Here is a 288,358-nt window from a genome sequence, read left to right as displayed (position 1 = left end):
AGCCCGGGACTTCTTGGATGCTGGGAAAGACCTGAACAATGCGCTGTACCTCCAATCCCTCCCACAAACCCCTTTTGGTTCCTTCCCCAGCCCCAGCCCCCGAGAAACCTGATGGTCTTCCTCAGCCGCATCCATAGTGCATTGCTTAGCTCTGATGTGATAAGACCGACACTTTATCTCTGTCTTCTTCCCCTTGAGAACTCAGAACCTCAGTCTGCTCACGAGAAAAAAACAGAATTGAGCAACCATCTTCAAAAACAATACTCACATGTTAAAAAGTTGAGCTGGGCATGGTGGTGCACACCCATGATCTCACTACTGGAAAGGCTGAGGCAGGAGGATGGACTGTGGGTTTGAGGCCAGAATGGGATACACAAAAATACTGAGGTTTTTTTTTTTTCTTGCTTTTCAGCCATCTCCCATTTCTCCCTCCCTTCTTCCCTCCCTCCCTCTCTGTCTTTCTCTCCCTCTGTTTGCACATGTGTGTGTGTGTGTGTGTGTGTGTGTGTGTGTGTGTGTGTGTGTGTGTTAGAAGACAATATAAGATCCTCTGGAACTGGAGCTGTAGGCAGCTCTGAGCTACCTAATGTAGATGCCAGGAAGCCATCTTGGGTCCTTCACCAGAGTAGCAAGTGTTCTTCGCTGCTGAGCCACCTCTCTAGTTTTCAATATATAGCATATAGTAGCCTGTATATCATATAACAAATATAACATGGCATATGACATATTATAGATCACATCATATATAATGATCATTTCATATGCTATATATAATGATATATGGTATATATTACATGATATACAATATATAATATGCAATATACAATATATTGTGTATTATTATTGTGTATATTCCTTTAAAAAAAACAAGGTTTCTCTGTATAACCCTGGCTGTCCTGGAAATCATCTCTAGACCAGGCTGGCCTTAAACTCAGAGATTCACCACCCTCTGCCTCCTGAGTGCTGGGATTAAAGGCATGGACCACTGTGACCTGGTTGTTTATAGTTTGGTTGCTTGTTTTTTTTTTTCACATTTATTTGCTGTATATATGCTTATGCCAGTGTTGGTGTGAAAATCAAAGGTCAAACCTTTGGGAGTTCTATAAAGTGAGACTCACGGATCAAACACCATTCCTCATGGCACCATTTTACTAGCCCTTACTTTTAAAAAATTAATTAATTAATTAATTAATTAATTATTTAAAGACAGAGTTTCACTGGGGCTCGCCAATTCACTTTAGCTAGGCCAGGAAATCCCAGATTTCCTTCACTAGTGTTCAGATGTCCTGGGCTGGGGTTACAAGTACATGCCACCACTCCTGGATTTTTAAAGTGGGTTCCGAGGATTGAATTCCGCTTGCAAAGCAAGCACTTTAGTGACTGAGGCATCTCCCCAGCTCTCTTTTTGTCTGTCTTGGTGGCTGCTCTCAATTTGGTTGCGGGGGGTGGGGGTGTGGGGGTGCTCACCTTGTACCTACAGCAGTTTAGTGGCTTCAGAGAAAATGTTGATCAAGTTGAGGTGGAAAGTGCCCACTGGGCTACAAGCTGAGCAAAACGCAGCAGAGTTGTATCGGCCAATCCTGGTGCTCACCATTACAGCGTTAGTAAGACTGAACTGGGTAAAAGGCGTGGAAAATACTAGAGCTTTCACTCTGGCTACTGCTGGTCCAGGTGATTCTGTTAGCGTTAGCAGCAAATCAGAACAGACCAGTGCAACATTTTTCTTTGTATCAAAATAGCTAGACCTTGTTTTCAAAACACAATATGAAACTTAATGTCATGGAAAACAAGGAAAGTCCAACCATTAATAAACAAACTGTCCAGACCATTAAAAAGTAAGCAGAGGTTAAGACAAAATGTAGTGTGGTTCACTGGGTAGACTCTGGGACCCAAAAAAGGCACTAGGTAAGAGTATTAGCCACTCCTGGCTGGGTGTGGTAGCACTTAAGAGACTGAGGCAGGAGAATCACGAAGTTAGAAGCCAGTGTAGGATACCTAGTAATACCTTAGCTCAAATAACAACAGCAATAATGATGAAAAGCTAAAACCACACAAAGGAAATAGAGTGAGTTACAATAATGTAACAATGTTAGCTTATTACGGTGACTGTAAGATGGCAACATCAGGAGACACTGGATGGAACATGAGAAGTCTTCCTACTGACTTCACAATCTTTCTGTAACTGTTAAAACTGTCATTTTAAAAGCCTTTGGACTGGCAAGATGGTTCAGCTAATAAAGGTGCTTTCTGCCAAGCCTGACAACCTGAGTCTGATGTCCCAATCCCACATGGGGGAGGAGAGAATCAATTTGTGCAAGTTGTTTAACACACACACACACACATACACAAGTGTAGTTTAAAAAAGAAGACTAACTTATTCCAAAATTTATTTAAAATATTTGCCTTAAATTTGGTCTTAGCTGTTGCATACTCAGTCATCTGCCGCAGGAGGGTCGGCTGGCCTTAGTGCTGAAGGCACAGGAGACAGCCAACTCCTCCCCTTGCCGGAGTGACTTGGAAGAACTGCCCGGCTGACAAACTCAGCTTCCACCCTGGCCCAGGTTCAGGGCTCTGAGTTGGCCCACCCTAACATCTACCCCGTCTATGAACTACTGGGGCAAGTGAAGGAGCCAGTTCTACAGAACCAAAGCTACAGGGTCTTCATGACACAGCAACAACAGGATATCCGAGAGGAGTCCCACTGAGGATTCAGTGTTGATGGTGTAGCAGGACCCAGAGGCCTCAAACCGGACCAGTGACTCATTCCAATGAACATTTGCAAGTAAAGTCATTTGGGTTAAAGGGGATAGTGTATATGACACACTGTAGCTTCCATGGAGAAATTTTATTTTTTCTTGTTTGGGGAGAGGTTGCAAGGCAGAGGTAGATATGGAGAGACTTCGCAATGAATGAGACCAGGGTGCACGATGGCAAATTCACAACGAATCAACAAAAAGTTAAAAAGAGACAAAGAAATAAAAAGCCTTGTCCTAACTGGTGATTAGCTGGGTGAAGTTCTTGCTTACACCTTGTTTGAATTCCTAGAGATCAGAATGAAAATTGTCTTTTAAAATGCATCCTTGAAAATTTTTAAAAATGTAATCATAATTTTGTGTTAAACTTTGTTTGTTGTTTGAGATAGGGTCTCACTGAATAGCTGTCTAGTAGATCAGCTGACCTCAAATTCACAGAAATGCACCAGCTTCTGTCTCCCGAGTGCTGGGGTCAAAGACATGCACCACCACGCCTGGCTACATTATGTTAAAATTTTAAAAAGCATGCTTCCCTATGCTTGATCCCTGGCACCACCAGAAACAAAAACAAAACAAACCATCTTCCTAAAAATTCTTCTCAAAAAGTCTTAAATAGGGGCTGGAGTAACGGTTCGGTGACACTGGCTGCTCTTTCTGGGGCCTGGGTCCGATTTCCAGCATCCACGTATCCTCACACATACCTCCAGATTGGAGGTCCTCTCTGTGCAGGCAACCCCCATACACTGAAAAAATAACAAATTAAAAATCCTTCAACAACCAAGCATGATAGTGCAGACCTTTAATCCCAGCACTCAAGAGGCAGAGGCAGGGGAGATTTCTATGAGTTCAAGGCCAGCCTGGTTTGCACAATGAGTTCCAGGACATCCAGGGAAATACAGTGAGACCATGTCGACAGACAGACAGACAGACAATCCTTAGAGTGAAGTGAACTTAAGGGATTTTGACAAAGAGGAGAATGAGGAAACAGACCTCCTGAACGGATGAGAACATCAGATACCGTTCTCCAGGTGCTGAGAGTCCCTGAGAGGCCATCTTCCTCTCAAACCCCCAGACTGCCTCTTTAATAGACCCACGATTTGGGGGTGCTATCTTTGTGGATCCTTTATAGTACAGGGCAGGAGAGTCTGTGTAAGGACACTGTATCATATGACTCTGCAGAAACTCAGTTACCCTGGTCACAAATCTTGCCCAAGGAATGTCCACCAGGCAGCTCAGATGAGCCACCTCCCTTTTTGCTCAAAAGGGTGTAGCACAGATAGAATCTTAGTCAACAGCAGAATGATATATCTTAATCCAGCATAATACCTATGTACCTTCCCACCTACTACTGACCCTGGGGTCATTTCCTTCTCTATTACGAAAGCTTCCATCTCTCCTAAGTGGTGACCACATGAGGCTTTGGACAGTACTTTCCTCAGATACACATGGAGGCCAAGTCTGAATGGTGGAGAAAGAAGATGGTTTGTAAGATACAACTCCAATTTTCACTCCCGATTCTAGCATTGGTTAATTTTTCCTCAGTCCCTCTAGCCCTTGATTTCCACCACGGTAAAATGAGGGTGACAATGATGTTTAGTCTAGATGAACATTGGGGGGTTAGGTGAGATGATTTGTACAACATGCTTAGAATATACCTAGTGCAGAGATCATCCAAACATGGTGTCTGGCTCACATGGCCAGCTCCCTTCATCTCTCCGCTATGGGTTCAATCAGACTGAGGAGACTGTCCCTGTAAGCACGGGCTGGCAACTCTGTCCCACTGTGTCCAACTAGCAGACAAACTCCGTGGATCTTCCATGGTGTGAACCCTGCTCAGTGGTACTCACGGCTTGTAGGGCTGCAGGCTGGCTCTCCGTTCTCCTTGTGTGCAAATATCCGACTGCAGCCTGCAGATATAGCATCGAATTCAATTGTTCTCAGGGATACAAATCAGCCACGGGTGCCCTTTGAGCAGCTGGAGGTGGGCGAGCTGGAAGATCTGAATCTCACTCATCCTAGCCTTCCCGCCCTAAACCTCCTCTTCTTCTCTCCTAAGTGTGATGAAGACCAGGGATCTGTTAAATTCTGTCTCATACATCTGCTGCAAATATCCTCACGGAGAAATACCACTTCCTCATTAAGGAAATGCCAGCAATACCCCATAGTTCTCATGAAGAGCTTGGGCAGGTGAGATGGTCTTGTGGATAGAGACACCTACTAGCCAGTCTGGCAACCTGGATTAGTCTGGGAATCCACAGGGTAGACAAAGTTGTTCTCTGAGCTCTACATATGCTGTGACACATGTGCCCATACACACAACAAATGAATTTTAAAAATACAAAGGTCTTATCACACCACCATCTAAACCCGGCTCACTTCAAGTGCCTCTAATTTGTAGTTTATGAAACAAATGTGATTTTTCTGGAATATAGTTTGATGTTGATATAAGGGGTTTCTGTACGTAAGCTTAACTGAATCATCTCAAGTTCATAGTCTTAAAACAAAGCTCTGCCCAACCCTTTGTCGGGCCATGCGAACGTGCCTCAGTCCTTCTGCTGAGATTCACTTCTGCTTTTGTTGCTGTGTTTGGTTTGCTGCTGTCAACTTTACAAGGATGAGTTCCAAAGGTCTGTCTTGGAATGAGTAAGAGAACAAACCTGGTAACCTGAGATGGCCGTCAGACCGAAGTGGGAGCTGGTATTAACACTGGGCCACCATCAGGTTCTGTGAGGACGTTAGATAGACTCCCGGAACCGCAGCCCATCAGAGACGTGGCAGACAGAAACGAGGGAGAGAGAGAGAGAGAGAGAGAGAGAGAGAGAGAGAGAGAGAGAGAGAGGGAGGGAGGGAGGGAGGGAGGGAGGGAGGGAGGGATGGTTAGATCCTGGGGATAAAAGGAACAAGCAAAAGTTGTCAGGAGACCGTAAAAGTCTCACGCATATCTATATCCAACAGTCCGTTGTGCTTGGCAGGGTCATGTTGGGTGAATCATCACCGAAGAGCTCTGCCCTCATTCCAGTGAGAACATGCCTTTCACCAGCACAGCGAGAGGCCAGGGAAGGCCAATAGTCCCAAGATACAGGCAATATGTCCTGGGCTCCTGGAATCAGTCTGGTATGGTAGACATTCGGCCCTTTAGTTGAAAACCTACAGGGAGGCACAAAGGGGCTCACCCAGGGACAGCCGAGCTGGAGACAGAATGACCTCAGGGAGGCTGTTGCCAGGTATTCTGTTGTGTCTGTGTATACCAGCAGTATACTGGCCTCTAGTATTGCACTTGGCACACAGTAGGCACCCAGCACATAGTGCTTAGAGCCCACAGAAGATAGGATGGATGAAAGATGCCGTCCTTAAGTCTTTCCTGAACACCCAGGATGCCTCTTGCCCTTTGGTGGCTGCCCATTTTGACTTGACTCAGTAAAGCATTTCAAGGCCAAGTGGAGGTGATGTGTGGGGGCCTGCGTGGGGCCTGGGCTGCAGAGGAATGTTGTGTGCATGCACAGAAGACAGCTGTTCCTTCACTGTTGGGAGCTGTATGATTCAGGGTAGGGCGTTGGACTTCAGGAAGGGTGGGGAGACAAGGGAAAGTGCCAGTGAACCCCAGGAGGGGCTGGCCACCTCCCCACCTCCCTGTTTCTTCCTTCCTTCCATGGTTTATAGCTTCTGGGCAAAGGCCATAACAGGAGCTCCCAGGCGAGTGACAGCTTTGTTTATGTCTGCAACATAAACTTCGAAAGACTGAAGGAGTTAAAGCTGAAGTGAATTTCTAACTGTCTCAAATGAGTAACGCCCCAGCAATTTCTCAAAGAAAAAGGGATTTCCTCATATCCCAGCCCTCAGCTTCTTCTTTAGCCTAGAGTTTCTATCTGCTGGGGACCTGGCTCACTCTGTTTGGGGTCTGTGAACTGGATGGAGACACGGCCTTTACTGTCCGTACAATCCCAGCCCATGGCAGTGTAGGGGCCTCGGTAATCTAGCCACAGGAACCCCGATATAGGCTAGGAAGTAATTCTCCTTTTCTCGTGGTGTCTGGTGAGTGTCACTAGTACTGAAGTTGCCCTGTGTACCAGGCTGTCAGGGAAGATCATAATGAAGCCCGACTGGCCCTCCCTGTTCCTCTGGAGCCTGGCTGTGTCTACAGTCCCCATCTAAGTCATCTCTATCAATTCATCTCCAGTGACAGGTTCTCCGCTCAGGGCTAAAGGGAACAATGCAAGAGGGAGACCCAGCCCATGTCCTCAGGAAATACAGATCTCTAATGCCAGCCTCAAAAACAGAGGCTTGCTATCATGCCAAAGCCTCCAAGGTTACAGGGCCACAGCATATGCCAATACTGCCTAATTCAGGTTGGCATGGTGACCTCTCAGACCCCACCCCATCCTCCCCCCACCCCCGTGCCATCTTTCCCAGGGTACTCTGGGCCTTCGCTTGCTCTGACATTTCCATCTGGAAGGTCCTTCCACCCAGTGCCAAGCCCTCTCTGGGAAGACTGCCTGCAGGCCCTCCCTGCTCTGGTCTTCCTAAGCACTCTCATTAATTCCACCCGTGGCCAAGGAAGCGTGCTCTGTGGAGGGATCCAAGGCACGAAGCCTCCAGTCACATTGGCCAGCCAGTCCCCATGAAAGGACAACGAAGGATCTTTCTACCGTCCACCCTCCATGATGCCCTGGGCTGTGTCTGTTCTGACCACTGCTGCTGACCAAGCCTGCTATAGGGAAGGCACTCGGTTGTCTGAGAGGCTCTGGGGAAGGAATGTGACTGATAACATACCCTGGGGGCTGTGGTCAGGCAGAGCCTTTACAGGAGGCTGAGGGGGGCAGGGGGATTGCACAAGGGTGCATGCAATACAGGGACAGAGTCAAGTAAGCATGTGAAGGTGAGACTAGAGCTATGCAGGAGACATGAGCTTGTAGGGTGCAGAGGTGAGCTGGGCAGAGGCAAAGGAGTTCAGGTGAAATCTTAGCTTGTCTACATAGCTGTAGTGCACCCCAGTCCTCCCTCCTTTATCCCCTTCCTCCTTTATCTGAAGGAACCCATGAATAAAGACTAGAAGGCAACAAGGTAGGAGGAGGTAATAACTCTGGCTGAGCCAGACAGGTCAGTTTGTAACTCCTCTTCCCCAGAGGCTGAGACAGGAGTGTTTTGAACTGAAGCTGCCACACACAGGAATACAAACATCCAATGACATCTGAGCTGCAGATAAGTATTGTCTAATTCTTTAGCATAAGTAAACTTTGTCTATAACGAAAGAGATGCTTATCAAATTCCAGTTTAACAGAACTTGCTGTATTCTCATTGGTTAAAGCTGGCGCCCTTCCTACACTCCCTCACTTTGGGATCTGTCACTCACTCCTGCCTGGAGGCTCCAAGGAGCCCTCCGAGGTCCTGGGGTTCCTGCAACACACAAGACTTTAACTCTGCATGGAACACTGGGGGTTGATCCCTTGCTTCATCACATGAATGAAGGTTGAGGCCCAGAAGGGACAGGCCTTGAACACCCCTCAACAAATTAGCTACAACTTAGGCCTTGCAGAGACCATAAATAGGGGGCGCCCCCAGCCTAGGAATGACCCTAGCTGGCCCAGCCATCCGTGAAAGCAAGGTTCCCACTCCCACCCAAGGCTGTTTCCTGGATATCCTCAAATCTCCAGGTGACTCACCTTCACCCACTAGGCTAGAGGTAGCACGCAAAGCGCAAGAGGAAGGCCCCGAGGCTTTGCTGAGTTGTGGGAAGGTGCCAAGAGAGGGTGGTACAGAGAGACAACCCAGCCTTGGTGGGTGGGGCTGCTCCTCCAGAGAGCCACCCTCCAAGGCGCCTGGAATCAACCGGAATCCACTTAGCAACCCTGGCCTGCAGGGCTCGCTCTGCAAAAGGCTCCCCACTGGACTTGCCTGCTCTGCTCTGTGTTTCCTTACGCTGCTTGACATTTATGCGATGTGTGGCTTTGCTTCCTGTCAGTCCCAATCCCTCGCAAATTCTTCTCCAGGCCATCAAACAGGCCCTGGCGCTGGAGGACGTGCTTAATAAATGCTGCTGAAAGAAGCAGTCTCACTGAAGGTCACCTTGTGTGGGGCACAGGACCTGGTGCTCCTTCCCTCAGGATCCACCTGGAACGGGCATGAGGTGGGCCGGTGCACTTGGCAGCTCTGGGTTTAGGAACCCTCCTCTGCTTAGACTCCAGTCTGGGTAGGAACGGAGGAACTAAGCCTCACAAGTATTGGCTGCCGCTCCTGAGGACCTGAGTTCCCACCTGCCTCCCCCAGTGGACCATACTAAGTGCCTAAGGATAAGACCGGTATAGACGATTTCCTGCCAAGAAGGGAGACCCCTTTTCAAGATCCCACCCCAGATGCCAAAACAACATGTGTTTTCCTTCTCTTCTCTTTCCTGTCCCCAGAGAAGTGTTATAGAGCCCAGGTTGGCCTCAAATTCACTGTATAGTTGAGACTTTGAACTTCCAATTCTCCTGCCTCAACGTCTCACATATTGGGTTAACCATGTATATTTCTTTCCCCTTCCTCCTTTTTTCTCTTGCTTTTATTTTTTCCTTTATTTTTATTTCATGTGCACTGGTGTTTTGCCTGCACCTATGTCTACATGAGGGTGTTGGTTCCTCTGGAACTGGAGTTATAGACAGTTGTGAGCTGCCAGGTGGCTGCTGGGAATTGAACTCGGGGCTTCTGGGAGAGCATCCAGTGTACTTAACTGCTGAGCCATCTCTCCAGCCCTTTTTTTACCCTTGTTATTAGTTAGTTTGTTATTTGGCAGTTTCGCACATGTAAACACTATGTTCTGATTCCTCCCTTCCCCATGCCCTCTCCCTTACATTCCCATCAACACCTTAACTATTCCAATCTCTTTTCTTAATCCATAATGTTTGGATTTTGTTATTTTGCTTTGTTTTGTTGAGTCAGGGTTTTATTGTGTAAGCTAGGCTGGCTTCAAACTCCAAGGCAATATTTCTTCCTGCACCCCTTGAATACTGAGATTATGGTGCATACAACAGTGCCTAGTTTATGTAGTACTGGAGATCGAACTCAAGGGTCTGTGAACATTTGACGAGCTCTCAGCTTGGGTCACACCCCCGAGTGTGTGTGTGTGTGTGTGTTGATGCACATATTGCTTGAATCACTTTGCTGGGCCCAGCTTTCAGAGTCAGGAGCAGGGTGCTGGCATAGTTCACACAGGAGGATTTCAACCTATGGGATCAGAGAGATGCAGACACACCTGGCCACGGTTCTGGAGACCAACCTCAGAGCAGCAGTGATCTGCCTCCTTCCGGCCAGGTTGGCCTAGGGCAGAGCACTCTGCCAGGAGCTAAAGGCCTATTCCTTGCCCTGACACATGCTTTCTTGTTGGGCCTCTTACATGTTTGCTCAATGTGCCTCTGGGCCAGATGACCTAGAGTCTAAGCTCTCCAGCTCAGCTCTCCGATGGCTCCCCCTCCTCTTCATGCCCTGACCTTGATGTTAGGCACTCCTTCCATACTCTAGGATAGGGCTCCCTTTTCCAGGGGTCTTGAGCATCTCTTTGTCATTGTCAAACCAAGGTTGAGCATGCTCCATCATTCCCTAGGGCCTTAGTTCACTCCCTGTCTGTCTTGAGAACCAGTCCAGGTACCTCCTTTAAAAGTCTTCTCCCACGCCAGCGAGATGGCTTAACTGATAAAGGCTGGCAAAGCCTGATAACCGAAATTCAATCCCCTGGACCGACTTGGTGATAAACAAGAACCAACTCCCGGGGGTTGTCCTTTGGCCTATACATGAGTGCCATGGTACACACACACACAATATGTATAATAAATGATAGACACATTCTCTCACGATGAGTCAAAGCTCACTCCTCATCTTTCCACCCTGTCCCTCTGTCAGTTTCAGGGAGGGCATCCCCACCCAGCTGGCTGCCTGGAGCAGGAACGGCCAAACTTTTCTCCCTCACCTATCCAACCTTCTGTGAATTTTGTCCACTTCTCTCAGTGCCCTGGAACTGTGCACTTTTCATTTCCCACGGCCTTGTCCACATGCATGTGTCATCTCTTCCACTTGAACTTGGAGAGCATATTCTATGCAGCCGTCAGAGGTGGACCAATTCAGTCATGTCCTTGCTCAAAACCCTTCCATGTCTCACCATTGCCCTGGGAATGCATGTTACCTGTTTGCCAGGCATCAGAGGTCCTGCCTGACCTGTGTTTTGGTGGCCTCAGCTGACCTCACCCATCTATCCAATGGCTACAGGAGCAATCTCCCATTGTCAGCCTTGGCTCAAGGAAGAACCTTCTCCACAATGCCTCTCTGCTTATCTTCAGATTCCTCTGTTTTCAACCATCTGGAGATTCCTCTTTGGGAGTGAGCTGAGTAAACAAGATGAGTGTGTGTGTGTGTGTGCGTGTGTGTGCGCACATGCACACGCATGTATGCACTCAGAATGATTCCTCATAAATGAGATCTGCCTTCTACCCTCAACAGGCCAGTAAAACAAGTATTAGTGAAAAGCAGAGAAGGGAGGTTCATTTAATGGAGCCATAATTGAAAGATGAGCTAAGAGGTCCCATGAAGCCCAAGCGGACCCTCATGGTTCTGACATGAGATTTAGACTTACACAGAGGGATATGGGTGTACTGGCTGGTTTTCTGTCAACTTGACACAAGCTGGAGTTATCACAGAGAAAGGAGCTTCAGTTGAGAAGATGCCACCATGAGATACAGCTGCAAGGCATTTTCTCAACTAGTGATCAAGGGGGGAGGGCCCAGCCCATTGTGGGTGGTGCCATCCTTGGGCTGGTAGACCTGGGTTCTATAAGAAAGCAAGCTGAGCAAGCCAGGGGGAGCAAGCCAGTGAGTAACATCCCTCCATGGCCTCTGCATCAGCTCCTGCTTCCTGACCTGCTTGAGCTCCAGTCCTGACTTCCTTTATTAGTGATAAACAGCAATGTGGAAGTGTAAGCTGAATAAACCCTTTCCTCCCCAACTTGCTTCTTGGTCATGATGTTTGTGCAGGAATAGAAACCCTGACTGAGACAATGGGTAAGCAGAGCTAAGAGGTTTTGGTCAAGGTGAGGTCCTACCTATCTTTGCTTGGGATCCACTCTGTCCTTCCTGCATAATGGTCTAACAAATTGTCAGAACAGTGTGAAATCTCTTCCTGGGAGATACTAGATCTCATGATTTTTCTTCTTCCAGAAGAATTCTAAGATCTTGAGACCACTGACGTGAGAGTTAAGGAGAAAAACCCCAAGTCTCCTTAGAATATCTTCACTTTTGTCAGGGTGCTGACAATTGCTTGTTTCAAAACAATTTAAGATGCATCTTTCTTGAGTGCCAGCCAAATGCACACAGATCCTTCCTCATATACCCACCTGCAGCCAGAGCCTGGGCAGCAGCAGGTTCAGAAGCCAGGCACAGCCCATAGGGGACTTCAGGGGACCAGAATGAGCAAAGATGAGGCAGCTGGAACTCAGAGAGAGGCCCATCTAACTTGGTTGATACAGAGAGATGTGAGGTTGGGGATTCAGATAGAAGGTTTTGAGTCTAGTATTTCAAGGTTCCTTGGCTACTAGGAGAGAGAAGACTCCGGAGATTGAACTAAAACTCATTGGCTGGCTGCCTGGCAATTAGCATCCTGCTCAGTCAACCCTCCAAGTGAGAGCCAACTGGAGACCAGCTGAGATCAACAGGAAGAGCTGAGGGGGTGGGAAGGACCCAGAAGGAGTAACGATCCAGAGACAGAAGGGGCAAAGATGGTGACAGAGGTGGAGGTGTGCCTCACAGCTTCCTTCTGAGCCCTGCTTGCAGCTCCTTGCCCTCTGCTTAGGTTGGCCTCAAGACCACTTCCTTTTCCCTGGCAGTGTGGTCTAGAGGGAGCAGGGTGGGGAAAGATGGAAACTGGAGGGAGGTGAGCTTGAGGTTCTACAAGGAGGGCCCCAGCTGTCAGGGACCATATCCCCTAGGTAAGCACACTATATGCTGAGTCCCCAACAGTCTTTAAGCTCCTCTCCCCTCCTTTGCCCCTCCCATACATCTGGGGATCTTGTGTTCTTACACCTATTTCATAGGAGAGGGCTGGGGATGTAGCAGTTGCTTAACAGGTACAAGGCCTAGCACTCAGGAGGCTGGTGCAGGAGAATTGTAGTAAGTCCAAAGGCTAGCCTTAGCTACAGAGTAATAACCCCTCTCCCCCCCAAGACAGTAGTGCTGAGGATGTATCTCAGTTGGTAGAGTGCTTGCTTAGCTTGCACAAAAAGTCCTGGGCTCAACCCCAGAAGTTCATATAACTAAGCATGGTGATTTGTCCTTATAATTCCCAGCACTTAAGAGCAGAGTCAGGAAGATCAGTTCAAAGCCAGCCTCCAAAGCAAGGCATGATGGTACACACCAATTCAGGAGGCAGAAACAAAGAATCAGGGGATTAGGTTACTGTTGGCTACATAGTGACTTCAAGATCAATCTGGGCTACATGCAACACTGTCACAAACAGAATCCCAAGAAAGAAAGGACTATTCATGGAGCTGGCATTTTGAGGTCCCTTGAAAGGGCCCTTCCCCTCTCTGTGATTCTATACTGTCATCCACAAGTCATAGGACGTAGAGCCCAGCTGGGGAGGCATGAGCTCTAGTGCTACCTCTGCCTTGACTGGCTCTCAGGTTCTGCAGATGAGGCATTGAGGCATCAGGTCTCCCAGAGATCTTTGTTCTAACCTCTCTGATCTCTCGGAACTTTCTAACAGCATTTCATTTGTCTCCTTGCAGAGAAGCTGAGCATGTACCAGGCTGGGGGAAAGATGGCTCTGGTCACATCCTGCCACTTAGCTCTGAGGGTGACTTCCCAAGCAGTGGTGGGAGAGGCTGGACAGGGGACACAGATTCAAATTTCACCTCTTAAGCCAAAGCTGGGTCTGGCCTTCTCACTCCTGCAAGACCCCAACTGACCTCACCACTGACAGGCTGGGAACTAACCCAGGCGGAGCTGAGAAGATGGACTAGGAGGCCCTAAAATTAGCTCCAAGGCAAAAGGAGCAGGAGCTGGCCCCAGCTGTAGACTCCCACAGTGCCAGGAAATGGAGTCCTCACCCAGCTCAAGTGGAGAGCCAGCCAAAGCTTCAGCAGGGACTTGACACCATACTGGGAGCCAAGACTCACAGATTCCTATAGGCACAGGTCAAAGGAACTTGAAGGACAAGAGGGACCCAGGCCAGCTCCTTGGACTCTGAGTTGGGTCCCAGCCACTGGCCTTTTGGAACTTTGGGAGGGACCAGGGAGGAGCATTGCTATTTATGTCTTCCTGGGACAGGGTTAAGAGGACTGACCTGTCCTCTCAAGGCTGAATTAGATAACCTCAGACCTTTAGTACCAACTCCCAAGAGTGTAGGAGGATCTGAGAGTAAATAAGCTTCCTCTGGGAGTCGATCAGAGACACCAGTGACCAGCCTCAAAGTCAGGGTCTTTCCTCCACCGGGGGCTCCTTTGCTGCCTGAGGGCCTGTGGAAATACAGATTCTGCTGGGCGCAAAAGCACATGTTTACAATCCACACACCCCACACACACCCAGGACAGCCAGGGTTACATAGAGAAACCCTGTCTTGAAAACTGACCACAACCAAAACAAAACAACAATGACGAAGACAGCTATGACAAAGAAGGAGGAGGAAGAGAAGGAGAAGGAGAGAGGAGAAAGGGGAGAGGAAGAAATAGGGGGAGAAGGAGGGAGAGGAGGAGGAAGGGGAAGAGGAGGAGAAGAAGAAGGAGGAGGAGGAGGAGGAGGAGAAGAAGAAGGAGGAGGAGGAGGAGGAGGAGAAGCAGGAGGAGGAGGAAGAGGAGGAGGAGGAGGAGGAGGAGGAGAAGAAGAAGAAGAAGAAGAAGAAGAAGAAGAAGAAGAAGAAGAAGAAGAAGAAGAAGAAGAAGAAGAAGAAGAAGAAGAAAAGGCAAGGGGCAGAAACATTAAACAAAGTCTAATCTTTATTGAACACAATGCCTGGATGAGGTGTATCGGGATTCTTTTCTTTTTCTTTTCTTTTCTTCTTTTTTTTTTCTTTTGATATGGGTTTTGGTTTTGTGAGGCAAGATCCCACAATCCTGTCACCACAGTGCTCAACTGCTCCTGATATCCTACTTTTCTCTTAATAACTCCAATGAGTAGACAAAACTGAAGCTCAGAGAGCTTAAGCGACTTGCTCAAGGTCACACAGCAAATCAGCAGCAGACGGGGCTGGGTTAACCACTTGTGTCTGTGTCCATCAGCACACCCATCTTGTGAGTGTGACTTTGAGAGCACGGAGCAGCTCGGTGGCCTTGAGGAATGCAGGAGGGAAGCAGAGGTGAGGCCTGGGAGGATGGTCATGTGTGTGGGGAGAGGGAAGGTGACAAGTCCGGGCTTGAGGCCTCCCTCTGCTGGCCAGCTCCTACTTCCTCCTCGGTGAAATGAGGAAGAAATCTGAGTTCAAGAAGGGTTCCTTCCACTCTAGGCCTGCCTGGCACATGGTAGGCCCTCAGGATGTATGAGCTGGCCTTGCCTTCCCCTAGTGACTTGTACCCTGGCTGGCTCAGAGGGTTAAGAAGAAGTCTGGAGAGGACCACGGAGAGGTGTTAGGTCCCTGGGAAGCCGACCCTGACAGTACTCAGTCTGGCTGTGCCCCACCCCTTATCCCACCCTTGGCCCTTCCCTCTTGGCCCAGGTTGAAGAGGCAGCTAGACTTGTGGGCCTAGTTTACTACAAAAGCCCACTGGAAAGTAAACACCACCCCCACACACACACACCTCCCACGCTCTACCCCACCTTATGCTTTGTCAAAGCGCCCTCAGCTATAAGAGAATGCTCCTCCTGGTGCCCAATAGGCTAATGCCCTTGGGGACCTAAACTCCATTAGGCTGGGCCGGATGTCAGGCCTGGCCTCTGGAAGTCTCTAGTGACTCACGTTCACTTCCTCCACCTACAGTCATAACTTTGCTCCTGAATGGAGGACGTGTCCCTTAAGCAGTCCTCACTTGGTAACTCCTGAGGAACAGCTTCACTAGGTGGGTCCCCATCCCCGCCCCCGCCCCGCCCCCACGTGCCTTCAATAGAAGTGTGCTGCTAGAATAAAGAGCTGCTCCGATGGGGCCTCTGTAAAAAAGTGGAAAGGGCAGAGGGGTCATTAGCTTCTCCTGGGACAGAATAGAGGGGGCTCTGTGGATCCTCGAGCCCTCTCCAAGCCCGTGCTGGGCAGTGGAGCCGCTAGCCTCCTGCAGAAATCTGATTCTCATCGGGAGTCTAGATTTCAGAGAATTCACTGAATCTCTCTTCTTCATTTACCATATGAGAAGTCCGGGGCTACGAGAAGACGCTCTCCAGAAAGGGTCACCCAGAGACAATGAACATCCTATGGTGTTTCTGAGAGTTCAGGACGCTGTGAAAGTTAGAAAGATAACTTTGGCGCCACCCTGTGGCATAGAGGGAGAAACGCGAAGCTGGAAAAACTGTTAGTCTCCCGGGATGGGGGCAGTTCTCCACACCGGGACCCTCCTGGGTAATAGGACCCTGCTCCTTCCAGTTACACAACCTCTGTCCCCACTGGTCACTCCAATGCAGTGTCTCCCACACCAGACTAGGAGCTCCTCAAGGGCAAAGGCAGATCTGAATCATCACACCATTTGTAAAGGCATTGTGAAGGTTTGAGGAAATGATTTAAGCTAAGCTGAATTCAGGATGAATTGGAAGGAAACAGCGTGCAATGTGGGCAAAAACTTCTGCCCAAGAATGTTTATTGAATCAATGCTTGTAAAAGCATGAGTCCTGCTAGTCACCGCTGAAGTGGGAGGTAAGTGCAGGGGCTCCTTGTGCCTTTTGTTTCCCTTGTGTATGAAATGTTTTGAAACAAAGGAACGGATAGAAAACATCAAAGCCCAATGATAGAGTCTAAGTGAATTATGCATGGTTGTGCAAAAGAAAGTGTTTAAAGACATTTAAAAAAGCTAGTTTGGGGTTTACTGCAATACTGAAAGGCTTGTAAAAATATTTTAATTATGTTCTTATTCATATATGTGTTTTATTGATCCGTAGCTATGTGCCATATAATTTGCTCATTTAGCATATACAATATAAACCAGGTATGGTGGTCCCCAAGGTCAGGAGGCTGAGGCAGGAGGATCACCACAAGTTCGATGGTAGCCTATGCTACATAATACCTTAGAGGTCATCCTGTAATACATGGTGAAATCCTGTCTCAAGAAAGGGTACTGGATAAGAATATTAATAGAAATGATGGAGTGCGTGTGTGGACGATATTTAGTATGTTCTCCAAGGTTTCCTAACCAGCACCACAATCGGTTTATAATATCTTCATCAACAAAAGTGCGTGTCCACTAATAAACAGCCACGCTTCTATTTCCCACCCCAAACCCTCAATCTGGTTTCTCTCTGTGTGGCCTTGTTTACCCTGGATACTTTTTACAATCAGAATCATACAGTGTGACCTCTTTAGTGTAATATTCTCTTTCTACTTAGTGTAATGTTCTCAGGTCTCATCTAGGCTATAGCATAGGCCAGAATAGCAGGGTTTCCTTCTTTTCCATGACTAAAGAGTACTCCATGACCTTTTGTAGTCTAGACCTTGAATTCACTGTGCAGCCAAGGATGGTCCTCTTGCCTGCAGCTCCTGCCTGCTGGGATCACAAGCATTACTTTGCCTGGAACACAAGCATGCAGCACTACACCTGGCACACAAGCAAGCAGCACTACACCTGGAACACAAGCATGCATGACTACACCTGGTACACAAGCATGCAGCACTACACCTGGAACACAAGCATGCAGCACTACACCTGGAACACAAGCATGCATGACTACACCTGGCACACAAGCAAGCAGCACTACACCTGGCACACAAGCATGCAGCACTACACCTGGCACACAAGCCTGCAGCACCACACCTGGCACACAAGCATGCATTACTACACCTTGCACACAAGCATGCAGCACCACACCTGGCACACAAGCATGCAGCACCACACCTGGCACACAAGCATGCAGCACCACACCTGACACACAAGCATGCAGCACCACACCTGGAACACAAGTATGCAGCACCACACCTGACACACAAGCATGCATTACTACACCTGGCACACAAGCATGCAGCACCACACCTGGCACACAAGTATGCAGCACCACACCTCACACACAAGCATGCAGCACTACACCTGGAACACAAGCATGCAGCACCACACGTGGAACACAAGCATGCAGCACCACACCTGGCACACAAGCATGCAGCACCACACCTGGAACACAAGCATGCAGCACCACACCTGACACACAAGCATGCATTACTACACCTGGCACACAAGTATGCAGCACCACACCTGACACACAAGCATGCATTACTACAGCTGGCACACAAGCATGCAGCACCACACCTGGCACACAAGTATGCAGCACCACACCTGACACACAAGCATGCAGCACCACACCTGGCACACAAGCATGCAGCAACACACCTGACACACAAGCATGCAGCACCACACCTGGCACACAAGCATGCAGCACCACACCTGGCACACAAGCATGCAGCACCACACCTGGAACACAAGCATGCAGCACCACACCTGACACACAAGCATGCAGCACCACACCTGGCACACAAGCATGCAGCACCACACCTGACACACAAGCATGCAGCACACTGTCTGGCATTACACGGTGCTCTGTGACAAGGTCAAGGCTGACAGGGAGTAACCTTGCAGTGAGCTAGGATCACACTAAGCAACAGCATGAGGTGTTATTTGGATCCCGAGGCTTCTGCTCCTGTAAAGGACAGCATCTCTAATTTAGTTGAATGGGTTAGGTTCTGCCCCTAAAACCTTCTGGGAAGTTTACACTGTCTGCTTTGAGCCTTCATGCTGGAGGCCATAGACCTGGCCTTCCTCAGAACTGGAAGCTTGATCCAGCTGGAAACAGGAAGTAAAATATTGACCTTAATATATTCCCAAGAGACCAGCCGGCTTGCTCCTCCCCCCAAGAATGTCAAGATAGCTTGGTAGGTAAAGCTGTGTGCCTCCAAGCCTGATGACCTGAGTCCCATCTTCAGGACTCACATGATAAAGAGAAATAACTCTCGTAAGTTCTCTTCTGACCTCCACACATGCTAACACACACACACACACACACACTATGTAAATAAGTAAATGTAAAAAAAAAAGATGATTCAAATAAAAGATGCATTTACTTTCTTTGATTTTTTTTTCCCCAAAGGGTCTCATATTCAAGATGGCCTTGAATTCATTTTGTAGCCAAGGCTGAAGGTGAATTTTTGTTCTTTCTACTTCTGCCTCCTGAGTGCTGGGGCTCGACCTCAGGGCCTCACACATCCCAGGTAAACACCGTCCTTCTACATCCTAGGTTGTACATCCAGGGCTACATCCCTGGCCTCCTAGAACTATATTTGAAATGTTTATTCAGTTGCTTGTGAGCTGGTTTTTCATAGAATTGGTTACTCAGTTGCCTGTACTTCAGACATGGTGTTGCCTATACGTTATTTCAATGTGTCTACCTACTAAAGACACTATCTACCAGTGACAAAACAGACTTTTACAAAATGAAAGGCCTCTGCTATCAGGAAAAAGACAACTTGAAGAATGGGGAAATGCTGGCAAATCACGTATCTGAGTGATTTGTATCTAAAATATGTAAGGAACTATTAGAATTCAATAAGAGATGGCAAATTGGGCAAAGCATCTGATGAGACATTTCCAAAGGGCACAGGCAAATGGGCGATAAACACACGAAAAGATGCTTGATTCTTGCTAACTAACCATCTGGGAAATGCAATTAAAACCGCAGTGGAAATCATCCCGTTTCCCCTGAGGATGCCGGTAATGAAACAGTCACGGAACAACTGAGGTTAGGAAGGAGGTGGGGAGAGTAGGGGGATCAGAAGCCTAATAGGTTCCGGGTGGCTGTGTAAAACTGTTCGGTTACTCGGTGCCGAGGGCAGAAAAATCTACTCAAACAGCTAACACAGAGTGGCTGTCAGCATGAACAGTTTCCCTCCTAGGAGGGTGGAAGCCAGCTTGGGTATTCCACATCCCCAGGAGAGAAGAGATGACGCCGGGACTGGAGAGGTGGTTCAGCAGTTAGGTACGCTTGCTGCTTGTCAAGAGTGCTTGAGTTGTCAGCTACCTGTAACTCCAGCCAGCCTCCATGGGCACCCATGGACACACAGCAGATGCTCACACGCATGTGTCATATGCTTGCACAGACACATGTGTATTATTACAAATAAAATAAGTCCTTTAAAATGATAATGTCTCTTCCCCCAAAACCAGAACACCAGTCTTTCTTTCTTTCTTTCTTTCTTTCTTTCTTTCTTTCTTTCTTTCTTTCTTTCCTTCTTTCCTTTCTTTTAACAGGTTTATTTTCTTTCTAGTTTTGCGTGTGTTTGTGTGTTCAAAGGTGTCCACGGAGTCCAAGAGGAGTTAGATCTCCTAGAACTGGAATGACAGGCAGTTGTGAGATTCGAGATGTGGGTGCTGGGAACTGAACTCATATCCCTTGCAAGAGCGGTACTTATCTCTCCAGCCCCAAGAACATCAACCCTTCCAGTAACATTACTCATGGTTGTTAAAAAAATAAATAAATAAGTAGCATGTCCAGGCAATAGAGCATTACATGTCCTGAAAGGGGACGAGGTACTGACATCCGGTATGGAACAGGTGGGCCACAAAAGAGCCCATTCACATGGAATGTCCAGAATCTGTCAAGATGGCAAACAGATTTGTGACTAGTTAGGGATGAGGTGCAGAGCGCAGGGAGGCAGGTTAGGGGAGTGATCTCTAAAGGGTGTGGGGTTTTGTTTTGGTTTTTTGTTTATTTGTTTTTGTTTTTTTAGTTCTAACAATGATCTAAAATTGAATGTAGTGAAGATTCTCTATGCCTATGAATATTTTGAAAACAGTGAGACAACAGCTAGAAAGCTGAGGCAGGAGAATTGAGTGAGCCTAGGATATTTAATCACTAACTTTTTTTCAGACAAGGCCTTAGGTACCTTGAGATGACGCTGAGCTCCTGATTCTACGTCACTTCCCAGATGCTGGGGTTCCAATCCCATAGCAGTTGGGCCTGAAACCCTGGGTCTTAAGCGCACTAGGCAAACATCTAGCAATGGTCTGTCTTAAATGACCTTGTCTCAAACAAGCAAACCAGACCTGTGATCCCAACTACAGTGTGTGTGTGTGTGTGTGTGTGTGTGTGTGCGTGTGTGTGTGTGTGTGTGTGTGTGTGCGTGTGTGTGTGTGTGTGTGTGTGTGTGTGTGTGTGTGTGTCTGTCTGTCTGTCTGTCTGAAGCAGCCTGTCTGGGTTACAGGATGAGTTCATGGCCACTCTGAGTAATTAGCAAGAACCTCTCTCAAAACAACTCAGGTTGTTCATCCTGCTGTCAAGCACATGTACCCTCCGAGCCATCTTCAGACCTTCTGTAATTTCTAATTTTTTTTTTTAAAGAAATACAACCAATCCTCGGTGTACCTGGAGGACTGGTTCTAGGTACCCATGCGGACAGCTGTTCAAGTCCCTGCTGAGAACTGCGAGCATACAGGTGCAGATTCCCCTGTAGAATGCAAATCGTCTCCAGATTATGCGTGACACCTAATGCAATGCAAGCAGATGCCACATTGCACTGTCTAGGGAATAATGGCAAGAAGAACAGTCTGTGGATGTACAGAGTCATCTGCATATTGAGCTTCTAAAGGGGCGGGCTGAGTTTGGGAAGGCAGAACTGAAAATTCGGATGGATGATTAATACCATAATATCATCAGTGGGAAGTTAAGCTGTAGGGTGACAACAGATTGTGTGTGTGTGTGTGTGTGTAAGAATTTTCCTATTTTTATGAATTTTCTTCCATGAACAGAGGAAAATGACAGGTTAAAAATGCTCGTGTATGGGGCTGGAGAGATGGTTTGGTGGCTGAGTATTTGCTGCTCTTACAGGGGACCCAGGTTCTCTTGGCCTCTGAGGGCACCTACAAGCACATGACACGCATACTGAGAAGCAGGTATGTGTACGCACATAGGATTTATAAAGCTAAATGCTAGTTTAGTTGGAGAAAAGAGTAAGCTACTGGTTTTCATTTTAAAAGAAGGAAGAAGGCCAGGCAGTGGTGGCTCACTCCTTTAATCCCAGCACGTGGGAGGCAGAGGCAAGCAGATCTCTGTGAGTTCGAGGCCAGCCTTGTCTACAGAGTGAGTTCCAGAACATCTAGGGCTACACAGAGAAGCCCTGTTTTGAAAACAACAACAAAAGGAGGAGGGAGAGGGGGAAGTGGGGGGAGAAGGAGCAGAAGACATGGGTGTGTGAACTGTTGGTAAAATGATTTGATTCTTAGACTACAGATACAAAAGTAAAATCAAAGCAGCCACATTTACACCCCCACAGCCCCTACTCCATGCTTAAAGAATGCATATGTGTGTATGCTTGTATACTTGTATGTGTGAGTATGGTGCATGTGTCCTTGCACTTGTGACCAGAGGAGAACAAGACAGGGTCTCTCACTGACCAGCAAGCCCCCGGGAATTATTCTGCTGATACTTCCCAGAATGCTGGGGTTATAGGCTGTCCAAATTCAGGGGCTTGGTCAACTTGACATGAGCTGGAGTTATCTGGAGGAATCTTAGTGGAGAAAATGCCTCCAGCCTATTGTCTGTAGACAATTAATGATTGACGTAGAATGGCCCAGCCCACTGGGTCAGTGCGGGGCAAATGGACACTGGTGGTATAAGGAAGCAGGCTGAGCAAGCCCTTGAGGAAGAAGCCAAGAAACAAAATTACTTTGTGGTCTCTGCTTTAGTTCCTGCCCCAGCTTCCTTCCAATGACGTGTTGTAAGCTGTAACAAAAAAGAAACCCTTTCCTTCCCGAGTTGCTTTCAGTCATGGTGTTTCATCACAGCAAGAGAGACCTACTTTAAAAGAAAAGAAAAAAAACATAGTAATGGGTTCTGAATTTAGTTCTTTATGCTTGTTCAGTGTTCTCACACACCGAGTCTTCAATGGAGTCTCACATACCTCAGGCTGGCCTCGAACTCGCTATGTAGCTTGTTATAAACTTAGCCTCCTTATCTTCCTTCCTCTACTTAACAAATGCTGTTGCCAGCATGTGCCAACGCTTCAAGTGCTCCACGCGTTCCTGACCCCGAGTACCATTTGCTCTTGCAGGACAATTTACTGTCAGTCTTCAAAGGCCCAACTCCAAACCCGTGGCCTCCACCTGCAGGTTCCCGCCAAAGCATCCCTGATTCCTCAAGGCCTTCTCGTCCCGTAAAGTGGTCCTCTACTGTTGAACCTGCGGCCTGCCTACGTGGGAATCCCACATTTATCCCCAGAGTCCAGCTCAGTCGTGCTATCCCCTGAGTACTGAGATTTCCAGAGGGACTCAAGTTACACGGATTGGGCCCCAGGTGGCGCTGTCTGCCTGGGTTAAAATCGGGGAGAGCCAGAACCCGGAGCCTCTGTGGGGTGGGCAGCCAGCGATGAAGCCTCAAATTCGGATCCTGTTGGTCCTCCCAACATCACCCTTTGCATTTGTGCCTAGTCTACTCACAACATCATACAATGCATCCGTGCCGCACCCCACCCCCCACCCCGTGTTTGTGTTCTGCCAAATGACAACTTTCAGGAGTTGGCTCTCCTTCCATCCTTTGGGTCCTGGGGATTGAACTCAGGTTGTTCGGCTTTGAAGCAGGTGGTGTTACCCACTGAACCATCCTACCAGCACCCGGGCCTGGTTTTACAGTTCAGTGTTTCAAGGCTAGATGCCAGAAGAAGCAGGAAACCCACAGGCTGTCCCAGCTGTTTCCTGGGGGACCCAGCTTTCTCAGAAAAGCTGAGTAGTATCCTTACTCCTTTCAGGATAGCCTTTCACCTAAGGCTTTATGAGGAGACAGCTGCTCTCCTCTCTGGTCCAAACCCTCTTGCCTCCTTGTTGGAAAACGTGGCTGTGAAGTACAAGGTTCTGATTCTGATTCTGGTCCTGGTGTGCCCACTTCCCCAAGTTTTAGGAACCCTGAGTGTGACAAGCAGACTGGCCCCAGCACTCTGGGCTACCAGTCCCCAGAGCCTCCACTGAGTGGGAGAGGCAGGAGGTGTGGCCAGTCAGCATCTTGGCCAAGGGCGGGCTGCCCTGGGAGTTGCCAGAAGGAAAACATTTTCCGGGAGCCGGAAGGGCTGGCAGAACCCAGGGCCGGGTGGAGAGACCACAATGGACCCTTGTGTGGTGGTTTAGCTTGGACTTGCCCGCAGGCCCAGCTTCTGGCCCAGGGTGGGCCCTGTTTTCTGATCTGCAGCCAGACCCAGCTCCTAAACAACCCGCCCTGGGCCCAGACAGGAGCCAGAACTTCGCTTCAAGTCCAGAGGGTGTGAAGCTCACAGGCCGGTGTCCAGTGGCTTACTCTCCTCTGTCAGCCTTTCTGGAATCCTCCTGGCTGAGCAACTTCACATAAGCTTTGAATGCCTACCTTTCAGAACCAGATAGGTGTCCAGTACTGGGAGGTTTCTTCTTCAAACCACCTAAGGGAGCTCAAAACAGACAGATCAAACATCCAGCCTGTGATGACTTTGTTAAAGAAACTTGGAGTCCATCCGAGATGCTTGGCTTCTCTCCCAGAGTGAACCTCAGTTTCCCCCTCTGCCAAGAGAGTTGGTAATTCACATTTGAGGGACAGAGATGCTTGAGAGGGGGTTTAAAGTGTCTGCCATAGCCTCTGCCTGAGAAAAACATTTATCCAAGCCAGGCCAAGACAGCTCGAAGCTTCCTGAAGGCGCTGCCACAGCTAGGGCCCTGGGCTCTGAACCCTCTCTGAAATATGGCGCAGGAAGTCCTCCAAAGCACCATGTGGACTGCACCCAGCGTTCCCTTCTCTGAACAAGGGTCCTTGTCCTTGTAAGGCTCATGGTCATCTGAACAGTTGTTGCTGGGGACCCTAAAATTGCCAGGCTCCCTACCGGATTCTCCATGTCAGCCATCACTGTCTTATCATTAGGGAGACCTGGGGTTGTGGCTCAGTTGACAGAGGATGGTCTAGCACAAAGCCCTTTAACCGGCACCCTTTCACACTGGGTATAATAGTCTTAAAAACAAAATGTAAACAAACTAAACCTTCATAAATAGGCCTGTCAACAGTGTGGCCCATGCTTGTAAGTTCAGCACTCAGAAGGCAGAGGCACGAAGATTCTGTTCAGCTTGGTCTAAAGAACAATTACTAGGACACCAGGGACACACACACACACACACACACCCTTAAGCATTAAAAAAGAGGACTCTTGATGACACGTGAAGGGATTGCCGATAAACTAGTCATAGCCCTGGGAATGACTCCTGTTTGTTGGTTCTGGAACTCATTGCGTAACACAGGCTTCGAACTCGAGACAATTTTCATGCTTATGCGCTGACCTCCCAAGCACTGGTATTGAAGGTATGAGCCACCACGCCCTGCACAAACACTACGTTTAGAACGAGGGAATCAAAAGAGAAATACAAGATGCTGCAGTCGGATCCAGTTTTAAAAGGGTTGGGATCTGAGAGGACAGGAACATAATGAGGTGCCAAGATGTAGATTTTGCGTCAGGCTGCAGAGCAGAGCCTAGGGCCTAGAATGCAGGGAGTGACTCATGCTGGATGTTCTTTGGCACTTTGGACACATTTCTTAAGAATGTCAGGACTGTAGGCTCAGCCCAGGTGAACAGACCCAAAGCAGGTCAAATGGTCATTATCTCTTCAGCATAAATAAGGCTGTGGCTTATTAATTCCAAGGCTATGGGGACACTGACTTTGGACCCTGGTACAAACCATGGAGCTATCTCAAGTTTGAGTAAGAAGGCCACTCTCACAGAGGACTGTGTCTATAGCTAAGCAGTAAGAAGGGAATAGCAAGGGAAAATGAGTACAGCTGGAAAATACATGGAGAGAGATGATTTCTATCCCTGGTTAGGTAGACCAGAAGTCCAAGAATTTTGTCTATGTTAGGAGAGGGAGAGTCTCCACCCCTGGTTTTGTTTGTTTGTTTGTTTGTTTGTTTGTTTTTAGTTTATTTGTGTAGAGGTACATATTTGCTGCTGTGCCCATGTAGAAGTCAAGGTGCCACTTTCAGGAGTTGGTCCTTAGCTTCCATCATTTGGGTCCTGGTTGGCACTCAGGTCTTCAAGCCTGATGACACAGAACTTTACCTTCTGAGCTGTCATGCCAGCCCCAGTATCGTAAATAGTCTTCAGGGCTGAATTTCAGCCAAGGGTGCCTAGCCTGAAACTACCAGGTGTCAATAAGCCAGGGGCCAGGCTACTAGTGTTTGCTCTTTGTGGCTTTATTGCCAGGTGAGGGTCAATGTACATCAGAAAAAAAAAAAAAAACTTGCTGTCAGTGGGAGGTACAGTCTGTAGTTCCAGGGTCACTTCTGTTGATCTTTGTTGTTGACGTAAGCTGACAGCTGGAGCCTGGTGCTGGAGTTTGCCCCTGGTTTCCTCTCCCTACACACCTTTACAATTACCAACTCTGGGGGCCCAAACCCAATACAGTTTGAGAAAAGACAAGGGCGCAGGTTTGAGACATGAGCACACATTGCCTTAAGTCTCTACTTTGCTGTGTGGCCAAAAACAAGGTAGGTACATTGCCTCTCTGAACCTGTTTTCTCTGATTTGTTAATGTGTGGGCAAAAACATTTGCCTTTGAGGCAATTGCCTTTGAGGTTATTCTGATATAAAAAAAAAAAAAAAAAAAAAAAAAAAGGCCCATGTGTCACAGGTCTGTTGCATAATGGGGACTCTGTAAATGGGACTGCTCTTTCTTCTCCAGGGAGACAATGATACAGATGGAGCTGGGGGGTCAGGACTCTCAGATCTGGTAGCTGGTTTTATGGCTCTCTGACTGAGTCCTCTGGCAAGATCTGAGAATAAAGAACTCTAGGCAACTCTGTGGGGGCATTTTCTAGATTAACAATTGATGTGGGAGGACCTAGCCCACTGCGAGCCATGCCACACTTGAGCAGTGGGTGCAGGTAGTATAAGAAAGTAGACTTATGGACACTGGGTTGGTAGCACATGCCTTTAATCCCAATACTCAGGAGGTGAGGCACAGGGTTATCCGTGAGTTCCAGGACAGCCAGCAACACACAGAGGGACAGCATCTCAAACAAAAGAACTACTACCAAAAAAAGCAGGCAGAGCAAGCTGTGGGAAGCAAAGGATAATAACATTCCTCCATGGCCTCTGCTTCAGTTCCTGCCTCCAGGTTCCTTGTAGTCCTGCCCTCATTGCAGACTAGCGACTATAGCCTGGAATAAGCCCCACCCCCACCCCACCCCACCCATTGGCTGTTGTGTTTATCACAGTGAAGAGCAAGCAAGAAAAAAAAAAAAAAAAAGCTTCACCACAGCAGGGAAATGGTCCATCTTGAGAGGCAGGCCCCCAGCTTGAAGCTGGACCCACTATTGATGCACCAAATGATCAAAGACATGCCCCTCTCCCTTTCAACCTCCCCATTACTGAAGCTGCAACAGGCTCTGAATGAAGCCCCTTTGACTCCAATGATCTGGACTCCAAGGTTCCCACAGAGTCATGTTCTCAGGTAGAGCTCCTGAGTCTGGGCTTCCGGTCTGCTCACAGCAACTGTCTCAGCTCTTGCCCTCTCCCTGTCAGAACTTCTGAACTTCACCCTCACGGTATCTACTTCCTCACCATATCTAAGACCAAAGGGCCCCAAGAGACTGCTCCCCAGTTGCTCTTCTTGGCACTGAGTATCTTGGAGTCTCTCTAGAAGCTTCTCCTTAGAAGACTTAGGATTTTCTCCACTAGGAGCCCATTCAGTTCACTTAATACACTGGGTACCTCGGGACATGCCTGCATCCCTTCCAGCATGTGGGAGGGAGTCCTAGCATGGCTCATACGTGACTTCCAGGATAGCCAGAGCTACATAGTGAGATCTTGCTTCACCCTGCCTCCTAAAAATGACACTTGTCAGAGGATTCCCCTGAGCAATGGCGAGTACTGTGGGCACAGGCTCTCATCTGCCTGCCTCCAAGAAACCTCTTTTAAAGAAGTCCTGTAGAAACACACAGTGCAGATTGATCAACAGGCACAGAGATATTTAGCATGTAGCTTGCCCTTGGAGATATAGCCAGAGTATTAAGGCACCTTGAGCTTTGGCATAAGAGAGAAGAAGAAGGCCCTGCTGGGTTGGTCTGGTCTCGCCCCATAGGCAAAGGTCAGATCCACAGTGTCACACCTATATGAACACACAAGCGATCACCTGGGGGCTAGTGACAGACTATTACGCAAGCCCCTGAAAGCATCATTGCGAAGCTGCACCCAGCTGCTACCTTCAATCAGAGAGAGGGCTTCTCAAGTGGGAAACCTGGTTTACCCCGCTGGACCTCCATCAGGGTCAGCCCCATCTAGACTTTAGTCTGTCCCCACAGATTCAGTCAGACACAGAGATGCCCCCATCTGTTGGGAAGTAAGAAAAAGTCTAGGGAGCTGTGGCTGGGTAGCCCCCTAGAGTTGGGGTTTCTCTGGTCACCCTCAAGCCCAGCCACGTTGTCCCCAGCAGTCTATCCATTCATCGGCACACAAGTGTCCCTCGGGGGCAGGGGTTGAGTCATCTTGAACCCCAGGGCCAGTTTTAGGACTTGGCAAAACACAGACACTTTAAAAGTTCCTTCAATCTCTGCCCTATTTTGAGTCTTCCCAGCACTGACCCATTAGGGCTGTAGCAAGACCTCCTTCCAACAGAAACAAAGAGGCCTTAGAGTGGGCAGCCCTTGGCTCCTGGGCTGGAATGCTAATGTTAGTCAGAGCAGATCCTGAGGGGAGCAGGGCCACAGATCTATGGATAAAGTCTGGACAGTCCCTAGTTCCTTTGTTTCTGCCCAAAGACACTCCTTACGTGATTCCTGGGTCCAAGCATCTAGGCAGATGCCTGTAAATGGCTAGATTTCTAGCTTCTCAGCTGCCGTGCCAGGCCTTTCTGCTTCCTCTTTCTGAGGTACTTTCCTTCTTTCTGCCCTAGGAACTCTCCTGGTTCTGAAGGCCATTGGTCATGGAACACTGACGTGAACTTTAGTCAGCAAGCTCCAGCCATGGAGAGGATAAAGGCCACTGTCCTCCGCTTGGTGACTGTCACATGCTGGATTCCTCGTAAGAAGCGCATCAGAGACCCTACCACATCCACACAGGACACTGGAGGAATTAAGAGTCAAAACGTGAACGTGGCTCTGTTCACTGCCCCTGCACTAGACCAGTGTCACCAAAACACCTGGGGACCACAAGTGCTCCTTTACATCTGCAAACCTACACGGAAGTGAGCCTCATGTCGGGGGCCGAGGAGATGTAGGCTGTTTTGAAGCAACAATCTCTATTAAGAAATAAGTTTAGATGTAGAGAAAACTAGCAAAGATGGAATCTTTGTGATCCTTACCTGGTACCCCTCATTGTTAAGGTCTTCAACTCCTGTTGTACATTTGTCTCCACTAAGACGCTTGCACTGATCCCTGACTTCTGTTACCTAAGCTCTATATGTCACAGTCCTGTCCTTTTTGTCCCAGCGTCCAGCCCAGGCTCACATTGCACAGTCCTCACATCCCCCCCCCCACTCTGCTCTGTGACAGGAGGAACTGACTTTGGCATTTTGCTGGCTTTTTTTTTTTTTTTCCTGAGCCAGAGTCACGCTACATAGCCAGTGTAGTGTGGAATTACTATGTAGACCAGGCTAGCCTCAAACTTGCACACTCTTCCTTGTATTTGCCCTCCCAGTGCTGACAACCTAACGTACTCTGATCCAAATGCTATTTTTTTCCAAGCAAGTGTCTCTTGTAGCCCAGAATGGCCTTGAGCTCACTATTTAGTCAATGTACAAGGGGCTTGATTCTCCTATATCTATATCCTATATATACATCCTATATCTACATCTTAGGCATGGTTTCCCACAGAGTTTCTGCAGACACTAACTGAGATAGCTTTTTTTCTTTCTTTTATTTATTTTATTTGTTTGTTTGTTTGTTTATTTATTTTGGACACAGGTCTCACTATGAAGCTGTAATTGACCTAGAACTGACTGGCTTTGAACCTGCAGAGCTCTTCCTGCCGCTGTTTCCCACGTACTGGCACTGAAGGCTATGGCTGCACCCAGCTTTCATGTAAGCCATAGAGTAGAGGGGTTTTGGGGGGTCCTTCCTTTTCTCTCTTCAGGAACTCCCCTATCAGACAAATCTTTTGCTCTAAAAGTGCTAAGTCCAAGTTTTCTCTCCATTTTGATCTGCATCCAAGTTACAGACCCCTAGTTCTGTTTCAGGGACTCTCTACCTTCCCCCTTTTTTCTTGGCCCCTTCTTTTTTACAGTAGTGTATTGAACCCTGCCTGCTACTCTGTACCACCATTTATGATTGATTGATTGATTGGTTGGTTGGCTGGTTGATTGATTGGTTGGTTGGTTGTTTGATTGATTGGTTGGTTGGTTGGTTGGTTGGTTGACTGATTGATTGATTAATTGAGACAGGGTCTCACGATAGAACCTACATTGGCCTGGAATTTGCTATGTAGATGAAGCTCAGAGATCTGCCTGCTACTGTTCTCTATGTGGTTTGGATAAAAGATATTACATCACCACATCCAGTGACTTTACTCTTTACTTAATTTTTAAATTTTTAAACTTTTTATTGATTCTTTATGGATTTCATATCATGTACCTTGTCTTAACATTTTATTGCTGTGAAGAGATGCCATGACCAAGACAACTCTTATAAAAGAAAACATTTAATTGGGGCTGGTTCACAGTTTCAGAGGTTCAGTCTATTATCATCATGGAGGGAAGCATGACAGCATTCAGGCTGACATGGTGCTGGAGGAGCTGAGAGCTCTACATCTTGATCCAAAGGCATCCAGAAGGAGACTGTGCCACATTGGGCATAGCTTGAGCATAGGAGACCTACAGTGACATACGTCCTCCAACAAGGCCCCACCTCCTAATAGTGCCACTCCCTATGGGCCAAGCATTCATACACGAGTCTACGGGGGTCTCTGCATATTTAAACCACAACACACCCCAATCACACTCCACCTCCTGACCCTTCATATGTACCCTTGCAACATCCTCCGAAAAGAATACAAACAAACAAACACACAAGATCTCACTATGGAAGCTGTAGTGTCACAGTGTGTCACACACAAACAGCTGCTCTTGCTAATGATCATCACAGTGAGTCACTGGTCTGGTAAGGCCTCTGGCTTCTGCTATACTATCAGTTCAAGACTGGACTCTGCTTGGATATCCTGTTGTTGTCCTCTGTCTGGAGATCTTGCAGCTTTGGTTCTGCCAGATCAGAAGAGGGGTGAGGTCAGCTCACCCATGGCCCGGCCACTAGGGCCATCTCTACTAAATGTGGGCCTGCTCTTCTGGGTGCTGCATCCGGTACAGGCCAGGACCGGCCCTCCCATGCTCTCACCCGTGGGGCCACTTCTCCCACGCCGCTCAGATGAGAGCTCAGGTCAGTTCTTCCGCACTCACCCTCCTCACCTGGTGAGCTCACCAGTAACCCGCACCTCCCTGACCCCCGAAACCAGGGTCAGGTCTACTGTGTTTCCTGGATGAGGTACAGGAAGCCAGCTCTGCACAGCCCTCAGACATCAGCATGACCCCAGGTGGCATCCCAGACCGGGGATGTCCCCATAGTCTTTGGTGGTAATAGACACCTCCCACTGCTGCAGGACTATGGACCCAAACATGGCTCTCGGGAGCAGCACAGGTCAGGACCTCACCACGGCCTCAGGTGGCCTCAGTGACTACTCACGCCAGGCTGGTCCTCACCACCCTCAAGCCTCCAGTTCTGCCTCTCTTCACTGTGCAAACACGATCTGCTTCTCTGTCTCTGCATCTTTCCACCACTTACCTGCTCATTTTAGAGGCACCCTGGTCTCTGGGTGTCTGTCTGGAGATGCCTCATAAGTGTTATGCTCTGTCCAGGTTACTTTATGTTTTCTTAGTATGTTTGTGTGTGTGTTTGGTGTATGGTGCAGTTGTGGTACTCATGCCACAGTGTGTGTGTGTGTGTGTGTGTGTGTGTGTGTGTGTTGTTGTTGTTGTTGTTGTTGTTGTTGTTGTTGTTGTTTGTTGTTTCTTCCAAAGCTCTCTGTTACACTCCCCCAACCCCACTCTTTTTGGGGTTTTTGATACAGGGTTTCTCTATGTAGCCCTGGCTATCCTGGAATTTACTCTGTAGATCAGGCTGGCCTCAAACTCACAGAGAACCACCTGCCTCTGCCTCCCACTACCACTGTCTGGCCCTCCCCCATTTTCTGAATGTAAAACGTACGGAACTTCCTGTTCCTCAGCCCAGTTTACAACTTCTCTTTTCTGGCGGCTCAGGTCTGTCATCCTAGCAGCCTGCAGACTGAGATAGTCAACTTATGAGCTGTAGGGGAAGCCCAACCATTTTTGTTCGTTAACTAATTCAAGGGAGGAGGGGACTGACAAATTCTTCCACAGATAACTTCCCTCTGGTAGACAGAAACCCCTGACCTTCTCTGCCCCAGTCTGCCCTGGGTGATCTGGTGGTCTCTCCGTATAGGCAAGGTGTGTGTGATTCTTTGGGGCTCTTCACTTGTATCCCCCACCTTGCCAAATGTTCATCCAGGTGGTGGCAGCCTGTCCTTTTGTCCCCTGGCTTCTCCTTTGGGTCACACCGCTTTGCCCAGTGTCTGTGAGCTGGCCTTCTGATTCCAATTCTTGTAGCCTCCAAAGATTTTCTATGAAGCCAGTATGGAAAATGGGAGGGGGTATTCCTGGTTTTCTTCCAGGCCGATGTATCATACACTGGCCCTGACAGAGTGACAAGTTTGTTCACATAGTCACCTCTAGAGACCACCCATTTTCAGAACTCTCTGGCTCTTAAATGCCCCTGGGGACGTTTTGTACGAAGCCCTGCTTCCTCCTGGACACATCATTTCCAGAGCAGCAGAGTAGCCAGCTGGAGCCGGCTTAGTAGGCAGCTCCTGGAGAAGCCCTCTCCCCTTCCTGCAGACATCTCCCCACCTAGTCTCTTTCTGAAGGAGTCTTTCGAATGAGAGAAGGGAACACAGGACCGTTTGGAGTCCTCCTCGGTTATGTAGCTGCGTCGGCATTAAAAGGCCAGTGAGCTGGCAGAATTTTCTGTGAAAGCTTTGAGCCTGGGTCTTTCTGACTTCTTGTGCTTTCAGAGGCGAGTCTCAGCCCTCACACCTTTGTCTTCCACACTGTTAGTCCCCGACGGCTCCTATGAGGAAAAGATTAGTGCATTGCTAGAAACCGCTGTATGATGTTCTAACAGGTCAAATTCATTAGTCATTTCTTTGGTTTGTCCTTTAGTGGAAAAAAAGTTATGATTATCACATGTGTGAGGGTGTGTGTGTGTGTGTGTGTGTGTGTGTGTGTGTGTGTGTGTAGGTTAGCCACGAGCTTTTCTTTTCACTATGGAGCCCAAATGCCAAGCTCAGGGAGGTCATCAGCCTTGAGAGGTAAGTGCTTTGCCTGCTGAGCCATCTTGCTGGCCCTGGTTTGTCCTCCAACCCGGCAGCATGTTTGGGGGTCTGAGGAGCTCTAGCAAATGCTATCTTCTTGACAGCTGAAATCTACCCAGGGGAAAGAGTAAATCCCGGGCTTTGTGTTAGCTGTGGAGAATCTAGTCAATGCTGCTGGTCACTGCTGGCCTGCCTGCTTTGGCCCCCTGGCTGTGTCTCCTCTGTTTTTATTCTTTGATTGACCCCCCCCCCCACCTTCTAAGTTTTGTTTTGTTTTAGCCAGTAGAATTTGAGGGACAGAATCATCCATTGTCCCAACAAGAAACATAAAAATAGACACAAGTTTGATGTGTGCCAAGAGTTCTTAGGTGTGGAGCCTGGAGCTTCTGGCTACAAAGCTGCCACCACCTCAAAGACCTGAGCACCCGGAGAGAGTCATGAGACTCTCCGATGAGAAGAAGCTCTGAGAAATGTTTTGAGGATCTGTGACTTTTATTTGAGGAACAGAGCAAGCCCAAGGCTGCACCCCAAGGAGTGGGTCGGGAATAAACACACTGACCTCATTCTCTTCCCTTCCTCTGGTCTCCAGCTGGGCCTTTCTGGAGCTGAGGGAGATTCTGAATCAACTGGATAAACTTGCTGTGGTCACCCATCTTAGAGGTCACATCCGTCAGTAGCACATTCCCAGCTAAACTCGGCTCTAGATAACGAACGCTTCTTGCATATAGCTCTTGGTGGAGATGTTTGTCCAGTTTGCTTTACAAGAATGTAAAGGTAACCTCAGACTGGTGGGGTCTACCCAGCCTTCACCTGAACCTCGTAAGTGTCTAATGGGTGATCTTTTGACTTTGCCACCCTCCGAATATGCCAACACTGCCATTTTCTGAAGAGCCCTGAAGTTTGATTACACATGTGCAGAGTGCTGACTACTTTGCTCTGTCTCGTCCCCAGCTGTCTTACCCCGCACCTCAGACCACCCTCGACTGTACCCTCTAATTCCTCTAAATTCTAGCTTGAGAAAGGCAGGCTTCAGGTTTGAAGAGCCTGTTTCCTTACATTTAGCCACTGTGGTTTTGTTGTTGTTGTTTTAATTATGTATTTTTATTATTTTTAATTGTGTGTGTGTGTGTGTGTGTGTGTGTGTGTGTGTGCATATGGAGGTCAGAGATACAGAATCTCTAGAGCTGGAGTTACAGGTGATTGTGAGCATTCTGACATGAATGCTGGGAACCAAACTCTGGTCCTTTTGTCCCTCAACTGCTGAGCTATCTCTCAAGCCCCTATTGCTTTGTTTTATTTGAGATGGAGTCTCGCTGTGTAGTCCTGGCTGGTTCAACCCCACAGTCTTATTGCTTTGCCCTGTAGAACACTGAAACTATAGCTCTCCTTCTGCTTCCTTCCCTCCCTTCTCCTCTCCTTTCATTGCTTAATTAATTTGAGACCAGGCCTTATGTTGCCTAGGTTGGTCTAAATCTCTTAATCCTCCTGCCTCTGCCTCTCCTGTGCTGGGATTACAGGCAGGCATGTGTCACTAAGCTCCAGGCTCCCTCTTTTCATTCTGCAAAACCCATTGCTTCAGTTATTGTCATCCTGAAGAACAGGTCTGGTTTAATTTTAATAACATTTCCACTAGCCAAACCCCAATCTGAAGCAAGAGTCTATAAAAGTCAGCTTCCGGGAACACAGAGCAGGATGGGAGGGTAGGGGATCGAAGACACCTAGCACAAGGAATCCAGTTTTCATGGAAGTCTGAGTTTTTCTCGGGAAGGCTCCCTTGTCAATCATACGCATGGACGCTCGATCTAATGGCGGACACTCGCTCTGACAGTGGACACTCATTCTAATGGGGCCAAGTTGTTCATGCTGGAGTTCAGCATATCATGTCCTCAGACTCACGGCTCAGAGCCCAGGTCTCTTTAATCTTAGGGAGAAGTGGGTCTCTCCTTTTTGATATATCTTAAGTTACACAAATCCTGGCTTCTCCTGGCAGTGGGCATTCTTGTGTGCTTGTGTAACCGCGTGATAGTGCGATGTGTGCATGTTTGTGTCAAAGAACAATCTCGGGCGCCAATCATTGTTTTCCGCCTTGTTCGAAGGGTCTTGCTTGTTCTCACTTCCTTGTTCTCTGCTGCATGTGGGCTAACTGGCTGAGGCTTCCAGGGAGTCTCCTGTCTATCACCCATCTCTCTAGAGCATCCAGCTTTATGTGGGCTCTGGGAACTCAAATTCTGGTCCTTCTATTTACATGGTGATTGCTTTCTCCACTAAGCCACCTTCTCAGCCCCAGCCCTAGCCACTGTCAGTCAGGGATGGAGAAACTACCTTGTGTCTTTGGAATCCACTCCAACCACTGGCACCCAAGGCCCTAACACGTACTTTCTCAATGTGAAGCTCTAGGCACAATTTGGTGCTTTCTCCTCTTATCCCACTGGGCTGAGCACCTACAAACACACGTGTGTTCAGGTAGCACGTGGTCTTAAGCAGAGAGAGGCTTTGGAGCCTGTGTGGTAGCCACCCACCAGCGACAATTGCAACTCCAGGAAATCCTGTCTCTGAGGCTGAAGCCCAAAGAGGAGGGAGCAGAGACCCAAATCACCCCAGAGTAACTGCCCCTTGTACCTCACTTCTTCCTGAAAAGACTCTAGTTGCTTAATAAATCACATGTCCTTCAAACTGGACCAAATGGCACTTTTCAGCTGGGGGACACAAAAGGAAGTTTGGGGGTTTCCTGACACGCATCCCCTGTGTGTCTGGTTTTCCCTGCCTGCTTTTAGCAATTCCCATTTCTGTTATCAGCACCCTGGTTTCCTTTGGGAAGCTGCCCTGCCCCCACTCTCAGCTCAAGGAGTTCCTGTGTAGCTGACAGCACTCTGTCAGCTCCAGCATTGGGGAAATAACCCAGTCACGAGACTGTCGGCTGTTTTCCTCAGAACTATTGGGAAGACACGCACTTTCCAAAAAAGCTGATGACCTCAAAATGGAACTCTTGGGAGACATCTTGTTAGCACATGGGAGCAGCAAATGAGAGAGGAACCAACCTAGAAAGGGCAGAGTGGTGAGGGGGAGCAGAAACTGGATGCACACATGTGGCTCTAACCACTCTCCATGCCAGCCTCCGCCCAGGTCTCACGATAATGTAAATGAACAAGCCTATCCCTCCTACTTGTGCCTCTGGGTTTTGTTTGTTTGTTGGACTTAACCCATTAAAGATGAATTGCCATGATTTGCTGTCAAAGAAATCCTAATTAGGAACTGGGATGAAGCTCAGTTGGTAGAGCGCTTGCCTAGCTAGAATTTATGAGGCCATGCATTTAGTCCCTAGCACTGCATACAACCAGTGTTTGGAAGGTAGAGCAGGAGGATCCAGGGTTCAAGGTCATCCGCAGCTGCACAGTGAGTGTGAGGCCAGCCTGGGCTACATGAAACCCTGGAACAACAATAATGGAATCCCATTTAGTCTGACCAGAAAGTGAACTTTACTGTTGAGCCTTCTTCTAGTTTTAAGATAATGCTACAAGGAGATCTGCATTTGAAGGACACTTCACAGGGAAGGAGGTAAAGGGCCACATTTGGTTCTATATTTAGGATTACAATGGAATGTCAGACTCAGCTGAGAATCGAACTTCCCAGGTGGGCATGGTGGCATGAACCTCTGATCCCAGCACTTGGGAAATGGAGGCAGGAGGACCAGGCTCTCTTTCGGAATCCATGGATAAGGTCCCCGTGTGAAAGGACCTCGGTTCCATCCCTGCACTGGGTACGTGGGGGAACTGTTTTTCACAAGTAAAAGTCCTTCCAGCTGCGTAGCCTTGCCTTCCTTAAAAGGCTTCAACTTCCTTAAAAGTTGTTGTATAGGATTATATTTTCTCGAGTTTTAAATCATTGATCATGACTAGAATATAAAATTATATTATGAGTAATTATTTATGTACCACAAAAGAAAAAAACTGCCAACTTGAAGCTATTTTTTAAAAAAGCTTTACTGAGGCATAACTGAGAAAGAGAAATCACATATAGCCAAGGCCTGTACTCTAGTTTGTTTTCTGTGGCTGTGATAAAACATTGACCAAACCAACACGTGGAGGGAAGGGTTTGTTCCCGATTACAGCCTATAAGCCAACACGAAGGGAAGTCAAGGCAGAAACTCAAGGCAGAAACTGGAGTCAGGAACTGAAGCAAAAGCCATAAAATGCTGCTTACTGGCTTGTTCCCCATGGCCCTCTCAGCCTCTTTTTTATATAGACCCAGACTACTGTCCACGGGTGGGGCTGTCTACAATGGTCTACTGTCCACGGGTGGGGCTGTCTACAATGGTCTACTGTCCAAGGGTGGTGTTGTCTACAATGGTCTAGGCTCCCACACACCGGTCATCAATCAAGAAGATGCCCCATAGACTTATCTATAGGCCAATCTGATAAACAAATTTTCTTAACTGAGGTCCCTCTTTCTTCGATGACCTTAGCTTTTGTCAATTTGACAAAAACAATCAACCAACCAACCAACAAGAAAATTCTAAACAACATAGCATTCACTGTGATATTTTACACACACACACACACACACACACTGTAAAGTGTTTACTATAGTCAAGCTAATTATTCACAACCTACATAGTTACTTCAATTCTTAGAAACAAAACTTCTTGCCGTGCATTGTATTTCTGGAGACCCGGACAGCCAACTGGCAAAGCACACGCTTCACTGGAGACTGCCAGTTCTCCAATCCTTTCCTTTCCTTCCATCCTTTCTTCTTTCCTTTCCTTTTCTTTAAAGATTTAATTGTTTTGAATGTGTGTGTGTGCTTTGCCTGCATAATGAATGTGCACCACATGTGTGTCTAGTGCCCTACGAGGCCAGAAGAGAGTGTCAGGTGCCGAGTAACTGCCGTTAAGGTTGTTTGGGAGCTTCCTGTACAGGAGCTGGGAACCAAACCTCTGCAAAAGAACGAAGCAAGACCTCTCACTGCCGAGCCACCTCTCTAGCTCCACCCCCATGCTCTTTGTTCATACAGCTTCACTCTGTAGCCAGACTTTCCTGATACATTCTGTATAGACCAGGCTGGCCTGATATATTCTATGTAGACCAGGCTAGCCCAATACATTTTATGTAGGCCAGGCTGGCCTTGAACTTGTAGTAATCTTCCTTAGCCTCCCCAGTGCTGGGCTTACAGGCCTGATCCAGGGTACCTTATTGGAGAGTTCTCTTAATAAATGATTTTTCTGTTTATGTTGGTCAGTTTACTCTTAAATGACTTGTTCTCTCAACACTACTGACACAGTTGGTCACCCTGTTCCTTGTCCCAGCCCAGGCTCTGCCTTTATATGGTCTCTATCAACTAATGATAATTACACTAAGAAAAGAGACTCCCTCCATGGTCTTTCCTAAGTTTTGTTTGCTTGTTTTTTTTTTTTTTTCGATACAGAGTCCTGACTGTGTAACCTTGGTTGGCCTCAAACTCATGATATAGACCAGGTTGACCTCAAACTTGAAATGACTCTGCTTTTGCCTTTCAAGTGCTATAATTACAAGCATCCATCACTACGTCCAGCTAGTATTTCAGTGCTCTAAGTAAATGAACACCCGCATTTAGCGGCCAGGAGGTAGCTCTGTTGGCAAAATGTTTGCTATGCGCTTATGAACGCCTGGGTTTGCTTCTCAGAACCCACCTAAAGTGAAAAAGAGAACCAATCCCACAAAGTTGTCCTCTGACCGCCACATATATGGTGTGGCATGTAGGAGAGAAAGCAAATGGCTAGTCATCATGTCACATGCCTGTAATCCTGGCACTTGAGTAAAGGCAGGAGTTCAAAGCCAGCCTGGCCTTCGGAATGAGTTCAAGGCCATTCTGTCCCTAAATGCCATTCCCCCCATATATCTGACTTCCTGTGGGTTTATTTAGTTAGTTAGTTATGTTTTTCAAGACAGGGTATATGTGTATAGCCCTGGCTGTCCTAGAACTCACTCTGTAGACCAGGCTGGTCTTGAACTCAGAGATCCTCCTGCCTCTGCCTCCCATGTGCTGGGATTAAAGGCATGTGCCACTACCTCCCAGTTCTTCTGTTATTTTTTTTAAGATTTATTTATTTTACATATATGTGTACACTGTAGCTGTCTTCAGACACACTAGAAGAGGGCATCAGATCCCATTACAGATGGTTGTGAGCCACCATGTGGTTGCTGGGATTTGAACTCAGGACCTCTGGAAGAGCAGTCTGTGCTCTTAACCGTTGAGCCATCTCCCAGTTCTCAATATCAACTTTTTTTTTAAAGCAAATGATTGAACAAATGAAGAAATGAGTTGCTCCAGTAGATACAGGGATATTGCATAAAGACAAGTGCATTTACTGATATGCTGCATGGAGCCTCGATGCATTTGCTGATGTGTTGTACAAAGCCTGGGTACATTTGCTGATGAGTTGCACAGAGCCTGGATGCATTTGCTGATGAGTTGCATGGAGCCTCGATGCATTCGCTGATGAGTTGTACAAAGCCTGGGTACATTTGCTGATGAATTGCATGGCGCCTGGATGCATTTGCTGATGAGTTGCATGGAGCCTCGATGCATTTGCTGATGTGTTGTACAAAGCCTGGGTACATTTGCTGATGAGTTGCACAGAGCCTGGATGCATTTGCTGATGAGTTGCATGAAGCCTGGATGCATTCGATGATGAGTTGCATGGAGCCTGGATGCATTCGATGATGAGTTGCATGGAGCCTGGATGCATTCGATGATGAGTTGCATGGAGCCTGGATGCATTTGCTGATGAGTTGCATGGAGCCTGGATGCATTCGATGATGAGTTGCATGGAGCCTGGGTACATTTGCTGATGAGTTGCATGGAGCCTGGATGCATTTGCTGATGAGTTGCATGGAGCCTGGATGCATTCGATGATGAGTTGCATGAAGCCTGGGTACATTTGCTGATGAGTTGCACAGAGCCTGGATGCATTTGCTGATGAGTTGCACGGAGCCTGGATGCATTTGCTGATGAGTTGCATGGAGCCTGGATGCATTTGCTGATGAGTTGCATGAAGCCTGGATGCATTCGATGATGAGTTGCATGGAGCCTGGGTACATTTGCTGATGAGTTGCATGGAGCCTGGATGCATTTGCTGATGAGTTGCATGGAGCCTGGATGCATTCGCTGATGTGTTGCATGGAGGCTGGGTGCAGGAGGGATTAGTACACAGAACTGAACACACTGGCTGACTGGAGCTGGGATGGAGAAGAGTCAGACCTTTCTTCTGCCCTAGTTTCTTTCCTTACTCTTTTTTTGTCTCTTTCTTTTCCTGCCTTAGTCAAGGTTCTGTTTTCCAACACAAGGTCTTCTCACATTACCTAGGCTAGCCCGGAACTCCTAACTCAAGCAGCCACCCTCTGCCTCAGCCTCCTGAGAAACTAAGTATGTTCACCAACATACCCCAACTTAACAGGGTTGTTCTTAATGATAAGTATAGAAAAGACTGCATGTTAAAGATTCCTTTTAAATAATTGAGGTTTGAAGTAACCTGAATGCCAGGTGTGTGCTCACAGGGACAGTGGGAGAGCCAGAACAGATGGGATACCTGAATTTAGCACCTTGGCCTAGGGAGTAGGACTTATGGTCACAGCTAGCACTAGTTTGTCTGGCCCAGAACCCGAACCTCATCTAAGCCTAGATAGAAAAAAAAAGCCATTTCTCTGTGAGTAATTAGAAGTTGTCTGTTTGGTAAGAAAATTTCCCTTCTCTCCCAGAGTATCTTTTCAAGCATCTTTCTAAATTTCTCAAGTTCCACCAATAGAATCGGCTGAAAAACTGGTGAGCTGGGGAATTCCAACTTCTTCAATTTGCCTTGCATGTGAAGCGAGCGCATCTCCTGGTAGAAGGCATCAGAGCAGGTGTACCTATACCGCTCCAAGTAGCCAGATTCATCACTGTCGGGCTATTGGCTCTGTGAGATATTAATCGTGTGTGTGTGTGTGTGTGTGTGTGTGTGTGTGTGTGTGTGTGTGTGTGTGTGGTGTTGTGCATGTAGGTGCAGTTCCCATAGAGACCAGAAGAGGACATTGGATCCTGCATAAGAGGAGGTACAGGCAATTTTTGAGTCCTGGAGCATGAGTTAGGGGCAGTTGTGAGTTGCCAGACGAGAATGTATTTGGGGTAGGGGTGGGGTCTCAAACTCTAGTCCTCCGGAGTAGTAGGACAAGCTCTTAACAGATGAGCCATCTCTCTAGCCAATCTCTCTGCCTTAAGAATGATTTCGATTTCGATTTCGATTCTGGGCTCTAGCACCAGGCCAAAATCAGGTTGTATGTTTTCATAGCTGTTCCAATCTGTGCTTTTTTTTCTGAATTGCATTCCTAATTAGTCTCAAATAAGTCTAATTTTCTCTTTTCAGTAGTAGGGATTACATTCCGAGTGCTGTGTGAAAACTGTGCCCCACCACTGAGCTATACCAACAAGCACTAATTTTCTTTGTTTTAAAGTAGATTGATAAAAATAAAACCTTCCAGGTGCATACTTTAATACTCAGCACTTGAGAAGCAAAGGCAGACAGATCTCAGTGAGTTCAAGGCCAGACTATTCTACATAGAAAGTTCCCAGGCCAGCTAGAACTACATAACAAAACCCAAACAACAAACAAACACCCCAGACAAAAGACCCTAAACAGAGTGCAGTGGTTCGGAGCCTACAATGCCAGCCCCTTTTCAGAAGCAGGAGGCTAGAGGTAGTAAGCACTGGCTCTGAAAGGAGAACCTATGTCAAGAAGGCAAAAATAATATAAAACGTTTACAAAAATGGGGGCTACTAAAAGTAAAACAGAACTAACTTGTGATCTGATCTCAGATGGAAGATAGCAGACAGACTTACAAAGCAGGTCAATGGCAACCCATGCTTGCTTTATTTAACCTAAACAAAAGAAGTAACTTTGTATCTTTTCTTTCTGCTTTCTTCAAGCATTTTCCTCCCTATAAAACTAGGCATAGAGGACTGTAGCTCAGTGCTAGTGTGCTTGCCTGGAACTTGGTTGAAAAACCAGACTAGAATGCTAACCTTTTCTATTTGGCTTATTGTATGCCCTGGTTCTAGAATAAAATAAATAAATAAATAAAACCAATTAATATGTGTAAAAGTTGTCATTAAAATTTGTTTTACATTAATTGTTTATTGTATGTGTGTAGGTTACACGTGAAGTGGCCAGAGAACAACTTATATTCAGTTCTCTCCTTCCACCTTCTCATAAACTTAGGTTGTCAGTCCTGGGGACAAGCTTCTATACTGGAAATGGCCTGGGCTTTTGAAACCTCAAAGTCTACCCCAATACCTCCTAATCCTTCCTAAACAGTTCCACTAACTGTGGCTGGAGAAATGGCTCAGTGGTTAACAGCACTGTTCTTGCAGAGGACCCAGGTTTGATTCCAGCACTCACATGGCAGGTTACAACTATATATAATGGGATCCAATGCTCTCTCCAGTGTGCAGACATATTTGCAGACAAAGAGCCCATATATATATATACATATATGTATATTACATAAAAATAAATTTTAATGAAAAGGAATAAATACATGATCCTATGAAGGGCATTCACATTCAAACCACCAGAGTCCTAGACATGAACTCAGGTCATCAAGCTTGTGTGGCTAGAGCTTTACCCACGGAGCCCTCTGGCTGGCTCCCATTGGATGAGTTCTTTAGAGCTGGCTTGTGCTATGGCCATAAGCAAAAGGTTATGGTGAGATTCTGAAGATGTCAAGCAGTAGGGGAAAACTAGCTGAGCATTCCAGGGTGCACTCCCTCCCTCTTTCTTCAAGTTGCCTGTCTGAGGACAAAAAGGGTAACATACTCTGTGGTCTCCCTTGCTCTGCCTCACTTCCGGGAGCCACAGAAACGATGTATTTGAGAACTGTAAGTAAAAAGTACGGTCACTTCACTAGCTTAGAGTACAAATTATGGTCACATTCTTCACCTCTCCATTACTTGCTTGAGGTTCCAGAGATCTTATCAGCCAGGCAATCTGGCCCTAAGGAGACTTTCTCTTCTACTCTAGAAGAGTGTTCAAACCACCCAGGGCCTCTTCTTCAGGGCTCAGAGCACTAGTGGTCAGAACGCATGACATCCAAAATTCAAGTCTAATCTTATTTTTTTTTTATTTGAGACAGATTTACTACGTAGCCTTGCTGGCATGGGACTAAATATTATGGCCTAAGCTGGTCTTGAATTTGTGGGACTCCTCTTGCCTAGCCTTCCCAAGAGAAGGGCTCAGCAGGTGTCTCCACAGCCCACTTACTCACTCTCTTGAGCTGGAAGAACTTGTTTGTTTTTTGCTTTTTGTTTGTTTGTTTGTTTTGTTTTGTTTTCAAGACAGGGTTTCTTTGTGTAGCCCTGGCTGTCCTGGTTCTCACTCAGCCAAACAGGGTGGTCTCAAACTCAGAGATTTGCCCACCTCTCCCTCCCAAGCGCTGGCATTAAAGGCGTGAGCCTCCACCACCCTCCTCTTTGAGTTTTCAGTCTATTGTTGAGTCTAAAATGCATTCCTACCAGTAAGTTCTCCTTAGGTAAACAGGGACAATTTTTTTCTTTTGTTCTTCTTCTTTTAGATTAATTATATTTCATGTGTTTTGTCTGCACCTATGTAAGTGAATCATGTACATGCCCAGTGCTCAAGGAAGCCAGAAGAGGTTGTTGGATTTCCTGGAACTGGAGTCAGGAATGGTTTTGAACCACAGCATAGATGTTGAGAACCAAACCAGGGTCTTCTGCAAGAGCAGCAAGTTCTCTTGACGGCTGAGCCATCTCTTCAACCCCCAGGGACTCTTTCTTGATGACCATTTAGGAAAGGGTCATCTTCTGTGGAGTCTAATGATTCGGAGGCTCCCAGGGATGAGGCTAGGTCTTTCTCATATGCAGAAGAAGCTTCTGTCTCCTGCAACCACAGCACTAACCTTCCTCTGTAGTTTCAGGGTTCCATCGGATGATGGAGAAGCAGCCTTTGCCAGGCCCACGGGGCTTTGTTCTCTCAGGGCCTGTTTACACTTGATAATCTCAAGTGACTGCTAAAGCAGAGATGGCCTTCTCCAAGGTGACTTGTGTCTCAAAGGACAAAGGGCAAGAAACGTTTGCCCCTGTTATGGTTGCCATCCCCCCCACCCCGTAGTTCTCCAGAAAAAAAAGAGGTTTCAGAACCCATTTGAGGGTTTCTACTTTGTGCCAATTTGCCTCAGAAGGGCCTCAGGGACTTCTGTGTGAGACAGGGAAAGGGAGGCCTAGCAAGTATTTTTAACATATCCATATTTTTCCTGCATGCACACCTCAGCCCCCCACACTTTCCCAAGTCCCTTTGCCTGCAGCCAGCAGGAGACTTTGTAACATCGACTATGATAAAAAAAAATTTGAGTGCTAGCGAAATATATTTAATAGCAAATCAAAACACACCTCAAACCAGAACAGGACATCTGTTATTTCAGGTCTGGGCAAGCTAAGGCAGGAGGATTAAAACAAGTTTGAGGCCAGCCTGAGCTAAACCGTAAGCTCCAGAACTGTAGTTGCTTGAACTACAGAAGAATGAGGCCCTGTCTCAGACAAAACAAAACAAAAGCGGCCAGCAAAACGGCTCAGTGAGTAAAGGTGCTTGCTGCCAAGCTTGGTAACCTGAGTTCAAGTTCTACAGCTGACACAGTGGAAGGAGAGAGCCAGTCCTCCCGAACTGTCTTCTGACACTCATGCCATGGTACTCCATAGCATGTGAGACACCCTACCCCACCCAACCAATACAGAAAACAAAACCCTGAAACATACTGAGGCTAAGCACAGACAGAAACTGCTTCCCACCCACTAGGGTAACTGTTTTGTCTTTTGGAGTGAAATAACAAGTATTCCAAGAATGTTGAGAAATTAGACACTGTACCGTTGGTGGGAAGTGGAAGCTGGGGCCGCCACTGTGTAAGGCCATACCATGGCCCCTTGGAAAGCTGTACATAGTCCACATCACCTGATGATTTCATTTCTAGAGATAAAGCCAAAAGAACTGAGGACTCTAAAGGACTCCAGGTACATCATTTGTCACACCATTACTCAGTAGCTGAAAGGTGTAAATACTTTCCCCCGGCTATCAGCAGAGAAATGGATAAGCCACACAATGTACAGCCAAGGAGTAGAGGACTTGGTAATCATTAACAGTGAGTGAGACAGATGACAAGAGGGCTCAGCGGGTAAAGGTGCTTGTCACACAAGCCTGACAACCTGAATTCAGTCCCTAGAACTCACGTGGTGGAAGGAGAGAACCAACTCCTGCAAGTTGTTCTCTGATCTTCACACATATGTAGTACACACACACACACACACACACACACACACACACACACACACAATGTAAACAGATTAATTTCTGATCAGTGATATAGCACAAAAGACCCTTGGAAAACATTACAGTAAGTGAAACAAACTAGGCATGGAAGGAAAATATGCAATGGTCCCATTTATATGATGATAAATTTTAAAAAATTACAGGAAACCATTGTTTAAAACTAAGTTTCTAGTCCCAAAAGACTATGGAATAGAGCCACTTATGCTAAAGTCTTAGTCACCAAATCTGAAACTAAGCTGCTTTTGTGACTTTCTGTTTAATACAACAAATAAGGAGCCTGAACTAACCAGCTGCTAATTAAGTTCTGTAAAAAAGTTAACAGTCTCTTCTTGGTTTTGCCTTCATTCATTTATGTCTACAAAACCAACCTCATTTGCTTGACTCATTGGAATGTTTTATAAAGTGCTGCCTGATTCTAGAATCAGTAAGAATCAACTAGTATTTTTTTCCTTCAATTAATTAATTCATGTATCCTAGGTTGGCCTCAAACTTCTGATCCCCTTGCTTTCCCTTCGAGAGTGCTGGATCTCTGGTATGAGTCACCATGCCTCTCTATGTGTGTTATTTGGGCCTTATTAGCTTCAAACGGAGCATCTGCATTTTCTAGGGAAATGTTCTACCATTATGCTACGTCTTAGTCTTATACTTACTTTTTATTTTGAGAAGAATCTCACTAAGCCACCCAAGGTTGGTTTTTAACCAACTCTGTAAGGCAGGCAGACAAACTTGTGATCATCCTGCCTCCATATCTAGAGTAGCCAGGATTACAGGCCGGCTCTACAAGGCACCTATTTGCTTTTTATTTAGACAAGACTTCATACTGTAGCCAGGTTAGCCTGGAATTTTATTCTGTAGCTTACACTGGCCTTGAATTCACAGCAATCTTCTTGCCTCCAATTTTTAAGTACTGGGATTACAGACAGGTCTTAATAGGGTCTTTAAATTAAATGTTGATTTCCTCCTTCGACAACGAGGTACTTGCAACAGGCAAATCATCAAGATAAAAATTACAATAAGAGGATACCAGGGACTAGGAAAGGAGACAGGGAGTTCCTAGTTAATGATTACAGAATCTCTGTTTGGAAATGGATCACGGTGACATTTATATAACATTGTCAATACACTCAATGGCCATAAATTCCATATTTAAAATGTTCAATTTTATGTAATATACATTTCACCAAATGCTTACAAAATACTGAGGCACTTCTTTCAGAGATTTGGCAGCCTGATGGGGTGGGCAGAGGGAGCCTGTTCTTGGTTCTATCAGCTTCTATGAACAGAGGGTTTACTTTTGATCTAAGGCTAGGAGATAAGACATCGTGGGAAGTATGGTGTACCCAGTCCCCACACACAGGGACAGCCTCGTCCATTTTATCCTGCCAGAGACCATCCTGACCAGAGGCTCCCAGAGATTAGAGTCTTCACTTTACTTCACTTTAGTGTACGGATGGAGAAACTGAGGCCACTTCTGCCCTGGAAGCAGGCCATGTTAAACCGTGCAGAGGATCTCCATGAGGAAATGACCTATGAGTTCTTTGTTTTGGAGCTTCTTCAACTGGGTTAAGGTAGAGATGAGTCACTGAAAGCTCGGATGGTTCCACACATACATAGATGAAGATGAAGTCACCTCCTCCTAGGTTTGATGGGGACAGTCACCTAATCCAGAGCATTTGCTTACACTCCATGCACATCCTAGCCTGTCCCTTGTACTCAACATTATAATCATTGCCCTAGCCTGTGTCCTCAGGAGACCTTTTAGGGGACAGAATAACAAGATAACTGACAGGCCAGAACATAAGGTTCCCAGATTAGTTTATCTGGCCAGAAAACTGTCACATGGAGGCAAAGCCAGGCTCTGGTAAATATGGAGGTTGGAGGTCTGGAGGCTCTGAGAAGACAGAAACTTCCTCCTACCTCCAGTGCTCTTGCAGGCTCGAAATCCCCTGGCCAAGCGACCGAGCTTCAGATTTTCCCAGGGAAGAGAGAGAAAGAGAGAGCTAATAGAACTCCACACCCAACCCCAAAGGCAAACAGCAAGTTTCCTCTCCAGCAGGTCAGAGGAAAATGGCCCGAGGGCCAGAGTTAAGGCTGGCGAACCTGACTGTGCTCAGAACAGAACTGATTTCAAGAACTTATTCAATTAAAGCCCAAGAGTCACCTCTCTACATACTAGCATGGGCATGAAGGAATCCAGTAGAAGAGCAGGTGACTGTGAGACCGTGACTGCGGCTCAGTGGAAGGACAGATCAAGCTGAAAGACTGTCAATTGAATAAAGGAACTCTCCTTGCTTAGGATGGGAGATCTAGGAAGGCTTCTCAACAGAGGCACTCTTAATTAGAATCTAAGCCACCTTTGGGTATCTGGTGGGCCCAAGGGTGGGAGTGAAGGATGTGGGAATGAAGATGGTGGAATGAAGGAGGTAGTCCTGGCACTGCCAAAGTCTCCTGAGACATGAGCCCGGCATTAACCAGGATGGAGACAGGGAGAGAGGCTTTGAGTCCTTGCCAGGGTTGAGTTGGTGCTGAATGTTTCACTTGAGAGGGCAAGGCTGGGCTCTGTCCTCCCAGGATGCTGAGTTGTACCACCCCTGGAAGTGATCTTGAGCAGCTGGGGCTGCGCCTCTACTCACGATGCTCAGCTTGGTGGCTTTCTCCTTCATCCTAACCGTCTTTGAGCTGTTTCCTTTACACCTGTCCTCCTGGGGACACCGCTTTTCTGCCTTTTGTCCCCAGCAACAGCACCTGGGTCAGCCAGGGGACCCGAGGAGCCTGTGGAAGAATGACTCGATTGCAATTTGTAATCCTGGCGTGTTGGAACCAGAAGGGGCTGCAGGTTTTGTCTAACTCGATTTCCTATTTTACAAGTGAAGAATCTCAGTCCGGGACGGAGGGACTCAAAGGTTGTTCAGTGAGTTGGGAACAGACCTCATAGCAAGACCTTTCAGAGAAGAAGTAATCACTTTGTCTAGAGCAGGAAGTTTCAATGTGAGATGCTGCCACCTTAGGAGATGGCCCCAGCTTGCTCATAAGGTTGGCCATGGGTGTTGACAAAGAACTTTCTTGGTAAGGCATTCTGCATTTAGCCAGGATGTTTTATGAATTTGCTTAGATCATCATTATAGCACAAGTAACTTAATAACTTAGGTAGAAAACTCTCAGATAATCACAAATAATGCAGGGGACTTTAGCTAGTGAGACACTGGAAAAATCCTAGGTAGAAAGGACAGAGAAAAGACCCAAGGACAGTCCAGGTCTAAACTGAAGTGAACTGTGGCAGGGGTGGAGTGGGGATGTGCCCCTGCCCTTTGCCCACCGAACACCGTGGTCCTCTCCCTTTGATATACAAGCCTGGGGTATCCTTCCCGAACTTTTGATCACATAGGGACCTGTAGATTCCGGCTAGCTCAAAGTACACTTGGGCTAGAGAAGCCCCTTGTAGGACATGGGTAATGTTCTACATTGTCTGTAATGTGATGGAGAGGACTTACCTGGAGGAGTTTGTGGGGGATAAAACTAGGGGAAGGGTACAGGGACAACCATTCTTTCTGGTTACCACTGCAAACTAGGCGAGTTTTTGGGTGGATAAACACGGAAAGGGGCCATGTTACCCTTTATTTCACTATTCTCTCCCTTTCCGCCATCTCCCTTCCCCCATCTCTTGATGCCTTTTCGAGATACAGTCTCATTATGTTGCTTAGGTTTAGCTTCAACTAACTCTGTAGCTCAGGCTAGCCTCAAACTTGGTGTTCCTGCTTCAGCCTCTGAGGTGCTTGGATTACAAGCAAGTACCACCATACTTGGCTACCCCACTTCTGAAATGTCCTGTCTCAGAAACAACATAAGAGAAAAGGGCTCAGGTCAGAAAAGGACTGGTAACCACTCTACAGTTTTAGCCCAGGAGTTGTCCTGCAGCTGGAAGTTGGCATCTTCCTCTCTAGATGATCCTCGGATCCTGGAGGAAGTCCTGAGAGTTCCCCCAGATCCAACTTCCTTCATTTCGCCATCACCCACAACAACTGGAAGATAACTCCTTTCATTTATGTGTCCCTGGGGCCCAGTAGTTCGTCGGAACCAGAGAAGGTTCCAAATAGCTGCCGGAGCAGATCAGTGAAGAACAAGACCCCTGGACAGGACGTGTCCATATCCATATCCGTATTCACGTGCACAGGTCCGCACCTGAATACCCAAAATGAAGCCGGAGCCAGTGGAAACCAAGGGGACAAGCTTGTACACAGCAGGCCTGAGCAGGGGTCTTGGGAAAAGCGGGGCCAGCCGATCTCAGTGAAGAAAGCAGGGCTCAGGCCACTTCTTTTGGTTTGCTTTCTGTTGCCCTCCTTGCTTTTCTGGCTCAGCAACGCCCAGGATTCTGGGCATGTCTGGCCTTCTAAAAATACCCAGGCTGCCCAGAGCTTCCCAGATGTCTGAGCGCTGAGTCTGTGATTTCCCTGACTGTAATGGGTCAGCCCAGACAGACATAGGCAGCCTGGGGTGGCTCAAGCCACTTCCTCTGCCTCCCACCCACCAGCCCACCAGGAGCTCTGCCCCGAAGCAAAGGAGGCCAGACCCCATAGACCGCTGACTCCAGGTCTTTCTTGGGAAAGACGTGAAAACTAATGTCCAAAGACCTGTCCGAGACCCTTCCTACCAACTCCCCAGCACCCAGGGCACACCTGCTGGTACCTTCCTTCTATATGTTGCCTGGAGACTTGGGCTTTGAGTCCAGTCTGACTGCCTAGCTTTTCAATTGGAAGCTCCTAACAGCAGAGACCAGAGGACACTCGAAAAGTACCCCACCCAGCTGTCACATCAGTGAGTGGAGATTAGTAAATAGGTCCCCACTAGGAGACAGAAGCCTGGCATTCCAGCCCAGGGTCAGCTGCCATGACACTGTTCCTTCATCAGTGCTTGCCATCCTGAAACAATGAGCTGGCACCCACTCTGCTGGGAGTTCCTGTCCTCTTCTGCTCCATGGTGCGGGAGAAGGGCACACCCTCCTTACTGCATCCTGCTCTGTGTACTCAGCTTTTCTTTCCTCTTCAAAACACCCCTCTCCAGCAACACTCCTGCCCCAGCCTAGTTCTACAGATGATATCAATTTTGCCTCTGGCTCCAGATGCCAGGGGTGAACAACTGCTCTCTCCTAATTCATTATGTGACCTTGAGTAAGGAAGGCATTGGCTTTTGGGAGTTACAGTTTCATTACCTCTAAATTGGAGAAATGAGCCAGGCATGGAAGTAGGCAATCTATAATCACAGCAGGTGGGGAGGCTGAGGAAGGAGGTGTGTGGTGAGTTTGAGGTTACCCCAGGCTACACAGCAGGTAGCAGTTTAGCCAGTGATATAGAGCAAGACCCCATTTCAAAAATAAGAATAAAAAAGCTGGGGGGGGGGGGTGGCTCATGCCTTGACTCCAGCCCTAAGGAGACAGAGGCAGGCAGATCTCTACAAGTTTGGGCACAGACTGGTTTATGTTGTGATTTCCAGGCCCACCAGGGCTAATCAATCAATTAATTTTAAAGAGCGGGGAATTGGTCTGGTGATGTAGCCCTGTGGTAGGAAACTTGCCCAGCATGTGAAAGCTCTAGGGTTTGGTCTCCAGCACGGCCAATAAATTTGATGTAGTTAAAGGAGATAAGATGTTGTATCTTAGGTCATGGTCACTGCCTACAGAAAGACCTCCATGGAGCTGGTGTGATGATGGCTCAGCCAGTAAGAGGCGCCTGCTGTACAAAACTGAGGACCCAAGTTCAATCCCACAAGAGAGTGGAAGACACAGAACCGACACCATGAGGCTGTTTTTTGAGCTGCACATGTGTGCTGCAGTCCCTACTGGATAGTCGCTGTCTTTCTATGCATCCGTCCTCTATCTGGAGGGCAGAGCAGAGCCAGGCAGCTCCAGCACCAACCACAGGCTCTTCAAAGATAGAATACCAGGGAGAGTTTGTGTTTGTTGACTAACAAAGTTATCGGATAAAACCTGAGGGAAAGGCAAAGAATTGTGCAGAAATCGGGCCGTCTGAATCAGAATGGATTGCATTAACTGGCAAGTTGGGGTACTCCTTGCCCCTCCTTCACTTCTCCATTTGGTGAATTAATGTTTCAAGATCCTAGGCATGGGTCTCATCTGTTCCTCGGAGAAATCTTACTTACCATATGCACCTCTGTAGGTTTTATTTATTTTATTACTTGAGACAGGATTTTACTATGTAGTCCTGGCTGTCTTGAAACTCACTATGTAGACCAAGTTGTAACTCACAGAGATAAACCTGCCATTACCTCCCAAGTGCTGGGAGGTGTCACTTAATTCTTTTGACAGGGTCTTACTCTGTAGTCAAAACTAGTTTAGAACTTGCTATGTAGCTCAGGTGGCTTTGAGCTCTTGGAAACCTTGTAGCCTCTTCAGACACAACCTTGAAAGTCCTGGGGTTATAAGCATGAACCACCATATCTGTCTCTGTAGGGTGCTTTACAAGTCTCTCTCTCCTTTGATGGTGAGTTTTCCAAAGGCAAGAGCCTGGTGGATTTCAGAGAGTAAATACTATATGCCTCTAGCATTAGTCCAATAAAGGATCTAGAAGGGGGCAGGGCTGTACTTCCCCTTCTCCCTTCTCTCCCCACTCCTTGTACACAGGCATTTTGCCAGCATCTCTAGCTGTTCCATCCAATTAGGTATGTAGCCAAGGGGTGACCTTGGACTTCTGATTCCCCTCCCCAATCCTACCTTCAGAGTACTGAGATTACCAAGTGCACAGCCTTTCCTTGTTTATGCAGTGTTGGGGATTGAACCCAGAGCTTTGTGCGTGGTAGGCAAGCATTCTGTCAACTGAGCCACATCCCCTGTTGAGACTGCCTGATCTTTAATGCCTTCCCTCTCCTTGGGGATGATAAATTAGAAAGAATAATGACCTAGAGAAACAGAGATGCCACGCATGGTCCTCATTTCGGTGGATTAACTGTGTGCTGGTGAGAAGAACTGGTCAAAAGGAGTCCTTGTGTCTGGACTCCTCTCTGCTGAAGAGCGCAGACCCCAAGCACAAGAGGCTTCTGGATCCCAAAGATGTTCCTCAGCTTAGGTGGGAATCCACTCAAACTTTGTTACATTCTAGACTTCTGTGGTTACATCTGGGTAATTAGTTTCAGAACATTTTAAAGGTGAACTGGTTTCTACCTGGCAGCCAATGTCATGGGGCTGCTGCAGGAAGGTAGGTAGGAATGCATCAGGGCAGCAGAGAAGAGGCTCCTGCCTTACTGGTAAAGGGGAAATAGAAAACTAAACCAATTATGCCATTTCCTGGGGAACATCACCACCTTTCCACCTGAGCCAATCCCTTTCTAAGCTAGGATCTCTCCATATTTAAAATGAACAGGTTCCACCAGTGCTAGGGGGCTCATGATTTTCTGGGTGTTTCTTCTGTCCCCAACTATACAGTTAAAAAGTGAAGACCCTACTCTCTAGAGACTGAGGCAAATACGCGTCTTGCCTCAAACAAACAAGGGTTTCTTTTGTCCTTATGGAGTCCTGAACTGATGCTGACTGGCCTGAGCCTCCAGGAGGAACAGCATCATCTGGGAGCTGACACACCCAGAGACCCACAGCCTGCTTGCTGTCTAGAGAAGAGGTGGAAAGGAAGCCTGGTTCAGAGTGAAGCGGAAGAGCGGGAGCTCTGACATTGCTGTTTCGTAGTCTCTGCAGCCAGGAGGGAAGTAAAACTGGCTGGCATCTGCAGCATTGGCCCTGAAAGTTCATGGGGCAGCAAAGGTGAGAAGGCCTGGTGCAGGCTTGCTGTCCGGTTTCAGTCCTGCCAGGGATTATCTTTGGAAAGTAGGCTGACTCAAGGATTCAGGACTCAAGGATAAAGGAAAAAGCTCTGAAATAGGTTCACGATGGACAAATCTCAATGCTTCGCTGAACTCAGCACTTCTGTTTTAAGAAATGGGGCTTGGCTAAGTTTACCTCTGCACTGAGGATTTCTGGAATGGAGGCGGGATACAAGAGGCGATTTGTTTATAAGGAGTCCGGCCCCTGTAACATTGCTGGCAGTGGACTCAGCATTGTGGAGGATCATTGGGGGAAATGGGATAATCATGATTTTCCATATGTGAAATGGGAAGGGGTCCTCTTAGGGGGAGGTCCAGGGATGGTGCAGTGACTTGCCTAAGGTCACATAGCTAATCAGTTGCTCAGGTGGGGCCCAAGTTTGGAAAGAGGAATTCAGAAGACGATGCAGCCAAAGAGAAGCATATGCTTCGTGCTGTCACCATGGTCTGAATAAGTTTAGACCCGGGAGGACAAATTCTGAGTTAGTGAGGGAAGGAGGACTCCCTCACAGAAGCAGTGGCGTTGACAAGCCTGGTGGCCCGCACCTGTAACCCAGCACCTACAGGGTTCAGGCAGAGGGTAGGTTGGTTGTGTGAAGTCAGTGTGGGCTGCAGTGTGAGTTCCAGGCTAGTGTGGCCCTTAGAATGAGACCTTGTCTCAAAATAGAACCGAACCCAACAAGAACAAAGACTAACAAAGAAGTCTTATTACTTTAGTTTCTGAGACAGTTTTACTAGGTAGCTCTGGCTGGTCTTCAACTCAGAGATCTGCCTGCCTCTGTATTAGTGCTGGGATCCAAAGGCGGGCAACAGCACCCAGCTATGAGCAAGCTGTTAATTAACAAGGATGGTTTAGAACTGGCATTTGAAGGGGAAACGGGAGCTTAGCCTGCGGAGAAAAGGGGGAAAGGTGCTGCTGAAAGCAAGGGGAACAGCACATGCAGAAGCTACTAAAAAGTGTGAAGTTGCTAAGGCACCCTGGCAAGCTCTTGATCAGCACAACAAATGCACTTGAGAGGTAAGGATGCCTAGGCTGGTTGGTGCCAACAAATAAGCTTGCCCTTAGCTGCCACCCTGGCACCCATGAAAGAGTTTGCAGTGAAGAGTGGGTAGTGGAAGGAAGGAGCACCCTAAAATTTACCCTTGACTGCATCTCTTCCTGTAGATGAGGGAGTTATCTACCAATTTCAAGCAAGTCCTTCAAGAGAGAATCAAAATTAATGGAAAATCCTGGATCTTAGGTGGAAGTTTCTGTAGCCTTTGAAAAGTTGTAGCTAGATCATAGCAGGTGCCTTATTTTAAAAGATCCTTGAAATAGGCCATTAAGAACTATTTGAAGAATAGGCTTCAAAAAGGTTCAAAGTATAGGTGTGGTGATCCCACACACACTTGGGAAGTAGAGGCATGAGGATTAGGAGTTCAAGGTCATTTTTGGTTACATAGTGAGCTGGAAGCCAGCCTGGGCTACATGAGTCCTTATTTAAAAACAAAACACAAATCCAAAACAAAATGAGAAAAGAGTAATCCGATTTGCTGTGTATAGCTGCTAACAGTATAGACAGTTATATGTCATATTGCTTTCAAGTTAATCAGGATAAATTTAAAAAAAATGAGAATTAAAAAGTTATTTATCTGGGATATTTTGAATGAGTTCTTGAAAAACAATTGTGGACCAATAACAAAAAAAAAAAAAAAAAAATACCCGAAATGTTGAGCTTAATTTGAAAAACATGAGGTGCATTTAAGCAGAGGAGCCCAAGGGCAGACAGCTTGATCTAGGCAGCTAGGAAGACAGAGGACAGAGTATGTGGTTAGGGTCAGGCAGGAGTAACTGCAGAGGCTTTGACAAGAGAGCTGAGGGTGTGAGGCCCCACCCCTGCTGAGAAAATGAAACACAAAGGTGCAGAGGAAATGAAAATGTAGGCGCTCTTGTGGCTTTGGTCTGGGCAGGTGTGGTTAGCAAGGGAAGTGAAAGGGGCTGAGAGATTGGCTTGAGAGACAGCTTGAGGGTGAAGGACAGTTTGGGAGGGTGGTGGAGTTCCATCTCTGGCCAGGAGTCCCATTTCAGGGTGGGTATGGTGAGGAGCTATACTCTGGGGAAAGCATCAGATCCTTGCCCTCAGCGTCCCATTTTCTTCTGTCAGGCCTTTGCTCTTTCTTTTGATATGAGTGTCCTTTGCCACTTTTCCAGCACCCTAGGGTTTTCTCCAGGCCCTGCCAGGCCCTGGAGAATCTTCCTGAAGCTCCTGGTCCTTGGTTTCCTGCAGCTTCCTGCTCAGTTGCTTGAACAGGTGAAGACCAACCTCTGCCTGGAGGCTTTGACTACAAGAGGTTTTTCAAGTGACGGATAAATCAGAATCAGACCCCGAGGTTCCCTAGAAATGCTAGCCCTTTCTATGATTGTTCCCAAGTAGGAATAGTGGGACGTCTGCTCACTTGGCTTGGCAGTCTTGACATGGCTGATCCAAATGGCAGACTCAGGTGGAGGATCTTGCGTCCACCCACAAGAGACTTCAGTGAAGAAATAAACAGACTGAAGTGTGCACAGGCTAAAGGGACAGTCAAGGGGGTGGTAAGTCATGATCTAGAGGTTAGCAACTGTGGAAACTCTTTATATACATGTATTACTTTTATTTATTACAGTCCAGTTGTTATACCCCTTCTGGTTGGTCCTCCCACAGTTCCACCCCCCCCCCAGGTCCAAGGGATGTCCCCACATACACATTCCTCCCCAGCTCCCACCAGGTCTCCACACTCCCTGGGGCCTCAAGTTTCTTGAGGGTTAGGCACATCTTCTCTGAGGCCAGACCAGCAGTCCTCTGCTGTATATGTGTCAGGGGCCTCATCATATATATCCCGCTAGCATATGCTGCCTGGTTGGTGGCTCAGTGTCTGAGAGATCTCAGGGGTGCCAGGTTAGATGAGACTGCTGGTCTTCCTTTGGGGTCACCCTCCCCCTCAGCTTCTTCCTAATTAAACGTTTCCTTAATTCAACCACAGGGGTCCCTGACTTCAGTCCATTGGTTGGGTCTAAGTATCTGTGTCTGTCTCAGTCAGTTGCGTGTTGGGCCTCTCAGGAAGACGGCCATGCTGGGCTCCTGTCTGTAAGCACACCATAGCATCAGTAATAGTGTCAGGCCTTGGAGCCTCCCTTTGAGCAACTGTGGAAACTCTTACCTCAGGCCCAGAAGGGCTTACTCAGTAATCCTATTACTGGAATGGAAGAAGATACATTGCTGCCTAATGGGATGGTGATCCAACAGGGAGCAGTGGGAAAATATGGAAACTGCTGTCTGCCTCTCAAGCCCCTCATTGTTCCAAGCAATCCAAGTGGAAGCTGGCAAGGAGGCCTGGGGGCACAGCCTCTAGGGGTCGGCCTCCTGAGGCATAGGACAGGAATGGTAGGGAGTGTTGAGTGAAGAGTTACCTCCAAATATACCCAAAAGATTGTGGCTCAGGTGGAATGCCCTGGGGCCTTGATGCAGTCACTTTCCTGGGATCAGCTGACTTAAAGAAGATGTTTCTGCTGCCCCAGAGAAGAAAGTATTAGGAAGTACCGTGGCCCTTGATGTTAAAGGACTCAAGACTATGGCTGGAGACACAGTTAGTGATAGAGCACTTGCCTAAGAAGCACAAGGCTCTGGGTTTGTCCACCCCCGCCCCCAGCAATGAAAACAAAACAAAGCAAAGGAAAAAAAAAAAAAAGAAACAAAAAAACAAGCTAGAGTCTGGCGCTAGGCATTTGGTTCTCTGTCTATACCAACATCTACAGGGGCTGAGCTCTGAGGGCCACACCTGTGCCAAGGGCCAGTGGGGTGCAATAAACACATTGGAGGGAGGGCCTGGGAGAGGGTGGTTGAGAAGCTCCTGTATCTTGTGTATATAGTTAAGGCTACAAAGCAAAAGCAGCAGGGGTCAAAAGTCAGAGCAGCCAATCTGAAAACCCAGCTGACTTAAGCTGTAGCTAAGACCCCAAACACTCAGTATGAGAGTGTCGGGCATGCGTGTTAGTGTGACCCAGCCCTGGGCATCTTGTGCTTTGCCTTTGTTTTTAAACAAAAATTTTTTAAATTAAAAACAGATTTTTTATATCATATATTCTAATCAAGGTTTACCCACCCCAAGTCCTTTCATAACCTTCCCCATTGACCCAAAGCCACATCTTTTTATTTCTCTCGCTCATTAGAAAACAAACAGGTACCTAAAAAAATAAAAATGGCCACGAAGTGGTGGTTCACACCTTTAATTCCAGCACTCAGGGGCAGAGGCAGGCAGATCTCTGTGAGTTTGTCTACAGAATGGGTTTCAGGCCAGTCAAGGCTACACAGAGAAACCCTGTCTTGAACCCCTCCTTCAAAATAATAACAACAAAAACAGAAACAAACAAACCAGAATAGGAAAAAAAAACAAAAATTCAAAAGAAAAAGCATATGAAACACATACAGACACAGGGATCCACACATGTACATACACAGAAGTCATGAAATTGGAAACCATGATGTACAAGCAAAACACCTATAAGGTAAAAAAAAAAAAAAAAAAAAAATGCCCGAAGTATCATGAGCCAAAAAATCTTCTAAAAATAACATTGCTTTGTGCCAGCCATCTACTGCTAGGCATGAGGCCTGCTGTTAAGTGTGGCTTGCATACCTATGGAGAGAATTTCTGGGTTATGGATGGAAGCTGTGTTTATCTCCCCTCTCAGAGCTAGGTAGGACTCCATCCAGCTTAGAACTGTGCAGATCCTGTGCAGTTTAAGAAAAATATTTTAAGTACAGGTGTTTTGCCTGCATGTATGTTTGTGAACTACTTGTGTGCTTGGTATGTGAGGTGGCCAGAAGAGGAACTGGAATTACAGATGGTTGTGAGCCACCATATGGAGTCTGGGAATTGAACCCAGGTGCTCTGGAAAAACAGCCGGTGTTCTTAACCACTGAGCCAACACCCCAGCCCAGTGTCTTATCCTTCTGACTTCTGACCCACCGTGTCCTCTTCTTATAAGCCACCCACTCACCAGCTACTTCTGGGAGGAGTTACTGAAGGTCACAGCCCCTGTGCAGCAGACAAGGAGAGAAGGCTACATAGGAGTCAGGACCTGGCTGTATAGTCTGGCCTCCAGGCACAGCCTCCCATTAGCCTGTTGAACTGGGCCTATTTCTATGACTTGGGTGCCCATGTTTAATGTTCTACCTGCCCACCCTTGGTCAACTTCCAAGTGTCAGGCCTCAGGTCTATCCATCCAGCATGGCTTCTAGATGCACTGTCATTGTTTTTATGGATGGAGATAAATGTTATAGAGGCCTCTGGGCTTGGGGAGTGGGAGGCACTAAAAGCACAGGAAAGGTAGCTAGAACATGTTCCAATAACACAAACATAAAGACTCATTGTTTGTTCTGTTCTGTTTGAGTTGGATCTCCCTGTGTAACTCAGAATGATTTTGAATTCAGGATCTGAAACTTACTATATAGGTTAGGCTGGCCTTGAACTTATGGTGAACCTCTTGCCACGGCCTCTTGATGGCTGGAGTTACAGGCCTGTGCTATCGCATTTCTCCAACCTTGACAGAATCATATGGAATCCAGGCTGGCTTCAAATTCACTATGTACCTGGAGATGACTTTGATTCCCAATCTGGAGTGAGATCTCTGGAATTTTGGTTTCTTTAAAAAAGAAAAAAAAAACACAGAAATATTATAAGAACGTGTTTTTATTTTATTCCCAGGTGTAGGGATATGGGGCTGCTTCGGGCTGTCCACAGCAGCTGACTATGATATGCCTAGTGCTCTAGCAGAGGTGTGGTTTTGCCAGCTGCAGACAGTTTCTGTGATTGTGTTACGCTTGTAATTCTGGGCACTTTTTGGAGTGTTTTTTTAGAGTGTTTCTAAATGCTAGAGCTCCAATAGCCAAGGGTGGTGTTTGCAGTTTTGTTAGTAGTCATGGTTAAAGAAGAAACAAAAGAAAGAAATTAGATTCGGGACTCTCTTCTTTCCTTCTTTCTCTACTATCTAGTGAATGAGGAGTTGGGGGGACTGGCGGCAGTGGGGGGGGATAAAGGTTGGGAAAAGAAGAACCAAAAAGTAGCAAAGACCAGCTATACTGACCCTCTTCCACCCTCCTCCTAAGCCCTAGACAGGTATCTACTCCCATGCCTGGCTTCAAGGGGGCATTGCCTTTTCAGTTTTAGGCCAAACAACCAAGAGGGAACCTGTAAGGAGTTCACTAATTAGGACTGTCCTGCTGGTAGGCCCATCTAGCCTGGCATTTGCTTTTACTGCTCCTCCGGGTACCAAGATCTCAGGCATGAAGGCCTTCTTTCAGTCCAGCCTCTGAGTCCCTTCTTTTACATAGAGTTAGTCTTTCTTCACTGGGAACTCACATAGCACTGTGCTTTGGAATTTCTCAGATATCTCAGACCTTGCCCGTCTGTCTACATCGGGAGCTCCTGAACACTACAGGTACAGTCCCTGTTTGCTCAATTAAACTTGGTGCCTAGTTGCCACGAGGAGGAAGCTGGGTGCAACCAGCAACTCAGATGGAGTGGTTAACCTCGGGACACAGGCGCAGGGCCACTTGGCAACCCTGCTTCTTACTAATTCTATGAACTCAGTCAAGTTACTTGACTTCATCCTTAACATCACGATAATGAAGTTGAGAGAATCAGTGGGTGAATACATCAAAGCCTTCAGAGTTGCGTCTCGTGCCCCCCAAGCATCCAGAAAACGTTAGCTATTATTATGACAGCTGTTGTTAGGAGCCTGCTGGGTGTGCTTATAAACAACTCCTTACACCCTAGCAAACTAGTGCTGACACACACTTACTGACTCAACACAGCCACATTCTTACATGGAGGAGGGTAGACAACTGTAACCTATTTTAGAGATGGAAAGGACCCCAAGGAAGTCAAGGGCATTCATTTACATAAAAAGAGCTATTTTCTTAGTGTCAGCCACTGCTTCTCCTCCCTAGTCAAATTACTGCACTGAACTGGGATGTAGCTCAGTACAGTAGGTAGGGTGCTTGCTTGGCATGCAGGAGGTCCTGGGCTCAATCCCCAGTACGGAATAAATTATGTATGCTGGTGCATGCACATAATCACAACACTTCAGAAGTAGAGGTAGAAGTACCAGAAGCTCAAGGTTATCTTTGGCATAATATTGAGCTTGAGGAGAGCCTGGAATACAGGAGACCTTGTTTGAAAGGATAAAAAAATTACTCCATCCTAAGAGAGGGTTAAACAGTATTTCCCACATGATTCTCATCCTCAGCAAATCTGACAAAGTGCTTGGATTATGAGATACTAGATGTATTTTGCCAGGTTCCAAGTGCAGATGTGATGTTTGAGGGGGATACTATCACCCAGTGTTATTTAACATAGCACACACTGGCCTTATTAACCGAGGACACATCCCAGTATGCCACTTAGGGACTGAGCCCTTAGGCAAATTACTTATCAATGCCTCATCTATAAAATGGGGCTAATGACAGTACCCGCCTCAGAGATGTGAGAATGAAATTAGGTATCTGGGTGAAGTGTTTGGAATGGAGTCTGCCACATGGTAGCTATTATGAGGCATGGGCTAGTATTAATATGCCTAGTGTAGACAGGCATCAGTCAGAAGGAGGGAGGGAGGGAGGGAGAGAGAGAGACAGAGAGAGAGAGAGAGAGAGAGAGAGAGAGAGAGAGAGAGAGAGAGTTGTCAGATTTGATGCTTCTCACCCCAGGATTGGCTCTGCTTACATTGTGGGCGGCATCTGTCTTGTGGGGAGACTGCCACCTGCTCTTTCCCTCTGGAAGAGTTTTCCTGAGCCAGGGAATTCCCTCCCATGGCGACTGACAGCCACTCCAGGCATTCTGATGCCAGATGCTCTGCCCACAACAGCACAGTGAGAATTAAGCCTGGATTTAGTGGTCCAAGCTGGTCTAGGAAGTCAGGCAGGCTTAGAAACTGGGGTTATCGACCTAGAAAGGGTGGAAGTGGAGGAGGGGAGCATGGGTGTGGAGGGGCTGTGAAGTCGAGGGTGGTGCTGCAGACAGGGGAAGGGCGGGCGCCCAGGGAGCACAGGCAGGATGCCAGGGTGTCTGCCAGCCTCTAGGACGCTCATTTTGGCTCCCCACCCTCCAGCAGGCAGCAGGGAGCAGGAATGCTTGTTTTGTTTAGGTGCTAACTGGGGAGGCTATGGGAAAATAGGCAGGCAGGCTCCTAAACTGAAAAGGGCCTACTTCCTTTCTAAGGCAGCTCATATAGTCTACAATGTTACCACTTCCTCATCTTGCTGCCCCTATCCCACAATTCCATCTTTTTCCTTAGGTCCCTGCCTGATTCTTCAAGTTCAGCCTGAGAGGTGCCTTCTTCACAGAAGGTCATATACTGGTACCATTCTATGCTTCCTAGGCTGGGCCTTGGAAAAGCTTCTTAGTGGAATCCTAGTTACAGATGAAAGAAACTGGCTGAGGACGAATCAGAGATTTCCCAGGGGCCCACAGTAGGAGAGAGGCAGGTCTAGGACTTTAGTGGGGCCAAACTATTCCCTCATGGGAATTAAAAAAAAAAACCTTTAAGAGATTTGTTTCTTATTATTTTTATTTTAAGACATGGCCTTTCTTAACTCTGGCTGTCCTGGAACCAGCCTGGTCTTGACCTCACTGCCCATCTGCCTCTGCCTTTGAGTGTTGGGATTAAAGGGGTGGTCCATTATGCCTGGAGTGTGTAGCCTAGAGATCTGCCTGACTCTGCCTCCTGTGTGCTGGGATCAAAGGTGTGTACCACCACTACCATAAACATTACCATTTAAAATTTATGTGCATGACTGTTTTGTCTGCATGTGTGTCTGAGACCACATTTGTGCTTGGTGCCTGTAGGGACTAGAAGAGGGTGTTGGATACCCTGGAATTGGAGTTATTGATGGTTTGTAAGCCACCAGGTGGATGCTGGTCCTCTCAGCCAGTTCCCTTAACCATGAGCCACCTCTCTAGCTGGGGGAGGGGACTCTCTCTCTCTCTGTCTCTCTTTCTCTCAAGTCCCACTTTGTAGACCTGACTGGTCTGAAGCTCTTTATGTAGTCCAGCATGGCCTTGAACTCACAGAGAACTGCCTGCCTCTACCTCCCAAGTGGAGGGATTACAGAAATGTACTAGTAAGGCTGGTCTTTTTAATTGTTCAAATAAATAAATACTGTTTGATTTTGAGACAGGGTCTCTCTATATAGTCCTGGCTATCCTGGAGTTTGATATGTGGAACAGGCTGTCCTCGAACTCACAGAGGTCCTCCTGCCTCTCATTCCCTAGTGCTAGAATTAAAGGCATGAACCATTAAATTGGCCTTAGTTTTGTTTTTGTTTTTAAAAACATGTTTTGATTACCTTGTATGTACGGCATGCATGTGGAGGTCAGAGGATAACTTGTAGAAGTTGGTTCTCTTCTATCATGTGGGTCCTGGGGCTCAAACTCACACTGTCAGCCCTGACAGCAGGCTACTTCACTCACTGACCTATCTTGCCAGCCTGTTCTCTCTGTGTCTGTCTGTCTCTGTCTGTCTGTCTGCCTCTGAACAACAGTACTAGGAAAACTTGGGCCAGCACAATTAGAAGCACTTGCATAAACAGTCCGTTTAACTTTCAGCACAACTCTAACATCCATTCTCCCCTCTGAACAAGAGAAACCACTAGAAAAGTGTCTTTAAGATTGTCAGGAAGCCAGAGGCAGCAGAGGGAGCTTGCCATCTAACTCAAAGGTTTTGCTTGATCACTGAACTAGCATGCTTCCACCTGGCTGTTCCATTCCTTGATACCTGGTTTTCAGAGCTGTAATCACAGTGCAGCTAGCGGTGGAAGCTCCATCCGGCATCCCACATAGACAGTCACTCATCCTTCCCTGTTGCACCCAGACTGGCAGTCCTTGGCTTACATGCCTACACAGCCCTTTATATATATCCCATACACCTGACAGTTCCTTTAGCCTGCACAGCAGTTCCCCTAAGAGGGAGACAGGAAGCAATTCTGTTCTTATCATTCTGCAAAAATGGAAACCAAGGCTGAAGTGTCGAGTCTGGAAGCAAGTACCTCACAAAGATAGGGTTAGAACTTTAGTTCACCTGTCTGCCCGCTCCAGCCATATCTCTGGGATTGAGACTCCTGTTCTTATGCCCTAAGCTGTAATACTCATGGGCAGGAGCCCCAAATGACCAGGAAATTTCTTCTCCCATTGCCTGCACCTTAAGGACTTGCCTCTGGTTTAGATCTCTGCTATCACATGATAGGATTGGGCCTCTGAGTTTCCTGTCCTTGCATGTCCCAGTGTTGTGACCTCGGATCAAGCACTGAGATTGGGAGCTCTTTGGTACAGAGCCCTAGTCTCACCTCAAGAGACCTACTTACGACTAAGCCCAGAATAAAGACCTTTGTTGATGAACAGTTGATGGAATCCAAGGCTTGGTTCTGCACCCTACTCACTGGGTGCCATAGGGGGAAGGCCTACTCTATTCTGGTGGCTGGCCTGGGAGTCTGTCTTGAGAGCTCACTAGAGAAGACAGGTATAATCCCCAGGCTACCTGGAGGGCTGTGGTGAGGGAATCCACTGGGAGAACAACAAAGGTCAGCCGGTGGGGGAGGGGGAGGTGACCAGGCTAGTAATGAGATGAATGAGAGTGGGGTTCTCAAACCCAATCACCTTCAGTTGTGCCTTTATCTGGGCTTGCTGAGGCCCAGGCAGGGAATGACCAGCCTCTGGATGTGCTGACAAGAATCCCGGAGCAGCCTGTGCCAAGGTGTGGGGATAATGGCAGAGAAGAAAGGAAACAGATAGGACTGTGGAAGTATGTGTGAGAGATCGGTGTGTGTGTGTTGTGTGTGTGTGTATGTATCATGGTGCAGTACAGACAGGTGGATGAGAGGCACCTATTGTAGCCATAAAAGGACTTCTGTATACTTTGCTTCCAGGAACTATTTGGAGTGTCAGAGGAGCTGGCCTTCCAGTTCCCACTGATACCTACACAAGGACGGCGTTTAATCCTGGCTCTGACTGTAATCACGGGTCCTGGTGCTTACTGCTGCTTCAGAGCCAGAGGGTTCATTCTCTTTTATCAGCTCAGTGACTCTGGATAGTTCATTTTATGTTTGAGCCTCAGTCTGTGAAAATGGGGTCATATGTACTAGGTGGGGGGTGTTTTGAGAGCAAACAACAATGTGGAAAGCATGCCCATTTCAGTGTCGGAAGCACAGAGGCACGACAAATGCTTGCTGTTGATGGGTTTCCAGAGTGAGAATTCCATATGTGGTCACTTTGATGGAAAGGAGCCAGTACCGGCTGTACCGCTTCAGGACGGAAATGCTCCCTCCCTCCACAGACTGGTCTGCCTGGAAAACCTTCCTGAGACCTAAAAAGATTCCTTAGCTCTGTCTCTGAGGGCACAGAGCATGCTTCTCTGCAGATTTCCTTCAATAACCTAAGAAACCTTTCACACTGTGCTTATTACAAAAAACGAAACTCTTCAAGTCCCCATACTTGTTGGGAGAGAGACATTTAAGTCAACCTTCCACAGATCATAGAAACCCCTTGCTCCAGCCTGTATTTCATGCTTCCAAGTCTGCTTTATTTCTGGAGACATAAGCCACCATTTTGGTTTTATGATGCAACATCTGATAGCAGTGACTTAAGCAAAAAAGGGTTTATTTTGGCTTACGATTTAAGGGGATACAGATTGTCATGGAAGTCATGTCAGTGGGAGCGTGAGGTGGTCAGTCACATTGTACCTGCAGTCAGTAAACAGATTAAAGATGGTGTTCAGCCTGTTTCCTCCCCCCTCCCTCATTTCATTCACCCCAGGATCCCAGTCCAAGGGTTAGTGCTGATCATGTGCTGGGTGACCCTAAAAGCATAACAAGGACAAGTAACTCATCTCTTGTGAGTCTTAGGGTTCTTGCTGTAGAAATGAAGAAAGTGTACATCATAGGGTTAGCTTAAACATTAGCTTGAAGAAACCATAAGGAAGTTTAGGAATTGAAAAGGTACAGTGCAAATTAAAACATTTAAAAAGATTCATTAGCTTATGTGTACAAGTGTTTTGCCTACAGGCATGTATGTGCACTAGATGCATGCCTGGGGCTTGCAGAGACCAGAAAATGGCATTGGATTCTCTGGGCCTAGAGTAGCAGTCAGTTGTGAGTGGCTATGCTGAGAATTGAACCCTAGTCTATGCAAGAGCAACAAGTACTCTTAACTGCTGAGCCATCTCTCCAGCCCCACTTTCTTTCTGTCACATCTATCTACCCACCTCACCTACCTACCTTACCTACCTAACCTACCTACCTACCTACCTACCTACCTCACCTACCTACCTTACCTACCTCACCTACCTACCTACCTACCTCACCTACCTACCTACCTTACCTACCTACCCTACCTACCTACCTCACTTACCTACCTACCTAACCTACCTCACCTACCTACCTACCTACCTACCTACCTCACCTACCTACCTACCTCACTTACCTACCTACCTCACCTACCTCACCTACCTACCTTACCTACCTCACCTACCTACCTACCTACCTCACCTACCTACCTACCTTACCTACCTACCTACCTTACCTACCTACCTACCTCACCTACCTACCTACCTACCTTACCTACCTACCTTACCTACCTACCTTACCTACCTTACCTACCTACCTTACCTACCTACCTTACCTACCTACCTACCTCACCTACCTACCTACCTACCTACCTCACCTACCTACCTACCTCACCTACCTAACCTACCTACCTACCTTACCTAACTACCTAACCTACCTACCTACCTCACCTACCTACCTACCTCACCTACCTACCTACCTTACCTACCTACCTACCTACCTCACCTACCTACCTACCTCACCTACCTTACCTACCTAACCTACCTCACTTACCTACCTACCTAACCTACCTACCCTACCTACCTACCTTACCTATCTACCTTACCTACCTAACCCATCTACCTACCTACCTTACCTACCTCACGTACCTACCTAACCTACCTATCTACCTACCTAACCTACCTATCTACCTACCTAACCTAACCTACCTGCCTTACCTACATATCTATCAGGTCTCTGTAGATAAACTGGGCTGCTTCAAACTCATGATCTTTCTGCTTGATCCTCCCAAGGGCTGGGATTCTCTTAATAGATGTTGGAGACCGTGCACAGTGTCACTTACCTTTTGCTTTAGATGGGTTCCAATATCCACTGAATGCACAGCAGATCAGTAGTCTAGGCAAGATCCCAATCTTCCAACATCCAGAAACGTTAGATCCTCAGTATTCACTTCCGAGCACGTGAAGGATAATCCCTGAGCCAGAGCAGCTGTGCCCAGGATTAGAATTTAAAAAACCTTGGTCAGGCACCTGCTGCATGCAGGACATCTGGGCAGGTGCTGTTACCCTATCCTTTCCATGAGATAGTTAGTCTGGAATTCTGGGTGATTCTGCCTCGCTCACTGCCACATCCTAGTGTTCGGTGTAAGTTTCACATAAAGTAGGGTGGCAGCGAATATCCCATCAAGGAAGGAATCAATGTTTATTGAGTATTGACCATGTGCCTGGTCTGGAGTAGGAGAGATTCTAATTTGTACAACTGTAGAGATATTTTAAAGCCCCGTTACGTAAGGAAGGAAACAAAAGCCGGAGGAGTGTCCTGATGTTCAGTGGCGAGGCTGAGAACGCGGCCATATCCCTGTGGTAGTTGTGCCTCAGTGGAGGACAGGACTCTGGGTTCCCATCCACTGTTCCCTTGATCTGAATGAGGACACAGGTGGCAAAAAGCTTCAAGGACACCAGAAATAGCAGAGTAGGCTTTCTTCTAGTTTACACACAACTCTCAGCTCCAACTCTGTTAGAATGTGGGTTAACTCCAAGGCCATTCTAGTCACAGAATCGGTAGGTTATCTGGTAAGTCATCCTGGTCTAGTCCGGTCTCACTGACCTTCCATTTCTCTCTCTCTCTCTCTCTCTCTGTCTCTCTCTCTGTCTCTCTCTCTGTCTGTCTCTGTCTGTCTCTCTCTCTCTCTCTTGCCTGAATTGAGTTTCTGAGAACATCTATCTGGGACTGCAAGTTCTGAAGTGGGGGTGGGGGGTTGATCCAGCTCCCACTGTGGCTGTGTGTGGGTCTGTGGCGCAAAGTTATTGCATAGGAATGAGGAAGAGGGTTTTCCTCTATTCCAAACAACCCAAAGGGAGCCTGATACTCCTTGGGTGGTCTGGACAGAGCAAGAAGGTGCCTGATGGGACCCTGCTGAGAATGGGCACTGTCACTGTCTGATGAGGTTGAGTTTATCCAACTAGTTCAGGGCAGGGAAAGTGGGCTGAATTAGAGGTCCCGTTTCCAGACAATGGCTTCCTTCAGAGGTTTCTGCCATGGCCCTTGCTGTCTCCCTATGGCTCTTAATCGCCACCTATTCTTTTCTCTACCATGCTAGTGATGAACCCAGGGCCTCTCTGGCTGCTAGGCATGTGCCCTGACACCAGCAAGGTACCCTTCCTCACACACAGTTCCTTGTTTCTTATAACCCAAATAACCCTTCCTGACTCAAAGGTTCTAGTCATGCCATGTGACCTTGGGAACGTCTCCAATTCTCTGCGGACACTAGCTTTCCGATTTGTGATATGGGAGTGACCGACTCAAGAGATTTTCATTTTTTTCCCCAGTCAACTCCACGATGTCTGGCTAAGCACTGTGGACTGAGGGGGGCATTCGTTCCTTTGCCTGGCGATTTTAGACTATCTCCACCTGTCCTCCTCCAATGGCTTAGGTCTGGCACCTGCGGCCAGTTGTAAAAGGACTTATTCATGCTAAATTTCTCAGTGCACATTTAGCTGACTAGGAGGGAAGATCCACCGAGGGATCGAGAAGAAGCAAAATCCCGAATTCTCTTAGCTACCTCCTTCCTTACTGCAAACAAACCCACCATGAGCCTAGCCCCCCTGTACTCTTGCCAAATTCCCACACAAACTGTGCCGCCGCAGATGCAGGCAGGAGGCCGGGGGCGGCCTGTGCGCGTGCGTCGGAGCAGAGCCCTACTCCCTCCCACGTGCGCGCTCCCGGGAGGAGTCGCGCGCCCCAGCGGGCTGGCGGGAAGGCGCGCGGGAAGCCCCCAGCTGCCTTCTCGGTGTTGGGGGAGGGAGGACGGGAAGCGTCTGGAACGTTCCATCGTCTGAGAGAACTGGGGTATTTCTCGAGTCCCGTTCCCGTTCCCACCCTTCCCCTCTGCCGAACAATCCATTAAGTTCCCCCCCTCCCCCTTTCTCACACCGAGGTGTGGAGCCCCGCGGCGCGGCCTGGCTAACCACCCCCCGCCACCACCGAAGCAGGCGGTGGCCCAAAGCGCATCCCTCTGCAGCCGGAGCGGGGCGCTGTGGCGCGCGCCGGGGCCGGAAATTCCCGCGGCCTGAGTGGTTGGCGGAGCTCTAGCGGGGAGAGCGGCGCCGCCTTCCTCCTTCCCGGGCCGGGCGGGGGCGTTGGGCACCGCGAGGGCCGGGCTGCCCGAGTGGGTGGGGGGCCGCCGCGTCAGCCAGCTGCAGCCGGGCCGCGGCAGGCGGCGAGTGCGGACAACGGGCCGCTCCTCCTAAGCCGCCCGGCAAGCCGCGAGCCCCCCCCAGCGACCCCGCTCGCGGCCCCCGCCCCCTGGACGTCTCCGCCTCCTTCCCTCACACACCCCCCGGGCCGTCCGGGCCCCAGGCCTTCCCGGCGCTCCTCCTCCTCTCTACCCTCGCTGCGACCCGGGTGCTCCTGCTGCTCGTCTGCCTCGCAGCCTCTGGGGCCGAGTCCTCTTCCTTCTCTTCCTCAGGCTCTCCTTTCACACACACACATATACACGCGCGCGCGCCCTGGCTTGCTGGGCCGCCCCCTTTTCTCCAACCCTCCTCACCCTCACAGTCCTTTAAACGCCGCGGTCGGGGGTGGGCGGAGGATTGATGTCCCTTCAGCATCATGCAGCCGCCGCCGAGGAAGGTAAGGGCGCAGCTGGCGGGGGAGTGGGGGGCTTTGGAGATTTGGGGTGGTGGTGGTGCGTACAAAGAACACGGCTGGGGCGATCGCTGCGCCCCCTCCCCCTTCCCGCAAGGGGCCGTGACCACTCTAGCCTCTTGGCTTGTCAGAGTTGCCGCCCGCTCCAGGCAGGGGGTCGCGCGCGTGTGGGGTGTCTTTCTGACAGGGGGGCGGCCAGTGCTTTCCTGTACCAGGGAGGACACCTCCCTCCCCCCAAGACATTCACTAGAGTTTTTTTTTTTTTTTTTTTTTTTTGGGCATGCATGTGTGTGTCTGCACGGCAGTGCTGCCCAGAGCAAAGTGCATTCTCAGAGCTGCACGGAGGAGAGGCGGGGGAGCCCCTGTAGATTTGCAGAGCCTTGTGCGTGACGGATTGTTTAGTCTGTGCCAGGTTCGAGCCCTCCAGTCGCTTGTCTACACTCCACCCATTGGCAAATTCGCGGGGGGATTTGTTTCAAGTCTAGCCCCAAGATTTGGCCTGTTTTTTTTTTTTTGTTTTTTTTTTTTGTTTTTTGTTTTTTGTTTTTCCCACGGGGCTGCGGAAAAGAAGTTGGAACGGTCTCCGCCCTCCCAACCCAAGGGAAAGCAAATTAAGAATTGACGGGTCCTGCTACAGGCGCCCCCTCCCAATCCCTCTTGCCCCGCCTCAGGCTAGGGGGCCGGGGAAACGGCCGAGCTTCCAGTACGAAAGCCAGAACCTGGTGGTGCATGACTTGGGGTTTGGATGGCCTGGGTGGCAGCGACGGTGCTCTGGGGCTTGCCAGCAGCTTCCCCGCTGCTCCCTTCTACACCTTTCCGCACTGCTAAGGCTGTGTCCTTGTCTCTTTAAATCTTTCAGATGGATACTAGGTATCTACTCTGAGCAGTGGGTAGAGACAGTTACATCTTTCCCTTGTGGGCAAACATTTGCCTTATGAGTAACTCATCATCTATGTTTCCTTTTCTTTTCCCTTCTTAATCTGATCCTCCTCCTTTCCCCTGCACGTGTACCCCGCCTCTCCCTGTAGTTTTGCTCTGGTGGTCGGGATTACACCACGGATCACAAACCAGTTGCAGTCCCAGGGTCCAGCCTGGCCAGGATGGCTCCAGCCAGCTGGCTTTGGCGGTTCTCTCTGAAGTGGGCTGCCACCCGGCCTGGCTTGCTGGGTTAGTTTAAAAGCCCTGCATATGCTGGAAGGTCACTTTTGCGTTCTCCTTTGTGAGAAAGAGATTGTGATTTGATGCGCTGTCAGAGTGGAGCGCATCATTCTGAGACTGTGCTTTCTTGCAGCCATTACGGAATATTTTATGTAATTTATTCATGCATATTATTTCATGATTATGTAAATTTCAGTCGCTAGGTATTAGGTACTGAATACTCTTTCATTTGTGCTCCTTGCTCCTGGTGGTTAATGTCTATTCTTGGGAAGAAAGAGAAAGCAGAATCACAGTTTGCACCCCTTTAAACTGCAATTTTTGTATTTGTGAATTTTTATCCAGCCCCTGTTTTACATTCTTTGGCTAACTTTTTTTTGAACTTGGTTAAGTAGTAAAATTGGATGGCAAATATGAACTTTTTGGTCTTTAGGGATAGGAAAACTAGAAGTATACATTCTAACAAATATTGTCTTCTTCAGGTAACATTTTCCTCTTCAAATTGTGCTAAAAGTCTTCCTAAATGCACGCTGTGTTTTAGGTGAAAGTCACACAAGAGCTGAGAAACATTCAAGGTGAGCAGATGACAAAACTTCAAGCCAAACATCAGGCAGAATGTGATTTACTTGAAGATATGAGGTAAGATTACAGTAAAGAGTTGGAGAACTGCTGTATCTGCTGCCCGGAACCTTCCAGTTGCCGAGCCCTAGGATCTGGTGATGGAATTTCCTTTTGGATTTCCTGCTTTCAGGCTGTAGAATTTTGACTCAGCTGGAAGTTAGAACTGGGACGAACACAGTTTAAATTCGATGTACATACACTGTTGGAAAACAAGGGCCTTTAAGAGTTTGTCCATCAGTTTGTGATCACTCAGCTGGAAATTCTTACCTTTTCACTGAGTTGTAGATTATGTATTGGCTTTAACAATTCTAACATTTTTAAGCTGACACTTGTGGTTAACGGTTAATATCTGGGTTGATTGAACCAGTCAACCCAGATGAAGCTATACTAGCACTGTTTGTTAAAACATGGCATTTGACTTTGAATGTGCAGTTTAGTGAGGGTGATTTGTCATGTTTTATTAAAGCTACCTGTATTCAAAATGAGGGGAACTGAGTTTAATAGATAAGACATTGCACTAACATTGTGAGGATGAATGGTCTCACTGAGTGGGATGGGCACGGTGGCAGGTAGCATCTGGAATCCCACATTAGTACTCTGGAGGCTGAGATAGTTGGAACTTAAGTTCCAGGACAGCCTGGGCTACACAAGGAAACCCTGTTTCCAAAAACAAAACAAAACAAAACAAAAAACAGAATTTGTTTGTTTCTTTGGCTTTTTGAGCCAGGGTTTCTCTGTGTAGCCTTGATTGTCTTAGAACACAATCTGTAGATCAGGCTGGCCTTGAACTCAGATCTACCTGCCTTTGCCTCACAAGCTCACTGGGACTAAAGATGTGAGCTGCCATTGCTCAGTTGGGATTATTTTTTTTAAAGGAAGTGCCCTTCCTTCTTTCCTTCCTTCCTTCCTTCCTTCCTTCCTGTTTTTTCTTTTTTTAATGGGACAGAGCCACTCTATTATAGCCCTAGCTGGCTTGGAACTCACGGATTCTCCTCTCTCTGCCCTCAAGTGCTGGACTAAAGGCATGCACCACCACTCTTGGCCTGCCGCTTATAACAATAGTACAAACTGACAGTTGAACAAATAGTTTTTGTAAAGGATTTGCATATTCAAGTAGAGCAGGCCCATCCAATCCTTACTTTCATAATAGTTATCAAGTTGGAATTAAATCTGTAAACCATCAGTTGGCTGTTTTTCCCAGAGTGTTCCAGCATTATGTTTTATGAAAGACATTATATAGTGTTAGGATAAAATTATGTATGTTTTGGCTAACTAAGCATTTTAAAGAGTCCCTCCCTACATGCATACTTTAGACTCTTGTATCAAGGATTTCTTCTATACAACTGTCCTTGTAAGATTTGTAAGGCATATAAATATGCTTTAATTTTGAATATACAAAGATTGATTTTATGACTGGAAAGGGCTCTATTTCAATTCTGAATTTGTTTCCCTTTTAAAATACATTGTGTAGATTTTATGTGTATGTGTGTGTATCTTTGCATGTGTGTATGCCATTTGTGTGTAGATACATATGCAGACCAGAGGAAAGTGTTGTTTTCTGTAGCTAGAGCTGCAGGTGGTTGTAAGACTTCCTGATAATGTGTGCTGAGAACTGAGCTTGGGTCTTCAAGAATTGTACTTAACCACTGAACCCTCTTTCCAGCTTCTTGTTTCTTTTTCTGTGTCTTTCTGGTTTGTTTTCTTCCTATGGCCTTGTAGTGAGGGCAGAGGTATTTGTTTTAAGTGGCAACTTAAGGGGGGCACTGAACCCCAAGGCCTACACACTAAGCATGTGCTGTGTCTCTGGGATTCATTCACAGCTGCCACAAACAAGCTTTTGGATTAAAAAAGAAATTCCTCTGCAAGATACTAAAACTTTATGTGGTTAAGAATTCAGCTTTAGACATCTGTTAAACCTACCTAGATATTTTAGATGACATCTCTAGCTGAAGGAAGTAATAATTTTCTGAAGGACTGCAGGAAGGAAAAGTTCATGGGTAAGTAGAGATCTCGCCTGGGGCATGTGGTCATGAAGTCCCATCGATGGTGTGTGTGCTCTGGGGATTTTTTGACTGCAGTCTCTTCTATTGCTTGAACTGTAGTAGACGAGCTTTCGGTCAAGGGTCTGGACATTGGAGTTATTCCGTCTTGGATTTCTGTCCAAACTCTTTTACCTGTTAGTCATGTTGGCTTTCGAAAACTCTTAATCTTTCTACATTTCTCTTTTCTCTATAGATTTCTCTATAAATTGGGGCAGTAGTGGCTTTCATTCATAAAGGTTATGGAGATCAAATGACAGTCCATACATTAAGCTAAGTTGATATTGATTGTTGTTCCTGTTGTTGCTACTATTTGAGTTCTCCCTTATTCATCCCTCGGGCTTTGCATTATTATACCAACATCCTGGTTGTCACGTCAGCGTCTTCACGATTTCCTTTCTCCAGTCTCTCTTTAGTAGTCTGTCTTCCATATTGTTATCAGTTCCTTCTAGATAGTACTATAATGGTTACAGACTTCTTTTCCTACCTTAAATATTACCATTCAATGCATCCTTTCTCTTTTGGCCACTTGGGAATCTGATTATCTATTACTCTACAGCTATAGTTTTCCTCTTCCTCCTCTTCCTTTTTGACATTTTCGTTCATGTTTTTGCTATGGAACCTGGACTGGCCTTGGACTTACTCTGTAGTTTGGCCTTGAATTTGTGACCAGTTCACCTGTCTCTGCTTCCTGAGGATGAGGAACAGGTGTGCACCAGCCACCACAGCGATCTCCCCAGTTTTTTTTTTTTTTTTCTTTTTTTAACCTTACAGTTCTGGTTACCATCACTGTTGCAAGTTAATTATTCTCTGAGATCACAAAGAATTTTGATTTTTATGTTTTTGGTTACTTCATGCATGTGAATGTTTTTAAGTTAGAGGCTAAGTCTTTATTTGTATGTACACCATTTATGTTATTTATTTATTCACTCATTTTGAGACAATATGGTTCTAGCTAGCCTGCAACATGTCACATAGACCAGACTCCCCACTTTTGCATATGAGTACTGGGATTACAGATACATACCTCTGTGTCCTGCCTCTGTGTGGTGTGTGTGTGTGTGTGTGTATGTTTACATATATGTGTGTCAGTGTTCTGCTGCTGTGAGGAGACACCACAATCATGGGAACTCTTATTAAGGAAAGCATTTAACTAGGACTTGCGTAATTTCAGAGGTTTAGTCCATTGTCATCATGGTGGGAAATATGATGGGATGCAGGCAGACATGGTTCTGGAAAAGTAACTTTCTCTGTTCTACATCTGGATCCACAGGCAGAAGGAAGAGAGAGACCCTGGATTAGTCTTTTGAAACCTCAAAGCCCACCTCCAATGACACACTTACTCCAACAAGGTCCCATCTACTTCACTCCCAAGTAGTGCCATTCCTTGATGATCAAACATTCAGATACATGAACCAGTAGAGGGCCATTCTTATTTAAACCACCACAGTGTGAATGTATGTGTGCACATGCATGTGTGTGCCTGTGCAGGTGAGAGGTTGATGTTGGGTATTTTTCCATCTTATTTATTTTGTGTGATGTGGTGTGTGTGTGTGTGTGTGTGTGTGTATGTATATTGGAAGCCAGAGGTTATTGTCAAGTATCATTCCCATTTTATTTACTGAGAGGTAGGCTTTCTTGCTGAACCTCAAGATCACCAGTTAGGATAGGTTATTAATTAGCTTTCCACAGGGATCCTCTGTTTCTAGAATTGCAGACAAACTGCCATGTCTGCTTGGCTTTTTTGTGCGAGTTCTGGGGAACCTGAATTCTAGTCCTTATGCCTGGCAAGCACTTAATCAACGAAATCATCTTCTTAGTCCCTCCCCATCTTATTGCTAGATACAGGGTCTCTCATTGAACCTGGAGCCCATTGATTTTGCTGGGCAGGCTGGCCAACAACTCCCAGGGATCCTTTTGTCTGTCATTTTCTAGGCAGGCACTACTATCCTGCTTTTACATGTGTGCTGGAGCTCTGAACTCTGGTCCTCATCTTTTACAGCCCCACTGTGCTATTTGGCTTAAATTATATCTCTATTATATTTAAGATGTGTCTGGGCATGATGGTTTATGCCTATAGTCCCAGCACTTGGGAGGCTGATACAGGAGAATTGCCATGAGTTTGAGGCCACACTGGGCTTATAGGGAGTGTCAGACCAGATCAGAATGAGACCCTGTCTTGAAAAAACAAAACCCAAACCAGCCAAATAAGTAAAAATACATTGCAGACAAGTGTGGTTGCACTGATACCAGTACGTGGGTTCGGGCCGGTGTGTCCTTGGGTTAGAGTGTGGGATGTCTGGCTAAGAGTCTGAATGGTTGTGCTGTTGACCAGCCCAGATCAAATTTAAAATGGGTGATGTTGAAAAAGGCAGGAAGAGTTTTGGTCAGAAGTGTGCCCAGTGCCACACTGGAAAAGGGAGGCAAGCACAAGACTGGACCAAATCTCCACGGTCTGTTTGGGCTGAAGACAGGTTAGCCTGCTGGATTCTCTTACACAGATGCCAACAAGAGCAAAGGCATCACCTGGGGAGAGGATACCCTGATGGAGTATTTGGAGAATCCCAAAAAGTACATCCCTGGGACAAAAAAAAAAGATCGCCACTGGAATTAAGAAGAAGGGAGAAAGGGCAGACCTAATAGCTTATCTTAAAAAGGCTACTAATGAGTAATTTCATTGCCTTATTTATTACAAAACAAATGTCTCATGGCTTTTAATGTGTACCATAATTTAATTCATATACCAAATTCAGATCATGAATGGCTAACAATGTTTTTGTTGGACAGTCCTGATTTAAGTAAAACTGACTTGTGGTAACGTGGATCTGATCTCTTAAAGCAACATTTCCGGCTGTATACATGCTAACACTGCTCTCCCTTCCTCGAGATAAGGTTGGACTTAATTAGTCATAATTCACTTTCCATAAATATGGGGTATAGCCCCAAACCTATTGCATGGTTTTATACTTAGATTTATATAGCTGGGTGTGTGAATGTGTTTAAACACTGGGAAGACTATCACTGTCTCAGAAACAAGAAGACTCACCTCTGTCTCAGTTTGTGCTCACTGGCCTCTCACAGGCCGTGCTAAACACCAGGAAGTAACTAGTGACAATGCTGTTTTAATTAGAATTCCCTACATCAATGATGCTGCCTTTTACCACTGAAAGGCATTTACTGTGGTTTATGTATGATATCAAATAAAGAGTATTTACCACTTCAAAAAAAAAAAGTTGCAAAGTAGTGTGCCAGACATTAGCAGAATGTTTTAAAGAAATCAGTGCAGTCCTTTTCATTCCCGTACCTGCTAAAACATGCTTTTAGGCCTCTCTGTCTAGTGCCTGTCCTGGTTCAAAGATGCCTTTGGTTTGACACATTTTGTGAAAATAGGTGATTATGTTATGTGTCATCAGGCTGCTACATAATTTATTATGAACTTCCTGCTACTTATACAGAACAAACAGAAATTTTCTATACTTTCCTGCAATAGGCAAAGCTCTATATTCCCTCTGGAAATAGTGTACCCAACCCAGTATGATAGCTCTGTCCATGAGTGTTCTTAATACATTTTAAGCTGGGCATGGTGGTGCTTTCCGTACGGAGCTATGTAGAGAGATCCTGTCTCAAAAGCAAACAAGAGTATATTTTATACATTTTAAGCCAGGCATGCTGTAATGTATCGTGCCTCTAACCCTGTTACTTGGGAGACAGAGACAGGAGGATCTCTCTGAGTTTGAGGCCAGTTTGTCTACAGAGTAGTCCCAGGTCAGCTAGGACTACATAGTGAGGCGCTGTTTCAAATAAAACCCAAACGGAAAAGAAAAATTGAAACAAGATAAACATTTTCAAGAGCTGGCATGGTAGCACGTAATTTGTAATCTTAGCATTTGGGAGATTGAGGCAGGATTGCAGAGGATTCAAGTCATCCTAGGCTACTTAGTGTGTAGTTCAAAACAAACCAAAAGCTTTAAAACCCCAAACAAACAAATTCACTTGGATGCTGCCTGGTCTATACTGTTAAAAACTTTCAAAAAAGCCAAACCAGGGTCTGGAGCTATGACTTAATGGTTAAGAGTGCTTGCTGTTCTTGGAGAGGACCTGTGTTCCATTCTCAGCACCAGCATGGTCGATTATAACCTTTGGTGGCTGTCATTCCAGTGGGTCTGATACTCTCTCTGGCCATTGTGGGCACTGCATGCATGTAACATCCATATATTCAAGCAAAACACTCATATATTATATAAAAATAATCCTTTAAAAGTAAAACCAAATAATACATTTCATAGAAATGTTTCATTTGCACAAGAAGAGCTAAGATGTGATTGTTTTTATGTTGCTCATAAACTCACTAAACCCTATAAAACACTCAGATAAAGGAGACAAGTTGTTTATCATAGAAAAATTAAATCAAGAGCTGTAGAGTTGGCTCAGCTGTTAAGAGTACTTGTCACTCTCCAGGACCTGGCTTTGGTTTCCAACAACTACACAATGGCTTACAACAATCTCGGTAATAGCCCCAGGGAATCCAGTGAACTCTTTTGATCTCCATGGGCACCTCAAACATGTGCTAAACATACAAACATACACACTAGCCGGTAAAACACTCATACACTTAAAATAAATAAATCTTAAGGGAAAAAAAAAAAAAGAAAATCCCACTTCACTATAGGGTTGTCGGTTGGCTTAGCAGGTAGAATCACTTGCAGCTAAGCTCAACAGCCTGGGTTTGATCCCTAGGACCCAGGTAGAAAGAACCGACTCCTCCAAGTTTTCCTGTCTTCCACACACAGGTGTCACACACAGGTCAAAGTAGATTGGTAGATTGGCTTCTAAGTTACTTAGCATAAACAAGTAGCTATTGATGGGTTTAGAAATGATAGAAGTCAAGGTCTGTCTTGTTAGCTGGGAATGGTGGCACATACCTTTAAACCTAGCACTTAGGAGCCTGAGGCAGATGGATCTTTGAGTTTGACACTAGCCTGGTCTATGGTCTACTAAGGAGCTCCAGGCTGTCTAGCTAAGGCTACATAGTAAGACTCTTGTCTCAAAAAAGCAAAATGAAACAAAACAAAAATTTGTCTTGGGTAGAATTATGCTATATAGGGTCCTTTAAACTAGGTCTAACTAGGAGAGACGGCTTAGTGGTTAAAAGTACAGGCTACTCTCATAGAAGACCCAGGTTCTATTCCCTGCACTCATATGGGGGCTCCTAACCATTTGTAGTTCCTGTTGTAGGGTATTTGATGTCCTCTTAAGCCTATCCATGCATAACAAGAATGTGGCACAGAGTCTTAACATTTTGGCAAAATATTCAAACACACAAAATAAAATCAGTAGTTATTAAAACAAAATCTAGGTCTAACACATCTATCTTCATTCAAGCAATGATAGACTTGGAAATCTATTGAGGTTCTTTCTATTTATTAAAAAAAAAGCAAAACACTGTCTTTTGGGACTTCATTGTAGCAAAATTAGCATATATATATTTAAATTTAGTGACAATAACAAAGGCTTTCTATCAATATTCATTCAAAGCATTTGAAGATATTTAAATGCCAGCTGAACAGGTTTTTCTATTTGCTTCTGTGTTTTTGAGGCCTACTTACACATGCTTTTTTACTGTGAAGCATAAAAGAGAGGTACATGAGAAAGAGTTGAGATCTGTATTCCTATTATTGCATCCTTATGAGTAACCAAGAAATAGTTACAAAGAAAGACTGTAAGTATCAATTTACAAAGCCCTGTTTTAAGCAAACAATAAGTATAAAATCCAAACTTACATAACTTTGGAATTATGAGAACCTATTTAAAAGTATGGACCTTTTCCCTTTAAGCCTTTAGAAAGTGTAAGATCATATATGGCTTTTTAATATGTTGTGTTAGATGTATTATGCTGTGGTCAATACATTAGTAGATGAGTCTTCATTGTTACGTATCTTTAGGTGTTGCGTATCTATGAATTTATTTGAGATAAGTCGTGTTGAAACGTTAATTTCATTTGATTTTCTTTAATCCTGACTTAATGCTGTCATGAGAACCTCATTTTTCAGAGCGTATCTACCTAAGCTAATACAGAAGTAGCTTTGCGTTAGTAGCAGGTGACTTAGTATGTTGAAAGATGGATCTCAAAGTAGTTACTTTAGTAGTAGAATACAGTATTTCTTGCTAAACACCAATTTAGGTTTCTGGTTCCCTTCATTCCTCTTTCCCTCCAATGCAGCTTGAGTACTTAAGAACCTGTCTGTTTAACAGGTTTTGGATTTTGGAACATTTCAGTTTATTCAGATATTAAACTCCCAACTGGAAAATTTTAAATTGTTTTTGAAATAGGATCTTACACTATACCCCATGCTGGTCTTGAACTCATGGTAATCCTCTTGGTTTTCTTCCCAATTGCTGGAATTCTGGGCATGTGTTATCATGTCTGGCTTTTTCTTTTTAATATAAAGAAATGAATGAATGGTAAGAATACTATCCATTTTTGTTTTTTTGAAAGGACCTTATTAAGCCTTTGAAGTAACTCAGTAGGTAAAGGTGCTTCTCATTGAACCTAATAATTTGAGTTTCACTTAATGTTTGGAAGAAAAGACCAACTCTTTCAAGTCGGATTGGCCTGGGGACTCCTTGTGTGTCTGAAGATGGCCTTGATCTGCCCCTCCTACCCTCTGCCTAGATAGTGCTAATAGGCCGGCACATCATGTCCCATTCACACAGATGAGGTTTTTATGATTCTAAAAGAAACTAAAGGGAAAACCTTTACATATAGTGAGATGTAAACAAGAGGATTTTATGTTACATGTGGGTCCCGCCGTACTCCCTTCTTATCTTCTGGAATTTGAGGGGAGGAGGCCAATTATGAGACCGTCTTCCTCTGCTGTCCTCCCTCTTCTGCTCATTTCTTTCAGGGACTGGATTGGGAACTGTGCGTTGGAGTGAATTAAGAGAACTCATTGGTTGCTAGTCAAGGACATTCCATTCTTTGGGGAGATTTCATACTGATGTATTTTCTGTTGAAATGTACTGTCAACAGTGAACAAGCATCCTTGAGTTTTTGTTGTTTTAAGACAGGATCTCCCTACACAGTCCTGGCTAGCCTGTGCTTGGTGTGTATGTGTATTAGGCCAGGCCTGCAGTGTCTTCCCACTTTTACCTCTTGAGTGCTGGTATTACAGACATTTGCCACCATTAATAGCCTGCTTTATTTATATTTTATTTATTTGTTTGTTTTTGGTTGAGACAGCGTTTCTCTGTGTGACAGCCCTGGTTTTGTAGACCAGGCTGGCCTTGAACTCAGACCCAGAGATCTGTCTGCCTCTGCCTACTAAGAGCTGGGATTAAAGACATGTACCACCACTGCCCAGTGCCTATGTTACTTTTTAAAGGTTTATTGTTATTATTTTCCTCCCTGCTCTCCAAGGGTTCAGATCAAACAAATTTCTAAATATTAGAGACTATGTTTTTTTTTTTTAAAGAATGGTTTAACCAAAATAAAAACTATCTATTTTTAAATGAATGTTCTTAGGAGGCCATCATGTGTGGAAAAGAATTTTGGAATCATACTTGTTTCTTAATTAATTAATTAAATTAATTAATTTTTTTCCTTTCTTTTTTTTAAACTTAAACTCACAGAGATCCTTCTGCCTCTGTCGGCTGAGTTCTGGGATTAAAGGTGTGTACCACCCCTGCCCAGCGGTTGACACTTATTTTACTTTTTAAAACTTTCATGTTTTAAGTTTATCATTACTGTATGCATATTTTGCTGACACGTATGTCTCCGTACCACATTTGCACCTGTGAGGATCAGAAGAGGGCTTTAGCTCCTCTGGAACTAGAGGTACACATGATTGCTAGCCGTTATGTGGCTGTTGGTATTGACTGCGTAGTCCTGGCTGTCCTGGAACTCACTCTGTAGACCAGGCTGGCCTAAAGGTGTGCCTCTGCTCCCCAGCTCTGCATTGAAGTTTTTTAAGTCTGTGTTTCTCCAGCTGTAAGAAACTCTTCAGGTGTCCTCTCTGTTGAAGTACTTCTCTGCCAGTTGTGCATTACTAACCCAGTTTCTTCTTCTTATTTATCCACCGAGCAGTTTTCCTCTGGAGATTGAATATGCTAGGCAAGTGCACTACTATAGGGCTATAAACCCCAGTGAGGCTACTTTTGTGTGTGTTACATTTTTGTGAATGGCTGAGGTAATTCGAAGAATAAGTACGTAGAAGGTAGAACAGAGTTTGCAGCTTAGCTCCATCTCTTAATTGACTGGTAAAAAGTCACAAAACTTTCCCAGCCTGTGCTTTATATATGTAAGGAAAGATCAGTGTTTACTTTTTTGCTGTAAATTAAATGAGATGTGAAACACCAAGCAGATACTCTTGCATTTGAAATTGAAGTCTGGGAAGAAAGTCTTAAGGAGACAAAGGAAGTTGTATTTCATCAACTGTAAGAAACCCCTTTTGTTACATCTTCCCAAGATGTATCCTTATGATATGGTTGTCTCTGCTGTAGTTGTCATTGTTGGTGCACACAATGGCAGAACAGGCATCTATTGGTTTGAATGGAAATTCCAGATAATGCTTGAAATAGAAATGTTGGATCCAGTGGGCTTTTTTTTTTCAGGAGCTATGAATGGCTTATTTGCCTTTCCGGGCTTTGACCTTCTGCAGATAGAACTCCAGCTCCTAGCCTTCAAGAAGGTAGCCGTCTGCTCTGCCACACTGGCCTAGTCTTGAGGCAGTGCAGGCTAGAGAGCTCACCCTGCTGGAACTGCTCCTCTAGAAGGCTGCTGATCTTGGCATTCTTTTTCCTTTCGTCGTATTTCTTTTGGATTTTCTTCGATCGTTTTTTGTTTAAAATTTCTTCCTCCTCAGGAGTCAGCTTGGCCCCCTTCTTGCAGCCCTGGGGCAGTGCATAGTGGGACTCGTACTGGTACAGTGTGCTGTCAACAAGCACAATGCAGTTCTTCACCAGGGTCTTGGTGCGGGCAAGCTCGTTATTGGATGCATTGTACACAACATCAATGATCCTTGTTTTGCGAGTACAACACTCAGAGCCCCAGGAAATGTTCCCCATATCCAATCTCAGAGCCCGGTACTTCTTATTGCCTCCTCTAACTCGGACTGTGTGTACGCGGCGAGGGCCAATCTTAGTGTTGGCAGCAGGCCGTCCCAACTCATACTTCCACTTCTTGTGGTAGGGCTTTCTCTTAACGCCGGTCTTGCAGCGCTTGTGCCAGTTGTCCCGAGAGATCCCCTGGCTGGAAAGAGGAAGCGAAAAGCCTCACAGTCCAGTTTCCAGTGGGCTTCTGATGGCCTATAATATACAATGTGGGAGAACTTGGGGTCTTTAACTATTATATAAGAAAGTGATTCAGATCTGGGTGTGTACTGGCTTACATCTTTAATCTCAGCACTCAGGAGGCTGAGGCAAGAGGATCTCTGAGTTTAGTCTCCAGAATCCAACAAGCTAGGTGAGGTGGTTTGTGCTTGAAATCTTAGCACTGGGCAGTCAGACCTAGGTAAGTCTCTGGGGCTTCCTGGCCAGCCAGTCTAGCCAAATTGGCAAGCCAAGGTCAGCGAGAGGCCCTGTGTGTGTGTGTGTGTGTGTGTGTGAGAGAGAGAGAGAGAGAGAGAGAGAGAGAGAGAGAGAGAGAGAGATATACTGGGGGTGGGGGAAGGGAGGGAGAGAGCACATGCGTGTCCGAGTGTGTGCTTGTGCTTGTGCAAAAGGGATTTAGTAGAATAGCTTACAGGCCGTGTCCTGAGTTTCTAACCATGGCTGTCTACCACTGGAAGGCCCAAGAATCCAGTAGTTGTTCCGTCCATGAGGCTGGATGTCTCTGCTGGCTCTGATGCCGGTAAAACACTTTGACTATTTGCCAGAGAGATCGGTTGGGTGGCATAGACGCAGTGGAGTGAAGGCAGAGCGTGGAAGGCGTCCTTCTTTCTTGCCCTTTATATAGGCTGTCACCAGGATTGGAGGTGGCTCTTCCCACTTCAGGTGATCTGGATAAAAGTGGGTTTTCCTACTTCAAATGACTTAATTAAGAAAAATCCCCCATAGGTTTACTGCTTGGGTTTTAGTTAATCCCAGATATAGTGAAGTTGACAGCCAAGAATACCAGTCACACTAAAGAAATTTAAACACATGCTTTCAGATTATGGTTAGTCATGTGGGGAGGAGTTTGAGAAGATAAAATCAGCAGAGGAAAACTTGCAGCTTGAAAAGGGCTATTTAAGAAAGTTTTTTTCTCAGTTGCTGACTACTGCTTACTTGAATTGAAAGAGCCAAGGTTTTAATATTGTCTCTTCCTATTGCTTTTCAATGGCTTATTAACTTATAAGACACTACTTAATAGATCTTTATATCTAAAATTTAAAGATTTGGGTTTTGTTTTTGTTGTTTTAGATTTTAGATAGGGTCATCATTGCAGCTTAAAAAGTTAGACTTGAGTGGAGGATTTCCTTCCAAGCCAAAGGGAATTGAACTAAAGGATAGTAAAAATTTTCACCTGTAGGATTAAGCATAGATGTGTGCTGGATAATTTGGAGGGCACTCTTATCTGACCTGGTCCTTTAGCTATACTCAGGTGAGAATGAAGATCCTGAGTGCTGTGGGCTCTTCTGTCATAATTTCATACGATGCTATGGAGTAGAAAAGAGAAGACAGTTTCTTCCTATGCAGTTGATGCATTTGTTTTCTCCCCCATCCTCCTCCCCACCCAGGTCTTCCTTTCTTCTTCCACCCAGGAAAGGTTTTAATTAAAATGTTCTATTAGTTGTATGATATGGTATCAGCCAAATCTGTTTCACATGCCCGTTCTTGACCTGTTGCACTGGTGGCTGAGAATGTGATCCTCTTAGATCGGGTCTTCACCGAGACATAAGTAATGACAGTGACCATGGTTTCATTACATAACTGTTTGCTGTGATTGTTGCTGGGCAGAATGGGCGACAGGGATCCATTTGCAGTGTACAGTTCCTGATTCCTATGAAAGTATTAATGTATTGGGGGGTTAGAGTGCCAGGGACATTGATTGATTCCATATAAACTATTTGTATCTTTAACTCTTTGAATTTGCCTTACATAGTTGGAAGTAAGCCAGCAGGTTCTTAGGAATTTCCTTTTAGGAATACAGGAATGGTTAAAATTTTTGTCACTTCTGGACCTTCGATGGTTTACAGAAGTGTTGGTCTAAGAGCCCTTTAGGCAAGTTTGTTTTTCTTACTTCCTTTTACTTCTTAGGTGAGAGGTTAGTGAAGTGGCTGGACAGAAAGTCAGGAAAGACAAATAACTAGACAGATCCCTGTCTGGATCATTTCCCCTTCACTAACAGAGGACTGACAGTTCAGTCTTGAAGGATAAATTGTGAGGGAGTATTTTACCTGAGGAGGCCTGTGATAGCAAGTTGGTGTTTTCCTTGTAAACCCTTGAAATATGCATTTGAGTCCTACACTTGTCAATCTCCAGGGTGACTTGATGCACCAACAGCTGCCAGTTTCCAGTGACTAATGTAGCTGATGTATTATTCTACGGCTGCAGACTGTCATAGGTAGGGCAGGACTAACTCAGAGCTGATATTTTGCTTCAGAATATTGTTTGGGCATGCTTTATTGTCATGTCCATTTGGTCTCCTTTTTGGTGTTCATATATGAATCTCATCACCCAAATGTATTTTACTGCATGCCTGTTAAACATCATGTGCCTTAAATGTTTGTAGCAATTATTGCTGAAATTTAACTTTTGTCATCTAATTAGTATTAGTGAAGTTATTCTTCCTTTCTTGTGAACCAGCTCCTGTCCTTCCTTCCATCCATTGCTCCTTTCCTCCTTGATCCAACTGGGCTTGAATTTGTGGTGATCATGAGCCTGCCTCCCAAGTGTGGGGATTTCAGTGTGTGCCATCATGCTGGGCTAATGGTTATTATTTACTTAATTCATTAAAAATTTAAATTATATTTACCATTTATTTTTTCTATTTGTGTGTGGTATGCATGTGTATGTATGTATATTTTTACATGTTCATGTGTGTGTGAGTATGGGGATGCATGTACATGCACATGTGTGAGCATGAATGTGGAGTCCCAGTGTTAATGATGGGAAGCATCCTTGATTGTCCTGCCTTATTCTTGGAGGCAGAATTTCTCAGTCAAACCCAGAGCTGGCTGATGTGGTTTGTTGGTTAGCCAGCATCCATTCTCTCTGTTTTCTGAGTTTAGATTTCCAGTTATCCTCTTCTGTTTATGTGGTTTTCTGGAAATCTGAACTCTGGTCCTTAACTGTTGAACCAAGCCCTCACATCCATCTATCTATCTGTCTGTCTGTCTGTCTGTCTGTCTGTCTATCTATCTATCTGGTTTGTGTATGTATGTGTGTGTGTGATCATTAGCAAACACATGATGGTGTACATATAAAGGTCAGATGACAGCTCATGAGAGTTAGTTCTTTCTCTCAACCATGTGGAACTAGGGAATGCCAACTCTGGTCGTCAGGCATGCCTGCAAGTGCTCTTACCTCCTAGGCTATCTTGGCTCCAAACTAATTTTTCTATAAAAAAATAAATCAGAGCCATTTGTATTGGTACATATCTGTAATCCTAATGCTCAGGCTGAGGCAGAATTGTTAATTTGAGGCTAGTTTATGATATTTGTGAATTCTTGCCTCAAAAAGAATGTACTGTAGTTTTCTTAGGAGGATAAGGCTGGGACTTGAGTAGGAAGTACCATGAGGGGGCTGTCTGGAATGTTGCTGTCCTATATTTTTACTGGTGTTTAGCTATATGGCACAAGTATGATAATTTATATACAATATTGGTATATTTAGTTATATGTAGCTTATAATAGGCTAAGAAAACATTGGATGGCATGCAGAGAGACTTAGGAGCAAGTGTGTTAGTATGTGTAGTTTGCACTAATTTGTTATAAACAGTTTGCACCAAAAGTAAAACGTGTGCATGAATGGTTAGAGAGATACAGATATATGTTGAAGTAAATATGAAATGTTAATGACAGAACTTGGGTAGTGGCTATATGGATGTCAACTGGAAAATTATTTTAGTTAACTATTGGGACTTTCCTTTAAGGTCCTCTTGTATTTGGGAACTAAAGTGAACCAAAACCACCTGTAAAACATTAAAAGTAAACTAGTACTGACAATTACTAAATGTGCAACAGCAGCGAATGCTGTAACAAGGAGAGTAAGGCTAGGTGTGTAGCTCACTTACCCCGAGTTCACATCCTAATGTGTACATCCTTCCCTTCTACTCCCCCGTATTAATGTATGGTGTGTTTCTTACTGTTTGAGACAGGGTCTCTTGCTTTTTAAAATTTGTTTGTTTTAGATTTTTGGTTTTTAATTTTTCGAGACAGAGTTTCTCTGTGTAACAGTTTCTAGCTGTCCTGGAACTCACTCTGTAGACCAGGTTGCCTGGAACTCACAGAGATCCACCTGCCTCTGCCTCCCCAGTGCTGGGATCAAAGGTGTAGGTTCACCACCATGTCTGATCGGGTCTCTTGCTTTATAGCCTAGGCAGCCTTGAACTCAGTGTACCCCATGCTGGCCTCACTCATCATCTCTCTACTAGTTCAGCTGCTTGAGTTCTGGGCTTACAATCGTGCACCATTATCTGACTTAATGAAATTGTTGGACAAGAGAAAAACACTAAAAAACTCTGTCGATGTTAGTGTCCATCTCAACAAACTAAAAAAATAATCCAGCACAGCAGAATATGTGTTTAAAAAAACGTTATAAGAACTGTTATGGTAGCATGTGTCTTCAGTTTCAATATGTAGGAGGCTAAGGCAGGAAGGTTGAAATTTCTAGGCCAACTGTGATATGTAGGGAGTCTGTATTAAAACAACAAACAACAACAAAAAACCCTCAAACTCAAAACTCACCTTACTCCCCTCCCCCAAAAAAAAAAAAAAAAAAAAAAGGGAAGAGAATAGGCTACTCTCTAGTATTGAAGACTATCAAAAGTCTGATGACACATGTTTATGTGATGTTTAAAAGACCTTTCATAACAGTCATAACAAGACAAATATAACCCCCTTTTGGTTGTTAGATTATGGTTTGGATTGGCAAGGCTATAGTAAGTACTCAGTTACTTAATCAATTATCAATCTCTGTGTTGCTATAAAGGAATTTTGTAGATGTGGTTGACATTTACTGTCAGTTTACTTAAGGCATAGGGATTAACCCTCAATGAAGTTAGTATGCCTTATTCAGTGATTTGAAAGGCCTCAGCAAGAGCAAAACTGAAAGCTTCTAGAAGGAATTCTCTGTCCGAGACTGCAGCACTAATTTTCACTCGAGTTTCTAGTCTGCTAGGCTGCTCTACAAACTTCAGACTTGTCAGCACCCCCACTTGCAGGGACTACATTCTCAAATCCCTGTCTCTCTTTATCTGCCACTTACCTCTGTGTATTGTTCATTCTATTTCTCCTGAAGAATGCTGACTAATTCACTCCTCAGTACCAGAAGACAGGGAAAAAGGACTAGGAAGAAAGCTGTTAAATTTCCCATCATTTAAAAACAGTAGGGCTATAAGCATGGAGGTGCATGACTGTAATTCTAGCGTTCCTAGGCAGTTTGGCTATAGTCAGGCCCTGTCTCAAAGCAAACTAAGAAGCACACACCTTATCACCTGAGTGATACAGAATCTGAGAACTAATAAGAGTTGAGCAAGGCTGCTAGTTATAACAAAATGAACATTGCTTATGTACGCTAGAAACCACCATTTATAAAAGTAGCAGGAAGATGATTCTGCTTACAAGAGCTGTAGTAAACACGCTGACTCATGAGGATACCCAAGATTAAATCTTTAGTGCTATGCCAAAAACTTTATGGAAAGAATAAAAAAATAACTTTTTGGAGTTGTAAAAGAAGACTTGTTCTAATGTAAAAATACATACTAATCCACAGATGAAAGACTCATTTAAGCATCAGCTCTATAGCCTCTAAGTCTAGTTGAATTCTAATGTAGATCTCCAAAAGGCCTTTTCCCTCATAAAATGTGTGAAACAGATTCCAAACTTAAGAAATCTGAGGACAGTTAAGACAATTCCGAATATCAAGTGATATGTGAAAGAATTACTTTATTTAAAAAAAAAAAAAAAAAAAAAAAACTTGAAGTGTTTTTAGGACAAGAGATTATTATTGTTTTTCCAGATAGGCTATGTTGCTAGGCTGCTTCAAATAAATGTATTTCTTTGTTTGTGTCTTTATCCTTTTTTTTTTCTTTGCTTTTCCTTAGACTTGTATTTCTTTTTGCTGTATATCTCTGGTTGGGCTAGTACTTTCTATATAATCAGGCTGATCTTGAACTTGCAGCAGTCCTCCATCCTTGGTCTCCCAAGTGCTCGTGCTAGGAATATAGGTATAAAGCCATGTTTGGCTTTATCCAGTTTAACAAATGGAACTGTAATGTTTTTTTTATATTTTGAATTTCACTATTGATTATTTTAGCTCTTGTGTTTTAAATCAATGATTTGTTTTTGAGACAGGGTTGAGATTGGCCTTGAACTTCCTTTGAAGTCAAGACTGGCCTTCCACTCCTGATCCTAATGCCTCTGCCTCTGTTTCGGGGATTATAGGCGTGTGCATCTATGCCCTACTGTACTGGTTTTGCCCTCTCCGCTGTATCTTTTTCTTCTGTTCAGTAGAAGCAGAGTAAAGTGATATTACCTTGTGTGCTATTTAATTGCACCAGGTGTAAAGTGTACATGGTGTTGGTGTTTCTCACCAATGCCAAGCTTTGAGCCAAGTGAGCTGGGCTGGAATTACACGGATAGCCATTAGCTTCTTCATTTCAGCCTGCATTTAAGATTAATTCTGTGCCTGGTTGGAAAGTATGACTGTCAGATCCTTGGAAGCTGCTGTTTCTTGTTTCTTGTTTTGTTTTTTCACTTATAATTTGCAGTAGTAGTATTTACTAGGACTTCAGGCATCTTGTTTTAGACGTTGTAAAAAGGAAGGTTGCATGGGTGCTTTTAAAAAATTAAAAGGCTAGCCAGTCATTGTGGTGCATGCCTGGTCTACATAGTGAGCTCCAGGACAGCCAGGAAGACATAGATCCTGTCTCAAAACACAACTCCAAACAAACAAAAAGGCCATCACAGCCGTTTTCTGGAGAAGGGTTTGCTCAGCTTGAGGAACAGTTAGAAGGAGAGCCTATCATGTGGCTTTTTTATAATTAGATTTAGATTTAATGAATATCTAAAAAATTTTGTACAAATATAAAATGACATAAAAGGGGGGAGCTTACTCCAGGTGCAGGGGTAGTAATGCCCTTTTCTTTTGGGGAGAGGGGGCATTTGCACTTTCATGGCATACACAGATACTCGTGTACACACATCAGTAAAAATGAGTCAATAACATGAAGGATGTTGGCAATCCCTTTTTAGTGTTTTGACACTTCCTTTTTAAAGAACCAAGTACATTTTCCTTCACTTGAAAGGAACAGTTTATGTTTTATGTACATTAATTTTAATTTAATTGAAAATTTTTGTGTCAGTATAAAGCTTAATGCTCGTAGATACAAAAACTGCATGAGAGAGGTAACTGCCGAGCATGGTGGGGTACACCTTTTAATCCCAGCAGACAGGAAGCAGAGGTAGACAGAGCTCTGTGAGTTTGAGGTCAACCTGGTCTATGTAGCAAATTCCCTGACATCCAGGGGAGAAAGGGGAGGGACAAAGGCAATGGGGAGGCAGAAATGCTAGCATTTTCAGTGTGATGTTGTAGTAAGATAGATGAACAGGTGCTTTGGGAGTATAGAAAATGGTACTTAGTCTAGACTTATAGCAGTCTTCCAGCCTCAGGCTTCCAAATGCTAGGAAGATAGGTATAAAGCCATATCTGACTTTATTCTGTTTAACACCTATTTTTCTATTTTGTATTTTAGTACTGAGAAGTATTCTAGTTTCTCAGTTCGTGATTTCTGTAAGAGATGATACCTAAATTAAAACTGATTGGATCTCATAAATATGAAGCTGGTCAACTTTTCAGAAACGATGAAGTCTATCTTGTGTGTAGGTTGTTGTGTGGTATCTGTGTGTGTGTGTGTGTGTGTGTGTGTGTGTATTGTCTTGTCCTCTGCAGTGCTTTCCTTGTTACTTTTGAGACAGTGTCTCTCCTTTAACTTAAAGTTTACTGATTCAGCTAAACTAGCTGTTTAGCAAGATTCAGTGATTCTCCATTTCCATCTCCCCACCACTTGGATTTTTACATGAGTACTGGGAATCTGAGTTCAGTTCCTCATGTTTGTTTGGCAAGTTGAACCATCTCCCCACTTCCAACACATTAAGAAAAAGTTAGTGTTTTGGAGTTTTCAAGTACCAGAGACATTACTGAGGACTTCGTTTGATGACTTTGTTTATTGAGGACAGTAAAATTTATCCCCCTCACCCTTTTGTTTTTCAGAGGCTGACTCACTGTAGCCCTGTTCAAAGCTAGCTTTGAACTTGATATGTAGATCATGTTGGCCTTGCACATTTAGAGCTCCATAGTCTGTGCCACCCAACTGCTGGGAACAAAGGCATGTGTTTTAATTCACTAATTAATTAGCTGATGACTTTTCTAGTGCTGGGAGTTGGATCCCGGGGCTTGGATTTACTAGGCAATCGCTCTGCTGTTGTTCAGGTACATGGTTTGTTTGGCTTGCTGCTTGGTTTCTCAGTTGAGAAAATACCTCCATCAGATTACCTGTGAGAAAATCTGTGGGGCACTTTCTTGATTAATGATTTATGTGGGAGGGCCCTGCTTACTGTTGGCAGTGCCGCTTCTAAGCAGGTGGTCCTGGGTGGTGTAAGAAATCGGGCTCAGCAGATTGAGAGGAGCAGGCTAGTAGTCAGGGTTGGGATTATAGTCGTGCACCGCTATGCAAAGCAGCCAGCATACTTCTGGGCCATCCTTCTCCCCTTTTATTTCCCTTCCTCCTTTCTTTGTTGTTATTTTGAATATCGTGGTTTTTCTCCCAAAGCACTTCTTAGGACATCAAATACTGGTAGCCCACAGTGGTTACTGGTGTCCAAATTATAATAGTTTTTTTTTTTTTTAATGAGCAGGGTTGCATGTATGAGTTTGAAACAAAACATTTATTTCAGTGGGCATGCATGCATATCTGTAATCTTAGTTCTTGGGCGGCTGAGTTAGGAAGATTGTGATTTCAAGGCCCACTTGGCCTACATAGTAAAATTCCAGGACTCCCCCATACCCCCTCCTCCTCAGCCTGTCGATCACAAGGCTTTCTGCAGTGCAGGCCTCTGTTGCTGCATCACTAGCAGTCCACTTGCTGCCAGCTTGTTTGTGTAATTTCTACTCAGTCCTGTCTCTGCTCCTTCAGAACACGAAGGAAACCTCTCTGCCAGCCCATAGTTCCAGTTTTTCTTGTTGCAAATGCTGAGTTTTAAGTTTTCTGCCTCGGGAGCTGCTGTGAAGAAATGTAGTCCCTCCTTCCTCTGAGACTTGAAGCCCATGTCCTAAGTTTTCTTTTGTTATCCAGGTGTCTTTTGCTTTAACACATTTTGTACTTCTGTGTTGTATATCTTCTGGTTTTGTTGGAGATCATGTTAACGTCTTTCTTTTTAAAAGACAGAATCTCACCATGTAGCCTGGGTTGGCCTTAAAATTGTTGAAGTGTTCTGTCTCAGACTCCTGGGATTAGTGTGGAACCCCATGTCTGGCTTGACATTTATGATTTGCTTGTTTTTTAAACATTTTCTATTACTTTTGGTGGTTTCTGAGAAGGGTAGTATTCTGACTTTTTTTTTTTTTGGAATTTAAGATTATATAGTACTAAAATGCACATTTTTGTTAGCATTTTCTATATTCTGTTAGTCAAAATGTTGAAACTAGATTATTTAATAAATAATTTTATAGTATGTATTTACCATGTGCTGTTTGTTCCAAGGACTTTAAAAACACATATTAATTTAATTTTTATAAATTAAAAATTTATAGAATTTTATAAATTAAAAATACATAAGCGGCAGCTTCTCTCACGGTTGTGCACATTTGCCTTTCTCTCGTCCACCCCTGCTACCTGTGTCTTTATATAACCCAGATGGACCTGGGAATCTCTATGTAGCACAGGTTAGCTTTAAACCTACGATAGCCCCCTCAGTGCTGGGATTGTAGACATGAACCAACACACGGCTTTGTCTTTTCATTTTATTGATAAGAAATTGAAGTATAGTTAGGAAGATTGGGGGGGGGTAAGACAAGTTGTCAGTAGCATTTGTAGGTCTTCTGTCGGTGAATCCTTCCAAAACAAGGCTCATAGCTCATTTTTTTATGCTGGTACACCTTGTTTTATTGTGCTTCAGAGTATGCTGTTGTTTGTTTTGTGTATTTTAAAGTTTGAGGTTCAATATGGCAAAGTATGTCTTTAGTCCCATCTACTTTGGTAACGACTGAGTCTATGAGTTTAATATCAGTCTGGGCAATGTAATGGGAATTAATCCCCCCAAATAAGATACAATAAAGTAAAAGTAAATTAAATTTAATGAAAGGTTTGTGGTGGCCTGCTGTAAATAAATCAGTTAGTACCATTTTTCCAGAGGCTAATTACTTTGTGTCTCAAGGTCAGATTTTGATAATTATTGAAATAATTGGCAACTTTTCCATTATTGTTTGTATATTGCTCTGAAGTCACTGACCCCTCATGTTGCTATTATATTTGTTTTGAGATACCATGAGCTATAACCACATCAAATGGAGAATCTAGTAACTATTGTATGTGTTCTGACTGTTCTGCTGATGCTGTCCCTTTTCATTTTCTGGGCCTTCCTACTCCTGACTGCATGGAAACCAGCCAGTTGAAGGGAGAGGTGCATGTGTTTTACCTGAGGGCAAATCTAGAAGTGGTTAAGGTTGGTAGGGAAGGCATCTTGAAAGATAGGCCTTTTGTGCCAAATAGTTAACCAAGTTGTGAGCACAAAGAAAAGGTTGGAGAAGGAAATTTAAAATTGTTACTCCAGGGAACACAAATGATAGGAGACAGGGAAAGCACAAAAGCCTTTTTGCTTTAGAGAAAGTTTTTATTGTTTTCATAGATCACACCAGCCACTACATTATCCAAAGCCTTATCCAGAGCCTGCCCTACTCCCTTCAAGTCTACAAACACTGGGAGAAGTGAAAAAGCTGCAGAGGAAAATTTGAAGCCAACTAGTTGGCTCATGACATTTAAGAAAAAAAGCCATCTTTATGCTTATAAAAGAAAAAGCATCCAAGGAAGCAGCAAATTCTCATGGAGAAGCTACAGTGTGCTATTCAGAAGGTAGAGCTAAGACCATTGAAGAAGGTAGCCATACCGAATGACAGGTTTTTGAGGTGAACAAAAGCCTTTTATTGAAGGAAGTCTACCCAAATCTAGTACCTCCATAGTCATGGTTGCCTTTAAAGATTAAGAGGAGGTCAGGCTGACTGCTGTGTAGGGGCTATTGCAGATGCTGGAGTGAATAACCACTTGCCTTCTAAAAGGCCTGGGGCCTTGAAGAATTACATCACATCTGTTCTGCCTTTTGTGGAGAGCTATGAGCAGAGCAGCACAAAGCATGCTTCATTGAGTATTTAAAGCTACTGTTGGGATACATTGCTCAGAAAAAAAAAAGTATTTCTTTGAAAATATTACTGCTCAGACCTAGGTGTGAGTGCCTAAATGTGTTTACAGCACTGGGCAGGTAGAAGCAGGAGGAGGGGGACTTTGAGGTCTGGGCTACTTGACAAGTCCTTATCTAACAAACAAACAAGCAAGTAAACACCGGTATCTCTATCCAAACGCACATGTATGTGGATGGATAAGTAGGTAGGTTTGCTTTGCTTGTTCCTAGTATTCCTGGTCACCCAAGAGCTCTGGGGAGCATAAACATTACCCTTTTTTTCATAATGCTAACATAGCATTCACCCTGCAGCTTATGATTAGGGTGTAATTTTTATTTTCGGGGCTTCTGATTTTGGAAATGCATTTTGTAAGCTCATATCTATTATAGTTATTATACCTCTGATAAATTTGAACAAAATAAAATGAACACTTTTTGTGAAGGATTCTTAATTCTAGGCCTTCATTTTTTTCCATTTTTAAATGTATTTTTCTCATATATTACATGCCAACCACGCTTTCCCTTCTCTTCTTTCCTCTTTGTTCCCCCAACCTCCCAATCCACTCTTCTTCCATTTTCCTTCAGAAAAGGGCAGGCCTCCCAGAAATATCAGCTAAATATGGCATATGAGATTGCAATAAAATTAGGCACCTTCCCTTGTATTAAGGTTGGACGAAGCCACCCAGTGGGAAGAGAAGGGTCCCAGAGGCAAATCAAAGAGTCAGAGACAGACCCTGTTCCCACTGTTAGGAGTTCTACCAGAAGACCAAGCTGTACAGCCATAACATATACAGAGTTAGGTTAGTCCCATGAAGGCTCCCTGATTGTCAGTTCAGCCTCTGTGTGTCCTTAGGAGCCTATGTTAATTGATTCTGTGGGTTTTCTAATGATTAGAGATAACACTGTGACAAATTTATTTTTAAAAGGAATTTCTAGTAAGTAACCACCACCCTGATCATATCTTCTCATGTGCTAAGTAGAGCTTCTACCTGTGAGCTACATGCATAGCCTGTTAGAATCTCTATTCTAGATGCCATTAGGAACATCTGTATGAGGTTAGAGAAGGCCTAGAGATTAAGAGTGTGGATTTTTTTTTTAGAACAGTGGTTCTCAATATATGGGTTGTGACCCTTTTGAGGGTCACAGGAATCGCCGAAGACCCTAAGAAAACTTGGAAAACATAGATGCTTACATTATAGTTTTAATATATTATAATGTATAAATTATAATTTATAACAATAGCAACAAAAATGATTTTATGGTTAGGGGTCAACCAAAACATGAGGAACTCTATTAAAGGGTCACAGCACTAGGGAAGTTTGAGAACCACTGTTGTAGAGGATTTAAATTCAATTCTCTGGTGGCTCACAGCCTCCTGTAACTCTATCTCTATGGGGATCCAAATAGCTCTTGTCTCTGGGGGCAAGTGCAAGCATTAACACATGCATATACACATTCTCTCTCTCTCTCTCTCTCTCTCTCTCTCTCTCTCTCTCTCTCTCTCTCTCTCTCTCTCTCTCAAGAGTAAATAAAAAGATTTGTATCTGGGTGTGGTGGCACATGCTTGTAATCCCAACACTCAGGAAGTTGAGGTAGGGAGATGGGGAGTTTGAAGCCAGCATGGGCCACCCAGAGAGCCTCTATTCAAAAGGAAAAAAACCTAAAGAACATTCATGATTTTGGGAGGTCAACTCTCAGGGCCTTGTACATTCTAGACAAGCACTCCACTACTGTACTATATACATTCCTAGCCCTTTTCATTTTGATTTGTAACAAGGTCTTGCTAACCTGGCCAGGCTGAGTTCCTACTTGTGATCTTCCTTCTTCACCCTCAAAGGTAGCTGGGATTATAGGTGTATATTTTCTTGTTACTAAGTCCTCAAAAGTTAAAGCAAAATTATCCTATTGTATAGCTGTTCTGCTTATACATACCCAAGATAAGTTAAAATACACATCTCAGGCCAGCAGATGACTCAGTGGGTAAATCCTGATGAACTGAGTCCAGTCATCAGAGTCTATGTGAAGGTGGATGTAGGGAACCAATACAATGAAATTGTTCTTTGATCTTTATGTTGTGTTATATAGCATGCATACAACCACACATATACATTATATACATACAATTGCATGCCTGCATAATACGTATGTTTGTTTATGGCAACATTAATTTTAATAGCTAATATGGGAATGACTCAGTGTCTATCACTTGGACAAGGGATAAACAAAATGTGGTATAATTTGGTGGGATACTATCCAGCAGTTAAAATAGATGAAGCACTGATAACATGTTATTTGGATGAATCTTAAATGTAAACTAAATGTGGTTAGCTCAGCAACAGCAACGCACTCACCAGCATGAGGACCTAAGTTCCATCTCTAGAACACATGTGAAATTGCTGGATATGGTAGCGCATGTAATTTCAGCAGTGGGGGAGTTGAGACAGGAGGATTCCTGGGACTTGCTGGTCAGCCATCATAGTCAAATGGGTGAACTTCAGGTGAATAAGAGATCCTATGTCAAAATAGGGGGATACCTCAGGATGTCCTCTGGCCTTTATTTGTGCTTGTGTGTATACACATGAAAATGCACATACATGCTTTTTTTTTTTTTAAAGTAAACTAACCGAAAGAAGCCAGGTACAACAAGTCACATGTCTTACTTCTTTCATATGAAATATATAGACTAGAAGTTTGTGGAGACAGAAGTTACATTTGTGATTAGCAGGGGCTAAGAGAGAAGAATAGGCACACAACACAGGATGGTAAAGTTTGGAAATCCTCAAATTAGTTGACTTGTAAAAGAATAATAGACTCAGTTCCTTTATGCTTAGGCTTCACATAAACACTTTTCTTTCTTTCAAATGTTTATGTAAACTTGTTTTGTGCATATGTATGTGGACATATGTGACATGGCATGTGTGTGGAGATCAGAGGACCTTTTGAGTGTCAGTTCTGTCCAACCTTTTGGTTTCTGGGGATTGAACTCCGGTTGTCAGGCTTGGCAGCAGGCACTTTGACTGCTGGGCCATATTATTGGTCCAGATATCCTTATTTCAAGATGAGTAATAGTTAATTAAGCCTAAATGATTTAAATGTTTGCTTTCTTTTTTGTAAAATATGAGATATCCCACTCTTCTAGTATAGAAGATAGCATTTCAGAATAAAGTGAAGCAGTTTGAAGAGGATCTAAGGAGCCACTGGCTCTTTGGAAAGTTTGTAGACATGTTTTCCAGATGTTCTTCCAGGTGAAATGGTAGGTCAGCTCACTAGTTAACTTCCTTTGCTTGGGCATTTTCGCTCAGTGGGAGGATAACGTATTTGGTAACATTAGTAATAATAACTTGTAAGTCCAGTTTTAGAACGACACGGTAAGAAAAGGTGTCTTTCCATGTTTTTGAATGTTTGCTTATTTTTAAAATGACTTTTTCCTCAAATTTAGTTAGAATTCTTACTGAATAGCAGAAATTATAGGATAAGAAAGGAAAATAAAAACTTGTAATTCCATGACCTAGGAAAGTTTTCATACTGTTTTAGTGTATTTACATTATGTAAATATATATTCATATATAATTTAATGTTTTCTCATAATCACATTTAAGGAATATTATAAAGGTCTGGATATCAGATGCTTAATAGTAATGTACAATATCACTGAGAATAAAGGTCTTGCCTTACATACCACCCCCTACTTTTTTCTGGAAGGGGAAATTGAATTTCTTCATTTTTGGTACCTTTCTTCTTGGACTTTGTATTCATTTCTTTTAAGCATTGATTGTGGTATGTAGAAATGTAACTGAATTTGTTTGGTAACTTTGTATTTCACTGGTTCCCTGAATTTATATTCTAGTTCTAGTAGCTATTTTGTGTAACTGTTCAGACTTTCTCGTGTAAGATTGTACCACCTGGGCTGGGGAATTAGCTCAGAGGTTAACAGCTCTGTTGCTCTTTGAGGGCCCCACATTTGATGCCCAGCACTCAAATGGAGGCTCATAACCGTATGTAACTTTGGTTCCAGTTGTTCCAAAGCCCTCTTCTGACCTCCATAAGTACCAGGTGCAAATGGGGCACACACATACATGCAGGCAAAACACTCACACAAATAAAATAAATAATCTAAAAAGTTTTTTCTTTTTTCATATAACACAGTTAATCATGAAAGTATATAGAATTTTGTCAAATTGTCAAATATATTTTGTGTGTGTGTGTGTGTGTGTGTGTGTGTGTGTGTGTGTGTGTGTATGTATGTTTAGGTACTTGCTAGGTATACTCCATTGTTTTTCCACCTTAATTTCTGTTAGTTATAGTGATCATTTTTTTTTGTGCTGAAATAATTGGTGCTCTGCAAATAATTCCTACTTGATCTGGATGTGAATTTTTATTTTATATTTGTTTATGTCTACAAATATTTTTGCCTGCATGTATGAATGTATGTATGTATGTATGTGTGTATGTATACTACATATGTCTTTGGTGCTCAAGGTTAGAAAAGGGTATTGGATCTGGTGGAATTGGAGTTTCTGATGGTTGTGGGCCATCCCATGAGTGATGGAAATGGAATCCCAGTACTCTGCAAGAGGTGCTCTGAGCGGCTGAGGCATTTCTCCTGCTCCCTGTAGTTTTTTATAATGTGGTGATGAACTTGGTTTGCTAATTTTGTGTTGAGAATATTTTTCATTTATGTTTATAAGGAAGAATTGCTATTTTAAACCCCCAGAACCATCTTTCTTGCCTTGGTAGAATTTATTTTTTTTAGATATTTGTTTTTATTAATGTTGCCTAATTTGTTGGCACATAATTTTTTTAAAAGGTTTTGTTTTGTTTTGTGTGTGTGTGTGTGTGTGTGTGTGTGTGTGTGTGTGTGTGAGAGAGAGAGAGAGAGAGAGAGAGAGAGAGAGAGAGAGAGATACACAGAGAGACAGAGGCAGAGTTAGAGAGTCAGAGAAAGAGGCAGACTGAGTACAGAAGTTGGTTCTCTCTACCTTGTCATCCCCAAGGACCAAACTCAGCTCTTCAGGCTTGGTGGCAAGTGCCTTTATTCACTGAACCATCTGACTAGCCCATTAATTTCTACAGAACTGTTCTCAGTACTTAGTGCTTGCTTTTTGAATACTCTTTTTCTCTCTTTGCATCGGTGAAGTCACTCTTCCCCACCTCCTGTACATAACATGCCTTCAAAGTTTGCATGAGACAGCTTCTGCCAGTGTCATTGTCTAGATTGGTGACAGACTCCTGGCTGTTCCTTATGCACCATCTTCCAGAATTCTTCCCATTTGTTTAACTTTTAGGTGTGTATGTGTGGTGTGTGTGTGTATGTGTCTGTCTGCTTGCTTTCTGTTCATTCACTGATCCTTTAATCTACTGATCTATCCATCCATCCATCTTATGGTGTGTATGTATGTGGTCTGTGTCTGTCTGTCTCTGGCTGGATGCATATGTGCCATTGTGCTTGTGTGAAAGTCAGAGGACAACTTCAGGTGTTGGTTTGGATTTCCCCCCTTACTTGGGACAGTCTCTGTTCACTGCTGGGTATACTAGGCTAGCTGGTCTGAAAACTTGCAGTGCTTCTCTTGTTTTGGCCTCTGCTTTCCCAGTGTGGGTGTGCTGTGATTATAGATGTACATCTGCTATTGCACCCAGCTTGTATGTGGGTTCTAGGTATCTGAACTTAAGTCATTAGACAAAGTGTTAAATACTTTACCATTGAGCTGTCTCCCCAGCCTTGGAGCTATTTATCACAATAGAATTTTGTTTTCATTGTTATTGGCCTCTATTATTATTATTATTATTATTATTATTATTATTATTATTATTATTATTATTATCATCATTGGCACCATGATCATCACACTTATTATAGAGACAGGGAATTTGCTATATTACCTAAGCTAATTCTAAACTTAATAGCAATTCTCCTGCCTCTGGCTCCTGAGTCGTTGGGACTGTATACATGCACCTTTGTGTCCAGCCATAAGTATTAAATATGAGCATATGAACCATAGAATCTGAAATGATGCATGTACAGAAAGTATGTCCTTACATCACAGCTTCCAGGGATCTTGTCCTTGTTACTGTAACTGCTATGAAAAACTGTGCTGGTGTGGTTTTCTGTGTTCCTGAGTTCAAAAAGAAGAATTCACACACACACACACACACACACACACACACACACACACACACACACACAATATATATATATATATCCACACACACACACACACACACAATATATATATATATATATCTTACTAGGCAGTATTTAAAGCTGTGTTGATAAATTTACATGGGGTTTTAAAGTTCTGCTTTTGATGGTTAATTTTTGCTTGTATTTCTAGGACTTTCAGTCAGAAGAAGGCTGCTATTGAGAGAGAGTATGCACAGGTGAGTATGGGATTGCAATCTCTGTCTAAAGCTCTTCTTGGCTTCAGATCATAGCTCTTGTCAAAGAGAACCTAGGAATCTTCCTTGGCTGCCTGCACACTTCCGACCATCTTCCTTAGGTTTCCTTAAAAAAAGTTTGTTTGGTTGATTGGTTAGTTGATTGGTTGGCACAAGGTTTCTCTATGGCTTGGCTGCTATGAAGTTTGCTCTGTAGACCAGGCTGGCCTAGAACTCAGAGATCCATCTGCCTCTGCTTCCAGGGCTCTGAGATTAAAGATGTGAGCCACCACCACTGTCTAGTTCCTTTTTAAAAAAGGCAAAAGGACAAGCTCTAACCAAGTCAACCTGGCTGACCCTAAACTGTCTTTGTGGAGCAGGCTGGCTTCAAACTCACAGAGATCTGCTTGCCTCTGCCATTTGAGTGCTGGGATTAAAGCTGTGCCACCAGGCCCTGCCAAATTAATTTTTGTTTTGTTTTCGTTTTGAGACAAAGTCTCATTGTGTAGTTCTAGCTATTTCCCCCTTTTTGGGTCCATTTAAAATTTAATGTAAGTCCCTTTGCTCCTTATAATAAAGAAGATTGTAGGTGAAGTTTCTCACTTGACCCAGGGCTGGCAGAGTTAGTCTAGCTAGACAGCTTGCTTAGAGATCCTGTGTCTACACCTCAGAGTGCTAAGATTACAGGCGGACCACCATGCTGGCCCCATATTTACATGAGCTCTGGTATTCAGGATTATGTAGTGATATTGCTACATTGGTGATGTTGAGCCTGATACGTTTTTATGATTTGTTTGATGGTTGTGGTAGGTTAGGAAATTCCATAGATTTGGTTCAGTTTTTATGGTTAAATCTCCAGTAACGATGATAGAGTCTAACGTTTTCCAAAATTATTTTCTATACTTTTTGTTATGCCATATTTTGCTACTATTCTAGAAATATGAAATTTTATTACATTGAAATATTTGGCAAAGCTTAGAGAAAAATCAAATAGAATTTGTTTTAATTTTAGCATTTATTTTTGGCTTAAGCTATGAAATATTTTTAAAAGGCATATATGTTTAGCTATTACATATATATGTGTAAAATTTAAAATTATTTTTATTTTGTGTACTAGTGTTTTGCCTTCTTGTAATTCTGTGTACTGTGTGTGTGTGATGTCTATGGGAGCTGAGAGGGCATCAGATCTCGTAGGACTTGGGTTATAGATAGTTCTGAATACGAGTTATAGACAGGTATGGGTTCTGGGAATCAAACATGAGTCTGCTGTAATAGCATCCACTGCTCGTAACCACTGAGCTGTCTCTCCAGTCCCTACATATAAACACTTAAAAATTAGTTGAAATTTTCAGTATTTGGCATGATTGTGGGACTTTCCTGGGATACTGCCTCTTTCTGTCATTGTCCTATCTAATGGTCCTTTTGGGGGAGCACCATGGTTTCAGCTGTTATTTATTGTTGGTATATCCTCTAGATAGGAAGATTAGGTTGAAAAGATGGTGCAGGGAGTAATTTATTGTTGTGTGAAAGTGATGATCTGGATTTGGATCCCAGAATCCACAAACAAGCCAGATGTGGCAGCATGCGTCTGTAATCCCTAGTGCAATGGAATTGGATAAGAGAATTGCCAGACACACACTGGCAGCAATCCTAGTGTACATGGTCACAACTAGAAGATACCATGTCTTAAACAATGTAGAATTTAAAGACTGACCATTGAGATAGTCCTCTGACCTCCACAGACACTCACACTCACAGACATGCACACCTACCTCCTTACACACAAAAGACTAGGGAATACATAGGCAAGCAAGACTGTTTCATATTCTCCCAAAACATGGAGGCTGCTGACATGGCTCAGAGTACTTGCCTAGTATGCACAAGACTTTGGCTTTGATCTCTTGCACTGAAAGAAAAGGATAAAAGAAGGAAAGAAAAAGGGAAAAAGCAATTCTAATTTATGTTTTGAACTTTTTATTACTTTACCTGTTCTTTAAAATTTATTTAAAATTTTTAGTTTAACATGCAAAGTAAAGGGTTTCACATTCATACATATTTGTCCTCTTCCCTCATGTATTAATATTAATTTCTTTTTTCTGGACTTCACATGTAGACTAGACTGGCATCTAGTTTAGAGATCCTCCTGCCTCTGCCTCCCAAATGCTGGGTTTAAAGACAAATGCTGCCAGGCTTGGCCCATTTCATTGGTTTTGGTATCATTCTGTTCCATTTTATCTTACGGTGCTGGGGATTGAACCCAGGGCCTAATAAATGCTATGCTGTCCCATCACTTTGCTATATTCTTAAGCTAATGATAAACTATTTTAAAATTACATGCTTATTTAAAAGCTTTTATATATTGACAAAGCACTTACCAATACATTTCTAGGTACCTCCTAGTGTTCACAAAGGGAGTGGGGTGGGTGTAGTTCTTGCACTTCTTTCTGTGTATAGATGTAGTCTTCCAGCCAGCTCTACTAAATCCTTTCTATTCAAAGCCACTGACATGGCAGTTTGGTCAAATGGCCATTCTTTAATGTCACTAGGGATGTTTTTACTAGTAATACTGGCCTTCTGTATACAAAAGATTGATTGCCAAAACTACTGAGCATTTATGATATTCAGAGGACATATAGAAGAGCCAAACACTATAATTTTTTAAAACATATTGTTTTTCTTTTTCAAAAGATTTATTTATTTATGTATGTGAGTACACTGTAGCTGTCTTCAGACACACCAGAAGAGGGCATCAAGACCCCATTACAGATGGTTGTGAGCCACCATGTGGTTGCTGGGAATTGAACCTCTGGAAGGATGGTTGGTGTTCTTAACCACTGAGCCATCTCTCCAGCCCCTAACACTGTAATATTTTAAAATGCCAAGTTCTGCCTGGGTCTTTGGGCTTCACTGCTATTTGACTAATCTTTTGTGAAACTTATTTTATTTTTGCCTTAAATTTTCAAGTGAAATGCACATTGTTTATTAAGAGAAGAAGCAGGTATGGCTCATGCCTGTAACTTCAGTACTTTGAAGGCTTGTGATGAGTTTTAGGGGAGCATGTACTACAGAGTGAGAATCTTTACAATATCTGTGTGTATGTGAGTGTGAAATCATTTGAACTTGAGATAGATTATTTGACAACAATTTGAAAGATGTTCCTTCAAGCGCATGCAATACTTGTAATACATCTTTAAAGGCATGTTAGGAATTAAAAAAAAAAGAATGTTGCTGACTAATTTAATTTACACTTAATTTAATTACACTTAATGGAACTTGAGTGGTGAACTCTTTAGGGTTGCATGGCAGTTTCTGTTTCCTACAAGGGCATTAACTTTTTTTTCTTAAGAATGGTTTGTGAAGTTTACTTTGTAATTCTTCAGAAAGAATAGATGACTGGCAAGCATGTTTATCCTAACATAACAAATAGATCTCTGCACATAAAGTAGCCCTAGAGATGGCCACGTAGCAGTAAACCTTAGGATGTTTGTAAATTCATTTGCAGTACTCCAGCTGAAATTGCTGCAGGCAGCTTCTGTGTACTTCCTGTAGGCTTTGGCAGAACGTTGCTAGTGAAGGAAGGACACAGAAGGTTATTGTGGTTGGAGAGAAGGAACAGGAAAAGATTGTGGACTTAAGGGCGGCTCCTTACTGAAGGACAAACAGAATAAACAGACTCACGCTGGCAGTTACCCTGTAATTTCACCCCTGACACCTAAAGCTTTTTAAATATTTGTAATATTTTTATTCTTTTAAGGGATAAATTTACCAACAGTTGAGCATGGTACCTGAGAATTAGGATCACGTGTGTGTATATAAGGTAGGGATTCTCTGGGAGATTCCATCTTTATGGAGGCTTATAATGTAGTCAGTCTGGCTTTATGCAGTTAGCTTTTCTGTGCTATAAAGAAACTATATACTTGAACCCCTTTTTTCTTCCAGCTCATTCTGTGAATGAAGAGACAGGGTAACTACTGTGGCAGGAAGTCCATCAGAACCAACTTGAGGGAGTTACTTTTATATTTATATTTATGCAGATGCTCTTAAAATGATTTCATTATTATTATTGTTTTTGGCTTACATAGGTGTTAGAAGTACAGTTGGAGGGAACAGGATAACTTTGTCTAAATAAGACTGTCTAACTGATTTTATATAGTTTAATTTTTAAAGTTGTAAGGCTGTGTTAATAGAGGAAATTGTAGAAGTGAGTAAATTTGGTATTTCTGGGCAAATACATTTGCTAGATTTTCATCTTCCTGTGGCTGTTCTGTAGCACACTTTTAAAAGAAATGAGTAAAAGAATTGCTTATTCTGCTTTTATTTCTTTTTCTCCAGAACCTGTTCCTATTAATGAATCTAGTGGTTAGGCAGGCATACAATAGGGAGTAGAAAGAGGGAAGAATATAGACCAGAGCTATGGTTTTGAAACTCTTATAGCTAGCATGCCAGGCTCCCTCCTCTCTCTCTCCCCTCCTGTTGTTTGTTTTAAATATAGACTCATATGTAGCCCAGGCTGACCCGGAACTCACGTTCCTCCTGCCCTAACCTCTGATCGTTAGGACTAACAGTGGGTACCACTATGTCTCAATGCTTATTTTAATTTTTATGCTTTTAATTTCTTGCTCCTTTTCCCCCAGAAAAATCTAATGGGTTTATTTATAACTGTCATAAATTTGAACTGTTGAAATGCCTTCACTGAAACATTTTGACGTGAATTCATATGTTGCATTTACATCTTGCCAGTTGTATTACAAATTTATACACAAATGAGAACAGAAAAACTGTCAGTACTTGATTTCTGTCTCCTGTTTTTTCCATTCAAAGTCATATACTTAGGTACCTTTTAATCCCATGGAAAGAATAGCTAACATTCAGAATTACTGAAAAAAGAATAGGAAAAACTTTTTTTTTTGAGAATGAAATGTTTTCTCTCAAAAGTGGGACTCTTATGTAACTTCTGTATGTAGCCTGCTAGCTGATGTCTTTTGGCATAATAGGTTGATATCTTCAAATAGTCCAGCTAGAGAGGCTTCCCTGCCTACTTACAACGCACTAATAGCTATGCTCTGGAAGCACAAGTCTGTTTTGAAATCCTGAGTCACACCACATGTTGGAAGGAGAGCTAATGAATCAAGTTCCGTGGACTTCTGATAGCAGCTGACTCCAGGGAGTGCCACAGTACTCGGCCTATGGTGATGAGACTTTGTCACTCTGCAGTATAGGAGGCACTCCTCTGAGCATTTTTTGCAGTTTTGTGTTTTGTCACCAGTGGATCTGCTGGCAGTCTACTTTTTTTTGTTTTTTTAAACTTTATAGAAAAGAGATTTATTTCATCTTGAAGTCCAGGATGTGCAAAAGTGTAGGGGCCACCTCTTGTCAGCAAAGGCCAGACGTGGTACAGGGCACAGCAGCAGAGACAGAATGTTCACCTGGCATGTCTTCTAGGCTCTTCCATTCCTGGTTTACAGTTATTTATTTAATTTGCAGGAGGTGGGTTTGCACATGCCATGCCCATATGTGGCAGTCAGAAAACAGTTTGTGTAAGTTTTCTCCTTCCACCATGAGGGTTCTGGGGGCTTTGAACTCAGGTTGTTGTTGGACATGTGCTGAGCCATCTTGCTGGCCTGCTCTCCCTTGTCTTATAAAGCCATCACATTCAACCATGGGGCCTTTGTCCTATTGGGCAGTCGACTTTATACAAGCCAGGCTATGAGCACCTCGTCACTTAGCCCCCTTCTTGATCTGGAGCTGGGTGAGAGGATGGTGTCAGTGGTGTCTCAGTGGTGTCTCTTCTTTTTTATTAGGCATATTAATCTGCATATGTTTTCACTCTTTTGTTATTTGATTCTAGGAATTGAGGTTGAGTCTCCTGCTCTAATTAATCAAAACCCGTTTCTTTGTTTTAATTTCCTTTATCTCACCTCTGTATGTAGATTGCAGTTGTATAGTCTTCTCTGGCTTCCAACTCACCGTATAGCAAGGATGACCTTGAACTTCTGGCCCTCCTCCCTCCACCTCAGTACTGGGATTGCCCACATGTGCCACCACACCTGGCTTCACTTTACCAACTCAGCTACACTCATAGCTCTACAAACCTCCCCCCCCCCCATATTCTTGGTTTTAGAATTATTGAAATGACAAGGGATGTTTTAGGAAATCAGGACAAGTCACCAGAAAATATCACAGTGATAAAAAAGAAGCAGAAGTGACAATATGAACAGTGTGTCAGTTTCCTAAGTAATCTGATCTGGTATACTTAAACACTCAAAACCACTCCCTCGAATGGTAGTGTTTTTATTGAGGCTTACCTTTGAACCAGTGGTGACGTTTGCATTCATTCAAAAAACCTAAAAACCTATGGGTGACTCTTGTGGGAACACAGAACAGGATCTTGGTGGGAATAAGGTAGAACTGACTTCAGGATAGAGTGTCTGAGAATATAAGCAGTGTTTGATACAATACCTGGTTAATATATTAAGGATTTGTCTGCTAGTCAGAAATATTTGAGAGAGAGGTCACCTGTGTGTTCTGTGTCCCTGAGTTTTCATCATCGTGGACAGGGTCATTGCTTGTTGATTGCCAGAAGTTTTCAAGTGTTAACAGTTAACAACCGTTCACAAAAAGAGTACAACAAGGAAACTTCACTTACTTTATTTTTGAGACAAGGCCCAGTTCACTGTGTAGCCCTGCCTGCCCTCATATTCCAGTATTCTCCCTGCCGCAGCTTCCTGAAGAGTGGGATAAATGAGTCACGATGCCCAAACCTTTTTATTACATTTTACAGAGCCCTAGTGATGGCTATTGTAAGGTCTATGGAAATTGAGTAGAAATTACACTTCTGGCTGGTAGGTAGTCTAAAAAATAAGATATAAGTGATTATTAATTCTACTTGAAAATGAGACAAGAACAGCTACTATCATGGAAGAATTATTAACTAATACATTTTGTTGAAAATATCTTTTTCTAAGATGTATTTATTTTTATTTTATGTGTATGAATATATTTTTATGTACCATATATGTGCCTGGTGCCTGTGGAGGCCAGAAAGGGGTATTGGGTCCCCTGGAAATGGAACTAATAATGGTTGTGGGTTTAGGGAACCAAACCCAAGTCCTCTCTGGAAAAGCAGCAAGTGTTCTTAACCACTAAGCCCTGTCTCCAGCTCCCCAAGTACAATCTTGAAGATTACTGAAGCCATTCCCCAGTCTTTCCTCTAGAAAACCTTTTTCTTAGGCATTATCCTAGTTATGTTCACACATTTTTAGTTTCATGTGTTTCATATATTTTTCAAAAGATTTATGTGGAGGTTTGGTGGCACACTCTCAGCCTTTGCACCAGGAAGGCGTAGGGAAGAGGGTCTCTGAGTTTCAGGCTGTTCTGGTCCATTTTTACACTTGCTGCCTGTCTCCGTTGGTTTTTAGTTATAGTTACTTGATGTGTGTGTGTGTGTGTGTGTGTTTTACAATGACCCTTCTGCATTTTCCTGCATAATTTTATTGTGCCATTCCAGATGCAGATCAAGTGTCGTCCTACCTTAGGATATCACTGCTGCTCTGGATTTGAGAACTCTCTCTCTAATGTGCCCAGTCATAGCCTCCTGTGCATATCATGTCATTTACTGTCTCTTACACTGTTAAATGCCTGCTGAATGTTTATTCAGTGAACGAGAAATAGTTTCATGTTTTGAAAATAATTAATTTCCAATAACAGCAATAAAGTAGGGTAAAACTAAATTGTTCCATCATATTATAATTAGCACTTTGAACTCTGAAGTGCTAAATTGAGTCCTTTGAACAAAGTTGAAGAAACAGATTTGCCATAGTCATTTTTTTCCTTTCACTGTTGATGATAGATGAACTTCAGAATCTTGGGAGACAAAAAAAAAAAAAAAAAAAAAAAAAAAATACATTTACTAATATAGAGACGGAGAGAGACAGAGACAAACTTACCAGTTTAAAAAAATATCTCTCTCTCTCTCTCTCTCTCTCTCTCTCTCTCTCTCTCTCTCATGTGTTGGGATTAAAGATCTTTGCTACCATGTCCAGCAGGAGTTCTTCTCTTTATGTAGTGTCTGAAAGTGCTGATACTTAAGATTTTGAGTCCAGAAACTCAATTTTATCATTTTGTTTGGAGATTTCCTAGTAAAATAAAAGGAGACACAACGTATTCATGTAACTTGGCAATATAATAATTAGCTGCCTCAAGGTACTCTGTAAATAAGCTCATGGATCAGACTGCTTAAAAGGCATATAATATGAATTGACAAGTGAGTTTGATGAGGGTTATTTGGGAAGGAAAAGTTCATGACCTAAATTTTAAAATACGAATATGTGACGAAATTTCTCACTTGGACCATTTTTTAAGTGCATTGCTCAGTGAGTGTTGAACAGTGTTGTGCAACCATCATTATCAGGATATCAGTGTCACTTTAAACAGAAACTGTATGTGTTGGATAATTCCCCACTGTTTCTTTTCTCTACCCTTGATATATTTCATCTACTTTCTGCCTATATATTTCCCCATTCTGGGTATTTTACATAAGTTGAATCACAGTATTTGCTCCTTCTGAGTTCAGAGTTGATTGTTTCTAACAGATACTCCTTCCTGTCTTTTGTAGGATTATCTGAGTAATGATTGTCTTCTCTTCCTCCCCACTTTGTCCCTCCCCCCATCAACTAACTCTTTTTCCTTTATTTTTCCTCCTCTTTCCCCCCCCTCCTTTTGGTGGTTTTGGGAATTAAACTTGGCCTCGCATGTGCTTGGCAATTACTGTGCTGCTGAGCCGTACATACTCAACACCCATATTTTGATACTTCTATGTTGTAAATATTATAATCTGTATGAAGCTTAAAAACTTAAAGAATGAAATATATTATCTCTGTCTTTTAATGGCTTCCTGCTGTGCTCCTCTTATATTTTAAGTATGAATACTTAGTTGCTTTATTTATTATCAGATTTTATCAGATGGCCATTAGGTCTATTCTATATTGCTGCTGATAAACTCTTTGTAGCAAAGTAACAGATTTGCTATTTGCTTTTATTTGAATTATTAGTATTTACTTTAGTCATTTTTTAAACTCTTTTAAAGTCACTTATCTATTTTGTCAGGGTTTAGTTAAAGTGATATTTAATCCACAAATGAACTCAACAGGTCCATTAAAAAGCTTCTATGTAACTGATCACTTTGAAAGTAAATGGGTAAATGAAAATGCCCTGTGTCCAAAGCCCAGCCTATGTTATTGAACACTCTTTTTTCCTCAGAATACCTTGCATATGTCCAGTATAGCTTCGGACTGTCCATGTGAGGGAATGATCTGTGCTTAACTGCCAATACAGCTTAACTGCTTTCTCATACAGTGAGTTCAGATGCTTTCTTTCTTTTGTTTGTTTTATTTCCGTTTTTCAAGACAGGGTTTCCCTGTAACAGTCCTGGAGCTGGATTTGTAGATCGGGCTGGCTTTGAACTCAGAGTCCATGTGCTGGGATTAAGGCATGCACGGCACCATGCTGGGCTTCTTGTATTTTCTTAATATATTTGCTTACACATTCCTATAGAACAATGTATCTCAGTTGTATTGGCCTGAAATCATGCTCTGATTAGCTGGCACTTTTTTTTCTTATAGTATCTTTCTTAATCATTTTGATTATTTTATAATTTCATTTAAGACATAGAAGCAATTCAGCTTCAGCCTAGTAAGAAAGCAGTATCTTTATGTATACTTCATGCTTTGTTGCTATAGTTACAAATTAGAAAACTTATTGTATGGTAGCTTCAGTAATGGAAGCCAGTGTATAGTGAGATGAGTAAAGACCTCAGGTCATATAGTCATTTTAAAATGATTTAGGGATGGCTTCATTTTCAATTATTTTATGCATTCTGGAAAGCAAGTGAGGTTTTGTAGTGGGTTGGTAGTGGGGCTCTAAACTATATCTAGCACAACACGTGAATGTGACCTTATCTGGAAGATTAACTTTACAGATGGATTAGAGTAGGCCGACCCCAATCCAGTGACTGACGTCCTTAATGGAGATAGTCATACCTTGAGAATCAGAGAATGAAGAAAGGCACATGGAGAGACAGAGACTGGAGTCATGCGTCTGAATCAGAAATGCCAAGGATAACTGGCTGTCCACATGTGCCCACCAGTAAAGATACACAAACAAATTCTCTCATTCACAAAGAAGGCTGCAGTTTCAGACTTCTAACCTCTAAGAAAGCATAAATTTTTCTTGCTTTGAAAACACCCATTAACCGAGCTTTCTTGGAGCTCTGTGGAACCAATATGTAACTCAGAATGATTTTCCTCTCCAGGTGTCAGTTTGAATGTCTTAGTGTAGCTACCTGTACAATGTGATTGAAAAGATGAACATGCTAACTCCCGACTTAATGGTGGTAATCAAGTTATTGGAGTAGATGAGCACACTACTATTTTATCTATTTTTATTTTTATTATCTTCGTATAGTTTTTTTTTTTTTCCCACGTGGAGAGGTTTAATAGAACGGGATGGGGCAAGGGTCAAGGCAGGGCGAAGAGAAGAAGAGAAAGAGCTCGTGTAGTTTTTTTAATTTAAGATTTTTATATCTCTGCTTCAGTTTTCCCCTTCCCCTAGTTCCTCCCTATTTATTTATTTTTTAAAGATTTATATTATTTTTTGAGATGGGGTCTCAGTATGTATCTCTTACTGCACTGAAACCAAGTAGATTAGGTTAGTCTAAACTCACAGAGATCTGCTTGTCTCTCCTGCCTGGGTGCTGGGATTAAAGGTGTGTGTACCATACCTAGCAAGATTTGTTTTATGTATAAGAGTGTTTTGTCTTTTGCCTGATACCCAAGGAGGCCAGAAGAAGGCATCAGTTGCCCTGGAACTGCAGTTACACATGACTGTGGGAACTATGTAGGTGCTGAAAATTGAACCTGGGATCTTTATTAGAGCACCAAGTATATTTAACCTCTGAGAAAACTCTCCAGCCCCAAGACTTTTTTTTTTTGTTTTAATTTTAATTATGTGTATAGGTGTCCCCTGCTGCAATTGGGCTCACTGGAGGTGAAGTTACAGGCAGTTATGAACTGTCTGATATAGTTAGGAACTGAACTCTTGTTTTCTGTAAGAGTAGTATATGTTCTTAACCTCAGAGGCAACTCTTCACTATTACTGTATTTAGAATCATTACACTGACACTATCAGATCTGAACAATTATCTCACTTTAAAATTGAAGATGTAGGTTCAGGAAAGTGTCCCTGGTACAGTCTGAGTCTCAGAGTCTGATTAAAATCTGCACTCCTTTTTTCTCTGTCACTCTGTCTGCAGACTACAGGGGTCAGTTTCTAATGAGTCAGTCTTTCATAGTTAAAGTTTTTCTGCTCCCTCTCAGGGTTTAACTTTGTGAATTCTGAGTAAGTAAAAATTTGTCAAAATACAAGTAACTATCTACCTTTTTCAAATCCTAAGTTCTATAAAATTCGGTGTTTGTATTTCTTAATTTAATCAGAGATTGGAATCTAAAATAAACTGTACCACTTTATTCCCCTGAGATTGTTTAATAGTTGAAACCAGGAAGCACCAGAAATTTCTCATGGAAGTTTCAGGGACTTTAGAATTTTATCTGGAGATTCAGAATGATGAGAACACCCATTCCTGTCTATTAATAGCGTCAAGCAGATTAAACAAACAAAGCCACTAAATTATTACTTAAAACTTTTAAGCCCTTCCAGCAAATAAGGAAATTGCCAATAGAGACTAGCATCTAATCTGCCCATTTATTCATTTTTGTTTATTATTATTAATTATTATTATTTAAAAGACACGACCAGGAGCTGCAGAGATGTCTCAGTGATTAAGAGGACCTAGATTTGGTTCCTAGCACCCACATGGTAGCTTACAACTATCTGTAAAGCCCATCCCAGGTAATCTGATGCCATCTTCTGACTGTCTCACATGGTGCACATACATACATGCAGACAAAACACCTAGATACATAAAATAAAAACACAAATAATTCAAAGAGGGGACCATAACACTTCCTAGGAAACATCCTGTGTGAGTGTTGGGCTTTACTCTCTATCTGTAAAGCCCTGACATGCAGGATTCCATTTTACTTATGAACTTTTCCAGGAGTACTTGACACATTGTAATGCTGGGTATGTGAAAACTGAAGGATATTATCATTTAGAGTAGAAATTGATGTTATTCTTCATTGGAGAAACCTGTTAAAAATGTGTCTTTATGGAGGACTAGAGAGGGCTTCTCAGTTAAAAGCACTAGTTCCTATTTCTAGCTCCACACGGTGCTTGCTGTCCAGCCATCTGTAATTCTAGTCAGAGGAGTGATGTCATCTTCTGACCTCTGAGGGCACCAGGCATACTGGGAATGTGTGTGTGTGTGTGTGTGTGTGTGTGTGTGTGCATGGAAAAGCTTTTGTATACATAAAATTTTAAATAATTTTAACAGTCTTTTAACTAAAAATTGAGAACAACAGTTGTTCGTATAGTGTACATTACTCCTTAGTATTCTTATATACTAATTATTTAAATAAAACTTACGCTTATTATCTAAAAATTTATTGTATGTGTACATGTATATTTGGGTATGATGAACGTGGAAGTCATTTACAGGAGTCAGCTGTCTAAGGTCATGGTGGCTTGGTTAGCTGTATGGTTATTTTTTGTCACTTTTACAAAGGCTAGAGTCATTGGGAACTTAAGTTGAGAGATGCCCTACCAGATTGTCCTGTGGGCCAGTGATTGATGAGGGCGGCCCATCTCTCTGCGTGATGCTGTTCTGGGAACATATGTGGACGTGGGGAACAAACCGACAAGCAGCATTCCTCCATGGCTTTTACTCCAGTGCCTTGAGTTCCTGCCCTGATTTTTCTCAGCGATAGAATGTGACCTGAGGGTTATAAGTAGAAACAAACTCTTTCCTCTCTATGGTTTTTGGTCCCAGTATTTTATCACAGCAATAGAAACTCTTAACTGGCACATGGGTTCTATGGATTAAACTCAGGTTGTCAGGTTTGTGCAGCAAATGCTTTTACCTGGTAAGCCATCGCACCTGAACCAAACTTTGATTTAAGCCATTTGTAAGTCTTTTTTTTTTTTTTTTTTAAGGATCCAGTTTTGTTATCTATATAATGACCTTTTATCATTTTTAAAAACACCCTGGATAATTTAGTATAATTATGCTCTTAATTTTCATAAGACTAATAATAATGAATCAAACATTGACTCAAGACACTTGTTTTTAATGAAGTATTAACAAATGTTATTTATATAAGCAAATGGGGTTTTTAAAAAGATTTATTTTATTTATATGAATACACTGTAGCTGTCTTCGGACACACCAGAAGAGGGCATCAGATCCCATTACAGATGGATGTAAGCCACCATGTGGTTGCTGGAACTTGAACTCAGGACCTCTGGAAGAGCAGTCGGTGCTCTTAACCACTGAGCCACCTCTCCAGCCCCCAAATGGTTTTTTTACTGGCTTAAATGTTACAATTCATTGAGTGTTTAATAAAGATGAGCACATGGTTTCTTAAGTTAATATTTGAGAGTAGATAAAAATTGATTATTTTTGAAGGATTTATAATCAAGTAGTATAAATTTATATCTAAATGACTGGTATGAGACAAAATATAGTTGCTTTGTAAGAAATTTATGCTAGCAACATGACAAGTTATGACAATTTGTAGTAGTAATAATCAGGGCAGAAGGACACTGTGCTTGTGACACTCAGGGTTAGTTACTGTGGAAGATGGTGGTACACCTATTCATATAAATTGAGGCCCTCTGGGCTGTTTGGCCAAATTCCTTACCTGAAATCTATTAGATATTTTTAGAATCTCAGCACTAGTAGGCAGAGGCAGGTGGCTCTCTGAGTTCAAGGCCAGCCATGGCTACACAGAGAATTGCTGTCTCAAAAAACCAAAATGAAAAAGTAGAATTCTGAAGAATAAAAGTTTTCTAAGCTGAGAATATAGCCTGAGGAAGACTATGGTTTGAATATCAGTGTGTTAGTGGCTTTATAACCTCAGACCTTATTTACCTTATGCTTCATGTTACCAGTCTATAAGATAGGATAACAGGCTGGAGAGAGGGCTCAGTTGTTAAGAGCACTGACTGCTCTTCCAGAGGACCTGAGCTCAGTTTCCAGCAACCACACGGTGGCTCACAACCATCCATAATGGGATCTGATGCCCTCTTCTGGCATATAGGCAATTATGAAGATAGAGCACACGTGTATAAAATTAGATAAATAAAATCTTTAACAAGTATGATAATAGTAACAGCAAGTGCCTGCAGACTCTTAAGATGAACCAGGACATTGCTTTGCCTGTGGGGGTATATATAAAAACTTCATTTGTGGAGAAATGAACTTAGAACTATCCTGTAAACAGTAGCAGGGATGACTGGGTATTTTGTAAAAAGCAGATTTGATTTGAATTTATTATTTTTTAAAATTTAATTTAATTTTTTATTTATTCACTTACATCCGGCTGACTCCCTCCTGGCCTCCCCTCCCACATTCCTTCTCCATTCCCCTATTTTAAGACAAGGTTTTACTTCTATCTCAGGCTGCCCTTGAACTCAGGATTCTCCTGCCTTGGCTCCTTGAGTGTTTGAATTACAGTTGTGTACCCCCCTAGGTAGAGTAGGTTTTAAATTGGGGATTTAAATCTGTGTTCGGGTTCTGGGTAACTGGGCCTTTGCTTGCAAAGACCCCCAACCTCACCCTGAGAATACTGTGTTTCTTTCTTTGTTTTATTTTGTATTATTCTTTGCTGCTAGTGACTTCTTTGTATCTTTGAGTTGATAATTCAGAGCATTTGAATATTCTGAATTAAATGCACATTCAAGTATTTTGTATTCTACTCTTCAACTGATATATTGTAGAAGATATAAAGTGAAAATATACTTTGTTGTGTTTTGAATATTTTTATCTAGCAAAGTTGGAAGAATATTAAATTATAATTAATTCTCTGACACCCTTCACTTGAATTCTAACATTTATATATTTGCTTTATTCTGTGTTTAGCCACCTGTTAATCCTTCTACAATCAGTTAATTCACCTTGCTTTTGGTCAATTTGAAACTAAAATTTGGAGGTCTGGCCACTGTGTTCGGGTATGCTCCTTGCCCATAACCTCACTGTGTTACACAGGCTGGCCATAGATTCCTGAACTCAAGGGATTCTCATCTGTCAGCCTCCCCACTGAGACAAGAGGCTCACCCCACTGCGCCACACCTCCCTTTTTATTTCATCCATTTGGTGTTCCAATACTTTCCTTTTTTTCTCTGAATGCTTTATTTTAATTTCAAGCTGAGTCTGCCAGGGCTAATTCTATGATTATACCTTCTCATTACTTAGATTTGTGCTTTCTCTGGGTTTATTTTACTTTATTTTATTGAAAGGTGCTTTGTCATGAGATGGCTCAGCTAGTAAAGGCACCCACTATCACCATACCTGATAACCTATTTCACCCCTGGATTCCACATGATAGATGAGAACTCTGACTTCCACACGTGCTTCATGTGCTTTCATGTGTACATAAAACAAGTTTAAAAGAAAGTGATTTGGGCTGGAGAGATGGCTCAGTGGTTAAGAACTCTTGCTGTTTGGTCTTCCAGAGGACCCTTGTTCCGTTGCCAGCATTCACACGGTGGCTAACAACTATCAACAACTCCAGTTCCAGGAGAACTGATATCACTTTCGGGCCTCCACAAGGCACCAGGAACATACATAGCATACAGACAGACATGCAGGCAAGACACTCATATGTTTAAAAAAAAACTATTTATTTTTAAAAAGTGATTAAAAATAACTTGGCTGAGGTTATAACTCAGGTGTTTAGATTGTGTGAAGCCCTGGGGTCCATCTCATTATCTAAATGAGTGAACAAAAAATGAAAAACATGTTTCATAATTATTTTAATAAGTTTTTAAAATATTTTGTGGCTTAAAGCTAGCACTTTGTTCTTAGGGGTTTTAGTACTTAAGGTCATGATTTCTAAAGTTTTGTTTTTGTTGGCAAATTCCTCTGTACCATTAGATGTCAGAAGCATTTCTTGGCTTTGAAAGTATTTGGAAGACTTCAGCTAGGGTAGAAACTCACCATGGAGAGGCGTCATGTTTCCCTTCTTATAGGTCACATTTTATAAAGGGCAGAACCCAAAATACTTTTTGATACATCGATAAGTGCTCAGAATATTCTAGCACTGTTGTTCTAATGCTGAAAATTTTAAAACCAGTTGCAGCTTATGTTTGTTAATGAATTTTAACAGTTTGTATTCATTATGTATATTGCAAAGGAATTTAAAAAAATCATAGGAAATTATTTAAGAGGTATTTAACAGTAAAGGATTGTTCTCAGAATAGCAGGATATCCTTCTATTTTCTAGGTTTTGCATTTGTAATTCATAGTGACCTCCTTTGATATACTTTTTCAGAAAAGGATTTTATTTTAAAATAATTGAATTAACAATGGATGAATTTAATGTATTAAGATTAGATTACAAGTAGCAAGTAAAAATCCAAAGTATATTCATACAATAGTATTTTCTGTACTGTTTGTTTGTTGATGCTTTTCCTTCTTTTGTGGAGGAGTCAAACAGTTTTATTCAGGAGCTTGAGGTTGGGGAGGGGCTGAAGAGGTCCATTTGATCTGATGTCTTCATCATGTTGGTGGATCTCTCGAATCCCCAAAGCACAGAACAGTAAATATTTCATATTTTGAATGTCGTATGGTCTCTGCTAAATTAACTATCTTTGCTAATGGAGAATGAAAGCAGCCATATACAGTTGGGAAACAAATGGCTGTAACTGTGCTCCAAACTTGACCTAATAAAGTAGTCAAAGGCTGTAATTTATTACCCCTTGAATTACAGATCTTTGTTTTAAAGGATGCTCCCGTGTCTCTGTGTGTGTGTGTCTGTCTATATATCTGTCTGTCTGTCTCTGTCTCTGTCTCTCTGTCTCTCTGTCTCTCTGTCTCTCTCTCTCTCTCTCTGTGTGTGTGTGTGTGTGTGTGTGTATGTGTGAGTGTGTGTGTGTTTTGTGCTTTGGGGATTCAAGAGAGAGTTGGCCAAGATCCGTTCTGGATGGCTAAACATAACCCACCCGAGTGATCTCTCATCCTTTCCTTCCTCCAGTTATTCATTAAAGTTAAGACTGAGGTAATTAAAACTCTGACCTTACACTGTCTTTGTCTCTGTCTCTTTGTATCTCTCACTAATTTGTGAATGGATAATCTAGAAAACCCAATACGTTGAATTATTGGGGAAGTTGCATTAAAAGTTCTAACTATGATCTTAAAGTTTTAAAATTTTATAAACAAGTTATGTTTTAATAAATGTGGAGAAAAAGGACAAGAACGAGCAAAATGTTTAATGTTGTTACTGAAACTGTCTTTTCACCTATTATTAGTTTTCTTGTTTCTGCAATAAAATGCTTGACAAAAGCTATTTAAGGAAGAAAGACTATATTTGGTTCATGGTTTGTGGTAGGGAAGGCTGGCGATGGGGGATTTAAGGCATCTTCTCACTTAGTGTCTTGTGGTTGGCAACATAAAGGTGAATACTAATGCCCAGCCTCCCTTTACTGAGTCTGCGATCCCATTGGATAGGATGGTGCTGCCCACATCCAGGGTTGGTTTTCTTCCCAGTTAAACTACCCTAGAAACACCCTCATGCACAGACCTGCAAGACTTCGTTCTGTCAGTTCTCCCGTGTTGGTGATCAGGACTAACCAGCACACCTGTCAATATGGGGAGCCAAAGGACTTCTGCAGTGGCTATCCTATAATATTAAACAGAAGGTGAATGAAATTGCAGCTTTTTATTTAGAAATGCTTCTAAACTACACTAAAGTAAAACTGTATCCATCAGTGTTTACAATTTTAACAATTAGATTAGTTCTTGATACTAATTTAATCTAGGTTAGATTACTGCCCTCAAGAGGTGATGTGTACTTTTGTTCTGATTTCTGGTTTTGTTGTTGTTTGTTTTGTTTTTCCAGACAGGGTATCTTTATGTAGCCCTGGCTGTCCTGGAACTTACTCTGTAGACCAGGCTGGCCTCGCATTCAGAGATCCTCCTGCCTCTGTATTGCTGGGGTTGAAGGTGTGTGCCACCACTCAGTTCCTATTTCTGTTTTTAAATCATTCCTGTTTTCCCCTTAAAGGCCTGTTGAAGAGCACTCTGCATTTAATAGTAATCTCAAGTCTTTTAATGAGTGACCTGTTCCAATACAGACATTTTATTTTTGTATTGTTTAAAAATTTTTGAGTGTGTGTGTGTGTATGTGTGTGCGTGCGTGCGTATTCGCATGGGCCAAAGACAGAATCAGGATGCAGAAACTTCTTAAAGTACTAGCATAATGAATTAAGTTTAATACAAGTGAATTTCACAGGAGTAAATGTGAGCTCAGCATAAATTGAGGTGACTTAAGAGCAAGATAAGTGAGAGGCACAGTGGTTTCGGTTTAATCTCATCAAGAGTCGCTAATGTGAAAATGCCTGGTAGTGTAGCACCATTTGTGTTAACAATAATAACATAGCTGACTGCCTAATCAACATGAAAGACACAGTAAAAATTGAAAGAAAAAAACAACATGAATTTTATTTGAAAAATTTAAACCAGTCACCCACAGGAATATATTGGCTTTGACTTGTGTATCAATATCTGTGGAATAATGACTAGAAACAAAGTATGTAAAAGTTTTAAACTCAGTTTCAGAGGAGAGTGATCTGAATAAACTACTGATTCTGAGGACAGGGAAGAGTAGGAACAGGGTGTAGATCAGTAGAAAGAAAGGACAAACATAGTAGTCTTCAAATTCCCTAAAATGCCTTAATAGTTGCTGAAATAGTAAATGAATTGTGGTAGATATTACCAAACCTCTATTTGGCTGTTGGTAACTTTTCTGCAAATAGCTGGAGAGTTAAGATTTTTGGCTTTACAGATCAAAGGGTCGCTGTAGCAACTACTTCATAAACAGACAGTAACCACAGATAACATGTAGGTAAATGGGTGTGGTTGACATGCAGTAAAATTTTATTCACAAAAGCAAGTGTTAAGCCAGATGGCAATAGCTTGTCAAAATCTTTTCTATGTTGGAAAAAGAAAAGTAGAATGGATACAAACAAGGTTGGACTATTTCATCTTTGTACCATTTCTTGCTCCAAAGATCCATAAAAGTACTAAAGCAATTCAGCAATACACAAAATAGATGGCCAAATAGAGGGGGTGTCCAGAGTGAACATGACCCTGAGTGGGTCATATGAGGAGCAGGGGAGAGGAGAGGCAGGAGAGTAAAGGGCCAGTAACCAAACTAGCTACACTATACAGCGAAGGGCCACTGAGGGACTAGCAGCCCAGACCTTGGGCTAGAGAATTTATAGTCAGGGGCCTCTGCCTCTTACTACAGTAAGCATCTGGGACTAAAGGCATGTGCCACCATGCCTACAAGGTTTTTGTTATTGTTGTTTTGTTTTAATTACACTTGTTTGTGCCCACACCTGAAGTTAGAGGACAATGTGCAGGAATCAGTTTCTTCTTTTCACTGAGTGTGTCCTGGAGATCAGAGTCAGGTTGTTAGACTTGGTAGCATGTCCCTTTATCCGCTGAGCCATCCTGTTGGCCCATCATGTGCAAGTTTTTAAGCGGACATACACTTTTAGGTTTCTTGGGTTTATAGCCATCTTAATTCCTGGTATTTTCAGGATCTTTCTAAACTGACTTTTGAAGTGGTTCTACCATTTTGTGTTTTCAGTAGCAACATATAGGGCTTCAAGTTTCTTTGATCTTTGCTTACATGTGCTATGGTCTTTTTAATTTTTAGCCATCCTTGGTATGTTAAAAATAATTTTGAACAGGAAATAGAATGTATTACATTTGCCCTTCTAATGTATACCTAGGTTAGAATATACCCACTCCCACCCCTTTTAAAAACTAAATACTTTTCTTACCAGGGTGTGTACTCTCTTTAAGCAGTGATTGTGACACATTTGTTTGAATTTAGGACTAACAAATGAATGTATGAATGACATTAAACACATTGCAGTGCAATAAGAGACACAATTAAAGCTCTTTGTTCCCATAAGGAACAATCATTTCAAAGCTGGCAAAACCATTTTGAAAAGAGCTCTTAAAGATACCAATCTGTTCCATGCATAGTGGGGTATAGTTAGAAACCACACCATAAGAAAATGTGAAGGAACATCTCCATTCTCATTCTCATCCGTTCCCCCCACCCCCAATAAACGGTCTCACTATGGAAGTCTTCCTTCTACTAGGTGAGTCCTGGAGATTAAGTTTAGGTTGTTGGTTTAGAGCTTTCTTTGTAGATTAGGTTGGCCTTCAACTCACAGAGATCTCCCTCTTCTTTCCCACCCCTGCGATTAAAGGCATATGCTACCAAGCCCAGTCTATTTAATTCTAGAGAGAAACCAGATGTTAGAAGCAGGCTGCTTGAAAACTGTCCCATTTAGAAACTGAAGACCCGATGACTTTATGTCAAAACATTAATAGCATGCAATTAAGAGTCAGTGTTGTATTTCTTATGGGTTTCACCTGTTACATTGTGTCGCTAATGAGAAAGGAAATGAAGACTTTTAAAAGAAAAACAAGGTGCAAAGCAGTGTTAAAAAGGTTTCTAAATTTCTGTTTTTTTTTTTGTTTTTTTTTTTGTTTTTTTTTCTCTCTTATTGGCAAGGCAATGGGTACCTAGCAGCTGAGCACTGGCATTGGTAAGAAAGGAGAATGTTCAGCCAGGGGACCTTGGGAATGAGAGTGGGATAAACTGTTCATGGTTTTTGAGAAATGTACACCAAATAGATACACACGTGTGTGTATGTCTAAGTGTTTATATATCTCATACATTCTGAAGTAGTTCCCTTAATGAAAACACTCTGCCTCCAGCAATTAAGGGGAAAAGAAAAAAAAATCCCCAACACAACTCTGCTTGTTTTTCCACATGATTGCTGAACAATTGCAGCTTCTACTAGGAACCCTTCTCCTGTTCCTGGGAAAATACTCAGTAGCTGGCATTAGCATAATCATCTTTAGAGCTATTGTGGGTAGGTTTGGGCTGCTAACACAGAGCTCTAGACTAGCCACCTGTCTGAATCAAATGAACTCAGCTTTGTGTACCATTATCTGGTTCTCCAAAGTGTTATTTCTAAGTAATGAATGATTGGTTAAAATACTATGAAGTTGTTATTTAGGAAACATTTTCATTGAACCTATTTCCTCCTTTTAAAGAAAAGAGACATTTTCTTCCACTGGCAGAACTAGACGTAGCCTGGTTCCTCTGCCTTCATTTTGCAACTGTTTTTGTGAAATTATTCTCATGAATATTAACTAGGGATGTGATAATTTAAAAAGAAACTTTGAAAATAATTTATGTTCATCCCTGTAATTGTAAGTGTTGGTTAATGTTTTCTAACAGCTTACTGGACTTATGTGAGAAACTTAAATACCCAAGGAAGGAAGGAAAGAGGAAATGTGTAAGGTCCTGAAATGGCAGCAAGTTCATTTCCTTGGTAGAATTTATACAAGAATCTTGATTTTTTTGACTTACTAGTGCACATATTACTACTAAGAAGTTTCTGTTGTTCATCTCCATTTAGTTTGTGATAAGAATGCACATAAAAATTGAGTTTATTTTGCTTCACTGTTGTGTGTGTGGTCCTGTGTATGCAGTATAAATGCATGTCTATGAAGGCCAGAGTTGACTTTGGGTATTTTCTCAAGTGTTCTCCACCTTACTGTTTGATGCAGCCTCTCTGACCCTAGAACTCACTGATTGACGAGACTGGTGATAAGGTTCATAGATCTACCTGCACCGCCTTGTCCCTTCCCAGTACAGCTGCTTGCCACCATGCCCTGCTTTTCTCTGGGTGCTGGGGATCTAGGTGTGCACACATCATCCTTCTTATGTGATAGGCCCTTCATAGACCGCCATCTCCCCAGCCTCCCATTCATTTTATTAGTATATGTGACAAACTCTTATGTTGTGTTTCTTTTACATAGTGACTACTGAATTGAATTTATTATTAAAATCAACTTGTAATTGATAAACTCTGTAATTATATGGGACAATCTCATTTTGAAATAGGTAAACAATGATTAATAACTCTTTTTAAAAACCTCTTACCAAAACTTTTGCCTGGTCATGATAGTAATCATTTCTCCTAGTTTTCATTAATTATTTATTGATGAATGGAAGATTGAATACTGCTAAGACACTATTAATCTTTGGTAGAATGAATATTAGGTACTTTTTATTCACTTTCACTTGAGAATTAGTACAGCTTTTGAAGATATATCATTTTTTATTTTTCTTATGTGTATGTCTGCCATGTGTGTGTAAATACCCCAGAAGGTCAGAAGAAGTCACACATTTCAGAGCTGGAGTCACAGCCTATTGAGCCACCTGATAAACTCACAAGAGTTTCTCTTGTATATTATACATACTATCTTGCACATATATCTCATTTATGAATGAGATTTAGTGGCAACCAGGCTGTGGATTGCTTTTGTATGTTGTAATGTGCAATTGTTTTTTTGTGACCAAATAAAGTAGATTTACAGATTATATTAAGTTCTCTTGAAAACTTAACAGTTTAAAATTATAACTGGGAACATAATTCTAGTAATGCTTGCTCAAGTAAACATAAAGAACAGAAATAATTAGTTTTTTAAAAGTTGTTTTTCACCTTAATTTTAGTGTGAAGATGATGATTTCTGCCTGCGTTTTTAACCTCTTTTCTCCTTCATTCTCCCTCTTTTCCTTTCTGGAACTCACTATGTAGTCTACTTTGGGTTTGAAATGGTTATCCTGCCCACATAATAGGCAAATCTACCACTAAGGCATAGTTTTGGTTTATAATACAGGGTCTTGCCTTTTTTTTTTTTTTTTTAAGCTTATGCTACCCTTCAACTAGCTCTGTAGTCCAGATTGGCCTTGAATTAGGGAGGCTACTGCTTCAGCCTCCAGATGCTGGGATTACAGCTGTGTGTGTGTGTGTGCATAACATGCTGAGTTTGTTTCTGAATTGCAGATAGAGGCTTAGATAATGCTGGGAAGAAATAAGGAAATGCTTTGGGGATTTGGTAAATTAACATTACTTGATAGAAGTTATGTATGCTGGGCTAGTCAGAGAACTTAAACCAAACACACACACGCACACACACACACACACAAAACACCAAAGAAGACTTGTACACTGGCATTGTATGCTTAACGAAGGCTCTTTTCTTGGTTTAATGAAGTTAAACAAGTTTAATTCTGTAGAATTTGTTAATGGTAGGTAGTATTGTATATATGTCAGCTAGAAAGCATTATTTTAAATCTAGTACTTTTGTGTGAAAAAATATTCGTTTGGTGAATCTTTGTTAGAGTAGTCTCTGTTTAGAATGGCTATTTTACATTAAAATAGAATAAATTATATTTTCTTTAGTATAAAATTTGGTGAAGAAATGGGTACAGATGCAATACTGTGGCACTCTAGAGAACTTTCATCCTCTGGATTATAAAAAGTGATTCCTTTTTTAGAAGGAAATAACATACGTGTGAAATGCAAGATCTAGTTGACAAAATAAGTCAGCTGCATAAAACGTTAAGATACACAGTGCAACTACAGCTAAGTCAGATTTATGTGTTTACATGTCAACTCAAGGACTGGAAAGCATTTTTCATGAAATTGTAAGGTCATAAGTTTGATACCTAGAATTCACAGTTAAAAAGGAGACATGGCGGTATGTGCTGTATTTTGAAATTTGTCATTGTGGTGGCTTGAGTAAGAATGGCCCCCATAAGCTTACGTATTTGAATGCTTGGTCACCTGGGAGTGAAACTGAAAAAATGACAAGGATGGGAAGCCGTGGCCTTGTTGAGTAGGTGACCATTTGGAGGAAATATGTCATTGGGATGGACTTTGAGGTTTCAAAATTCATGCCAGGCCAAGTCTCTTTCTCTCTACCTATGGATCAGGATGTAGAACTCTCAGCTGCTCCTCCATCACCCTGTCTGCCTGCACGCTCCCATGCTTCTCACCTTGATGATAATGGACTAAGCCTCAGAAACTGTAAGCCAGCCCCGATTAAATGTTTTCTTTTATGAGAGTTGCCTTGATCATGGTGTTTTTTAACAGCAACAAAACTGTGACTAATGCAGCATTTCAGAGTGTGGGGTTTTCTGTTTTGTTTTTGCTTTTTATCATTTTAAAATGTTTTATTCTTTTGAAATTACAGCATCATTTTCTTTCTTCCCTTTTCTCCCTCCAACCCTTCCCATTTACCTTCATACCTTGCTTGTTCTCTCTCAGATTCATAGCCTTTATTTCTTTTTTATTTTGCATTTAATAATATTTTTCAGTTTTCATTAACTATAATCACCATTTGTTAGGTAATTTGCTGTATGCTAGGAATTGTTCTGATGATTAGATTTAGGTTTCTTTATTGTGTACATTTTCCAATCAAGTAAGCTATGACATAGAGTTGTTAATTACATCATCTTGTTATTTATAAGTAGTAGGTCTGAAATTTGACCCCACATTTGATTAAGTAACATCATAAATACCTTGGCTGGCAAGACCTCTCATTAGGTAAGGGCACTTGGTGTTCAAACCTGCCACCTCCAACTTTTTTTTTTTCCTTTAAATTGTCTTTTATTTATATGGGTATCATTTCTTGTCTTGTTTATTTTGATCCAACAGTTACCCCAAATTTGATTCCCACACCCATGTGAAGTTGGAAGGAGAGAATTGATTCTACAAAATTGTCCCCTGATTGCTATATGTACCCTTTCCCTACATTGTGTGTGTGTGTGCGTGTGTGTTTGTCTACATACTTCCTTGTGTGCACTAATAAAAAATTTAAAAGACAATGTACAATGTTGTAAAATCCTGTTAGTTTCTGATACAAGTTACCATTATCTGAGAAGAGGGAACCACAATTGAAAATATGTTTCCATCAGATTGGTCTGTAGACAAGACTCTGGGACATTTTCAAAATTATTGATGGATATGGGAGGGCCCAGCCCACTGTGGATCGTTCCATCCCTGAGCTGGTGGTCCTGGGTTGTATAAGAAAGCAGGTTGAGCAAGACACAGAGAGCAAGCCACAGAGAGCAAGCCAATAATCAGCACTCCCCCATGGTTTCTGCATCAGTTCCCTTCCTCTAGGTTTCTGCCACGACTTTGGTACACTACAAGTCTGTAAGATAAAATAAGCCCTTTCCTCCTCCAGTTGCTGTTGGTCCTGATGTTTCATCACACTAATAAAAACCCTGACAGAGACATAAGAGGGTACACATTACCATGTCTGCTCTTTGAGTTTACTATTTTTTATGTTTTGTTGTTTGTTGCCTTTAAAACAGTTCAGAATTAGAATCTTGGTTCTAATACTGTTTTTCCTTTAAAGTCTGTCTGAGTATTCAGCTCTTCTAGAAAGCTTCAACTGGCTGCCTTTTCTTAAGCTGGTTTCACTGTTAGTTTTTTAGTCTCTTTATCTAAAAGTGAATCTTTTAACTATGACCTTTTTAAAGAATAGCACACGTTTCAACTGTGTCCAGTACTTGGAGTAACGTCAGCATATAGTTGAAAATGCTCAGGCAATACTTAAATGAAAACCGTGGCACATACATGTCTGCCTTTGCCTTCACAGAACTCATTTAATTATCTTCGCATCATTGATGTTGATCCATTACTTCTCTTATTTTTGAAATAAAAAAAAACGCAAGGTCAAGACAAGTAGATGAACTTAAAGTTTAACCCATGCTTGTTTGTTTGTGCTCTTAACCAGTTTCCCAGAGACTCAGGAAATCACTTGTGACTTTCTTATCCCCATGGCAACAGTCTAATCAGCTTGTAACTTTTATTCTAGTACGTCAGGTACTATGGAGGTACCTTGTAAATTTTGGTTTAAAATTTCTGGTGGTGGTACTTTGCACCCAGCACTGGTCTGTAGCAGCAGAAGGATCTTAAGTTTGAGGTCTCCCTGTCTCTAAAATCTAAGGCCTGTCCAGGCGAGATGGTTTAGAGGCTAAGGGCATTTTGCCACTAAGCCTGACAACTAGAGTTTGATTCTTAGAACCCACATGATGGAAGGAGAGAACCAACCAATATTTTACCTTCATATCTGTACTTTGGGGTGAACACTCACATGCATACATACTCCATACTAAGCAAATAATAAGTTTTTAAATACTAAAAAAGAGTTAGTGATGGAACAACAACTTAAAAAACATGAGTGACTTTCATTTGTTACTCAATACTACCTAGTTTATGTCAGAATTTACCTGGTCATCCATAAGAAATGCACATTTTCTAATTCACTCTATTGAAGTGGAAAAGCAATGGAAAGCTTGAGTGGTATAGGACATACAGTTTGAGTAGAATTGATGCTTGGGTAACTTTCTCTACTCTGAGTTTTGAGATGTTATGTTTTATTGATGTGATTATTTTTGTAAATACATTATATTATTGATATAATTAAAATAGAAACTATCTTTGTTAGTATAAGCTTAGGCTTTGATACTTGCTTTTAGAATTAGTGACACCTTTTTGTGAGTAATTGTTTAAGCAGCTAGAAATTGCAGAACAGTCCAATTAGATACTCTACTTGACAGTTTTAGTGTCTGTTTCCCCTGAGGCAGTGTCTCACTGATACAGCGTCTCTGTATCTCTGGCTGGCCTGGAACGTATTTACACTAGGCTGGCCTCACAGAGACCCATCTGCCTCTGCCTCCGAGCTCTGGGACTAAAAAGTCATGTGCCATCATGCCTGACTAAAGTAGTTTTTTCCTGAAAGACTTAAAAATTCAGCGTGGGCTCTAAGTGAAGTTTAAATTTGGTGTGAAAAATGGAATTTTTAAAAGGGTTTTTAACTTTTACTAATTTGTCCCATTTCTAGTTGCAGTAGTTTCATGATAAATAGTTTTACTTTAAAACAAATAACACTAAAGTGTTTCTGTGTCATGACCATTTTTATTATCCTAGATTAATTTGATTTTGGGGTGTATGTGTGTGTTTCAGGAATCTGATTCCTAAAGACCCTTCACTAGTTAATAAGAACTCAGTGTTAAAAATAGACAGCACGTGACAGCAAAAATAGACAGCACGTGACAGCTGCTTTGCAAGTGACATTGTTAAAAGAAAAACCATCGAACTGGGAGAAAATGATTGCCAAAAAATTATTCATATCAGTAATATAGAAGAACTCTTAAAAGTGACTAATAGTAAATGCAAAAAAAAAAATGGCAAAACTGTGTAGATAGTGAAGGTCAGTGATTGAAGGAGGTCATCACTGTGGTGAGGGAGGGAGGCCGCAGAGGCTTCAGGGTAGGGAAGCTATAGATACTGTGTTGTTAATTTGTCAAAACTGATGAATAGTAAACAGTAATACAAGCCATGAACATTAGTTAATGTGCTAACATTTCATTAATTCTAAGAAATGCATTATACTAAGAAAGATTTTAATAACAACAACTGGTACAGACAACTAAGTAGGAACCCTGCACTTCCTGTTCAGTTTCTTTGCTATAAAGAATTAAGGTTGTTGTTTTCACAGTGTATGTGTATAATCATTCACCAAAGTAAGGAGTAATATAGTTCAACAGTTATTTACTGAGCAAAGTTTGTGAACAATGCCAGGTTTTTATAGTTCTATTCTTCAAAGAACTTAGTTACAGCTGTCAGTAAAAATGTATAGCAATTTGAGACAGCATGCGTGATTTTATCTAAATTGAGTAGTCCAGTATTTTAAACTTTGAAAAATGATCTGGATCTGAGTCTGCTTAACTAGCTGAGTTAGTTATCTTTTGTAAATTACTTAACTTTTTAAAACTTTTTTTTGCTTATCTACTACATAAGATGATGCTTATAGAAGTTCACAGAAAAGTTTAGGCATCTTGTATGATCATGAAGGAATGGCGCTTTTTTTTAATGTTCAGACGCATTTGAGCTATTTCTCCTGAGTTTCCACCACTGTTCACAGATGGCTGTTGTCAAGCACAAGATACCATTTGCTTACTGATTAAATACATTCCAGCTTTTGCTTTTGAGAAAGAACTGCTTTTACAGCTGTCTTTGACAGTGGGTAGCCCAGTCATGCTGGCTAGTGTAACACTTTTTAAGGCTGAAAACAACAGAGACCAAATCATTTCTCCCTGGTAAAAAAAATCGTGTTGTGACGGAGGTTTTAAAATAGGTACTAGCTACTTTTCACCCTAAAAACAGGGCGTTAAATTAGGAAGACATTTTAAATAGTATAGTTTTAATGATGTTTGCTGACTTACTAATATTTTCACAAAGCTAAAATTTTGGACATTCTTTTCTAAAAGTCCAGAAGCTATAATTTGTGTTTTTTCAATTGACAGATTTCTTTTTTTCAATTAATATATTTCTTTTCCTGATGCTAAGAACAGAACCTAGGATTTAAAGCATTCTAGGCAAGGGCTATTCCCACTCTGGGAACTGCTTTAATAAACTGGGCCAAATTTAAATTTTAACCAATTACCAAATTAAATCATTATTAGGAGATGACAGCGACCATGAAAATATTGCAAACTCCTTTCCTGACAGCCACCATGATATGGGAAAAAAAAATTACTAAATACAGGGGAAGGGGAGGGCTCGGAGGGAATAAAACAAACAAATAAATAAATAAAACAAATACCCAGGGATCATGACTGTATAGCTACCATTCTTAGATAAGAATTCTACTGAAAAAATGGCAGACAGAGTAAAAGCTAATGAAATTTTATTTTATCTATTTATTTATTTGGGTCATGGTCTCACTATGTCGCTGTAACTGGCTTGGAACTCATGTTGTAGATCATGATAGCCATTCGTAGAAACTTTGCTTTTGTATTTAAGTGCTAGGATTAAAGTAATCAACTATCATGCCATGAAGCTATTGGCATTTTAGAAGAAAGCTAAATCAGAGTGTTCTGTTCTATAGACTTTTTCCTGATAAAAGTTTGAATTTCTGTTGCAGAATTTTTCTTTCTACAGGGAAAAAAAAATCAGTGGACAAGGTTAAAGAAAACTTAATAATTAAATAACTGTTACCTACTTTTTACTGTTAGGTAGATCTAGCTAAAAAATAAATAAAAGAGGACACATTTTATTAAATAGCTGCTAAGTTATTTCTCATGTTGTCAATAGCATTGCATAAACCAGGTATCTAGCTCGCCCTAAGAACTTATGCATGTGCTTGCCGTGGTGGGACTGACACGTCAGTATTCAGTGGGAAACAACGTATGTTAGACAGATAAGCTGTCTGTCCTGCACATGCTAAGGTACTGAGTTTTGTATAAAGAGGGTGACTTAAAGATGACACACAAATCCCAGTTATTAGAACCTTCTAAGAAAACGTTTAAAATGTTTCATATGATTCTGTTTAAGCATGTAGTATTAATGTTGCTTTTACTTGGAATTGAATAAAAGAAAGATAGGCAAGGGGCTTTTGGTGTTGTTTGGGTTTGATTTGTGAGTCTTACCACATATAGCCTATACTGGCCTCAGATTTGCAGTGTAGCTGGCTGACCTCATCCTTCCAAATGCAGTAATTACAGGTGTGAATACCAACCATGTTAGAATATATTTACCTGTGTAATCTTTTAGTCGAAAATGTATATTAAGTATGTGTGTGTTTGCTAGGCTTCTTCCCTTTTGCTACTCTCTACTTTGTGGAAGCAGATCACTCTTAGTACAACCTACTTTCAAGTGGTAGAAAATTTTATATATTATATATGTATATATGTTTCTTTTTTATTGGTTATTTCATTTATTTGCATTTCAAATGTTATCTTTCTTTCTGGTTCCTCTTTACACTCCCATCTTATTTCCCTCTCCCCTGCTTCTATGAGGGTGCTCCCCCACCCACCTACCCACCCACTCCTGCCTGAATGTCCTAGCATTCCCCAAGCTGGCACATCAAGCCTCCACAGGACTAAGGGCCTCTCCTCCCATTGATGCCAGACAATGCCATCTTCTGCTACATCTGGAGCCATGGGTCCCTCTGTGTGTTTACTCTTTGGTTGGTGGTTTAGTCTCTAGGAGCTCTGGGGTGTTCAGTTGGTTGATATTGTTGTTCTTCCTACGGGGTTGCAAATCTCTTCAGCTCCTCTAGTCTTTCTCCTAACTCCTCCATTGAGGTCCACTGCTCAGTCCTATGGTTGGCTGTGAGCATCAGCATTTGAGTTTGTCAGGCTCTAGCTGAGCCTCTCAGGGACAGTTCTATCAGGCTCCTGTCAGCAAGCACTTCACATCAGCAACAGTGTCTGGCTTTGGTGTCTGCAGATGGGATGGATTCCTAGTTGGGGTGGTCTCTGGATGGCCTTTCCATCAGTTCCTGCTCCACTCTTGGTCAGCCTTTTTGTAAAGAATTCTTATTGGAACAAAGTATTAAAAGCCAAGGTCTTGACACCGCGTGTATATAGTGACTGCGTGTGTGTCATTGCTTCTAGGAGTTTCAGTGGACAGAGCTAGATACTTTTTACTGCTCACATATGCACATCCATCTATGTAATTATTTTATGCATATTTTTATTTAGATGTCTCCTGTTCTAATTTATCCACAAAGTTACTTGTTCCAGTTTCTCCATCTTGCTGATGATAACGTTATCTTTCCAACGTTGAGTAACATAGCTTCTATCATCTGTGTTCTATGTATTTATTTGCTTAATTCTGCCATCTGTATACCACATTGCAGAATTATTAAAATATAACTATTAGGGTAGTGTGTGTATGTATTTTTTTTTTTTGATTTTTGTTGCATAACTTCTAGTTAGAATATTATTCTCCAATATCATTTGGATTGGTTTGTAAAAGTATTGTTTTAAAGAGTTACAGTCTTTTGCCTTTCAATTCTCTATACTTACAATTATGCTGATTTTAGTAATGAACTTCAATTAAGTTGTGATTGTCTTTAAAGAAAAAAAAACCAACAAGCATTTCAAACCTTTCTTAAGGGTGGAATTAGGGCTGCTCTCATGGTGCCCCAGCCCACCCACTTTAATCCCAGCACTCAGGAGGCAGAGAGAGGAAGATCTCTGTATGTTCCAGTCAGCCTGGTCTGCACTGTTCTAGGCTAGTCAGGGTTACATAATGAAACCCTGTTGTGGGTAGGGTGGGAACATCCTCATGGAGACAGGGGAAGCAGAGGAGGTATGGGATGTGGAACTGTAGGAGGAGGGTGGACTGGGAGAGGAATAAAATCCTGAGTGTAAAAGTAAAATAAAGGACACTGTCAATAGGACAAAACGACAACCAGCAGGTTGGGAAAAGATCTTTACCAATCCTACATCCAATAGAGGGCTAGTATCCAATATATGCAAAGAACTCAAGAAGTTAGACCCGTTAAAAGGGGGGAGGGGAACAGAGCTAGACAAAGAATTCTCAACTGAGGAATATTTAATGACTCAGAAGCACCTAAAGAAATGCTCAACATCTTTAGTCATCAGGGAAATGCAAATCAAAACAACCCTGAAATTCCAACTCGTACCAATCAGAACGGCTAAGATCAAAAACTCAGGTGATACTGGCAAGGGTGTGGAGAAACAGGAACACCCCTCCATTGTGGCTGGGATTGCAAACTGGTACGACCACTCTGGAAATCAGTCTGGCAGTTCCTCAGAAAATTGGATATAGGACCCAGCTGTAGCACTCCTAGGTATGTATCCAAAAGATGCTTCAACTTATAACAAGGACACATACTTCACCATGTTCATAGCAGCTCCATTTATAATAGCCAGAAGCTGGAAAGAACCCTGATGTCCTTTAGCAGAGGTGTAGATATAGAAAATGCGGTATATTTTCACAATGTAGTACTACTCAGCTATTAGAAACAATGACCTCATAAAGTCCTTAGGCAAATGGATGGATCTAGAAAATATTATCCTGAGTGAGGTAATGCAGTCACAAAAGAACACACATGGTATGTACTCACTGATAAGTGGATATTAGCTCAAAGCTCAGAATACCTAAGATACAATCCACAGACCAAATGAAGCTCAAGAAGATGGAAGACCAAAGTGCAGATGCTTCAGTCCTTAAAAAGGGGAAAAAATATCCACAGGAGGAAATACAGAGACAAAGTTTGGAGCAGAGAATAAAGGAAGGTCTATCCAGAGACTGCGGGGATCCTTCCCATATTCAGTCACCGAACCCTGACAATATTTTGGATGCGAGGAAATGCATGTTGACAGGAGTCTGATAGAGCTGTCTCCTGAGAGGCTCTGCCAGAGCCTGACAAATACAGAGGAGGATGCTCTCAACCAACCATTGGACTGAGAACTGGGTCCCCAATGGAGGAGCTAGAAAAAGGACTAAAGGAGCTGAAGAGATTTGTAACCCCACAGGAAGAACAATATCAACCAACCAGACCCCACAGAGCTCCCAGAGACTAAACCACCAACCAACCAAAGAGTACACATGGAGAGAACCATGGTCTCTGCAACATATGTAGCAGAGAATAGGCTTAGAGCGGAGAGGTCCTTGACTCCATGAAGGCTCAATACTCCATTGTAGGGGAATGCCAGGGTGGGGAGATGGGAGGTAGTGAGGAATACTCTCTTAGAGGCAGGGGAGGGGGTATGGGATAGGGGGACTCCAGAGGGGAAACTGGGAAAAAGGATAACATTTGAAATGTAAGTAAAGAAAATATCCAATAAAAAATTTAAAAAGTAAAATAAAACAAACAAACTTCAAAAGACACAATAAATAAGGAAGGAAGGAAGGAAGAAAGAAAGAAAGAAGGAAAGAAAGGAAAGAAAGAAAGAAAAGGAATTGGGGCCTGAATGGATGGCTTAGTAGATAAAAGCATTTGCTTCTCTTAAAGAGGGTCTAGGTTTAGTTCCCAGCATATACAAAAATTAATACATTTAAGTGAGAGTGATTATAAAGCTTTTGTTACTATGAAATTGATGTGGGCATGTGGTAAGGTTGTTATCACACCTTCCATGTAGCGTGTGTAGTGTACTTATGTAAGCATAGCATATACAGAACGTTGTTTCTTAATATTTAAAAAAGCCACCTGATGTCCATCTTAGTGAAGTTCAAGTTTTAATTTCATTCTGTGCTGTGGAAAGAATGGTCATATACAGAATGGCTCTGGGGGAGCCAGGAGCACACCCTGCTCAGCTCGCTGTTGTGAATGGGCCAAAGGTTAAACCATCAGTCCATTTCCCAGTGTCTCCTTAACAGTGGCTTTCTTTGTATTTCTTCACTTGTTAGGGAAATACAGCAAGTGTTACTGAATGGTAAAACAAAGCAAGTCTTATATAAGACACTGACAGCGTCTTAAAAAGTTGGAATAAGATGTCATTGGATGTTCCAAAGGCAGTCCGATAGTACTACATTTTTATGGAAGTCACTGCTTCAGTGGGAATTATATTGCTATTCAAAGGAACTTTCCGTATGTGGTGTTCAAGTCATTGTAAATAAATATATGCCTAGTAGACCAGGTTTAGAGAGTAATACTACTTCCATGGGAGAGGGTGAAGAAAAAGCCTTTTAAAGATGGCCAGCCATAACTTTATTTTCCTTAGCAAATTAATTAGTGTGGATAATTTTCTTTGTAACAGACCATTCATCTATATGGTATAGCTTTCAGCATAATTTAGAAGGTGAACTAGTTAATTTAAGTATATAAAATGCCCTCGGAGGCATGAAATGTTATTTAGGACCTAACTGATAGTGGTCATGGAGTATATCTGAGCATCTATGCAGATTGGATCTTGAACAGCTGCATAGAGTGCATAGAAATCATGATTCCCGTCTCTGAACTAACTTGAATAAAGTCTTTCATCTAGAGATCTCACTGTTTGTTCAGTTTATGAATCCCTCAACTCATCTCTGAAAGGTTCATTCAGTTTAATACAGTCCAGCTTTGTGGTCTAGAGCTCTAGAAACTGCTTTTGAGGTTTAGAATGCACAAAAAGTTAGCAAATTAATCCATTGATTTTTTTTTTTAGAATTAGAGAAAATCTACTTTAAATGATGTCTTTTCATAAAACTTGAGAACTTGAGATTCTAGCTCAAGCTTAATTTGTCATTTTGATATAGACCTGGAACTTGCTGTGTAGACTAGCCTGCCCTTAAATTCCTGGCAGTACTTCTTACCTCTGTTTCCTAAGAACTGGGATTGCAAGTCTGGATAGAATTTAACTGTTATGAACTATATTACCTTAAGTAATATCTGAATATTACAAAGTGTCCCATTTCCTTGTGGTTTTAACAGTTAGGTCTCTCTCACAGTTAGAGAAAATGTGAAGATGCTCTCATTTCCCTCCTTTTTCTCTCACTTTCCTGCCACCCTACCCTTTCTTTACTCCTTGGTTTTTCAAACCAGGGTTTCTTTATGTACCCTTGACTAACCTGGAACTTGCTCTGTAGACCAGGCTGGCCTCTGCCTCTGCCTCCCAAGTACTGGGTTTAAAGTGTGTACTACCACTGCCCCACCCCCACCCCTGCTTTATTACTTCTTCTAAGGGGAGCATTTCTTAGACTATGTTTTTTTTTTTTTTTTTTTTTGGTGTGTGAAATGTTCTGCAAACATTTTAGAGTTAATTAAGATGAAATTTATTGTATCATTTATATGTGATTTTAAAAAAGTTATATCATCTGTTCCTTATTTGGACATTTATTATATTTATTTTTAGAAGCTTCTTGTTACTTGGCATTTTATGTTTTATACTGCTTATTTCTCTCTACAGCTAGTGAGTTCTTTTAATTCAGGGATTTTAGTTAACCTTTTTAAATATTAAGGTGCAATATGAAACAGGTATTGAAATAAACTCCAGTGTTTATTTACTTTGAGACATATATATAATCCCTTTTAAGGATAGCCAAATTTGATAATAATTGAAGAGTTTATTTATAGTCAAAACTAATAGTCATACTATCATTTTTCCTATGCAAAAATTAAGGACCACAGAAATTTTGATCCAAACATGTCCAGCCTACAATGATAGAACACCAAAGATTGATATACATTAGGAATAGTAATGTAACTGGAATTTATTCATCCAGTCAGTGGATATTTTAGCTACACCTAGCTGCTAGTCACTCTGTTACAGCCTGGGGATATAGTACTTTATTGATAAAAATATATAAATAAACAGTCTCTGCCTAATGTAATTTATAGTTAATAAACAGAAAAAATATTTAAACAAGACAGTAACAATATGAGGATTATGAATAGATAGGATTGCATGACAGAGAAACTCCAGGTGTAGAGAGTGGTTAAAAAGATAGAATACAGGTAAGGACATACCTAGCTTGTGCTACTAAGTTTCTCAGGAGTCCATGGAAAACTTATTGTGGGTCTTAGTTAGGAACTGGAAAAGAAAGCAAGGAATCAGCCAAAGCCTTTTGGGGTCATGATAATGGAGCCAGTTTGAAGGGTGTCCTAAAGATTACGTGTGATTACAACTGATTAGAATACATCCATTATTTAAGAGTCAGTCTATAATAGGCCAGAACCGACCTATCAAATGTTTATCCTCCTTCTCCTTTAAGAACTGCATTTCAGGGGAACCAAATAGTTCATAAAGATAGTTCATTCATATAGAATTTCATTCTATAAATAAAGTATACTAGATTAGTAGAGTGAAATGAAACACTTGTGCATTGAAACTGTTCTTTTGCTTATACTTATGAGCACAGGGTTAGGAAAACTAACAGCCATTAAAACAAAGGAGGTAAGAATTATGATATGATAGAGAGATGCTGGAGAGATATTTTATGTAATGGAAACAACATGAACAAGGTTCAGAGGTGAGAAAGTTGGGTTCCCTAGAGTATAAGAGATGTTAAGTGGAAGTACTGGAGATTGTAGCTAAGATAAGTTCTTAGAATACATCATATCTGGAAATACTGAAACCCAGCTGTTGCCAAGTTTAGGAAGAACTTAAGACTCAAAGGAGCTTTAGTTCTCGTTATGCTTTGAGTGGAAAGAACGCTGTTTTAACACAGGCGTTTGCTGAGTTGGGCTTAATTGATTTGGCAGTAGATCTTTTAAGAAAGGTACTCTGATTGTTATTCATTTCAGCATGGTATTTATGGATATAATATAGAAGTAAAGGTCTATTACATAGGGCCTATTAATCTTGCTATTTGACCACATTTGTGATTAATCTAAAAGGAATATATAATTTAGAATAGTTTAACCTTACTTCCCAAGAAAAGGTTTTTCTATTTTAAGTGACTTATGATGCATGTGTATGTTTTTTGTGTGTGTGTATGTGTGTATGTGTGTGTTTTAATAAAAAGATACTTAAAATCTGTCTTAAAATGTGGAACATAATCTAAGTTTGCTCTTTAGTTAAAGAAACCAGGGTATATCTGTCTGGTCTACAGCGAATACTGTTGCTCTCCTGGTACATGAGAGTTTGGTTGCTGGAGTTTAGAAATGTGTCCCATGCTTCATCCCATTTTTTTTCTCATCCTTATATATATTTTAACAGGGTATCCAGAAGTTGGCTAGTCAATACCTGAAGAGAGATTGGCCTGGAATAAAAACTGATGATCGGAATGATTACAGGTAACTTAATAAATGGCTCTCTCGCTCTCTGTCTCTGCTCTGTCTCTCTCTGTTTGTGTGTGTTCAGTCAACCTCAGATACCATTGCTTTAGTACCATCAACTTATTTTTTAAGACAGTGTCTCTTGTGGGCTCTGGGATTTGCCAGTAAGTCTGGGGTGATTGGCCTGCAAACCCTAGGGAACCTCTTTTTTTTTTTACTTCCCCAGCACATTCAACTACACCCAATTTCTTGTCTGTGTTTGGTAATTCTATGTCCCTGTGTTTGTATGGCATGTACTTTGTATTATTAAGTGTTAACCCTAGTTTCTTTCTTTTTTTTTTAAAGTAGCCTTATTTAGAAGCCTATCACAGTTTGAAAATGTAACACTGTTTTTTTTTTTGTTTGTTTCTTTCTTTGCCTCTGTTTTTAAGACGTAATTGTTTTTAAAATTATATCCTATAACATATATAAATAAGCTTTGTGAATTAGATTATTTGAACATATTTAAGCCAGAATTACATATTAATCAGTGCCCATATGTGGAATCGAAAGAACAGAAATACAGATTGGTTTCTTGTGAACCTATGACCCTAGAGCATTGTTGCGATAGAAATGAAGCAAGTTTACACTGCGGTCCTGCTCATTGGTTCATTGAAAGTAAATCTTGCATTTTGAAAATTGGGGCTTTTGTGAGCTTGGGTGAGTACTTCACATGACACTGGGAATGTTTGTGTAACAGGGTGTCCGGAAGTTTGCCTGTCATGTTCTACATGCAGTGACAGCAGAGTGCGGATTCGGTACTCAGTAACCCACCATTGTCTTGTGGTTTTGTTTAGACTTTGATGCCTTTCGGAGCATCAAATTTTGGAATTATTTATTGGCTTTTGTATTCAGGGATGTCCTTAGTTTGGAAGATAGAGAAGTTAAAGAACTCGGTGTTTACCATCTTTTTGGAATTAAGATCAATTCCAGTGAACAACAGTTAAAAGACCTATGTATGAAGTATTTAAAGCTACAGAAATGTTGATAAAGACTGACATCATCAGAGCATATTTTTTATTGGATATTCCCTGTATTTACATTTCAAATGTTATTCTCCCACCCCTGCTCCCATTCCTCCTCCCCCCTCTACTTTGCTTCCATGAAGGTGCTCCCTCTCCCAATTACCCTCTCCACCTCAGTGCCTTGCTGTTCTCCTACAGTGGGAAAATGTGCCTTCACTGGACCAAAGGCCTCTTTTCCCATTGATATCAAACAATGCTGTCCTCTGTTACGTATGCAACTAGAGCCATGGGTCTCTCTATGTGTGCTCAATGGTTGGTGTTTTAGTCCATGGGAGTTCTGGAGGATTTGGTTGGTTGATGTTCTTCCCATGGGGTTGCAAACCCTTTCAGCTCCTTCAGTCCTTTCTCTAGCTCTTTCATTGGGGTCCCCATGTTCAATCCAATGGTTAGCTGCAAGCATCCTCAACTGTATCTATATGACTCTGACAGAGTCTCTGAGGAGGCATTCATATCTGGCTCCTGCCACTAAGCACTTCTTGGCATCAGCAATAGTGCTTAGGTTTGGTGGTTACATATGGGGTGGATCCCCAAGTGAGGCAGTCTCTGAATGATCTTTTCTTCAATCCCTGCTCCTCTATTTGACCTTGTATTTTCTCCCTGGTGATCTGATAGGATGTGTGGGAGTATTTTGATCTTCTTATATCTGCTGAGGCCTGTTTTGTGACTGTATGGTCAGTTTTGGAGATGTTGCCGTGAGGTGCTGAGAAGAAGGTTTAAGAATGGGTCTAGAAGGTAGAATGATACTAGAAATCCCAATGGTTGTTTACACTGGCATACTTCAACTTCCATAGCCACAAATAATGGATGGTGTAACTTTAAAGTAAAATGGGAAATAAAAATAGAGATCTTTTTATCTTACCACTATGCAAACAATTCAGCTGAGGGGAAAGAGATAGGGGGGCCAAGTTCTAAATAAAATAAATAGACAAAATAAAGCCTGTGGTTAGCATGCAGGCTCTGTATTGCTGGTGGGAATCAGCCTTCAGGAGAGACTGTGATCCTGACACAGGATTGCAACTAATGGGTACAGTGTATTCTACTTTGTTTAGATTACTAAAGAAGGAAGGATAGTGGCTGTGCTCCCAGGCACACTTATAAAACCTTACTGTAAGAGGTATTTTAAGCAAACAGTTACTGAATAACTTACTAGATACCGGACACCTTGCAGGAGCTTTATTCTCATTCATTATTATTAAAACAACCTAGTGGGGGAAATATAATTATCTTTACTTTATATAGTAAGTCAGCACTTACTAAACTTTAAGATTAGAGACCTTGAAAAGATAGGTTGTTTGTCTTTCAGGAACTCTCAGAAGGTAGCTACTATCAACAGTTGTTGAATTGGGAAGCTATAGGGGTGCTTATGGCAGAACAGTCTTGGCTTACAGCATTTTTGATGTCTAAGGCGTTGCCAGGCAGACAGTGTGGTGACAGGGACATGAGAAGTAGCATGTTGAAGGTGTGGAGCACAGGAAAGTACAGTGTTGGGTAACAGTACAAAGTTCAGGATGGCTAGTGTGAAATCCGTAGGTTGCAGGGCAAAGCTAGCAGTGGGTGTGAAGAGTACATTAGTAACCATCATAAAGGGCTTTGGATACCATGCCTAGGGGCCTGTATTCAGAAGGTAACAGAGGCATTGAAGAATGTCTGTAGTGAAGGTAATGATTAACTCCATGATCACAGTATAAGGTAGAGTAGTTCAAAAATGCCCAAAGTATAGAACTTCAGAGTTCCTCATTTGTCTTTATTTGAATCATGAAAGTTATAGTAAAAATGGGGTGGTGAGGGACATTTCAGAGGTTTCTAAGAGCATGAAGCCAGAGGACTTACAGTTGGTTTGTTCTTGGGGTTTGCCAGTTTTATTCTCAAGCAAAGTATAGACAGCTTCCTTTGTATCTAAAATAGTTCTTGGCACAGAAGACAGTTGATAAATATTTACTGACTGACTAAAAATAGTTGGAGGGGAGGGAGATTATACAATGACTCTGAGAACATTCTCTTTTCAGTTTTTCATATTATTTCCTTCCTTTAACATACTAATATGATATCCATTTTTTCGTAACTAGTAGGTCTATCTGTAAACACAGACTTATTCATCCAACTTACAGACAAAGCTGATGCTGCTTCTTCAAACAGTCCTTATGGTCATCCAACTCAAGTCACCCCCTTGACTGACTTTATTTTCTTTCTTTTTTTAATGTTTTTTTTTTTGGATGTTTTCTTTACTTATATTTCAGATGTTATCCCCTTTTCCAGTTTCCCCTCTGGAATCCCCCATCCCATCCTCCATTCTTCTGCCTTTATAAAAGTGCTCCCCCTCCCACCCACTCCCTCCTACCTCCTTACCCTGGCATTCCCCTATACTGGGGTATTGAGCCTTCACAGGACCAAGGGTCTCTTCTCTCTTTGATGCCTGATAAGGCCGTCCTCTGCTATATATGTGACTAGAGCTTTGGGTTTCTCTATGTGTTCTCTTTGGTTGGTAGTTTAGTCTCTGGGAACCCTGGGGGGGGGGGTCTGATTGGTTGATATTGTTATTCTTCCTATGGAGTTGAAAACCCCCTCAGCTCCTTCAGTCCTTTTTCTAGCTCCTCCATTGGGGAATCAATTCTCAGTCCAATGGTTGGTTGAGAGCATCCTCCTCTGTATTTGTCAGGCTCTGGCAGAGCCTCTCAGGAGACAGCTAGATCAGGCTCCTATCAGCATATGCTTCTTGGAATCCACAATATTGTCTGGGTTTGGTGACTGTATATGGAGTGGATCCACAGGTGGGGGAGTCTCTGGATGACCTTCTGTTCACTCTTTGCTCTACACTTTGCCTTCATATTTCCTCCTGTAAATATTTTGTTCTCCCTTCTAAGAACTGAAGCATCTGCAATTAGTCTTCTATGTTCTTGATTTTCATGTAGTCTGTGGATTATATCTTGGGTAATCTGAGCTTTTTGGTTAATATCCACTTATCAGTGAGTGCATACTATATATGTTCTTTTGTGATTAGGTTACCTCATTCAGGATGATATTTTCTAGATTTATCCATTTGCCTAAGGACTTCATGAAGTCATTGGGTTTTTTGTTTGTTTGTTTTGTTTTGTTTTTAACAGACTTAGTTCATTTATTTTGTCTTTTATATAAACCCTTATGTGGTAGCCACAGCTGGAGCCTGGGTCCTCTGAACAGCCACAGCTGGAGTTGGATCCTCTGAACAGAGACTCTGGTGTGGGTTTTTATAAGATGATCAGTGAATTCCTGATAAGGGGGTGTGGTGAACAGTTTCTTTACAGAGGCCAGGGGTCAGGTAGCTGTAAGTCTTAGAGATAGCATCAAAGGTGGCCTTGGCAAAGTTGCCCAGGGTGGCAGTGCAGCCTCTGGCTGAAGTGTAGCAGTCATCTATACCGGCCATTATCAGAAGCTTCTTGGGCACAGGAACAGAGACAATGCCAGTGCCTCTGGGGACAGGAATGAGAAGCACCAGCACAGAGCCACAGCGGCCTGTCACCTTGCATGGGACAGTGTGGGACTTGCCAATCTTGTTCCCCCAGTAGCCTCTCCTCACAGGGACGATGGAAAGCTTGGCCAGGATGATGGCCCCTTGGATGGCAGTTGCAACCTCTTTGGAGCACTTAACACCATGACCAATGTGACCATTGTAGTCCCCGATAGCGACAAAAGCCTTGAACCTGGTCCTCTGGCCAGTCTGCTTCTGCACTGACATGATTTTCAGAACCTCATCCTTTAGAGATGCACCCAGGGAAAAGTCAATAATCTCAGACTCCTTAATGGGCAGGGAGAACAGGTAGATCTCTTCCAAAGACTTGATCTTCATGTCCTTAACCAGGCGGCCCAGCTTGGTGACGGGAATCCACTCCTTGTCTTCAGCTTTACCTCCTCGAGCCCCGCGACCTTGACCACGGCCTTGGCCTCAACCATGGCCCCTAAGACCACTGCCAAATCCTCCGTGCAGCCGCCTTGGCCTCCTAAGCCTGGGCCCCTGGGTCCTCTGGGCTGTCCCGCTGTACCAGCATCATCCGCCATTTGGTGTTTTCCTGAAGAAGAAGAAGGAAGTCATTGTTTTTAATAGCTGAGTAGTACTCCGTTATGTAAATATACCACATTTTCTGTATCCGTTCCTTTGTTGAAGGACATCTGGGTTCTTTCCAGCTTCTGGCTATTACAAACAAGACCGTTATAAACATAGTGGATCTTGTATCTCTGTTATATGTTGGAGTATCTTTTGGTATATGCCCAGAAGTGGTATAGCTGGGTCCTCAGGTAGTACTATATCCAATTTTCTGAGGAACTGTCAGACTGATTGCCAGGGTGGTTATACCAGCTTGTTTGAATGTCTTTCCTGACTTTACCTTTTCCATGGCTTCCATGATTTTGCCACACTCACTGCATCGGCAGCACGTTAGGGACTCTGAGCCTTGTACGAACCATTATTTCCCAGAAGCTGAACCTTTCTTTCTTTTCCAGAACTGCTTTTTCCATCAGTGGCACTTTCTGAGCTTGCTCTTGAGCTCCCAACTCTTCTGATAGTACAAAGTCAACTCCTAGAAATTTTAATTTAGGTAATTTGAGAGGATGGTGAAGGTACTCTGGAAAAGACAATAGATCAGAATGGAGAGTAAGAATGCCAATTTCCAGCTTAGGAAATCTAATTTTTTAAATATTATAACCCAGTTACATCATTTCTCCCTTTCTTTTCATCTCTCTAAACCTTCCTGTAATACCCTTCCATTATTTCTTCCAATTTATGGCTTCTTTTTTATTAATTATTGCTACATATGTATATGTATATATGACTACATATACTCTTAAATACATGAATGCAGCTGGTTCAGAAGTATATTACTATTTATATAGATGTTTCTAAAACTGACCATCTAGTATTTGATAACCAGTTGATAAGCTCTTCCCTAGGGCAGATTAATTTTCCTGCTCTCAGGATGCCTTAATTGCACAAAATTCTTTGTAGGCTTGAGGTGTTGTGGGCTTTCCCTCTGTCCACTGTCGATTGGTGTTGTCCTTGTGCAGCTCATGTTTAAACGTTCATGTTGGGAGACTTTATTGGTGTAGCTTCTAACATTCCTCAGAGACACAATCTCATTGGAAACATTATGACCCTCTGTTCTTTAAACTCCTCCACCCCCTCTTCTGAGCCCTACGTACTGAGTGTTTTGTCGAGGTATTTATTGGCAATGCCAATTTTTATTTGTTTATTTGAAGCCTATTTGGTTTTAGTAATTTCAGTTTCCTGTTCATTTTGTTTGTTGATATTTGGATTTAGTTTAAATTTTTTTATCAAGTAATATATGATTATCAATAGTATAGAAGAGTATGAGCAATATGGAGTCCGGCCTCTTTTTTTTTTTTTTTTTTTTTTTTTGAGTTATCATACTCTCACATTCTGTCCCCTGGATTAAGTTCTGTAAGAGACATGAGGGCTATTTGCCTTTATTTTTTTTCTGTGCACTTTATTTATGATTTATTCATACAGTTTTATTCTTTTTATTCAGGGCTGGAATTATTATATGCATATGTTCCTGTAGACATCTCTCTGCCAGAAAATGTGCATATGCCTGCACACATGTACCAAATCTTCTTTAAACAGCCTTTCACATAGTTCTTCATTATTTTTAATGGCTATTTTAATATCTCTGTCATTTATTTCCATGTTAGTAATTAATGACTAGTAAATAATGCTTTAGTGAATAAGTCTCCTGTGTTCATAAATGATTCTTTGTACACTGTGAAAGTATGAAAGTCTGTGGGGTAAGTCATTGAGAGGAAATTCTGGGTAAAGGTTTAATCTTTACACGTAGGTTTTTCACTGTCAGTGCTCCTCAGAGTTCCCTCCTTGGCTTTCTAGAAATTTCTCTCACAAATCTTGGTTTTAAATATTGTTTGTAGAGGCTGGAGAGATGGCTCAGTGATAGAGCACTGGCTGCCCTTCCAAAGGTCCTGAGTCCAATTCCCAGCATCCACATATCAACTCACAGCTATCTATAACCAAAGTCCCATGAAATCCAGTGCTTTCTTCTGATCAGACAAAATATCCACATAAATAAGTAAATAGTGTCTGTAAGTTGACATTAACATCTTTATTGGAAAATATTTCCTTTTGTTTTCTTCTGCACCTGGATCTGATCCGATGCCAGAGGTACCCAGATTGTGCTAGGAGAGAGCCAGTGTCACAGGAATGCTGGAGTGCTGACACATCTGAGATCCCAGGAGAGACCACCACCTCTGTCCAAATTCCTGGCTCAAGCAGAAACAGAGATAAGCAGATGGCAAGAGGCAAATTCAAAAACCTAAGCAACACAAACCAAGGCCACTTGGCATCTTCAGAAATGAGTTCCCCACCACAGAAAGTCCTGAATACTCCAACACACTGGAAAAGCAAGATTCTAATTTAAAATCACAACTCATCATGATGTTAGAGGACTTTAAGAAGGTCATCAGTAACTCCCTTAAAGAAATACAGGACAACACAGGTAAATAGGAAGAAGCCTTTAAGGAGGAAACACAGAAATCAACCAAACAGGTGAAAGAATTGAACAAAACCATCCAGGATCTAAAAATGGAAATAGAAACAATAAAGAAATAAAAAGGGGAGACAACCCTGGAGATAGAAAACCTAAAACAAACAAACAAACAAACAAAAAAAACAGGAGTCATAAGCATTTAGTGAATAAGTCTCCTGTGCTTAAATGATTCTTTGTACACTGTGAAAATATGAAAGTCTGTGGGGTAAGTTATTGAGAGGAAATTCTGGGTAAAGGTTTAATCTTTGCAGGTAGGTTTTTCACTGTCAGTGTTCCTGAGAGTTCCCTCCTTGGCTTTCTAGAGATCACCAACAGACTACAAGAGATGGAAGAGAAAATCTCAGGGATAGAAGATATCATAGAAAACATTGACACAACAGTCAAAGAAAATGCAAAATGCAAAAAGCTCCTAACCCAAAACATTCAGGAAATCAAGGACACAATGAGATCAAACCAGAGGATAATAGGTATAGAAGAGAGCGAAAATTCCAACTTAAAGGGCCAGTAAGTATCTTCAACAAAATTATAGAAGAAAACTTCCCTAACCTAAAGAAAGATATGCTCATAAACATACAAGAAGCCTATAGAATTCTGAATAGATTGAACCAGGAAAGAAATTTCTACCATCACACAATAGTCAAAACACCTAATGCACGAAACAAAGAATATTAAAAGCAGTAAAGGGAAAAGTCCAAGTAACCTATAAAGGTAGATGTATCAGACTCATACCAGACTTCTCAACAGAAACTATGAAAGCTAGAAGAGATGTCATATACAGATTCTAAGAGAATACAAATATCAGCCCAGGCTGCTATACCTAGCAAAACTCTCAATTACCGTAAATGGAGAAACCAAGATATTCCATGACAAAACCCAAGTTTACACAGTATCTTTCCACAAATCCAGTCCTACAAAGAATAATAGATGGAAAACTCCAACACAAGGAGGGAAACTACACCCTATAAAAAGCAAGACAGTAATCTTTATATAAACCCAAAAGAAGATAGACACACAAACTTAATTTCACCTCTAAAAACAAAAATAACAGGAAACAACAATCACTGGTACCTAATATCTCTCAGCATCAATATTCTCAATTCCCCAATAAAAAGACATAGACTATCAGACTGAATATCAGCAGAGGACCCAACATTTTGCTGCATACAGGAAACACACCTCAGTGACAAAGACTGACACTACCTCAGAGTAAATGGCTGAAAAACAACTTTCCAAGCAAATATTCCCAAGAAACAAGCTTGAACAGCCATTCTAATATCAAATAAAATCAACTTTCAACCAAAAGTTATCAAAAAAGATAGGGAAGGACAATTCATACTCATCAAAGGAAAGATCTACCAAGATGAACTCTCAATTCTGAATATCTATGCCCCAAATGCAAGGGCACTCACATTGATAAAAGTAACTCTACTAAAGCTCAGTGCACACATTGCACCTCACACAATAATGGTGGGAAACTTCAACACTGCACTCTCATCAATGGACAGAATATACCTTCTCAGCATGTAAAGGTACCTTTTCCAAAATTGACCATATAATTGGTCACAAAACAGGCCTCAACAGATACAAGAAGTCTGAAATAATCCCATGCATCCTGTCAGATCACCATGGACTAAGACTGGTTTTCAATAACAACAAAGACAACAAAAAGCCCACACACACTTGGAAGCTGAACAGTGCGCTACTCAATGACAACTTGGTCAAGGAAGAAATTTAAAAAGACATTAAAGACTTTATAGAGTTTAATGAAAATGAAGGCACAACATACCCAAACTTATGGGACATAATGAAAGCAGTGCTAAGAGAAAAACACAAAGTGCCTCCAAAAAGAAACTGGCAAGGGCATATACTAGCAGCTTGACAGCACACCTAAAAGCTCTAGAACAAAAAGAAGCAAATGCACCCAAGAGGAGTAGATGGCAAGAAATAATAAAACTCAGGTCTGAAATCAACCAACTAGGAACAAAAAGAACTATATAAAGAATCAACAAAATCAGGAGCTGGTTCTTTGAGAAAATTCACAAAATAGATAAACCCTTAGCTAGAATAACCAGAGGTCACAGCGACAGTATTCAAATTAACAAATGAGAAATGAAAAGGAAGACATAACAGAAACTGAAGAAATTTTAAAAAATCATCAGATCTTAACTACAAAAGCTTATACTCAACAAAACTGGAAAATCTGGATGAATTGAACAATTTTCTAGACAGATACCAGGTAGCAAAGTTAAATCAGGATCAAATATACTATCTAAACAATCCCATAACCCATAAAGGAATAGAATCAGTCATTAAAAGTCTCCCAACCAAAAAAAGCACAGGACCACATGGGTTTAGTGCAGAATTCTATCAGACCTTCATAGAAGACATAATACCAATACTCTCCAAACTATTTCACAAAATAGAAACAGGAACACTACCCAAATGAAGTCACAATTATGCTTATACCTAAACCACAGCAAGACCCAGCAAAGAAAGAGAACTTCAGAGCAATCTCCCTTATGAACATCTATGCAAAAATAATAAAATCCTCACAAACTGAATCTAAGAACATATCAAAACAATCATCCATCATGATCAAGAATGCTTCATTCTAGGGATGCAGGGGTGGCTCAATATATGGAAATTCATCAATAAAATCCACTATATAAACAAACTCAAAGGAAAAAAAACACACACGATCATCTCATTAGATGTTGAGAAAGTATTTGACAAAATTCAACACTCCTTTATGGTAAAAGTCTTGGAAGGATCAGGAATTCTAGGCCCATACCTAAACATAGTAAAAGCAATATACAGCAAACCAGTAGCCAACATTAAACTAAATAGAAACTTTAAGCGATTTCACTAACACCTAAGACTAAACAAGGATGTCCACTGTCTCCCTACCTATTCAATATAGTAATCCAAGTCCTAGCCAGAGAAATTGGACAACAAAGGGAGGTCAAAGGGATATAAATTGGAAAGAAGTTAAAATATTACTATTTGTAGATGATATGATAGTATAATTAAGTGACCCCAAAAATTCAATCAGAGAACTCCTGCAGTTGATAAACAGCTTCAGCAAAGTGATTAGATATAAAATTAACTCAAATGAATCAGTAACCTTCCTCTACTCAAAGGATAAACAGTTTGAGAAAGAAATTAGGAAAATGATACCCTTCACAATAGTCCCAAATAATATAAAATATATTGGTGTGACTCTAACCAAGCAAGTGAAAGATCTCTATGACAAAACCTTCAAATCTCTAAAGAAAGAAATTGAAGATCTCAGAAGATGGAAAAATCTCTCATGCTCATAGATTGACAGAATTAATATAGTAAAAATGGCCATCTTGCCAAAATGCAATCTACAGATTCAGCGCAATCCCCATCAAAATCCCAACTCAATTTTTACAGAGTTAGAGCAATTTGCAAATTTATTTGGAATAATAAAAAACCCAGGAGAGTGAAAAATATTCTCAACAATAAAAAAAAAAAAAACTTTTGGGGGAATCATCAGAATGGCTAAGATCAAACACTCAGATTATAGCAGATGCTGGCGAGGATGTGAAAAAAGAGGAACACTTCTTTGGTGGGATTGTTAGCTAGTACAACCTCTCTGGAAATCAGTCTGGTGTTTCCTTAGAAAATTGGTTATAGTACTACCTGAAGACCCAGCTATACCACTCTTGGGCATATTCCCAAAACATGCTCCAACATATAATGACACCTGCTCCACTATGTTCATAGCAGCCTTGTTTGTAAGAGCCAGGAGCTGGAAAGAAACCAAGATGTCCTTCAACAAAGAAATGGATACAAAAAATGTGGTACATTTACACAATGTAGTACTACTCAGTTATTAAAAGAAAAATTCTTAGGCAAGTGGATAAATCTAGAAAACATCATCCTGAGTGAGGTAACCCAATCACAAAAAGAAAACAACAACAACAACAACAAAAAAAATACCACACATAGTATGCACTCACTGATAAGTGGATATTAGCCCAAAAGCTCAGATTATCCAAGATACAATTACAGACCACATGAAGCTCAAGGAGAAGGAAGACCAAAGTGGAAATACTTTAGTTCTTAGAAGGGGAATAAAAATATTCACAGGAGGAAATATGGAGACAAAGTTTGAAACAGAGACTGAAGGAAAGGCCATCCAGAGACCGCCCCACCTGGAGATCCAACCCATATACAGCCACCAAAACCAGAGAATATTGCTGATGCCAAGAAGTGCATTCTGACTGGAGGCTGATACAGTTGTCTCCTGAGAGGGTCTGCCTGATCATAATAAATACAGAGGAAGATGCTCACATCCAACCATTAAATTGAGAATGGGGTCCCCAATAGAGGAGTTAGAGAAAGGATTGAAGGAGCTAAGAACAGTACCAACTAACCAGAGCTCCCAAGGACCAAACCACGGTCCAAAGAGTACAAATCAACAGACCTATGGCTCCAGCTGCATATGTAGCAGATGAAGGCCTTGTTGAGCATCAATGGAGGAAAAGCCCTTTGTACTGCCAAGGTTTGATACTCCAGTGTAGGCTAATGTCAGCACAGGGAGGCGGGAGGGGCTGAGTAGGTAGCGGGGTACCCCCATAGAAGCAGGGGCGGTAAAAAAGGAAGATATGTTTCAGCTTAGAAAATAAAAAGCCAGCTGACTCCCACTTCTTTAGGTTTCATCTTTTCTTTTCTGGAGTGTTAAGTAGCTGCTTTTCCCTGCCCATGATTGCTTGTTTTAAAATTCCATTTACCAAAGGTCTTTACCTTTCATCATGACTGTTTTCATTTCTTTGTAAAATAGGCCTTTCAATACCCAGCTGCTTAAAAATGTTTTGTTTTTATCCTTGCCAACAAAAGGAATTTAAATTTCTGACATTCAAAGTCATGAGAAGACCTAGCTGCAGATTACCTGCGTCTTCTCATGTGTCAGCTTTCCCTTTGTCTTTGGTTCTCTAACCCTGGAGAGCCTCAAATGCAGTTTTGCTGCAGTTCTTATCACCGTTCAGCCAGGCTGCGTGGGTCTTCTCCCTCAGCTTACAATAGTCTCCTTTCCTCCTGCTAGGAACAGTGAGTAATACACGAAGATTTACATGTTACCACACTCTCTATGCCTTATTATTCCTCACTGTAAGTTAATCTTGTCAATTTGCCATGTGCTTGGAGATTATATTTCTAGGCATAGAGAAGATCAATCGTTTTGTTTATTATTTTTTATTAGTTAATTACTCCTATTTTATTTAAAATGGATTTTCTCCTAAAATGTATCCTGATTATGCTTTCTTCTCCTACTCTCCCCAGATCACCTCTCCTCCCTTCCAGATCCCCTCCCTTTCTGTCTCTCATTAGAAAAGAACAGGCTTCTATGAGTTAACAACCAAACACAACAAAATAAAATATAATAAAAATGAAGCAAAACTGTTATATTCAAAGTTGGACTTTGCAACCCAACAGGAAAAGAGTCCCAAAGCAAGCACGAGGGTCAGAGATTCACTCATTCTCACAGTGAGGAGTCCAGTGAAAACACTAAGCTAATACTTGGTGCAGATCTGTGTAGGCCTTGTGCTTTCTGCTTCAGTTTCTGTGAACTCATATGCACCTTGCTTAGTTGATTCAGGAGACCTTCCTTGTTCTGGTATCTGGCTCTTAAACTCTTTCTGCTTCCTCTTCCAAGTGATTCTCTGAGTTCTAAAGGGTAGGATTTGCTTAGTTTTATGATGTTTAGATTGAAGTGGTCACTGCATTGTTCCGACAGGGCAGAGGCAGAGGTCTGTCAGGAAACCTACATTAGTCCAGGCAAAAGGTGGTAGTGGCTCGCAGCAGATGGGGGCAATGCGGGAGATTGTTAGTAATCAGTTTCTGTTATGTTTTGTAAATGTAAGCAAACAAGATTCCCTGATAAAACACATGTGGGATTTGAGAGAAAAAGGAATCAATGTTTCTATAGTCATCCATGAGATTACTAAATATATTGCCAGAACAGAGCCTACGAAAAATCAAGAATTTCTTCCTGAGCATGTTATTTATCCAAGGCCTATAAATATGTAATGTATGTTCAATAAGTGGTTGAAGGTTAGGGAAGCTGTCTGGAAAGGACTTTTAAAAGTTCAAGAATTGTCAGTGTAGTGATAGTATTCAGTGCATGAACCTGGATCAATGAATATGAGGAAAAACTGGATGGACTTTGGGACACTCCAGCATTGATTGGTCTGGAAGAGAAAAAGAATCAGTGAAAGAGTGAATGGTAACTAATGAGGCAGAGCAAACCAAGGAGAACAGTGCCGTGGGTGTTTACTACTTTTACCTGTACAGTGTGAAAGTGATGTGGGGGGCTTTTCTATTGCCCCTCATACCTCCTAGATAAGTGACACAGAGACCTAGTATATTTTTTAAAAGCGTCAGGCACTAACCTGGACAGGTTCTGAATTATTCTAACCTGACTATGCTGGCCTGGCCTACTTCCCAGCAAACTCTTCAGCCACCTGTCCTGTTACCTGCCATCTTGATCGCCCCCTAGCCTCCTCCTTCATCCTCATGGCAATCCCTGAACCCACCGGAGACCCTCTCTGTCTCCCTCAAGGCATGGAAGTTCCACCTTCTACTCTCCTGCCCAGCTAATAGGCTGATCTGCTTTTTGTTGCCCAATCAGAAGATGATGGAGAACAATATTTCCCAAAATACTGCGTCAGAAAATTCTTTATAATAATGACAATAAAATATGGATCGCTACATGATTAAGTTACTTGAACCAGGCATAATGGTGCATCCTTATAATTCCCAACACTCTGAGAGGATGAGGCCCGAGTACTGTGGCAAGTGTGAGGTTGGGTTGAGCTTCATAGTGAATTTTGGGCTAACAAGGGCTATAGAATTGAGACCCTGTCTCAAAGTATCAAGCAAATAAAGAGATCTAAAACTTAAGCCCAATTGTTTGAATTTTATGCCTTTTATAATAGAGACCCCATTGTTTATCTAGTAATTTCAAAGCATGTTTTTTAGTGAAAAGACATGTCTTTAGTGTGCATTTCATGTGACATGTGTATATATTCATTCATTAGTTCTCTTTTTAAAAATCTATACATACTGTTCTGTTTTGCAATATAGTTGTTCACAAGCACATCACCCTGCTTCTTTTATGGAGTTTTCACTTTATAAGGAAATTAATTTCTCATAATTAAGCAGTTTTGTAACAACACTTGGTTTTAGCTGGGAGGTGGTGGTGCACAGCTTTAATGTCAGCACTTGGGAAGCAGTTACTGGTGGATCTCTATGTTTGAGGCAGCCTAGTCTCCAGAGCAAGTTCCAGGGCAGCCAGAGTTACACAGAGAAACCCTGAAAGTTTCTTTTTCCTCTCAGTACTGAGGAAAAATATCTGTTATATTAACTGTGTGATAGTTTATAAGTCCTATCAGTTGTCAGGCAGCGAGGCCATGAAGGACATCAGTTTTACTGTATTAGATCCACCCATGGTTTTATGCTCATGCAATACAGTGAGTCTTACAAAGAAGCAAGTAGTGTGTTTCTACCTAAATTAGATATGCTCATATCTAAACCAGATGAGGATACTATATGAGTAATACCTAAGACTCACTGGTTGAAGATCATAGTTTATCAAGGATTTTGTTTGCTCTTGGTTTGTTTTAGAACGGCTTGACTTTTTGAGACAGTGTCTTATGTGGCTATGGCTGACGAGGAACTTGCTGTCTAGACCAGGCTAACCTTGAACTAGCTTTTCTTTTTCTATCTCAGTACTGTCATCTGTTTATATCTTATGTATTGTACAATCCTGTCATTGTCATAGGAAAAATTATTTTAAATATGAAGGGAATTCAGAATAAAATTAAATGAATCAGTTTCAGTGTATGTCATTAAAAACATTAACTGCCATTTATTCTTATAAGTTATAAAATATGCTTATAATGGAAGAAAACTCTAGAACTAACTAAAACTTTTAGTAAATTAGAAAAAAATGGTTTGAAAATGAAGTTAGCTTGAAAAAGTAAAGGATGACTAATTGCTTGCCAAGAGGTTCTCAGCACAGTATCAGGCAAAGGTGTGAAGTTTGCTTGGAGAGGCTCCAGAGCACAGTGTGATGCTGGCCAGGCATGTTACAGCAGAGGCAGATGTAGAACACCACCAGTGGTTTCTTTCTGAGACAAACTAGGCGTCTCAGGCACTGAGTGGTTTTGTTCTTGATACAGTTTTCCCAGCTGAATAGGTTTACATAAGGCAGTGTAGCTGAAAGAGAACATGCATTAGAGGAGTCTAGCCTTCATCTTCATGTCAGTGCTGGCACGTTCTTGAGTGACTTATTCTCTCAGTCTGAGCCTTATTCACCTTGTCTGTAAAGTAGGAAGTTGCCCATAATGAAAGAATATCATTTGTTCGTAACATTGAAAGTCCACATCACTCACTCATATTACAGTTTCATTTTGTCTCAAACTGTAATGTTGATGTTCCATCCATTCCATTATTAATAACAGACAACTAAAATTCCTTACTCTTCCATGCCTAATACTTGTTTATTTCTCTTTGAATTTAGGAGTATGTATCCTGTTTGGAAATCATTTCTTGAGGGAACATTGCAGGTAGCCCAGTCTCGGATCAATATATGTGAAAACTATAAAAACTTCATTTCTGAACCTGCAAGAGCAGTAAGAAGCTTAAAAGAACAGCAACTAAAACGGGTATTATTTCTATTTTCTTTCTTCTGTTATAAGTATTTTAATATTTATAATCAGTAAGAGTATGCTAAATTGCATTTAAAACTTAGGTCTTTAAAAAAACGTAATATCAAATGTTTCTGGGTAGCATTTTGCTAAAAATTTTTAACATGTGCTTTTTTTTTTTTTTTTTTTTTTTTTTTTTTTTTAAGGCAGGGTTTTAAAAGAAAACCTGTCTTAGCCTGGCCATTCTGGAAATTGCTCTGTAGACCAGGCTGGACTCAAATTTATAGAAATCCACCTGCCTCTGCCTACTGAGTGCTGGACTAAAAGTGTCTGCCACCACTGCTCAGCTCTATGTGCTTTTTAGCTGAAATGTTTTGTTAGCTGATAGAGTATAATCTAAATTTGTAGGAATTGGGAATGTTCAATAAATACTTCTTAGGAGTAACACTTATGCCTGGCACCACTTGTGCCAGGGTTGGTGCTGCATACTTTTAATTCCAGCACTTCAGAAAGAGACAAAACAGATGGTTGTGAGCTCAAGACTAACATGGTCTACATAGCAAATTCTAGACCAGACAGGCCTACAGAGTCTTGATAATTAATTAACACTTAAATAGTTCAAGTAAATATAGACACAGTTTTACAGTATTGGTTTGATATGTGTTAAAGTAGTTACATTTTTATCCCATTAAGTCTTGAAAAAGTTTTCAATTATCAGTCTTAACTTCAAGTTGGGCCATATTAGGAAACTTAAAAGAAAGAAATTGGCACATTTTACCAAATATAGTAGTAACTTTAATTTTTAAAAGCTTAGTGTATCTGGAATAGAGCTATACACCTTTAAACCAGCACTTGGGATACATAGGCACGTGGATCTTTGTAAGTTTGAGACCAGCCTGGTATACATAATGAGTTCCAGGCCAGACAAAGCTACATATTAAGAACCTCTCCCACATGTTGCCTCTACAATAGACCAGTGACCAGTTTAAGAATAGCTGGGTATGGTGATGCGTGCTCACTATCCAGGAAGCCAGAGATATGTTGCAAATTTGAGGACAGCCTAGGCTACAAAGCCAGCTGAAGACAGACCTATCAAATATGAAAAATACTTAGTCTCTAAAAAAGGATTAATTATATATGTATGAGTAGATATTGTCAAAGAAATTATTTTTTTGATTCGATTAAAATTGATAGGAAAAGGTCATTGTTGAATGCCATCTTTATGACAGTTTTCTGTTAAAGGAAGTGTTTAATATGTAACTACTATGTGTCAGAGTGGGGCTTTGTTGCTCTTACCTTGGTTTGTAAATGTCATCTTAGATTTTTCTTCTTTCCCAAAAGGCTTAGTAAACCTGCCAGAGTTGATTTTCACACTATTGAATCTTTTTGTTGGTATGTAAATAAACCTTAATGATAAATTTTCAGTTCTAGAATTTGGGGCTCACTTAAAAATGAATCCCATATTTCAAGTGCAATTTCCTTTCTTTTTTCTTTTCTTCTTTATTTATTTCTTTCAATTTTTGCAGTGCTTCTGATTGAACACAGGGTCTTATGTGTGCTAAGAAATCTTTCTGTCATTGGTCCATATCCAATTTTATTTTATTTTATTAACTATATTACTCACAATTCTACTATATGAACATTCTGGTCACTTTTTTTAAATTTAAATACACTTTATTTTTAGACAACCCACATGACATGTTTTTCTTTAAAAAAACAAAACAAAACAAAAAAAAAAAAAAAAAAAAAAAACCAATGCCTCCACTCCAAATAAATGACAGTCAAAATAATAGCTCAAGATGACATCAGTCCCATTTGTCCTAAGTCCTGGTGTTGTATAGGTGGTAAGCAGCAGCCAGTTACAATGACAGGTGATAGATTTCTTTTTATTGGACACTTTATTTTTTTGTTTCCATCACAAGAGTCCCAGGAATCAAACTCAGTAATTGGACCTACTGAATGCTGGATATTATGGATAAAAACTTTGGAGGGTCTGGGATGTCTTTGCCAAAGAGAATGGAGTTTGACAAGCAGACAAAATTTTATCTCTTGTCCCATTGGGGTCCGGGGTGGGACTTTTTCAGGCTTGGTTTATTTCACTTAATCCTGTGGATGCTACCCAGCTTCCTCTGCTGACAAAGCTTGATTGCACCCTTTGTCATTTCAGAGCATGTGTCTGCTCTGACCCTCTGGTCTCTGCTGGACATTCGGCCCCTCCACTACTCCTTCACTAGATTCTTGGTGTTTCAGAAGTCAGCTCATATCTCCTGGGAATTTGATGTTTTGGACTTGCTTATTTCTCCACAGTACCTTTCTTTTTCGGATCCTTCTCTCTGGACAAGCTTTCTCTACAGAGTAGAGGACTGATACCAATTTCTGTTTATACCCTTTTTATAAATATGAACTAAATATGCTGTGTGTCCGTGTCTGTGTGTGTCCACATCCAAAAGTCCATTCTCTCCTTCTGTCATGGGTCTCAGGGAATCAAACTCAGGCCATCAGCTTGGCTTGCCCACTGAGCCACCCCACTACCCCTAATTACAGTCTTTGTGCCACGACTCAGTAAGTGCTCTATGTGGAGAGAAACGCCAGGTGACATCCCAGCCCACAGTCTGCAAGCACTCTGCCAACCCACACACGACCCTGACCGACCCAAGTTATTCTCTCACTATCAGAACTACATTTCACTCAAAATCCTTCCTCCGCAACGTGTTAACATTTATGTGTGTCTTTTGTTTGAGACAAGATCTCACTGTGTACCTCTAGCTGGCTTGGAACTTACTATTGACCATGCTAGCCTTGATTGTACGGCTGTTGTCTGTCTCAGCCTCCAGTTGCAGAGATTACAGGCATGCAGCATGCCCCAGCTTATCTATGGCATTTTAAAGTTAAAATATTGGGGTCTGGGAGAGTTTGCTCAGTGATTAAAAGTACTTGTTGCTCTTGGAGAGGATCTGGGTTTGAATCACTATGGGACTCCTATGTAGTGATTCACAACCATCCATAACTTCCAGTTCATGGGGATCTGATGTTCTCTTATGACCTCCACAGGCAGAAAGTATGTACAGGGTGAATATACATATAGGCATGCATAGAATAAAATGAATATATCTAATTAAAAAAACTTAAATTCATGTTATTATTTTTTTCTGTCTTGTTTAAAAAATACTTAGTGATAAATAAGACACACTGCAATTACTAAATATCTGTGATATATACACAGAAATATATATATATAGATATATACATAATAAGATATACACAAAATTATAGCCAGGTGGGAGGCAGAGGCAGGCAGAGTGAGTTTAAGGCCAGTCTGATCTATAGAATAAGTTCCAAGACAGCTAGTGTTTCAAGACACAGAGAAACCCTGTCTTGAAAAACAAAAACAAAAAAGATATTATCTTGACAATAAAACCATACCCATTTTGTATTATTGTTGTTGCTGCTGTTTTGTTTTGTCAAAACAGTCCAGGCTGATCCAAAACTCAGTTTATAGCTGAGGCTCAGTTTGAACTCCTGACCCTTTTTCTGTCTGGCTATAGGCACTTGCCACCACATCCCACACAGAACCTTTTGTTTTATTTTATTTTTATTTATTTTTTCAAGGCAGGGTTTCTCTGTATCTTTGACTGTCCTGGAACTCACTTTCTAGACCAGGCTGACCTCAGATTCACAGAGATCTACTTGATTTTGCCACCTAAGTGCTGGGATTAAAGGCATGCACCACCACGCCTGCTTATTTTTTATTATATGCTGACATTTGCTTATAAATAGAAACAAGAACAATAGCAACCTAAAGATTTTTGCTATTCTTTTTGCTTCCCTAATTTTTCTTCATAGTAGGATATACTTACTTGTCATCCTTGAAATAATTGTAAAAGCAGCTCAGTGGTAAAGTATATGCATAGTTTACAAGGCCCTAGGTTTGGACTCCTGGAGCAGCACACAGATATACATAAAGAATCAGTTGGTAGTTGGAGTCATAGGTGGTTACACAGTGTGCAGTTCAGGTGCTGAAACTGAGCTGAGGGTCCTGTACAAAGGTATTACACTGAGCCATCTCTACAGCCCCCTTAGTAGACTCCCTAGTTATCTTAAGCCCTCAGTCTTCTCAATACTTAAAACAGACTTTATATTAAGATTATGAAGAAACACGACATTGATTTATTCTTTTGTTTTTATTGTCAAGATATTTGCAATAGCATGCGTCTTTTCATAGTTGCTTTTTCTAGCCTTTCCTTAACACCAGCAGCAGCATTGGAGTTATTTCCACAGAATGATGGGTAGGAAAACTGTAACACCATTTGGTACAGTGCTTGAGATGGAAGTACCAGCTGTTCGCCAGACTTTAATTTGCAACTGAAGGACAATAAATTGCTGATTTTTCTGCTAAATTTGCATCCTGAAGGCATATTTCACAGTCCTAAGGATAAACTCGTTTTCTGTGAGCCTAAGAACTAAAATTTTAATAACTGCATTTTTTTTTTTTTTTTTTTTTTGTTTTACAGTGTGTGGATCAGTTGACAAAGATCCAAACAGAATTACAAGAAACTGTGAAAGATTTAGTGAAAGGCAAAAAGAAGTACTTTGAGACTGAACAGATGGCTCATGCAGTGAGAGAGAAAGCCGATATCGAAGCAAAGTAGGTATTTTATCATTTCTAAGAAAATGGCTGTGTAAATAAATGTTATCTTTGTTAATGCTTTGTTCTCTCTTAATGGAAGGTCTAGACTTGTTCTTAGGTTGTGCTGGATTCATTTGACCACCATGTATTTTGTGCTGTTGATCACTTTTTCCCCCCTTTTGGCTGATTTTATCTATTTTAATGTGACAAAATACAGATATTTGATAAACTGTGTTTTAATAAAGGAAAGAAGAAATAAACATTGTATTTACACACTTGAGAACTTACTGACAGCTTAAAGTTGCTATGCTGTCTGAAAATCAGGGCTTAAGAGGCCCATATTGATCATGTTGGCTCTAATGGTTGAAAACTTTGAGTCTCACATGTCATTGAAGGATCATAGGTACATCAAGTATGCAAGGGCTGGATCCATGTAAAAACTTTTCTGAAGCACTGTTTTTTTTACATGAGATTTAGTACGTATCTATACACATATTATACATCATGCATGTATACATACATACATACACGTTTACATCTATGCTTTAGCAGTTGGTTAATTTCAATTTTAAAAATGTGCATTATAGCTAACCATTGAACTGAACATGGGTACCCCAATGGAGGAGCTAGAGAAAGGACTGAAAGAGCTGAAAGGGTCTGTAACCCCATGGGAAGAACAAAATTATCAACTAACCAAACCCACCACAGCTCCCAGGGACTAAATCACCCACCAATGAGTTTGCACGGAGAGAATCATGGCCCAGGTGCATATGCTACAGAGGATAGCATTGTCTGGCATCGATGGGAGGAGGGGCCGAGAGGCCTTTGGTCCAGTGAAGGCTCCTTTTCCCAGTGTAGGGGAACACCAAGGTGCTGAGGTGGGAGAGGATGGTTGGGAGAGGGAGCATCTTCATGGAGGCAATGGGAGTGGGAAGGGGGATGAGATTGGGGGAAAGGGATAACACCTGAAATGTAAATACAGAGAATATCCAATAAAAATTTTTTAAATGTGCGTTATAGTTTTTTATTTTGACAAACAAGGAAAAGAAGGCACTACAATTAATTATAGAGGACTAAATCACATGAAATGGATTTTTCCAGTGATAACTTGACAGCATCTGGGTATGAAAGAGCAAATGCATCAAGACAAGAAGTGCATTTGGCTTTTAGTCTAATTTAGGTGGTGGCTGTGTATTTTTTCCAGTGGCTGGGGTCTGCCTTGAGATCTTGTTCAGGTGGTTAGTCGCAAAAGAATTGGTGCATAGGAAATGAAGGAAGTGGAATAGGGTCCCTGCTCCAAAGAGAAAAGACTACTAGGTCTTCAGATACCTAGGAAATAGCAGTAGACCTTTGTGTGAGCAGAAATTTTACTGGATGAGGAGAATTAAAACATTAAAAGTCTTAAAAGGTGGGAGAGAGAAAAGGATTTTCTTTCCTTATTCTAAACACAAGGTTTATAGTATTTGATATTGTTTACACTGGTGAGAAAAGCCCACCACCTGTGTTACAGAGCTGGTTCCTGAGGAGTTCTGTGAGCAGGAGAGCAAAGACTCATGTTCACTGTGTGGCCTGTACGAAATCTAGGACTCTGAATTCCTTGGCAATAAAGCAAACTGCCTTGTACTCTTCCTGTACATCTTGGCACAGGGAATGGTGTCTAACATCTTTTATATGCAAGAAATTCTTACCATAACACTTTCATTAATTTTTTAGAATTCTAAACACATTATAATGTACTTTGTTTCTATTCATTTCTTCCCTTCCTCCTAACTCTTCCCACATCCGTGTCAACCTCCCATCTCTTCTCAACTTCATGTCCTTCCTGCTGTTGTTGATAATCCACTGAGTCCAACTATAGGTATTGGGCTATTCACTGGCGCACTGGCAACCTACCAGGAGCCACTCTAATAAAGAAAAAAGCTCATCATCTACATGTTGAGGCTCTTGAGCATCTTCTCGTCCACCTAGAATTTTGGCTTGCTTTCATGTAGGTCTTATGTAGCCAACCACAGCTTCTCTGAGTTCATGTGTGTAGTTGCCCCACCTGTCCTGTCCAGAAGATTGTTTCACTCCAGTACTTCATCTGCAAGAAATTTAAACAATGTCATTAATGTTCTGTAAATATTCGTGCACTCCTAAAATTTAGTGTACCTCAAAATGATGGTAAATGATGGTTATTTCTTACAGGGAAACACTCGATGTTTCCCTTATTAAATTTTCCTTCTTTTATTTAAGTTTTTGAGTGTAGTTACTTCATGCACTTCACTGAGTTTATCTTCTCACTGAGACCTGAAACGGTTTTTATTTCATTTACTATTATCACTTTGTGTGTAGGAATGGGAATAAGAGACTGTTGGAGAGTTACAAATAGTTGTCAGTGGTCATGTGGGTACTGGGAACTGAATCTAGGTTCTCTCCAAGTACAAACTTAACTGTTGAGCCATCCTCTAGCTCTGACCTGAAAGTTTTAAACTGGGAAAATCTACTCAATCATTGTAGACTTCAAGGACTTATTTTCCATGGACTCTAGACCTGAGAGTTCTTAGATTTGTAGAGCGAATGTAAATATATCAGGTAGCTGTGATGCAAAGGGTGGAAGTCAATCATTGACTGGCTTCCTAAGAGGTCTTGTTGACTTCCCGGTAGAGCCTAGGAGGCAGCCAACACCCAGAGCTGCCTTTTTATATAGCTCAAATACAAGGCAAGTTATTTTAGGTCAGTATGCAGCTTCTCTGGAAATTAATTTAACTGAAAAGTAACCCAGCTTTGTCATCCATTCACTCAGTGCTCATTGAGTTAGTACTTTATTTTAGGTATTGTGAGTAGAGATGAATACAATAAAGTAAGGTCTGTGCCCTCAAATGTGGGGCCTGGAATTAGAGCATTTATTTAAACATAACTGTGAATGATTTGTTTATTCACACTAAACTCAAAAGAAATAGTGCCTTAAATCACTCAGTGTTATTTAAAGGAATATGAGAACCCTATTGAAAACAGAAAGGATGAAGGTTAATTTTTCATAATGGTAAGAGAAGCCTTTATAGAAGCAGTGATGTTTGAACAAAGTCTTAAAGCTTAGTTTGATTTTTTTAAAGAGAGTATTAAACAGCATAGTTTTTTGGTATAGTTTATTATTTGTAAAAATCCTGTCTATGTTTTTGCAATATCTGTATTTAAGGATAGGTACTGTCTTTTCTTTATATGCATTTGTACGTGTGTATTCAAGTGCCCATGCATATGTGTATATATTTGTGTGGAGGCCAGAAGTAGGTGTCAGGTGTCTTCCTTACTTGATCCCGACCTCAGTTTTCAGATAGGGCCCCTCATTAAACCTGAAGCTCACTGATTTCAGCTAGGCTGGCTGATCAGCAAATCCCAGAGATCCTCCTGTCTCTGCTTCCCCAGGATTGACATTTGAACATAAGTCCTCATACTTGTTTGGCAACCATCTCCCCAGCCCCAGACAATGCCTTCAAAAATTACATTTATGTATTCAGTTATCTTGTGTGTAGGCATGTGTATGTACATGTGTTTGAATACAGGCATGCCACACTGCATGTGGAGTCAGAGTACAGTTCACAGGAGTCTGTTCCCTCTTTTCACTATATGGGTTGTAGGGAATTGAGTATCAGGCATGGCAGCAAGCACTTTCACCTACTGAGCCATCTGAATTGTACCCTGCTATGAACTGTCTTATTTTGTCACTAGTATAACTTTAGTACTATTCAAGGAATGTGTGCAGCAGATTAGCAAGTCAAAACTTAAAACCTTGCATTGGAAAATCTAGGTGCATTTCAGTCTGTTTGGATAATGACTACATAAAAAAAGAGAACTAAGAATACTTTAAACACACACTTTTTCCCCATAATTGGTACTTTCTTATCTAAAATTCTTTGGCCTTTGTTTCTGAGTCAAAATTAATTAAAAAAAAACATGAAATATAAATATGACAAGGTAGGAAATGTCTGAAGTCTGGAACATCTTACGTTTTGTTTGCTTGTTTGTTTGTTTGTTTTGATGCTGTTGACCAAACCTAGAGCTTTGTACTGCTAGACAGGAGGTCTAACCACAAACTTAAATTCCCCCACCTCGAAGGAAGACCACGCCCATCTTTTTTTAAACAGTAGAGTTAAGGGAACGCATGGCTGCTTTCTCTCTTGTCTGCCTTTGCTACTCTTCAGAGACTGACTGCTTTGTTTCTAACCCCAGCGATCTGTACTCACTATTAGGGCGTAGCTGCCAGCACATGCGTGGAGCTCTCCCATGGCAAACACCATGACACTGCAATCAAGACAAACCTTGCAGCCTCAGAAAAATCACCAGCTTGCTCACTTGGCATCCACTTGTTGACTTTTCTCTGTAGTTATCTCCAGTTTTAAAATATGTGTATAAGCAGCATATTTTTACTACGTATGGTTACATCATGAATCCTTTCGCAAAATTAAGTGTACAGTACGTCACAATACCTGTACTGTATTGAGGGGAGCACAGGTTAGCAAGCAAACATGAATAACTTACTGCAGAGGTTGGGGTCTCCAGAGCCTCTGGATTGCATTCTGATATTGTTCCAGCTTGATTAATACAGGTAAAGGCAATTAACATCACTCTTGGTTTTCCAGTTTTAACTTAGGTTTAGAACAGTGTCTTGAAAGGATCGTTTAAAATTAACTGATTATGATATAAAGTAATTTCACTATATAGTCTATAATCTTTTTAAATATGATTTTCTATTTTTATTATAGGTCTAAACTTAGTCTTTTTCAATCAAGAATCAGTTTACAGAAAGCAAGTGTGAAGGTGAGTTTTAAACTGTATATTGTAAGTAAGAAGCCTCTAGGCTTATAAATAATCAATTTACTCTATCAAGGGTAAAGGTGGATTACTGCTGGGTTGGAAAACCACTTTAATGTCAATAACTCAAGCAAGAGCTTTTCTCCTAACATGTGGATTTCCCACATAGCCGTTGATACTTCGGGTATGCCTTGCTTTTCAAAACTGCTTTAGGGATAGGTTTCTTATCTTCACCTGCCTTTATATATCCTTATCTTTATTTCCTACTTCAGGGGTACAGTGCAGGGGTTTTAGGAAGTGCTTGCTCAAAATCTATTTCTCTCACACTTAACTCTTAACAGGATATGGGCCTTTGAATTGTAGAATGGCTATTAGGCAAGCTGGTGAATTGGCCTTTCTGTGAAGCTCCCCCACAGAAGGCAGGTATTTTGGGCACGTTAGGAATGTTTAATTAGTTCTTGGAGCTTGAGTTGGCTCATCAGGTAAAGGCATCTTTAGCCAGGCCTGATTACCTGAGTTCAGTTCCCAAATTCTACATAATAAAAAGAAAGAACCTACTTCCTGTGTGTTCTCCTCTAACAAGCATGCACGGCAAGTGCTCATACCCCTCCAATAAATGAATCAATGTTACAAAAAAGTTAATTTAAATAAACTGTTTTCTAACTATAGATTTATCAATGTTTTTGGAAGATAATATATTTAATTTCAAACCCTTTAGTTTCACACTTGAATAAAATGAGCAAAACATTTTGAGTTTCTATAGATGTGACTAGGAATATGTACCCATGAGCTTTCAGCTGTATGGTTGCCAGAACAAGACCATCACATAATGACAGCACAGTTGACACATCAACACAGACAAGGAAAGTTTCACTTGGTTTCACCGGTCTCACCCTTAGAGAAAGAGCTACAGGTCTTCAGTGCTTCTAAGAGAGAGGGAATCCATTTCTTCCAGGGATAAGCTGTCATAAAGGTTGTCTAATCCTAAGTGGTTAGCCCCTGGACCCAAGAACTTACAAGCAAATCTAAATGTATTCATTTGGTTACATATATGTGTGTGTGTGTGTGTGTGTGTGTGTGTGTGTGTGTGTGTGTGTTTGTGTGTTTGTGTAATTTGGGAGGGGAGGAGGGAGCATGCAGAAATGATATAGCTCCCATGGTTATGTATGAAAATTTTTAAAAATTATAAAAATGATTTAAAAATACTCTTCTATATGTGGTTATGTAGTATTTCTTAGTAATAATGAACAGTTTTTATATTCATAAGTTTTTTCTACTTGGCTATTTACTTTTAATGAGTCATCATTTATTAACTTCCAGTCCTAATTTCCAGTGCCCATGCCATTCATTCTCGTCAGGGCCTTGTTTATGTGATCCAATCTAGTCCCAAACTCAAGGTCTTCCTACCTCAACCTGCCAAGTGCTAGGTTTACGCATGTCCCCCGTCCATCTAAGCATAGTAGTCATACATGTTTTGCAGTGTAATGTCAGTTGCATTTATAACTTGTTCTTGCTTACTGTGTTGTAGTTAAAAGCCCGGCGATCTGAATGTAATACCAAAGCTACCCATGCAAGGAATGACTACCTTCTTACGCTAGCAGCTGCCAATGCACATCAGGACCGCTACTATCAAACCGATTTAGTTAACATTATGAAGGTAAAGCAATTAATATTTGTGGGGCTTCTGCTTCATTAAGAACAAACTAGGTAGGCACGAGAGATTGAGTTATAGCATTGTAGTTATTTGTATTTTATTGGAATGTACTTACTATTATTTGGTTGATTTAGTAACCCTGAACTGATTTCTAGTGTAAGAAAATGTTTAGGACTGGCAGTAAAGCTCAGCAGTTACCTATCGTGAGTATGAGGCCTAAGGTTGATCCACAGCAGCACAGAAAGAAAGAAATAGAAGATGTTTAAACCCAAATCACAGTAAATGGTTGCATTATATTTAGCAATTACTGATTTACAAAATAGAAAATGGGTATATAAGACATGAGGTAATAACTCTTGGGTTGGGGAATGCTTTCTGAGCCATTTCCTGAGATTAGAATCAGTGAAATCAAAATGTGGAAGCTATGTAGAACTTCTGAGTGTCTTCTGAGCCAGCAGAAAAAGGCTGGTAGTTTAGGATATATTTTTGTTTGATTATATTCTTATTTTCTGAAAATTATTTTTATTAAAAAAGTTTTATAAAAATATGCTTTCATAAATAATTGTTTTATGAGGAGATATACTTTTATAGTCTATCTGTAAAATAATCTGATCTGATGTTGTTGTTTTTGTTTCGTTTTAGTTTTTTGAGGCATGGTCTTGCTATCTAGCCCAGGCTGTCCTGAAACTCACTATGTAGATCAGGCTGTACTTGAACTCACAGACCCACCTGTGTCTGCCTTCCAAGTGTTAACCCAAACATTAAATTAATTTTTTTTGTAATTAAAATATATCCTTTTCAGATGTATACTTTTTTTTTTTTTTTTTTTTTTTTTGTCTTTGAGACAGCGTTTCTGTGTGTAGTCCTGGCTGTTCTAGACCAGGCTAGCCTAGTACTCAGAGATCTGCCTGCTTCTGCCTCCTGAGTGCTGAGATTAAAGGCATGCGCCATCACCACCTGGCCTCAGTTGAAGAATTCTTAAGACTGTGCAGCAAACCCTGCTGTGTTGAATTGTTTGCTAAGCCATCAGCAGCTAAGAGTGGGGCTGCAGCTGGCACAGGCATTCTTTTCCTCCAGCTCTGGGAAGGAGAGCAACTCTGTCCAGAAATAACAAATTCATTCCTTGAAAGTAGAGGCAAGGCATTTCCTGGGACCTTGAGGGAAAAACAAATGGAGGAAGTCATTGAACTAAAAACTTGTTTATTGCTCAGAATCCCCTTCCCGTCCTAACTATCTTGTGACTGCTGGTGATCAGAATGCACATTGTGATAATGAGAGCAGCTGGATGAGAATTCTGCTATTGGAGCCAGACTAGAGCTGTTCTATGCCTACTGGGTGTTACATGATGCTACAATCTTACAAGGGCCAACTGCAAACTCCTACCCTGTCTCTCTAGAGAATACTAGTTGCAAATTCAGAGACTGTAATTAAAAGCAGTGACTCCATATATCCTCCATGTGTCTACTGTTAGTTAGATCAGACCTGATGACTACAAATTGGACTTTTTTTTTTATCTGAAATGCTTGGGATCAGAAGTGCTTCAGAATTTGGAGTATTTTGGATGTCAGCTATTTGAATCAAGGATTTTACACTCAACCTGAATATATCTCCACCTGTGTATATTTTTAAAATTGGTATTATATTAGGTATTATATTAGGCAGCAACAAAAATGAAGTCTCAGGTAAAGGGTTTAACATGTGGTGGAGCATGTGCCTAGCTAGCATGCACATGACCCTGACTTCAGTCCTTAGTGCTGATGTAAAAAGAGAGAGAAATAATACCTTATACTTAATAATACTTTAAAAATTAAAACTACATCAAACATAACAAAACATGATCTTACTTTGTTCTGTCACAAACAAAATGGGAGCTAATAGGCTTGATCAGCCATCCATTTGGTGATTAGTTATCCTTGAGCTTAACTTGGTCTCCACATGTATCCTATCAACATTGAGTAGATTGTTTCCTGAACTGCTTCAAATGAGGATGGGATTGTTTGTTCTTTTTAAATGCTAAGTATAAATTCATTTTGCCAGGTGTGGTAGTAAATGCCTTTAATCCCAGTCTGATCCATATAGCAAGTTCTAGGATAGCAAGGCCTATATAGGGAGACCCTGTCTCCATTAAAGAAAAAGAAAAAAATCAAACAAAAATTCACTTTCTTCCTCATGCTAACTCTATGGCATACAGAACTGGAAATCTCAAAGTAATCATGTTTTTAGTTACCTAATAAATTTTTACCACTGAATTCACAGTAGTATTTATATACTTTTTTGGAGGGGATATGTCTCTTTTTATAAATGTTATGATTTCTTTGTTCTCTGGAGTATGCATGTTTTGGTGTGTGTGTGTGTGTGTGTGTGTGTGTAGTAGGGATGGTGTTATATAACTGTAACTCCAGCACTTGAGAGGACTAAGTCAGGAGGATCCCAAGTTTGAAGCTATCCTTGTATATATAGTGAGTTCAGTCCAACTTGAGCTACATAATGAATTTATAAAACCATAACCATACGTGTATGTGTGCCTTAGAAGCAGGGCATTTATTCATTTACTTAGTCATATGCAATTAATAGTCATAGCGTGGTAGCTACTGAGCTAAGTTGTGGAAGAAGCAAAGACAAATGGGGCCCTTTTCAGCCGTATAGACCTTAATCCTCAGGCTAGAAAAAGGGCTCAACAGTTAAGGGCACTTGGTTCTCTTCTGGGTTTGGTTACCTACAATGGCTCACAACTACCTATAACTTGAATCCAGTGATTTCAATGCACTTTTCTGGTACTTGCAACCCCCTGCATGTACAGGCAAACAAGAGCATGTACGCAGAAACATAAATAAAGTAATGGTTTTTTATAAAATATCTTAATCGGGGCATCACTACAATGAGCGGATATGTGTTGTGGAGATGGGAAATAGGGAGTACACAGTGGAGAGATGGAAGAGAAAGCAAAGCCGAGCATTGTGTGCACTGTGGAGTGAGGTGAGACTGAAGATGGGTGGTGGTGAAGATCAGGCAGATGTAAGGAGTGAGGCCATGGAGAGGTCCAGCTAGGCTGCTGCCATGTCTGTATCCATGTCCCTACCGTAGCCACAGTCTGTGTTGATGTCAGTGGCCTGTGTTGCTACCAAAGGCCATCTGGATGTCAGCAGTCTGGGCTGCTGCCCAAGACCATGTTAATGTCTATGGCTGTAATGTGGGGGATGGAGGACAACACAGTTGTTGCCACCTGAGGCCATTGTGACATTCTGGCCCAGGCTGCCACCAAGGGCCATGTCTGGGTCTGTGGTCCTGCTGCGCCTGGGGTCTATGTTGATATCTGAGGCCTGTGTTACCACCAAAGGCAATGCAGATGTCTTTGGTCTGAAGTGCCACATGAGGTCATGTTGTCTGAGCACTATGCTGATCCTCAGTCACTGGTCACGTTGGTGTAAGAAAACTGCCTCCCACCACCCACCTGGGCAGCACAGTATCCTGGTGGCTGCGTGTGGATGAGCCAGCCAACAGTGTGAACACTTTGAAGAGTTGTTTCCCCTTTAGCCTGGGCAAAGTAGAAAAGCTGGCTCTGATGGGGCAGGAGAGTGGATAGGCTGATCCAGCTTCTACTCAGACCCTGATCCTGGGCTCTAAGTTGTCCCACTCCAATATCCATCTCATCTATGAACTGCTGGAGTGCATGAAGGGCTGGTTCTGCAGATCCAAAGCCGCAGGACTTTCATGACACAGGGCAACAAAAAGACAACCCAGAAGAGTTCTGGTGAGGATCCTGTATTGATAATATAGCAGAAACCAGAGTCCTTGATCCAGGCAAAGACTTATTACAATAATCATTTGCCCCCCCCCAAAAAGTTGTTGAACAAAAAAATATACTGTGTGGCATCATGATACACCAGTTTCCTTGGTGAGACCACGCCCCCCCCATTTTTATTTATTTATTTTTTTTGGTGAAAGTTGCAAGGGCGAAGGGCAGATATGTGGGATGCATGATGTAAAACTCACAAAGAATCAATACAAAGTTTATTTTAAAGGCTTTACTTTCTATAATATTTTCCTAATATCTATATGCATATTTAATTGATCTGATATAAGAGGTTCAGTGAGGTGTGGTTAGAATACAGCAAGAAAGTAAATCAAAGTCCCTGATACCACAGCATGTATTATTGTCTAGTAACCTGTGTTTTCCCCCATACTTTAGAATCTCCTTAATAGTAAAAGTTACTATAATGAATAGTATTACTATTATAAACAGTAGCATGCTGTGACTGTCCTGGTTTCTGAGCAAATTGCAAACTAAAATTATCAAACATCTCTTCTTAAGATCATATTGATAAGTAAACATTTAGATGTATTCCTCAGTACTGATAAGAATGGCTTCTGCACATCTCACTCTGGATCTGTGTTACTTTGAGAGGGTGGTTTGTTTGTTTGTTTGTTTTTTAACTTCAACTAAACTAAACAAAACCAAAAAAAAATATTGATAGCCTCTGGAAATTAGATCACTGATCTCCTGATATCCATAGAAAGCAGCTCGGCTGCCTGAGAGGTGAGACAGAGTGCCCCCTTCTGTGTTTCTTTCAATAGCATAGTCTTATGCAATATGCGTACCCTTTTTTTCTCCGTTTTAGAAGCTTGTGGAATATTTTCTTTGTGGTTTGGGTGAAGAAGGAAGTGGATCAGAGTAGAAAGTATAACAAATATTGATCTAATAAAAGTCTTTAAAATTTTAATAATCTTGAAGTTTTACTTTTAAAACATGTTGTTCTCCAGTAAAAATTAAATAGATGTGCCCTGGTTGGTAATCGGGCAAAAGAATAAAAGATAAACAACTTTAAAAAAAAATTATTTTATGTATGTGAGTACATTGTAGCTGTCTTTATTAGACACACCAAGAGAAGACATTGGATCCCAGGTGGTTTGTGAGCTGTCATGTGGTTGCTGGGAATTGAACTCAGGAACTCTGAAGAGCAGTCAGTGCTCTTAACTGCTGAGCCATCTCTCCAGCCCCAACTTTTTATTTTGTGAGGCATGTTCTCATGTGATACAAACTCGCCCCGTACTCACTGTTAACTAAGTCAAGCATTGGTTTCTCCTCCCAAGAGCTGGGATTACAGGTATGCACTACCACATCCCACTGCATGCCCTTCCTCAAGTGAGTCGGTGCTCACTCCCTTTTCTTGCTCACTATCCACCCAGCTTTTCTCATTCACATGTGAATCGTATAGCTCACCCATTTTACGTTAGCTATGGTTCTGATGTCTGTGTAGTTAGCTGTGACACTTCTGTTGCCTACTTATTCTAGTTAGCTTCATGAATTAGCATGAAAATCATGTTTGTTCACTTATGACTTAGCATGAAACCCTCCAGATCTCACTCTTGCTCTCTGCCTCTCCGGCCTTACATCTTCTTTCTTGAAAGATGAATCATTTGGCCCAGTTTCTTCCTTTTTTACGGTTATCAAATCTGCAGCCTTGCCCTTGTCCTTCTCCACATGTTTCTTTCTCTTTGGTCAAAAAGTTCCAAAGTGGAAGCAATCCCCCAGGCCCATAATTCTCTTCAACAATTCATTTTAGATTTTATGTGGCAGGTATTGTTAATGTAGATTGTAAGGCTCCAAAACCGCATCCTCAGTATGATCGTCCCTAGGTGTATGTGACTGTTTGATTAGAAATAAATATGAATGTTCTTATCGGTCACCATAGCCACATTTCAAGCACTCAGAAGCCATAGGAGGCTACCATGTTCAATAGTGTAGATACAGTGCTTGTCCATCATCTTAATGTTCTGTCGGTCAGGTTCAAGCTTAGTTCTGACTTTCTTCCCACTGCCATTGTCTTTGTTGCTCAGGCTCCATTCTCTTGCTGTGTTAAACCACTGTAACTAAAATCAACTTGGGGAGGAAGGAGTTTTTTAGGCTTATACTTCCAGGCCATCATTGAGGGAAATAGGGCAGAAACTCAAGCAGAACCCATAGGAAGAATACTTACTGCCTTGGTCTCTGATGCCCTGCACAGGCCAGCCTAATGTAGACAATCTTTCAACTGAGGCTCCTTTAGATGACTCTAGGCTGTGTCAAGTTGACAGCTGAAGCTAACTAGGACAGTCATCAGCCTTACTGACCATTTCCTACAACCACATCCATAAGTATATTCAGTTACTTATTAGTTCAGTATATCTCTAGCATTCTAGAGTTTTAGCTGGGTCTTATAATAAAGTAGCTTTCTTGTTATGGTATAGCCATTGACGAATCACAAACAGATGACTGTTTCAGTGGAACAGAAAAATTTTATTATCAGAAATAAATGTTGCATTGGATTTGGCACACAGGCCTTAGTTTGTAAGCTTGGCATAGAACTTTTAAAATATGATGTAATATTCTAACTGTAGGAATGATCTCAAAGAATAATACATACATTTTAATGGCTTCAAAAATGAAGTACTGCTAGTGCGAGGAATCCTGTGTGATTCCTCCCAGGGTGGGTGGGCGGGCTGGCTGGCTGTCGTCTATCTGTCTGTCTGTCTGAAACAGAATCTCACTTTTATAGCCCTGGCCGGCCTGGAACTTGCTGTGTAGACTTTTGACCTGTAACTCACAAAACATTTGCCTACCCATGACTCCTAAATGTGTTAAAGGGATGTGTTACTACCCCCCCAGATATCTTTTTAAATAGCACGTAAAATGCAAATCAGAACATGCAATCTGTTCCTACCCTCTAGGTGTCTGAATGAGAGGCACAGAGCTGAGGATGCATAAAACTGTTCAGTAGTTTGTAGAGTAGCAGGAGTGGTAGGAAGCTACCAGGCTGGGGTTCGATCCCCAGCTCCCCAAATGCAGAGCATAGGAGTGAACTTTAAGAAATATTAATTTTAAGATCAAATTTAAAATGTACAGATAACATACAAAAATGAATCTATTTTAAATATATAGGGGCCTTGTTTTAGCAGCTATGTATTACCACACAATAACCATCATAATTACAACTAATTCTTAGAATATTTTTGTCTTCCTTTTTATTATATTTGGTTTCTATTAGAGTGTAGTACATTTTTACACTCCATCGTTATCATTTCATAGTTTCATAAGTCAGAAGCCCAGGTGGACTTAGCTGGGTTTTATGCCTTGGACCTCATAGAATTAAGGTGTTGTCTGAGCTCTGTTATCTGGATATTCTAGGAAATAATCTGTTTCCAAGGTCCTTCACATTGGCAGAGTCCACTCTCCCATGATTGGGTTGCTTTCTCATTTTCTTGGTGGCTATAGGCTGGGATAGATCTCAGCTGCTAGAGTTTAATGTTATGTCCTTTATATAGACTACCTCATTAATAAACCAGCAGTCGCAGGATAGATTCCGTTTATGAGCGTCTGTTGTGTGTCTCTGACTTCTTGTTATGTTACTAGCTAAAAAACACACTCTGGTTTCTCCAACATCACATTCATCAGCCTCATGTATGCTCACAGGCTCTCGAGCCAGTTGTACAATTATTGTGTGATTCTGTCTACATTGGCGACCTTGCACATATTTTGTTAAATTTATTCCCAAGTATTATCATTCACTGTTACAACAGCTGTTAGGTTTTAATTCTTTCAATAGATTTTGCTGATGTCTGGAAATAAAATTAATGTTTTTAGTTATTGGTCTGTCCTAGTTACTATGCTGCTCCGTGACTAACAAATCACTGAGTTCAGTGGCCTGAACAGTAGCACCATCTATTTTGCTGTCTTATCTGCACTTTGGTTAGAATCCAATAGGTAGAACTTGTCTCTGTTCCACCCCATATCAGCTGGTGTGGTTCAGAGGCTAACAGCTGAATCTAGTGGCTTGCTTTCATACAGACTTAGTGGTTGGTGCTGCCCTATGGCTAAAACTTCCAGAGCTGTTAAGTAGAACCTCTGCTCATGGCTTCCTTTTGTCTCTTAGGTTTTCTCACAATGTTATGGTTGGTTTCCAGGGCCAAATCGAAGGGGGATCACCTTTTATGAGAGTCCCAAGAGTTCATACAGTCTCTCTGATACGTTGCTTTTATTGAAGTAGTTACAAAGTTTGGCTCAGTATCCAGTAGTGTTAGTGGGACAAATTATACTTTAGTGGAGTGTGGTGCTGCTAGTGAAGCAGACATGTAAACAGAAACACTGCTGTAGCCATTTTTGACAGATGTATTCAGCCATGTGATCTTGTATCCTGTACTCTTTCTTTTCTTATTTCTGTTGACTTTCTAATGGTGTTTATTTGTTTAATAACTTTTGTGTGGGCTCTACAACTTTCAATGATCATGTTCATGTTGAATTAAATAAAAATAATTTTATATTAAATAAAGAAATTTTTTCCTTACATTTTTTTCTTGTTTCATTGCACTGGTTAGGATGCTCAGTATAATGGTAAATACAAGTACTGAGTGAACGTGTTAATAGTAGATATTTTTATGAAATCAAGAAAACCTTAAAATTGTAGTAAAATATACATAACATAAAACTTCTTGTTTATGCCAGTTAAGATTGTGTTATTATGAAACTATTAGAGCCATCTAACTTCAGGGCTTCTTTATCTTCCCTAACCTAAACTCTAGCCATTGGACAGTAGCTCCTCACTCTTTCACCAGCCTCTGCCTATTATTATTTTGTCTGGATAACTTTGACTATTCTAATCATCTCATTTAAGTGAAATTATATATACACATCACACACACACACACACACACACACACACACACAAAGACATATTATGTATATGTGGCTTATTTTACCTAGTATAGTATCTTCAGTGTATCCATTGGTCCTAGGGAATTGCTTTGTAGTCAAATGCTTGCCTCGAATGTTTGAGGCTCTGTGTTAGTCCTCTCACTACCTCATAAAAGAGACAGAGGCTCCTTCATGCTATAGGTTGTCTCAGCTTCTTTCTTTTTTAAAGCTAAATAATTTTTGTTATATTTACATACCACATTCTGTGTTACCTCCTCACCCTCTAATAGCTGGTAACTCTTTTGTAACCTTTTGGCTGTTATGTTTAATTATTTGAGAAACAAACATACCATTTTTTGTTCAAGAGCTGTACCATTTTTACACATCCATCAATAAGTAAAGATGGTTTTCTGCATCTTTTCTAGCACCTATTATTTTGTCTTTACCTTTCTTCCCCCTTCTCTCCCCCGGGAAGAGGATAGGGAAAGCTTCTTATGAGACAGTTATTTTGTTTTATTTATTGTGTACCCTAACATCCAAAATCCGTGTGGGATGAGTGAGGTGGTACTGGTTTCAGTGGCCTTTCTTTATGGAAAATTTGTGTTCCTAAGAGATTTGTTTTTGTATGGTGAGTTACAGGTCAGCTGATGGTCAGGGATAGGGCCTCAGAGAGCTGGAGTCTTATGAGTAGTGGGGTGAAGTACACAGAGTGTCCTTGCTGACAATGTTGTCGATAGCTTTTTTAATTAATTGGAGGGACTGAGGGGAGGATTCATTGTAGAATGTGCTTGGTATACAAGCATGAAGATCTGAGTTTGGATCCCCAGCACCCACTCTGAAAATTTGTGGCTGGCAGCCCATTGCTGGTTGTCCAATGCTGAGCAGCCAAAGTAGGCAGACCCTGAGAACTCACTAGTTACACTAGCCAGTGTGGTGAGCTCAGGTTCAGTTAGAGAACTGAAGTGTGGAGGAGTGTGACAGAAGAAACCCAGCATCATCTTCTAGCTACCATGCATGCACGTGTACACATATACACACACTCATACACAAATTGAAGAAATCATTTGACCTTAAGGAACAAATTTGTTGTTTTTTGAGACAGGTTTTTTTGGTGTAGTCCTGGCTGTCCTAGAACTCACTCTCTAGACCAGGCTGGCTTCAAACTCAAAGACTTCTCTGCCTCTTCCTCATGAGTACTCAGATTAAAAAGTGTGCACCACCATCACACAGCTAATAGTAACAACTTCAAATGAAGGAAGGAGTGATATGAGTGGATGTCCTTAGTTGACAATAGAATAAAAACTTTTTTTTTTTTTTTTTTTTTTTTTTTTTGGTTTTTCAAGGCAGTGTTTCTCTGTGTAGCCCTGGCTGTCCTAGAACTCACTCTAGACAAGGCTGGCTTCTAACTCAGAGATCCCCTTACCTGTCTGTGCCTTTGAAATCCAGGGATTAAAGATGTGAGCTACTATATTGACTCTCTACAACTTATACCAGTGGCTCTCAAACTTGTTTGTTGCAGAACTCTTAAAATTATTGGAACTTAAGAAGTTTTTGTTTAAGTGGGCTGTAATTACTTTATTAGAAATTCAAACTGAGAAACTTTAAGACAACAGACTGTTTAAGAACAGATTTCTCTGACTGCCAGAGCCATTGAGTCATCCATATTATCCATCCTCTGAAAACTTTTATGTGCTTCTGGAGGGAATGAGAGTGGGAAAGACTAATAATGTCTTAGTGCTTCTAGAAAGAAAATTGTGACCTCACGGATGCCTTAAAAGGGCCTTTAGTGTCTCTCCTGTGTTCCTTCAAGTTCCATCTTGAGGACATCTGTCACCTACTAAATAAATAGTCTTATTGCCACCTTCAGTTGGAATAATTCCAAGAATACAATTGAAGACCTCATTGATTATTTGAGTGGAGTTTTAGGAAGATGAGTAGTGCACTGATCTTGTCAGAGGTATAGCTTCTTCCCACAGAGCCTAGTCTTGTTATGAGGAAACCACTCTTACAAATGGAGTAGAGATAGAGAGTAGAAAAGGACAAATGACACACTGTTCATTTCACACAATAAACTGATTTGATTGCCACTGAACCAGCATTTATAATTTATATATAACCTAAGTTGAATACTTACATGACATGCTTGACTGCTTATGACATATAATTAACTATAAATAAAAATTATGTAATTTAGAGAATTTTACTTATTGTATTGGATTTAATAACTTGTTTGGAATGGTTTGCGTAAATAGAGTAAGTTCTTCAAGTCACTTGATTCAGTTCTCTAAAGTGTTTATTTCTTAACTTATACATACTTCCTATATTTAAAGCAGCACCCATTCAAGACCACAGAATTAGCCGGAAACACATGGGCTCACTGTGTCTATAGAGTAAGCAAATAAATAAATAAATAAATAAAAATAAAAAAAAAGAAAGAAAGAAGGAAGAAGAAAAAAAGAGAAGGGCAAAGATTATATTTCTAAAATTCACCTGAAGGTCCAGGCTTTGGCATTGTAGTGTTGATGATGGGAAGCTTTAGGTGTGAGTAAGGTGTGAGCAGATTGACAGGCATGGTGCCTTCTTGTTCCCAAGTCACCCCGTATCCACTTACTCCATGGTGAAACCAACACAGAAGCACTTTAAATCAGAGGTGGGCAAGAATGGGGAGTGACACATGCATGCCACACCCTGTCCGTTCATTCACCCTCAGATCGCTGGTTAGCCTTCTGCAGCTTCAGAAATCTTATCAAAGCTTCTTTTACCTGCACCTTTATCAGTATATTTCAACCCCTCACATTTCTTCATTATTGTGTGCTCTGTTCCAATCCTCTATCTCTACCACCAACTTTATCAAGGCAGAGAGAACTTTTGAGTGGCTTACAGAACGGAAGCTATAGTACTGAGAGTTGTAAGTTTTAAAAGATGTCAAATAGGTCTCATCTAAGGACCAGTTACACTAAGTGAATAGCAGCTGGTTAGGCTGTGAGGCACGCATCAAAACATGAAGTAGTACTCCATTGATGTTTGCAATTCCCTGCATAGTTAAACTTTTAAATGAGAAATATTTTTAGTTCAAGTTTAGTAAATTAATTTGGATGAAATCTATTTGGTAATATGGTGGCATCATTTTATTCTTATAGAATGCAGCATGATAGATTTCACACAGTGACATTTTTACACGCACATAAGCTCTCTCTCTCTCTCTCTCTCTCTCTCTCTCTCTCTCTCTCTCACACACACACACACACACACACACACACGCACGCTCACTCACATACTGAAGTTGTTTGCCCTTCACTGAACTCTTTCACTTTAGATCCTTTCCTCCCCTTTTATTATTCTCTTTCTACTTTTATGTCATGTGTATGTGGTCAGGGTGTAGGCGCACATACAAATTTAATCTAGATTCTACAGATGAAAAATGCAGTGTTTGTTATTCTGAGTCTGGTTTATTTTATTTAACACTTTGATCTCTGATTCCATCCATTTTCATGCAGAGGCCACCATTGCATTCTTCTTTACAGATTAGTAAAGTCCCATTGTTCGTGTAAACATTTTTACAGGGCTTTTTTTTTTCAGTCAGCTTTTTAGTCTGGTTCCATATTTGGCTCCATTTTGAATTGATTTTTGGTCAGGCTATGGATCTAGTTTCTCTCTTATATGTGGACCTAGTTTTTAAAGAACCATTTGTTAAATACTCTTTGTTTTCCCATGTGTATTTATGATGATGTGTAAAGATGGAGTGCTTATAAATGTGCTGATCTATTTCTGGGCCTTCCACTCAGTCCCGTTGTTTTGTGTCTGTTTTGTGCCAGTACCATACTGGCTTTGTTGCAGCATATTGTCTTTCACATAGCTAGAAATGAGACATTTGACTCCTATACAAGGTTTAGTATCACATAAGCTCAAAGCAGATGTTATTGAGAGGTGTTAACTTCCCACATCCAGATGTTTTATAAATTGAATTTGAGCTGTTCATGGTGTTGTATAGCTTTAATCCCAGCCTTCTGGTAGGCAGAAGCAGGCTGATCTCTATTAGTTCCAGGATAGCCTGCTCAATATAGTGAATTCTAGGACAGGGTTAAGTAGAGAGACCCTGTATTAAAATAAAATTGAATTTGAGATTCGAGATCTTAACACATACTATTAATGAAATGGAGAAGTATGTGGAACACTAAGACCTGGGGTTTGTCTTGCTAGTTTCTGGTACGTGTTAGGTCTTCTCTGCATCATGTTTCAAAGAATTTCCTTCTTAATATACTTTCTGACCCAGAACTATCTTGTGTCTTCTAGCACATTAATTTTCTTAATATCTGGTGCCTCCTTTGTCTCAACTTTTATTCAGACACCATAGCTTTATAAGTTCCTCTTGCCCTTTCCAGTTTTAGTAACCCGAGTTTTACAGTTTCATGTAAAACAAGTAGAAGAGAAGTTGTGCTTGCATCAGTGCATCTAAGGCTTTAGAGAAGGTGAACTCTTGCCTTAGGAAGAAGTCAGTCACGCCAGGTGTAGCAGTTCAGCCTTGCAGTCTAAGCACGAGGACTTCCGGGGATGACTGAGACAAGACTCACTACGGTTTCAAGGCCTTGTTTCAAAAGTCAGAATTAAAAGAAGTAAGCATGTATGCATTGTTCTGCTACAAAAGCCCTCCTCCATAGTACAGATTGCTTCACTCTGCTTGTTAACTGGTGAGATCTTCATTACCCATCCACAGAACCGTGGCTAGCAATACTCTTTGCATAAATTGCAATAGACAGGTTCTCCAAGTATTCATTTTTCTTTTTTACTTTTTATCATCTAATTAATGTAACTCAGTGTCTCAGAAGTAAGCTCTTACATGTCTTAATTAATTTTTCATTTCAAAGTAAAGATGAGGGTGTAAGTAAGGAACAAGAGAGGGCTACAGAAATGACTCAGCATGTAAGAGCTTGGTTCTTACAGGGAACCAGGGTTCAATTCCCAACACCCACATGGTACTTCACAACCATCTGTAACTCCAGCTACTGAGGATCTGATACCTTCTGATCGCCACAGGCACCAGGCATATGCATGGTACAAAGACATACATATGAGCAAAGCAGTGATCCATATAAAATAGCATAAGCAAATCTTAAGAAAAAAAGAACAAGATTACAGTGGTTTCTACACTCTAAGCCAATGAAGACTAATATTAGCTTTCCCTTGGAGACCTTATTTATCTTCCTGGCATTAACATAGAGTTGGTTGCTTTGTCTGAGTGACCAAGCAGGACCAATGCAGTTGTGGTTCATGGGGAGTTTCCAGAAGATACTTTTGGTGCTTTTCCTCCTCCTAGCTTTTGGTAAAACATGCAAATGTACCAGGAAACGGAGGAGTTTTTTGTTGTTGTTCTTACATCAAATAAAACTCTTCTAAACTGAGTGTAAATTCAGAAAGTTGTCTTTTAAGTGAAGAAAGCATATGGATCTGTGTGTGTGTGTGTGTGTGTGTGTGTGTGTGTGTGTGTGTGTGTTTGGTTTTTGTCAGCTAAATTTTTTCCCTCCGCCACAAGGAGAATGGAATTTTATCTTCTATACAGCTTTGCCTCATTTCCTCTTAAGCCATGATTAGTTGCAGCTAGGTATTTAGAACTTCTAAGACTGAAAGAGTAGACTTCAAGTCAGTGGGAAAGTAACAATTGAAATGTAGGATGTTTAGGCTCTTTAAAAGTGCTTTTTACAGCATACCAACCTATGGTTGATGGTTTGTTTGTGAAAGACAAAAATATGAGTGAATATTTATCCGAGCTTAGTGAGTGTTAGGGTGTGATTTTAAAGGCAAGTACTACGTGGAAAATGAGTAATAGATTTGACAATTCCAAATTTTAACACTCTTCTTCGAGTGTGCACACATACACACACCTATATAAATTTATGTGCACCATGTACATGTAGGTGTCCATGAAGGCCAGAGGGAATCAGATACCCTGGAACTAGAGTCACAAGAAGTTGTAAACTGCCTGCCTGACATAGATTCTGGGAACCTAACTGGTCCTCTGCAAGAGCAGCAAGCACTCAACCTTTGAGCCATCTCTGAGCCACAACAATCTCAGTTGTAAAAAATGCATGACAGTAACAATAGGTGACATTTATTGAGTTAAGTACTTTACATTAAGCCTTGTGCTTTGCACCTAGGTGAGAGTCCTAGCAGGCAGGAGGGTTAGAAAGGCTGCTCTAAAGCACCAGGTCTGTAATCCTGGCCTGCTTCCCAGTCTTGCAGCACATTTCCTCCCTGCTTTTTACACTATCACTTAGCAGACACCACCTCTGTTAGTCTTTTGTTACAGCAATATTCCACTGCAGCATGCTAAGTTTATATTAATGAGGATAAAAACTAAATGACTAAACTAGAAAGACCCCAAATTGTGATGGTTCCTGCAAGATAATACTTCTCACACAGTAGTTAAGGGTCAATAAGTAGGTTCTGCTTTCTGAAGTCATTCAAGGATCTAGGTCCCAGGGTGGCTCCATTATTTAATTCTCATCATTGGCCTGACCAACAGAAGGGTACTGACTTATTTGGATTCTATCCAGTGAGTAAGAGAATTTGATCATGGAGAAGACACACCTATTTTTCTGAGATCTAGTCACAAAGTCACATACATTAATTACTCCACTCGTGTTATAAAAGAGAAAGTTTACTAATCTGGCCATACCTAGCAATAGTAGAGGACTCTAGGAAGTGCAGTCTCATCAGATACCCAGGAGGAAAGGAAGAACAGTTTCTGCCACAACTACCACTTGTAAATACCTGTTAAGTCACTAGTCATGTGATAACACAGAAGCTAATATGAAAAATAAAAGCACCTAACAGGGAGAAAAATACTAATTTAGTTTTAAAAAGAGAAGTGCAAAAGAGTAGTTGATGGTTAGTTTATTTTTGACAGAATACTAAAACCATTCAGAGTGAGAAAGAATGTCTTAGAGCAGGTGGTATTGGTCACAGCTGAGTGTCCACATGCACAGAGTATTATTAAATCACTACTGCCGTGTATAGAAATTAATTTAAACTTAACTAGAGACTTAAATAGTAAATACTGCAAAACTCTCAGGGAGTGAAGTGTAAGTTCATATGGCCATAAACCGTGCTTTCTTAAATATCACCAAAACCATAATCAAATGAGGGGGAGGGGTATTACTAGATTTAAAGCTATAAAGAAAATGAGAAGATAACTACAAAGTGGGGGAGGGAATTCAAAAAATATGAATCTGAAGCTGTGTATGTTGCTACATTTGGGAAGTGGAGTCAGGAAGCTCAAGGGTTGAAACCTTGTGTGTGTGTGTGTGTGTGTGTGTGTGTGTGTGTGTGTGTGTGTGTGTATGAGAGAGAGAGAGAGAGAGAGAGAGAGAGAGAGAGAGAGAGAGAGACAGAGAAAGAGAGAGAGAGACAGAGAGAGAATATCTAATATTCATCATATAGAAAGAAACCTTAGACCTAAATAATGTTTGACAGGAACTTTGTATACTATCTTTGGTCTTCATAAAGCCCTGTGAGGTAGGTAATATTTTCACTTTACTGGTCAGGAAATATATAAATCTCAAGCATAATTCTGAAGGAGAATCTTTTAGGCTCAAGTAAACATTCATACACACAAGACTACTAAACTCCTATTCATCATCAGCACTGGTCTATCCAAAACATACAGAACAAAAGTGATTGTCTACCAGCAAGGCATTACCCAGAATTCCTCTTTGTGGAAGCTGTCTCCTATTGTAGCATCTCTGCAAGAGCTCATGCAGCTACTGAGAACTACCCCGTCCCATTCCAGCTCATTCCCCCCAGTGTCCCAGGTGAGATACATGTCCAACAAAATGAGATTAGCTTGGGGCTTAGATTTTTATTCTTTTAGATACAATTTTATTTTTAATATAGAAAATGCTTAAAACAAATGTTTAAGAATCAAACCAGCTGAGGACCTTCTCTCATTCATCAGTAATCCCTTTCTTCCTTCTCACCCAGTCCTTCCTCTGTCGTTCTCTTCATGTCTTTCCTTTTCATTAAAACTGTTAATCACTAACCCAGAGTGATGTGAATTTCACCTCTACTGTCTTCCCATAATCAAAGGCAAATCCCTTAATGGTTGGTGAATTCATGGGGGGCAGTTTTTCTGAAGACTCCAAAGTCATGAACACATAAATCGTGATTGTTTCCTACAGAATTGCTTTTCTCCCCAGGAAGTGAGCCTTCCTGATGTTATTTCTAAGTCTTGTTCCTATTATATCTATCTTCTGAAATGAGGTGTCTTAGAGTAATAAACATGTTTGCTGCTTACCTTTTTGCCTTAAGAATAATAATAAATGATGAGGGAAACAGGCTAAACCAAGAGTCCTGTATTTTAACTTGATTGATGATACATTTGCCCATGTTTATAGGTTATGTGTACCTTATAAAACTTGACAGTTCTTTTCCCTAGTGTCTTGTGTAATTGGACTACTACTCGGCCTGGAAAGGCTTATACTTAATCTTTCCATTAGTGTTTAGTATGTCATCCCTGTACTAGAAAATAATGAGTTTCCCTTCTTTTGTTGATTTTGAATTTTTTTGTATTACTTGTTTTTTTTTTTTTATTTCCAACCAAAATTTTATTACAAAATTTCCAAACATCAAGTTAAAAACAGCTTGCACCTGATATCCAGATACCGTGGCACTGCCTGCCTATCATTACCAGGTAAAGGATCCAATATCCTCAGTCTTCTTATTTGTTGATATTGGTTATAAATACTATTGATACAGTATTAATATTTGTAAAAGTCGCTTCCTTGATTTTTTTAAAGATTAATTTATGTGTGGTTAGGCCCTTCCCCCACCCTCTGCTCCACTCTGCTTTTGTGTGTAGAGTCACCTTCTCTGGACATTTCATTTGAATGGAAATCCTATACTATGGTTGTTTGTATCTGACTTCATTCAGTTAGCATAGTTTATAAACTTCTCCACAATATAGCTTGTGGCTCAGCACCTTTGGTTGCTGGATTGTACCATAATTATTTCTGGAATGCCACATTTTTGTTTGTTAATACCTCCTCAGTTGAAAGACACACAGTTCCCCCCTCCGGGGGTTGGCTATTATGAATGATTTTCTACAAATATTCATATATATTGTGGATAAATACATAATATATAGGAAAGAGATTGCTAAGTCATGGTGCAGTTTTGTGTAAAACTGCAGACCATTTTTCAGCTTACTAACATTTGCTGTTTACTGCCAATAGGTATTCTTGCTATGATGCTTTATACGGTTTGCTTCCCTTGTTTTGTTTTTATATTTTATTTAGCGTGAATGTGTGTTGGGTAATGGGCGGGGAGGGGAGTTCATGAATGTGGAAACCAAAAGACAACCTGTTGCGGGTAGGTTCTCTTCTTTTACCCTGTTAGTCCCAAGTGTCTATCTCAGGACACCAGGCTTGGCTTTATCTACTGAGCCATCTCTTGGGCACTTGCTTTGCCTTTTTTAAAAAACAAAACCAAACAAACAAACAAAAAACAATGCTTGGGTCCTGTGCATATGAAACAAATGCACTGTTCCTGACTGTGTTCTATCCCCAGCTGTGCTTTAACATGATTCTTCTAAAGATCAATGGTATTGGGCTTCGCTTCAGGGGCTTAGTAGCTATTTGTATGTCATACTTAGATCTTTTATCAATTTCTAAAATTGGGGTTGTTTTTTTTTTTTACAGAATTGTGGGCTTATATATTTTATTGTTCTTTCCATTTATTTTTTTATTTCTTATTTACTTATTTTCAGCCCTGTATGTTTATTTCTCTGTGTAGCTCTTGCTGTCCTGGAATTCACTCTGTAGACTACACTAGCCTCAGCTCAGATCTGCCTGCCTCAGCCTCCCAAGTACTGGGATTAGAGGTGTTGCCACTATGCCCAGCTGTGATCTTATGTATTCTAAGTAAAAGTTCTGTATCAGAAACCCAGTTTGCAAACATTTTCTTCCAAGCTGTAGATTCTTATTTTTATGATTTTATATGTACAAGTATTTCACCAGCATGTGTCAAGTGTACTGTGTGTGTGCAGTGACCTGGGAGGCCAGAAGAGGACATCCCGTCCCCTAGACTGGAGTTAGACATGGTTGTAACCCACCATGTAGGTGCTGGGTTACAAACCTGGGTCCTCTGCAAAACCAGAGGACCACTGAGCCATCAGTCCAAATGCCAGATTATGTTTATTTACTTACTGTTTTAGTTTTTGTCGAGATATGGTTTCTCTGTGTCAACCAGGCTGTCCTAGAATTCACTCTGTAGACCAGGCTAGCCATGAACTCACAGAGATTAGACTTCCTCTGCCTCCTGAGTTCTGGGATTAAAAGTGTGCACCACTGTACCTGGCTGAGTTACTTACTTTTAAATTGTACATTTTGAAGTTTACAATTTTTGTGTAATCTGATTTCTTTATTGGTGTCATGATTTGGGGTATCATGTCTGAGACAAATGTTTCTCTTTCCCATGCTCATAGATCTCCTGTGTTCCTTCTATAATTTTTTATAGTTTTAGCTTTTATACTTATGTCTGCTATTGATGTTTAATTACATTTTATGTGTGATGTGAGTTAAGAGTCTAAGTTAAGTTTTGTTGGTTTGTTTCTTATATATGATTATCCATCATCCCAGCGCTGTTTAATAAATAATTCCTTTCCTATTGAATTTTCTTGGCTCCCTTGAAACCTTTTGACAAAAATTAAAATAGTTTCTTTGGAATTCCTACTTCTGTTAATTTCTTATGACTTAAATTTGTTCTTAGACAATGCCATACATGTGTTTAATACATGCTGATACTCTCAGCCTGTGTTTTCTTCTCTCTCCCTCCGCTGCTGTCTGATCCCCTCCTTCTCTATCACTTTTCATCTGGGGGGCTTGCCAGTGGTTGCATAACTAGAGACATTGACTCCCCTTTTCCCAGAGTCTTTCAGTAGCCCAGGGGTTAGAGGAAAAGTCCCATGAGCCCCCATCCACAACTGATTGTTGTCAGAGGGGCAGTTCTTTGTAGTCTCAGAGCAAGTAGCTATTGCTGCTTTTAAGGCTGTAATTATAGTGATTGTGTCCTGCCTAAAGGATGACATTTTGCAGCTCTTCTCCTGTCTTCCAGTGTTTGCATTCTTCTCATCCTCTCTTCTGCAGTGTTGCCTGAGTCTTAGAGAAGATGGTCTCACTATCTGTTTTGGGGCTGGGCCCTCAGCCATCACTGATCAGTGTCTTGGACAGCCACCAATCTCCACATTCACCACTGTCCCCTGTTAAGATACCTTTTGAATAAGGTTGAGAGTAGCTGTTGTCAGTAGCTGTAGACAGATACCAATTTGACACTATCAGTTTGGCTAAACCACAGTAGTGTGCATTTTTCCTGTGGAATGAGCCTGCAATCCAATTAGACAGTAGTTAGTTGCCCTAATAGTGTTATGCTACTACCACACTGGTGCACGCATGTTGCCTAGCAGGCTGGTTTTGTAGTTTCTGGGGTTCACAACTAGGTAAGGCTGCTGATGCTTTTTCTCCTCCAGCTGCAGTGTACTTCCCAGCAGTTAGCCAGCAGTAAGGAAGTGTCTATTTCTAGCTCAGTCCCAGCTTACTTTCCCTGTGTCTTGCAACCAAAGTATGTGGTGTCTTCAGCAGTAAGGTCTTAGCTTCCAGATCTTTGGGGCAACCAATAGGACTGGCAGAAGCCTGTACTGTTTTTGGGACCTCTGATCAGCAGCTTCTACAGTTATCCCATACCTGGCACAGGAAATTTCGCTTCTAGGAGTTACTAGCCTTACAGAGTATCTGCCTTCAATCTTTGTATTTTTAAATTAGATCACGAGGTTGTTACTGTATAATTTTTTGTACACTTTGTTTTGGTTAGCATTCCTTAAAAAATTTGGTATTTTTTATGTCTAAAGAGTTAATGACACCTCTTCAGTTTTTTAATGTATATATTGACATTAGTTGATTTTTTTTTTTTTTTTTTTTTTTTTTTTTTTTTTTTGAGGAAGTCTTACTGTGAAGCTCTGGCTAACCTCAAACTCACAAAGATCTATCTGCTTTGCTTCCTGAATTCTAATATTAAAGGTGTGCACCACCAACCTAGTGCTTTTATGATTAATTTTTATATCTCATTTCTTTTTTCCTAAATGTTACATTTATTGAGACCCACACTCCAACAATGCCTAATACCAAACTCTTAGAAGCTTTTAAATGTATATTTACTTTAGAGTACAATTCTTTGTTAGGGTTAAGAAACTACCACTTACCCCTAATTTGGGAGGGAAATTGGTCATGGGTGTTTAAATTCTGGATTTGGGAGGGGCGGGGTCCTGACATTTTTAGGAAAAGCATATGGTTTTGTTTTTTCTCATAACAAATGAGAGTATTTTATAACCCTTTTCTCATTCTTGGGGAAAATCGAACTAATTATGATATGCACACGATCAGCACTGCCAGATTTATATTTTTATTTACTTATTTATTCATTATAATTTTATATCTACTACCAGAAGCTTTAACTCATTGTTAATTTCTGTTTTGTACTTTGGATTGTTTCAAAATAATGTTAATCCCCAAAATAAGTTTGGAGTCTGTTCATTTCTGCTTGTTAAAATTATTTTATAGCTATCACATTTGTTGTTTGAGCTCTGGGATGCTTACCTGTATCTTCATCTTAGGACCAAATAGATTAGAAAGGAAGGTAGCTTACGTGACATAGTATAAATGTTACTTGAGTAACATATAAACACATGCATAAATGTGTATCTATAAATGTGTGTCTTTAGGTGCAACATATATATGTAACGTATTACATGTATATGCTACACATATAAATATGATATACCTCTCCCCTGAGAAAATATAAACATACACACACACACACACACATCTTCCTTTCTAATTTATTTTCTTCTAAAATGACTTTGTGTAGTTGTCTTTGATCTCTGTTCCCACCAGTGTTCATTCTATTATAGTCTGGCTTTTACTTCCCTGTGCCAGTCAAGCCATCCTCAGCAGTGTCCTTAGGAACACCTTCGCTGTCTTTCATCCATGTAACTCTTTACAGCACCATTTGCTACCATTCCCTTTCTCAAACCAACTCTTTACTCTCTCCCTCCCTCCCTCCCTCCCTCCCTCCCTCCCTCCCTCCTTCCTTTTTACTTCACTAGTGTCTTCTATTTCTGGCTGCTCTTTCTCACTCACTAGTGCAGCTGGAGTAGAAATAAAATGAATAATATGGTATATGGCATAATGTTTTATTTTAAAAGGCAATATTTTTATTTAACTTTTTATAAGATATATTTTCTATTTGATCACCAAAATGCCAAGAGAGAAATCTTGACGTACAGGAGGGAAAAGTAAAATCAAAATAATCCCAGTGTGTAGCACTGACATCTTGTTGAGTCATCTTTCTAGACATGTATATCATATATTATTTCAAGAACAGTATACTTTTCTTTTGCTCATTAATAAATACTTATTTCTAACTTTAAGCATATTCAAAGGTACTATTTAAGTCCGGAATGGTATTACACACCCATAATCCCAACACTACAGACACAGAGACTCTAAGTTCAAGGCCAGCATAATTTACATAGTGAATTTCCACGTGGCTCTTTTTCTAAAAATATCTTATTAAGTATATTTTGTTGATAATCACAAATTTTCTTAGCCCCATCTGTTTTTATAAATCTGTATTGGAGATCCTTTTCTATGACTCTTATACATGATACAGTCTAAGGGCCATAATCGTTTTCTCTGCCAGTTAAAGAATAAAAAAGAAAAATAAAATCTGAAGTGTGACAGTTGTAGCAGAGAAATCTCAAGCTCTGCAGGCAGAATCAGCAGTTGAAAAAGATGCTTATTGGGGGTGAGGAGCCTTTATTAAAAAAAAAAAAACAACAAAACAAAACAGATTCCCTGTATTTCATAATTAAGAAAACTAAAGGAACAATTTGGATAAATATAGGGTTTTTTTTTTCTTTCTTTTCCTGTTATAGTGATCTTTCTACCTCTGCCTCCTCCGAAGGTTTGCATTAGAAGTGTGCACCACCATCCTTTGCCTGAACTATCCTTTGTTTTTTTTTTTTTTAAATGCATTACTTTTATGTGTGTGTGTTATGGCTGGGTGTATGATTGAACAGCATGTGTCTGCAGTGCCTGTGAGTGCCAGAAGAGGGCATCGCATCCCTTTCCACTAGAGTTATAGACAGTTGTGAGCTGCCATGTGGGTGCTGGAAGTCAACGCTTAAGTTCTCTGGAATTAGCAGGTCCTTAGGAGGACCACTAAGCCATCTCTTGAACTAATCTTAGTATTTTTTCTTGCTATTAAATTGAACATTTTCCAATTCTGTGTGATTTAAACAACTCAGACTATAAGTCGAAGGTAAACGAAGCATTGAAAAATAAGAGTTAGAGCTAAAGATAGTAATTATATTTAATAGAATTGGAGTCTATATTATCCATATATGCTATATGTGTGTGTATGTGTAAAGACCATATATATTATGTAAATATATATATACACATACATACATTATGTTAAGCATCACAGAAATACAGAACATAGAATAAAATATCTAAGATAGTTAAATTCAAAAAATTAATATACAGAATATAATAAAATGAGAATGAATACTGCATATGCATAGTAAGAGGAAAAAAACTAATTCTGGTTCGTGTCTTAAGGAAATATTCAAGTGTTAAAACTGAGATAGAAAGAGAACGTTCCAGGTAGAGAAATAGACCCCAGTACCCCAGTGACATAACTTAGTTACCTAAAGTAAAACAAGAGTACAGAAAGGAGTTAGAGCTTAAGAAGTCAAGTGGGTTTAGAATATGGAAGAAGACAAGCAGGTCCAAACTGGAAGGTGTTTATGACACAACAAATGGTTTGGGCTCTAATTTCAAAACCAGGACAAATAGGTTCTACCATAAGTAGGAAACAGTTTTGGCATCCGCATTAGTCTTTTAGATGCATTGAGAATTACTTATGATTCCACAATGACAAAAGCCCCACAACGGTATTCAGATGGATTTCTGTGTGTCCATGCTTATCACAAAATATATCACATTTTCCATCCTAAAAGATCCTTTATAAAGCAGGTCACTATTTCTGTGACGTTGAACATATGCCACGTAATGAAATGGCTTGAAGAAGTGAGAACATTTCAAAGATGTAGATAAGAAGAGCTTATGATAGTTGCTTAGGAGACTAAACATCAGTAACAGGTTTGGAAAGACCCAAGCAAGATGCCATATGCCTTTTATTTTCTGCTACAGGTGTCAACGTGTACCTATAGCTAGTTAAGCAATACATTACAGATTCAGAATCTCTTACCTGAAGTACTGAGAACCAACTCCAGATTTTGAGAATTACTCATAGTTTAGGATATTTTTGTGGTTGAGCATCCCTAATCTTGAAAAATAATTTTTTAAAATTAAAAATCTTGAGAATCATGGCACAGAATAGCTTCAAATTTCAGTGCGTTTGAGATTTTGGTGTGTTGGCCAGACTTTTCACTAAGATTAAATAGCTCTAGTCATAATTATTTAATTAAATTAAATAATTCAAAGGGAAAAGACAGATTCATTTGGCTCCTGGTTCCAGAGAAGACAGTCCATCTCTATAGAGGACTTGATGAAACACAAGTCACATCACAGAAACTGTGAAGGAGAGAAAGGGGAAGGGACCCAGGACCGTGAACAACCGTCCACGTCGTGTTTTTCTTGCTTACTTCCTTTTGCTGGCCCCTCCTTCCAAACTTTCTACCACCTCTTAAAATAGTGCCATCAGCTAGGAACCCAAATTGGACACACAGGTCTGTAGAAGACATTTCACATTCAAGCATAACACTTGCATTGTAGACATTTGGAGCAGGGATGCAGAACTGTACTTGACACACACAGGCATCATTTCCTCCATGGAAGACATGTTACATTTTCATTTTTGCCTACACACCTCTCTTCTGTCACCTGTATAATTAGTTATCCTGCTATTTCTATGGCTTAGTTAATTTCTCATGGTTATCTATTGAAAATAAACAAAGAAACCCAATCTCAAATCTTAACATATATTTCTTGGCACAGAACAAGTTCTCAAGAAATAATTTATTGAACTGCTAAATGGAATTATCTTAGCATTGCTTGTCATTATAGGCTCTTTGTCATAGTACTACAAACTGCATAGATAAAGCAGGCATGAAGAAATTTAACTGTCACGAATGTAATATTTACCTAAAATTGTTCCTGTCCAAAGCTACTATGAGGCTGAAAAGGATGAGGCCATTCGGTACCAATCATCAGATGTCTGGGAAGAAAACAAAGAAAATATGTAAGAGAAACAGATGATTTCCAGTTTCTAACTTTTAGAAATAAAGCTGCTAAGAACATAGTAGAGCAAATGTACTTGTGGTATGGTGGAGCATCTTTTGGGTTTATGCCCAGAAGTAGTATAGCTGGGTCTTAAGGTAAAACTATTGCCAGTTTTCTGATAAAATTCTGGTGTAATCTCAGTCATTTTGATTTGCATTTCCCTGATGACTAAGGACATTGAACATTTATTTCTTCGAGGGCTTCTTGGTCATTCAAGATTTCTGTACTGAGAATTTTCTGTTTAGCTTTGTACCCCATTTTTAATTGGGTTATTTGGTTAATTAGTGTCTAACTTCTTGAGTTCTTTATATATTTTGGATATTAACCCTCTGATGGACATAGAATTGATAGAGTTGAACTTGTATCCTCCCACTTTTCTGAAGGTGTTCATTAGCTGTAGGAGTTCTCTGGTAGAATTTTCGGGGTTACTCATGTCTGCTATTATCATCTGTGAATAGCGATACTTTTACTTCTTTTCCAATTTCTATCCCCTTGGCCTCCTTTAGTTGTCTTATTGCTCTCAAGAACTTGAAGTATCACATTGAAGAGATATGAAGTGGACAGCCTTGCCTTGTCCCTGATTTTAATGGAATTGCTTTCCATTAAATGGGCATTCTCTGCATTTAATTTGATGTTGGCTATTGCTTTGCTGCATATTATCTTTATTATGTTTAGGTATGAGCCTTGTATCCTTGATCTTGCCAAGACTTTTAACATGAAGAGGTGTTGGATTTTTCTCAAGTGTTTTTCAGTATCTAATAAGATAATCGTGTGGTCTTTTCTTTTAGTTTGTTTATATAGTAGATTATGTTGATGGATTTTTGTATATTGAACCACCCCTGCATCCATGGAATGAAGCCTACTTGATTATGGTAGATGAATGATGTTTTTGATATGTTCTTTGCAAGTATTTTACTGAAAGTTTTTTTTTTTTTTTTTCTGTTTGGGAGACTTTTAATGGCTACTGCTCTTTCCATAGGTTATAGGGCTGTTTGAATAATTTACCTGATCTTGGTTTAACTTTGGTAAGTGGTATCTGTCTAGAAAATCATCCATTTTTTTCTTTTTAGATTTTTCAGTTTTGTAGAGTACAGACAAGTATGGCCTAATGATTCTTTGGATTTCCTCATTGTCTGTTGTTATGTCTCCCTTTTCATTTCTGTTTTGTTAATTTGGACACTGCCTCTTCCTTTTAGTTAGTCTGGCAAAGGGTTTGTTATCTTGTTGATTTTTCTCAAAGAACCAGCTCTTGGTTTCATTGATTCTTTGTGTTGTTTTCTTTGTATCTAATTGATTGATATCAGCCCTGATTTTGATTGTTTCGCGCAGTCTATTCTTCTTGGGTGTGTTTGCTTCTTTTTTTTAATTCCTAGAGCTTTCAGATGTAATTTAAAATTGTTGGTATGAATGAGATCTCTCCAATTTCTTTATGGAGGCACTTAGTGCTATGAACTTTCCTCTTAGCACTGCTTTCATTGTGTCCCCAAGTGTGGGTTAAGTGTAGGCATGTTGTGCCTTCATTTTCATTGAATTCTAGAAAGTCTTTTAATTTCTTTATTTCTTCTCTGATCCAGAAGATCATTGAGTAGAGAGTTGTTCAGTTTCCATGAGTTTGTAGGCTTTCTGTTGCTTCTGTTGTTGAAGTCTAGCTTCAATCCATGGTGGTCTGATAAGATACAAGGCATTATTTCTTGTATCTGTTGAGGCTTGCTTTGTAACCAATCATATGGTCAGTTTTGGAGAAGGTTCCATGAGGTGCTGGGAAGAAGGTGTGTTATTTTGTTTGGGTGAAAGGTTCTGTAGATACCTGTTAGGTCCGTTTGATTCATAACTTCAGTTAGTTTCATTATTTCTCTGTTTAGTTATTACCTGGATGGCCTGTCGATCAATCAATGAGAGTGAAGTATTGTATATAGTTTCCCACTATTGGAATTTGTTGTGTGATGTGAGCGTTTTTAATGTTTCTTTTGCAAATGTTGGTACCCTTGTATTTGAGGCATAGATTTTCAGAATTGAGGCACTCTCTTGATGGATTTTTTTTCCCTTTGATACGTAGGAAGTGTCCTCCATCTCTTTTGATTACTAACTAGTTTTGAGACCTGTAAAGAAGCGAGAATGGGTGATCCAGGCACAAGAAAAATGAGTCAATAAACAATGTTGGGCAAGTGAGATGGCTCAGTTGGCAAGGGTACTTGCAGCCAAGTTGAAGACCCGAGCTCAGGCCTCAGAACCCACATGATGAAAAAAACCAACTCCTACAAGTTACTTATTGACTTCTGTATGTACATTATCACATGTGCAGGATGGATGGATGGATGGATGGATGGATGGATGGATGGATGATGGATGGATGGGTGGGTGGGTGGGTGGGTGGATGGGTGGATGGATGGATGGATGGATGGATGGATGGATGGATGGATGGATGGAAGAATGGGTGGGTGGGTGGATGGGTGGGTGGGTGGGGGGCGGGTGGATGGATGGGTGGGTGGATGGATGAGAAAATGTTTTTAAGTATAAAAATGTTCCTTGAAATCTGCTGGACACTGATTTTAAATTGTTTATTTTAACATGTTCAAAAAACTAAAATTAATTATGTCTAACATGCAGAAGGAGAATTTAATAAGGAGATTGAATTATTAAGGTGAATCAAAAGTTAAAAAGTGAAATAACTGGCTGGGAGACAGAGGCAGGAAAACCTCTTTGAGTTTAAGAGCAGCCTAGTCTAATGAGTAAATTCCTGGACAGCCAGGACCATACAGTAGAATCCTGTCTTGAGAAAGAAAAAGCAAGAAAATAACTGTGCTGGCGTGTAGTTTCTCGAACATGTTAGGGTGTTAGCTTGGATCCCTTGGTACGGCCCGAATAAATAAATACTGAGAGGATTTGGCAACGAAGCTGAGCCAGTAAGAATCTGTGAGCTTACAGGTAGATGTGCTGCAGTTATCCTGTCCAAGATTGAGTGGTTAATATTGGTCTGCTTTAAAAGACGGTGCATAAGGTTTGGTATGGAAGTACATGTCTCTTGCTACAGCACATCTTGGGGGAAGCAAGAAAATTAAGAATTCAAGTTCATGGTCTGGCCTGGTGGCACATAACTTTAATCCTTGGCCTCAGAAGGCAGAGGCAGGTGGATCTTTGTGAGTTAGAGGCCAGCCTGCTCTGCATAGCAAGTTTTAAGACCACCAGGACTACATAGAAAGACCTTGACTCAGGACAGGAAAAAGGAAAGAAATTCAAGTTGCATAAGAAGTTCAAGACCAGCCTTGACTACATGAAACCTGTTTCAGAAGAGACAGAAGTCACTGCATGAAGCAGTAATAATAAGGTGTTGTGATGGTTATAATGTAGACATGTTTTGCACAGTAGTGATAGCTGGAGAAGGGAGAAAAATGGAGCAATATAAGAAGAAATTTTCCATATGCTGCTAATATTGTGCTGTATTAATCTAAACCAGATTGTTTAGAAATAAAATGCTACTTGTAACTTCCAGACACATGCTACAAACATCATTAATAAAAACATGATGAAAGAAATAAGGTAATTAAAATAGCACATAAAATACCTCTTAACAGACTCTACAAGAAGCTATTATTTCCTTTTATAGGTGAGAAAATAGAATGAAAAATTGCATTACACAAACTCACGACAGAATCAGACCCAGAAACCAGGTCTGTCACTGAGATCCTTTCCTATGGTAAAAGGGAAATCATTGGCGTTTTCTGGTTATAATAGTTTAGTTTTATTATTTTGATAACCATCTTTTATATAAGTCACATTCTTTTGACTTCATTCAGACTGGAAAGTTCGGGAAGCCTGAGTGTTTTCTAGAGTGATGCTGATAAGCAGTGAAGGGACCAGGATTTTAATGTGTGTGTATGTGGAGGAGACTGGCTCTTGGCTCGTGCTACCGCGGCCTTGCACACATTACAGATGGCCGTGGTAACTGGGCAAACCTCGAGCCTGACTTCTCGTCCTGCCAGCGGGTACTCAGTAGAGGGCACAATTTAGAGAGGCAGTATTAGACTTTTTCCTTGCTTTGCTTTGTGATTCAGACAGAAAGTGTCTTATTTGCTTCCTCTTCTCAGAACTTAAAGTAACTCCAAGCTTTTAAGTAAAATGACCAAGTATAAAACTAGATAAGGTATTTCTAATTTTACATCGTATCGCTCTACATATCAAGTCGTGAGTTAAGATATTTACACTTAAAGAAATGCAGCCCGGGACTTTTATTTCTTTAGATTTATAAAAAGATATTATTTATTGACTGTTACAATTTGGGGAATCAGTGTTTCTCTTCCAGTATCAGCAGAGGAGGACTGAAGGATTTCATGATTTAATTTTAAGCCAGCTCACATTTATCATCTTGATATTTATTTCCTTGACTTTTGCCCAGCTATTTTAGAAATGCCCATTGGTCTCAGAAAAAGAAGAGCTTGTTTTTCTAGTCTGCTTGAAGGAAGAGCTCAGCATAATGCTGAGTACAGAATCTGACCTTCCTGAATCTAAATAAGGAGGCCACTGTTGAAAGTTCTCTCTTAAGGGGAAATTGCATCAAATGCTTAGAAAAAAAATGACATGTTTTTTTCTCCTAATCCTCAGCTCCTCATAATTTTCCTCTTTGAGCAAGTTCCAGGAAATTTATACTTTTCCTGTAAAGTAGATGTTGAGTAGAGAACACTAGGATTCCACGTTTCTGAATTTGTCTTCATGATGCCCCCTTTTCTCCTTCCTATTTGAATACTTGCCCTTACGAACTTGTGTTCCGCACTCAATAGATGTTAGGGACTGTGCAAATAGAATGAGTAAAGACACCAGGAATAGTACAGAGAAAAACATTTCTATTTAGTCTGTAGCTAACCACAAAGAAATATGGCTGCCTAAAGACGTTCAAATTCAGTGTTTTTTGTTTTTGTTTTGTTTTAATGCTGTTGGACCATTCATATGTGCTGACTTAGGGCCTGTGGTTTCTCAATTTAGGTATTACAGAATTTTTTTCCTAAATATTTGTATTAAGGGGCTGAAGAGTTGGTTCAGCAGTTCGGAGCACTTGTTGCTCTTACAGAGGACCTTGCAATTATTCCCAGCACCTACATGGTGACACATAACCAACCATCTGTAATTTCAGTCTCAGGAATTCCATCACCTTCTTCTGATCTCTGTGGGCACCAGGCTTGCACATGGTACGCATACATACGTGCAGCCAAAACACTGGCACACATATTTTTAAGACTTATTTATTTATTACGTATAAGTACAGTGTGGCTGTCTTCAGACACACCAGAAGAGGGCATCAGATCCCATTACAGATGGTTGTGAGTCACCATGTGGTTGCTAGGATTTGAACTCAGGACCTCCGGAGTGTGTATAGTCCTGAGTGAATGTGTATTGTTAACATGGGCACAGCCATGCCAAGGACTCCAAGGCCTTGGACCCATGGGAAATTGGCAAAGCCATTGCCGTCTGGGTCAGGCTCAAGAGGGATGGCAAAGCTTTTCTTCAGAGTCTTGTCTGTAATTAAGTGACCTCTGCAACCAGCAACTGAAGCTTCCTCCTCCCAGATGTTTACAGCGTGAGTGTGACTGCTGCATACAAGACTAGCTAACCCCTCCCACATCCAGTCCCCAGTAAACACACTGAGGCGCTGAGTTGCCCACAGTAGCAAGTAGTAGTATCCCATCCGACCCCAGCTTTGCTGTGCATTGTCTGTCTTCATCCCCTCACCATCCCTAGTCAGGGTTCCAGTACCCAAGATAAGTTCTCAGCAGTCTACTATAAGGCTTTTGATCTGTCTAGCTGAAGACGAATAAAAATATAGGAAGGCAAAGTATTTAATTTTTTACAACCACTTGTCAATACAAATCAAAGTTTTTTTTTACAATGTAACCAAAAGACACAGTTTGGAATATGGCTGGTATAAACTACGGTTATTTTGTAATAATGGAGGGAAAAAAAGAAGGCGGTGTATTATTTGGTGCATACACACTTTTTTATTTTTAAGTTTTGGAACTTCCACTCTTTTGCTAATGTTAATACCATCAGGTTTTTGGTTATGAGGGTTAATGTCGATTCACCCATATTTTTAAACCTGTAGATTCTGATCCGGTACGTTATTTATCAGTTATTTGCCGAACTTTGTCGGTAAGTCAGGCTCCATACTTGACCCTCAAGAGTCAATTCTAAACAGACTGACATGGCCCTTCCTATTCATAAGGTTTAAGAACCAAAAGAAAGACAGGCAAGTGTCAGAAGCACAAGGTAATACCATGATGTAAAATGACAAGAAGCATCCAGAGTTCATAGTGCACAAGAGAAGCACTTGAGGATGAATAATACAAGCAAGGCAGAGAGGATGAATGAAGACAAGGCATGTGTGAAAGCTCAGAGGCAAGAGAAGTGCTGGTGGAGCTCAGAGATGCCAAATTTAGGGAAAGTGTTGCAGGGAAGGAAAATGAGGCAGACAGAAGCCACATCCAAATCATGCAGTCAGTGGTGAAGTTCAAACAAAACTTTCTCCTGAACATGGCGCTGGCTAGGGAGAAGTGCTGAAGAGTCACATAAAGACAACTCAGGGCCGTCCTCCCAGCTGCCGTGTGAAGTGGGATGTCAGGGCCAGGCATGGTTACATATACCTTTGATCTGAGCACTTTAAAGACAGAGTCAGGCAGATCTCTGTGACCTTGGGGCCAGCCTGGTGTTGACAGTGAGATTCAGACCACCCAGGGCTACATAATAAGATCTTATCAAAAGGAATGAAGGAAATGGATTGGCAGAAATAACTAGAATAGGAAATTGCTAAGAAACAACAAAAGTACTTTGAAGGTTAGCAATGTCTCTCCGTATTAGAGTATGTGCTTTGCATGTGTGAAGTGTAAAGGTTTGATCACTAGCACTGCTAAAGGTAAAGGCTCTGATCTCTTTCCTTACTTCCCTGTTTCCTGGTGCTCATACTCAGATAGCTAACATAATGCCTACAGTTGACACTCAATAGCAATATCATTCAGACCACATAGGAATTAAGTTTACTTTAAAATGCATGCCTTGTTCATGATACCTGTATTATCATGTGTTGTATACAGGTAAAATGAGCAATTCCTTCCAAACAAGATTATTATGGTGAGCTACTGAGAACATTTCTAAGGCAAAAACTTCATATCAGAAGATATGTCTCTTTTTAAAACAAGTTCATGAAAATTTTGATTTAAGTTAGAAATTTTTATTGTATCTCAACACACATGGTGTCTGAAATGTTCATAACTGTGAAGATTATATTTAAGGCATTTGCACTGCTTGGGTTTGTAGTGCTCGATGGTGCCATCTAGTGGTGAAGAAAGATTCAGCACTATTACTCTGCTCTCGGACAAGTTGTGTTTTGTTTCAAGTTCAGTTTTATATTAAAAGCTTAAATACAAGAAAGAATAATTGTAAAATTTATATAGATGATTCTAATAAACAACGCTAATATACATGGAATGAAAAAAACAAGAACAATGCTAGATGACATCATAATTAAGCCCTAGTTGTCCTCGAACTCACTCTACAGACCAAGCTGGCCTTGAACTCAGAGATTGCCTGCCTCCACCTGGGAGTAAAGTGCTGGGACTAAAGATGTATCCCACTACCACCTTGTTTAAAACACATTTTTCAAAAGATACTTGAGAAAATTAAAAAGAACAGCCCATAAAATGAGGAAATTGTTCCAAATTATTTATCTTGCAAAACTCTAGTATATACATTATATAAAGAATTTTTGCCACTTGAAATCAGAAATAGATCCCAACTAAGAGGCATGAAACAGAAGCTGGAGATATAGCCCAGTTGGTGGACTATTTGGCCAGTATGCAAAAAGCTCTGGGTTCAGTTTTTATTTCTGTATAAACCAGGTTTGGCAGCACATACCAGGAATCTCAGGTGAAAACAGAAGAGTCAGAAGCTAAGAGAGGGCCAGTGAGATGGCTCAGTGGGCAGAGCACCTGTGTGCGGGCCTGACAGCCTGAGTTTGAGCCTCAGATTCTGCAACATAGCAGGAAAAAGAAAACCAGAATTGTACTCTGATTGCCATATATGCACCATGATGCATGTGTGTCTTCTACAAATAAATATTTTTCTTTGAAAGTTGAAAGTATTTTCAGTTGAACAACAAGCTCAAGTGGTACTACTGGAGACCCTGTCTCAAAAAAAAAAAACAAACAAACAAAAAACAACAAAGTTTTGAGTTAGATAATTCTCTAAAGAAAATAGATCAATATATAGCAAACTATGTAAGGATGCTCAGCATTATTGGTAACTACAGAAATAAAAATGTCACACTGAGATATTACCTCATCATTAGAATAGTTCTGATGATTTAAACATTGTGCAAAGGGCCTGGAAAGATGGCTCAAAGGTTGAGAGAAGACCTGGGTTGAGCACTTACAGGATAGCTCACAAACATCTGTAACTCCAGTCTACGGAGATCTAATGTTCTCTTCTGACAGCCATGAACCCTGTATACTTGGATGTACAGACATACGTCAGGCAAACACTCCTACACATAAAATAATAAAATAACAATGCCAGTAGAAATCACAAAGAACAACACACACACACACAAGTGGTGGCAAGGACACAGAGAATCTTAGTGTAGTACTGGGGGGAGGAGAACGAACTTGCCATATGGCCAAAGGCAGTGTGGCTCCCCAGGGAGCTAGAAGCAGGTGCCAGAGCTAAAATAAAGGTAGAAGTGAAACTCCAAAACAAAAACATTTTTTGGGAAGTAATAAAAATAATATTGCATAATAAATAACATTTACACATTAAAACGACCCCTAGAATGTCTAGGGGGACAAAGGAAAGACCGGCAGCATTGTTGGGACAAAGAAATGTACTCAAGCCTTTGTGAAAGAAAGCTCATTGGCACTGTGTGTGTTTGACAGAACTGGTGGGCTCTCATTGGACAGCAGCAAAGTCACTATGCTAAACTGGCCTCATGACAGTTTTGTTAGTTGATGAGAAGAAAAATAGAGAGAGAGATTTTTAAAAGATAGGGCTGCTGTTTTGATAGGTATGAATGGCAGGAAAGTTCTTGGAATGGTTATTAACAGCTGAGTATTTTCTCTTTGACCTCACTGTTTAAGATGAGCGTGACAGGAATGTTTTTTATGTAGATAAAAACAGGGCATACATGTTCATGACATTTATGTTTTCTCTCAAGTTACTCTGTAACAAGTATATACTAAACCCTAATTCTACCACTGATAGATGAAATTTGTGTTTATTGTATATGTGTTCCAGGCTGTGTGCTAGATTCTTTCTTTCTAAGAGTCCCTGTAAAATTCCTACACCTAATTATCATGAAGGGCCTACAGAAGCAGCAGATAAGCAAAGATCAGAACCCAGATGTTTTAGTCTCCAAAATGTTGTGGTTTTTTCCTAAGCTTTGGAGATACTAGATTTTTCACTCTGTTGGTTGCTGTTCATTAGAAATTCACCACTTCCCTAGTAACTGTTCCCTGTTTGCACTCTTACGTGATGTTCAGTGCCTTTTGTCAGTTTATTAATAGCTTTTGAAATTGAACATTTCTACGGCTTTAAAGACAAAGGAATTATGTGCCAAAGCTCCATCGTAACTGTTGGCTTCTATAATATTCCTCTCTTTTAGGCTCTGGATGGAAATGTGTATGACCACCTCAAGGATTACTTAATAGCCTTCAGCCGGACCGAGCTAGAAACTTGCCAAGCTATACAGAATACATTCCAGTTTTTACTAGAAAACTCCAGCAAGGTAATGTGTGCTTAATGCAATGGGTAATATTGCCATTTCATGATCCAAAGTTATTTCATACCTTCAAAATGAAGATACTAATGATAGTAGAAACAGGTTTTAAAGAACATACTTCTAAAAATTTTTTTCCTTAGCAAAGTGGGAGAATGTTCTGATCACTTTCTGGATGGGCTGAATGAAGGGGGTGTGATGCGCAGGCTAGCTTAGACATCGTCTGTCACCACACACATTTCCTTTGAGAAGAATCAGTGAAGAACAGCCCGCTCACAGGAACTTCACATCCATTCAACTCAGTCACTTAGAGAACAACAAAGTCATCTGTCAACACAGACAGGAAGAAAAGTGTACATGGGAAATGTAGCATGTGATAACTGGTTTAAAAATAAATTCTGTAATGCCTTGGAGTTTATCTTTTACAACTTAAACTTACTTTCCATATGCTATCATTCTTTGGTAATGATATTTTCATTTAAGATATTGATACTTTGCCTACATGCCATACTGCATACACAAAGAAAACAAATGATTATTTTTCCTCAGAATCAGATAAATTATGTTTATTTTTAAAGGTGGTTACTCTTTGCTTTAGGATATAAATTGTGCCTGTAAATGTTACTTTCTTTCTGGAAACTGCATTGAGAATATTTCCTGACTTTATGCATTTTAAAATGTCTACATTCTATCTAGACCTACTTCTAAGACCTAGCTTCATCCTTCCTTTTTCCCTTCCTTCCTTCCTACCTACCTACCTACCTACCTACCTACCTACCTACCTACCTACCTACCTACCTACCTACCTCTCTCCCTCTCTCTCTCTTTCTTTTTTTCTTTCATCAAGGAGATTGAGAACTGAGTATTGTCTTTAGAAACTGTTTAGAAATCAGGGTCTCCATCTTCACAAGACAGGGATGAGAAAGGCACAGACTTCTTTCCTAACACCTCCCAATGCACATATTCTTGTTTCAGTGTACCTCAACTCCTTGCTTCTGTGTGTAGAAAAACAATACAATGGGTCTGGAGAGGATCTCAGCAGTTAAAAGTACTTGTTGCTCCTTCAAGGGGTCAAGGTTCAGATCCAGCACCCACGTGGTAGATTGCTCATAACCAACTGTAACTCCAGGGCCAAGGGATCTGGCACCCTCTTCTGACCTCCATGGGCACCAGGCATGCACATGTGCACAAAACACATACATACACGCAAAACACGCATCCACATAAAATCAATCAATCTTCTTTAAAACTTTAAGGAAGGAAAAGCATTAAAATGCCAAGTTCCTATATCCTAACCAGATCCCAATAAAAAATGTGAAGCATTGAGTGTAGGAAGATGGGTGAATGAATGAATGAATGAATGAATGAATGAATGAATGAATGAATATATTTTTGAAAGAAGTAGAAATTTAATTTTGGAGTTGTGGTAATAAGTATACAGGTGTTTATTATGGAAATCTTAGTCTGTTGATTGATTGATTCATTGATTCATTTATTCATTCATTCATTTTCATTTGTTTTTGAAACAGAGTCTTATAATGTAGCTCTGACTGACTTAGGACTCAACATATTGACCAGGCTGGCCTTGAACTCACAAAGATGTACATGCTTCTGCCTCCAAAGTGCTGGGATTAAAAGTGTGCTCCACTACACCAGGCCAGTTCTTTTTATTTTAATGTATGTGTTTAAAATCATAAGATAATATTGGAGGAAAATGTGTATAAAAGCTTATTGATTTTGTTCCTTCTATATAATAATGGTTTTTGATACTGTAAACAAAATTGGTATTTAGTGGTCAATTGAGGTTTTCTCAAATTTTTTCTCATTTTTTATTGTATTTTAGTACATTATGGCAGTTTTCATTTTCCTATTTGTCCACTTACCAGTTCTGGTGGTACACAATTTTTAAGAGCTTGTCTGTCTCTGAGGCCTTCTTCCTTGTTGTTTGGTGACACTTACCAGTCAGTTTTATTAATCTTGCCAGAACTACATTTTGTTTTGTTTTTCAGTGATCTGTTTCCTCAGTTATTACCTTATCTAAAGTATTTCTTTCCATATTCTTTATTTAGTGTTCTTGCTATTTCTTTTTTTTTAATCTTTTTTTTTTTTTTACACTCCAAATTTTATCCCCCTCCTGGCCCACCATCTGAGTATTCCATACCTCCTCACACACCCTTGTCTCCATGAGGATGTCCCCACTCCCTGGGCCTCCAGTCTCTTGATGGTTAAGTGCATCTTCTCTTTCTGAACCCAGACCTGGCAGTCCTCTGCTGTATATGTGTTGGGGGGGGGGGGAGTAGCTGGTGTATCATGTCAGCTGGTGTATGCTGCCTGTGTCCAGTGTCTGAGAAATTCCAGGGGTCCAGGTTAATTGAGGTTGCTGGTCCTTCTTCAGGGTCGCCCTCCTACTCCTCAGCTTCCTCCATCTTTTCCCTGATTCAACCACAGGGATCTTACTGTTTCTTAAAAGCTTTTTTTGTTTGTTTTTAATCAATTAAATACACACACATGCACACATGCTCGCACACACACACACACAACACACACACACCCTACTTCTACTATAGTCTTCTATGAAGAGCTTTATTCTCTTATTTCTACATCTTTTCCTCATTAGTCCATGAATTTGCATTTCGTGGGAATGTGGCAGGATGATTTTCATTTCCAGCTTTACTGGAAACTGTAATCTATTTTTATTCTAATTCTGTCAGGTTATCTTTTGGCAGAATTCTTTGAAATTTCTTTTTTCAAGAAAATCTCACTATTTTTAGTTTATAAAATATGTAGACATCTGGGAGGATGAATAATGGCTAGACTGTAAAAAAACAAAAGTAATAAAACAACATGTAAGCATGAAACTGGCTAATAATGTACGTGAATTTGATTTTCTGGGTTTTCTTACATTGTGAATCCCATGTTTGTTTTATGGAAAAGAAGACAGACTGAGCCTGAGATTGTATCTCTCTTCTCTCTCTGTCATATACAGTGAGTGCTTCCATTACTGTACTCCACTGTGATATTTTACCTCCTTTTCTTCTATTATTTTTATTGAAAGTGAATTAAGAATGTATGAACTTCTTTGGATACAGAGAGATAAGCTTTTATTTGTTGCCTTCACTCATGAGCCTCTCTCCCTGGGGGTGGGGTGTGAATGAGATGCTCTCCTGTCAAGACTGAAGAGGCAGGAATAAAAGTTCAGTATGAATGATGTAGCTTGGAGATGTGCCCTGTTGTTGTGAGCAAGAAGAGCTCACACCTACGAGTTTTATACCATGTGTTTTTCTGTTACAAACAGCTCATTATTTCTGTTCTGTTTGGTTTAGAAAGCAACCCAGAGATTGCTAACTGAGTGGAATGTTTGAAAATCTTGGCTTTTTTATTCTACACTGTTACTTGTTTAGGTAAAAATCTGTTTTCACACTTGCTTACCACGTAGCACAGTCCCAAAGATGCTGCAGGGTAATTCATGCAGACACCACATGTACAAATGTTAGTGTGCTCTCCATAGCTTTCATCGCATAAATGGAAACAGCTGGCGCTAGGAGCTTCTATTAAATTTTTATTATTTATGAAGCTTGCTCTTCTCCTTAATATTTTATGAAGTGCTTTGTATATGTAACTGAAGCAGATGTTGCCAGAGATATTTTTTTCTAGAGTGGTAGCTCTAAAAGCAGCTCTTATTATCTGGTATAGTGTGTTTCTATGTGCCTGCTTTCTGCCTGCAAAAGATACCTCTACCAACTAGTAGTGTAGCTCATTGAATAGTTTATAACTTGACAATTGTATTCTGTATTTCTTTTGTCCATTGATATATGTAATATCTTGAAAATTTACCAGAAAAGTAAATTTAATAAATTAAGGAACATGATTGTGATCATTACAGTGGATTTGAAAAGCTGGCTATGGTGGTACACATCTTTTATCCCAGGACTCAAAAGACAGATAGAGACAGAGAAAGGCAGAGGCAGGTGGGTCTCTATGAGATTGAGTCCAACCTGGCTTACATAGCTAGTTCCAGAACAGCCAGAGCTACATAACAGAGAGGCTCTGTCTCAAAACAAACAAACAAACAAACAAACAAACAAAAAAACAATGAATATGAAAAGGGACATTTTACAAATTTTAAAACTCTTGTAATCAAAACAAAAATTCAGCAAACTAGAAATAAATATGGAGGGGCTGGAGAGATGACTCAGTGGTTAAGAGCACTGACTGCTCTTCCAGAGGTCCTGAGTTCAATTCCCAGCAATCACGTGGTGGCTCACAACCATCTGTAATGACATCTGACACCCTATTCCGGTGTGTCTGAAGATAGCAACAGTGTACTCATATATAATAAATAAATCTTTTTAAAAAAAAAAAAAAAAGAAAAATGGGAATTTGTAGAACACCATACCATTTGTGAAAAGCTGATAGCAAATACCATGCTCAAGAGTGAAATATTGTATGTTTACCACGATCAAGAAGTACCCTTGTGGGTATACAGCAATGGTGTACTCAAGCTCCTAACTTAAACAGTTAGGTTAGAAAGAGAAAAATAAAATCATTGCTAGTTGGAAATGGCATGATTCTCTTACAGCAATAAAACCAATATAAAAACTACTGAAGTAATCCAGATAAAAAAGCAATTTGGCACAGTTACTCTAGAAACAAGACCAAACCACAATAACCAGTCATGAGTCTATACTCTTATCAATTAATGATTTGAAAATAAAATTAAATCAGTTCCAGGTATAGTAGTATCCAAAGATACCTGTGAATAAATTCAACCAATCACATACTGAAAATTTCAAAATATTGCAGAAGAGGATCTGAATAAATAGAAATAATACACATTTATAAATTGGAGGGTTTCATATTGCTGACTTTATAGTATCCCCCCAAGTGACCTACAGATTTAATATAATCCCTGTCAAAATTCTACTAGCCATTTCTGTTATAGAAGTGAAAAGGACAAACCTCAAGCTCATATGAACCTGCGAGAATCCTGAATAGCTAACATAATATTGCAGAGGAAAAGCAAAACTTGGAGAACTCGTAATTCCAGCTTCTGAAGCTTACTGTAAAATCACAGAAGTCAAGACAGTATGGTGTGGACATTAGGAGACACAGAAACCAGTACTGACATGGGCAACTGAGTGCAACAGGGGTTCCCTTACTGTTAAGCACAAGGTATTTGGTCTTATGAAAAGGCACTGAGATGAATTATAACCATATGCAAAAGTGTGGAGTGTGCCTCTGCCCAGTTTTTAGTGATCTCTGATGTACAACGAGTAGGATGAGTAAAGGGCGCGCAGTGGCTGAGTAGAACTCAGATTGTGCTCAGCTAAAGAATGCTCACACCTAGCCTTTCTCAAGTTATAGCCTGCAGGAAATTGGCTTTCAGACTTAAGAGGCCTATGAACCATATATACATAATGAAAATAATTTTTTTAAACAAGAAAATGATCTAGGAGGAACCAAGAGGTGTGGGATTCCAACTCCACTCCTCTCTTCTCTTCCTCCATTGCCTGCCTCACTTCCCACAATAAGATTTTATATAGCAGCTGTCTTATCATCACCCTAAAATATTGCATACTATTTGTCTGGTCTCCTAATCCAGAGCAGTGTCTAAACTAGTACATCCCAAATTTAGATTCTTGAGAAAATCAGATGCATAACTAAGTAACAAGTCAATTAAACAAAAAGTAAGATGTGTAACATTCTTGTTTAGAAAATAGCAGAGGGTACAGAGAGATGACTGGGTGTTCAGGAGGAAGTAGTGATCCTGTAGACTATGGGTTCCCAGAACCCACCTGAGGCTGCCTGTAATGACAGTTCTAGTGTGTCTGAACCTTTTAGCCTCCATGGAGACCTGCATTCGCAGTACACAAGCCCATACACAGACATTCACATATGCATATAATTAAAAATAAGTAATGTGTTGTTTGTTTTAAAGGAAGTAAGCCAGATATGGTGATACATAGCTTTAATTCCAGCACTTAGATAACAGAGGCAACTGAATCTCTGAGTTCAAGGTCAGCCTGCTCTATATAGTGCATTCTAGGCCAGCCAGACCTCCATAGTAAGACTATGTTTGTATCAAAAATAAGTAAATAAAAAGGCTGAATAAATATGTTTTAAACATTTTAAAATAGATAGTTATTTGGTGTGTTGTGTGTGCTTGTGTGCACACTTGCATATGAGGGGAGGCATGCTATAGCATACTTGTAGAGGTCAGAGGACAACTTTGTGGGGTTGGTTCTCCTTTTCACCTTCACTGGGTTCTGGTGATTGAATTCAGGCCATCAGGTTTGTGCAGCAAGTGTTCTTTACTTGACGTGCCGTCTGGCCAGCCCCTAAACTTTAGAATACAGTTACTGGACATTTTAACTTTACTGAAGACTTACAGGTTCTGTTTTGTCTTTAGGTGGTACGGGACTATAACCTTCAGCTGTTCCTACAAGAGAATGCTGTATTTCATAAGCCCCAGCCCTTCCAGTTCCAGCCTTGTGACAGCGATACTGTAAGAGAATTCTCATCTTCATTTTACTCGTTGTTTGTGCTTGAATAGGCAGCAGAAGCTCAGTGTATCTCATTAATCTTATAACAAGTGTGAAGGAGCAGAGGAACCACACCGGTCCTTTCTTAGTGTGGCTAGCACACCCAGTGTCTGTGTGCTAACAGTTCTCCACTGTGTAAGTCAAGTTAAAAAGTTGCCAGAAATCTGAAAACAACCAGAAAAGAAAATGTATTCAGTGGATTTTTTTCCAACTACAAAGTATGTTCTCTGGGCATGAAGTTCTTTATACTATATTCTTCAAACCAACCAGTGGCTATATTTTAACCAGAATAGAATTTATAAATGGAATGATAAATATGTGTGTGAAAATATTTTGGTTGGTTTTTATGTAAATTATAGGTCTTTGTCAACTTCCTTCATATTTTAAATTGTTAAAATTCAGTGTTAAGCCCCAGTGGGCAGTTTTATAATAGCAGATGGTCATATTTTTCTGAGTTTATTAGAAATGTTTATAATTATTTGACTTTTGAAAAGAACCAAAATATTACTTTGACAATAAAAGTACAAAATTTAATAATATAAAGGATAAGACACATATGAACATATATAGCATATTCTCTTAAAGTAGACAAGCAAAGTATGTTTGTAAGTCTTAAATTAAGAGCCAGCACCTGGAGAACTTGTATATAGTTCAAAAGTTTAATAGATACATGTTTAACTCTTTTTTTCCCCTTCATTTTCTTCTAAAATAAGGTCTCAGCTTTTTAGCACTAACTGTCCTCAAATTCACAGAAGTCTCTGCCTCTGCCTTCCAAGTACTGGCATTACAGTGTGAGCCGTCATATCCAGTCCCCAGTCCCCACCCTACATTCTAAATGGCCTCGTGTTGCAGGTTATATGGAACAAATTGAGGAAATACTTATTTTTCTTTACATAATAATCTTTTTTCATTATAGTAATGCCTCTCCTTTTAAATTTTTATTCATTTTTATTCTTTGAAGAATAGGATATGATTCTGTGTGTTGGCTCATTCCTGTAATTCCCTCAGTCAGGAGGCTGAGGCAGGAGAATTGCCTCAGAGTTTAAGAGTCTAAGGTAACATGAGCTACAAAATGAGATGTTGCTTTTAAAAGAAAAGGAAGACACATAGTATAAATAAGTTTATCATGTTTGACAAACTTAAAATTCTGGCCAATTTGAGATATTTCTTCTGTGAGCATTTACCATCATAGAGTTAGAATAGTAGTGGCGCTTACCTCACTGTTCCCAGCCCAGCTACAGCCCTCAGACCTCTCTGTTTCAAGGCACTGTGCTAATGTTCTTAGCTGTTATATCCCTGCTTGCCTTAAAATTCTAACTCTCTGCTGTTTTCTGTCCTTGTGCAATCTTTACTGGGCAGAGTTTAAAAGCTGCCCAACTGGTGGATATTGAGCTGTCCCCTGTCAGTGCTCTGAGAATGACAATAGCTGAGGTATACGGGGTATGGGAAAGGGTGGAAGGGTGGAATGTGTGGGCTTGCATGTCACTGAAGGGTGGGGCCTGATGTTGGAGTAAAAGTCATATACATGGCTAAGGGGCCCTTTAGTGAGCCAGCCATGGCTTTCAGTTTTTAAATTAAAAGTTTTCTTTATTGTTTGTAACCAAGAAGGTGAGGTGCTCATTCTTCATCTTATCTAGAGCACCTAGTGTACTCCAGATAACTTTCCTCAGTAGGCGGGCATTGAGCTAATCCTGCCTTTATTAAAAGAAAACTAGAGGCTAAGAAGTGAAAGAAACTTGACCAGAGTTCTCCTGCGAACGAATGGCACAGAGCTGTTGTAATGGCAGTGTTTACAGTCTTTCCGCTGTACATTTTCTCTTTTGAAAAGGAACGTTCAGTGCTGTAAAACAACTTTTAATAACAGAAGGAGATAAATACAATTTTACAAAAAATCATTCTAGATTGCTAACTATAAAATATATGTGTGTGAGCTTTTACCTTCACACACATCTGTTCACTTTGTATGTGCCTAGTACCTGCAGGAGCCAGAAGATCTAGAGTTGCAGATGTCTGTGAGCCACCATGTGGTTGCTGGGAACGGAACTCAGGTCCTCTGTAAGAGCAGCCAGTGCTCCTAACCACTGACCCATCTCTTCAGCCCTTGGGTACAATTTTTTTTCTATTCTGAAAGAATAACCCCTGCCTCAATATTTTTCCTCTACAGATAGTCTAGTGCTCTTTGCAAGGATGGAGCCACTATTTTAACTTCTTCCTTTTAAAGTTGGTAGCACTAAACCTATTGTGGAGCGAAGAGTCTACATCAGAGCTGTTAACTCACTCATCCTGTGGGGTAAACTTCAGCCATGCAGGAAGGACTAATCACCGCTGTTCTCAGTCTGTTACATCTGAAAGCATTCTTGTTCTTATCTTGTTTGGAAGCACGTCATTCCAGCAAACACTGAATCCCTACTCTATATGCAGGTCTATGCTAGACTACAGACTCTGGCCTGGATGAGCTCACTAACATGTTCACAGATAAGAATAGGGTTTTACGTGTATTTGGTGTCATTCTCATCTTGGTGTCCAGTAACTGATAGAATCAATAAATCCTGGTGTGATAGTTTTTAAAATAGGTTTGTTGAAGCATACTTATATAATTTACCAGTTTAAGTACACTCAATAATTTTTGTGTGTTTACAGAGTTATTTAAGCATCATCATAAGTAAATCATAGAACACTCACATGACCATGAGAAGTTACACTCATTTTCATTCCTACCCTCTGCCACAAGCAGCTCATACTTTCTGTCTCTGCAATTTGCCTTTTCTAGGCGCTTCACTAAATTAAATCATGCAGTATGTGCAGTCTGTTGTACCTTGTTTCTTTCATTTAACATGCCTTCCAAATTTATCCATGTTGTTGACTGTACCTGTATTTTCTAAATTTCTGATTAATATTTCATTGTATGAATATTCCACATGTTGTTTATCATTTGGTGGACATTTAGGTTGTTTCTCGCCTTGGCTCTTACCTGGCTTAGAAGACAATTAAGCCAGTAAAGTTCTTGTCTTGTAAACATGATGGTCTGAGTTTAATAGCCAGTTCCCACATTAAAAAAAAAAATCAGGCTTGGTGGTATGCTTAATAATCCACAGGAAAGAGCATACCAGTTCATTGTTTGGTGCCAAATGGTGAGTCCTAAAAACATATGTATCAGTAATGTGCAGACTGAGCAGGTAATGTTTAGGAATATGTACACACATATATGTGTGCAGTAACAATCAGAGATGAACCTAACTGAGAGCAGAGACGGGTATATGGGAAGGGTTGGAGAAAGGAAAGGGAAAGGAGAAATACCGTAGTTATAATTTGAAAACACAATCCCAGTGCTGTGGCTGATGAAACTCTATAACTTGAACGTTAGCCCGCCTCGCCGGCTTGGTGAGCTCCAGGCTAGTGAGAGACTATATCTCACAAAAAGGTGGACAGCGTCTGAAGAATGACACTCAAGGTTGTCTCTGGCCTGCAAGGGGGGGGGTAGTGGGAAGATAATGCTACCACAATTATTTCTTTACATTAATATGCCTAGTGTTACTGGATCATAAAAAGTTTATGTTTAAATCATTTTTAGAAAAATGCTGAGCTGTTTGCCAAAGTATCTGCACCATTTTGTGTTTCTACCGGTTTTATATTTCTTGTTTCTCCATACCATTACAGATATATGCATTTTCTTTCTATTTTTGTTGTTTATTTCACAAAGCTAGAGGTCAGAGCAAAAGCTTTATGTATACTAGGGAAGCATTCTGCTGCTGAGCTACACACTAGTCCGTCTCCTTAATTTTAACCATCCTTGCAGTTATAAAATAGTATTTTATGGCACTTTGGGTCTGTAGTTACTGGATGATTTCAAGAGCCTACCAGACCTTCATATATCTACTTTGATAAAAACATATATTTAAAGCTTTAATCCATTATAAATTCTTGTTTTGTTCTTAGGTTTTCTTCCTGTTGTAGATTCTTTGTTTTAAGAAAAAAAATTTAAATATTTATTTACTAATATAGAAGTCAAAGGACAAGTTGTGAGTTAATTCTCTCCTCCTTCTGTGTGGGTCCCAGGAATCAAACATCAGTATGTTGGCAAGTCCCCTTATCCCTGAACCATCTCTCAGGCCCTAGGTATAGATTAAATCTTGGTGATGAGCTAAGGTTTTATTCCGCAGATATCAAGAAACAAAATAGCAGGAATTGAAAGATAGTAAAAATTAATAAATTATATTCTTTGAACACTACTTCATGCTAGACATTTTTTTAGTTTTATACCTTATTACTTATTTATTTAATCTTTTTGACAAATCTATTTTAGATGCAATTTTGTATCCTTGCTTTAAAGTTGAGGAAGTTTGTTTAAAGTCACTCGGCAAGTGCTGGAGCTGACAAAGTTTGAAAGAGTGATCTATTAAGGCTTAGAGTTACTGATTCCTCTCCTCCCCACACCCAAACATTTATTTCTGCTTGTATGTGGCTGTCTGTGAGAGTGTGTATCTCCCTGAAGAGAGACCATAATGTTGGATTCCCTGACTCAGGAGTTGAAAGCAGTTGTCAGCTGCCCTATGTGGGTGCTGGGAAATGAAGTCTGGTCTGAACAAGCAGAGTTTTTTTAATGACTTAGCCATTCCTCCATTAAACTATCTCCCTAGCCACTAAAACGAACTTTTGAAGCCATATTTATCTTTATTCATTACTACCATCAACTGGGGAATTGTACTCACAACCGTGTGATTACAAATGCCACCAACCAACGGCAAGTTGTCTGGTCTAGTAACTCAGTAGCTGATTCATGGTCAATGCTGAAAGACTTTGTCTATATTCCATGTACCATTTTGATTTCTAAAGTGTTCTTTATATCGTCATGTTCCAATTTCTTAGGTGTGTTGACCCACACTTATAATCCCAAACCACAGAGGCAGAGGCAGGAGGAGGATTACTATAAATTAAAGACCAGCCTCTGCCTCCTGAAAGCTAGGACTAAAGCTATGTACCACAGCCACCTCCCTGAAATTTTGTAACTGAGGGACAGCTCTTTGTTCTGGTGGAAATTTTGTTGCATTTAGTAGTTTCTCATACTTGAGGAGGATAGTGATGAGAGAGTCTGTGACAAGCCTGCTGTGATGTAAATAGATGCTGTCCTCTTATGTATATGAGAGCACAGTAACCAGTAATGAAAGGCTGACTTTAAGATAACAGGTGTCATGTTCTGGAAACTATGGTGTTGCTAGTCAAGCGTTTAAAAGGGGTGTCCTCATCTCTTCAGCCTTTCAGCAAAACCTGTTTGTCTTTCCTAGAAAGCCTACCATATGGTAGGTTCTTCTGGTTAGTAGCCCTTCTCCTGGCCTGGTTTCTTCTCTGCAAGCTAGGATTATCTAGAACTTTGCACAGATGGCTTAGTAATGTGTTGACACTTCACAAGCTCCCTCTTGCCTAGCTTATGATTGTAGCTCCTAAGCATCCTTCTTAGACTGCTCCATAAGCATGCTTCTGTGTTCTAGAGAATCTCAGACACAAGATAAAAATCATTGTAGGGGTTTGTTTTGTTTCTTTCATGCTTAGATAGTGTTTGCACTACATGTAGTACAGACCAGCCTTTAACTTGGGAGATTCCACCTCACACCAATCAGAATGGCTAAGATCAAAAACTCAGGTGAAAGCACACGTTGGCAAGGATGCAGAGAAAGAGTAACACTCTTCCATTGCTGGCAGGATTACAGCCATTCTGGAAATGAATCTGGAGGTTACTCAGAAAATTAGAAATAAATCTACCTGAATACTCATCTATACCACTCTTAGGCATACCCCCACCATATGCCCCACCATACCACAGGTCCATGGTTTCCACTGTGTTCATAGCAGCCTCATTTATAATAGCCAGAAGCTGAAAACAACCGAGATGTCCCAAAAACGTGGTTAGTCTATACAATGGAATACTATTCAACTCTTAAGAATGAGAACATCATGAGTTTTGCAATCAAATGGATGGAACTAGAAATTATCATCCTGAGTGAGATAACTGAGTCCTAAAAGGATAAAAGGAAAGAGGAGGGAGAAGGGTCTCAGGTCACAAGTTAATTTGTCAGATTTTATTAATTAAAAAATTTACTTCATTAGAATTTGTTGAGTTTTAGAAAGATAGCATTTTAAATTTCAGAGCTGAGGAATTGTGAACATGCACAAGTGCTTGGATTATTATGATCTATGAAAATACAGATTTTTTTATTAAAATATCACAATTTTTTCATTGTATTTCACTTGTTTGGGAGTCTGGGTCTTGTGTAAGGCAGACCTGTAGTCACTCAGCTTCTGCACTGTCTTCCTAGTCCTATGCTCTTGTTATAGAAAATGTAGGGTTCCCTCTTTTGAGTTACCAACCTCAATTTTAAAAACTAAGAAACAGCCTGGCCTAGAAAGTGAGCAGGAAAGCCAGGACTGCATAAGGAGATCCTATCTCGGGAAAGAAAAAAAAATTTTTTTAGAAACAGACAATAAGGAATCTCAAGGACACATGTATTAGTGTGTGAGGGGGAAAAAAAGACACCAAGGTAGGCAAGAAGCCCTAATAGCTGCTGAGTGGACTAACACAGAAGAGAAAGACATGCCTTTCAAACAAAAATCACAGTTATGAAGTAACAGTGAAAATGATTTTATGGTCGAGGTCACCACAACTCAAGGAATTGTATTAAATGGTCACTGCTCTAGGAAGGGTGAGAACCACTGATAAGTGGCAAAATTGATACCTTACCAGAGAAAAGGAAGGTGGGGCCCAAAGCTGACCGTTAGGGAGTGGTTCATCCTCAGTGGCCTCTGGATAGCTATCTAACACTGATTTTCTGTGAAGTGAGGCCTTGCTTCCCACAGTAGTAGGGCGTTCCTTGCATTATCGGTGCTGATTAAGGAAAGAACCTCTGGTCCACCTACAGATTGGTAAAGTTAAGTGGAGATAACAGTCCTTCTCCTCCTGTTCTCTCTTGTGTTGTAGAGTCGACAGTTAGAATCAGAAACGGGTACCACAGAGGAACACAGTCTAAATAAGGAGGCTCGGAAATGGGCCACACGTGTGGCCCGTGAGCACAAAACGATTGTTCATCAGCAGCGGGTAAGTATGGTAGATACGGTAGAGCACGCTGGCTGTGTGTAGCTGATCTCACTTAGGTTTTTTCCAACCTAATCTTATTGTTTATTTGGGAGCTTCACCTGATGCACCCTGACCACATTCACTTCTCAGTCCCACCTCCTCCAAAGAAAAGAAAAAAAAAAAAAAAAAACAAATCCAATTAGCACTACCCATACACTCAACAGAAAATGATCCCAGTGAACAGGCTCTTTAAAAACTGTGTCCTCCCTGACCCCCACTCCTGCCAGAAACCATCAGCTGTGAAGAGTTCTCTTCAATGGCTTCTTGTCTACACTGTTTTCTTTTTGGAGGGGTGAAGGGTGAAGGTGGAAGAGAGGTTGTCACAGAAGCCTTCTATGAGATTTCAGATATAGTTAAAGAGCTGAATTTTACTTTTATTTGTGCTTACATGTGGACCACGTGTGTGCCTGACACCCACAGACATCAAAAGAGTGTATTGGGTTGTTGGATCCACTGGAACTAGAGTTATAGGCACATGTGTGTTCATGTGTGTGCTGAAAATTAAGCCTGGATTCTCTGGAAGAACAGCCTGTGCTCCTAACCACGAGCCACCTCTCCAGCTCCAAGTAGTTGGATTCTGTTGATGTCAAAAATCTTATGTATGTTCTCTCTCAACTTTCTTTGTTTTTCTCATTTTTATTAGATACTCTGTACTTTCTCAACAGTCAGCATTATGCTCTTAACTCTTACCTGCTTTGAAAATCTAATAAGCTTCTTTTCTAAAGACGTGAGTGTCTCCTCTGTTCACATTCCTGGCTATCCTGGTATATGCTATGCAGACCAGGCTGGCCTCCACTACATCAGCCTCTGGCCTCCACACAGTCCTTCATGGGCAAGTGTACTCATCCATGTGTATGCTAACACATGCATATGCAGCGAAATAGAAATACAAGTGGACAATAACACACGAAACTATGCTTTCTGTAAAGTCATAAAAATGAAATCAAGTTTTCAAAATTTTGTATCAGCATAAGTTTAAAGTTTGGCAGCATCCCTGTGGTCAGGATATAGGGAAGGGTAGGTACATTAATAATCTTTTGGGGGTGTCCATTAATATTAAAATATAGAATTATTAATAGGACTAAATATATCAGTAATATGATTACATATTACATATATGTTAACAATATAAATATATTGTTAATAGAAATATAAAACTAAGATTAAAATATACAGTATAGAAATTTGGTCGTGTCTACTAATATTAAAATAGAGAAGTCCAGGTAAAGTTTACTAAAGAACACCTGCTTACTTGTACAAGGCAGTTAGTTGTCTTGATCACCAATACTGCAAAACAGTGAACAAGCAGCATGTACAACTTTCACTTTAGTGATTGAGGACTTTCCTGAGACTTAATTATATTTATGAATAAGTGCTTAGGCCATAAGCTTGGGCCTGTTCCTCACTAGCTCGTAACTTAATTATCCTGTTTATTCTATTCTAAGTCCTGCTGCGTGGCTGGTAACCTGGTCCTGTTTCATGCAGCCACCTTCCTCTGTGTCAGTCTCCCTGCCTGACTCAATCCCAGAATTCCTTTTTCTCTGCTGGATATCTCACTTTCTAATCCTGCCTCAGCTCATTGGCCAGTCAGCTTTATACTGACAAACAAATGCTTTTACACAGTGCACAACACTTCGTGTTTTCATCTCAAATATTCCAATGTTATCAAAGAGTCATTAGGCAGGCTCTTTGTTTAGTGCTATTTGCTGTTTTAAAAGAAGCTTAAAAGTCCCAGAAGCAGTACTCTGTGTGTAAGTACACTGTTCTTGTTAAACTGCTGGGTATATGCTTTAAAAAGAATGAGGTCAGTTTCTGCAAACATGACAAGGTTTGGTAGAAACATTGAGGGAATGTCACTGTTTTTATCCCCATAAAAAATATTTTTATATATATGGTTTGGGAAAATACCAATTGATGGGGTATGTTAATTTAAAGAGTATGTGACAGATTCATGTGCAGTAATGAGGTATTTTTGTTTCTTTACAAGAATTGTTTAGTGAGAATACTCCCATAATCAGGCAGGTGTGGTGGTATATAATCTGTAATCCTAGAGATAAAAGCTGGAAAATCAGAATTCAAGGCAAGAGTCCTAGTGAATTTGAAAATAGCCTAAACTTCATAATACCCTGTTTAAAAAAAAAAAACCCTCAACATCTATCCATTTAAAAAATTCAAAGCTATATATGTCACAGTTATACAGTGACAATAAGGTGTATAGATCGTATCTATCAATTTCTTGGTTTTCACTCTCCATCTCCTGTCGCCTTAGTCTAAAATATTAAATGGGAAATGGATAAGCAAACGATGAGTGTTTAAATGCCCAGCATTCTGTAGCACAGCATATCCCACTTGGAGTTGTGGACGACTTTATCCAGCATCTCCACAGTCAGCTTTACTCTCCTGCGGGTTTCAGCATAACCATCTCTGTTATCAGATGAACTATCACAGCATCACAGCGCCAATGTTTAAGGAATCCCAACTTTACTTAATTGTGGCCTTACTGTGCAAGACCAGTACTGGGGAGGCACCAGCTTATGAGCCATGGAAAGGCAGGTCAACCCTGGTGCCGTGTGCAGCAGGACACAGGAAACCACAGTAAACTTAAGGTTCCATACTGCTGTGGTTTAGGGCATCCACTGGAGACCTGAGATGCATCTCCAGAGGAGGGAGCTGTTACTGCATGCATTTATAAGTCGTTACCATCACGGGAAGCTAAGACAAGACTCTTCCTTCTTTTGCAACTTTCAATTTTTAAAAAATTAATTAAATAAAAATTTTAATTATTGCTTTAGCCACAGAACCCTCTGGAATTATGTAAATTCTCAAGGAAAGAACATGAGAACAAAAATCTTTATTTTCTTTTAATAGGTTCTAAATGAACTAGAATGTCATGGAGTTGCTGTGTCAGAACAAAGCCGAGCAGAGCTGGAACAGAAAATAGATGAAGCTAGAGAAAGCATCCGTAAAGCAGAGGTAAGACAGGACAGCTGTTGACTGTACTGTGTCACTCAGTTCCCAGTGTACATCACAGTTCTGAAATACACCTTTGAGTTTCTACATGGCTATTAAATTGAAGACAGTGGGCCGCCTTTGTGTCCACAGTCATATTCTTGTGTCCCTGTAGCACTTACAACAAAAACTCTGAACCTACTGTGAAGATCACAGTCATGAAACATAAAGTCACAAAAGGGATGCCACAATGCAGATTACGATTTTTAAAGTTTTTACCTAGCATTAAATAGGTCAATCAAATTAATCATAGAGAAATTGACGCATGTATGTTCAAATGCTAAGAATATCTTTGTATGGGAATATCTTTGTAACACTCTCCTGGTCCTTCAATCCAGGAGAGTAAAGAAAGGTTTGGTTAAGAAAAAAAGGAGCAATAAAAACCAAACAAACAAAACCCATGTACTTACGTGTTTTAATCTATTTTGGAGTCATGGGACCTTCTTAGGGTTGTATAAGTGTGAAACCTTTCCCACAAAAGGATACCCATGATGAATACTGTCTTCCCTAGAAAAGGAAAGTTGGAATGAGAAAGAATGATGATGTAGTTTACTTTAGCAGCTGGATATGATGGTGTAAAGATATCAGAAGAAAATGTGGTTATAGAAAGGAGATAAACTAATTGTGGCTGGAGCCAGTTCACTGAGGACCTGTGCACATGCATGTTGAAGAGTAATGAAGAAAGACTCAAACAACAACAAACCAGCATAGTATGTTCTTGTTAGAAAGGCATAAAGTTGGGAGTATGGAACATTATAAAATGCAGTTGTCTGGGAATGAGCCACACAGTACCGGAGGAGCTCTGAAGGAGGGCTGTCAGGGCAGAGGTGGAACTCCGACTGAGAAGTAGTCGGTAAGTAGTATATAAGGAGTCACAGTGAAGGAAGTAGCACAGGTGTCTGTCTCAATCAAGCAATGAGTGTTTAAATGCTCACCATTCTGTAGCAAATCAAGTCCAACTTGGAGTTGTGGACGACTTTATCCAGCAAATCCTCATGTTGTTGTCTTAGCTTCCCCTGATGGTAACGACTTATAAAAGCATTAAGTAACAGCTCCCTCCTCTGGAGGTGCAGCTTAGTGTCTGCAGTGAGTTCTCTAAACCATGCAGACCCAACTGACAGAATTTGAACCAAAAGATGAACACTGGAGTTTGAGATTAGGAAATGTTTTCTTTTCAATGGCTATATATACACCAGGGAATATAATGTAGCACTATAGAGAAGATTCTAAGTGAGGACTGGAGAGATGACTCAATTAGTAAAGTGTTTACCATGCTTTCCCTAGTCTCCATGTAATTACCAGCACTGGGGAGGTAGAGACAAATAGATCTGTGGGGCTCACTGGCTGGCCATTCTAGCGAGATCAGTGAGCTAGGTTCAGTAAGAGGGCCTTTTCTATAATAATAAATAATAATAATTAATAATAACGTGTTATGTGTATGGTTGTGCTTGCCTTTTAAACCTAGCATCCAGGAGGCAGAGAGAAGTAGATTTCTTTGAGTTCAAGGCCATCCTGGTCTACAGAGTGAGACCTTGCCTCAAAGAAGAAGAGGATGAAAAAGAAGAGAAGGAGAAGAGGTAGTAATAAGAGTATAAAAATAGGCCTGGAGAGATGATGGCTCAGCAGTCAAAGCACTGACTACTCTTCAGAGGTCCTGGGTTCAATTCCCAGAAACCACACGGTGGCTCATAACCATCTGTAATAGGATCTAGTGCCCTCTTCTAATGTGTCTGAAGACAGCGACAGTGTATTCATATACATAAAATAAATAGTTATTTTTTAAAAAGAATAATAAAAATATAATAATGTAGAGATAAATTAAGAAAGATACCCAACAGTGACTAACGGCCTCATGTATACACCCATATAACACATGTACACAACCATAGGTAAATACATAATATACATAAACAATACATACACACAGTTTCAGAGCCAACATCTATTAGGGCATTCAAATAAGGAATTCTTGTATTAGTTGAATGTTCATCTAAACTAGTGACTTTCAAATATCCCTTTAAAAGTTTTAAGAAAGTACCTCAATGTTTAGCAAGCACAGAGAATGTAAGCCTGTTTTGAGCATAGTCCCATGAAGTGATCTAAGTCAGAATAGACTTGCCATTTGTCCCTGTACCCACATCCACATTTTACCTGGTACAGTCTGACCCTCAAGTTTCCATACAGAGGAGAGCAAAGTGTCCAATGAATAACCTTTTTTCCTCTCTAGACCCAGAGTCTAGAACCTCTACATTAAGGTGCTGCCAACTACTGTTGGCAGGCAATTCAAGTGGTAAACACTGACTTGTGGTGAACAAGAGCTGTACTTGTTGCATTTACACTGTGGATGAAACATTAATAAAACAGGAATGACTATTCTGAGACAAGTCTCAAAAATGTTTCTGAAGGTATGTCTTTATGTTTCATTTCCAGACTCCACTGTGGTGCCACTGGCATACCTTAACTCCACCAGACTACTCCCCCTCACCCTTAGTGTAGTGGTAAAAGGTCACACAGGTCACATTTAGAAGGAATGACTATTATTCCTATTAGTATGACAAACTCACTATTAGTTAATTTAAAACTAAAGCATTCCTTAAGTAGATGAATGGATACAAAAACTGTGGTACATTTACACAATGGAGTACTACTCAGCTATTAGAAACAATGACTGTATGAAATTCTTAAGAAAATGGATGCATCTAGAGAATATCATCCTGAGTGAGGTAACCCAGTCACAAAAGAACAGACATAATATACAGTCACTGATAATTAGATACTAATCCCAGAAAGCTCTGAACACCCCAGAAACAACTCACAGACTATATGAAGTTCAAGAAAAACAAAGGCCAAAAAAAAAAAAAGAAAGAAAATGAAAAACCATTATGCTTAAGTTTTACACACCAAGAAAACTTTGACTATTTCCAGGTTACATCTTGTTTTACACATACTCATTATGCTCATTGTAACTAGTAAGATTTTGATGCATACTATCAAACCTTTAAAAAAATCAAGTACTGACAAAAATGTATTCATATACTTTTATGCAAAAATGCTTAAAATCTGTAAAAAAATAAATAAATAAAAATAAAACATTAAGTGGGATTTCAACAACACAGTGTCTTATCTCTCCTGACACAAGCAGTTAAGTCTTTATTCTCGAAGATAATTTTCTTACTAAAAATATAGAGCCATGATATCTATTATCTTAGTTTTAAATATCTGTAAAATTGTCTTCAAATGAGCTCTCACCTAGTTTCTGCTTATTGGATAATCAAAAATAGCCATGCTAAAATTAGTTGGCAGATGTGAGGCATATTTTATTAGGGCAGCAGTCAGTCACAGGAGTACCCTATTGGAATTTTTAGATAGACTAGATCACTGAACTCTTCAGAGAAACTGACAGAAATCGTTGTTCTGCCTCTTCTTTTTTTCTAGCTCATATTATTATTTGCATTATTTTAATGAGGAAACACCAGTTAAAATTTTTTCATGCCCTTTGAACTTGCTTTGTATTTCCTGCCAACATAAATGGTTGCCTCCCTTGTTTGTGAATCTGCTTTGTCTAGTCACCGCATGGCTCCGTTCATCTCATGCTAATGAGAGGGAGCACTGGTGTAGTATGCTGGCATAGATGAAACTTTCCGTGAGAAGAAATTGAAAATGGAAATGCAGAGACGAAGGATTCTGCAGTCATTGATTAATTCTTGACTGGTTAAGTTGAGGCAAAGTCATATCGATTAATTTGGCAATTTAATGTATCAGATTCTTAGAAAAAGAATCTCACAGTAAACCGTTATGACATTGCTATGATTTCTACAATTCCCACAAGAACATTTATATATGCTGCGGTACTCTCTTAAGTCTCTAATTAGAAATTAGGATGAGCCAGGCTTGGTGATGCACACCTTTAATTCCAGCACTCAGGAGACAGAGGCAGGCAGATCTCTAAGTTTGAGACAACAATGGCTACATAGAGAAAACCTGTCTTGAAAAACAAAAACAAATTAGAATAAAACAATTGTTTAAGTAAAACATTAGTAATCATATTTTTACATTTTTGTTGGTTTTGTATGTTTCTAGCTGTTAGGATTTTTTGTTTGTTTGTTTATATTAGTTTTTCGAAACAAGGTTTCTTTCTATAGTCCTGGCTGTCCTGGTACCTGCTCTGTAGACCAGGCTGACCTCAAACTTAGAAATCCACCTGCCTCTGCTTCCCAAGTGCTGGGATTAAAGACATGGCTTACCCTAGTTTCTGAGTATTTGAATTTTTTGAAATGCCATTTGTCACCCACATGCACATTTATACACATAAACAAACATTAACTATATGACCTGTATAATTACAAATTGATAATTGAGTGTTATAGCTTAAGATATTAAATATAATTTCTTATCAATATATACCTGAACTATACATAATATACTCATACTTGTAAAGAAAATGAGAAAGGAATTAAAATACCTCACTATAAAAATTAAAACCAACTTTGTGCTAGAGAGATGGCTCAGCAGTTAAGAGTGCTTACCTTTCTTGCAGGGGACTGGATTTGGCTCCCACCTCTCTCACATGGGGACTCAAAATCACCTGTAACTGGTTCTAGGGAATCTGATGCTCTCTTCTGACCTCTTGGGAGCTCCTGCATGCCTGTGGAACACATAAACTTATAAAGGCACATACATTACTATAATAGATAAAGCTTTAAAAAGAACTAAACTCAAAAGAAACCAGCAGAAAGGGAAGAATAAAAAGCTATTAGACTATACGAAACAAAAAGCAACCTGGTAGAAATAACCTTTCTGTATATTAGTGATTTTAAATGTAAGTGTATTCTTTAACCAAAAGACAAATCAGCAGAATGGATTTTTAAAAATTGTATAGGGCCTAGAGTTAGGAGCACTTGCTGTTCTTGAAAAGAACTTGGATTGGGTTAACAACCCCAACGTGGGAGCTTACAATTCTCTCTAACTCCAGATCCAGGAAATCCAATGCCCTTCTCTGACCTCTGTGAACACTAGGCATACGTGGTACACACACATACATGCAGGCAAAACATTTATACACATAAAATCAAAATAAATAAAATCTTTTAAAAATATGACTCAATCATATGCTGTCCAAAGACACTAATAGATTAAAAATAAATAGATGGAAGAAGATATTCCGAACAACAATCAGAGGATGACAGCCACGGACAAATACTGTGTGGTTATACTAGAATAGTTAAAAGCAAAGAGACAGAAAATCAGATAATAGTTATGAAGACAAGGGAGGAGAATGAGAAGCTGTTACTCGGTGCATTGAATTTTGGGGGCTTTAAATAGTTTTTAAAAGATTCATTTTTATATGGATGTGTTTTGTCAACATATACATCTGTTTACTAGAAGTGGGCATTAGTTCCCATTAATAGAAGGTTGTGAGCTACCATGTAAGTGCTGTTGAACTCAAGACCTCTGGAAGAGTGTTCTTTACTGTTGAGCCTTCTCTCTAACCTGTTTATGATGAAAGTGATCTGGAGGTAGCTGGTGTAATTGTTGCAGAACGATGTTAATATATTTAATACCCATTAGACTGTACTTTTTAAAGTACATGTATATGCATACATACTGTGATAACAGCTAATGAAAAAAGGCACCATGGCCGTCAGAACAAGAAGGGGTCTGTGGGAGGAACTGGAGGAATTTCCAGGGGGGAATGTTCTAATTGTATTATAATCTCAAGAGTAGAAAAATAGTCATCGTGGAAATTTTTATGCTGTGTACATTTACCACAATGAAATGCGTTTGTAATCCTAGTACTTGGGAAAAGCAAAAGGATAAGAAGTTCAAGTTTGCGGCCAGATTGCACTATATAAAACCCTGTATCAATCAATCAATCAGTCTTTATGCAGACTAGACTGTTTAATGTTGAGAAAATAAAATATACTGAATATGTCTTGGTTTTTCTTGTTTCTCTGCTTTAGTGGTTAGGTGACTTATGTGTATGATTTCCATGAATGCTTGTGTGTGTGTATGTGCGCGTGCGCATACATGTGCACTGATGTGAGTACACTAGTGTATGGTTGTGCTTGTGTCATTTTTATGGGTATTTGTCTATGGTTTAGGAACAGAGTCCAAAAAAAATAGGCAGTTACTGTCTGTCTTGAATTTAGTGAAGAGCAGCTCTGTTCTCAGTATCAGGTGTTTCTGGCAACTTCATCATGATTTAATTTAAAATCAAAAGGACTGTTAATTAACAATCACTCGTGGCAGCTAAGTCAAAAGTTCTTAAAGCTTGTCCTGGAAAGTGTTGATGTTATCAAAAAGAAATGTTATTAGCATTATTATTAAAAAAGAAAATACTTTATATCCATGTCATTGAATAACAGTCTTTCAAGATTAATTTCAACTAAAGTTCAATTAAAAATTTCTCCTGTGTTGGAGTGTGTAGTCATGTGGGAGCATAGAGGCTATGGAAAGACAAAAACAACAACAACAAAAAAAAAAAAAACCCACTATTTCACATTGTAAAAGCTATCATACTCCAGACTATTACTCAGATTATTGGAGCTGGAGAGATGGTTCAGTTGTTAAGAGAGCTGACTTCTCTTGTAGAGGATCCAGGTTCAATCCCAGCACCCACATGCTGTCCCACAGCTATCTATACCTAGTCCAGGGGATGGAATGTCCTCTTCTTCATTCTTCGTGCTCCAATCTTGGGGTGCATATACATATACTCAGACACACATTTATACTAAATTATTAAGTGTGTTTTGTTTTAAGAATAAAACAGTCCTAGTCCAGAGTCAGAGCATTTTAAAACAAGAGGATAACATGATTAAGTTGTTCACAGACTATTAACAGTGGGTTATGAAGGAAAAGGAAAAAAATCCCAAGGTTAGCTTAGAAGGCTACAGAAGATGCTGGATGTCAGGATGTTCTAAGCCATATTCTTAACAGCAAAAGGAAGATTTTGTGGTTCTCTCATCTCTTCCTAGTCACGTTTTGTTTTATGTGTCATCAGTACTGTGGTCCTGTTGCAATACAAGGTACAAGGTAAGGCTGAGTGGTAGCCCATCACATGCATCCATGAACAGGACCTGATTTCAATCTCCAACACTCCCCGAATCAATAAGACATAAGCACGCCATTTGCCTTAGATGCTTGTGTTCGTGTTCTCTCTTTTCTGTAGGTGAAAAATTAATATATAACAATTATTGGAAAAATATCAAGATTGTTAAGTTGGAAATAATTTAATCTGTGTGAGGCAACGTTGCGAGTTCCAACCTTGTTTGTTTTGCTGTTTTCTTAGATCATTAAGTTGAAAGCTGAGGCCCGGCTAGACCTACTGAAGCAGATTGGGGTTTCTGTAGATACGTGGCTAAAGAGCGCCATGAACCAAGTGATGGAGGAACTGGAAAATGAGCGGTGGGCCCGCCCCCCAGCCGTGACCAGCAACGGCACTCTACACTCGGTACGGTTTCTTTTCTTGGATTTCATTGGCTGACTGGCCTTCACTGTTTGCTCTGAGGCCAAACTTGATAAAGTTTTAAAATGAAAATGATGGGAGTTTGTTACCTTCAGTCTATCATTTCGTTTAAACTTAATACGGGAAACAGTGAGGAGAAAACGTGTGTTAGTGTTTTATTTTGTTACAGTAAAGAATACTTTGCTACTAATTAGGCTATTGGTGTGTGTCCCCCAAACTTATTATTCCATTTATAAGGTGAATATGCATTTTAGCTGAACGTAAGAGAAGAGAAAAACTAGTATTTCTGTAATTCTCAGAGATCTTCTCTAGTGAATGAACATTTAGAACGCTGAAAACTATCTTTTCGAATGTAGGGTCTGAGCTGGAGAAATATCTCAGTCACAGAGTGCTTACCATTCAAGCAGACCTGAGTTCAAGCTCCAGAACCTGATTGCCATAGCCAGACTCGGTGATTCGTGCTTGTAGTTCCTTCCATGCTGGGAAAGTAGAGACTGACGTCCCCGGGCATCACTAGCCAGCCAGTGTAGAGAGCCAGATTGACAAGTTCCTGGCCAACAAGAGACCCTGTGTGCCTAAGAAATAACATCCAAGGCTCATCTCTGGCCTCCACACACACATTAACACACATGTATACACACAGACACATAAAATGCACAGGCTTAGTATAAAGATGGATTCAGTTACGGGGCAGAACGAGAATCCAATGCAGGGAGGGTCTAACAGGCAATAACCAGCACACTGCTTGTTTTCTTCCTTCAAGTCCAGGGTTCATCCTGCTTGTTTCTTAATGGAATTTACCAATTTTTGTTTCTCTTTGTTTTCTTTTGTCTATCATCTTCTTCTGTGGGCTATAATGGCCAAGTCTTCTGACTGCTCTACACAGCTAAGTAGATACACCCTCCAACAGTGCATCCCATTCCTCCTACCCCCCACCCACCTTTTCCCCACCCCAATCCTGTTGCAGTAACCTCTTCAACCCAAATAAGCCCTTGCAAAGAAAACACAATTAATATGAATACAAGCTGTGAGCCTAGATTAGACAGATATACCACTACATTACTCTATTCCCCAGCTATGAGATCCCTTATAACTTGCTGTTTCTCCAGACCATGTGCTTCAGCTCCATCTTCCTTCCACCTCCTCTTCCTCAGTGGTCTCCTTCTCTCTCCTCCTGCCTTCTCCCTCAAACTTTTCAGTTCCACCTTCCCTTCCTCTGCCCAATCACCGACTCTAACCTTTATTTTAAAAGTTAAAATGAGGAGGCATCACCTGAGTACAAGATTCACTCTTTGTCCTAAGCAGCCCTTCTTGGAGAAGTGGATTAGCATCAAAATACAAACAGTACCAGGGCAATCCACAACACACCCCAACAGGCCACCCCACTTCCCAGGGCTTCAGTCTCTAAAGGATTAGGTGCCTCCTCTCACAGACCAGGCAGTCCTCTACTGTATGGGGAGGGAGGCGCTTGTACCGCCTAGTGTATGATGCCTGGTTGGTGGCTCCTTGTCTGAGACATCTTAAGAGTCCAGGTTAGTTGAGATTTCTGGTCTTCCTATGGGGTTGCCCCCCTCCTCAACTTCTTCCAGCCTTTCCCTAATTCATCCACAGAGATCCCCAACTTTAGTCCATTGGTTGGGTATAAGTGTCTGCATCTGTGTGAATCAGCTATTTGTTGGGCCTCTTGGAAGGCAGCCATGCTAAGCTCCTGTCTGTAAGCACACCATAGCATCAGTAATAGTGTCAGGTCTTGAAGCCTCCCCTTGAGATGGATCCCAACTTAGGCCTGTCACTGGACCTTCTTTCCCTCAGTCTTCTCTCTATTTTTGTCCCTGCAGTTCTTTCAGACAGGAACAATTCTGGGTCAGAGTTTTGACTGTGGGATGGCCACTCCATCCCTTATATGATCCCTGTCTTTCTGCTGGAGGTGGGCTCTACAGTTCCCTCTCCCACTGTTGGGCATTTCATCTAAGGTCCCTCCCTTTGAGTCCTGAGAGTCTCTCACCTCCCAGGTCTCAGGTACATTCTTGTGGGTCCCTCCACCCACACCTCCTGAAGTTTTCTGTTTTTATGCATTCTTTTGGCCCTCTGGGCTTCATTCCTACCCCCTCCCAATACCTGATCATGTTTCCCCTTTTTCCTTCCCATCCTGTCATCCACCCAGGTTCCTCCCTCCCTCTGTCCATTCTCCCCCACATGATTGCTTTCTTTTCCCTCCTAAGTGGGACTGAAGGATCCTCACTTGGGCCCTTTGGCTTGTTAACCTTCTCTCTCTCTCTCTCTCTCTCTCTCTCTCTCTCTCTCTCTCTCTCTCTCTCTCTCTCTCTCTCTCTCTCTCTCTCTCTCTTTGGCAGAGCAATAACACTATATTTATTTTTGGGTTTAGCCAGGGAGGCGCAGGGCCATGGGGCAAGCCAGGGCCCAGAGCCCTTGGCTATACAGAGACTCTATTTTAATGTATATTTGCTGCAAAGAGAATCAGCTTTTGGTTTTGAACCTTTGAGAAAGAAAATATACTATGGAGCTCAAGTTCTTGGTGGTCGATGAGTCACTGGGGGAAGTTTGGGATCACACATGACACATCTAGTTAGCTGGTTAACCTTCTTAAGGGTTGTATCCTGGGTGTTCTGTACTGTTTTGGCTAATATCCACTTATTAGTGAGTATACACCATTCATATTCTTTTGGGTCTGAATTAGTCAGGATGATATTTTCCAGTTCTATCCCATTTGCCTGCAAAACTCATGATGTCCTCTTCTCAATAGCTGAATTATGTACATCATTATATACGAATGTACTCCATTATGTACATCAACCACATTTTCTGTATCCATTCTTCCATTGTGTAATATCTGGGTTGTTTCCAGCTTCTGGCTATCACAAATAAGACCACTATGAACAGCCAGTCTTACAGAGCCTGTGTATTCCCTCTTTCAACTTACAAGTAACATGAGACTGAAATGCACATTCTGACAACCAAATAGTTTCTTTTTTTGTAGGTGCCCACAAAGCATTAGTCATCTGGGGATCATGATGAATATCATAGACAGTAACAATATAGCTAAAGAGTGTGTCATAGAAGGTCAGTGTTATTAAGCTGCATGGTCTGTCTGTCTTAGAGAACCATACTTGCATGACAATTCTTCCTCTTGTATCATACTGTCATGTAGAATATAGGATTGGGGCAGGGAAAGAGTCCCAGAATGTGTTGACACATTGACACATTTAAAGGGGAGGGGGCGTGCTGCATGTCTTTGATTTCAGCCCTCAGATGGCAGATGCCAGTGGAATTCCTGAGTTCAGAGCTGGCCTCTAGCTTGAACTATATAGAGAGTTGCAGGCTGTCCAAGAAGAACTACGTAATCTGACTCCATCTCAGGTGGGGGGAGTAGGGGACAGAAATTTAGCTGTTGGGTAACTGAGTCTACATACAACATCTGAAGATGAATTACTGCCAGTAACCCCATGAGCCACTAAATTGATCATCTTTCCCTCCTCTTACTTTGCTGCCTTCTCCCACTTTAATCCATACCTAGTTTATAACCTGACCTTTAAAATTATTTAAACATAATAAGGAATGTTAATTTTGCACACACTTTCCAGTCTAATTTTTCTTGTCCCTGAATAATCTTTGTAATCGTTCTTTTATTTTATGTAACATTTGCACATATACAATTGATCATTCATATTCCTGGATTTTACATGCATGGATTCAACCAACCACAAATCTGAAAGTTGGGCTTTTAAAATTGCATAAAAACTTTTCTTTTAAGTGTGTATACAACACAGCAATTATTTCCGTAACATTTAAAGTCTGTCAGGTATGTATACGTTATATTTAAATACTATACCATTTTATATAAGGGACGTAAGTATCCCTGGGATTTGGTATCCTCAAAAGATCCTGGAGTCAATCCTCCTTGAGTACTAAAAACAACTAAATTTCTTTTTCAGTTTTAGGGCTGATTCCCAGAGTGGGACCAAACAGAATTTATAGTCCTTTGTTTGAGGTTAGGTTTATTTTTATTCTTTCTAGTCTTTTTTTTTTCCCTTAGAGTTTCTGATTATAACTGGCACCATCTTCATGACTTCCCTAAGCAGTTGCACCGAGGCAGTGTGACAGTCTGCTTTGTTGTGCAGACTCCCTAGGGATCTGACATTCGCAGACTTAGAAATGAATCCTGATCCAGTCATCTTGAAGAATGTGGCTGAAAGACAAGGAGAGGAGTGTGCTTAATCCTTGCTCCTCAGTATGCCTATAGTCCTGATCGTCCTTGCAGTCTGGGGGAATTTGTTTTTAAATTATGAAAACCTGTTTATGGGCTTAAGCTAATCTTAATTAAAAGAAAGAGTGAGTTTCTATAATGAAACAGACAGACACTGGTAAAAGACTATCCTTGCCAAAAAAAATCTTCAATTGCTTTTATATTTATAGTACTTTCAAATGGGCAGCAGGCTTTCTCATTGGTCTAAGTAAGTTCTGTGCTCTAAAAGCCTATGCTTCTGGTGAAATTGTTATTTTAAATTCTAGTTAGATCAGGTTAATTCACTGATTTAAGCGTGCTTTCAGCTAGCCCTTCTCATGAGACCCTTTGCTGGGTGTTGACTATGTCTGTGCTAATGTCTACAGATTGAGAGTTCTTGTCTCACTTGCCGATAGCCAAGACCAAGAAGAGGGTGGGACTGAAAATTTCACCACTGAGAAAAGTGTAACCACCACATTTGATAGCCATCACACACTACTAACCCAACTAATAGGCAATATATGCAGAGGAAAGTGCTTACCACCAAGCTTGGTGACATCCTTTTGATACCTGGGACCCCAGCTCCAGGGAAACCTGACCCCTCTGACCTCTGGGCAACTTGTATCTGTGTGCACATAACCCCCCCCACACACACACACATAGTAAAATAATAAAAATAGGTCTTTTTTAAAATCACTATAGTTACTAGTGATGATGTTTATTCTTTGCAACACCAGGAGAGACTCTAATGTTTGTTATCATATTCTTGAAAAAATAGTAAAGATGGCTGCTATGTGATCTCACCACAGAAATTCGTGGTCAAATACAGTGTATGTATACATTTGAAATCACTAAAATATCAAACAAAAAAGAAAATGAGCTAGATATAGTGTGGAACACATAATCTCAGCTACTTGAGAGGCTAGGAAAGAAGGAGTTTTACACTAACCTGAGCAGCTAAAACAAAATAAAAAACAAAAAGGTAATGACTTTTTTAAGTAATGGAATAATATGTTATTATCAACTTTATTTTATGTGTAATGGGAGTTTAGGAAATTACTAATTTATATTTGTAAAAACATATGGGTTTTTTTTTGTTTTTGTTTTGTTTGTTTTTTGATACAGGGTTTCTTTGTATAGTCTTAGCTATCCTGGAAATAGCTCTATAGACCAGACTGGCTTCAAACTTACAAGATCCTTCTGCCTCTGGGATTAAAAGCATGTCCCACCACCACCTAGCTAAAATTTAATGTTTTATCCACTTTGATTTCTATAGAATATGAACATTAGTTTCCTCTTTTAAAAGTGTGCTGGAGATGTAGCTGGGTTGGTTGCTTAACATGGATGAACTCCTGGGTCCAGTCCCCAACATCACCTAAACCAAATATGGTCGCATACCTCTATAATCCCGATACTTGGGAGATAAAGGGGAAAAAAATTAGAAGTTCTAACCCATTCTCAGCTACATAGTAAATTTGGGACCAAACTGGGCTACATGAGACCCTATCTCAAAATTAATTAAAATAATGATATTGCTGAAGTTGCTGTGACAGTTTTTTACCTATAAAACATGTCAAAGAATACTCATCTCACATTCAAGGCGAGCACTTTCCTCTGGTTTATTAGCTAAGCTTAAACTGTCACTAAAAGAACAGAGTGGGCCTCAGTGTTCTGTCAGGCACCTTTATGCATTATCTGTGTGAGAAGATTTAGATAATAAGCATAGTTACCCGGGGTGTATTACAGATTAACCGATGGGACTTTGGGGACTAAGTATCTCCCTACAGCTTGTGAGTGAGAAGAGATGACATCTGAACCCAGAGGTGTCTGCCTCTGCAGCCCTCAGACCGCATACCGCTGCTCTGTGGGGCTTCTCCATGTTCTAATCTTTGTCATTTTACATGCTGTGTGGTTTTCTTTTACAGTCATCATTGGGTGTTTTCTTTCCGGTCCCTTTGAGTGGTTATGTTAAATCTCTCTGTACTGTGTGACATTCAAATTCCCAAACTTTTGATATTCCAGTAGCTTTATTAAAGGTTGAAGACAAACATCCGACTTCACCTTTAATGTACATATGTGTGCACCAGTGAGAGCCTGGCAGTTACAATATTAACGTATTTATTATTCTCCCAAATTTCCTCATTCTCTTCCCTAGTCATTTTCCATTCCTCAGTTAACTGACCTACTTTCTGTGCTTTAGGTTAGTGTGTTTTCTGGGATTTTGATAGAATTATATCAAGTCTTTTGTATAGAACTTTGAAACCTTCATGTAATAATTTTGAAGAGCACACATGTTATTGTAGGTCAACAGTTCATTTATTTTTGTTGCTGAATAATAGTGTGTTGTATAGCTGTAGATGTTTGCTAATCCTTCTTCCCATTGATGGACATTTGGGTTGTTCTGGACTGTTACTGTAGTTTTGTAAGTCTTGAATTTGGGTAGGATATGTACTACCAACATATGCTTTTGAATAGGCTGTATAGTGGATATATAGTTAATGTTAATCCTTGGTGACACAGTCTCTAATTTAGCTACTTGCAGGGCTGAGGCAGGATGATCAAAAGTTAAGATCTGGAATAGCCAATGAGCTCAAGGCCAGCCTGAACAATTTATTGAAACCTTGTCTCAAAATTAAAAGTGTAAAAGGTGCTGGGGAAAGGCTGACTTTCTGAGACAGGATCTCCATTTATATCCTTTGCTGGCCCTAGAACTTACTACTGTGTAAGCCAAGCTGACCTTGACTGTTCTTCCTTCCTCTGTCAGCTTTGCCTATAATCGCCACCGAGGCTGTTCTCCTTTGAATAGACTTTGATAATTTGATTTGCAGTTTGTTGTAAAAGATTTGTCTGTTCTATTCAAGTTACCAAAGTTACTGGTATAAAGTTGTTTACTCCGATATGGTTTGTTCCTCACCCCCACCCCATCATGCTGCTCTAATGGAGGTTTATCATGACATGGATTTCCACAGTCAGCAAACTTTATGTTTGTTTTCCTGGTTTATTAATTTCTGGTTAGATTTTAATTATTTCCTTCTTTCCCGTTTAGTTTAGATTTAATTGGCTCTGTTATAATTCTTTTTCTTTCAGGTAGGAACTGGGGATTGATTTTAGACCTTTTTCTTTCTCTTTCTTGTGGAGGCACTTGGTAAACATTCCTGTTACATACTCCTTTAGGTTCTTTACACTGTTTTGCTAATGTGTTATCCTTCAGTTCAAGATACTTTCTGACTGGCTTTCTGGCCATTGAATTTCTGAATGTTGAAATTTTGGGAAAGCTTTCTATATATGTTTCTACTTTAGATTTCTAATTTAGTTACGCTATAGCTCAGTAACATACCTCAGTTCTTTGAAATTTACTGAGACTTCTTTTGTGACCCAGTATGTGATATATAAAAGAGTGTGCATTCTGCTGCTCTTGAGTGCTGTGTTCTACAAATGCAGTTACGTCTAGTTGGCTGATGGCATTGACTGTGTATTACTGTTCTGTGAACCCCAACTGATGTGCAATGCCTTAGGGAAAATGAGTCATTTCCCAGACCTGTGTGAGTTCTAGAGGTAAGTTTCTCGTCCTTCTAGGCGGTTCTATCTCTAGCTTCAGCTCCTCTGTTCATACACTACTCAGCTGAAGACTTGAGGCCTCTGCAAATTTCTCAGGATCTTTTTGCCCTCCTCGTCACTGCCACCTTGGCTTTTATGAACTCTCTGTTCTACTCAACTCAGAGGGCACAATGTCCTTAACCTGGAAACATTTTCTGAGAGTAAGTTGAGCAAACTGTTTCTATTCCCCAGACGTTGCTTGGTGGCCTATGTCTTGAAAACTTTCATATATTTGACCATATTTTTATGTTATTTATTTACTGGGGGTAGGACATGCCATGTTGAGAAATAGAGGTCAAAGGACATCTTGCAAGAGATGGCAAGTACTTTACCCGTGGAGCCATTTTACGGCCCACAACCATTTTTTAAGAAATTGTTTCTGGCATGAAACTCAAATCTGGTCCCTGGTATTCCATCTTGCTTTGAATAGAAGTTTATATATCACCTACTTGGTGCTTAGAGTAAGGTCCTGCCCTCTGCAGTCACTTCTCTGTCCAAGTAGAGTTCATAAAACTAGCAAAAGATAATGACATACTAAGTACCTCCCATTTGCCAAGTAAGTATTCAGGGTTTAAAATGCATTACTTTCTTTAACCTTATAATAGCCCTGTGAAGAAGTTCTTGTCTTCATTAGAAAAATAGTTGTCTTCATAAGAGATTTGAGGTCACTGAAGTTTTGGAACCAGATGACTTACCCAGGGTCACACAAAGCAAGTAAGGGATACAGTCAGTATTCACATCCAACCTGTCTGTCTCTGTGGAGCTGAACTGCCAGGTACCAGAAAGACAGCCACTACAAAAACTCCCACTGGGCTCCTCTTACTGCCTTTGCAGGAAGAGTAAGCTTTTACAATATTTAAGAAAGGAAAAATGTAAGCATGGCTAAGAAGAATAGTTTTGATTGAAGAAAGAAGGGTTGAGAGTGTATTCCATAAGATAAGAGAGTAAGCAAGAGTGGGATTTTAGAAATGCTGGGTCAAGAAACCATGAGAACAACGAAGAGGGAAAAGGAAGAGATTCGTCTAAGATATGGTGCTTTAAAAATCCGCTAGAGCCAACCCTGTTGTCACTAAAGCCTTCTGGTCCTTTCCGTGAGAATCAAACATGAACTAAGAACAGAGGAGGTAAAAGGAATGTTTAGTATCAGTCCATGCTGGCAAGAGAGAGTGCTCTGGACTGATTCCCAGTACCAAAGCACAGTGCGTGTTAACATTCCATATGTATTTTTGGAAACTTGTTCTACCCCATTTTTATAAATGTCTGAGTGTTTTGTGTAATACAGTAAAATGTCTGTAACTTTCCCTAGAATATAGAAAAAAGATCTTCTGAATATATAAAATATGTTTAAGGGACCAGAGAGAAAGCTTGGTGGCCAAGAATGTTTGTCCTACTCTCACAGAGTAGCACCACACAAGTGGCTAGCATCCACCTGTATCTCAATGCCTCCCTCCCTCCCTCCCTCCCTCCCTTCCTTCCTCCTCCTCCTCCTCCTCCTCCTCTTCCTCCTCCTTCTCTCTCTCTCTCTCACACACACACACACACACACACACACACACACACATTAAAAATAAAGTACATCTTTAAAAAAGAGAAAACTTTCACTGGCCATGGTGGTCTTACTGAGTACTCAAAAGGAAGAAGCAAAGAATTCTAAGTTGAGACCAGCCTGAGATACATAGTATTTCAGGTCAGTCTGAGATACATAGTGATGCTGTCTCAAATAAACATCCAAATGAAAACTGCAAACTCTGTACCTAGTAAACAATAACTCCCATGAGTCCCAACAGATGGTCTGCTATTGTGACTATGACTGCTCTTCATACTCCTTAAAAATGGAGTTGGTGTTTATCTTTTTGTAATGGCTTACTTTACTTAGCATAATGTCTTTAAAGTACATCCATGTCAACCAACATTCCTTCCTTTTTAAGGCTGAGTAATATGCCATTATCTGTGTGTACTGTTTCATTTACCTATTCCTCTACTAGTGGAACTTTGGCTGTTGTAAGATTGCTACGGTGAACAGCAGTTTACAAACATCTGTTCTAGTCTTTGCTTTCATTTCTTTTAAGTATATAGGCAGGAAATTTTTATATACTTCCATGTTTAATTTATCAGGGAAACATTATCCCGTTTTTCACAGCAGATGTGCCATTTACAGTCCCACTACTAGTGTATAAGGCTCCAGCTCTTTTCTCCTTGATGATAAAGACACTAATGAATATGGAGTAGTATCTCATTGGGCTGGGTTTTAATGGGTTGTTTTTGTTTTGTTTTGTTTTATGTTTCTTTTAGGGGTTGTGTTTTGATTGATTGGTTAATTGATGATTGGTTGGTTGGTTGATATAGGGGTTCATTTAACCCAGACTGGCCTGAACTCACTATAGCCAAGGATACTCCTCCTGCCTCTGCCTCCAAAGTGCTCAGATTACAGGCATGTGCTACCAAATGTCACCTCATAGCCTAGACTGAAATCCCACTTAAAGTAGTCCTCCTGACCCAGCCTCCTGAGTGCTGGTATTACAGACATGATCCATCACGGCTGGCTTCATTGTAGGGGTAAATGGTTCTCCTGCAGCTCATGCTGGCTTCAGACTTGCTGTATGGCCAAAGATGACCTTGACTTTCTGATCTTCTTCCTGGGTGCTGAAATGGCAAGCATGCACCACCACCACACTGGTTTTGGGGGAGTAGGGGATGGAACCCAGGTCTGAATGCACTATGCAAATTCTCTTGTAAACTAAGTTGCATCTCTAGCTCCATCATTGTGGTTCTCGTAATGTCTTTCAGTAACAGAGCACTTTATCATATTTAAATCTGCTTTTGGTTATGATTTAAGCTATGTGTTGGGCAGTACATTTTCTAAAAACATTGTTTAAAGCATTTCAAGCAATCATTGATACTTCCTCATGTTAGCATTTTAAAATGTTAAGAGGCCTTTGTTTGCCAGCAAAAAGTTAAAGGATGGTGATAAATTACTTGTATATTTGAGAAGGTTTATTTGTGACAGGGTCATTTAGTCCAGAATCTACTACCTAACTAAAGCCAGCCTTGAATTTTAACCTCCACTTCCCAAATTCTTGAATTACAAGTACATATCACTGAAGTGTTTTACTGTTCATGTGTGCGTGTGTGTGTACACACCATGGTGTGCATGTGCCAGTCAGAGACAGTCTTGGGGGTTGGGTCTTTCCTTTCACCATGGGATCTGCTGATGGAGCTCGGGTCATCAAGGTCTTCACAGCAAGTATGTTTGCAAAGCCACCAGTCACCAGCCTGGGTTTTACTTAAAAGACAGTCTCACTGTGTAGCCCCCAAGTGGTATGAAACTTTGCAGACTATTCTGGCCACAAATTCACAGAGTTTCCTGCCTCTGCCTCCTGTGTGCTGGGGTTAAAGGCCTATGTACTACACCTGACACAGCATTTTACTTTTGATTTTTAAAATTCTCTCGTCTTTTATAAGTGAGGTTGAATAGATAAACTAATTTTGAAACAACTCGATTTCAGATTTTGTTTTTGTTTGTTTGTCTTCTACCATTTTCATGAAATAAGCAAAGTAGCCAATGGTTTCTAATTTTTCCTAGCTTAATGCAGATGCTGAAAGAGAAGAAGGAGAAGAGTTTGAAGACAACATGGATGTTTTTGATGACAGCAGCTCCAGTCCTTCTGGCACCTTAAGAAATTATCCACTCACCTGCAAAGTTGTTTATTCCTATAAGGTTTGTATCTCCCCATATATCTGCTGATAGTAAGTTATGGCAACAGCGTCTATTTACACTGTGCTGGCTAGCATAAAGCTGCCATCTGCTGGTAGCAACAGGACACGGTGGTAAAATGTTGAGTCTGCCATCGGATGTTTCTGCTTAAAACCCTGTCTTTGCTGCTCTGAGCTACCCAACACTGAGACCCATACATTGGGTCTATGTTAACCCATTTTTTAGGGAATTTGCTTGCTTTCCTATGTCATAGGAACAGTATTTACTATAAGGACTAAGTAACACTTCAATAGCAAAGAACTGGGTATAGTACCTGTATCCCATACACTTTCTGTTCATACCTTAGCTTGGCATAGATCCTCTATTGGGAAACCCCTCAAGATTAAGGCCAGAGGAAAAATGTCTTATAGAGAGCAATTGTAGGGAAAAAAACCAGTACAGTAGCCAGTGGCCACAGTTCAAACTCCAGGAGCATCTGACTCCTGCCCCCTAAACATCTTTGTACTGGTAACATACAAATAGGTTCTGAAGAATGCAGCATTAAATGATTTCAATGTCACACAAACATCATAGTGGGGGTTTCCACAGCCTAATAGTAGAGCCACTACTCACTGAGGTGTCTGCTCTGTCAGCTTTACTACTGCTCTTCAGTCCGTAATGAACACAGCAAATGAAGTCAACTAAAGCCTCTGGAGTCAGCTCTGTGGTAAGGGTTTTGTTTTCAGTAGGAGGTATATACTGCAATGCATCACTAAGCACCTGTAACAATGCCTAGGCACAGTACGTGATCAAAGATGAGAAAGTTAAGGATGCAAGGGAGGCATGAACCCTTTGACCCCCCACTGTAGTGAGGCACAGTAGAAGAGGATGGCGCCAAAGATGATAGGGATTGGTACCTCAGTTTATCAGCATGGGTTCTGTTTGTTTGTTTTTTATTGGTTTGATTTTATTCCCCATAGGTTTGTGGCATTGACCAAAAAGGCTCTTAATGGACCTTATATTCTAGTTGGGGGTAAGGTAGGGTAGGAAGATCAAACTAAAGACAAAGATGTCCTTTTTTTTTTTTTTTAAAGATTTTTCTAAACTTCTTTGAATGTGCGTTGGCTTTTTGCCTACACATGTAGCTGTGTGAAAGTGTCAGAACTCCTGGAGCTGGAATTATAGACAAGCTTCCCTGTAGGTACTGGAAATTAAACCTGGGTTCTCTGCAAGAGCAGCCAGTACTCTAACAGCTGAGTCATCTCTGTAGTTCCTCAACATCATCCTGTGGCTATTGTCCATAGAAACAGAAGAAGCTGGGCTAATCCAAGCAATCAGACCTACTCATTTGAAAGACAGGGGAGGGCTGAGAACAAAGGGAGGAAAGAGGCAAGAAAGAACACTGCGGTTCAGAGAATAGGAAAGCATATGTTGGCTCAAGGCTCTCATAGGCCCATGGCCCAGTCCCTGTAGATCTTACACCATCACTCTAGTGCTTGCTTTATTGGCCCACTGCTGCAGAACTAGACATGGACCTCCATAGATTGTCACAGAGCAAGTTACAGAACAGCCAGGGATATACACAGAAAAATCCTGTGTCAAAAACACCAAAAAATTAACAAATAAGTAAAATAATAATAAAGGTTTTCTGTCCCCCGTTCTCCACCACACTCCTGCTGCCTTCCTCACACACACTTAAGCCTGGTTGCATGGAACTTAGGAAAGTGACTTCATTTCAAAGGTGCTTTTGCTAATGTATTTACTAGTGGTTTTGTGTTCCTTTGAAAAGGATGTTCTTTTGTAGCCCAGGCTAGCCTGGAACTCCTCTTCTTGTCTCAGCCTGGTGTTAAGGCTTGCTTGTGTCACCCTATCTAGCACACAATGTAGTCTCAGAGTATCAAGAAAATTCCACTAAAAAAATATGAAGTGTAGTTTTCTTCATATTTTGAAGTCAGTGGTAATGGGACTTAAAAATCTGTCATTGGAGTATTACGAATAGTCATTCCTCTTTAGTCCTGTTTTGTGTCAGAAAGCCATGATATCATCCATAATCGGAGTTTTAATGAAATGGGAAGTGACTCAATATCAGCACCAGCTGTGGTGCGGTGTACCAGTGATCCTGGCACTCAGTAAGTGAATGCAAGAGGGTCAGAAACCCAGCCTCTTCAAGGTCCTCAGCTACATAGCAAGATTCAGGTCAGTGTGAGCAACATCTGACCATATGTCCAAAATGTGACTCACTTTATCTCTTTCTTTTGTTTGCATACTTTAAGAATCTTTATACTTGAGATTTGAAGAATATTAGGTCTTGTATGGTGGTGGGATTGGGGACAGCTTTGAAGGCTTTTTACTAGAGAACCAGAAGACAAATGTCACATGTGTCAGACAAGGTTCTTCAGGAAGCCTTGGTAGAGGCTCTCTGTGGAGTTCCCTCTGGAGCATCTGAGTTTCCTCTGGGCTCTGTGTCTCAAAAGAAGACATGGGTGCCAACTGAGACAGAAAAGCAACTAATGGAGAACTATCCATATGGATCAGCCCAGTCTCCACATCAAGGTGGAGCAAAACCCAGCTTCAATCATTGGCTTGCTCATAACTTTCTTCTTTGGGCCATTACTTTTCAGTGGTTCCAGAAGAGCCCTGGGCTTTGTTCAGCCATATGCAATCCATGTTCATAGTGTTTGCGTTCCACCGCATGCACGTCCATTCAAGTGCCTTCGGTTACTCATGCCTCCAGGTCATCTTGGTTCTGTGCTTACACTTGCTACACTGACCACTGTTTTCCAGAAAAAGGCATGGCTGACATTTGGAATAATAGAGGCATTATGCTGAATGACTTAAGCAGACGAGCAAGCTGGAGCCAACATCCAGGCCCTCTGCTTCCAGCACAGACTCTGCTCACTGAACCCGATTACCTCTTGAGGATCCAGTTTCTGTTGCAATTTTATTTTGTTTAGTTTTCTGAAGTAAAACTTCACCTCATTATGATAGTTTTACAACACAGACATTTTGTTTCTCAGAATCATTTCAATATTTTGATCCCTGGCTTTTGTTATGACCAGCTCACATCTGCTCTTTATCTAACCTTTTTGATTTTGTTCATGGCCATCCTACATTGCAGGCTTCTCAACCAGATGAGTTGACCATTGAGGAACATGAGGTGTTAGAAGTGATTGAAGATGGAGATATGGAAGACTGGGTAAAGGTATAATTCCTTTGCTCATATCACCCCTTCTTGTGATGTTTTAGGCATTTGTTTTGGTTCTTGGTATGCTCTGTACAAATTCTGTATACAAACCTGTTTTTTTTCCCCCCCTTGTCTTTTACCCAGGCTCGAAATAAAGTTGGCCAAGTGGGTTATGTGCCAGAAAAATACCTACAATTTCCCACCTCAAACAGCCTACTGAGCATGCTGCAGTCTTTGGCTGCTTTGGACAGTCGGTCACACACGTCCAGCAATTCCACAGAAGCAGAACTCGTTTCAGGCAGCCTGAATGGAGATGCCAGTGGTAAAGACTAAAATAAGACACTCAATCTGGCCATGTTTTTTACCTAAACTAGTGCCTGAAAATTAGCCTGCAGTGCGTTTCAAAGCACTTTATGTCCTATGTCTTCCTATATCTGATAGCACTAGTCCTGATAAGCAGAACAAAGATAATTTCATTGAATAATAACTTACAGCTTACTCTGTCTTGTGTGATGCTCACTAGTTGTCATAAAGAAAGGGTGGTTGTGAAGTCAGTCCACCTTGCTAGACACGTTGTGAGTACACCTAGTAGTTGGGAGTTTGAAGCAGGAGGATTATTGCAAGTCTGAGACCAGCCTGGGCTACAGAGAAGACCTTCTCTCAAAATAGAGGACAGAAGCAGTGTGTCTGTCTGTCTCTTACCAGTTTTCTCTCTCTTGCTTCCAGTCTGTTTTGTGAAAGCACTTTATGATTATGAGGGCCAGACAGATGATGAGTTGTCCTTTCCCGAGGGAGCAATTATCCGAATCTTGAACAAGGAAAACCAAGATGATGATGGCTTCTGGGAAGGGGAGTTCAGTGGTCGAGTCGGAGTTTTCCCATCGGTGCTAGTGGAAGAGCTCTCAGCCTCCGAGAATGGTGACACTCCGAGGACAAGAGAGATTCAGGTGTGTGAGAAGGAGCAAGATGGAAGAGCCTCACCTTCACTCTACTCCTTAGTAGCCAAGTGTTTGTTTACACAACTGAGTTTAGAAAACCAGAGGGTTCTCAGGACCTTGTAGACAATGACTGTCTTACATCTCATTCTCTTTCCCACCCTGCTTTCTCTGAATTCATTAAAATACTAAGTCATATGACATTGGGAAGATGATTTTGCTGGAGAGAAAGAAGCCAGGGAGAGGGTGTATTGTCTCCAGCCAGATTCCACAGTATAGCCCTTAGTCAGGTGTCTTACCTCATGAGAACCTCAGTTTCCCTACCACGGCTAAGGGTGATTTTACAGGAAATTGTTGGTTTAATTTGTCTTCTTGTTGCAGCAGGCCTGGCAGATGGAAGGATAAGGCATGTGATTGTGACTTAGTCTGCCATGTAGAAAACAGAGAAATCAGAAACCCAACCAGTGACTTCTCTTCACACATAGACACCATTTGTTCTTCACAGATTTAACTGAATTGACTAATAGAGAGCCCCAGAGAATGGTTGATGTGGAGACGGCTTAAGATACAGTCAGTAGAATAATATAGTGCAGCACTGGAAGCTGCAGGATTTATTTTAGATCCTGTTGCTTCTATGAGGCTGACAACCCTCAACAGTTAGTTAGAAGTGAGCACTAAAGAAAGGGAAGGCATGCTGGGCAAAAAAGCAGCCAAGCTCTCCTTCCATGGGAGATCACCTAGTAACTCTGCCTCCTTTACTGCAGATCTCTCCATCCCCCAAGCCTCACACATCCCTGCCTCCACTGCCTCTATACGACCAGCCTCCCAGCAGTCCTTATCCCAGTCCAGATAAGAGGAGCTCCCAGTTCTTCCCCCGGTCTCCTTCAGCCAACGGTAAGAGTTCCAGGCATCGCCCCCTCACCACTTACTTCTACATTAGCATCTTCAGTCATCAACCTCTTGGATTCTCTTCCTCAGAAAACAGCCTTCATGCTGAATCACCAGGATTCTCACAGGCCTCAAGACAGACTCCTGACACCTCATATGGCAAGCTGCGGCCTGTAAGTCTTCTGAAGGGTTGTAGATTGCATAGTTCTTCCAAATTGAGAATGATAAATTTATTTTGCCCACATGGTTCATTTCGTTACTGAACTGCCATGCAATGCTTTGGGAAAGTAAAAAGAACTGTAAGAAAGAAAAGCTATACTTTTGGTTATGAGCCTAACTTTTAATGGTTTTTTTGAGCCATGGCCTCCCAGCATATATGCAGCAGAGGGCTGCCTTTTCAGGCCTGGGTGGGAGAGGATGCACCTAATCCTGTAGAAATTATACACCAAGGTGAGGGGGTTTGGGAATGCCACCCTCTCAGAGGTGAGGGGATGGTGCAAGAACTCTGTGATGAGTGACCAGGGAGGGGACCAGCATTTGACATGTATATACATAAATACCTTTGTTAAAAAAAGAAAAGAAAGGCGATAAAATGAGTTGATAAAGCAGTACATGCTTTTAATCCCAGCATTCAGGAGGCAAAGGCAGGTGAATCTCTGTGAGTTCTAGGCTAGTCTGGTCTATATACCAAATCCTAGGCCAGACCCTGGCTTTAAATAATAATAATAATAATAATAATAGGTGTTAGAGAGATGGCTTAGCAGTTAAGAGCACTTGCTGCTGTTGTAGATGGTTCACAACTGTCAATTCCAGGAAGTCCAGAAGGTCCTCTTCTGCCCTTCTCGGAAGCCAGTGATGCACATTACATATGGGTGCATACGGACAAACCTTCATACACATAAAGTAAAATCATTTTTAACTCAGTTTACATCGCAGTCACAGCCCCCACTCCTTCCTCTCTTCCCATTCCCACCATTACAAGCCCCAGCAGGACTAGACATATCCTCTCCTACTAAGGCCCAACCAGGCGGTCCAGGTAGTGGGAAGGGGATCCAATGGCAAGGAACAAGACTGCCCACTTATTAAGGAACCCACATAAAGACCAAGCTACACATTTGCTATGAATGTGTAGAGGGTGTAGGACCAGCTCCTACATGCTCCTTGATTGGTGGCCCAGGCTCTGTGAGCCCCATGGCCCCAGCCAGGTTCGTTGACTCTGTATGTCTTCTTGTTAGTACCCTTGGACCCCTCCAGCTCACTGTATCCCCTACTTTTCCACAAAACTCCCAAGCTCCACCTGATGTTTGGTTTTGGATCTCATCTGCCTCCATCTGATGTTGGATAAAGCCTCTCAAGAGACTGTTATGCTAGGTTCCTGTCTGCAAGCATAACAGAGTATCAATAATATAGTTATCAAGTTAGTGCTCGCTCGATCACGCATTCTCTGTCTCTCTCTCTCTCTGTCTCTCTCTCTCTCTCTCTCTCTCTCTCTCTCTCTGTCTCTCTCTCTCTCTCTCTCTCTCTCTCTCTCTCTCTCTCTCTCTCTCTCTCATTTTATGGGTCTCAAGTTGGGGCAGTCATTGTTCAGCTGCTCCCTCGGTCTCTGTTCCATCTTTATCTCTGCAAATCTTGTAAGCAAGACAAAATTTGTGTTGAAGGTTTTGTAGGTGGATTAATGTCCTCTTTCCTCCACTGGAGACCTGCCTGGCTATAGGAAGTACCCACCTTCGTTTCTGTATCATCCTCTGGGTCACCACCATAGACTCCCTGTATCCTCGCCTGTCCCAGGTCACCAGAGATAACCCCACAGATTTCTGCTCTCACTCCCAGCCCTTTCCCACCTCATACCCATTACCCTCCTCACCTCCTCTCCTACCCATCTCATCTTCTCATCCACCTTTGATGACTATTTAATTTCCCCCTTTGAGTAATATTCATGCATCTTCCCTTGGGATCTCCTTATTACTCAGTTTCTTTGACTCTGGATTGTAGCATGCTTATCCTGTGTTTCATGCTTAATGCCCCCTTATATATACCATACGTGTCTTGCTGGCTCTGGATTACCTGACTCAGGATGATATTCTCAAGTTCCATTCATTTGCCTGTAAAATTCATGATTTTGTTTTCAATAGCTGAGTAATATCCTGTTGTATAGATGTGCCACGTTTTATCTATTCTTCAGTTGAGGGACTAGGTTGTTTCCAGTTTGTGACTATTATGAATGAAGCACTATGAACATAGGTGAACAAGTGTCCCTGTGGTAGAGTGGAGCATCTTTTGGATATATGCCCAGGAGTGGTATAGCTGGGTCTTGAGGTAGAACTAGTCACTGTTTTCTGAGAAACCAGCAAACTGACTTCCAGAGTGATTGTACAAGTCTGCACTCCCACCAGCAATGGAGGAGTGTTCCTCATGCCCCACATCCTTGCCAGCATCTGCTGTCACTTGAAGTTTTGATCTTGGCCTTTCTAATGGGAGTATGGTGGAATCTCAGGGTCATTTTAATTTGCATTTCCCTGATAACTGAGGATGCTGAACATTTAAGTGTTTCTCTGCCATTCAAGATTTCCCTATTGAGAGTTCTCTGTTTAGCTCTGTACCCCATTTTATAATTGTGTCATTTGGTTTGTTAGTGTCTAATTTCTGGAGTTCTTTATATATTTTGGATATTAGTCCTCTGTTGAATATAGGGTTGGTGAAGATCTTTTCCCAATCTTTAAGTTGCCATTTTGCCCTATTGACAGTGCCCTTGCCTTACAAAAGATTTTTCAGTTTCATGAGGTTCCTTTTATCAATTCCTAATGTTAGAGCTTAAGCCATTGGATCATTCAGGGCGTTGTTTCCTGTACCACTGTGTACCATGGTGGTAAATGTGGATCTATTTTCATTCTTCTACATGAAGACATCCAGTTAGACCAGCACCATTTGTTGAAGATGCTTCCTTTTTTCCATTGTATGGTTTTGCCTTTGTCCAAAAGTCAAGTGTCCATAGGTGTGTAGATTTGTTTTGGGGTCTCTGACTGGATTCCATTGATCAACCTACCTGTTCCTGTACTAATACCAAGTAGTTTTTAATCACTATTGCTTTGTAATACAGCTTGAGGTCAGGGATGGTAATTCCACTAGAAGTTCTTTCTTTTTCAGGATTGCTTTAACTATCCTGGGTTTTTTTTGTTTTTCCATATGAAATTGAGAATTGCTCTTTTAAGGTCTGTAAAGAATTGTGTTGGAATTTTTATGGGAATTGCATTGAATCTGTAGACTGCTTTTGTTAAGATAGCCATTTTCACTATATCAGTCCTACTGACCCATGAGCATGAGAGATCTTTCCATCCTCTCATATCTTCCTCAGTTTCTCTTTTTAGGGACTTGAAGTGCTTTCTTGTCATACAGGTCTTTCACTTGCTTGATAGAGTCACACCAAGATATTTTATATTATTTGTGGCTATTGCAAAGGATGTTGTTTCCCTAATTTCTTTCTCTATCATTTGTATAAAGGAGAACTACTGATTTTTTTTAAGTTCATTTTGTATCCAACTACTTTGCTGAAGGTGTTCTCTGACAGAATTTTTTGAGTTGCTTATGCATATTATCATATCATCTGCAATTATCGACACTTCTAATTCTTTATTTCCAATTTGTATCCCCTTGATCTCTTTTAGTTGTCTTAATGTTCTAGCTAGAACTTCCAAGTACGATAGATAGGGAGAGAGTGGGCAGCCTTATCTGGTCCCTGATTTTAGTGGATTTGGTTTAAATTTCTCTCCATTTAATTTGATATTGGCTGTTGGCTTGCTGTGTATTGCTTTTATTATGTTTAGGTATGTGCCATGAATTCCTAATCTCTCCAAAACTTAACCTGAAGTGGTGTTGGATTTTTGTCAAACAAATCTACACACCTATGGTATCATGTAATGAGATGATTATGTGATTTTTTTCTTCCAGTTTGCTTATATGGTGGGCTATATTGATGGATTTTTGTATATTGAATCACTCCTGCATCCCTGGGATAAAGCCTACTTGATCATGGTAAATGATATTTTAATGTGATCATGGATTCTGTTTGCGAGTATTATTTTAGGTATTATTGCATCGCTATTCATAAGAGAAATTGGTCTGAAATTCTTTGTTGAGTCTATGTGTAGTTTAGGTATCAGAGTGACAGTGGCCCCATAGAATTATTTTGCCAATATTCCTTCTGTTTCTGTTTTGTGGAATAGTTTGAGGAGTATTGGTATTAGCTCTTTGAAAGTCTGGTAGAATTCTTTGCTAAAACCATCTGGCCCTGGGTGTTTTGTTTTGGTTTTGGTTGTGAGACTTTTAATGACTACTGTTATTCCTTTAGGGTTTATGGGACTGTTAAAATAGTTTACCTAATCTTGGTTAAACTTTGATACATGGCTATGTGTCTAGAAAAATCATCCATTTCTTTTAGAGTTTCCAGTTTTGTAGAATATAGGCTTTTGAAATATGACTTACTGATTCTTTGGATTTCCTCATTGTCTATTGTTATGTCTCCCTTTTCATTTCCGTTTTGTTAATTTGGACGCTGCCTCTGCCTTTTAGTTAGTCTGGCAAAGGGTTTATCTTTTTGATTTTCTCAAAGAACCAGCTCTTGGTTTCATTGATCCATTGTGTGTTTTCTTTGTATCTAATTAATTGATATCAGCCCTGATTTTGATTATTTCGTGAAGTCTATTCCTCTTGGGTGTGTTTGCTTCTGTTTTTTTTTTCTTCCTAGAGCTTTCAGATGTAATTTAAAATTGTTGGTATGAATGAGATCTCTCCAATTTCTTTAGGGAGGCACTTAGTGCTATGAACTTTCCTCTTAGCACTGCTTTCATTGTGTCCCCAAGTGTGGGTTAAGTGTAGGCATGTTGTGCCTTCATTTTCATTGAATTCTAGAAAGTCTTTTAATTTCTTTATTTCTTCTCTGATCCAGAAGATCATTGAGTAGAGAGTTGTTCAGTTTCCATGAGTTTGTAGGCTTTCTGTTGCTTCTGTTGTTGAAGTCTAGCTTCAATCCATGGTGGTCTGATAAGATACAAGGCATTATTTCTTGTATCTGTTGAGGCTTGCTTTGTAACCAATCATATGGTCAGTTTTGGAGAAGGTTCTATGAGGTGCTGGGAAGAAGGTGTGTTATTTTGTTTGGGTGAAAGGTTCTGTAGATACCTGTTAGGTCCGTTTGATTCATAACTTCAGTTAGTTTCATTATTTCTCTGTTTAGCTTTTGTCTGGATGACCTGTCGATTGCTGAGAGTCAGGTATTATTATTATTGTGTGGGGTTTGGTGTACAGTTTAAGCTTTGGCAATGGTTCTTTTACAAATATGGGTACCCTTGAATTTGGGGCATAGATATTCAGAACTGAGACATAATCTTGGTGACTTTTTCCTTTAATGAATATGAAATGTCCTTCCCCTTCTCTTTTGCTTAATTTTGGATGAAAGTCTATTTTCTTAGATATTAAAATGGCTACACAAACTTGCTTTTTGGGGTTTATTTGCTTGGAAAACTAAAAGGTAATTTTTCTTAAAAGAAAGGAAGGTTATACAATAACTCATCCAGTTTACATTCGAACTTTCCTGACTGAACCAAGGTAAGATCAGCGAGGGTAGCTATGCAGTACTTAAATACAAACATAGCACAATTATGAAATGAAGCAGTTTCTCAGCAGATACTTATTAAGAATCCATTTTTTAGCCAGGCTATGGTGGTGCTAACCTTTAATTCCAGTAGTTGCTCCAGGTAGTTATCTGAGTTCAAGACCACCCTGGTCTACAAAGCCAGAACTGTCAGGGCTAAACAGAGAAAGTGTTTTGATCCTCCTAACCTCCCTCTTCCCACCCAAATGAGAACACATTTTCCTGGGGCTGACAAGATGGCTCAGCAGTTAAGAGGCACTTACTACTCTCCCAGCACATGACAGCTCATAGCCATCTGTAACTCTAGTTCCAGAGATCTGCCACCCTCTTCTGGCCTCCAGGGACATGCACATGGTGCACACGCAGGGAAAACACTCATAGATTAGTTACAGTATGTTTTTTTTAAGACCCTGTTTTTCTGTGTTTGCATCTTTCAGGGACTTTGAAATAAGATACACTTCATGGCCTCTGAGAACTTGTGTTCTGAAGGCTGTGTTCCTAAACATTGACCTTTGCAGTTAGTAGTTTGTTGCCCCCCAACTCTGCTGTCACTCCCTCTCGTCCGCCACAGCACTCCCAGGCCACAGCCTGAAAACTGGTAATCTGGAAGATATGAGGCCATTTTATTTTATTCAAATTTGATTCCTTGATCCACTGGCTTCATTCACTCAGCTGGTGTGCACTGAGAACCTTGTTGGAATTCTGGGTCTCTGTTGTTATGGGAAGGTACTGTAAGGTGAAAAGCAGGATAGCATTTTGGCTGCTTACACATTTTTAAAACCTTGCTACTGGCTGGGCATGGTGACACATGCCTGTAATTCCCAACATTTGAGAAGCTGAGGTGGAAGGATCATGAGTTCAAAACCAGCCTGGGCTATAATAACAAGACCTTGTCTCAAAAAGGGGAAAAAAATCTCTGGCAGCTTAATAGAGAGTGTAGAAGGAAGCAGACCAGATGGAAGGAGCCACGAGGATGCTGGAGGAGACGGTGGCAGCAAGGCCGGCGGGCTCTCGAGAGGGGAGGGAGTAGAAGAGGACTCGCCTGTTGTCTCTGTAGATACCCTTCATCGTCTGTCTCAGCTGCATCTGCTGAACTGAGACAGCACTGAACTCATCTACTCCCATACCAATGATTCCCACACTCATGTCTCTCATAAGCTTCAGGTTTGTGGGACACCCCTTAGAGTTCCCAAACCTGAAAACTCAGCAAAATGGAATTAAATCCCCTCCCTTCTGGACCTGTTCCCTTTTCATCTCACCTTTGTGGGTGAGTGGAAGTCACTCCTCCTCCCTGCCCCGGAATCATTCCTGCTGCCTTACTGGTCCCAGCCTCCTACCCCTCAACCCAAGGACGGTGACAGGTCCTGCTGGGTTTACTCTCAGAGCCTTCCTCTGCCCTGCTCTATTCAGGTGACCAGAGTATCTGCTAGGTCAGGTTTTCCCACCCAGATCTGATACTTCACACCACCAACCAAAACCTCTGCCTAGAGAATAAAGTTTGTTTCTTTTCTTTCTCCTTTAACTTCATTTTTCAGTGCTGGAAACTGAATCCAAAGCTTTGAGCCTGCTAAGCAAGCATTCTCTCACTGGGTTAAATTTCCAGCTCAATGGTTTTTGGTTTGGTTTGGGTTTTGAGACAAAATCTCACTGTGTGGCCAGGCTGGCCTCCATCTTTCTGCAATTCTGCCTCTGCTTCCTGCATGCTGGGATTACAAGTGTGTGCCACCCTGCCTGACAATCCAAGTTTCTTACTATAACTTAATAAGGCCCTTCACGACTTGCCCCAGCCCACTTCTCCAGCCTTGTTCCCCATAGCTCTCCTCAGAAACATGATAGAGCCGTTCCAGTTCCTATACTGTGTATTCTTTTTGCTACTCTCAGCTTTACTTTGGAGAAGTGTTTTAAGACTACAGCAACTTGTAGTCCTTGGTACTAACAGCATAACAAGCAATCTGACCTGACATTCCGTGCAGAATGTGGCCTGCTGTTCAGGGCAGGGAACACATGAAAAGCTGAGAGCATTCTCAGGCCTTCAGTGTACGTCAGGAGGAGTGTTGGAGCTTTCCATGTGCAAGCCTCTGAGTCAAGAAGCTGATCACCCTGTAATTATCTCTTGTTCAGGTTCGAGCGGCACCCCCACCACCCACACAGAACCACCGACGGACAGCTGAGAAGATGGAGGATGTGGAGATCACACTGGTGTGACAGTGGATTTACCTTCCGTTACTGCTACAATCAAGGCCGGGCTTGGAGTTTGGCCAGTCTTGTTTTTAGGCACCTTTGCATGATGACTCTTGAACAGAGCAAAACCAAGGAGGATTCGATGTGACTGGTTGGCCTGATTGTGCCTTCTTTGTTGTCATTTTCTATGTCATCTCTCCTACCATAGCACAAATCATAGCGGGTCCTAGAAGCAGAGGGAGCAGCTCTCATGCCTTATGATGGCCCATTTTTATATGAGACTCAAGGCCAGGCCTAGATCCAGGGCACAGACTCAGAATTACCAATTGTGTGAACTCGTACAGTATATTACTGTGGCCACGAGGCTGTGGCAAAGATCTCATCTTTCCTCAACTAGATTTTGCTCTTCTGATTATTATTCAAATCATGTTGACTGTGTAAGGAAACAAGAGGGACCCAGGAGAGGCTGGCTCCTCCCCAGGTTCATTCCCATATGAAAATGCAACCTTATTGGGAAGAAAGTGGACTGACTGAGCTTAGCGCCAATTGCATTAATGCACATCTCTTCCTCAACTAACAAGATTTAAAATAACAGTGTCCTTTGTATTAATATTTATGGCATTCATTTAGTATTAGTGGGCTAACCTGGAGGGGCTGAGGCCACATCTTTCCCATCACATAGACTAGAAGGGAGGCTAAGGAAGAAGCAGAAATGGAGCTTCCACATCCGAAATGAGCCACTTTAATGTTCTTTTTGTCTTTGGGTATTTTTTCCTCTTGGTTTTTACAGCGTATACCCTTCTGACCAGCATCCTTTGCATCCAAGTGTCTGGCTGCATTGAGGACAGAGGCCTACATTGCTCAGCTTCTCTACTGGGGAGGCCTTTATATTATTTCATTCCCAAGCCAGAGTACTGGCCTAGACATCTGGGTTGGGATTGGTGCAGACCATACAGTCACCTTCTGAAAGTACAGCTTCAGGTCCCACTGCCAGGACATTTGTCTGGGGTGAAGAATCTGTGGGCCCTGGAGGGAGCCTGCTTTCTGTGGAAAGGATAAAGGACTGCACGCCTGCCCAGGTGAGACCAAGGAGGCTAGCACCTCCTGCAGGTCATGAAGAGCCTAGGAGGGCTGAGCACTCTGGACTGTAGATCTTGACCTAGGGAACAAAGCAATGCTGGCCAATCCTTTTACCTTGGCTGGGAAAAGAAAATCACAGATTTAAAGGTTGTATGATGCTTTGAAATCCCCATCCCTCCTGAGAATCTCTAAACACTTGAAATGGTCACATGTCCCCGTGGGATTCTGACTGATAATATTGGAGCTGAAGGGATTTTCAGTCATTCGATCATTTTAGCAATGATGCTCTGACGAATCTTCTCCATGAATTTGGATTTTTGGTTTTTGCATTTATCTGTTGATCTATTTGAGGTCTTTTTATGTTTATCAAACTTATTCTTAAGTTTAAAAAAGTTAAAAGGGTATTTTAAGATTTTCAAATTTGCTGATCTTCAAAGTGCTTATAATAAATAGAGCAGTTCCTGCCCCCCAGTCTTGTATTCTGTTTAGCTAACCAAATTGTCCTTGGATTTAAGTTTCCTGTAACCTCAGAGGTATCTGAACTCTTTTGTTATAGTTTAAAATATTTTTTGGAAGAGCTGCTAATTTTATTTTAAGAAACAAAGTTGTAAAAATATTGCCTCCTTTTTAAAAAAAATAACCCTTCTCTCCAGGCCGAATAACCCGGCATCACCATGCACAGGTCGGGGCTCAGAGGGAGCCTCGGTGCAGATGCGCTTTCTTTACAGTGGCTGTAAAAAGTTTGTATTTATTATGTATAAAATGTTGAATAATAAAAAATGAAATTAAGTTTTCCAAGTGTCCTGATAAGAAGAGTTGATTAGGCAGACTCTGAGAGAGAGGATGCTTTTTGTGGGCCATCCCTAAATCACGTGTGCTGAGAGCAGGAGGCTACCCAGGCGACAGGTCCTGATGCTATTCTTGTCCAGCAAGAGGGAAGAAAAGGCAGGTCATGTATTTGAGGCCAGGACCATAAAACAAGGCACACTGTTGTAATCTAGTTACAAGCTGAGTCTCTCTTGATTCCAAACAACTACAAATCCCTATGGGTTCTGGGGATTAACTCAGGTGGCCAAGCTTGTGCAATAAAAACTTTTACTCACTGAGCCACTGTGTGATGTGGAGGTGAGATCACAGATCAGCGCTTACCTGGAGCAGAGTTAATACGTTCCCAGGCATTTTCCTGGGCATGTGTGTTTGCTGTGCACTGTGGAGTTTATGTCATCTTTTTATTTGCTTTCTGTGTTTGTGTTGTTGTCTTTTTGGTTATGTGTATGTTATATGAGTGCAAGCATCACATATTTGAGGATCTAGAGATGGCTTTCTGTGCACTTTGCTGAGGCGGGTCTTGTTTTTCTTTTGCTATGCTGTGCACTCTGCCCTCATGTTCCTATCTTTAGAGATTTATGAGTACACTAGAAGAGACCATCAGATCTCATTACATGAGCTGCTGGGATTTGAACTCAGGGCCTCTGGAAGAGCAGTCAGTGCTCTTAACCACTGAACCATCTCTTCAGCCCCCACCCTTCTTAGAGCGCTGGGTTACAAATGTGCAAGACTGTAACCTGCTTTTTATTGGGTGGTTGGTTTGTGTTCCCCTGTGGGTTCTGAAGATTGAACTCAGGTGGCCAAGCTCCTGCAGCAAAAGTTTTTACTCACTGAGCCATCTTGCCAGCCATGTTTTCCTCATTCATTTTGATAGCTGCATAGTCAATTGTTTGGCTATATAATTATTTAATCGTCCCTTTAATGAAGGATATTTAAGTAGTATCTAGCCATTTGCTTGTAGGAAATTGATGCTAACAGTGTGTGTGTGTGTATATAGTTTATATTATATATTTATATAATTATATAATATATTATATATTATATGATATATAATTATAATATAAACATATTTGTGTTATTTATGTATTATATAATCTATATTATATATATATAATGTATAGTATAAATATATATATATCTTTATAAATTTGTTAACAGTATAAACATCGGTCAATTCCTAAATGTAGAATTTGACAAAAAGGGCATATATTTTCTTTGGGCATATATTTTCTTTGGTTAGATGCTTGCCAAATTGGCCGCCAAATGAATTGCATGAGTTTGCATTTCCACCAACAGACGTGGAGCAACATGGACATGGAAGCCGGGTATGGGTTATTAAATCCTAGCTGAGCCACTTGGGGCAGCTACAAGGACTCACATCCTGTGTCCTGCAACCTGAAGCCCAGATTCAGCAGAGGTTGGCATACAAACACCACCTGCACTATCATCTCTCAACCTTCAAGGTCTTCAGGACAAGGGGTCCTTTTCCATCTCTTAGCCATGTGGTAGCCCACAGGAAGAATGGAGTTTGATGTGCCACAGACCTAGAAGACTGCAGTGAAAGCTCACTCTCAAGTCTAGCACTAGTCTTGGAAGCCTACTCTTTAATTTAGGCCAGAGTTCAGCTAGTTGTCCTACCCAGTGTCATCCATGTTTGTGTCCTTGTCACAGGAACTGACCAGGCTGTCAAGCCATAGACTCACTATTACCTGACCCCTACCCCTCCCTAAGTCACAGTCAAAGCAAGATATTACCTGGCTTTAACCCTGCCACTACCTAATAGAACATCTTTTTCTCCCAGCTGCCATTGCCCCATCATTAGCAATGATACAGTGAGGGTGACTTTTATGGGCTTATCCAGTTCTCCCTCTAGATCAGTTGAGTTGTTCTAGATGTAGGAGAAAATTACATAAAAGCTCAGGTTTGAAAACAGACATGGATTCCTTTGGATGAAAATGAAAATTCAGGTCCCTGGACTCATCCCCAGAGACAAGGCAGTCATTATGGTCTGTATCATGATGCCCCTCCTGGGCCATGCCATACTGACCAAGGAGTCCAGCCACAGCTTCAGGATTTGGTTCTGATTACTACCCATCTCTGAGTGTCCTTAGGACAATATTGGCTGCACTGAATCTCTGCATTTATTTAATTAAGTACACACACACACACACACACACACACACATACACACACACCAGAAATAAAACCAAATTACAGAAATCTTAGATCAAGGGAAGAATAAACATTTTTTTCCTGAAATCCTGCAACTTGACATAACTAGTTTAGTTTCCTCCTGGGATTTTGCTGGTTTTGCTTTGTAAAAGCATGAGCTGCCAAGAACTAGGAGAACACCAAAGACTGTCTTGTTCCTAGACTATTTTCCTTTGGAACAGTGGCCAAGAAAACACACTGGACTCCTTCATGTCTTTTCCTGAGATCCTTGTTCAAGGAACATGTTTTTGGAATGTTACCCTGAAGCATAACAGAAAAGAACCTGTGGTCGGTGTGCACGTTTGTGTGCCAGACACACCAGTAAGGGGCAGGGAAAGAACTAGGTGAAGACCTGTGGACAACCTCTGCCGTGCATGGATTCTCCGGCCATAATCCAAGTCTCAGCCCTCGACTTCTCGTCTGTAACTTGGGCATGAGAAGGTAATACAAACTGAGGTCCAGGAGGATTAGATAAGACAATGTGCAGATGAACGAAAGATAGTTCCTAGTGGATATACTTCCAGCACTTGGTACCCAAGTTATGTCTGAATCTCACACCTGGGGTCAGTATTCCTCCAGAGGCCACCTACAGGGTACTGGAGGGGCTCGAAAACAGGCTTGAGCTAGGACTGGCAATAGATTCGTACATCAGGACTTGTCTCTTTTCCCTGGGGTCTGAGGATCAGTCAGGCTTGAGCCTAGCCAATTCAAGTAGCAGCCCTCACATCTGTAGATCAGCCCCTGAAGGAAGTTCCATAGTGGAGAAGGGTGCATACACAGCATGGAAGATCTATGACTTCTCTGAGATTTATAGTGGGATAGGAGTGGGAGGGAGCAGAAGGTAAACTGGTTTCCACTCTACTGAACCTGAGTCTAGTTTTTTGCCTGAGAGAATCAAAAAGCTCACCAGTATTTTGCTGTTTTGACTGCTCTAAATTTCTTGAACAGACTTATGTAACTCATGATGACTGGGTTTCTAATCCTCTTGCCTTCTAAGTGCTGAGATTCTAGGCATAATATGTAATACTCTGTTTTATGTGATGCAGGTTGGATCTAGGGAGCATACTCAGCATGCATTTACCAACTAAGCCTAAACCCCTTTCACATAGTTCTGCTTTGTGACACTAGGCAAGATCAGGCCGTTCCAATTTTTATTAGGAACCCTGCGATCTCTGCTTTGTTGGCCTTGGCTCTTCCTCGGAGGTTCAGATGAGCTCCCTCAGGAGAACTGGAGGGCAGATGGGTCCCTGTACCCAGGAGTGATTCATATTTCCTTGATAACTTTTTTAAGAGTTATTTATTTTATCTATATGAATACACACCAGAAAAGGGTATCATATCCCATTATAGATGGTTGTGAGCCACCAAGTGGCTATGGGGAATTGAACTCAGGACCTCTGGAAGAGCAGTGAGTGCTCTTAACTGCCACTGAGACATCTCTTCAGCCCCTTTCCTGGGTAACTCTTACGGGTCATTAAAATAGGGTTCACTACTACCTGAGGTATGACAGAAACATCTGGAGGGACTTGGCCCAGATGCTGTAGCTGGAGCCAGTATCCTAGGACTCACTCTTGAATCTCAGCACAAGCCTCCAGAGATAATCTTCTGCTCAGAGTCCAAGGTGGAAGAGCATTTGGGAGAGTCAGGTTAGGAATAGCTCTGTGTATCCCTGGTGGAAAAGCCCTGGCCAGTTGAGAGCCTCTGTCTCTTGAAATTTTGGTTTTGTGATGCAGGGGCTGGAGAAATGATTCATAGGTTAAGAGCACTTGATGCTCTTGCAAAAGACCTAGGTTCAGTTCCCAGCAGCCACATGACAGCTCACAACCATCCATAACTTCAGTTTAAGATGTCCTCTGTGGGCACCAAGCACACACACAATGCACCTACATACATGCAGGCAAACTATTCAAACACATTAATTGTATAAAAAGGGGATGTGGGTTGAAGATGTAGACTGTTTGCCTGACCCACACAAAGCCCCACGTTTCCAGTCTCCAGAACCATATGGGATGGGGATACACATCTGTGATGGCAGGAGGTGGAGGCACAGGCAGGAAGGAGGCCATACTCGGCTACATAAATGAGGACTTTTGAAGCCATGTTTCAAAATAAAGGGCTGCAAGGTGTTATGTGGAACCATTCAGCTGTGTATAGCTGTGTGACCCTGAATGTCAGCCTTCGAGCCTCTCTTTTCTTACTTGTAGAGCGTGATCCATCACAAGTGCTTAGGAGGGACAAATAAAGCTGCAGAAATCAGAACAAGACCGAGGTCTGGGTGATCCTCAATAATGGTGGCCATTCAGTAATGGTGTTAGTCTTTCCCAGAAGGAAAAAAAAAAAAAATCTTGCTGACCAGGAAACTAGTGACCCCTGGTGGCCACTGAGAGCTACGCCAGGGGAATGGGCCAGTGGTAGAGTTTGGACTGCGAGAATGTGCCATCCTGTTGAATTTGTAAAGCAAGAGACTGTGACCACCCAGGAAGTATTTCTTGTGGCTTATGAGCCAGGACTGGAGGCAGGGAATACTGTTCCTACTCTTACGGTGCTCCCAGTTTTGAGAAAGGAGACAAACTTGAAATAGGGGTCCAAGGCTAACAGGAGGATAGGCTGTCAATAAAGGGATCCCAAAAAATAACCTGGAGAGACAAGGACAATGAAGGCAGGGGAGGGAGCATGTGTAGGAGACCAAAGTTCTGGACTCTGAAGGCAGAAAGGGGACTTCTGACCATGCTGACCACAACACCTTAAATGCTAAGGGCTGGGACAGTCAATGCCTGCCATCCAGTCACTGAGGCTGGAGCCAGATTTCCTCAAGTTCTGAGCCTACTCTTGAGCTATTACATGTGTACCTGACTAGACAGGGTTATATAACATGAACCTGTCCAAACAACAACAAAAGCTAAGGAAACTGCTCTAGTGAGAACAAGACACCGTAGCCCCACAGACTGTGGCTGCAAGGGGCAGAGGTAACATACAAGGGAGGGAGATAGTGGCAGGAGGAGGCCACCACCATCCAGAAAATGGGACTAGGTCAGACCATGACCCCAGGCTCCAGGCTGCCACTACCAACTATTCGGATGCCACTCTAGTTTATTCACCCTTTCCATCAGGACCACTCCCTAGATGAGAAGCTGCTCTCTGCTGCCGCAGCATGGGCCTTGGTTAGACTGGAACAACCCATCTCCTAGGCAGAAGCTCTACAATACAGCCCTAGCTCTATGGAAAAAGAAGAGGCCAAGTCTAAGTCTCCCTGTATCCCCAAATGCTCCAAAGAGGCAAGACATGGCTTACACACAGTTTTTAACACCAAGGAGAGTAAACAGATTTTTAACAAGTAAGTGTACTTTGTAACCCACACTTTGATTTTAAACAAACAGGCCAGGTCCTGCCTGGCCCTCACATGAATTCTACAGTAGAACCCCAACCCCAGCTCTGGAGTCCTGAGCACAGGGAAGCTGCTCTCTGGCTTCTGGCTTTAGAACAGAGTCCGGAACTGTGGGGCGCCGCCCACACATTCCCACGCTTCCGTCATTACAAGATGGCGCGGATATCCGGCTGTGGGGCGCCGCCCACACATTCCCACGCATTCGCCATTACAAGATGGCGCTGATATCTGGCTGGAGTTAGCAGTAAACAAGCCATGTGCGCACAGGCTGGGTAACTTTTCCGCCTCATGAGTTCGCCTCTTCCGTGGCGTCATAGGGCCTGCTGAGTCTCAACCAATCAGGGGGCTCCGCGTCCAAGGCAAGGACTGATCCTTTTATAGGGGAAGGGCTGGATAGCTCCCCTCTCTTCTGCCTCTCTTCCTTTCTCTTCTGCCTCTCTCTCCCTCTCTTCCGCTCTTCTGCCTCTCTCTCCCTCTCTCTTCCTCTCTTCTTCCTCTCTTTCTCCCGTTGGTTTTTCGGCCGTCTCGTGGAGCTTGTTCGTCTTGTTCGTCTCTTTGGATCTCTTGGTTTTCTCCGTCCTTTTCGTTACGTGAAGCAAGTACCGGTTTTTCCAGATTAATAAAGTTTACCGCAGAAGGATTCTATTTTGTGTGCCGCGTCGTTCTTGCAGGCGAGACGGTTGCGCGGGACATCTGGTGCCGAAACCCGGGAAATTCGACCACTCCATCGTCTGCACCACAGAATTCAGAACTGCGGGGAGATTAGTTCGGCAAGGTATGTCTGATCCTGGATCTTTCTTTAATTTGGTTTAAATCTTCCACGGCCGTGTGAAGGGTCTGTAGAGGCTCCGGTCTTCGTCAGTGCAGTTTTTATTCTCTTCCTCTTAATTTCCTCTGTGTCCAACGGGGCTGGTGTTAATTTTGTGCTTAAGTCGGACGTAGATAAGCAGAGGCACCCCTGCGTTCCATAAGTCTTTGTAGATAAAAAAAAAAGCGAGAACGCGCTGAGACTTGCCTTTCAGTTTCGCCTTGGGCCGCCACGCGAATAAGCCGCGGGCATTACATCGCTGTGATGGGCTCTTCACACTCGACCATTACAGCCCTGCAGTCAATTCTTAAGCAGAGAGATTTAGAATTGCCCACCCGCATTTTGCAGCGTTTTGTAAGAGAGGTTGAGCGAACGGCCCCTTGGTTTGCAGTTTCTGGGTCTCTCTCACCAGCCTCATGGAACAGATTGGGTAGAGAATTAAACTGTGCACAGAATGCTGGAAACCTCGGGCCCGGAACCATGGCCATTTGGACGATGGTACAAAATTGTTTAAGAGATGAGAGTTGTAGGCCCGCCGTCGCTGCGGGGCAAGAGGTATTGAGTGAAGCGCAGGATAGGCTATCAGAAGCCGAACAGAGTGAGAGAATGGGCGCGCGCAGGAAAAGGTATTATCCCCCTAAGGAAAAAGGACCTCCAGAAACGCGGTATAGCGGGAGAGTAGCTACCCACGAACCTTCAGATTATTATTCCCTTATGCCCTCTAATGTTAGGAGAAGGGGAGTCAGTTTGTACCCTGTAGAAGACTTCGAGGCTCTAGACATTGATAGCCCCGAGACTTCAGATGATGATTATGAGCGAGAAGGCTTAGACCCAGAAGAGGAGGCAGGGGTAGATGAAGGAGCAGCTAGTTATGAGGAAAAAGGATATTATCCTGACGAGCAGTATAGGCCCACGCGTTTGTCCCCAGCCGTTCCAACAGCACCTCCTTTACCAACAGTCCCTCCTCCTTATGAGACACGCGCACCTTTAAAAGCCTTCTCATTCCTCCCAGAGAGAGTAAAGAAACAGGTGCGTCTTGCATTATGCCACAAAAATTTGATGATTTTAAAAGAGGCATTTCCTATATTGTTACAGGTCCTAAAAAGTAAGGGCCTATATATTGCCACAGAAAAGCTCCAGATTTTTGATACTGGTCAATTCCTAGGGTCTGTGGTATTTATTCACTGATAAGATTGTCCCTCAAAAGCTCGAGATAAGAAGGGATCACCTCCACACTCTTAATGATTTTCAAAAATTACTGGGAGACATTAATTGGCTTAGACCTTTTCTTAAGATTCCTTCTGCTGAACTTAAACCCTTATTCGATGTTTTAGAAGGAGATCCGCATGTCTCCTCACCTAGAAATTTGACCCCGCAAGCAGAAAGAGCGTTACAGTTGGTAGAAGAAGCTATACAGGATGCACAATTGGTTCGCATGGATTATGATAAACCTTTTTCATTATGTGTTTTTAAAACAAACCGGCTCCCTACTGCAGTGCTTTGGCAGCAAGGACCCTTATTATGGGTGCATCCTAATGCCTCGCCAGCTAAAATAATTGACTGGTATCCAGATGCTGTGGCGCAATTAGCGCTGAGGGGGCTAAAATCTGCCATCACGCATTTTGGCAGTGAGCCACAGCTGTTAATTGTTCCCTATAATGCCATGCAGGTTTCCACTCTTGCTGCCACTTCAAATGATTGGGCTATCTTAGTCACTTCCTTTTCAGGAAAAATAGACAATCATTACCCAAAACATCCAATTTTACAGTTTGCTTTAACTCAACCTGTAGTTTTTCCCAAAGTAACGTCCTGTAGTCCCCTAAAAGAAGGGTTAGTTATTTATACTGACGGTTCCAAAACGGGGCTGGGGGCTTTTGTGGTTAACGGTCAGGTCTACTCGAGGCAGTACACAGAAACCTCCCCACAGGTGGTAGAATGTTTAGTGGTTCTTGAGGTTTTACAACGTTTTTCAGAGCCTATAAATATAGTGTCTGATTCATCTTATGTTGTTAATGCTGTCAATTTGCTTGAGGCGGCTGGCATTATTAAACCGTCTAGCAGAGTTGCCTCAATTTTTGCGCAAATTCAAAATTGCCTTCTAGCCAGAAGATCGCCCTTTTATATTACTCACATTAGAGCTCATTCTGGATTGCCAGGACCTATGGCTCAAGGCAATGATTTGGCAGACAGGGCTACAAAAATAATTGCTATAGCCATGTCTTCGCCGCTAGAGGCTGCTAAAAGTTTTCACAAAAACTTTCATGTAACTTCCGAAACTTTGCGGCGCCGCTTTTCCATTTCCAGAAAACAGGCTCGCGATATTGTTGTCAATTGCCAAAATTGCAGTCAGTTTCTGCCTGCGCCCCACTCGGGGGTTAATCCTCGGGGCATCCAGCCTCTTCAAATATGGCAAATGGACGTTACCCATGTCCCCGCCTTTGGTAAGCTGCAATATGTACATGTATCCATTGATACCTGTTCAGGAATAATTGTAGCCACTCCCTTATCTGGAGAAAAGGCCTCACATGCCATCCAACATTGCTTGGAGGCTTGGAGTGCCTGGGGTAAGCCAAAGTTCTTAAAGACAGACAACGGACCGGCTTTTACCTCACAAAAATTTCAACAATTTTGTAGCCAGATGGCTGTGACTCATCTTACAGGTTTGCCGTATAATCCACAAGGACAAGGTATTGTGGAACGTGCTCACCACACTCTTAAATCATATCTAATAAAACAGAAAGGTGGGATTATGCAGGCTTTGCCCCCTGTGCCTAGGACAGCAGTATCCATGGCACTGTTCACCTTAAACTTTTTAAATCTTGATGACCATGGCCATACGGCAGCTGAAAGGCATTGCCTACCCATGGATAAACCAAAAGAGATGGTAAAATGGAAAGATGTCATAACTAATGAATGGAAAGGACCGGATCTTGTGTGGATAAGATCCAGGGGAGCTGTTTGTGTTTTTCCTCAGGATGAAAATAATCCTTTCTGGGTTCCTGAGAGGCTCACGCGAAAAACGGCAGAGACTCCTGATGACAGCCCTGCTCCTGACGCGGTGGAACCAGAGAGCCAGAGAAGAGACGAGATGGGCGATTCTGTCGGCATTCCTGAAACCAATTCCAGTGGAACTTGATGCTACAGTCTCCCCTAACCTTTTCACCCCCAATACTAACTTGGGTGGGGGTGGGACTCTTGGGAGCAATCCTTTGCTGCGGACTTGCGTTGCTTCTCTGGCTGGTTTGTAAGCTCGAGGCCCAAACAAAAAAGAGACAAGGTGGTTACTGCCCAAGCGCCGGTCGCTCTAGAACATGCAGCATCAGCCGATATCTGTTTGTCTTTGCTTAAGCAGTAGGTCGCCGGCCAGACAGCTCTTGCACTCCTAGAACTTCGGTTCATTGCACAGGATTAGAGTGTCTGGTTTGAGCAGCCCTTGAGGGATGCCGAGCTTAGCATCGCACTAAGAAACCCCTGGTCGCGGGGTATTCTCCGGGAGATAAGCCATTTGTATGAGGGTTTCCTGCCCCAGTGTCCCTCCCTCAGAAAAACGGCAGAGTGACAGGTCAGGTGTACTGCGGGCTACAAAAGGCCTAGCGGTTACTCCTGTACATGGTCTTTATACACCTTAATGAGGATTTGACCTCTATCTCCGCCCTCCTAATATGGGTGTCCTACTTTGCTCAAAGTATAAAAGATAGGGGGAGATGTGGGGCGCCGCCCACACATTCCCACGCTTCCGTCATTACAAGATGGCGCGGATATCCGGCTGTGGGGCGCCGCCCACACATTCCCACGCATTCGCCATTACAAGATGGCGCTGATATCTGGCTGGAGTTAGCAGTAAACAAGCCATGTGCGCACAGGCTGGGTAACTTTTCCGCCTCATGAGTTCCGCCTCTTCCGTGGCGTCATAGGGCCTGCTGAGTCTCAACCAATCAGGGGGCTCCGCGTCCAAGGCAAGGACTGATCCTTTTATAGGGGAAGGGCTGGATAGCTCCCCTCTCTTCTGCCTCTCTTCCTTTCTCTTCTGCCTCTCTCTCCCTCTCTTCCGCTCTTCTGCCTCTCTCTCCCTCTCTCTTCCTCTCTTCTTCCTCTCTTTCTCCCGTTGGTTTTTCGGCCGTCTCGTGGAGCTTGTTCGTCTTGTTCGTCTCTTTGGATCTCTTGGTTTTCTCCGTCCTTTTCGTTACGTGAAGCAAGTACCGGTTTTTCCAGATTAATAAAGTTTACCGCAGAAGGATTCTATTTTGTGTGCCGCGTCGTTCTTGCAGGCGAGACGGTTGCGCGGGACACGGAACCATACAGGGAGCGTGTGCCACTAGTGCCAGAGCACCACCTTCCTGCCTTGGTCCACACTCACAACATGGTTCCCGGAGAAGCACCAAGCCACGGCATTGACAGCAGTGCTGAGGAGAGGAAGACAGACCTCAGGAGGGCAGCAGGAGCAGAGTCCTGACTCTGGCCCTGGACATCCAACCAGCGGGGGTTGAGAAGCCTCTGTGAGCCGGAGACAATTTCCTTATCTATAAAATGGGCTCCCAGGATGGTGGTGATGTGCCCAAATGCATGTGAAAGGTCTGGGGACATATCAGAACATGGAAAGGCTTGCATGTGGAAATTTCAGTAGGCTGCTCACCAGTGGGGTCCCTGTAGGCTGGTCTCCAGCTTCCCAGTGTTTACATCCCAGATATACAGGGCACCATTTGAAGAGCCTGCCAGTGCATAGCTTCTGTCGGGGCTGTACCAGTCAGCAGAACAAGAGATGATCAGAAGTATAGACACACAAACACAGGCTACATAGGCATGACTTCCCAGACGCACCTGAACACAGCTTTGGTCCAATCAGAACTGCACTTGAAGCCATCTGCCCTGAGGACGGAACAGGGCTGCAGTCAGAGAAGCTGCTACCAGTGTGTCAGTCTTCCTCCAGATGTGAAAGGGGGCCAGCCCTTCAGCAGGATCTAGTCTAGAGTGGGCTATGAGGGAGGACCTCCCAGGACTTTCCTAACATAGGAGAGGCCCAACTGGCCCCAGCCAGTACCTGAACACCTGTCGGATATTGCTGATTCGCAGGTCGATAACCTTGAGTGTGTTGTCTCGGGAACAGCTAAGCAGATGCAGCTGATCGTGGCTAAGGTTCAGGGAGGTAACCCGGCCCTGCACAGGAATGACCTGGATACACTGAGGGCCCCTGTGGGGTTAGGGATAGAGGGGGATGAGAAAGAGACATCCTAGAACACTTTTGACAGGCTGTATGTGGCCACATTCCCAGCGAACATATTCCTGAGGCTGACAAGACTACTGTCCCTTCCCACTACAGATTAGAGAGTTGGAGCCTTTAGAAGGCGTGGGTCAAACAGTGATAGCCAGATATAGTGGCACAGGCAGGTAATCACAGCTGAGACAGGAGAGTCATAAGTTCAAGACCACCCTGGGAAACTGTTGAGGCCCTGTCTCAAAATAAGAATATAGAAGGGCTGGGAGCATTCTCCTAGCAGACACGAAGCCCTGGGTTCGACCACTAGCAAAGGAGCAATCTCAAAAAGAGAGGCTACAGGGACCTGCAAAGCTCTAGCTCTGCCTTTGCCAGCCACTCACACATAATGGGCTTCTTACTTTAAAAAAGCAACTAGTCTTTTGTTGCTTATTTTTTTAAAAACACTAAAAAGTGGTGATAACATTACAAAGGTGCTTGTCTGTGTTGGCCGTAAGGCCTGGGAAGGAGTTCAGGGCTGACTAAGAGCCACTAAGAAGGTGGCACGGCTCCCACACGTGCTGAGCCCTCAAAGACCATTCCCAGCAGAAACCACGCACTGGCAGTACCAGCCTCACAGCCACACTTCCCCGTATGTTCCATAACCCCTCCTCCAACAGCCAGAGAAAGGAACAAAACCTCGGGGACCGCTATCACCCACGCCTAGATCACCTGCTGTCCCAGAACCGGATCTTCTGGTCATTGTGGCCACTGATGATGATGTGGTCCCCACACACCACGTCATTGCAGTAAGAAAGTACGTTGATGGTCCTGGAACCTGAGGACCAATGGGAAAATCCTAGCGTCTCAGAAAGTCGTCAGGAGCTACTGAATGTTGTGGCTATAAGGTCAAGTAGGGACGTCTCTTTCCAAGACTGGGTTCAAGCTACCTCTAATTCACCTACCAAAGACCAGAGTCACCAAGAAAGCAGGAAGTGAGCAGCAAACAGAGAAGGAAATCATTAGAGGACTGAGCTCAAATGAATATGAATCCCACAGCTACCACAACACAGCAAGGTAAGGGCCGTGGTAGCTAAGAGTTGGGGCAAATGGGATTGGGTCTCACAGTAGGCACGGCCCAGGTCCCACTCCTTCACTGTCCGGTCTCGGCTCCCAGTCACTGCCTGGTGCCTTGTTAGCTTGAATTTGGCAGCTGTCACTTTGTCCTTGTGTCCAGATAATGTTTCCTGTTCCCAGGAAAGCACACATTAAACCAAGCACCCCCACCCCACAAATAACCATTCTCCAAATCCTAAGGCATGATCCTTTAACCCTTGGGCAGCCTCCCCAGCTGGGCCTCACCTTGGACTGTGTCTCTCCCACCTTCCAGAGCTGGGCAGCCTGGTTGTAAGTAGCTGCCAAAACCTGGGAACCCTGGAGAGAGGGAGCAGTAGGAAAGGACCTGCACCACACTGGGTCTGACAAAGGGATAGGCCCTCAGGCCAGAGAGCCAGCATAGAAGCTGCCTCCAAGCTTCCCAGTCCGAGAGGAGCCAGGGAAATGAGTATAGCTCCTAGGGCAGGTTCTAGGACACCCGCAGGCATCAGCCCTCTGCCCAGTATGAAGACTGAAGTGACACCAATACCATGGGGCAAAGTCTCCTTACAGAGGGGTCAAAATCCACACTGGTGATGCTGCCGCCAGCTCCTTCGAGGGTCTGGTTGGCCTCCAGGCGACCTGGCAGAGCAGGGGAAAGGACGGTGAAATGAGAGTCTTAGCCTTACAAAATAGAGGTGCTGAGACACAGAGGCCTGGGCTCTGGGGTGGAGGTGGTACTTCCTCTAAATGCTGCTATAGCTCTAGGGGCAACTAGTTAGTTCTCAATGCTAGAGAAGACCAGAGCAGAGGGATGACAGGCTGGCCAGGTCAGGCAAGCTGAAGACCGACTTCTGGGAAGCCTTCCAGAATTGGTGTTGAATCCCTTTCCCCAGAGAGCACAAGGTGGACAGTGCTGGTCACCTCACTGACTTCTGGGAATGCAAGTGACACTAGAACAGGACGTAGCTGTACCAGGCACATTGGCATGGTTTATACCAGCACTGGAGAGGCAAAGGCACATAGATATCTGCTTGAGGCAAGCCGAGTGAGTTCCAGACCAACAGGGAAACCCTATCTAAAAACTAAAAGGTATCTTGGTAGACTCAGGGGCTTGCCCCACACCTGGCTCTATATGCCTTCAGGATGGGGTCTGAGGTCCCTCACTTCCTCTTTTGCAGGTCTGAACCCAGAGCCTGTCCTCTAGCAATAATCTCAGCACCCATCTTCCCCCAGGAGTTCTCCAACCACTGTCACAGGACGCTTCCAGCAGGGGACATGAGGACGGGTCTAACTAAGCCCCTTACCTCCTACAACATTCCAGAGGTGGATAAGCCGGTCAGCCCCTCCAGTTGCCAGGAGGCTGCTGTTGGGGCCAAAACAAACAGCATTGACCTCAGAGAGATGAGCATCCTGTTGAAAAAAAAAAAAAAGTGGGATGGGATTGGCACCCCATTCCCAATACATGGCTTTGTACCCACTCGTGGGACTTTTTACACCTGTTCTTAGATTGGCAGTTCTCTTTGACGGTCTTTGCAAAACTGAGTTTCAAACCTGTCCCCAGACGGTCTTTTCAACTATGCCTAGACCCCTGCTGCCCCGTGTTGTATGTCTGTTTCCTTCTCACTCTCTCTGGTCTGTGTTCCATTGTAAAATGCTGTGTGGCTCCCACCATAGGCTGAGGGCAAACTCCTCTGGCCCACTTGACCCACCCCTGAGCATTCCTATCAGCACCTCAGGCACATGTCCCAGCTCCTTCCTTACCAAGACATCCTGAGCCTGGGAAGGAATTTGGGCAGACACACACACGGGGATGCTTTGGTACCGCTGCTCAGGTATGCCCCCAACTGAGTGACCTCTTCTTTTCTTGAAGCTACAGGGATGAGGACAAAAAGGCATTCATCGAAGCCTGCTGATGTGGGGACTTTAAGCTCTCCTGAGGCAGCAACAAGAAGCAGACGTGACAAGCGGCAGGACATTGCCCACAGCACAGTAGACAAGGTCCACAACCCAGCCTGGCCACTGCGGGGATGTGGTCACTGTACACTGAGACAAGCAGACACAAGACAGGGTGGTGGATACAGGGAAGCATTAGGGATGCCTGGAATATTAGTCACAGCATTACCGCTGCTAGGCTAAGTAATTCGGAGCAAGTCTTAGACATGTTGAGCTCAACTGGTCAATCAACCTCAGGCTAGCACTCAGTCTATGAAGACGCTGAACAAGGAACTGGAAAACAGTTATAAAGAGCTGATCTTCCGCTATCCACCCAGATCCTGCCTGTGGAACCCAACAAGATGCACATACAGACAAGTACCAATGGACGGACAGGCCAATGCTCACGCAGCCTTACAGGGGCACCAGTCCCTTCACACATATACATACACACACTTACTCCAGCAGCCCCTTCACCACATCCACACAGCGGGACAGGGTCAGAGAGGTGGCCGAGGCAGACCTGGCGCAGAATGGAGAGACATACTGAGAGCCTGTTCACGGCTGTGCCAGCGGCAATCGCTGATTCGTGTATTTGGCTAGGAGCCCTTGGAAAGGCTGGTGCTCGCTCAGGGCAGGAACGAGAACCTGACTTCTTGAGGACTGGGAGACGTATGACATAGACTAACGCAGAAGGGTGGAGGGAGGGAGAGCCTTGGTAGTGATCACCTCCCTAAGTCTCCACCAAGATGGTACAAAGAGTCCCGTTCCCTAAGTGCTCACCAAGTGCTCCCGGGAGACCAAGCCCCCCCAGCCTGTGGAGAGGGCCAAGAAAGAGAATGTTGCTCCCAGGCTGAGACAGAGAGCAGGGGAGCCCCCAGCTTCCTGATCAGCCCCCCATAACACCCAAGAAAGTGTTTGTGCTGGCATATCTAGATTCATTAGGATTGCCAAGAATTTGGAGAAACAGCATTTCATGATGCTCCCATTAATTCACCGTCCAGGGACAGGTGCCTGAAGGAAAGTCTTCTGGAAAAGAGCCTTCAGGCCTACAAATGGGAAAGGAGTGTCAGCTCAGTGGCAGGCCAGTCAAGATGTAATAGAAGCCAAATATGCTGACACATACCTATAATTTCTGCTACTGGAAGGTAAAGGCAGGAGATCACAAGTTCAAGGTCATCCTTGACTACAAACTGAGTTTGAGGCCAGCTGAGAGGCACCCAAAGATTCAAGCTCCCATCTGATCTCAAGTGTGAACACACTTTGACACAGGCTCACTAACCTTGCACATGTGCTCATGCCCCTGTGTGGACACACACACATACACTCCCGTGTTTACACACAAGCCTAGTGTCCCAAGGTCTTGTCTACTCCCCTACCCTTTTACAAATAAGCCTCCTAGCTCACCCTCAAGGGCACTGGTTCTTGAAAGTAGAGAATGAGGTAACACTGCCTCATGGCACTTGAGATCGGACCAGTACTGGGATGTACACAGGCCTCTCCAAAATCTGGTCCTGTTAGATGTGGACAGCCTCCTGGGTGGGGGACCAGCTCAGGTGGGAATAACTGAATGCTCACCTGAAAGGTCTCTTCCATTTTTCACAAGTCTCACTCTCCAGGAACTCAGGCTTCGTGGCAGGAGCTAGAGCCACAGTTTCCTCTTTGGTCCCAACTTCTAGAGTGTTTGGGATCCTGGGAGAGAAAAGCAACTCAGGAACACCAAAGGGGAAGCCCACCCCAGCACTAAGATCACTAGCTACTAAGTACTGTCTTTCATGACCACACATATCTCTACGCATGTCCAATGACCTGACCTGACATAGGCACATAGGTACACAGTGTACCTATAGCCAGCGGGAGTGGGGTGTTAGTAGACTGTGTGTGGGTCGTGCACACATCCTAGGACAGCTCCCCAATACTAGAGCCATCCCTGTCCCCATCCCCATTCTTACTCGCTGATGCTCACAGTCCGCTTAGCCGCTTTCTTCAGCTCCTGGGACACCCGAGCCTGGTTGGCCCTGGTAGAGAGAAAAGCATCCTAAAAGCTTAAGGAGGTACTTTGCAGAAGGGACGCCACAGTCTAAGCAGATCCTTCTGATTAGTGGGAGGCCCTGCTCTCCCCCACACTTGCCCCCTCCCCACACCTTTTAACCAGGCTGAGTTCTGATTGCTTTCCCCATGGGGCGTGGCCCAGAGTTTTCACCTCTCTCTACGCTCATTACGTAGATTGCGCTCGGCGGCGGCGCGCGCCTTACGCTGCACGAGCTGCTCCAGCAAGTCGCGCGCCTCTTCCTGGAGCCTGCGCAGTGCCGCCTCCTGGTGCGTAGCTTGCTCGCGCAGCGTCTCGTAGGCTTCCCTCTGCGCCGCGTTCTCCGCTCGCCGTTCCTCCAGCTGCCGGGACTGCTGAGCCCGCGCCTCCTGTAGCTGCACCACGCAGGCCTGCAGGGCTTCCAGTCTGCAGAATAAACATCAGCCGGTGTCTCCGTGGGTTCTTTAACCCCCAACCACAAGTTTAGGGATTGCTTGGGGACTACGGGAAAGCTCTAGGGGCCCTTCCCATGCCCTAGCCTGGGGTAGACACCAAGCCCAACCTTTTTCTCACCTGCCCTGTCGCTCCTCCAGCTGTGACTGCAGGGTGTCTAGGGCTGCGCTCTTCTTCACCACCTGGTAAGCCATCTGGGGAGGACAGGTGGCATGGGCACTTTTACAGGGTGAGCCTAGCCAGCCACCACCCCGCTGCCCGGTTCCTGACATGGAAGCCCAGGCTGAGGTAAGTTTGGATCTTGCATAAGAATGCCCTGCAGCTTCATGGGATAATTCTCAGACCCTGGGCTCTAGAGTCTGACCCCTAAGTGTCAGTACTAGCAGTGTCCTTTATTTTCTCGGTGACCCTGCGGTAGATATTTAACCTTGCAGCAGGAGGAATCTGCTTCATTTCCATACCTGTAAAATGGCAGGGGAGTGCTTTCCTAATCACAAGATAAACCAGAACTACTGTTAGGAACTTACAGTAAAGGCAGACTGTTTGCCTTGCCCCAAGCATTCTACATACAGGACTCGGTCTCCATAGCACCAAAAGAAGCGCTTCTATTTTCATTTTTACACTTGAGCTGACACCATTAAGTGACACAAAGTTACACAGCTAAGTGGCAGACCCGATTACTTGAACCCAGGCCACCTAACAATATTAGGCTCCACGTAAAGTAACAGTGTGCTCAGGGGTGTAAGGGATGTGAGTTCTACTTCCCATCTCCCAACATCTGGCTTCTAGCCCATCCCCTACCACTGGCCCACACTGACAGCCCTCAGAAGAGACTCGCACAAGACTAAGAACAAGAACCCAGGGGTGCAGAAGCCAGACTCAGTCCTGGCACCCTGGGTTGAGGCTATTCCTTCGAACTGAGAAGGCTACAGGGATGCAGCCCCATCAGTGGGCACAGCCTTGCCCTGGTGAGGACAAAAACAGATCCAGGGCAAAGCTGTGTCCTCCAGTGTTGAGATTAACATCTGTGGCTCCGAAACTCTTCTTACTAATTTATTCCCAAATCTTCCTCCTCAGGGCCTGAGGAGGAAGCCAGGGCTGCTCACCTGCCTTGATATAACTCCTCATGTGAGAGGTCCTGAGAGGGACCCCATGCAGGTAATGGGGCACCTGTTCCTTCATAGCCCAATTATAGCATCATTTGTTCTGTTCTTTGGGTTTTTTTGTTTGTTTGTTTGGTTGGTTGGTTGGTTTTTTAAGACAGGTTTCTCTGTGTAGCCCTGACTGTCCTGGAATTCACTTTGTAGACCAGGCTGGTTTTGAACTCACAGAGATCTGCCTCTGCCTCCCGAGTGCCAGGATTAAATGTGTGTGCCGCTGCTGCCGAAACTACCACTCCAACTCACTGAATCATTTTTAACACTGAAAAGCCAACAGCCATCTGTATTCCCCCCACCTGTCACTTGCTTTCAGATGACAGGTAGAGATAGAAATAGATTAGTGGTTGCCAGGGATTAGAGATGTTCTGGTGTGACGAAAAGGAGGTTTCGAGAAAGAGATCTCGTAAACAGTATCATGATGGCTACATAAATCTGCTCATGGTAGTGTCAGACCACTGTCAAATTATAACCACATAGCACACTGGGGAGAGGCCCTCAATGTCTTCATAACCCACTCCCACGCTGTGTTGGGCAGGTGAGGAGCCATGCTATAATGACTTGTGATTACTGGCTCGTCATAGTCTTCCTGGAAACCCACAGGACCGGGTCTCGTTTATGGCCACACTCCCTGTTCTTTGGATTGTCGATAAATAGTTGTTGGAAGAATAAATGAAGAATCCCAGAAAGTAGATCTGTGTGGGTAAAGGTTCGAGAGCAGGGTCCACACTTCTAAGCCCCATACGCTGCTCTGCAACTATAAAGTTATGGAGGACTGAGTAATGCAGCAGAAACAGTTCCACTCCCTGTCTGCCTTCTGTGGACCATCTCTCCCTCCCCTACATTCTCAGATCCCTCCCTGCTTACCTCACCGCAGACCAGCTGCAGCCCCTTCTTCTCCTGCTGCCACTTCACCCTCAGAGAGGCTGGTGAGGAGTCTTGGTCAGGGCCTGTCCCCAAGACCTTCTCACTGGCAACCAAGAAGAATTTATGGACCCTTCTCTCACCCCAGTGCCCAACATATACCCTAAAAAGCTTGAGGAGCCATTTGCTTTCTCTTGGGGTAGGTGGAAGCTAATCAGAAAACAAGCAGTCTCGGAAATAATACTCTATCCATGACCTCTGCTCTGAGATGGTCCAGACCTTGGACCCCTGCCAGTGACATTCCTCAAGAAGTGTCTGCTGGCACAATGGCGCACGCTTGCTTTCTCAGAACTCAGGAAGCTAAAACAGCATTCGGTGATCAAGGACAGCCTGGGCCACTTAAGGAGAACCTGTTAAAAAATACTTGGGGGTGGGAGGGGACTGGAGAGATGCCTCAGTGATTAAGAGCACTGACTGTTCTGAGTTCAAATCCCAGCAACCACACACTGGCTCACAACCATCTGTAACAGGATCTGATGCCCTCTTCTTGTGTGTCTGAAGACAGCTATAGTGTACTCATATACATAATAAATAAATGAATCTTAAAAAAATAGCTCTGAGTTGGAAAGATGGTTTCCTGGACACACTGCTTGCCATACAAGAATGGGGGCCTGAGTTTGGGCCCCAGCACCTACATTAAAGAACCTGGCATACTTTGTCAAGAGCTGAGAAAGTTGAATCTGCTAGCTATAGGTTCGGTGAAAAACCTTGTATTAAAAACTAAGGTAAAACATAATTAATGAAGACACTTGTCAACCTCTGGCCTCCACCTTGAAAATAGCACATAAACACACAAAAGAGTTGTAATCCCAACCGGAGAGGGAGAGGCAAGAAAATGAGGAATTCAAGGTCATTTCCAGCCTACCTAGGCTGTATCCTCTTATCAGTTCTGTCTCTCCAACCTATTCCCTGCTCTTTGGAATAGCGAGGCTCTTTTTGAAGGAATCAGGTAAGAGAAAAGGAACAAGACTCAGAAAAACAGGAGAATAGGACTAGACAGAAGACAAATGCACGGGAGAAGAGTCAGGGGGAAATATTAAGCAGCCGGCTTGGGAGGACTTGAGAGACTTTCTTCTGTCCCGTCTCACATCCCCAATAGCTACAGGCTGATTGGGTGCCAGGGCTGAGCACAGCAGAGAGGCAGGCACAGAAGTCCGCTCACAGACAACTCACCTGGAGTCCTGATGTGGGGTGGAGATGACATCCTTTGGCTCTGACTTCAACTTTTCTGAGAACTTGGCTAGCAGTTCAGCCTTCTCTAAGAGATGGTTATCTGGGGATGCAAAAGGGTTAGCCTGTGGTAAAGGCAGATGCTTGCCAGCAAACTCCCGACACAAGTTACCTCAAGTTGGGACAGCTGCAGGAGCCCAGGGGCCTGGGAATAGGGAAGCCCCTGGAGGCTGGGCTCTGCGTCTTCCTTGGGGAGTATGTGTCTGGCAAAGTCTCTTCCCTTCATAGGCCCACAAGCCCACCCAGGAGACAAGGACAGAAAGACTACCAATGCTACCTAGAGAAACATTGAAGAGAGATAGAAGGAAAGCAAGGGGCCTGGGATGAATTCACTTCTGCCAGAGACAAAGTCTGGATCCAGAGCATAGAGAAACAAACAAAACCACCGGTGTATGGCCTCCAGCAAGTCACTTCCCCTTAGAGGCCTCAAGGTTTACAATGAAGTAATTCTCATTTCTACCCAAGAGCTTCCTCTAGGTCAACATTGAAAATCCTTGAGCAATTATCTAACAAAGCTTCCCAAGTTAGGTGGTTAGACCTTGAACCCCCTCATCTACATCCCTTCCTTTTTTCTTTTCTTTTCTTTTTTTTTTTTTTTTTTTTTTCTCTTAAACCAGTTCCAGGCAGACTGGAGCTGCTAAACTGAGGCCAGATCCTCATCTCCCTTACTTCACTGTCTTCATGACTTAGGTTCTGGGCCCTGACTAATTCTCAAAACTCTACCCTAGACCCCAAGGCATTGCAAGCACCCCCAGCCCCAGCATACAAGATCACAATGTGCCTCATTTGCAAGGAAGAAATCTAAGGTAAAGGACTTGAATTACTCCAAACCACAGACCAGGGTTGCTTCTCCTGTACAGTTCTCAGGGGTGGTTTGTCCCTCACACCTATAGTCCCACTGTCTATCAAAGCAGTCGGAGAAGTGAGGCTGTCTGGAGGTACAGGTGTACAGCCCCAAGAGAGGATCAGCCCTTACAAAGTCCCGAGGAAAACAACTTTAATTTCGTGGGTGCATCAAAATTAGCACCAAGTTAGGAAGCAGTAGGGAGTATGGTTAGACTTTTCAGCTTCAAACACACAGTCACTGTTGACCAAAAGGCAGGACATACAGATGCACTCAGCATTCCTTGGCTTGAACCGCCACACCCCCTCCTGGCCAAACTGCTCAGAAATAACCACACGAGAGTTTAACTTCCGCTGGCAGGACAAGCAACCTAAAGAAACCCGGGGCCCCATTCGAGCTATGATCCGCTAGACAGGTGCTCCACGAACGTACGCCAGAATAATCTATCCGGCGCAGAACCTACCAGAGACTTTCGCTCCTTCCTTTCAGCTACCATGGCTGCTCTGGCCACGTCTGCCTTCCTTAACTGGACTCTGGGACCAAACGGACTGATCAGGCCCTGCCCTAGGGACCGCCTGAAAGGGGCACTCGACAAAACCAACACTGAGACGGAGCTTGTGTCTAGGATGCTCCAGGGAGGCAGAGCTGAGAGTCTTGAGGGCTAAGCAGCACCTGGGCTGAAAACGGCAGGCAGGGACTCTGTCCGGAGAGGGGCGTAACAGGTTCCAAGATGCAAGGCCCTCGGGAACCAAGACAGCGCCACTACCCTGAGTCACAAGTCGAGCAGCGGGATAAGCCCTCTCCCAGGGCAGGGAGCACCACCTCCTCAAAACTAGTCATCCCTGAGCCCCCGGGGACGCACTCACAAGCCGGCACTAACTCCAGAAAGAGCGCCTTTTGCGTGCGGTCCCGATGCCGCAGCTGCTGCACGATGTGGCGTTTCCAGAGCGCGGCGGGCGCGCAGGGACCGCCGGGGGCGCCGGGTCCCGCCATGGCGGCCGAGTCCCTAGCGGCCGCGTACAGCTCCAGCTCCAGCGGGGCGGGGCCTACCGGGGACTCCATGACGTCAGGGCGGCAGCGGCGGGGAATCCCCGGGCTGAACCAAGCGTGCTTGTCAGGGAGATCTGGACACCTCAAAGCAGGTGCTGCTGCGGCCCGACCAAAACCTTCAGCCCCCAAAGAAGCGAGTTTCTCTCCCCCGGGTAAGCAGCAGGGATCGCAGCCTCCCTTGATGCCTGTGGGCGCGTCCAGGGCGGGGCCTCGGAGTCGCCTTCCTTAACCTCGCCGAGCCTGGACCAGTGTCAAAAGCTGAGGATGCAGGACGCACTTGAATTCCTAGAAGGGAAGACTCTGCCACCATCCCTGGGCTGTACAAGGACAAGCACAAGGCACAAGCAGTCTAACAGAAAAGACTCCCTGAAGGACCCCACTGTCACCCGCATGGCGACTGTTGAGTAAGGGTTTTATGAGGGATCCACTAATACCGTTACCCAGAGGGAGAGGAGACAAAAGGACTCTTAAGCTCCGGAAAGAACAAGTGGGCAGGTCTGATGACATGAAAATTACCAATACAGGAGGGCGATGGAAGTAGCTCGGCGATCGGATTCTTGCTAAGCCTGTGTGAGGGCCCAGATTCAAGGTCCAGCCCTTCAGAGTTGTTAGGAGAGAAAGCAGTCCATGGGAGGAGCAAGATTTAGAAGTCCAGTTGGTAGCAAAATTTGGGCTCTAGAAAAAGGCTCCGTTTATCTGGAAAACTCCAGGCTCAGAGGAGAGAAGGGGCTTCCTTGTCTGCAGCTGTATGTAGTAGGTATCCGAGGTAGCCGGCAATCCAGAGTTCTGACTCAGGGCCTATCTGCTGCCTCTCTTGGTTAGCACAGACATCTCTTGTGAGTACATTTGACAGTGAATCTGGGCTCGCAGGGGATTGTAATGAAATTGTCTCTAGCAAAGAATTCTACAGATACAGGCTGTGCTAAAGAATGACAGGAGAGATTCAGTGTGGCAGCCAGACAATGTGACATACTAAGGAAGGTTCAGCAATCCATTGGGGCTCGGGGAAGCCTACTAATGGCCACGCCCTTAAATTTTCATTTCAGAGATGGGCAGTAGTCGCACCTGTCTTTAATCCCAGTACTCTACCACTGAGTTATATTCCTTATATATAACTATATAGATAGATAGAGATAGATAGATAGATAGATAGATAGATAGATAGATAGATAGTTATACATCCTATCTACCTTCTTACCCTCAAAAATAAGCTGGCCTCATATTGACTAGACCTCCCCAGATCTAGGATAACATGTGCCACACAGTCTGGCCTCAAATCTCTCATACAATGGCATTAGTTCCACCTATGAGGCTGGAGCCCACGTGACTTACTTCCTAAATGTCCCCAGCTCTTAATACTATTGTTGGGTAATGGCTCCGGCATGACTTTAGGGTGATGCCCACAGCCACACCCTAGAACCTAGGTGCACCTATGACTGACCTATGACTGACTACTAGTCCTTTAAGGGGAAGACTGTTCAAGATGGGATGAACCGAAACTTCTTGTGTCTTCCCTCCACAGGGAAAAAAACTTGAAATCTCGGCATCATTCCGTGGTGGCTAGTGCTATAAAATGGGCAAGGAAGAGGAAGGTGACCCCGCATTACCGTAGAAACTGGGTCAAGGCTATGTAGATATGAGGAATACAGATCTGCTCCAATGAAGTACAATAGCAGTGGAGTGAGATGTGGCAAGAGGGTGCTTGACAAGTAAGTCAACCTCTTAAGTTGTTTGAGTGTATTTGGTTTAAAGCGTTGGAGAGAGATGGTGGTTCGGAGAGAGCTGGCGCAGAGCACCTGCCTAGCATGCACCAGACAAGCTTCATTCCTACTCTCCCCTCCCCCAGCAGCACACAGGCCACACTCATTACCGCTCTGTAGAGCTTTCGAAATGAGCCCTGAAGAAAGCCTCTAGGCTCCATGAAGGCAGATATGTGTGGCTTCCAAAGCACCTGAAGGATAGGGAGTTGAGATGGGGAATACAGCTCAGAAGTAGAATGGGAACCAGACATGCCAAAAGCCCTGAGACAGATTCCCAGAAACACACGGCAGAACATTTGGGGACTGGATAAGATGAAGACACTGAAGGGACTTCAAGGGAGCCTCCATGAGAGATCAAAGTAGGAGATGTGACCTTCACTTTGAAACTCAACTGTCTGTGGAAGGGATGGGGTGGAGACAAGAAACACATCAGAGAGTTTCCACCTTCCCTACCCCAGTGTTGGTAACTTCCTAGGTCTTACGACATGATCAGATATCTGAATACACCGGTGAAAAGCCACCTGTCATTGGTGAGGGGTGTGTGCCACCCATCCCATAGCCAGAGGAAGTCAGTACCAGAACACAGCGGTGAATGTCAGTCTTCTTCCAACCGAAGAAAAGGTCGGCCAAAAATAGACCTTTGAATACACAGAGGAACTTGTGGGTAGACTTGAAGAAGGGCGTCCTCAGTATTGGAGAAAGACTTGAGTTTGAGGTCTGAGAGTCCTAAGCAGGGGGATGGAAGCAGATGAGGTCATCCAAAGAGAATGTGCAGAAGCATAGTGGGCTGAGACAGAACCGGGTGGCTGCCACTGTTTTAAGTTGTCCTAGTCCAGTCAGATACATCTATGCCCCTTGTGGTGGCACTTGCCTATAATCCCAGCACTCATACAGCAGAAGCAAGAGAATTATCACAAGATTGAGGCTAGGCTAGTATACAAAATGAAAGGCCAGCCTGGGCTACATTGCAAGATCCCATTCCAAAGCAAAAACTATTGTCTAATGGAATTAACTGCTAGACATGCGTGGTATTACACACACTTCTGTTCTTGCAGCATTCGGGAGGCAGAGGGGTCACAAATTCAAGAGCAGCCACGGACACATAATGAAAACATTTTTGTTTGTTTGTTTGTTTTTTAATATTTAAAAAAAGGGTAAGGATAAGGTTAGGGCCAGGGTTTGATCCCAGCACATACATGAGAGTTCACAACGTCTGTAACTCCAGTTCTAGGGGATCTGACACCCTCTTCCTACTTCCTCAAGCACACACATGGTACATCTATACAGATACAATAAAAATAAATATGTTTTTAAGGTGAGATGTTTGGCATCGTAGCATATGCCTTTAATCCCCGTCCAAGGCAGGTGGATATGTTCTCAGTGTGACCTATGGCCTCTTCCAGGGGAAGGTAAAAGCCCACAATAAACAAAGGTCAATGCTTGTATCCATTGTGAAAGACAATGCATCAATTACCAGTCTTGCTTTTCTGGAGGATCTCTGAGTTTGAGGCCAGCTTGGTCTACGTAATGAGTTCCAGTAATCTAGGGTTACATAGTGAGACTCTGTCTCAAATCATCAAGATTAAATAAAAACAAAACAAACAAACAAAACCAAGCTGTGAGTGCTGACACATGCCTGTAAGTATATGCTACTTGAAAGGTAGAGGAAGGAGAATCATAAATTCTAGGTCTTCCTCAGCTACATCATGAATTCCAGGCCAGAGTGATTTTGTCTTCAAAAACCAGACAAAGCAGCAGTTTCTTGATGAAGAATTAATACTTTTCCAGGCTACCCTCCTAAGAGCAAGTGCACATTTTTAATATAACCAACTTTTACTTTCTGTTGCTTCTAGGTTTCAAAATACTCACTTTATACAACTATAGTGTTCCACAGTAAAAAATACTTTCATTTTCTACCATAAAAGATGTAGTAGATTCTTAGAAGAAGAAGAAAAAAAATAAAGCCAAGTCTTTCAGAATTCATTTAGGCTGTCAACATCATCTCCACAGCAAGAAAAGCTACACAGCCATTAAAATACTGCAGGGTTCTTGGAGCCTTCTTATCACACATACCTATCAGCCTGCTACGTGCATTCCCAGGGACGTACAAACAGAGCCACCAGCGCCCTGAGGTAAACTGTCCCTGAGGATTTATCATGAATGCTAACTTGATGAGATTTAGAATCACCATGCAAACAAGTCCCTGGGTGTGTTCGTGAGAGATGATCTAGAGATGAGTTTAATTGAGGTGGGAAGAGCCACCCTGACAAGAGCAGTATTTCCACGGGCTGGGACCACTGGCTGGGTAAAGACGAAGTGAACTGGAGACGAGCATTCATCACTTTCTGCTTCTGTGGTTGCGCCCCCAGCCTCACACTTCTCCCTGCGTGACTTCCCTGCCATCATGGACCATATCCTCACACTGTAAGTCAGAATAAACACTTTCTCTGCCTTGTTGCTCTCTGGGGTGTTTAATCACAGCAATAGGAAAAGTAACCGATGGGTCACAGTGTGTATCAGCCACGCATGCCTTGTCTTTTCATTTATTGTGGGTTTGTGCCTTCTGGATAAGACCACAGCTAAGGTCATAGGCCACACTGAGAAAAGGCTGTGTCACATCCATCTGTCCGTTCCTACTCTCGACATCTGTCTGGCATATGCCTAGAGGTGATTTTGTAAAGTAGTGGCTGTCTCCATCCAAGCAGGCATTAACTGTGGGATTGACATGTCACAAGAGAATGGCTGTGTTCATTGCCCACCACATTTGTCTTTAGCCTGAACTGGCTGAAAAGGAGGAAGGGGTTGGATAAAATTGATGACATTCACTAGTACTAAGCGCAGAACATGACTCCAGTCACCCCCAATGACTTAGTCCCACAGATCTTCACCTGGAGGGTGGCTCTTGCATGGTCATTAGCTCGGTGTGCTGAAGCTGCCTGTGGCTGAAGATCTTGATGTAGACCAACAGCACTGTATATAGGAGATGCTCAAACCAAAATACATGGTATAGCTCACGGGAACCACATTTAAGACGGGACACATCAGGAGAAGGAGTTTTCATCACAGGCTTTTGTTGCCTGTGCCCTGGACTACTCACCACCTGACCCTACCTGCTCTTGGGGGTTGGAGGTGAGGTGGTGCAGAGTCAACAACACAGACTCCAGGAGCAGGTGAGAAACAGCCGCAAGCTCCTCTGAGCATTGCTGCGGGTTCCTTTAATACCCTTCACGCACTTGGTTCCAAGAAAGCATCTCTTCCAAACAGCAGTTCCTGATTGGCTGGCATTGTCTGCAGCAGTAATCCTTGGTCTCTCAGGCAGTTCTCAATTAGGTCCTCCTACAGGAGATGCTTTTGTAGCTGTGCCTCCCTCTCTCCCCCCAGTGTTTACCTAGAGGTGGTCCTGATTTCCTTCTACAGGCTTTGGTCTCTTTTCTACCCCAGGAATAAAATCAGTCTTAAGCCAAAGGCACAGACCCAGAGGACAGCAATGAGCCCTTAGAAGAACTCAGGACCCAGGCACCAGTTACACAATGAAGTGGGCTGCTACAGTGGCTCTGGCAGAAACACCAGAAAATGGCTGACGGGTGTCTGCAGCACATTGCACAGGCCTGCCGTAGAGCACAAGGGCATGCTGCCCACCATCAGCACGACGTCAACACAAAGACACAGATCCCACCTCACAACTAAGCGAGAGTTTATTCCGGGGCCAAATATGAGTGTACTGGCCCAGAGAACACAGAGACGGTTACCCCCAAACACCATGCTCCAAAGTAATGGCAGCATGAAATTTTTATAGTAGCAGAACAAAATGACAAACCAAGATACTGTTCAGATGTATTAGTAGAAATATCAGGTGGGCTGGTTACAGCGACGTAGAGCAATACCAGCTACAGGCCTTGGGCTCTCTGAGGGCAAGTCTTGGCTGATGGCGAAAGTTAGACATATGTTAATACAGTCCAAAGAGGACTTTACCTGGTAGCCACCACAGGGGTATCAGGTCAAATGGAAATGTGGGCAATAAATGGCTATTTAAAGGGTTTAAGACAGTTGAAGATAATTTAGCTCTGGACCTGCAACATTCCACCTATCCATGACCATCTGAGTTCTTATCAGTTGGGCTGAAGAGATGGCTCAGTGGTTAAGAGCACTGACAGCTCTGGAAGAGGGCCTGAGTTCAAATCCCAGCAACCACATGGTGGCTCTGTAACAGGATCAGATGACCTATTCCGATGTGTCTGAAGACAGCTACAGTGTACTCATATATAATAAATATATAATTTTTATATGTTTGAATGTTTAACATAGCTTTGGCTTTTTTTTTTCTTTCTGGAATTTTGATTCAAAGCATCAGCCAGCCCCAGCACAACGGACAGCACACCCCATGCTTTTGACCGTATGGCCCAGTAATCATCTATCCTACCCTCAGGCAAGTGAGTCTGGTTGTCCAGTGAGAGTTAAGCAACACTGTTCGAAAGGCTTATCAAGTCTGCACTGAGTGGACCCAGAATCTTGCTTGTTTGAAAACAATAAAAGTAAGATATACGGTGTGATTTTTCAACCTGGAGGTTGCAACCCCTTTAGGGGGGTCTCTCAACCCTTTCACTGGGGTCACCTAAGACCATCAGAAAACAGAGATATGTGCATTACAAGTCATAAGAGTAGCAAAATTACAGTTACAAAGTAGCAATTAAAAACAACTTTTGGTTGGGGTCACCACAACCTGAGGAACTGTATTAAAGGGCATTAGGAAGGCTGAGAACTGCTGATGTAACATGCTAGGAAGCCATTTTACATGGATCTCTGTACCCGAGTCCACGCAGTGGCTCAGGTCCCCTGGCAAGACTCTCCATGTTGTTCATATCATTTCCAACAGCAAAGTTCTGGATAGCCCACGGTTCAGAAAAACAAGCCTGCTGGGTTGGTAAGAAATAAATTGTTACTCAAAGCAGGAGGTCATTATACCATTTTTATAGCTGCGGTATGTCCTTGGGAAGATATTATTTCCTGTTAACTTTACAGCTGGCATTTTCTGCGCCTGTTATCCCAGCCTAATGAACAGTAGGGAAGATTTTTACAACCCAACCTAATTTCTAGGTTGCAGGGGACAAACAGTGGAGAAAGAAAGAAGTGAGTAGGCAGGAAGAAACTGAAACGTGAGCCTCAAAAAGCAAGGCGAGACAATTATGTCGAAGACAGCAACAGATTTAAATTATGGAACTGTCCAACAAGCATTAGTTAAAACTAGTTTTGTTTAAAATGGCATTCAATTAGGGTGATATGTGTCTTTTGTATCCAATCCAGGACCTCAGGTCTGCTAGGCAAATGGTTTACCACTGAGGTTCCACTATGGAGCCCAATCTGACCTCAAACTCATGTCCCTTCCATCTCCAACTCCTGGGACACCAAGGCTGCCAAAAATTTTGACCGCTGTAGGACAAAAGAGTCTAAGCCAATGGTGATCGGAGTGCTGAGCAGCGGTGGGGCAACTGCAGACAACTTAGTGTCCTTTCTGAGATACAAGCTAGCTACTGTGTAATGTATCGTCCTTAGAACCAACCAACCCTAGTTTCGAGCCCAGGCTCCACCTCCTCACTGCCTTGACCCGCTTCAGGAGACCTCCACTGGCTCCAAACTCCAACTTCCAATATGTCCTTCTGCGACCCCACTCTCCAACTTTCTGGAAATGTAATTTTTACGAGGGCGAAGCACTGCGCCCAAGCCTCAGCCCTCCGCCCCTCTGGCGCTTGGTCCAGCCAAGGTAAGGCTGGTCCCATAGGCTTCACGGGGTGGCGGCCTCTCTGCCCCTCCTGCTCCAAGGTTTGGAGACGCCTACACCCCAGGGGGCCGCAGTGGCAGAGCGGCCAGAGCGGCCACAACCACTAGAGGGCTGCAGGGCCGCTGCTAGTCCATCGGGAGCTCGGGGCGTGCTCACTGGAAAGCGCACGCGCGACCGCGGGCCTCGCCGCCTTGGTAAACACCAAAAAGGCGCCTGCGCAATGAGGGCCTCACGTTGGACGCGCGGGGGCGCCTGAGCAAAGATGACAGTAATGTGTAGTAACGGAACTGTCCACTCTTCTTTCCGTGAACCTTTTATTGTTTGCAAAGCACAGCCCCTCCGTTGTCTAGATCCTCACACCGGACTTTACAAAGAGAATAAAAGACCAGAGTAGCAGTCCAGAGCTATAGCCCAGCCTCCACTTTTGACTTGCTGTGTTTCTTATGTAAATTACTTCCTTGGGAACCTAAGCTTTCTCATTTATAGATGGAATCAGCTTGTTGGGAGGATCAAATGAGATCCAAGGATGAAAATGAAACTCCCAAGCAGTCTGTAAAACAGAAGATTATTACAGTCAGTTGATTCAGGCAGAGAGAGCCAATTCCTTTTTTTTTTTTTTTTTTTTTTTTTTGCATATTGCAAACCTGAAGATAACAAACAGGCCCAGAGCTAGCCCAAATCACTATGTGAACTGGGGCTAGAACCCAGCCTTTTTGCCTTTGGGCCTAGAGCTCTTCTTCACATCGTAAAGACTGGCTTTGTTGGATGTACATCTAGTAAGCCCACCTGTTCCAGAAAGGTGAGTCACTATTCTGCGTCTGACCCAACTAGGCATGATGAGGAAGGCCCAGCTACTCAGACTCAGTGTAGTTCAGCAGCTCTCACCATGAGGGGTGTGACCCCACTGGGATGACATATCAGATATTTACATTATGATGCTGTATTAAAGGGTCATAGCAATTAGGGAGGTTGAGGGCCACTGGTATAGCTGGAGCTGTGCAAACCCTGCTTTCAAAATAGTATCCCAAGTACAGCAGGTAAGGAATATCACTAAGGGAGAAGGGACAGGAATGGGAAGGACCCCTGAGCTGGTGTGTACTGGTAGAGCTGGCCCGCGTGGTGAGACAGCCACCTTGAAAGGAGGCTTTAAGAGCCATTGGAACAACGTAGAGGAATAAGGTGGCGCCGTGGACATCCGTGGCCCACATCCGGTCAAGCAGCTGCCCACTAGGGAAGTACACTCGTCTGTGTCTCTCTGCCTTGCGGCAGAACGCTCTATGCCTCTGTTCCTGTAGCGTTCTCAGAGGCTCTGAGGGTAGACAGATGAGGGAAAAGGCTGAGGAGTCACTGAGGTTCAGTTGCTTATGGGGCCTCCTTGGGTAACTCAGGAAATGCGAATACATGTAGAAAGAGAAATCTAAAATCTGTCCCAGCTCCAAGTATCTAATCCTTCGGCCCCCACTTACTGCTTTGTTTTTCAGCCAAGAAACTAGAGCTGAAGGAAATGGAAGGCTGGGGACGCAGCTCATTGGTACAGCACTTGCCTAATAGGTACAAAGCCCTGGATTCAATCCCCAACACTGCATAAGCTGAATATGGTGGCACATTTTCATAATCCCAGTACTCAGGAGGGAAAGACAGGAGGATCAGAAGTCCAAGGTCATCCTCGGCTACACTGTAAGTTTGAGGACTGCCTTTTATATGATACCTAAGATTCCTGTCAAAAAACCATGAGGGGGTTGTCTGTCTGTCTGTCTGTCTGTCTGTCTGTCTGTCTGTCTCTCTCTCTCTCTCTCTCTCTCTCTCTCTCTCTCTCTCTCTCCCTCCTTTCCTCCCTCTCTTCCTCCTTCCCTCCCTACATTTCTACTTTATTATATATAAGTACACTGTAGCTATTGTTAGACACACCAGAAGAGGGCATCAGATCTCATTACAGATGGCTGTGAGCCACCACGTGGTTGCTGGGATTTGAATTCAGGACCTCTGGAAGAGCAGTCAGTGCTCTTAACCACTGAGCCATATCTCCAGTCCCTTCTACTTTGTTTTGACGTCTTTCTTTTCTCTCTCTCTCTCTCTCTCTCTCTCTCTCTCTCTCTCTCTCTCTCTTTCTCTCTCTGGCTGGGGGGTGTCTTTTTGAGGCAGGGTTTCTCTGTGTACTGTGTGTTTCCTTAGCTGACCCAGAACTCACTCTGTAGACCAGGCTGGCTTTGAACTCAGATCTAACTGCCTCTGCCTCCCAAGTGCTAGGATCAAAGGCATGTGCCACCATTACCCCGGGTTTCTTTTTTGAAACTATGTATTACTGTGTAGCCCAGACTGGCTTTAAACCTGAAGTATTTCTTCCTTCCTCTGCTCCAGAGTTCTGTGCAAGTACCACATTAGCCTTACGAAAGGACTCACTTAAGGACACACATGAGTTGGGACAGAATTGGACTAGGATGGGGATCTTTCCATTACACAGCAGTGACCAAACATCTTCATCAATCATTTATGGAGTATCTAATATATACTCTGGGAAGAGCTTTCTCAGAACCAATGGGAGCCAGGCATGCAGTCAGTCCCAGGTTTTCATTAACTCTCATGGTGTTTGTTGATACTGTGACCCTGGATAAGTCACTGCCCCCTTTTCGTGTCTCCAGTTGTCTCTAAAGTGCAGGTGGCAAGCATTATCCAGGGCTGCTGGGGGTGAACTATAAATTAAATGAGTTATAACCTGTCTAGTACAAAGAACAGTGCCAGGCATGCGGTAAGTAATAAGTGTTGGTTATCACGACTTCCAGGGAAGACAGGCTGTGGCAGGCTACAGATGGTGTTCCTCTCCAGCCAGACAGCAGCCCTGTGTTTGCTCATCTCCTGCAAACTTTACAGCATGCCTATGGGGTGCCAACACTTCTGAAAGTCAAATGGGGTCTTAGGCTTTCATGTCCTCTTCTGTCCCAGGGAAAGAGATGTCTGGAGTGACACCAGAGGATACATATGCTCTGCCCACATCCCAAGGCCCAGAGTTAAGGGGATTCTTGTCTCATGTCAAATATTGTATTTATGACCATACTGGAACCAGACCCTGGGCTCACTCCAGATCCTTCTAAGTGTAGGGATGGTGAGGGGGGCTTCCTCCCTGCGGGACAGAAGTCTTGATTCTTGGCCTGCGTTTTCTGTAAATGAAGCAGGCTTTGAGGCCAGAGGAGGATGGAGGAGGTAGGTAGACAGGAGCCATGAGACATTAGAAACTGCATCCCTGACTCATCCTGCTTGAGGGTTGGTAGAGGCCTGGCCCAATGGTAATTTCAACTTTGCCCCAAGCCCTTATAAGTAATGATGTGGTTCAAACTCCTTATTTAGAGGCAGGGAGGGGAAGTGCATTAAGGCCAACAAGAAGGAGTCTGGTGAAGAAGCAGAACTCTGGCCTTCAGGTTTGGGCTCTGTCTAGAAGCCAGATGGGAGGGGGCATGACTGGTTCCACCCCTTCTCTCCTGGGAGAGAGCCCCCAAGATGGCCACACAGCCAGATCAATGTCCTGGTTGGGGCTAGAGGAAGCTGGGAAGACAGAAGTGGGGCTGGTCAGAGAGGCACCCAGAGCAACTCAGGCAAATGGGAGCAGGGAACCCTTCTTAGTCTGGGGTTTCTGCGGGTTTGGGGCCTATATTCTTTAGTCTGCGGCAGTGGAGGGTAAAAATACCGTGGGAGCACACTCCTGGAGGAGGGAGCCAAGCAGATTCAGAACTGAGTCACAGAACCAAGTCCTAAATTTAGAAGGTGCTGAAGGAGGCAGCCTCCTCCAGGGAAGACGTGGAGATGCCCACTGTCCCAGGACTCCACAGACTTGGGGCAGGAAGAGTCCCCCCAGGTAACAGTGTCCCATGGCAGCCGAGCCTACCACAGGGCTGTTCCAGGACTACATGTATGACCCCAAAATGAAGTTGACCTAGAACCTCATTCTCATAGCAGAGGCCCTGAAGAGGCTCTCACCCACACCAGCCTGAGAAATAGCCTCCTCTGCCCTTGAGTAGGTAGGGCTGGCTCCCTGTGCCCTGCTGGCAGGTGCTGTATGAAGAGGTGGGTGGACAATATGTCATCATCCACTGTGCACTTAGTGAGAATTCACTGTGGTCAGGGCACTAAGCTTAGCACGCGCTGCTTAGCCACTCGCTTCACTGTAATAATGTAAATCTCATCAGTCTACACGTTCAGAGGCAAGACTGTCTAGACAGACTGAAGTCAAGTGAACTGTTTTAGATGCTAGCACAGAGGATTGAGGTCCTGACCCAGACAGGCTGGCTTCCTTGCCCAAGCCACTTTCCTGAACTGCTAATCTGGGTCCTTCTATCTGCAGGTCATTTGCAGTCTATCCTCTAGTTCCTGTGCCCTGGGTTCTGAGGGCTGCCCATCTCAGCTTTGTAGGTGTCTGCTGCCCAAGGCATCCCCAGGCTCTGAGGAGAGAGAAATCTATCCCCTCAGTGAAGGACTTCACAGTGAACAGGTCCCTCTCTCAACCCTCCTGCCTCCATCTCTGGAAACTGCATTGAGACTAGAGAAGAAGAGGCGCAGCCGGGAGGAGTCTAACAACCAAGCCAACGCCTCCCCAGCCTCCCACCTCAAAAAGGATCCCGGAGCCTGGATGGCCACCACACCCAGTGCTACTGGGGACCTGCTGACAATGTCCTGATGCCTGCAGGAACTCAGTTGATTGATAGTTGGGTCAATTTAGCCTTCCAGAAGCCCTTGAATTTCTTATTAGAGGCATTGGATCCATCTACTAACACCCCCCACCCCCACCCCCAGGCTCTGTGCTAAGGCTGGGTGGTGAGGAATGCCAAGAAGATGGTCTAGACCTTCTCTGTCACAGTGGGGAATAACTCCTGGGGTTTCTGTGACCATGCCCCCCACCTCACAGCCCACCCAACTCTTTAAAAATTATTTTTAATCTCAAAGCTGTGATACTTATGGGTGTGACCCTAGCTCGACTTCCCATATCAGGGGACCTCAAGTTGAGGCACCAAGATTCTGATTCTTATTGGTTTATTTTTCTTGCTGTCAAAGGGCCCTAGGTCCTTGCCTAACCATCAGCCTAAGGTTGCTGGGACAAGATGAGTCTAGTCCTACCCTGGACTGGTGCCTACTCACATGTGTGCAGAATGTGCACCGCTGTTACTTATATATAACTGACATATTGGGCACCTGAGGTCTGTGGAAATTGCTGTGTGACGATGTGGCACTGTAAGGTTGGGCAATGCCGGTGGCAGTTCTTTGGATGCAGGCTTTTCAGATTTAACAAATGTTTGGGATGTATTTGTTGTGAAAAATATTTGGTGTGGTTGTGTGCTCTTGATATAGGGTCTCACTACATAGCTCTGGCTGACTTGGAACTTACTATGGAGAGTGGCTGGCCTCAAATTCACAGAGTTCCTCCTGTCTCTGCCTCTGGGGAGCTGAGGTTAAAGACAGGAGCCATCACACCCAGTGTGGTGTGTGTCTGAAGTTCACGTTTCACTAGGTACCTTGCATATGTACTTTTCATCTGGCAGCTTCTCTCGGATGGTGTGTATAATCATGTACGTACATGTCCTTGTGCCAAGCTGGCCATTTCTGTGTCTGAGATGATAGCTGTTTATGTGGGTCTCAGATAGGACAGCAAGTGACAATATATGGCTGTGACAGTGTCACCACGAATGAGGATGTGGGTGACCTTGAGTGACTGGCTTAGTGGTTGTGGCTCCCTCAGGGCCGCTTTGGGCTGTTTGCTCAGTAAGGAATGAGATCCACCCTGAGTAAACACTTAGATCCGGATCTTGTGGGCCTTGGGTACAGTTCCTATTGTCAGTGTAATAGGACGTGGCTCTCTCAAGTCCCAGCCCACCTTGGAGGTCTGAGAGTATTTTGACCTGAGGGCCTAGGTATGGAACTACCTTCTCCACTCTACTTCCCAGTGATGTCACACAAGTCACTGCCTGGTCTTCTAGAACAGTGATCTCAGCGCACACTGCGTTGCCGTAGACAACTTCTGGGCATTTATTCCCCCCTTAGTGGCAGACAGGGTTACCCCAGGAGGAAGGTGGGGAAAAGGGGCCCGTGGGGGTAATTTATCATCCAAAGACCTCTGTCTGTCTGTCAAGATGGTGAGTAGGAGTGGGCACTTAGGGCTTGGGTGTTCTGAGCACCGGTGACTCATCTCTGTAACCACTTTGGAGGCTGAGGTGGGACTGACTCAAATTCTAAGCCAACCTGCTAGATTACAGAGGTAGACCATTACACAGTTAGACCACGTCTCACAAAAACAAAGGCAGAGTGGAGTGGCAGTGTGTGTGTGTGTGTGTATGTGTGTGTGTGTGTGTGTGTGTGTGTAGGGGGTGTTGTTAATGGAACGACCTAGCTAGCTGTCAAGGTAGAAAAGTTGGTAAGTAATGGGAATAGAAGCTATTTCAGGCCAGAAGAACTGGGTCTTTTTTTCTTTGTTTTGTGTAGCCCAGGCTAGCTTCAAACTCCCCATGACTTTGAATTCCTCCTGAACCTTCTGCCTCTGCCTCAAAAGTGCTAGGATTACAGACATACCCCACCATACCCAGCTTCTGGGTTTGTATTTTCAATTCTCCTGATCTCTAGGCCTTGGTGTCTCCACTTGTCAAGGTGGGCCCAGATGATACCAGTCTGAAGGTCTTTAAAACTGTTGCAGGGAGTGGAGCAGGTAAAACCTTCTGGAAAGTTCTGCATGACCCCTGCACCAACTGTGTGGTATAAATCTCAGTGACCTCTGCTTCTCCCCTATTCCAGCTGAAAGTCTCCTCAAGCACTGGTCTTCTTTATTTGGGTGCAAGTGAGAGCCAGGATTGCTCAGCGTCTGCCCTGAGCCTTGTCTCACCGCCCTAGCCGTGCTTGCTGATGGCCCCTTCATATAAAATCTAATCTCTGTAGCCCATGGCACCTGCTCAGTGCCAAGCTTTTGGAACTGGGAGCCATGAAAGAGCCCGCCCAGCCTCTGATGGACTACAAAGGCGGCACACCCATATTCTGGGTAGACTCTCACTCTAGGTAATTAACTAGGTACAGCAAGTATCTTTTAAAAAAAATCATTCTTTGCACTGTGTAATCTTGGACTAGAATCTAACTACATCATGATTTTTTTTAAATTTTTTTTTTTAATCAGGCAATGCATTTTGGACAATGAGTTCTCTGTTCTACCCTTTCTCTGGTTGGGTTGTAGTTTTGATTACTTTTTGAAGGGTGAAAGGCACATATACCCAGGCCCAAAGCCTTTACTGTTGTCATTCTCAGAGGTACTGTTTGGATTGACCCAGGCCCATAGCCAGGCAGTAGGAAGCAGCAGTGGCTGGGTCCTAGGATTCATGTCCAGACCCTTCTGCCAAGCTTGTTGGCTATCTCCTGGGCTGCCTCCTAAGAGCTCTTGCTTAGGGATGTGGTACAAAAGCATTTGGAACTACTTTCATGTTCAGAGGCTGTCAGGAGCCTTAGAGCCAGGGACAACTAATTTTATGGGTTGGGGGGTCCGGCATGGGCACATTAACGTGCAGGGTAAAGTGATATCCTTCTGCTTGTTCTCCAGCAGGTTTCCTGCTACTTTTGACCCTCAGGACCCCAAAAGATTTGTTTTTAATCTGGGTAGTGTGAGTGATCCACTCTCGGGTCCTATCATCTGTTCCCCACTGGCTGACTATCCCCCCCACCTGACTGGCACCTCAGGGCTGGGGAGGTCCTGTCAGTTTGTCTTCACAGCCACTTCCTGCTCTCAACCCCAGCCTTATCTCCTCACCACTCAGGACTGGAAGGTGGGCATGAGAGGGTTAGTACCCTGCTGCCTGCTATCTGCCAAGATTCATGCTCTCAGGGCCCCCAAAGCCTTCAGGCCACAGCCGCTATCTCTACCTCATGGCCAGTCCCCAAAGATCCAGCTCACAAAGCACTCTTTGGCTTTGCTGAGGTTTCTTTGGGGCTCCTGCTGGCCTGGGAGTATTGGTATCTTAAACACACCAGGCTTGGGGAAGAGAGGTTCAGAGAGTTAGTGTCTGGGATCTCTCAAGCCCAAAGCCAGCCCCCAATGCCACCTAGTCATTCCCAGACACTTCTAAAGAGTGTGGGCTTAGAGGGGTGTGTGTGTGTGTGTGTGGTTAGCGGGCACTTCCTCCCACCCACACTGATGGGAGGCCTGGGTGTGTATTTAAGGTCATTGCACAGGGTTGATGAGGACCTGCGCTTTGGTTTTGCTTTAGACTTACTTTGTACGACACCTTTCAGGGCAACTTGACATCATGGCTACTTGTTTGCCCCTGATTTATTTTTTTATTTGTGGTCCCTAATGATTAAACCTAGGGCTCTACCACAAAATTACAGCCTCAGACTTAAAAAAAAAAAAAAAGGCAATATCTTACTTTGTTGCCTGTGCTGGTTTTGAACTCAGTATGTAGCCCAGGGAAAGCCTTAAACTTTGGATCTTCCTCTTCAATATCTGGAGTAGCTGGGATTATAGGCCTGTGTTATCATCCAGCTTCCTGCTCATTTTAAAACTGGGCATGATTTACAAATGTCTCAGAGTCGTGAGCACTTCAGGGGGGGAAAAACACGTCTATTTGTGCAGTGCTGACTCCGCGGTTTTCTCTTAACACCTGTAAGAAAAGAAATCTACATGGTGACGGTAGGAGGTGACTTTTGAAGGTCCAGAAAGAGAATGCAGAGGGCACAGCAAGGAGCCCTGGGTGTCAGAGGCTCTGGTGGGGATAGCCAGCCATTAGCTCACTCTGGGTCTACTAAGTCAATGGCCTATTGCTCCCATTATCCAGAAGAGCACATCAAAGGCCTTCCCTGCTCTTCTGTGGCCCAGGACCAGTGAGTGACAAGACTGTCATGATCATACTGGCCTGGCCCTAGTTCTCACTGAGTAGATGAGGCAGAGCTCGCACAACGGGTCAGGACTCCCAGGAATGGAAAGGCAGAGGAATTAGCGAACAGATCTTGCACCAGGCTATAGAGTCTGGGCCACTCTAATCTGTAGAGAAGTGGCGGCAGGGGGAGGGGAGTGGCGGGGATGCTCCAGGTTCCTGTGCTTTTGAGAACTAGTGTTAGCCTATGGGATGAGTGTTAGCCTATGGATGAGAGCTAAAGAGGGGTGCGTTTGGAAGCTACCAAATGAGTATGTGAGAGGGTGCTGGTTCAGGACTTCTCTCTGGCCGGCTTGAGACTGAAGTAAATTTTGCCAAATTCTGGCCAGCCTGTGAACCTTGAGCCTTTTAAG

The 288,358-nt window shown here is 42.3% G+C and overlaps 2 protein-coding genes and 2 pseudogenes across 4 annotated transcripts; 2 read left to right on the top strand and 2 right to left on the bottom strand.

Annotated features, from left to right (window-relative positions):
- Positions 1–75,577: 75,577 nt before the first annotated feature.
- LOC308416456 (cytochrome c, somatic-like) lies at positions 75,578–75,897 on the top strand (annotated as a pseudogene). The gene has a single exon. The product of its transcript is annotated as a cytochrome c, somatic-like (transcript).
- Positions 75,898–81,849: 5,952 nt separating this feature from the next.
- Positions 81,850–141,816, bottom strand: LOC308417768 (small ribosomal subunit protein eS8-like; annotated as a pseudogene). Its single transcript has 3 exons — positions 141,667–141,816; positions 82,989–83,086; positions 81,850–82,472 (listed from the first exon to the last, which is right to left on the bottom strand). The product of its transcript is annotated as a small ribosomal subunit protein eS8-like (transcript).
- Positions 136,664–249,101, top strand: FCHSD2 (FCH and double SH3 domains 2). The gene is made up of 17 exons (XM_080913279.1): positions 136,664–136,738; positions 152,878–153,022; positions 157,516–157,649; positions 162,374–162,428; positions 163,951–164,079; positions 198,737–198,859; positions 205,260–205,355; positions 212,363–212,479; positions 215,387–215,491; positions 222,816–222,977; positions 234,416–234,550; positions 237,645–237,728; positions 237,855–238,032; positions 238,437–238,657; positions 239,410–239,539; positions 239,624–239,706; positions 247,302–249,101. Exons 2-17 carry the CDS (start codon positions 152,882–152,884, stop codon positions 247,383–247,385), a joined length of 1,977 nt encoding a protein of 658 aa, XP_080769405.1. The 5' UTR covers positions 136,664–136,738; positions 152,878–152,881; the 3' UTR covers positions 247,386–249,101.
- Positions 249,102–259,938: 10,837 nt separating this feature from the next.
- ATG16L2 (autophagy related 16 like 2) lies at positions 259,939–271,524 on the bottom strand (the record flags this gene model as incomplete). The annotated part of the gene is made up of 18 exons (XM_080911288.1): positions 259,939–260,076; positions 260,307–260,408; positions 260,492–260,539; positions 260,712–260,861; positions 261,597–261,702; positions 261,991–262,111; positions 262,227–262,298; positions 262,531–262,601; positions 263,267–263,372; positions 263,724–263,832; positions 264,355–264,417; positions 265,473–265,586; positions 265,847–265,912; positions 266,098–266,349; positions 266,497–266,570; positions 268,401–268,503; positions 269,631–269,730; positions 271,398–271,524. The coding sequence occupies 18 exons, from the start codon at positions 271,522–271,524 to the stop codon at positions 259,989–259,991; spliced, it is 1,872 nt and encodes a 623-aa protein (XP_080767414.1). The 3' UTR covers positions 259,939–259,988.
- Between the last annotated feature and the right edge of the window lie 16,834 nt (positions 271,525–288,358).

Source organism: Micromys minutus (assembly GCF_963924665.1).
Source record: "Micromys minutus genome assembly, chromosome: 2".
Lineage (NCBI taxonomy): Eukaryota > Metazoa > Chordata > Mammalia > Rodentia > Muridae > Micromys > Micromys minutus.
This window is presented reverse-complemented; position numbering and strand designations above follow the sequence as displayed.

Bases quoted from the DNA above. Each gene is read 5' to 3' on its own strand.
- FCHSD2 (XM_080913279.1), top strand. From the start codon at position 152,882: ATGTATCCTGTTTGGAAATCATTTCTTGAGGGAACATTGCAGGTAGCC. The intron at 198,860-205,259 runs GTAATGTGTGCT...TTTTGTCTTTAG, and splicing joins TACTAGAAAACTCCAGCAAG to GTGGTACGGGACTATAACCT. The intron at 239,540-239,623 runs GTAAGAGTTCCA...TCTCTTCCTCAG, and splicing joins CCGGTCTCCTTCAGCCAACG to AAAACAGCCTTCATGCTGAA.